The sequence below is a fragment of the Kogia breviceps genome, chromosome 4 (assembly GCF_026419965.1).
Source record: "Kogia breviceps isolate mKogBre1 chromosome 4, mKogBre1 haplotype 1, whole genome shotgun sequence".
Classification (NCBI taxonomy): domain Eukaryota; kingdom Metazoa; phylum Chordata; class Mammalia; order Artiodactyla; family Physeteridae; genus Kogia; species Kogia breviceps.
The window spans coordinates 77801746-78078742 of NC_081313.1; the positions used below are offsets into that span (position 1 = coordinate 77801746).

The window sequence follows — 276997 nt, forward strand, 5'->3', positions numbered from 1 at the left end:
TTATTCAGATCCTCTTTAATTTTTTTAAACAATATTTTGTAGTTTTCAGTATATAAGCCTTGTAGTTCTTTTTTTTTTTTTTTTTTTTTTTTTTTTTTTTTTTTTTTTTTTTTTTTTTTTTTTGCGGTATGCGGGCCTCTCACTGTTGTGGCCTCTCCCGTTGCAGAGCACAGGCTCCGGACGCGCAGGCCTAGCGGCCATGGCTCACGGGCTTAGTTGCTCCGCGGCATGTGGGATCTTCCCGGACCAGGGCACGAACCCGTGTCTCCTGCATCGGCAGGCGGATTCTCAACCACTGCGCCACCAGGGAAGCCCAGCCTTGTAGTTCTTTGGTTAAATCTTTTCTTAAGTGTTTTTTTTCTTTTGATGCAATTGTAAATGGAATTGTTTTTTGGTTTTCAGATTAGACATCTTCTCATGTAAAACTTTCCCTGACATTTACTCTCCCAAGTGAGAACAAATAACTCTCCACTCAGTGTTCTCTTTTTAACTGGCATATATCCACATTATAATACCCACTGTAATATACCAAAAGGCCCAACTCTGTAATGTGCATTTCCCTTACTTGTGGGCAGAGACCATGTTCTGTTCACCTTTTTTGTCCCAAAGACTTACTTAGGGGCAGTCATACAATAGGAACCCAGTAAATGTTTATGGAAAATATAAAAGAGGAAATAATTGCCACCACTGAGGCTTTTAAATAAGGCTGAGCAGATCAGTTAGGAGTGCTAGGGAGAGAGAGGAATGGGGAATGAGTCTGGAGATGAAGACGGGACAGAGGCTGGAGCTGGTCTTTCACTCTCCACACAAAGGGGAGTAGTGACATGAGGATGATTCTGCCAGTGTTTGAAGAAGATTGATAGGTGATTTGTATTAGGGGAATGTCAGCCTGGAGAGTTCCTTCCAGGAACTTGCTCAAGTATGGTTGTGTGGAGGTGAGTTTTGTGTATGTTAATATGTGTAGAAATGGGAAAGAAGGAAAGGATGGGAGAGGTGTTAGGAATTAAGAATTCTTGGGAGTTGGTGGCTGGTTAAATCTGAAGAAGAGGAGGAAATCAATGATTATAATGTTTTGATTATGAGAGGCCAAGAAGATGGACAGAAATAGCAAAGTCTTGGCATGAAGCTAGGCCTGTCTTCTTGGTAATTTTAGCAAAAGCCTCAACTTTACTCAGAAACACAGTCTACACTGGTCATTCTGGGAGATAGCATCTCAGATCTTCCCTTTCTTAAAATCTATTCCTCTCCTTTTAATAACAGCCAGTGCGTGTCTCTTCTCTAACTTTCCAACCAATTAGAACAACTCATGGCTCAACCTAATTCCCCCAGTTTGCAAATGGAGAGAAATTATGTTTTTATTCCCTTAATGTTTCTGAGTTCGGGCTGGCCTGGTAGTATAAGTTCCTTGAGCAAACCAAATATTATAATGTGTACACTACGGTCATGTTCTCTGACTACATAATGAACTTATCATCTGTAAGGGCACAAAGCAATGTTTTGATTTTGGAAGAATGTGCACACTTTTTTTTAGCAGAGCGTGCATGTTCCATTTAGCTTTTAACTGTGCTTTTAAATCAGTTTAACTTTTATAATCGAATCAGAAAGAATAAAAGTGGTTCAGATCTTTGTTCTTTTATTCATTGACCTATGCCCATTATCTAAGTTTCATGACAGTCAGTTTCTACAATGCAGGGTTGTTGTAAAGATTATGTGAAACTATGTATATAAAGCCCCTTGCAAATAGATGCTTAATGTATGTTAGTTTCTTCTCCCTTTCCTTCTTTTTCAAAATATGGCATGCTTTCCACACTTAAACTTCAGATAAACTGAGTCAAGCAGAATGGACTTTTATCTTGAAATAGGGGACCAGAGAGCTGGCATTGGAGAGGATAGAAGCAGTCTCATTTCCTGAACATTAAGGGCATCTCCATTTTGAACCCCATTAGTAAAAAACCATCAGTAGTGCTCCCTCTGAAATGAGCTATGTTGTACCCAACATAGTTTACATTTTTGACCAATTTCTGGTATTCTACCAGGACTGTAATTTTTTACTCTTTTTGAGCTTTTAAGCTCATTAAACCTCAAGGATGAAAATAAACCTACAAAACTTTGTGTGATTAAAAACAAATATTTTCATTCTGACTGCTCAGCAGTTTGGGGGATACAGAAAAGAACTGGGCAAGGTTTCTTTACTTCAGGAACTCACAATCTATTTGGAAGTATAGGTATTGTATCCCAGTGTAATTCAGCAGTAAACTTTGTGATTCAGACTTTAGGTATCATAGAAATTCTGAGAAAAGGGTGATCTTCAGAGGCTTTGTGACTAGAGTGAGACCTTGAACACTGAGTAGAATATGACACATTAGGTGGGTAGATTGCCTATGAGAAAGGATGCCTCAAGTGCTGGAAGAGCCATGTGAGCAGAGACATTGTACCCAGAAATGGGTCTTGATGTTCAGCAGGGTGAGGAGATTTAAAACATCTTGACCTAAGGTAGGCTTTTGTGATGAGATGTTATGGGGAAATAATAGTAGGTGGAATCAAATTATATAGACTTTGCTATTCTCTTTGTGTCCAAATCCAAACTGTTTGTTTTGTTTTGTTTTGTTTTTGAGTGGGAGAGATGAGAAAGTCTAGAAGGAACAAATATTACTAGGCACACATTGAAAGAAAACTTAGATACAGTCACCCTCTGAGTTGATTGGGAACTGTGGACTATTTATAAAATCAAGAGGTTGCATGGAATCTTGAATGCATGGACTCCATCTCTCTGGGCTGAGGCAGGGTAAGGTATAAGTTGTCCTAGGCTGATTTAAAGCTGTATTTTAAACTTTCTAGATACAGAGACTATGATCTCCTTGGTAACTTTACAATTCCAAATCAACCTTCACATCGGAAAATCTTTTCTTTAGTGCACTGAAGTATCTCTTGTTGTGACCTAAGCCCCACGCATCTGTTCCCATCTGAGTGGATATCAGGAAGAGATGCTCACCATCCATTCTGCTAGCTATTCCAAGGCTGGGTTACTGCCATTCAGTTGCCTCTTTGAAATAGCAAATTACCTTCATCTGTGCTGAGTTAGAAAATTACTTCTGCTTCATGTTGAAGATTCTTCAACTTGGCTCATAAGAGATAATCTTGAATGGCATAATTTCCTCTACTTTTTCCTATCATCATCTCATCCTCCCACCTGCTTCCTAAGACCCTGGTTTTTCTCAATAACTAATATTTAATCTTGGAAGTGTCAAATTCCATTTGGTCCAGGTACACAGCCACGTGTAAGAAGAAGGATTTTGAAAGTCAAAAACACTTAAATTCCCAACTTGATCTCTCTATGACTCAAGTTTTCTTATCTGCAAAAGGATAATAATAATAGTACTATCCTCATTTCTTACCTAAAATCTTAAACTTCAGGAAACTGAGATTTTCCACGATTTCATCAAAGCCTATATTTAAAACTACCACCAAAATTGGGGAGAGTAAGGATCATCTCTTGACCAATGAGGTATACTTTATATTATTTATTTTTAAAATATGCAGTATATTTACAGATTTAAGATTTAAAAAAGGTAAAATGATATACAATAAAAACTCTTCCTCTCACCCTGTCCTCCAGCTAACCTGTTCCTCCTCTAATAGACAATTAATATGAGTGGTTTCCTGTGCATCTTCCATAGATACTCAATACATATTCAAGCACATACATTTCTTTTTTCTTTTTTTCTCCCCTTTTAGCCAAATAGCTGCATCTTTTTCATATTGCTCTGCACTTTGCTTTTTATACCTTGGAGACCATTCCATAGTAATACAATAAGAGCTTCCTCATTTTTTTTTATTGTTGTATGCACCATAATTTATTTAATGAATACCCTATTGATAGAAGTTTAGGTTGTTTCCAAAATGTTATTAAAAGCAGTGTTTCAATTAAAAACTCCTAGAACCATTTTGTATATGTGCAAATATGTCTATAATATGCATTTCTAGAAGTTATATGAGTCAAAAGTTAGATACACTTGAATTTTGATAGATATTGATAATTATTTGATATCCTGTTTCTCTATGTTCTTACCAATACATCATTATTGAAATTTTCTATGTTTGCCAGTTCTGAGAGGTAGAAAAAATGGTAATGAGGTATAATTTTAATTTCTCTTATTATGAGTCAAAATGAGCATCTTTTCATATGTTAAGAGCTGTTTATGTTTCTTAATAAAATTTCAATTAATTTTTTAAACTAATTTTTATTGGAGTATCGTTGCTTTACAATGTTGTGTTAGCTTCTACTGCACAGCAAAGTGAATCAGCCATTCATATCCATATATTAATGAGACTCAAAATGTAAAATCATGTAAAAACAGGATTATATCACAATTTAATGATGTAAATAAACACCCTTTCTCTCTGAGCATCCTTCCTATGCAGATAACACGGTTTTATAGGAGTAAACAAAGAGTAATCTTTAAAAGAAGCTGAATGGTTGGCCAATTATGTCTTAGATCAGCACAACATCAGTTGTACTAATACTAATGTAGTTTTACTACTATGTTTACTATGTGCTGAGTGCAATCCTAAACACTTTACATTTCTTTTCTCAGTTAATTTTCATAACAACCATATAAGATAAGTTCCATTTCACAAATGAGAAACTAAGGCACCCAGAGGCCAGGTAGCTTACCCAAGCCTACTCAGCTAGAACATTCACACAGCTACTCAGAGATTTTTACCTCATGAGTATCTCATATAACCAAAAATTTCTGGAATGTGGCTTTCTAGCATTCCATCATTCCATTTTAACTAATCCTAGTCCAGGAGTAAATGAATTCAGCTTCTTGGGACATATCTTGCAAGTAAGTTCCCCTGGTGAACTGTTGTAGGATCAGTAACCAAAGGAATTTCAGGACCATAAAGTAACACTAATCAGATAAAGACAGGCCTGGCTTCATGAACCTTTGAGAGTTAGGGTAGGGTAAAGATATCTCCCCAAAAGAATAACATCAAAATAAGCCCAATAAAAGAGCTCATTTTTCTCATCTAAATACAGATTATTAGTTTTTATTAATAACTATTGACATTCTATTTGATAAAACAATCTTAGAATATAAATAAATTTTACTGTTTAAGCAAAATATGATAATGTAATATTCTGTCCACCTAAGTAAGTTTAAAAATGTAAAGGTTAAACTTATATACAGGGTTCATAGTGTGAAGAGAAATGTGAGTGGGCCTTGGAGAAAGATGATTGGACCCTTGGGTCACCACTGTGTTTTGTAAAGCTTTAATGCAGATCTGAGACAGCCTTCTCCTCTGGGTGGACCAGCTGGAAAAGCCACCTGCCCTGAGTAGATGGAGCGTCAGGCAGAGCACGGGGTTGACAAGGGAAAGTTAGGGTCCCTCACTGGAGTGTTCTTATGCACATATGAGATGCACAGCTGTAAGTGATGGCCTTACCAGGCCCTACACCTCAATTGCTTCTCTTCCTTTGGAAAAAAGCCTTTTACATCCTTCAGAGGATCCCAGAGACTACCCCAAAGACCTTGGGTATTTTGTGCCAGAGAGTGTCACGTTGGGGTAATACAAGGCAGCTGAAGCTTCCTCCTTTCTTTATCTTCTGATCACGGGGCTCAAACCCTCTGTTCTGGAGTAGCCAGAAAGAACACTATAAAAAGCCCAACTTGTACATCTCCCCACAGTGAACCTATTCATGGCCATTATCAACACCAAGGAAATTTTCACTTTCCATGAGTCTCTTAAGCTCACAGGTCTCAATATTTTATATCTGCTCCACCTAATTCCAAGGGTTTCTTCCTGAAAAAAAGCATACATATGCTGCAGAGGAACCTTTCACTACCACGCATTTCTCTATCCCTTCTCAGTTTCCTCTCCTTCTCTCTCCTACAGCCCCCAGGGAGATTATTACCAAAAAGGACCAGCCTGCCGCTGAGGACTTCTCCCCTTCTCTAGACACACTGGGCCTGGTATGTGGCTCCTGTATTCTTCTTGAGAACTCTTTCATCTTTTGCTTTTCAATTCATGTGTTGGCTCTTGGTGCTGCTCCATGTCCAGTATCAATAAATCATCCATCAGCATTATATAACGCTTATTTTTAGACCTATTCATCCTATGCATCTGGGAAAGATGAAATTGCTGTAAGCCAATGAGGCTGTACAAAAGCAGAGAGATTTTCCAGGAAGCTCATAAAGCTTGAACTGCAGGGACGCACACTTGTGATCAAGGTGTTTAAGAACTACGACCGCGGCTTCCCTGGTGGCGCAGTGGTTGAGAGGCCACCTGCCGATGCAGGGGACACGGGTTCGTGCCCCGGTCCGGAAAGATCCCACAGGCCGCGGAGCGGCTGGGCCCGTGAGCCATGGCCACTGAGCCTGCGCGTCTGGAGTCTGTGCTCCGCAACGGGAGAGTTATGGAGGCCACAGTTAGCTCTTCTATGCTCTGTGGAATAGAAATGTGAAGTCTCAGCCACACACTCATCTGTGTTTTTAATGACATACAAAATCATGTCTGAGAAAAAAATAGGTTGGCTTCTCTTGGAATTTCCTCTGTAGTCTTCCTCTTGGAGCTAGTAGATTGCCCTCAGCTGTGGGCAAGCGTGTACTATCAGGAGGCAAAATGTTTATAGAAGAATGCAATACCTGCTGCGTGACATTTGGGTATCTATAGCTGGGGATTTCTTTTTGGTCAACAAAGCAAGATAGTTGCCCTTATAGCATTCTCTAGAGAGATCAGTCTTGATGTAATTGACATTCAGGTCCTATTAATAGAGATGAGGGCAGTTTCACATCTAGACAACTTAAAGGACGTAAGTTCTACTGTTACAGGTAGTTAGATCACCAGGCAGAAATGTGTTGGCAGTATTTTAGATCCACTTAAATGTACTAGAATTATTTTCTATGCCCTTGGCTTTTATCAAGTTTCAACTTAAAAATCGGTTACAGAATCATTTCTAAATCTTCTGCATAACCACTGCTGACTATAATGCTCCTTTGATAACTTACATAAACATAGAGAGATATACATATATGGAGAAAATTCCATGTAGAGAGATAAACATATAGAGATAACTGTATTGATGTATATATCCATAGAGACAGAGGAGGAAAGAGGGACAGAACCAAATGTTAATAGTAGTTAATATAAGATAATGAAATATTCTTTAAACTTTGCTCTATTTTCCAAACATTCAACAATAAACCTATATTGTTTTCATAATAAGAGAATAATTTTTTAAAAGAACTAGGTAACTTTGGAAAGCAGTGTTTTATTTTTTTAACATCTTTATTGGAGTATAATTGCTTTACAATGGTGTGTTAGTTTCTGCTTTATAACAAAGTAAATCAGTTATACATATACACATGTTCCCATATCTCCCCTCTTGTGTCTCCCTCCCTCCCTCCATATCCCACCCCTCTAGGTGGTCACAAAGCACCGAGCTGATCTCCCTGTGCTATGCGGCTGCTTCCCACTAGCTATCTATTTTACGTTTGGTAGTGTATATATGTCCATGCCACTCTCTCACTTTGTCCCAGCTTACCCTTCCCCCTCCCCATATCCTCAAGTCCATTCTCTAGTAGGTCTGTGTCTTTATTCCTGTCTTGCCCCTAGGTTCTTCATGACCTTTTTTGTTTTCTTAGATTCCATATATATGTGTTAGCATACAGTATTTGTTTTTCTCTTTCTGACTTACTTCACTCTGTATGACAGACTCTAGGTCTATCCATCTCACTACAAATAACTGAATTTCGTTTCTTTTTATGGCTGAGCAATATTCCATTGTATATATGTGCCACATCTTCTTTATCCATTCATCTGTTGATGGACACTTAGGTTACTTCCATGTCCTGGCCATGCACATATGGTCACCTTATCTTTGATAAAGGAGGCAAGAATATACAGTGGAGAAAAGACAGCCTCTTCAATAAGTGGTACTGGGAAAACTGGACAGGTACATGTAAAAGTATGAAATTAGAACACTCCCTAACACCGTACACAAAAATAAACTCTAAATGGATTAAAGACCTAAATGTAAGGCCAGACACTATCAAACTCTTATAGGAAAACATAGGCAGAACACTCTATGACATAAATCACAGCAGATCCTTTTGGACCCACCTCCTACAGAAATGGAAATAAAAACAAAAATAAACAAATGGGACCTAATGAAACTTAAAAGCTTTTGCACAGCAAAGGAAACCATAAACAAGACCAAAAGACAACCTTCAGAATGGGAGAAAATATTTGCAAATGAAGCAACTGACAGAGAATTAATCTCCAGAATTTACAAGCAGCTCATGCAGCTCAATATCAAAAAAACAACCCAATCCAAAAATGGGCAGAAGAATTAAATAGACATTTCTCCAAAGAAGATATACAGATTGCCAACAAACACATGAAAGAATGCTCAATATTATTAATCATTAGAGAAATGCAAATCAAAACTACAATGAGATATCATCTCACACCGGTCAGAATGGCCATCATCAAAAAATCTAGAAACAATAAATGCTGGAGAGGGTGTGGAGAAAAGGGAACACTCTTGCCCTGCTGGTGGGAATGTAAATTGATACAGCCACTATGGAGAACAGTATGGAGGTTCCTTAAAAAACTACAAATAGAACTACCATACGACCCAGCAATCCCACTACTGGGCATATACCCTGAGAAAACCATAATTCAAAAAGAGTCATGTACCACAATGTTCATTGCAGCTCTATTTACAATAGCCAGGACATGGAAGCAATGTTAAGTGTCTCATCAACAGATGAATGGATAAAGAAGACGTGGCACATATATACAATGGAAAGCACTGTTTTAACTAAAGACAAAGGGGACTTCACATAAATGCTGTACTATAGTTGATAAAGCTGTTCCTTATGGGAGTGAAGATCAAGAATACTGGAAGCACTGTACATGTAAGCTGGGATTGAACAAATTAGTAAATAGTGGCAGATGATGAGATCCAGTTTTCTCACTTTGGGGGCTGAAAGTTACGGATAAGCAAAAGAGAAGGCTAGAATGGACCCTGTAGAATGGATTAGAGTTGGATATTTCAGTATGAACTCATGTTAAGCTTAGTATAGATACAGTAATAATTATAGATATGTATATAAACATGGGTTAGTATACATACACATATTTCCTAGCTCTGTCCTAGAAGCTATGACACCTCAGTAGCAATGATCACACCCAGCCCCCCCCCCAACCCCCACACCTTGGTTTCTAATACCATTTTCCAATAAAAGGAATCAGGACTCCTTGAAGAAATGGCTAATTTCTAATTACATAAGATGAGCCTGAAGCATCTTGTAGTGCCAGACAGTAAGGGAGTGTTCAAAAACAAAACGATGGGCGTATGTCAAAGGGAAACAGGCTGACCTGAAAGAGCTCCCAATGGCCAAAACTAGAACAATTTGAGCAACAAAAGAAATAGTGTAGTATTAGATATAATCCAAAGTATAAAGTAAATATCTATGAGTTCACACTGATATAAATAAATAATTGAATAAATAAATAAGTAGGAGAGAAGAGACAAATATCCCATACAGGAAAACTCCAACTACTTTATGTCGATACTCCCTCCTCAAGGAAGTTGAGCATAACTCTCCACCCCTTGAGATTGGGCTGTGTCAAATTGCTTGCTTCCAAAGAGCATAGAAAAGTGTAAGATGTAACTTGACAGTGGAGGAACCTGACAAACACTGCAACAGCCAGGCAGTCAAGATCAACGTAATCAGTGATAAATCATGTTGATAGTGAGTACTCCTGATACGATGTTATAAGAATGACCCCTCACTTCTATGGAACTTTCTCCCCCAAATTCATAATTCCAGACTAAAAATAAACATCATCAGACAAATCCAAAGTGAGGGACATTCTTCAAATACCTAAGCAATATTCCTCAAAAGTGTCAAGTTCATCAAAACACAAGGGAAGTCTGAGAAGCTTTTATAGCACAGAGGAGCCTAATGAGACGTAATGACTAAATGTAGTGTGGTGTCCTGGATGGGATTCTGTAACAGAAAAATGACATCAGGGGAAAACTAAGGACATTAGAATAAAGTATGTTTTAGTTAATAGTAATGTACCAATGTTGGTTCATTGGGTGTGACAAATGTTCCGTGGTAACATGCAGTTCTAGCAATAGGGGAGATTGGATGCAGGCTATATAAGAACTCTCTGCACTATCTCTGCAACTTATCCATGCATCTGAAACTATTCTAAAATAAAAAATATATATTAAAAATAATTAGAAATAGATTTTCATACAAATATATACTGACTCAGAATTCCTATAGAGAAGTAAAGAACAGAGCCAAGTAAACACCAAGGTGAACGTCAGTTCCATTTGCTGGAGGCCATCGTGTTTTGGCAAGACAGCACAGTGCATGAAACACAAGAGCTTTAGCTTCACACAGCTGTGTTCAAATCCCAGCTCTGCCATTTACTGATTGCATAACCTTGAGCAAGTTACTTAATCACTCTGAACCTCAGTTTCATTATCCGTTCCTGTGGATAATAAAATGGAATACCTATACTTCCTAGAGTTATTCTGATAATTGAGTGAGGTGACATATAAAAGCACTTAGCTTAGTGCCTTGTGTATGATAATTGTGCAAATAAATGCTGGTTGCAATTATTACATTGAATATATCATCATTATTAATTGAAAAATTTTAAACCATAGAGTATCTTTTGGACAGGGGCAAACCAATTTTGTCTGGATCCCAAGTCAGAAGCAATGTCCTGTCCAATTGATGAATGTTTTAGATCTGTCCCCATTCAGCCAGCATTCTGGACATTCTCTAGACCATAGGATGATCCACAGCTGAGTAGTACTCTAGGAAATCTCTAATCCAGACTCACGTATCTGACTGAACTGGCAGGCAGAATTCACCCTGATATGTTCATGCCTGAAAATGGGTGCTTTTCCATTTCCTCAGGAAATATGAACTTGATGGAGATATTTGTTTCATTTGTGTTTGTGCTGATAGAATGGCTGGTTATTTGAAATAACTCCAGCATTTGCTAGGCAACAAGGAAACAAGTTTGGGATGATGTGTTCATGGTCATGGATACACCAAACCCTAAGTCCTGTAGTTCCCATCCTGGGATAGTACCCTGTTCATTATGACCCCTCAGGCCTGGAGGCAACACAGGAATCAGTTATGCAATTAAATATTCTGGCTGGCAAGTGGATCTCTGAAAATTAAGTTATATTCTTGAAACCTGGCTGCTTCCCTCTAACTTCCATTTTTCTTCACTCACAAACACCATTTTTATTAAGTTAATTTTCTAGACAGAAATTTTAGCAGCCCAGTTCTCTCAACAGCAAACAGCTTGCCTCAGGTTCTTAACAAAGCCAGATTAATCCTTTAATGTGTTGTTTTTGTCTGTAATTTACCAAGACAAAGTTGTTCATAGGAATCAACTTTCACTTATGAGTTATTATATTCTTGTGATACAGAAGTTTTCAAATTAATTTTCTTATCCTTTCTATATGTCTTAATCTACCCTTCCCACTCAAAAAATAGTCATCTCAGTTTTCCTTAGGCGTGGCTCTCATTTCCTCTCTCAGCATGTCTTTTACCATTAAGAACTGTTTCCTGAAGCATGTGCAGAAAGTATTTAGACTGGGCTGATACACTGAGCAAATCATAATTCTTCACTATAGAGAAAAAGAAACCACAATTGGTCATCAACATGATTCACCCAGGCTTCTACCACCACACCCAAAATATACGACACTGCAAATACTTCAGTTAGATTTAACCAATAAAATAAAGCCATCATGCAGGGCGAGATTTTGTGTACCATTGTATGCCTAATACCACCTCTCTCTGGAGTTTATAATAGTCTTGGTCTTTCTTGTTGCAGATCACTTTATATTACATAGTTAATGGTGATTTTTATTTTTTCCCTACATTTCTGTTGTTTCAGGCTCATATTGTCACATGTGGGCAATGTGCCCTTTTTAAGAGGTTTTTCAATGACCTGCAAGCTCATCAGAGGTCCAGATTTCCTTTTGTTGAGAAAAAGTCTTTCTTTTGTTAGAATACTCAGAGTCGTTTTGGGCACTTGCATAATCTTGATTTTTTTAACCCAATACATAAGAGATCCCCTAATTTCTGGAGCAGAAAGAGTTGAAAGCACACACCAGGGACCATATGGAGTGTCCTCTCAGCCCAATCCAGTTCCTCCTTCTCTGGGGTGGCATCCCGGAGCCCATTAGGATTTCATTACTGTACCCCATTCCTTCCAACCCACAGTTGATTGGACCAAGGGTAGAGCTGACTTAAACTGACCTAAATGGGTTTGCTTCCTTCATTGGGAGGTAGGGACTGGATAAAGAAATGAAGGAGACAGAGAGGAAAACTTTCTAAGTGGCAAGAACTGGGACATGAAGCATATGTACCTGAGATTTGCTGTGGGAACTGACAACTCAGCAAGCCAGCCTGCAGAGAAAGGACATGGCAGGACTGCCAGGAGAGCAGAGATGAACCATAGTAGCAGAGGAGGCGAGTGTCCCTGCAGCCTACCAGCTATGAGTGCTGATCCCAAGTGAAGCCCTGTTGCATTCCAACTCTTTCGTTCTGGGGGACCCTTAAATCCTTGGAACAAATCTGCCCTCCTTTTTGTTTTAGTACAGTTGGCTTTTTCGGTTACTTAGCAACAAGGGTCTTAACAAATTCAGAGCATCACTTGAAAATCCTTCCTCTCACTCCTGCTCATCACATTCACACTTCTCTTTCTGAGCTACCATTCAAACCCTTTCCTCCCTGTTTGGTTCCCAGAAAAGATAAAGAAAAGTTGTGCTAAACCTTCCTTTTGCCTGGGTCCCTGCTTCTCCCAGTCATACTCACCCTTCTCTGCAGGAAGTCAGCTGTCTCCCACTGGGAGGTCTCCTCACTGGGCCACAAACCCTGCTCCTTTCCCCTTCTCGGCAGTTTTCCACTTTGTTGCCCTGCCTGGAGAGTCTCACCCCCTGATTACCTAAACCTTGCATATTCTTCAGGACCCAGCAGAAACCCACCTACCATGAGGCCTGACCAATCACTGCCCCACATTTTTTCCTTTTCTGATCTCCTTGAAGTTTCTGCCCCGTATTTACTGACACTGAAAAAAATTCAGGATCCTGTGTTAGGTGAAGAATGCATTTACAAAATAGCATATACATGACAGAGCTTTAAAGATTAAAGCTACGCGTCAATAAATTAACTGTGCGATAAGATTTGGGGGTAATTTTATTCCAGTCTTATTTTCCCAGTTCATGTTTTCTTAGTTATTTTTACATTAAACATATAAGGTACAATAAAAATAATAAAAGGAAAAATCTATATTCCTTGATCTGTCTTTTAAGGACTTCCACAATTTGAGCAGTCTCAAAATTTAGAACAAACCTACATGGTCTTGAATTGTTTTCTTCTCATGTATTCAGGTTGGCTTCCACTTCCAAATGTATTGCAATTTTCAGATTATACTTTCTTCTGTTCACCTCCTCCTGATGAGTTATTAATTGATTAACTTATTCTTGATAACATCTAAGTAAAGTTATGTAAAAGCTCATACTATGTATAAGTGTGTGCACTCCCTCTGAAGGATGCAGTAATCAGACTTTCATTACTGGGGTCCCTATGGCTGCCATTTCTGTCACCAGCTTTTTTGGGGGGATACTTCAAGTAGCACATCTTATATTTTGCATTGCATTGTTTTAATACAGACAAGATGATCACATATCCAAATATATACGTCAAGTGTGAATTTTAAAATAAACAAATGGTATACAACTCATTCCTTGAGTGGGTTTGGCTGAATGCTATATGTCAGGAGGCTCTATGACATGGGGCGTTTAAGTGGACACGTCACAGGGGACTTGCCCAAATATACGTTTTCCTCTTTGTGTGTGGCAACGAGCTGATTGTATCTGTAGCTAAATGTATAATTGGATACTGTGGATTACTCAGTGGACCTTCTTGCTTTTTTTTCCCCTTCCCTAGGGTTTTTTTTTTTTTTTTTTGCGGTACGCGGGCCTCTCACTGTTGTGGCCTCTCCCGTTGCGGAGCACAGGCTCCGGACATGCAGGCTCAGTGGCCATGGCTCACGGGCCTAGCCTCTCTGCGGCATGTGGGATCTTCCCGGACTGGGGCATGAACCCGTGTCCCCTGCATCGGCAGGTGGACTCCCAACCACTGCGCCACCAGGAAAGCCCTTCCCTAGGGTTTTAATTAAGTACTAATTAATGCTTCAGCTGTAATGATATAAATCAATTATCTTTGCTTTAAAAGATCCCTGAGACCCATTTGCTTTGATTATCAAAAAAGCAAAGGCAAATATCACAGCCAGAGTTGGAAGAGGCCTTAGGGTTGTCTAGACCTTGCATTACCTGAATCATGTTTTCTTAGGACTATCCCTGCCAGAGGTCAGCTGACCTCTGCCCGGGTGATTACTGCAGGTAGGATTCTGTACTGGTGAAGGGTGTGGGCTTTGGACTCAGTTAAATATAAGTCTGAGTCACAGCTTTGGTGCTTAGCTGTGAGCTTTTAGGCAATTTACTGAATCTCTCTGAGACTCAGTATCTTTATCTGTAAAACAATCCTACTCCATACCTTACAGGGCTATTATTTTTAAAAACGTGTTACAGGGAACTTCTGACCAAATGCACAGATTGAAGATGTGTCTTGATCCCTTCTCTCCCCTGAAGCCCCACTAAAAGGAGAGTAAATGAATTTAAAACAAATAGGAAAGTTATAAGCCCACAAGTATAAAGAGAATAGAACAGGAGACAATTACAGACATGAGAAACCAACACATTCCCAGAAAATGGATAGTAAGAGTGGAGTAGTGGAAACTGATTTAGAGAATGGAGAAAGTGACAACCCGACCACCTATAGAGAAGCTACTGACAGAAGTGAGCCAGGCTGAATGCCAGGTTGAAGTTCAGAATTTGGAGAGGGAGCATAGGCTGAATCAATCGAGATGGGTGAGCATCTACAGATTGTGGTTAGCACCTCAGGCCCTTTCTTCCATCCCACACAGCAAGATAACTACCCCTTTCCAACCTCAAATGAGATAGAAGACTCACAAAGAAAAGGACCAGACTGCGGAGAGGATAAGAAAATTAGAGAATCAACTCAAGACATGCAATAGAGGGGAGGATATAATCAAATAGTGACATTTTTAAAAACCCAGAATAACTGACCAAAAGTAGTTTACACAGACACACACACAGACACACACACACACAGACACACAGACATGAGAATCAGGTAGATAGGAAGTAGGTAGACAAATAGGTACATGGAAAATATATCTTGGGCTGATGGGTAGAGAAAGTGGAGGAGAGAACTTTGCACATTGCATAAAGTAACTTTGCAAAGAAGTTATTTAGGAGGAAGCGTGTTGGAGGAGGATTGTCTGATTATTAACATTGAGTGTCTTTCAACATGCAAAGAAAAAATACTAATATATTTACTTCAAGAAGCAGTATATTAGTCAGGATAGGATAGGCTATAATGCAATAACCAACAAATCTGAAACTTCAGTGACCAATCAAATAGAAGAACATTTCTTTCTTAGGCAAAGTTCACTGCAGGTCCATCGGCTCCCCAAGGCAGCTTGCTTTCAAGTTATCCATGCTGTTTTTGACTTATAATGTCATCATTTCAACTTGAGGCCTAGGCAGGGGAATGGAGAATGTATGGAAAGTTCATAACCAGTCTTCCTTTTTTATTGAAGTATAGCAGTTGATTTACAATGCTGTGTTGGTTTCTGGTGTACAGCAAAGTGATTCAGTTATACATATATATATATTCTTTTTCATATTCTTTTCCATTATGGTATATTACAAGATGTTGACTATAGTTCCCTGTGCTATACAGTAGGTCCTTGTGGTTTATCTATTTTATATATAGTAGTGTGTATATGTTAATCCCCAACTCCTAATTTTTCCCTCCCCCACCACCTTTCCCCTTTGGTAACCATAAGATTGTTTTCTATGTCCATGAGTCTGTTTTTGTTTCATAAATAAGTTCATTTGTGTCATATTTTAGATTCCACGTATAAGGATATCATATGATATTTGTCTTTCTCTTTCTGACTTACTTCACTTAGAATGATAGTCTCTAGGTTCAACCATGTTGCTGCAAATGGCATTATTTCATTCTTTTTTATGGCTGAGTAATATTCCAATGTATATATGGACAGCATCTTCTTTATCCATTCCTGGGTTGATGGACACTTAGGTTGCTTCCATGTCTCAGCTATTATAAATAGTGCCGCCATGAATATCAGTGTGCATGTGTCTTTTCAAATTACAGTTTTCTTCAGAAAAATGCCCAGGAGTAGAATTGCTGGATCATATAATAGCTCTAGTTTTAGTTTTTTAAGGAACCTCTATACTGTTCTCCATACTGACTGCACCAATTTACATTCCCATCAGCAGTGTAGGAGGTACAACCACTCTTTTATGCTTCAAACTGGTTAACCCACATCACTGCACTTCCAGTCAAGTGGCCAGATCTACTCACAAGGCCAATAAAATTACAAGGGAGTCTGGGAAATGAGGGGGTTCACGTGGATATTTGTTGAGTGTTAAATGTCTCAACCACAGGCTGAAAGTGTGGATATGATGCCTGGCTCTGCCATGTACTGTGTAATTTACTTAACCTCTCTGTAACTCAGTTTCTTTAACTGTAATATAGAGATAGTAACATCTAACTTATGGTGTTTTTATAAGGATTATATGAGAATATTCAAGTAAAGCATCTAGAGCAGTGTCTGTCACAGAGAAAATTCTCAATGACTGTTAGCTATTGTATCCCCATCATCATTATCTAGCTTGCTATATCTACCAGGGTTTGGCTAATCTTCATTACCTCTAATAACTTGAGGTTTAGGTGCAGTGCTAAGGAAACACATTACATATGCATAACATTTTATAGTTTGAATACCCATAATAAATCTGTGAAGCATGCATGATAAACATAATTCCCATTTAGTTAATTCAGAAAGATAAGAAACTGCTCAGTTGGGTCAAGGTCTCATCGCTGGTTCTGGGAAGAAGAATAGAATCCAGTTCTCATGACTCTTTGGACAGACTTGTCCACTGGCCCCAGGCTGTCTTATCAAGGCAGAAACCAAGGTGGCAAAGGTTGACTGATCTGGGCCACAGAACAGATCAATGGAGGAGAAAGAGTTAGAAATCTGGTCCCTTGACTTCAAATATTTAAGAGAAGGTAGTCAACAGCAGATCCTGGGAGAAGCGACATTCCCAATCCCAGGCACCAGTGGCCTTTCATGGGGGAAGAACTTTAACCATGCCTATTGAAACAAAATGTCTGAATGTGAGAGAGCCACTAAGGTCAGGAACACACAGTGACAGAAACACAATAATGAAATGTCCTTGTCAGAAACCAGGGGTGCAATGGGAGTCAGAGCTCATGGATATGGGGGAAATGTTTTAAAACAAATCAAGCAGCAAATACTGAACCTTCTTTTAGCTTAAATCCATTTAGCAATTGTATAAGGTTAAATTGTATGAAGTTGTCATCTCTGTAGGTCAAACATTTTGAACATAGGCAATTTTAGATGGTTCAACCTCATAATTGGGGTAGAGAGGTTTCTTCCCTTATGATGCCTCTTTTCCTACAGCATAGTCATACAGCGCTCAAACACCTCCTGCAACACAAATATGAATAGTGCACCTACCTTGTGCTGACACTCGTCTGAGGAAAGATTAGTGGGCAAGATAGATGAAGTCACTGCTCTATTAGTCAGACTTGGCTTAACAGGCCATCTTTACTGAGTTTGATTCCCAGAGTCAGGGCTTCAGAGTCCATCCAACCTGTGATGATTCCTGGCTCTGTGTGACCATGAACAAGTGTCTATATCTATATATATCTATATAGTGTCTCTCTCTCTATATATAATCTATATACATATATATATCACATACAACCTGTAATGATTCCTGGCTCTGACCATGAAGAAGGGTCTATATCTATATATATCTATATAGTGTCTCTCTCTCTATATATAGTCTATATAGATGTATATATCACATCTAACCTGTGATGATTCCTGGCTCTATGTGATCATGAACAAGTGTCCATTTATATGTTCATAGTACAGAGGTACTGAATAAATATTCTATAAAGTGTAACCATTAGATTTATGAGCATTTGTTGAAAGACGCTTTCTTCAAAGATTTTGCCATTTAAAGAAAAACAATATCCCAAAATACTAAAGTGCTGAAACTTCAACCCAGAGAGAGAAATGAACAGGTTTGTGAGGGCAGGAATGTGAAGGTGACACCATAGAGCAGAGGGGTGTTGCTGGCTGGCCCTGTTCTGAGAGGAAGGATTGAGAGCGCCAAGACCAGCGAGGCAGTGAGCTTCAGACAAGTTGTGAAAGAGTGTTGAAAGAACGGAAGAAGAAAACTTGAGTAAGAAGATCCAAAGCCTCATAGTAAATGTAACTTAAAAGGTGGATTCGTCCACACAGAGAGAAGTGACATCATAGCCCTTCTTCCTAAGAATGTTGTAGAAACACAACCCCAGTTGAAGAGGTAGTTACTCTTTCTAGACTAAATGCTCAAATCAGAATTCAAATTCACAAGAGGCATTTCCTGGTACAGGAAAAAACTGGAGAAGGTCTGAGTCATTTTGAGCTAGGATCTTTATATTTGTGTCCCGCATTCCCCATCCTGAGTGTATTAGTTAGCAAAGGCTGTCATAACAACAGCTAGGGCTGGCTTAGAACAATAGAAATGTATTCTGTCATAGTTCTGGAGGCTGAAGCCCAAAAGCAGCATGTCAGCAGGGCCACGCTCCTTCTGAAGGTGCCAGGGAGGATCTGTCTCAGGTCTCTCTCCAGCTTCTGGTAGTTCCTGGGCTTATGGCAGTATAACTCCTGACTGCACATGGCATCCTCCCTGTGTGTGCACCTATGCCCCAATTTCTCCTTTTTATGACACCCATCATACTGGATTAGGGCCCATCTAATGACCTCATTTTAATTTGGTAATCTCTGTAAAACCTTATCTCCAAATAAGGTCAGATTCTGTAGTATGGGGTTAAGACTCCAACATACCTTTTTTGGAAGGACACAGAAACACAGAAAAACACAGAAAAAGGAAACTGATCTACTCATAAAAGTGTTATTGGCTTGAATAGTACAAAGTGATACCTCTTGGAAAATAATCCAAAATTCATATAAGTAAAAATCCTATTACAGCAAAAGAGGATTACAAAGCAATGAAGCTTCTTTGCCAGAAGGCTATTTTTAGCACAGAACTATGCTATGTTGATTTGCAAAACAAGTCATGCTTAAAGTATGATCTTCTGTAACCAACGTCTTTAGAGTCTGAACTGGATCTAATTAACAAACACAATATAATGAAACCAAAAGGGTACTTTTGACCCTGCAGGTAAGGAGAACTGGGCTGTTAACAGACTAGTTTTTCCTTCACAGTTCTCTGTATGTCACTAGGCAGCAACAAACCACCCAAGTACCCTCCACTTAATCCCATCATAAACATGACAATTATACCAGCAGAAAAGCCAAGCCACTTATAGAAACAAAAATAACCCAAGTCTCAAAATTATTCCAGAAGAAGATGGCAGGACAGGGGATGTATGTTCATTATAACTTTTCAATTGCTAGTTTGTAGCAGAGAGGTTGGGCCTCAGTTAAACTTCACCTTCTCAGTCAATTGTAATCACCTTTGTAAGTCTTATAAAATAGTTCAAAAAATAAGAATAATTTTCACATTTAAAAATAATTTCAGCGTGAGCTGGACTTAATGACTTGCTTCCAAAGAATAGAGTATAAGAAGGGAGAGATTATACTTTTCAGTGGAGAAACCCAGCAAACACCACCTTACTCAAGTGATTGAGGTTACTATCACTAGTGATAAATCACATGGATATCAGGTACCCCCAATAAAACGTGATGATAAGCCACTTACCACTGTAGTATTCTTCCCCCAAACCCACAGCCCCAGCCTAATCATGAGAAAAACATCAGATAATCTCAAATTGAGGGACATTCTACAAAACATCTGACCAGTACTCCTGAAATCTGTCAAGGTCATGAAAGCCTGTCAAGGAAAGACTAAAGAACTGTCACAGACCACAGAGGAGTCTAAGAAGATGTGACCATAGTGCAGCGGGTGATATCCTGAATTAGAACCTCAAACAGAGAAAGGACATTAATGAGATAACTGGTGAAATCCAAATAAAGTCTGGAGTTTGGCGAATAATAATATACCAATGTTGGTTTCTTAGTTTTGATGAATGTATCACGGTAATGTAAGATGGTAACTGGTGAAACTGAAACTGGGAACTCTGTACTATCTTTGCAGCTTTTCTGTAAGTCTAAAATTATTCCAGACTAAAATTTTAATAGAAAAATAATTTTATATTTAACAAGAATTTTCTGAGAATAAACACCCCTAAAATGTTTGAAATAAATTTTTATTCATAATAACCATTTTTAAAGGTTTAGAGATAATCTTCCAGCAGCACATTCATTGCTTGAAGTAGCTAACCAACATGCAACCTGAATCTGCCAAGTAGAAAAGTGCTTCTGTTGTGAGTATCTTTCCAAAACCCTTGGAGGAGCAGCAAATATAAGTGGATAAACAGAAGTTTTAAGTGAAAGACTTGTACTACAGAAGGATCTTAAAGTGTTCTTTTGAAGTTCATAAATAGCCATCATGTTGAAGACAGATTTATAAGGAAGTATTTTTTTAATAACAGCTTAATTGAAATATCATTCACATACTACACAATTCACCCAATTTAACTATGCAAGTCAGTGGTTTTTAATGTATTCACAAACATGTAAATCACCAGTCAATTCTAGAATATTTTTTATCACCTCAAAAAGAAACCCCAAACCCTTTAGCTATCTCCCTCCTGTCCTTACAACCTCCTCATTCCACCAGCCCTAAACAGCTGCTAATCTACTGTCTGTCTCTATAGATTTGCCCATTCTGAACATTTCCTATAAATGGAATCATATATGACCTTTGGTGACTGGCTAGATGTATTATTTTTATCATCTCCAGATACACTCTGAAGATCAGATAGTTAAAGTACCTTAGAAAAAATTTACTTTTATCATTGCAGATATTAAATCACTCATTTTGAAATATAATCTCAATCTCCACCCCCAAGATATCATGCAGCCCATCCACATCCCCAGTCCATTATCAATGTTTGCATACAGCAAAGAGTAATCTTAGAGTAGTGGTTAGGAGCACACACTAGAGAGCTAGCCCACGAGATTCAAACGCTACTGCTGTCACTTAGCAGCTTTGCAACCCAGGGCAAATTGTTCAACTTCCCTGGGCCTTAGTTTCCTTACCTGTAACATGGGGCAAATAACAGTTCCTACCTCACAAGGGTGAAATGAGCAAATACATGCAAAGTCCTTTAAAAATTCCTAGTACATAGTAAGTACTATACGTGTTTGATTTACTTACAGTCACTATTGACTGTGAGAGCCATTCAATACAAATAGTATCACAAAGTGTTTAGACAGTTCTCCTGACCCCCTGATCTTATGTGATCAGAGAGCATTTCAATTATAAAGTGTCTTTTTAAATTACCCAGTCTACTCCTTTCATCTTTTGAAGAAGGAAGTTTAGCCTGGAAAGACCCAGCAATGTGTTCGTATTCATTCCACAAATATTTATTGAGGACATATTCTGTGCCAGGCAGAGTCTCACGTTCTGTGAATAAGATTGAAATGATCCTTTTTGCCATGGAGTCTAATGGAGGATATAGACAAGCAGTTAAGAGGTGGATAAAAGAACATTAATATTCACAATGATTTTACTTCCTTTGGACCCTTTAGGAGGAATTGCATCATTGCAGAAGGAAACAAGAAGGGCGAATAGAACAAGAGAGCATCTTCTGGTTGATTTTTGAAGCGTTTATAGAAGAAGTTTCTGAGCATGGGGGGAGACAGTGGGAGTAAGATAGAGAAAGGAGTTTTACGATGTTTTGCTGAGTGTTCAGATTGTGTGCCCGTTCAGGCACTTTCAATTGCAGTGAAGGGACTGAAGTGAAGATTAAACAATTTTAGTTACATTTGGAACCCTGGGCCACTGTTTCTTTAAATATAAGCCGAATTTAGTATTGAGCCATGAGGATCCTGGGCTTTATATGGGCTTAGACAGTTACAATATAATGCATTGTTGGGGAAAGTTAAAGCTTTGGGAATGGGAAGGGAGGAGTATTTCAGGAGAAGGAAAATGAGCAAAGGCAGGAACTGGGAAGAGCCAGGTGTGTTCTGGCATCTGAAAGCAGGAAGGCATGGCTGGAACACAGTGGCATGAAGGCACAAAGCTGCAGACAAGCCTGCCCAGGACACAACCTGCAGGCCCTGGGAGGCCATGTTAAGGGATCAGAGCGCCATCCTGTTGGCATCGAGGAGCCATCAGGAACTGTGAACGAGGAGAGGGATGATTTACACATCTCTAGTTAGTTATTGACACCACAGAGCATAGCGTACTAACTTTGCAAGCTGAGCTCTTTTCATGAACCCACACCCACAGGATGGAAGGTTGTAAACCTAAGTGAAATCAGCAAGGAAAGCAGAAGAAGCTGAAGGCTTAGAGCTTCCTGGCAAGCAGAGGGTGTCACACCTACCTCCTCACCAGTTGCCAGACCTACAGAGCAATCTCTTTTGTTTTGTTTTGTTTTAATACCACTAGACAAAACTAGAAAATAAAAAGCTTACTTTATCTTTATACCCATTCTTAGCAATAAAAGTGGTAAAGTTGTTGTTTCTGTATATCTGGATAGTAGTATTGACTGCATGGCTGCTGGCTGCTCTGTGAAATAAAGTGTTCTTCACTATTGCCTTCTTGAAGACAAATGCCTTTGTAAAAGGGGGGGGGGATTTAATAAAACGGGTAATGTTTTCAAACCTAATGTTCTGTTATACAGAAATTTGACAGCATACTTTTGCAATATTTTTTCTCTCCTCCATTCTTTTTCCAAAGTTTTATGATGTTCCATAGCCTTGAGGAGTGTAACAGATGTGATAAGCTACCTGTAGGGATAAAAAGGCCCTACTCCAGCTCCTGGGAATGCCACCAGCTGACAACACCCATCAGCCTCTTGGGAGTTGCCACAGCTTAAGGGAGACACTTCCCTTCCTTAAAGCCATGCTCCCTCCCTCTTCAACCATATCCAAAGACTGGTTGATGCAGGCTTATAAAGGCTCAGCTCTCTCTCGCCAACCCCGGACATCTCTGAAGTGCATCACATCTTCGTCATTCCCCGAAGGATCATGTGAGGCTTCTACTGGATCTGTATCCCAGCTGAAGTTCTCCCTTTTGCCCATCTTTCCTTTGCTTCGACAGGTATTGATCCCAAGAGCACTCCCTAGTACAGCCCTGGAAAGCAGCTGTGACTCAGCCCTCTGTGTTCCACACAGACAGGAAGCAGAAAATTGTGTCATGTTAAAGAACAAGGCCTGAAGGTATATGCAGGTGTTTTACTATCTGGAGGGACGTGAAGAATGAGAAGTAAAACCTGAGGTCCCACCTACAGGTATGTGTATGACTCAAGTTCTTGTTTGGTAGTGGTGAAAACTAAAAACTACTTCATCTCCTGTTGATTCTCTTTCTTGTCTTCTTCCCCTGTCCCTCCAACCTTCCATCTCCATTCTTTCCCCCTTCCTCTACCCCATCTACCATCCGTACACAAGCCCAGCGAACTGAGAAGCAAGGCGTCTTAGCCCATTCAGGCAGCTATAACAAAATACCACAGGCTGGAGGGCTTAGAAACAACAGAAATGTTTTTCTCACAGTTCTGGCGACCAGAAGTCTGAAATCGGGGTGCCAGCATGGTAGGGTGAGGACTTCCTCCAAGTGGTAGATGTCTTCTTGCAGCCTCATAAGGTGGAAGGGGCAAGAGAGCTCTCTCAGGGATCTTTTATAAGGGCATTAATTTCATTCATGAGGGTTCTGCCCTCATGACCTAATCACTTCCAAAGGTCCCACCTACTAATGCCACCAATTTGGGCATTACCATTCCAACGTAGGAATTCGGGAGAACACCAACATTCAGACCACTGCACATGGCAAGGCTCCTATGGTCTAAACATTGTCTCCTACTGGCCAGCACACCTTCATCTCCTTTACACACAGAACTTCACCACTGAAGCCATTCTTCTGGAGAGTTCAGGTCAGAAGCATGAAGCTCCTACTGAGATACATGCCTGTTAAAAGGGAAAGGAGACTCTGAGAGCCTTTGCATATTTTGCTAATTAGTCTTTGCCTGTTTACAAAGATTGTTTTTCTGGTTTACTTAGGAAAACATTACTATGGAGTGGAGCAAACTTGGCTGAGAATCTTGAGATGGCAGATAGGACAGATGAGTTTCAGCAGGATCAGAGGGCACTTGGATGTCAGCCAGAAAGTCCAGGTTTTCTGGGGGTAACTTCCCCTCCAAGAGTGTAGAAAGAAATACCATCCAAAGTGAAGGGCACTGTCCAAACTGTGGGTACCTCGGAAAAATGCCCTGCCTCCTTCTCAATTTTACCCACTGGCTGGTTTATCAAAAACCTCTCAGCTGTCAGAGCAAATGGACATTCGCTGCATTGTCTGACCCAACCTTTGAGTGACGTTTCGTACTGTGGGCCAGCCCTTCCTTTCAGAGGCCCTCCTTCCTGGACCTTAGTGCCCACTTTTCCACTATCTTCTTTCTGCTCCACTGCAGCACCTTCTCAGGCTCCCCTGGCTCCTTCTCTGGACACCATCCTGCCTTTATTTTTCTCATTTATACATTTCCCAATGAGAAGTGATGAGTTCCTGCACAACTACGGCAGTAATGCAGACAGGAGGAGAGGGGATACAATGTGGAGATTATTCAGAGGAGGTTTCAACTAACTCAAGTCAAAGATGTGGGGAGGAGGCAGCCCTGAGCTCCCCCCTCTCCCCAGCCTGCCCACCCTTCAGTCAGAATGAGAAGCCCCTCCAGGGATCCAACAGCGCTCTTGGAATACATCTGCTGGCCACTGCCCTCATCGCATGGTCATTGTGGATTTACTTGTCTGTGTTTCCTACTAGACTGTAAGGTCCTTGAGTGCAGAAGGTCCCTGTTACCTCCACAGAACCTGACACATAGCAGGCATCCCATTACTGAGTAAATAAAGAAATAAAATACAGGCATCCCCCAGGTTTTATTGCACCTCACTTTATTGCGCTTTGCAAAGATTGCAATTTTTACAAATTGAAGGTTTGTGGCAACCTGACATCAATCAAGTCTAAGGTGCTATTTTTCCAACTGCATTTGCTCAGTTCATATCTCTATGTCACATTTTGGTAAATCCTGCAATATCTCAAACTTTTTCATTGTTATTATACTTGTTAAGGTGATCTATAATCAGTGATCTTTGATGTTACCATGGTAATTGGTTTTGTTTTTGTATTTTTAAACTAAGGTATGTACATTACTTGTTTAGACTTGCTATTGCACACTTAATAGATTACAGTACCATGTAAACATAACTCTTGTATTCACTGGGAAACAAAATATTCGTGTAACTCACTTTATCGTGATATTCACTTCATTGCAGTGGTCTGGAACCAAACCTGCAATATCTCAGAGGTATGCCTCTACTTAGAATATGTGCAAATAAAAATGTAGCAAAAGGTGTCATATATATTTAAAACGAGCTTCCCCAAGATGCTCAAATGCTGGTCATGGTATCAAAGTTCCAAATTCCTCACTGAATGCAAGAGAAAGTGAAAACATCATCCTCTTCTTCAACTTCTTTGAAATTCTTCTTTACTTATAATCATTAATGTGCTGTTTAGCCTGTAATTTTTCTGCTTATATGAGTTCTGACTCTTGAGCAAAGCCTGAACTCTGAAGTCATTCATTCTCTTACAGATTTTGGTATGAACTGTATCAGGAGCACAGTGTGGCTGCTTAATAAATAAGTTAATACATGGATAGATTACTCCGGACCTTGGACCAGAGGCTCCAGCCAGGTGGGTGGGCTCCATTTTATTTCCTGATCTGTCCCCACCCTTTCTTCTTCTGACCGCATCCCACCAGCCAGCCAGCTCTTTCAAGCCTCCTTTCACTTCCTATAATCCCCAAAACCCACAGAACCCCAAATTCCCAAAGCACATATGTACTTATTCACACACTGTACATCTTTCACTGCCACCCAAATGATCATGTGTTACAAATGCCATATGACTTCAGCTAAACTCTAAGTTCCTGGAGGGCAGGAAATATGTATTTTAACCTTTATATCACTCTCTCTATAGTTCCTTTCACTGAGCTTTACGTGGCAGCCTTTCAAAATATAAAACCAACTGCCTTAAATTCAATTTTAAATACTCTGTTAGAAAATAACTTAAACTTTAATGGGAACCGTTTTTCCACAGTCAGAATAATGTACTCGGGGATCCTGAATCTTGGCCCTTTAAAATCCTGAGATAGATGCTTCCAGTTCCTGGGCCTGGAGGTGGGTCTATTATCTCACGCCTTTAGTTGTGTGTTTGCTTAAATTACTGTAGGTGTTTGGTCACAATTATAAAAGGATTTTTCATGCTTATGACATATTTTCCTTAATTATAAATGTAATTGAGGCCACCAATTTTTCTTGAATGGACAATCATAGGCCCCATATCCAAGTTGATTCATTTGTACGTATAAATTCCTGTCCCATCGCCTGTTTGTTGGAAATATCAGACACATAGATCGTAAGTGGAACCCTTTAAGAGGAATTGCGTTTAACTCATTCCTCCCTGCTGCCCCCATTAAGAATGAGGCTAGCCAGTCTCTTGAATAAAAGGAAGTCAGAATCCCTAAAAATGAGAAAGGGGAAGGAAACAATTCGATTCTGCCAAATGCCATTTACCATTGACCAATCTTTCCTTACAACCTGCCCCCTCTCTCTCCAACGGTCTAAACCACAACATGGAAGACAGCAGTGACCCTGAGTCCCAAACTGTCAATGCCATTGCAGGGTAACAAGTTTTCTTCTGTCAGATCTGATCACAAACCGGCAGCAACTGCAGGCAGACAGTCGCTGCAGAGGAGTGTTTTCTAGTCAGGCTTGTTACATTTCACAGCCCCAAATCAGGAAGTGCTGTTTAAAATGAGCCAAAGACTAAAGCAATCCAGCCTCCAAAACAAAATTCGGCAGTCTCCAGAAAGCCTATAGGGGTTTAAACTTGGGACTGTTCTTCGGTTTCGATTGGAACCTAAGGCTTCCTCCACATTAAACATCATTAAACTTTCAAAATTGCCCCCCAAAGTAATACACACACACCCACACACCCCAATTTGGGTTTGTTAATCTGCTTCCTAATCCAGACCGTCCAGGTTTGGGCCCGATTTCAGTTGGTAAATTCTTCTCCTAGCTAAACCAAGGCAGATTGCAGAAAAGGTGTCTAATTCTTGAAATTCTTAAGGTGGGGTATTGAGGCGTAGACCGGCCACGCCCGGGTCCCCGCTCTCCCGTTGCAACTGCAAGCCAAGTCTGGGCAAGTCGAAGGAGGAACCCCGCGACCTCCAGCCCCTCCTCTCTGTGGGCCACGGGGAACCCAGCAGTGCTAGGGTGGAGGTGGGGGCGTCACTGGGAGAAGATTCTGGGCCGAGGGTGTTAAGTTGCAGGCCTGGAGCCCCGGACCGCTACAGCCCTGGCGCAGCCAGCGGCGGGCAGGAAGGGGAGGGCCCAGCGGGGTGAGGCAGGGCCCCCGCGCGGGTTCGGGGCTGGGTCGGAAAAGCTGCCTCACGGGGCGCGCCCGCCAGCCCCTCCACTCCCTCCCTCCCTCGCTCCCAACGCTCCCCGCCCGGGCCTCCCTTCCAGTCTGCGCTCCCCACCGCCTCGCCATGTCCCAACCGGGCCAGAAGCCCGCCGCCTCCCCGCGGCCCCGGCGCGCTGCGGCGGCCCGCCACACTCAGGAGGTGAGTGGCACTTGTGCCGGAGCCGCAGGGCTGAGCGCAGGGAGGACCCCGGCCCCGGAGCCGTGGACCGCCTCCTTGAGGGCAGCCTGCCTGGCCTGATGCCCCGTGCGCCCCCTCCCGAGCCTGAGAAGGACTTGGGACTCAGAACCTGCCTCTGGGCAGGTGACTGGAGGTGGCTGGGTACTGCCGGGCCTGGGCCAAGTGTATTGGACATGGCGCAAGCCAGATTGGAGTTGGCCTGCGTTGGGAAAAGTTGATTGATGAGACTGGGGTGAAAAGCAGTTGAGGATAAAAGGGGAATACATATCATTCGGGACCCCGAACTGGGTGGGGTAGCTCAACTAAAAGTCGGGTCTTCCGTGTAAAGTCCGGCCTGCAGGGCGTGGCTGCCTGGAGAAATAACACTTCTGCCCTAACCAGCCTTGCGCCAAATTGGGTGGGGCGGGGTCAACCCGGCAGGGCAGGGCCGATGTAGGCCCCGCCCAGGTGCCTCCCCAGCTGACAGCTGTGGAGCTTGAAAAGCTCAGTGCCAGCCAGGTCCGGGGCAAGTGGAGTGCGAGCCCGGCCCCTGCTGCGCTGCACCCGGTGTCCTCGCCGGGTTCTCCGCTGCGCGACTCAGAGCAAATCGGTTGTCGCCATGGCATTCGCAAGCTGGTGGTACATGACGGTAAACTGGAGCGATCGTGCCTGGGCAGGACCGGAAACGGAATGGGTTTTGCCTTTCTGGGAGTGCAGGCGAGGTTATTGTGCAGGGTTTGGCGGGGAAGGGGTGGGGACCAGGTGCGACGTCCTCTCAGACCTTCAGTTTAGGCTCCGGGAGAGTCTGAGACCCACCCTGCGGTGGTATGTGCGAGCGAGCCCCGACGTGCAGGTCGGTGTGAGCCGACGCACCAGATTCAGCTCACGCTCAGGAGTTGAATGGAACAGGAATTGTTGCTGGAGGAATTCCGCCCTTGGACGCGGATTCCTGGATGAACTCAGACTCAGATCGAAAGAGCTCAGATCTAGTATTTGTTTTTAAGTCATAAGTAAATCTCAACACTTTTAGAGGCATGTTGTTGGACGTGCATTCGCCAGCGCAAAGGAGAGGCAGCCGGGATTGGGGGCCAGGAGAAAATCCAAAACTTCAAGGAGAAGAGGCAACCGAGATCAAGACCCTTGTTGAGAATGAGAAAGAGGGAGAGAGAGACAGCGAGAGAGAGCGAGCCCACTGCTCTGTACTTTATTACTTGGCTGAGGGACAGAGATGTTCTGTTTGTTTAGTGCATTGAATACTTGTCCAACCAACTAGGTGTGATCCAGTCAAGCTGGTACTTGCAATGTTTTGAACCAGAAAGCATGATTTAACATTACAATGCTTTCCAAAAAAAAATACACAAATTTTGTTGACAGAAAGAATGAAAATATTTATATCCCATTGATTTATGGTGAGAACTTAAAGAAATAGTTAAAGTACACCTCTCTCGGCATGTGGTATTGGGAAAAGCAAGGGTGTTGTAATCAGAGAGTATTTAGAGAGAAATGTTGTGTTGGAATCAGTAAAATGTCCCTTTTCAGCCAATGGCCATTCACTGAGCACCTTCTAAGTGGCAGACACAGTACTAGCCTCGAAGTGGAAAACAAGACAGAGTTCTTGTTCTCAAAGGGTAATGAGTCATCCTTTTTGAACCTGCTTCCACATCTATAAAATGTGGGTGATAATAGGTACCACATAAGGGTTGGTGAAGACTAACTATTTACATTCATGAATCAAAGTACCATACCCATATACCTTTTTTTTGAATTTTATTTATTTTTTATACAGCAGGTTCTTATTAGTCATCAATTTTATACACATCAGTGTATACATGTCAGTCCCAATCGCCCAATTCATCACATCACCATTGCTACCCCCCAGCGGCTTTCACCCCCTTGGTGTCCATACATTTGTTCTCTACATCTGTGTCTCAACTTCTGCCCTGCAAACCGATTCATCTGTACCATTTTTCTACGTTCCACATACATGCGTTAATATACGATATTTGTTTTTCTCTATCTGACTTACTTCACTCTGTATGACAGTCTCTAGATCCATCCACATCTCAACAATTGACCCAATTTCATTCCTTTTTATGGCTGAGTAATATTCCATTGTATATATGTACCACATCTTCTTTATCCATTCGTCTGTCAATGGGCATTTAGGTTGCTTCCGTGACCTGGCTATTGTAAATAGTGCTGCAGTGAACATTGGGGTGCATGTGTCTTTTTGAAGTATGGTTTTCTCAGGTTATATGCCCAGTAGTGGGATTGCTGGGTCATATGGTAGTTCTATTTTTAGTTTTTTAAGGAACCGCCATACTGTTCTCCATAGTGGCTGTATCAATGTACATTACCACCAACAGTGCCCCATATACCTTTAATGATTGGAAATTCCAGTTTCCCTTGAGATGTTTCTTCATGAATGCTTCCTACTACATTTTCTGGGTTTTAAAAATGTAGCATCTTATTGATGTGCTAAAAGCAAAAGTTTGCTTTGAGTCATTATTGTTCTAAGGTTCTTATCAAAATGCACCACATGAATTATCTGCAAATATAAATGGCAGTTAATATGGATAGTTTAGAGTTAACATCAGTCTTCTTCCAAATTCATGATTCTCTAAAGGAAATTATGCTGGAATATCTGGATGAAAATAGTTTAAATCTATGTTTATAACCCTGTTATGTTTAGGCATAGTCTGACATTTTTTGCTAAAACCTCTCTTATAATCCAATGTTGGAACTATTCTAATTTTTTTTTTCTGCTAGTAGGGGCCTCCTAGAATCAGCAACCTGCCTGTGATCAAGCTTTGACTTTTCCCAAACCAGTGCTGTCCAGTAGAAATATAGTATGAGCCACATATGTAATTTTAAATTTTCTAGTAGTCACATTAGCTGACAGGTGAAATTAATGCTAATAGCATATTTTATTTAACCCGCTATATCCCAAATGTTATTATTTCACATGCAATCAATGTGCAAATCATTGGGATACTGTACATTTTCTTTTTCATGTTGATTCTTCAAAATCCAGTGTGTATTTTATACTTAGAGAGCATCTCAGTTCACACTTGACACATTTCAAGTGCTCAGTAGGTGGTGAGTGGCTATGGCTACAGTATTAGGACAGTATAGCTCTAGACATCGGTTTCTAACCGTTTTCGTTTGATGGCTGTGAGGAGATGACCACATCCCATTTTGAGAATTAAATGAAAGTTTGTGGACCATTTTCCCACAACAAAATGTACACATACACACACAAAAGCCCATCCATAATCCCCTAGAGTTATATGGAGCCAATTTATAACATATATATAATTTATAGTATTATATACTATTATATATAATATTCATACAGTTTTTAATACAAAAGTTTTATACAAAAACACACTATATATAATATATGTATGTATGTATTATGTATATTACATATGTCATGCTTTTGGTAAATCCTGTTGAAATATTTTTACTGGGATCCTTCACTGAAAAAGATTATGAATGCAATGACCTAACTTTAAAAATTTAGGCAGAATAAGATAAAATAATTGAAAGATGTATCTATGATGTGTTTTGTTTAAGGGACTGCCACCTATAAAGCCAGTCAATGAAACATTACAGTGTATATTTCCCCATTGAATACTATCAATATTATTGATCTTATCTTTTGAAGAGCTATGTAGTTTTAGTAAAAAAAAAAAAAAAAAAAAAACTTACAAAGCTAGATTTGAAGAACATCTGATGAGCTTGGTAATGATGAAGCATGAAAGAGGGTAAATTTGGTTGGCTGACACCGGCCGGTAATTACATTCCTGAGTCAAAAGTTGACTCTACTAGTCCATGTTAATTAAAGGTGTTTCTTAGCCTAATTAGACCTGTCAGTCCAGTGGCAGCGTGATCAAGGAGCTCAAGTCATTTGGGAGGCCCCATCATTGTGGCCAGCCTGGGAAGAGGGTCACAAGCCTTCCCTGGCCAGACAGACCACTTGACTGCAGTGACTTTTAGGAGTAAGGAATGCAAATTATATATTCTGCAAAAAGGGCACAGGCTTTAGGGTGCTGGGAGAATGGAGGTCACACAACTGTCCTCTTTTGTTTCACAGTTTCTGAATTGGTTTGCTTCCCATTGCAAATAAGACTTAAATTAAGAGTATACCTGATGACATTATTCTTAATCAATTTTGATACTTCCCAGAAAGTTAATTATATTCTACAAGTACTTTTTAAAGAATGATGTAGCTTGCTGGTGGTGGAAACAGTGGGTGGCTAGTTGATATTCCAAGGTGAACTGGTGGGAAATTAGTTCTGAGTAGGCTGTCTCACTGGCATACTAGATTTCTCTAAGTAACCCATCTTTATTCTGTTTTTTCCTTGATGTTTTTAAAAATTTTTATTGTGGTAAAATACACATAACTTAAAATTTACCATCTTAACCATTTGTGAATGTAAAGTTCTATGGAATTAAATACATTCATAATTCTTGTACAACCATCACTAACCATCTAGCTCCAGAACTATTTTTATCTTCCAAAACTGAAACTCTATACCCATTAAACAATAAATTTTCATTCAATTTACATATTTACATTTGAATACATAGGACTGTATTCAAGTATCTGTGTTCCTTATCATTTTTTTATTGTATTGTAAGAACATTTAGCATGAGATCTACCCTCTTAACCAATTTTTAAGTTTAGGGTACATTGTTATTGACTGTAGGTACAATATTGTGCAGCAGATGCCCTCAAGATTCATCCATGTTAAAGCATATGTCAAAATTTTCATCCTTTTAAAATGGCTGAAATATATATATATTTGCTTATCCATTCATCTTTGAAGGCACACTCAGGTTGCTTCCTGGTATAGCTATTTTTTGAGGAACCACCGTACTGTTTTCCACAATAGTTGTACCATTTTACCTTCCTATCCTCAGTACACAAGGGTTCCAATTTCTTCATATACTTGCCAACACTTGTCCCACTGCCTTCTGACCTCCAACATCTCTGATAAGAAATCTGTTTACAGTCTTACTGACTATCCCTTATATGTGATAAATCATTTTTTATTGCTACTTTCAAGATTCTCTCTTTGTCTTTCCAATAGTTTGACTGTAACTTGTCTCCATGTGAATTTTGAGTTCATCCTACTTGGAGTTTGTTGAGCTTCTTGGTTGTTTATGTTTTTCATCAAATTTGGAAAGTTTTAGGTCATTATTTCTTAAAAAAATCTTTTTCTCTCTCTTCATTTTTTTGGAACTCTCTCAATGTGTAGGTTAGTCTACTTTATGGTATCCCTCAGGTCCTGTAGGCTCTATATACGTTTCTTTAATCATTTTTCTTTCTGTTCCTCAGACTCAATAATTTCAATTGTCCTATCTTTAAGTTCACTGATTCTTTCTTCAGCCTGCTCAAATCTGCCTTTGAATCCCTCTAGTGAAATTTTCATTTCAGTTATTGTACTTCTCTGCTCTAGAAATTTTTTGGTTTCTTTTAGGTTATTTCTCTTTTTATTGATATTTCTATTTTGTTTTTACATTGTTTTCTTGACTTTCTCCACACTTCCTTTAGTTCTTTGAGCATCTTTAAGACAGTTGTTTTAAAGTTTTTATCTAGTATATCTGCCATCTGCTCTTTCTCAAGGACAGTTTTGTTTTTTGTTTGTTTGTTTTCCCCATTGAATGGGAAATAATTCTCTGTTTCTTTGCATGCCTTCTGATTTTTTAGGTTTAAAACTGGACATTTGAATCTCATAATATGAAAGCTTTGGGAATCAAATTCTCCTCCTTCTCCAGGGTTTGCTGTTTTGTTTTGCTTTGTTTTGTTTTTGATTGTCATAGGCTGTTTGTTTTGCTGAGGTTCAGCCAAAAGTGTACACTTAAGAGCTTTTCAGGTCTTTTCTGATCCTGCACTTTCCCTGGGCATGAGCAATCAGTGATCAGAATACAGATCCCCAGTATTTGGAGGACAGAGTCCTTTTTGCCTTTCTTGTTCCAAGCTGCATGCTCTAATGCACAACTGCTTGCTGTGAGTTGGGGATGGGAAATGGTCAGCTGCTGCTGAGCTGAGCTGAAACTGATGGAAATTAATGGAAATTTACCATTTAAACCTTCCCCTGGAAGTTGCAAGTCTTTGATAGACTCCAGAATTTCAAAATAGTTATATCAGACATTCTGCCAGGGAGATTTTCGTCTAGATGGGAAGATGGATTCCTGGTGCCTCCTACTTCACCATCGTCCCAGAATCCTCTCTTTAAATTGTTTTAAGGATTGAAATCCTATTAATGTGATTCTAAAGCTCTGTTCTTCAAGTTATCTCATAAAAACTTAACCAGAAATTTTTACAGCTACCATAAAGGGAAAAAAATCAAGTGTCTTTCAGTTAAGAAAAATGTAAAATAACTCCATCCAATGAGTACCTTTTATGTAAGTGCCTCCTCAGATGGGAGAGTCATTTAACCCAAGAAGAAAAAATGTCTGTGGTTAGAGTTTTCCTAAAATTTATGGAATTCATTCTGACTGTGGAGAACTTATAGAACACAAAAATGATTTTGGTAAAGGCCAAAGATGTTCACAGTTGCTTATTGTCCACCTATGTGTCAGCTTTTGTACTGTGTGCCGTGGACACAAAAATAGTGCTGATAGTACGTTTCTGGTTTTTTCTTGCATTTCTCATAGATAAAAATCACAAGCACATCCTAATGACTACTATAAAAGCAGCAAAGTAACTATTGAAATTCTCATGGCATCATCTTTGACTTAGAGGAAGTTCAGAAAGCCTTACTGCATGTGGACCCCCTAAGCTAAACATGGCAGAAAGGCAGTCAATGCTACTTCTGAAAACTGGACAAAAAGAGGGTGTGCCCTTACCCTGCCACCTGGGCATATCCACCAGAATGTTGAAATATTAGAGAAAAGTGTATGGAGTTCAGGTGAAATATGGGGATTTCAGAATTATAGTTATGCAGTTAATCCTTAATATGTGTCTTCTTTTATGAGAAGCCCAAAGAAGGTTATCCTATATTTCTATGGTTTGATAACACATGCTTTTAGAGAAGAAGAAAGATATCACGTATCACACCTTTCATTTACTTATTTTTAAAAAATAATTATTCTGCCCACAACACCTAGCCCACAGTGTCTACTCACTGATTATTTTCTTAATAAATGAACTCTTCCTCAGACACTAGCCTTCTCCATTAGTTTGGGGTTTTCATTATTAAAAACAAGTAAGATGGCTAGGATATTCCCTTTGTGTGACTCCAGGGTGGTACATACTCTTGAGATAACATTCAAAAAATTTTAAAACTTTTTATCACAGAAGAGAGAATAATGTAATGTGCTCCTCATGTACCCATCACCTTCTATAATTATTAACATTGTAACATTGTGCCTATCTTGCTTTATGTATCCAACTCCCAGACCCACCAATACACACACACACACACACACACACACACACACACACACACACACACACACACACATATGCACACACACACATGCACCACACCCTTACGAAGTATTTTATAGCATAGGAATTGCACATTAAATGTTATCCCTGTGACCAGCTTGGTATATGTTGTTTGAAAAATGAATTATCTATTCCCTGTGTACTTTGTTTCCTTATTTGTAATATGGAAATATGAGACTAATATAATACAGTGTCATGAGATAGGCAAAGTACTAAACATAGTTATCAGATGAATCTGGTTCCTCTGTACTTATGAAAAGTCAAAAACTAAATTCTCTGCTGTATTATTTACAGCCTTAGAAAATGAAACCTTAAACCTTTGCTTACTTCTCATTTTTTTTTTTTTTTGCGGTACTTGGGCCTCTCACTGTTGTGGCGTCTCCCTTTGCGGAGCACAGGCTCAGCGGCCATGGCTCACGGGCCCAGCCGCTCTGCGGCACGTGGGATCTTCCAGGACCGGAGCACGAACCCATGTCCTCTGCATCGGCAGGCGGACTCTCAACCACTGTGCCACCAGGGAAGCCTTCATATTCATTTTATAGTCTCATAATTAACCACAATCAGATTGATGCCAGAGAAGAAGAAGGGAGTGGAATAACTTTTATTGTATTCTTAAAATGAGCGAGGCAATGGGCCAGACTCCTCATTAATATCAGCTTGTTTCATAAGTAAGCCAGCCCCTGGGGTAGACACCATTACCTCCATTTTACAAGGAGAAAACGGAAAGTTTAAATTATTTGCTGAAGGTCACATAGCCTTTCAGACCCACACTCCTGTCTTATTAGAGTTTGTCAGGGAATGGAATGCAGGAAGTTGGTTACCCAGGTAACAGAGAGGCTGGGAAGCCAACTGGGGTGTATGAGGCAAAGCAGAGATTAGAAATCTCCGGAAGCTGCTACCATTCCTAGACTGGAAAGAAAGAGGGAGAAGCAGGATCACTCTGCAGAAGCTGAAACCACTGCTGGCCCATCCTGCGGGAGACCCTACTGGAGGGAGCCAGGGTCAGGACAAGGAATACACCTGAGGGCAAACAGGTCCACATCTACACCAGGGCGACTGTCTTAAAGAAAAATCAGCTTTACATCTTGGGCCTTCTGTTTGTTTGCTGAACAGTCGTGTTTCAGAAAGAAGAATACATCCAAAAATAGATTTTAAGGGATTTTGAAGGAAATATCAATTTGCACATTGTCTTTTAATTTTTTAAGCTATGTTTTTCAACTTTTAAAATCTTCTATCTTGTTTACTAACCTGAAAAGAACGAATGTACTTCTCAGGGAACTTTTAGAGGTTTGTGGAAATGCAGTCATCCAATTATGAATTATTTGTCACATCCCCACCACAGGACTAGAAAAAATAATAATATAGTTTACCATCTGGGGACTTCCCTGGTGGCACAGTGGTTAAGACTCCACACTCCCAATGCAAGGGACCCAGGTTTGATCCCTAGTCAGGGAACTAGATCCCACATGCATGCCGCAACTAAGAGTTCGCATGCCACAACTAAGGAGCCCGCCCACCTCAACTAAGGAGCCAGCGAGCTGCAACTAAGGAGCCCACCTGCCACAACTAAGACCCAGCTCAACCAAATAAATAAATAATAAATTAAATAAATATTTTTAAAAATTTACCATCTAGCTGAAAAGGCAAAATATACATTTATGAAGTAATCAGTAAGCAGGAGCATATACAATAAAGTGCTAATTTGTTTGCTTTACTAAGAAACTAGAGACTAATATGCAATATGAAGGTATGGTGTGCCATTAATAGGGCTAGTCAGGAAATGTTGAGTTGAACACAGGACAGTGGGTTCCTGCATTGAGCAATCGGTTTACCCAGGAAGCCCCAAGCTGCCCTGGCCTGCCTGACCTGGGGAAGCTCCCATGGGTGCCAACTCAGTGGGGTGATTGGAGGAGCAGAAACCTCCACTTCCTATTGTGGTGCCCACAGATCTCCTCTCCAAACAGTGGTTTCCAATCCTAGCTGCATATTAGAATCAGCTCGGGAAGTTTAGGAAAATATATCTGTGCCCAGGCTCCCCCTGGACAAACCAAATCTAAATCCCTGGACTCTGGTTTGAGCGTTTCCAAAAGTGCTCTGGGTGCTTGTGACCCGCACTGGAAGATTAGACCCATAGCTAAATGAAAGCTTTCTGATCCTTAGGAAGCAACCCACCCCCCCCTTCCCTGACAAGCCTTTGTCTCTGTGTGCAGCGGTGGAGCAGTGAGGGAGCTGAGCTGTGTGCACTAGAGTCCAGAGGGCACCAAGATTTCATTGCTTCCTGATTTTGCCACAGCTATCACTGGACACACAAATATTGACCTCTATTGGCATTCTCCAAGTTGCAGAAGGAAAATCTTCAAGCTGTTTTCAAATAACCTTTCCTGTTTTCTTAAACAGCTTTATTCAGACATAATTCATAATTTATCCATTAAAACATACAATTCAGTATTTTTTAGCGGATTTGTAGGGTGGTCCAAGCATCACCTCAATTTAATTTTACAATGTTTTTGTCACCTCCTAAAAGAAACTCAGTACCTTTTTTAAAAAAAATTAACCAGAGGCATTTCAGAAGCACACTAGCTTTTGGTGCTCTTTCATAGCTGAGCTTGGACTTGCAGAAGCTGATTTTTTGTCTGTCTTCTTTCTTTTTTAATATGTGTAGAAGTTTGATTTTTATCTTATCCTGTGATGTATACCCTTGTCTGTGCATGTATCAGGGTGTATCTAGGTAACGATGGGAGGATGCCCCAAATGCTCCAGAGTCGAAGACTGGCACTGTCACAAGTCCTTAGCTGGGTGAGAGCACAGCTCCAAGCTTTACTGCTCCTTGCTCCTGTTGATTTCCTGACAGGTTGATGAGTTTGCTATGGCAGAAAATTTTATGCATATTAATGCTATCTTCTAGAACGAGGACAAAGGACAGCTGTACTTATCAAATATGTAGTGATGCCAGGAGGTGGAAACAGCTTGGAAAACTATTCCTTTTGGAGGCAAGATAGAAAAACTTTATCTGATATTTTCCCTGCCTCTGAACTCCTGTCACTCCATTCCTTCATCTGTCTTCATCTTAGCTCCAGTGTTTCCTGTCTTCTGGGGCCTTATCCTCCCAATGAAATGGTTCCTGCCTTAGGGCTAGCATCTTGCACTTCCTGTCTTGGCCTCCTCTCCAGCTTCTAATACAGGATGAAACTTATAAGTGTTGTGTGTCTGATTAATTTTATAAAAACAAACCAGTTTTAGAATAGGAAGGTTTTGTTGATTTGGGGCGTTGTTTTCCCTTTTATAGCATTGGATTGAGACTTTCTTGATGGGCATCAAAAGATTTTAGCTAGTTTTTAACTAGTCTGGTCTCTGGCCCACAGACTATAATCCTGATATGTAATGTGACTGAGGAGGATCTCACCTTTCAGATCCTTATTTCTTTACCCATAAAACGAGCTGCCAGTGTGTCCCTAGAGTTGCTGTGGCAGTAAAGGAGACCACAAAGGGGAAATGCCCAGCGCTGGGCTTAGCACAAAGGAGATGCTTAAAACATGTTAGTTTCTTTCCCCTCTTACAGAAAAGTCCTGCCCAAATTTTTCAGGTTTGTGGTTCAGTTCCCAACCTATCACTCCTTCCCTTCTCCATGTTTCTCTCACCTCTTCCCAACCCACCAGCTATGTGTAGTAGTAGTAGACAAAGTTTTCTGTCTTCACTCTTTGAAAGACTTGCTGCAGGTTCCTAAGCTGGATCAAATTTGACATCTATCATTCCCAAACATTTCATTTCACCAGCAGAATGGAAAGTGTGTGGAAAGTACTCAGTTATTCCATGAATTTAAAAATCAGTCACTTTGAATTTCTCTCAGTGAAAAGCTATAATTGATTTTATATCATTAATAGACTGCTGAATATGGAATAAGCCCCAAGAAATGGTCAGGGCAATGATTCATTTATAAAGTTGCTATTTAGTGGATATTGAATGGTATTAGGTGATACTTATTAATTCTGTTAGAGTTTTGTTGGAGTGATGATGTATTGTAGTTATGTAGGAAAAAGTCCTCAAATTAAGGAGATGCTTGATGAAATGTTTAGGGGTAAAGTTTCAGGATATCTGCAATTTACTTTCAAATGCAGATACATATACAAATATAGATAGATCTTTGTCCATAATATAAGCAGATATGGCAATATACAGCAACAGTAGTTAATAGTTGTTGAATCTAAGTGATGGGACTATTGACATTCATTGTATTATTCTTTCAACTTTTCTGTATCTTAGAAATTTTTTAATAATAAAAAATCCAGGTTAAAAAAACTGGAAAAATATGATCCATACAGTTCCTAAAAAATGTTGCCCTTTCATTATGTGATTTTTATGTCATTATATCATTATGCTTACTCTATTGAGAGCAAATATCTCTCAATAGGCAGGGAAAAATCAGATAAAGTTTTTCTATCTTGTGCTTTTTTGAAATTACAAAATACCAATCCTTACAATACATAATTTTTATATTGTCGTTATATCTCAACATTTTAAAAAGAATTTGCTCTCTCTATATATATCACTCTCAAACTATTATTTGGAAACTGCATAATTGTGAGGGATTTTGAGCATTTCAGTGGAAACAAATAACTGGTGATGTTGGTTAACCTGGAGGACTGCAATTTTGAAACACCCATCGGGAAACAACTTTGTAAATGTTTTTAAGTAAAACATCTATCTACCTGTATTTTAGAGAGAAAAGGCTGTCTGTATGTTTACTTTAGGGTAATAAATCATAATATATGTTTGCCAACGAGCAGGAAGCAGAGTGGGACCTTGCAGAGAGCATGGAGCCTTGCTCTAGACGAGAGCCAGTTGCCTCTTCAACTTTTCTCATTTGTAAAATGGAATAATCATATTTCCTACAAGTAAATGAGGCACTCAAAACAGTATGCTCAGTGGATATTGTTGTTATTAGGTATTACCTATATCTAATCTGAAAAAGGTATAGAATTGGTGATAAGAAATGAATGTGATATCACAGTTCTAAATTTACCAGTTCTGGAAGGAGACAGATTGGGTAAATCTGCGTCATTGTAGACCCATCCCTCTCAAATTCTCTCTCCAAATGTTGAATAATTCTTCCCTCTAGTCTAGCCTTTAAGAATCTTTTGCTAGGGCTTCCCTGGTGGCGCAGTGGTTGAGAATCCGCCTGCCGATGCAGGGGACACGGGTTCGTGCCCCGGTCTGGGAAGATCCCACGTGCCACGGAGCGGCTGGGCCCGTGAGCCATGGCCGCTGGGCCTGCGTGTCTGGAGCCTGTGCTCCGCAAAGGGAGAGGCCACAACAGTGAGAGGTCCGCGTACCGCAAAAAAAAAAATAAATAAATAAAAATAAATATGAATCTTTTGCTTACCAATTATTCTAAAACTTATCAATTACCATCTAGCTCTGATGTATATATGAGGGCTTTTAAATTCCTCCTGTTTTTTCAAGATCCATTAATTACTCAATACCGATTGCTCTCAACTGTGGACAAACTCTTGACTAGGACATCTGGGTAAAACAAGCCCTGAAGAGAGCTTCGTTCACTAAGCTGCTGTAGTCTGCCTGCTTTTCTGTGGGGTCTACCCACTAATCTATTAGAGGCTTTTGTTTGGGGAAGAATTTTCCATTCATGAAAGTGATTTCTTTCTAGTTTTTTATGCAAAGAACTACTGAAAGATTTCACCCACATGTCTAATATTGCTTGGCCTTTTTCTTTTTTAAAAAAATATATATGTTGATATGATCAAAGGGAATATTATCTTATTTCATTTATCATAGTATAGTGACAAACCATAGATTTGAAGTCAGAAAAACCTGCTCTGCAAACTTTTCTCGTTTACTAGGTGTATGTCCTTACTAAAAGCACATCACATGACTTTTATTCTTAGTTTTCTTAATCCATGAAATCACATGAGCCTCTTTTTTTTGTATCAGATAAAAGTGTATATGAAAGAGCCTTGTAAATAATAAAGAATGATAAAAATTATTACTATTATTGCCATTCTTTTTAATTCGAATAACTTAAGTGACCTACATATTCAGGTTGTGATTCAGCTCTAGAGAACATAATGGGATTTTATGTTTTGATTTAACTAAAGGTGATTGGGGTCGAACCCAATGGTGAGCTTTTTCTTTTCTTATATTTAGGTTCCTTTTCCCACTTTCTTACATGTCCCACATGTTCAAGAAATGAAATAATTCTTTGTCCCCCCTTTTCAGGAACATACAATTTTTTTTTATTTCTCAAAAAACTTCAGTAATCTTCATGGCTTCTTTTATCTTATCAAAACAAATGAACATGTAAGCTACTTGAAGCTTTCATGTACCACGTAAAAATATTTCCTTTCATCACCAGTGTTCTAGTGAGAAAAATAATTCTGTTTCAGAACATAATGAAATTCTAAAGCCATAGTTAATGAAAGTTGCAGGTATGGTCTTTTCCAATGCAGGGTTATTCTTTCTGTGTTGGTAAATACTCAGACAGAAAGAACTCCAGAGAATTTCCAAGAGCCATTGAAAGTGATGGTTGATAAGGGGTGGCCCTCCCTTGAGTTCATGCTGAACTGAGGCTTAAATAATGGCTTAGGCTCAGCATGGTCCTCAGACATCTCATCTCCATGAGGAACCAGGTGTCTCTTATGCTGGCAATTTGGGCTTTAAAATTCCATGAGACATTTTGTAGGAGATAAGATGCCACCTTAGCATCACCGTCAGATCTATGTCTGGTTAATTACAGACTGATTTTCTACTACCAAATGAATGTCTGTAGCTTCCCTTAATTTTTGAAGGCCACCTACATCGGTATAGAATTATCAACAATTCTCAGGAGGAAGATGAAAGGGGTCCTTGTTTTTACAGTCTATATATTTAGCCCTTTGGGATTAAAGTCACTATTATATAATCTTGTATCACCTCCCTCTATTAAACATTATCTTTTTAAATACTTTTATAGCATGCCGATGGAAAAACCAGTGGATCGTCTTCAAAGTCAGGAGAAAAGAGAGGATCAGATGAGGTAATTTCCACAATACTGGGTTTTCATTTTCTCTTGTTTTTAAATTGTGAATTCTGTCTTGAAGTAAATAATGAGGTAGCAAATATCTCCTACTGGAACATTGGCAAATTTAATTTTAACTAAGATTTGATTTAACACTGTAAGTGGAAATCATTAAGAGTACATTAAAAAGGGCTTCCCTGGTGGCGCAGTGGTTGAGAGTCCACCTGCCGATGCAGGGGACGCGGGTTCGTGCCCCGGTCCGGGAAGATCCCGCACGCCGCGGAGTGGCTGGGCCCGTGAGCCATGGCCGCTGAGCCTGCGCGTCCGGAGCCTGTGCTCCGCAACGGGAGAGGCCACAACAGTGAGAGGCCCGCGTACCACAGAAAAAATAATAATAAATAAATAAATAAATAAATAAAAATAAAGTGTTCCTTGGAGAGGAACATCTAGAAGTAGTTTCCATTTAGGAGTAGAACTCAGTTATTTAGGGTGTTTTCCCTGTAGGAATTGGTGAATCTTAACTGTTTTTTGTTTGTTGTTTGTTTGTTTTGTTGAACAAAACATGTAGGAGGGGAAACCAAATGCTGTAGTTGAAAAGGAAATCTTTTTTTATGAGAGTCACTGTGAAAGGAGGACAGTGATAACCTAGATTAAACCAGTCATTCAGGTTCATAAACAAAAGGGAGAGAAAAAGACTATTTTTACTTGGATCCATTCTGTGGAAATACTAGTAAAACCAAACCTCCTCCCTTTGAGATGGGTTTTCTTTGAGCCTGTGAATTTCTTCTTTCACCGAATGATGCCTCATTATGTGCACTGTTAATAACATGGCCTGGTCTCCATGGAAGAGTCATGTGAAAGTTCTATCCTCCAAAAGGGTACTGGGCTTGCCTTCCTTTTGATGCTTTTCACATTTTAAATCTCAGTGGAACATTCATCTTCATTCAGTAGAAATTGTTATCATTTCCAGTTTGTAAAAGAGCCAGGTCTTGAAAGGTAGCTGGAAATTTAGAAAGCAAAAAGTGATCATTTTCTTTTTCTCTATATTATTAACGTGTTTCCAGAAATCTAGAATCTAGCTCCTCTTTCTGCTTATTTCCTGCAGTTTTGAAATATTCAATATATTCCAATATATTCAGTATGAAGAAGGGCATTATGACTAGAACTTGCTATGAATTCTGCACTAAGGTTTTGTCCACAGCTGTCTATTATTGTTTCCATTACCAACACCCATGAAAATATATCTTAGATTATTTCTTACCACGCAAATTTGCAGTAAGTTTTTGTACCCATGGAAGGCAAGACTTCTTTATAAAGTAAATATAAACTTTTATTAAGATTTTATCCTGCTTCTTGGTTATATTATTATTATTATTATTTGCGGTACGCGGGCCTCTCACTGTTGTGGCCTCTCCCGTTGCGGAGCACAGGCTCTGGACGCGCAGGCTCAGCGGCCATGGCTCACGGGCCCAGCCGCTCCGTGGCATGTGGGATCTTCCCGGACCGGGGCACGAACCCGCGTCCCCTGCATCGGCAGGCGGACTCTCAACCACTCCGCCACCAGGGAAGCCTCTTGGTTATATTATTTTAAAACTTTTTCCATGGGAAAAATACCACATTTTTCCCCTTTTACTAGCATGAAAATCTATATAATATCACTCAGTTCCCCATCAACCCTACTCTTTAAATATATTCCCAGATATCTATCAAACTATCAAATAGTTTCCTGTTTGAAAACTATAGTGTCTCTTTATTCTCCAGACTAGGAAATAATGTTTTTAGATGTTATTCTCTATTAATATTTATCAAGTTTAAACTATTTGCACAAAAAAGGAAATCTTCTTTTCCAATACAATCAAGTGGATAGTGACCTAGTTCTTATAGGATTATTCTCAACAATTATGTTATTATGTGGAAGCTTAAATATTGCACCTTGAATGTACAGGCATTGTTGGTTTAGGCAACAACTGCTTGCCCGGTGATAGGTCTTTTATATATTCGGACTATAAAGTGCCTTATTTTCATATTTATAAAGGGCTTGGGAAAACTGATAAGTAGTCCTGTTATCAATGCAGCCAGGGGAGAATTTGAAACTTCTGTGTCAGTATGATGACTGTACTTTCAGTTTTTTGAAACTGAAAGGCTGAACTTCCACCTTGAGAGAAGAAAGAATTTTTCTTTTCTTTATCAGCAATTCAGGCAAGTCTGACATTGTTTCATAACACTCCTGAGAAATTCAGATTTACAGCTCTTGCACTTGTGCCAGAGGCTGGTCATATCGGTCTGTTCTGCTCCGTCCCAGCTGGCAGAGAAAAGAGAGGAGATAGAGGCTTTGCCTTGCTCCCGTGGCATAAATCACTGCAGAGATTCAGATAGTCTGAGATTGAAGATTGTTTATTATCTCACCAAATTCTGCCCATATGTATTTGATAGGGTGGACAGATGTGTGGGTGTGATAATTTGGTAGTCGAGTTATATTTTCAATATGGTCTGTCTCTAAAGAATCTCTAATTCTTTATGTCATGTGCAGTTAAGTCATTGATGACATACTATGGCCTAGGAGACAATTCAAGGAAACCATCCTACATTAGGCATTATTTTAGCCTTTATGTTCATGATTATAAAACCATGTGCAATCTGGACTTGTAATCTGCCTATCCTACTACCCACAGTCGGCTACCATCCTCTTAAGATTACCAGAGAAAGGTTTCCCCAAACTGATTCTTTCTCCCAAATATTTTCTCATCTACTGCTCTGTTGAACAAGAAGTGAGATTAAGAAGCTTAGTTTGGGTTTTTGGTAATCGATTTTCAAACTAGCATGTGCCTCCAAAGGGTGAATAACTTGTTGTCCACAAGCATATGCAAACATACTGGTTAGGCTTCCAAGGACAAACTCGGGCCTTTGAAACAAAGTCAGTTTGAAAATGTGCTTTCTATGCTCAGGGGTACTTCTCAGTGTTTTTTCCTTCTCCCTTTATTGCTCTGCTGCATTTCATTTGGAGATGCAAGAAAAAAGGTACAGAGGAGGGCTTCAGGAAGATTTAACCCAGAGTAAAAATGATTAGGGTTAGGCAAGAACCATTATTGTATTGTCATATGTAAAAATATCTGGGGATGAATGCAGCTCTGTGAATTTCACAGCTCTTTTTCTCCTGCTACCATAAATAGCTCTTACTTGTCTTGAGTATGTCCCCTATACAACCGCTAAGTGATTCTAGGAGGTCTGCAGCAATTTTAATAGAGTCTTGCAACTAAAATATCATTTGTCATGTTGCATTTGCAATATAAATGCTTGAGGATGGAGTTGAGTAAGTGTCTATGAGAATGTATTTTTTTGTTTTTTTATGACAATCGTTATGAACTTGTTAAGTCCTCAGATGTAGAGGAATTGTAAGACCAAAAGTTGCATGGACTAACAAGCCAAAGATAAAATGACTAGAGAGCAGGAAAAAGAAAAATGAAAACATTTATTAGTACCTTTAAATACAGTGGAACAAAGTAGCCTTCACAAACCTGCAATCAAACCTATTTAATGTATTTGACTGACACATCTGGCTACACTGGGTGAGTGTAAGCGTCTTAGCAACATATTTCAGTGAAGTCCAGAGGAATGGAATTTAAAGCATATGATGGGACGTTTGTATTGGGGGATGCTGGATAAAAGGTATGCAGGAACTCTCTGTACCAGCTTTGCAACTCTTCTATAAATGTAAAATTATTTCATAATAAAAAGTTAAAATAAAACAAATAAAAACAAACAAAAAATAAAGCATATGATGGGCATGATTTCACAGAGCCAGTTTTAAGAACTTCAAATTTCATAATGGATATATTTTTATGGATAAAGAAAGAGAGATAATAGAGTTGAAATTGTGACTTAAAGGAAAAGATATTTGATAAATTTTCTTTACCATAATAGCATTGGTGGCATTCTTTTTCTCAGCGTTTACCTTTCCTCCTTCAAAAGTGCATGAGTAAGTATTGAATGACTCCAACATTTTAAAATTTCTTTCTAACATTTTTTCTCTGGATGAAATTAGTCTTTTTTTAATCACAAAAGTAATATGTACTTGTAAAAATCAAAAGTATTGCCCAGTCTTACCACTTAAATTATAACTGCTGCTATGAAATTTTGTATATTCTTAAGTTAATGTGATGATATTGTGTTCATAATTACTATATATACTATACTGATTTTAGTAACATTTTAATGATCATACAGCTAAAACATAACCATTGCAGAAAATTTAGAAAATACTGACAATTTTAAAGAAAAAACACTACCATCTAGACTTCTAGTACCTAGAGAGATGGCCACTATTTCCATCTTTGAGTATTTTCCTACATCTTTTTTCTATGTGTATATATTATGTTTAAGCTGAGATAACAAAGGAACATCCCTAACAGGGCCTAGACTAAAAATGATAAACAATGTGCTTTGTGATAGATAAATCTTTTCCAATCAAAAAGAGTCATCATTGTGCGTGACTTTTAAATACATAGAGAATTGTATTTAAGTACCTTGGCATTTAATATAGCATTTAATCTGGTCATTATTTTGTGCTGTGTTTTTTGTCAAGAAGTTTGCTGGGTTGGTGTTCCCACTAGCAAGTGATATAGCCGTCCTTAGCAAATTCTGGAAGAGTGCCACAGCAAATGTTATTTTAAGGGATGATAGGTTATTACAATCTCTTGTCCGTTTTAACTGTGGGGAGTTGATTGTGGCTGGACAAGTTCATGTCCCAGTGCCAAGAAGGAGGCAAAGCTGAACAGGTGCCCCAAGGGCAGTCCCACCTGGCTTACCTAGAGATCCAGAATCCCCTGAGTGTCTGATCTGGAAGGCTAAACTCACTAAAGGAAGTTCCAAAATCCTTTTCAACTGTAGTTTCCCCATTTTTTAGTTCTAAATTTTGGTTTATTTCTTCATTGACTAGAATATTTTTTAAGATAATTTTTTTCTGCAGAGGAACACGGATTGTGATTTTCTGTGTCTGTGTGGATCCTAAGCATGTTTTTCTGCTGGCTTCACACAAGAAATTAGTACAAAATTGTACATTTTGGGGTAACAGTTCTGTTCCCTTGAAGTTCTGTACCTGTTGCTCCATGGTTTTCTGACTTTCTGTGCTATAGAGAAGATGTCTGGGGCAGCCTTATATTTATTTGTAGAAAGCTTGATTTGCCTGCTTTGGTGCATATGTGGTTTCTTTTCCTTTTATTCTTACAATTTAGAATTTAGTATTTTCTTATGTGGAGCCTACCAAATGGGTCTACAAGAGCAATCCGTGAATTTAAGTTCAAAACCTACAGTGAAAATGCCAGACATTACGTAAACATTCAAATAGCCTATTTATCCTAAGACATGTATTCAGGTTGAATTCTGAGAAGAATGTGGGAAGTTTATAAAATTCAGAAGAAAAATTCTTTGCCATTCTGAGACCATAGCGAGAGCATCTTCTTTCTCACGTGCTGTGGAAGCTTTGAAGAGCCACACTCCTAATCCAATTAGCCTGCCACCCAGTCCATGGTTCCCATGGAGGCAGCACATTGTAGTTGCTGAGTGCAGACTCTAGTGTCCCACTGCATGGACTTGCACCCAGCTCTGCCACTTCCTAGCTGTGTGTTCTTGGGCCAATTACTTTGCTTCACTAAGGGTACCTTCCTTACGTGTAACATGGAGATAATAATAGTCTCTACATAAGTTAACATGAAGATCAATGAGACCAAGCATATGAAGTGTCCAGAACAGTGGCTGGGACATACGAAATACCATATAGATGTGAGCTGCTATTATTGTTATTATTATTACTACTATTATTATTGTTGTTGCCTTATTATTACTACTATTACTAGGCAATGAAGAGAACTTTATTTAGCAATAAAAGTGAGCCCCTTATTGATTTCTAACCAGGACTTAAATTCTTTTGTTGACTACATATTGCCAAGCCTTTCCCATTAAAAAAGGAAGGAAGTTTGGTAGTTCATTAAGCTTAGTAGTCCTTTTGTTTCAAAACAACTCTGTATAACACCCAGAAACATATGCCAATTGCTAGAAAGTACAGTCCCTCTTTAACAAAGAATTTGAAAATAATGTGCTTTTAAATTAAGAATCTGTGATATACAAAATGTTATATAAGTAGTAGGGAGTGGCTAATAAAAGTAGTTAAGCATTTTGCCTCTATAAAAGAACATATAAATATATGAACATTATATCATACAGCAATAAAATACCCTTCATTCTTGCACTTTGGAGTAATGAGCCTAATTGTCTAAGATTGTAGGTCCCACCAAAATTGTCTCTGAAGAGTGTACCTTACAGCACAGGAAATTGGAATCAAAGTTAACAGAATATCAAAGGAATTGAATAGGAGTTAAATTTATTGACTTTAGAATAGATCATAAGTCCTGGAAACCTGATGGACAAGTCAATTAAACATGAGTCCTGAAATATCCTGTTTTAAAGTTTTTATTTTTTCAGTCTTATCTCTAGACTTTATTAGCTTCTCAAAGATACAGGAATGACTGATTCAAAAGGAATGAAAGGGAGGATAACCTGAAATTGTGCCCATAGCAAAATACCTGCGTCATCTAAGGACTGAATATGTATGATTCTTGTCATAAAGTCAATAATATTTTATCATATACCAAATGTACATAATAGCTTGTTATGGCCTTCCAAAAACAGTTCATTTGTGAAATCAAAATCTCTCAGCAAGTTGACATCATAAAGTCCTTTATGTTTCAATCAGCCTTATTACAGAATGCTTAGTAAATGTGTAGAGCACTGATTTAGTGTCATAAAAAATTATTCAAAACTCTCTATCCCTCATCTTCTAGGACATTATGTGAGATGATGCAGTGATTCTCAAGTTTTAACATGCCTAAGAATCACCTGGAGATAGTATGAAAATTTCAGCTCCTGGACCCCATCTCCAAACATCCTGATTTATCAGATCCAAGATGGGATCAGGGAATCAGTATTTTTACCAGTCACCCCAGGTGACTCATATCTTCTAATGGTGGCCTTCTGAGCACATTTTGAGTGACACACATAATTCTTATAGAGTGCATAACACAGTTCCTGGCACACATGAGCTTTTCTTCCTTACTCTTCTCATTTCCTTTTTCCTTTATTTTTAAAATGCCCCCCACCAACCCCATCCCTTAGCCAACTCTGCTTTACTGTGTCCTGGGACAGGGTGGCTCTGAAGCACATCAAGTGTGCTGCAGTTTCAAGGGATCATTGAACCACATGGGAGGCTTTGGTTGCAGGGAGCTGGTACTAACCCTATTTCTTCCCACTTCTCCTAGGACCTTGTTCCTTCAACTGTTCCCTCATTCATTTTACTCTTTATTTAATGACTCCTCTTTAGACTACTTAACGGTTTAGTCTTCCTCATCATAAACTATTTAAAAATATTTCTTTTGAAACTGCTCAAGCTCCCGTTCCATCTTCCTTTCTAACCCTCACTGCCAAAATTCTTGGTTGAAATTATCGAAGAAAAGAGTGTAGAGAGAAGAGAGAAACTAAAAGCAAACGTTGATAAATGCCTGCATGGAGGATTAGGAAGGAGAAACCAGTGAACAAGTGAAAGAATAAGCAATTAAAGGGGTGGGGGAACCTGGATGTTGCAGTGCCATCTGTGGAGAGGCTGGAAGAAGGGTCTAGGCTGATAATAGTTCTAGAATTGTGAGGGCTGAGGAAAGTTTCTTGTTTGGAGACTGGGGTATTGTAGGTTCCCTTGGGAGCTGTTCCTGTTGTGATTGACAGGGTGCTGAGTAAGTGGAGAGTCTGCATAGATGACTGTTCTTCTCTTCCAATGTACATGCATTTATATAGCAAACATCAGATAAAGCAAAAAAAAAAGTTGAAATCAGTGTTCATTTACACAAAAAGAGATAAGTGTGACCAAGATGGCATCACATAGTACAGATTTCTTGGATTGTTTGCCAGATGTTTACAGGTAAATGGATTCATTTATTACAATATCAAATAAGAAAGACATTATTTGGAAAGAACTCTGGAGTGAATTCTAAACATATGTTTATCTTAATCGTTAAGAATGTAGACTTCTTGGTTAGTTTTGCACATTAAGGTTGGCACCCCTGTTCTCTTTCTTTTGCAGATCAAGCCTCTTACTCCTAAGTGGTCTAATTTGAGCTCATGATGCAGAATGTTTGGACTTTAGTACCTTCCAGAAATATATCACTCTGAAATCTGCAAATACAATCTCAAAGAAAACACTTTTCTTACAGGAAACTGAGAGCTAAAGTGATCTCATATTCACATTCCAATTTTGGTTTCACATAGTTCTTGGGATAAAAATTACTTCTCTGAATACAATTTTGTTACTTTTTTCTCTGCTTACTTTCTTAAAACACTGAGTAGACTTAGAAAAGTCTGAAACCATACATCTATTTCACTGAAAAGTGAAAGCCGAGTAGAAAGCTGAATGGCTAAATTTTTAAATAATGCGTTTAAAAAATAATGAGGGTTCTTACTACCAGCCGTGCGATGAGACGTTGCTGAATTATTTGTTATATAGATCTGGTAATAGCTGTCTTACTTTAAACATACAGTTCAGGGGACACCTAGTGGTTAAAAAGAGGAAATTTCTTGTACAGTGTTCAGCTGAAATAAGATCTTTCTTGTCTCAGCAGTGATAATACATTGCCGACTTTGTTTTTCTGAATGAGCATATGTTAAGGAGTGTGTGTGTGTGTGTGTGTGTGTGTGTGTGTGTGTGTTTTAAGAAGAAAGGACCTTGATTTTGACTTATATATAAATTTCTTCAAATATTTGAAAACTTAAAAATTATAAGATTAGAAATGTTAAAAATATGATTAAACTTTTCCTTTAATGAAGACATAAATGGTATTTAGAAATGAGAAATAAGTGACTGAGAGTCATGAATAAGAAAAAAAATTAAATCTTTTTGACCGAGAAATTCCAATTCTAGGAATTTGTTTCAAGTACATAATCAGAGGTGTACTCGATAACTATGTACAAAGATATTCTCCATAGCTTTATTTATAATAATAACAAACTAGGGGAGAAACAAATGTACAGCCGTAATGAATTGGTGAAGTTATAGCACAAACATAGTGACTAAGGCATCTTTAACACCATGCTTTGAAGAACATTTAACAATGGAGGAACATGTTTATGTTAGGTAAAGAAAAATGATGAAAGACCAACAATTCCATGTGTTTAACAGATTGTGTATATTTTTGTATTTGCATAACAATAGAAAAATAACTGAAAGTAGTTGTCTCGATTGGTAAGATTTGGAGTAATTTACGTTTTCTTCTTACTACTTTTCTCTTTATTCTAAATGTATTTTTTTTAATCAGAGGGAAAAGAATAATAAACAGCATAGTTAGTAAAAGAATAATGGAAAAGAGTGTTTTACAATGATCAAAACTAAATCTATGCATCCGTCTGCTTAGACCTTAAAGGGAGAAGTGGTTTTTTGTTTGTTTGTTTTTGTTTTTTGCGGTACGCCGGCCTCTCCCGTTGCGGAGCGCAGGCTTCGGACGCGCAGGCTCAGCGGCCATGGCTCACGGTCCTAGCCGCTCCGCAGCATGTGGGATCCTCCTGATACAGGGCACGAACCCGCGTCCCCTGCAAAGGCAGGCGGACCATCAACCACCGCGCCACCAGGGAAGCCCCGGGAGAAGTGTTTTACATGTGAGTCTTTTTCCTTTGGAACCTTACAGAGTAAGGTGGCTGCCGCCACTGTTTATGTGTGCGTGCGCATGTGTATGTGTTTGACTAGAAGTGCATCTCTTAGATATGGACAGAGAATTAGGATTTAAGCACTAAGGCAGCTTAGAGGGCAAGGATTTTTTTTAAATTTATTTTTGGCTGTGTTGGGTCTTTGTTGCTGTGCACGGGCTTTCTATAGTTGCAGCGAGCAGGGGCGACTCTTCCTTGTGGTGCGCGGGCTTCTCATTGCTGTGGCTTCTCTTGTTGCAGAGCACGTGCTCTAGGCGCGCGGGCTTCAGTAGTTGTGGCACGCGGGCTCAGTAGTTGTGGCTCACAGGCTGTAGAGCGCAGGTTCAGTAGTTATGGCACACGGGCTTTGTTGCTCCGCAACATGTGGGATTTTCCCGGACCAGGGCTCGAACCCATGTTCCCTGCATTGGCAGTCGGATTCTTAACCACTGCGCCACCAGGGAAGTCCCAAGGATTATTAATTATTTTTAGTTTATGGTCCCTTCAAAATGCGATGAAAACTGATCTTTTTCTCTGAAATGGACATACATATGTGAATACAAGAATGCAAAAAAAAAATGTGACATACAACTTAAAGAGGTTTAGAGATACACACCATCCCCACCCCTGGGGTGGGGGCAGTCTTGTCGAGTAGATATATTCAGGAGGCATCATCCAATATTTTCCCAGTTGGCTTGTTGTTGATGGCTGAAATTCCACCATTAGCAACTTCCTTAAACTTGGAGTTAAGCATTGCCTTCCCTTGGGTCCTCTTTTAAATTGTGGATGTTCCTAGGAGGGATAATATATTAATTATTAACACTTTGGTGAGAAGTAGTTTAATAAGAGGGAAAACGACTTACATAAGAACTACTTTTATAGATTTGATAAAGGTAGTAGAAAACTATCGATCATTTGATATTGATAGCTAACACATATGTAGGCATTACACACACACACACACACACACACACACACACACACACACACACACACCCCTTACAACCACCCCATTCTCCTGATGAGGAAATTGAGGCACAACTTGATTAAATAACCTGTCCAGGGTCACACAGTTATATAATAGTGGAGCCAGGATGGAACATGTTTTTCAGAGTCTATACTTTCAACTAGTATCCAAAACTGTTCATAAAATTATCTATTTTCAGAATGCTACCTGAAGCCAACTCCACAGACTTTCTTACCACTGTTGTCAATTTTTGTAACTCCTCTAACTTTTCACTGCCTTCTTTCTTACTTGTATTATACCCTCTTTTTACTCAGGAAGATCATAAAACAAGGTTAAATCATTCCCATTCCCTTGGATCTAAAATATAAGTGTAGGCACAGCTGCTCCCTCCTTATGGATAGTTAATGAGGCACAGAAGGAAGCTAAGTCACAGCAGAGGTAGAGCCAGGAGAAAGATAGCGTTCTCCTGACTCCCAGTCAATGCAGCCATCTCAAGACTAGAAAGACGTGAGATAGACCACTTCAAGGACTTCCACTTGGAGACAATGAATGGCACTGAGTAATCAGGAAAAAAAATTCAGTGCTGGCCACCATAGCGTGTGTTATTAAGGGCTTTGTGGAGGCGATGTTTCATTCACTGAGTAAATTTCTATGTTAGGTTGTGAGTTAACAATAAGACATCATTATGACCTATTTATCGGTGTTTCCCAGGGGATTAACATATCCTATTTACCAAATTGCATTGGGGGTAGCACCCATTTATACTTCCTTCTGTAGTCATAGCAATTTGTACTTGTTTGTAGACTACTTACAACCATGGTGTAAACGAACATTTGCGAATAAGAGTCACAGCCTTATAATTGCTAGTGTTGGGGTATCTGACCTCCCTTTGAAAGACAGTCTTTTCCTAGATACTATTTTCCAATAAAGCATGTGTTTTCATGTGGAAACACAATATTTCTTTTCATTTTATGGGGTGACTATTAACTAATGGAACTGATTTGTCAACAAATGTGTCAAAACATATATTTTAATGAGAGTTCTTATCCTGAAAAATACTACATTTCATCAAGCCTAGGACACCACTGATCTAAAAATTCACTGATTAGAAAATGCTAAGAAAGAAAAAAACTTTCAACTAAAAATAATGTGTTGAAGTTTCTGAAGACCATTCAACAAACAGGATTTTAAAAATGGCTTGAGCAATTATCTGAATGTGTCAGCTACCAAGTTGAACCCTTGAGGGTTTCGATGTTCATTTAATGCAAACATTCTTGTGTATTTGTGTGCTCACAAATTCTGTCAAATATAACATCTAATCTGTTATGTAACGGATTATCGCAAACTGGAGGATCCCTAGTCTGCTTTTTCTTGAGGGCTATTACTTTGGTGGAAAGGTGGACCAGTTCCCTTTCTCACACATTGGGGTGGAGAAGAGAATCACTGGATTGGAACCTTCAGGACCTCTTTGACACCTTTATGGCAGGGAAAGGCACTGTGCCTTAGCTGGGGCAGAAGAACCCTCACCCACAGGTTGACTTCATTATCACTGGAGTCTTTGGGGGATGGGAATCTAAAACCCAACTTGACCCTTTCTTCGTACCCAACTCCTCACTCTTAAAAGGTATTTGTTGAGCTTCTTGGATTGGTGAGTTTATAGTTTTCATCAAATTTGGAAATGTTTTGACCATTATTTCTTCAAATATTTTGTTTTGTCTCCTCATCTGTCTCTTCTTTGGAGGCTGCGGTTATATATGTATGGGCTGCTTGGAGTTGCCCCATAGCTCACTGATGCTCTGTTCCCTGTCCTCTAGCCCTTCACACTCTGTTTCATTTTGGATAGTTTCCATTGCTATATCTCCAAATTCACTAATCTTTTCTTCTGCAATGTCTCATCAGTTCTTAATCCCAGTGTATTTTTTATCTCAGACATTTTTATCTTCAGAAGTTTGATTTGGGTGGCTTGAACAAAATATATTTGCTATGTCTCTCCTGAACATACTTTTTTTTTTTTTTGCGGTATGCTCGCCTCCCCCTGCTGTGGCTTCTCCTGTTGCGGAGCACAGGCTCCGGACGCGTGGGCTCAGCGGCCATGGCTCACGGGCCCAGCCGCTCCGCAGCATGTGGGATCTTCCCGGACCGGGGCACGAACCCGTGTCCCCTGCATCGGCAGGCGGACTCTCAACCACTGTGCCACCAGGGAAGCCCCTCTCCTGAACAGACTTTAAAAAAACGTTTTATTTTGAAATAATTATAGATTACCAGAAAGTTGCAAAGATAGCATGGCTGGTGCCATGTATCCTTCACCCAGTTTCCCCATTGGTTACAATTCCTGCAACTATAGTACAATAGCAAAACTAGGAAACTGCCATTGGTACATGTAGTTCTATGCCATTTTGTTACATGTGTAGATTCACGTAGTGAGCCCTGCAATCAAAATACTATGCTTTTTGAACATCATATTTTCCTGTGTTTGGAAAAAAAAGTTGTATTTTTCTGCTTCTAGGCATGCCTTGTAATTTTATTTTATTTTATTTTATTTTTGCGGTACGCGGGCCTCTCACTGTTGTGGCCTCTCCCGTTGCGGAGCACAGGCTCCGGACGCGCAGGCTCAGCGGGCATGGCTCACGGGCCCAGCCGCTCCGCGGCATGCGGGATCTTCCCGGACTGGGGCATGAACCCGTGTCACCTGCATCGGCCGGCGGACTCTCAACCACTGCGCCACCAGGGAAGCCCGCCTTGTAATTTTTGATTAGATGATAAACAGATGTGAATTTTATATTGCATTGAGTGTTTTTATATTATTGTTGCTTTAAGTTTTCCTGAGCTTTGTTCTGGGACACAGTTAAGTTACTTGGAAACACTTTGATCCTTTGGGGTTTGCTTTTAATCTTTGTTTGGCTAGAACAGAGCAACCTTTAGAGGAGGCCTACATTTTCTTGTTTTTTTTTCTTCTTCTTCTTCAACTGAACCTGTGCCCCCTGCAGTGGAAGCATGGAGTCTTAACCACTGGACCACCAGGGAAGTCCCAGTCCTACTTTTTCTTCTGCATTCTCTACCCAGTGATTCTGACTGCTGAAAACATGTCCTATTCTTGGTCCCTGGGAGCCCCTGTGATTATGGCTCTGCTCCTTATGGGTGGTCTTTCCCCAGACTCAGGCTCTCCTCACAGGCGTGCACACGCAGATTTCTGGAGCTCACTTTTGTAGCTCTCCTCTCTGGCGCCCTCCCTTTGAGCCCCTCGAGTGCCCTTGACCTTCAAACTCCCAGCTCCATCTCCTCAACTCAGAGAGACAGACAGCCGTTGCATGATCCAGCGGCTGGAAACTGCAGGCAGTAAGCTGTGGCGATCGCAAGGTGCCCCTGGTTTGTTTCCTTCACAGGGAATACTGTCCTTGCTGCCTGGTGTCCAGCCTCTGAAAACCACTGTTGCATATAATTGTCGAGGGTTTTCTTTAGTTATTTAAGACAGAAACACTCCTTACGTTTTAATCCAAACTTTATTACATAAGAACATCATTAATGTAAAAAGGAAACAAAGCTGTATTTGAAAGGAGGTTGTGGCCCAGCTTACAAACTGAAGTACCTTCTATTACTATGAAGTTGAGTTAAATTTTTCTCATTTATAAGCCTAGTCACCGACTTACTTCTTTATTCATTTACTAATGAGTTTTAGTGTTCTCCAGATATTTTACTAATATTTAAATGTGTCACCAAGGCTGTTGAAATCATCTCTTCCATATCCTGTCCTGACACCCTGTAGTACCTCAGAAGAGTCCTTGCCACTCTCAGGAAACATATTGAGGTCATGTCTATTCCTGCAGATCTTGTTGACCCTAAATCACACCCCCCACGCACACGCCCACACTCACACACCGTGTGACAGTGACGACACCTATGGGACCTATCAGAGCAAGGTCCAGAGGGGCCGTCATCTTTGACAGCTGATGCATGAATATCAGGACCTGCTGATCTGGCTCTGGTAGGCCTAACTCATTAGGTAGGCCTTTCAGCATCATCCCTGGAAGTGGTCCCGGGTTTCCCTTAGCTAGCATTTATTGAGTAATCATAGTATCTCTGACTGTGGGCTTAGATGCATTGCATTTATTACTTTCATGTAATCTCCAGACCTCACACAAAGCCAGGAACAGGACATGTTCTCACCAGTCGGAATCACTGGGTAAAGTACTCAGAAGGGTTTCATTGCTGTATTGAAAACAAATTGCTTCTATCTGAAGGCTGCTCTTGTCCAACCTAGCAAAACTTAAAAGCAAACCTCAAAAGGATCAAACTGTTTCCAAGTAACTGCATCCATTAATAGAACCATGGCTAGTCCTAAAGAAAAATCACTTTCTATCCAATGAAGAAACAATTATTTTTCTATTATATAAATTTAAAAAGCTCATAGAAAATTCTCAACAGCCACTAAGACCCCTCATGAGTTGAATTTAGATGCACTGGGGTTGCCCTGGAGAGATGAGTCTGTCCTATTGCTACCTGTTCAAGGCCTTGGGCCTCTCTCTTCAGAGCGGGGTTTTCCAACATGTGGGCCACAGATTTCAGGCCATACCTCATCTCATTTAATCCTCTCAGTCTCTCTCTGAGGTACAAGTAGGGTTATTCTCATTTTTCAGGTGAGAAAATTAGTGTTTAAAAATGCTCATAAACTTGCCTGATGTCTCACAGCTGGCATTTGGTGCAGCCAGGATTCCTGCCACATGTGTCAAAAAGTAGGACCATTATTCTAGAGAATTCGGCACTTTTCTTTACAGAGTCACTAGGTCTCAGGATGACATGAGGCCTCACTTAAAGGGCCTTTCCTGAGATTTTAGGAGCTAATGACACAGCTCCGCCTGGCGCTTGGAATTTCATTGTTACTTGAAAACAGTTTTTAAGACTTGAGTTCTGGGCTCCCCTGGTGGCGCAGTGGTTGAGAGTCCACCTGCCGATGCAGGGGACACGGGTTCATGCCGTGGTCCGGGAGGATCCCCCATGCCGCGGAGCCGCTGGGCCCGTGAGCCACGACGGCTGAGCCTGCGCATCCGGAGCCTGTGCTCCACAACGGGAGAGGCCACAACAGTGAGAGGCCCGCGTACTTGAGTTCTGATTCATTCAATAAAACCTTTTATTATGAGCCACAACAAACATACAAGAAAGGCATGCCATTAATTCCATTCATGTCTTCCTACAGCAGCATACAGGATGGATCTAATCTCTGCGTTCTTTATCGATCTTCTCTGTGCAAGCAGAGGTGCCTGTTTTACTGGTCTTTTGGCTGGCAGACTCTGAACCTCTTTTGAGATGGGGGAGGCTGCTTCCAGTAGAAAGTGTGGATTCATAGTCCATGGGAACAGGACCTGTGTATACTCAGGAGTCTGCATGCGAGCAGGAGAAATCACACAAGTTCTCTGTAAATGGACCGGACTTGATGTCCTGGGGTTAGAGTCCAGTAGAGGTAAATCTGGTGTGGACGATTACACTTCTGCCCCTGTCAATCATCAGGACTGAGGCCCTGTGACAGGCTGTCCTGCAAGGAATGAATGACTCAGCCAGGCCTGCGACCTGATATAGACGGATGAGGGCAAGCTGTTCCTGACCATTTCCTTTCTATACAACTTAAGTTAAACAAAGAAGCGCTCATAAGTATTAGAGGGAATGTGATTGAATGGCAAGGGAAAATCTGCTCAGTAACCTTTAGTCTATGGGTTTATGGAAATGAAGAAAAATAGTTGAACTCAAAATTTGAATTATCCTAGGATTGGTGTTCTCATTTAACATCTTAATCTTTTAGAGATCACAGCGTACCTGTGTGTTAAGACAAATGCAGAATCATTTATGAGTGAGCTTGTGTTGAGTTTTCACTGACTTTGAGTAAATGCATTCTGTTCTATCTGAGGGTAGATCCAGCCCTATCACAGTTGTGAATATGCAGACCTAGCTGGGTGAGAAATGTGTCCAGGCCAGAGTGGGATTTCTAAGGACCAGTGCTGGTGGTGGGGGTGAGCAGGAGTGAGCGTGAGGAAGACACTGCAAAACTAAGTACAAGGTGATGTGAAGCCAAAGGATTTTGAGAACTTTTCACATGGAGGCAAAGGAGGACTCACAAGGACTAGATGGTACTCAGAGAAGGCCAGGAAGCAAGCCAAGGTCTGGAAGAAACTGATGATCCCAAACACACCCAGCTGCGGGGCCATAATGAACCCACATCACTTCAGACCAAAAATCTTGATCCAGCATCCTGTATCATCTCATACCATGTATGCCTGTGCCCACCTTGCTTCAGCTGCAGGAACATATTTCTGTTCCTCCAACTTGCCAAACCCATCCCATCCCACCTCAGGGCCTTTGCATGTGCTACTCCATCCACCTAGAATGCCTCCCTTCCCCCATGCCATATTTACATGATTGGTTTATTTATAGTCAGGTCTCAGCCAAATGTCTTTCTTTGTCTATCCTGTCTGAAGGAACCCCCTCAGCCAGCCAACTCTCTGTTACATGACCCTGTTTTATTGACTTTATAGCACTCATCACTCTCTGAAATCATCTTGGTTTTTGTTGACTTATTTAGAGTCCGAGTCCTCTTACTGGAATGTAAGCACTACGAAAGTAAGACCTTTTTTTGTTTGTTTGTTTAATTGGTCATTATATCCCCACTGCCTAGAATAGGACCAGGCTCCTGGCCAGGGTTCAATAAATGTCTGTCCAATAAATAGAGGGATACATGAAGTCAAACACAATTGAAGAGAAAACCACGTCATATATCAGCTAAAACAATCTGTATGGTTACTCATCTGAGAATAAGGGGTTTGTGCTCTGGTATGTATGTGCATTTCTAAGCTTTTGTGTTGTGTTTTAAGTGCCTGACATTATTAAGGCCTTTATAAATATTAGATAACAGAGGATCATTTTTACAAATTCTACTCTTGTTTCAGCTAAACTAAATTGGTCCTTTGTAGACTAAGTAATTCAGGCAGCTCAGAGGGCAAGGCAAACTTCAATAGGTCATACCCACAGGAAATCTGAGAAATCCTCAGTTGAGTTTTAAAATATTGAATTTATTAATAAATTATTTTTCAGAGAAATCTTAAGTTTATATACAGGTAAAATTAAAATCAGCATGTGTGCTGAGTTTATATAAACAATTAGCATGTGTATGAAGTTAAAATAGTTATTTTTAACTTAATAGTAAGTATCATAACTCAGCCAAAAAGCAAGCTTTTTAATTCTCAAAGGCAAATCTTAGCTAATGTGTTGTAGTGGAATTCTTCTACAGATAAATCAGAGTCTGCTATGTGCATTTTGATTGTGAGAATTGGAGCTGTAGTTAGTGCAGGATTTCAATGTGACCTTCCTTGATTATAGCTGAGACCACAGGCTAATAGCTAGAGTGTGGGACAGCTATGGAACAGTGTACACTGACCTGACCTTTCTGGGCTTCAGTCTCCTCACTGGAAAATGAGGAGGTTGAATTGGAGAATGAGATTAAAATGAATAACCCCAATGCTGTATTCTTGTCTTCATTTCTTATATCCAACCCCTTACACTGAATCCATGTATACATTATGGTTATCAGAAGCTATTTGTTAAGACACCTTGTATTTTGAAGAGAGACTTGTGATATGGATAAAACTTAGGCCATCCGCTCCTTTTACCATCTCCCATATCACACTCAAACTACTAACTTTTTAGCAGCCTCTTTTATTTCTTTTTTTTTTTTTTTTTTTTTTTTGCGGTATGCGGGCCTCTCACTGTTGTGGCCTCTCCCGTTGTGGAGCACAGGCGGCTCCGGACACGCAGGCCTAGCGGCCATGGCTCACGGGCTTAGGTGCTCCGCGGCATGTAGGATCTTCCCGGACCAGGGCACGAACCCGTGTCTCCTACATCGGCAGGCGGATTCTCAACCACTGCGCCACCAGGGAAGCCCAGCCTCTTTTATTTCTATCCCATTTATCTAGGATTTTTTCTTCCTTTGGTTGATGGTAGTGCATTAATGCTTAGGATAGACTGTTTGGTCTACAGGTAATACCTGGCTTCTGCAAAGGCCTCTGAAGGCCCTCAGATACCCATCTTATTAAAATGTGTCCACCCTGTTGTTTCGGGGATCTTCCTGAAGTGCTCTGAGAATGGTCAACCAGTGGACACATAAAGATTGTACTTTGAGGACAGCAAGCTAAGGTAGTATTTGCCCTGAAGGAAAAGAAGGCTTCAGCTCAAGCTTCCATGGCAGGCATTTTTCACAAGGTTAAGCAACATAAATTTTGCTAAATATCTTCTAAATGTTAAAGAATTCAACCAAATTGTTCTCAATTATATATTTTTCAAAAATTTTCAGAAGTTGTATGTATGTGGACATACAACTCTTTACTGTGTTATATATCACCTAATTAGCATGATCATTCCTCCTGTATTCAATTCTTATAGTACATTCTTCACATTTTATAGATGTTGGATCATACTGTCACCATTTTACATTGTAAAACTTTATACGCTTGCTTCTTTGAAATATAGATATTCATAAGTAAAAGATATAAGATATCAAGTCCTTGTTGAGAAAGCAACTGTGTATTTTACCTTACCCCCCGTTTTTTGTCCTTTCAACAGTTAAGTAGTTATAGTTATATAAGAAATTACAAAAACAGCACAATGAAGCACTCTTAACCCCACTATCAGAAAATAACCCCGTATGAACTTGAGACCATACCATTCATGTTATTTTATAATGTGACTTTTCTTTATGTGAAATATTAATAGTATACTTTCATTTAATGGAATGTTCTTCTGAACCTGATCATTAAATAACCATATGATATTTCATCCTGTAACTGTTCATAACATAACCCCTTATGTGGGAGGCATTGTAGGTAGGTAAGAGAATAGGGTCTGAAACAGACATGCTACTTTTGACTAGCTGTGACCCATTCCTCCATCTCCTTACCCAGACATGCTACTTTTTTTTTTTTAACATCTTTATTGGAGTATAATTGCTTTACAATGGTGTGTTAGTTTCTGCTGTATAACAAAGTGAATCAGCTATACGTATACATATATCCCCATATCCCCCCCTCTTGCGTCTCCCTCCCACCCCTCTAGGTGGTCACAAAGCACCGAGCTGATCTCCCTGTGCTATGCAGCTGCTTCCCACTAGCTAGCTATTTTACATCTGGTAGTGTATATAAGACATACTACTTTTGACTAGCTGTGACCACGGCCAAGTGGTGTACTTATCCCATTCCTCCATCTCCTTACCCAGAAAATGGGGATAACAGCTTTATTTTGGGTAATTTGAAGATTAAATAAGTTGTAACACATGGTACTTAAACAGAGCACTGACAATAGTGCTGTAATATACTGTATTATTAGAGCATTATTATTCTATTATTACCTATAATTTTATTATTCTAGTAGAATAATTAAACACATGGTAAGACACATGGTAAAAACTCAATAAACATTCATTATTACCTATATTGTTTTTAGCTTTTTGATGTTAGAATACTGTGATGAATATATTTGAAGAAAAAAGGCTTTTGCTCTTGTCATACTATTTCCCTAAGATAAAGTTTTAGATATATTGCCATCTTTGATACTTGCTGCTAAGTCACCCTCAGTGGAGGCTGTACTAACATCTGCTCTCCGTAGCACTCAGGGTAAGAGAGAAAGCGTGTACTTTCTCACGGTGAGCGATGATGTTCTGGGAGTGCATTGTGGTGGAAGATGATAACTCCCATGGGAGGATTTCTGCAGTCCTCCAAACCACGGAATATTGAACAACTGGGGACTATTCAACGTACAATACTCTTTGTTGTTAATATTTATATAGTCTTCTGTCGAAGACATGAAAAAATAAAAACATGTTCTTTTTTTGTGTACTTAGTATATTAGTCTGAATTTTGCTTGAAAAGATATTTGTATTGATAGGAAAATTTACACCTGACTACATTGTGAAGATGTCTTCTCCTATAGAAACTAATATTTCCTATTTTCAGAAAAAAAAGACAAAGCTCGGGAGCAGTCAACCCTCCAGAACTCAAGCTGGTGGAACAGCTCCGGTCACCAAGGTCAGTCATTTCCTGAGCAAGAAAAGACCCCTACTCTACAGGTGTACCATTCGTGGGTGGGACTTGTAGGGAAGGTATACAGTGTCCATATATCACTGAAAGTTTTTGAACAAAGTACCATTTCTGTGCTGGTGGGAGTAGTGTGAGGCAGGAGGCATGTAATTTCTTACTAACGATTTGAAGGATTTAAAACCTCGCAAAGCCATTTATGTTATTATTCTTACTGGCATATAATAATGTGTCCAAAAATATTCATTATTACCACAAATAGCTATAAATAATATTTGACTTTTGCAGACACCAAATTTTCTTCATGAGTATTAACCACACCAGGTTCTCTGCTAAGTGTGCTATATAATTATCTTAGGTAATCCCGTCACAACCTTATAATTACTATTCCTTTATACCAGAGGAAACCTGGGCTCAGAGAGGTTAAGTAACCTCGACAAGATCACAAAGCCAGTAAGATGGAGGTAGGGTTCAAAGCCAGGTTTCCAGTTCACACAAGGTCCTGGACCTTATAAACTCTGATTGAGCCTTCTTTGGTAATATAACACTACAAAGCTTTGCAACTTATAAAAATCACTGAAATTTCATCTTTCAAGATAAGATGTAACTACCATTTTAGCTAGTAGTTTTCAATATATAAAATAGTTTTTTTCCTCCCATTTCACCTTGTGATCTTTCAATGTGTCCAAGATTATCAAAAACCTTAACCTATTTCAGGATTGCCTATACAACTATTGTAAATAAGCATTCTTCCTTTAAAACTGGTAGCTCTCCTATGGAGGGCTGTGGACTTTCTCATGGATGTTACTTGCTTGGTGAAGAGTTCGTATTTTAGTGCCTTCTGGAGTCTCAGCTGCTCTCCTAGCCCCTGAAAAGTACCCAAAGTAAAACTCAGCTGAGAAATGAGAAGAGGCTGGGCAAATGTATCTCTGCTGCAGTTTCCCTTGGTAGTCCTCATATTCTATTATTGTTTGGAGGTCTCCAACTAAAAAAGATTTTCTGGATTCTTCCTATCTTTTACAGTATGAGGACCTTTATTTAACTTATGCTTAAATTATGCCCCTAAAAATGAGAAGCCTCATTAGCAAAACCCCAACCTCATGAGGTTTAGTGAATCATTTGTAAATGGTTTCTAGAATTATCATGACCTAAACTCCTAGAGGGTCGGTACCTTGTGGAAAATTGCACTTAGTTTTTGTTTTTCCCTTGAACTTCGTGGTAAGAAGCAGTCCCTTTTCCATCACTTTTCCACACAGGAGTATCATCCAGTCATTTCAAGGTGGAGTGCTTACAAAGAATTTGGCCATCACTGGGAGGTGGACACATTTAGCCACATAGTTATTGTTTTAGTTTACTGGCAAACATGTAATTCTCTCCTTGGCTTCTGACACTGCCTTCTCCTGTCTCCATTCTTCTCTCGATTATTCTTTTGCACTGTGGTTTCCTGACTCAATTTCCTTTACCAGTTTCCTGAATATTCGTTTTTTCCAGGATTTAATTCTTCATTCCTTCCTTTCTATATCTTTAACTCTTATAGAGTATTAGAAGAAAAAAATACATATGCTTTCTTGTTTTTCTTATTTTGTCTTTTGATGCCAGATTGAAAGGGCTCGGTATCATCATCACCTAAAAATGATCACTCCCATGCATCATTCAGAAAAGCTGGGGGTGATAGCATTTGTGATCCCTTGAAGCATTTTATTACACAATTAATTATCACAACACACACAGGCAAATAATATTCTCCCAACACACGACATGACAAAATAGTAAATAGAATTGGCAGTGAGAATTAGGCCTGGTTTTCTTGATTTTGGACACATTCAACTCGAAAGTTAAAGTAAGTGACAATTTTACAATTATTAAGAAAATCATCGTCTGTATTAAAGATTCAGTATTTAATGACAGAATGGTTACCATGTATTGCAGAACTGTTTTATGAGAGTTCTTACAAAATCAGTAATTATGTGCACAAATAATACCACTTCTGCCATGCAGTCCTGGGCTTGGAGGATCTGGAGCACTTAAGTGGCAGAGATATTTCTGTTGAATAACTCAAAATAATTATTATAAGATGTTTAGTGCTTAAAGTTAAATTTTTGATAAATTAAAAATGAGGACTAATGAGGCTATAGAAATTAGACTCTTATTAAATAAGAAAACAGTTGCGATCCACAGTCAGGCAACTGTGTTACTGGAAGAGTTCTCGGGCAACTTCTATTGTAACCACCAACTTATTCAGGTGAGGAAAGCGAGGTTGAACTTGCATCAGGAATGTCTCTGCAGGAGAGCACAGCTATTAAGAAGAAGTACTGGGCTTCCCTGGTGGCACAGTGGTTGAGAGTCCGCCTGCCGATGCAGGGGACACGGGTTCGTGCCCTGGTCCGGGAAGATCCCACATGCCGCGGAGCGGCTGGGCCCGTGAGCCATGCCCGCTGAGCCTGCGCGTCCGGAGCTTGTGCTCCGCAACGGGAGAGGCCACAACAGTGAGAGGCCCGCGTACCGCAAAAAAAAAAAAAAAAAAAAAAAAAAAAAGAAGTACTGGTTAAACTTATCAGTTCCAATTGGAATTTACTCTGACTAGTTCAAGCTAAAAAGGAATTTCTTAAGGGATGGCGGGTAGCTCCTAGAGAAATCCAGAAGGCTCCAGCAGAAGGAATGTAGTTTCACAGCCAGGAACAATGCCCAGACACACCGTGGGAGCTTCTCCTTGCCGCCACCACAGCTCAGCACCTATCACATTTAGGACCGGAGGCCAGCAACTCTGGCGCTGCCAATCTCCAATGTTGAAAGGCCTTATCATAACACAGATCTACCAGTGGGTGGCACCTCCACACAGGCTTATTTTCAATCTCACTCTTGTGAGGCACAGATGATTGGCCAGTGCAAGTCCCATGCCTCAGCTCTGCTGCACGGGGAATCTGGGGCTGGGAATGCTCTGGTTCTTCTTTGGGAAGGTGCTTACTGATTAGGTGGGAAATGATCTGTGAGTAGTGAGGATTTTTCAAGTGTATTGTCAGCTGCCAGCTATCCACTACAGAAAGGAAAACAGGAGAATTTTGAACTGGAGGAAAATCACTGATTATAGGTTGTTTAGCAACATTAGGCTTTTTAAACAGAAGAGGGTACAAACAGCTTTTCTCCCAGTTAGAGAAGAGAAAATCTGCACAGGAATAAGCACCCACCTGAGAAGTCCTTCTGTGGTTTTGGCCCTGGTTCTACCATAACTAGCTGTGTTAACTTTGGTGGCACAGCCCTCCTCCCAGGCCTTTACTTTTCTCATCCATAATATGACTAAGGGGCTGAATAAACTCTGCATATTGTGGAAGGTATTCCATCGTTCAGTGTCAGCCTCACCCACAGAACCACTGGACCACATGTGGTGTGTTTGATGACTGTTTGCTAAGCAGGCAAGCGTTTCTATTTCAATCTGCATGTATTTTAACGTGCTAGGAAAAGTAAACTAGCATTTCAAACTCGTGATCCTATGGATGGTTTTGCTTAAGACAAGGCTAGATTAATGGTTAAAAAGTAAATCTATTTTTTAAAATATTAAGTACATGTAGCTGTGGCAGATTAAAAAATATTAAGTAGGTAGTACACAAATAACCAAGGTTTGGGAAACAAGATCAGAGCAGTAATTCTCATATTTTAATGTACGTGCTGAATCGGTGAGGTGTTTACTAAAATGAAGATTCTGACTCAGGAAGTCTAGGGTGAGGCTGAGATTCTTTCTGCTTTTTTTTTTTTTTTTTTTTTGCAGTGCACGGGCCTCTCACTGTTGTGGCCTCTCCCGTTGCAGATCACAGGCTCCAGACACACAGGCTCAGCAGCCATGGCTCACGGGCCTAGCCGCTCCGTGGCATGTGGGATCTTCCCAGACCTGGGTACGCAGGCGGACTCTCAACCACTGTGCCACCAGGGAAGCCCCTTTCTGCTTTTCTAACAAGCTCACAGTTGCTGCTGCTGCTGGTCTGGCGACCACACTTTGAGCAGCAAGGATGCTGAATTGTGCTGAATGTGGGTAATTTAGACCACCTGTACCTTAGATTACCTAAACATCGATTAGAAAATCTGGTTAAAATGCAGATCCTCAGGTTCCAAGCCACAGGAATCTGATTCACCAGGAGGGGGTAGGTCCAGGATTTTCTCTAATTAATAAATACCCTCCAGTTTTTCAGATGTGGGTGATGTGGAGGCCCCACTGGAGGAAAGGATGAGTCTCAGGGACTGGGATAGACACGGCACATCTGGGAGTGATACATCTTTCTTCATCTCCAGGGAAGGGAGCCCCTTTCTACCTGTCCTGCAGGACAAGAATCTTTGGAAAATTTACTTCATAACCATGTTATTACTAACCTGTACTCTTGAGGAGCTCAGACATACTCACCCTCATTGAGGGAGATATGCTGCCTAACGGTGGGGCTCTGGGACCCAGGGCTCATCCGTCTTGGGGAGTGGCCCAAATAAGTCATCCTAGTTGTCTTTTGTCTCAGGAAAACCTAGATGAGCTGAGGTTTATTCGAGAAACAAAAAAGCAGAGAAAATACTGACAGTAAACAAAAAAGGAATTTTAAGCTTAATTTTCATCAAGAAGAATTATGAAAATCTACAAACAATAAATGCTGGAGAGGGTGTGTGGAGAAAAGGGAACCCTCTTGCTCTGTTGGTGGGAATGTAAATTGATACAGCCACTATGGAGAACAGTATGGAGGTTCCTTAAAAAACTAAAACTAGAACTACTATACGACCCAGCAATCCCACTACTGGGCATATACCCTGAGAAAACCATTAATTCAGAAAGAGTCATGTACCACAATGTTCATTGCAGCACTGTTTACAATAGCCAGGATATGGAAGCAACCTGAGTGTCCATCGACAGATGAATGGATAAAGAACATGTGGCACATATACGCTATGGAATAGTACTCAGCCATAAAAGGAAACGAGATTGAGTTATTTGTAGTGAGATGGATGGACCTAGAGTCTGTCATACAGAGTGAAGTAAGCCAGAAGAGAAAGACAAATACTGTATGCTAACACATATATATGGAATCTAAAAAAATAAAAAATGGTTCTGAAGAACCTAGGGGCAGGACAGGAATAAAGATGCAGACGTAGAGAATGGACTTGAGGACATGGGGAGGGGGAAGGTTAAGCTGGGATGAAATGTGAGAGTGGTATGGACATATACACACTACCAAATGTAAAATAGATAGCTAGTGGGAAGCAACCGCATAGCACTGGGAGATCTGCTTGATGCTTTGTGTCCACCTAGAGGGGTGGGATAGGGAGGGTGGGAGGGAGACGCAAGAGGGAGGAGATATGGGGATATATGTATACATATAGCTGATTCACTTTGTTATACAGCAGAAACTAACACAACGTTGTCAAGCAATTATACTCCAATAAAGATGTTTAAAAAAAAAGAATTATGAGGATAGGGTCTTCTCAGGGAATTATAATAAAATATTAGAGTCGGAAGGGCTCTTACTTCGCCACCTTTATTTAACAGAAGTAAAGGAACACTGATAATAGACAGGGTGGTTGTGAGGAACACCTAGCAGGAGAAGTCAGGGGGACCCCACGTGCTTTGCCGGGCGCAGGCGGGTGCGCCGCTGAGCTCTCCGCCTTCGGAATGCCGTCACCTCTGGCTTGGAGGCTGAAGGACTGGCTGCTCAGCTGTCACTAGCTATAGGCCTGAGGCCTCGGGTCCTCAGCCTCCCGCCACCGCAGCCTCCTCCACTCATACCGCAAGCTCACTGTCCAGAGTCTTCACTGTGATTGCTTTACGGCTTTGGGAAAAGTTGGCTTCCCATATTTCCTTTAAATTTTAGAACTCTTCTCTCTAACCCCATCACTTAGATTTATTAGTTGGTATTTTTCTATAAGGGAGAGCATTTCCTTCTCCCCTATATACTTATTCATTTATTTATTTATAGCAGTATAAATTCATGAATTCTTACTTTATTCTGTGGCTTAAAATCCCTTCTTAGTTATTTTGAAATGTTTAGTCATAATGTATCACGTCCAGTAATTCAGCAGAATTCTAGTTCTGTTCAACGGCTCTTTAAAAAAAATCCGTTATACAATGTGAATTGTTAACTTAGTTTATAGCTTCAAAGGTAATATTTGGGGGCGTGTGTTTGCAGAGAGCCCACTTTGGGCCTTTGGTGACATCCTAGGAGTGGTAGACCTCTGCCATCGGCCCGTGGCCTGCATCACAGGCCGCTCTGTTTAGTCCGCCCGCCTCCGGCATGCCAGCCCCGCGATGAGTCGGCGGCAGCAGGAACCTCCCTCCCGAAACCGCGCTGGGGGCGGGCGGAGGGGGCGGGGAGCGGCCAGCGTCGCGTCCTGGGGCCGCCCCGCCGCCTCCCTCTCTGCGGGCTGGGCTGAGGCTCCAAACGGAAACCGAGAGGGCCAAGCCCAACCGGGAATGCAAACATCCCCCAAACCCCGCTGAAGTCTCTGGGCCTGGAAGCCGGACGCGGAGTGAGTACTGATTTCAGCTGCTTCCCAGGCGGGCAGCCCGCGCTGCCTTCGAGCCGGCCTGCGAGCCGGCCCTGCGCGTCCCAGGCTCGGACCCTGCCACGGCTCCCAGACTTGGACGTGCGCTCTTACCCGTCTCTTGCCCTTGAGGATCCATTTCCTTCCAAACGGGTTCTAAATTCACTTGTGTTACTAGTCGACCCCTCCTTCCTGTCGGCGCCACTGTTGCTGGCTTCTGGGCTGGGAATGTGTCTGGTGATCGTACACGGTAGGGCTACAAAACCAGGAGTTTGTGTGAGCCGGAGAAAACGCTGAAAGAAGCAAAGCAGGCGCTCTGTCGATTTGGTTTGGCACTTTTTTCTCTCTAGGGTTAGACCCAATCTTCTCCCCGAGCCCTGCCCCCTCCACTGTGATGACCTCCGTTTTAGAGAATGAGCTCACTGTGTATAACCTCTCCGTTTACCTGATACATGCTGGGTGTGGTGTGGCAAATGTTGTGACATGTTTTGGTTCTATTTTCTTGAACACAGCCTGAGACTGTGGTCGGATGACATCGCTGAGGGGTACTTTGTACCTATCTTTCAAGAATGGAAATGTTTTCATGGAGATTTGACGATCTTTTATGTATTGTTAGGGTCCTAGCATTCCTCGGTTATAAACGGGTAAGAGGCAAGTTCTTTATACCCATTTTACAGCTTGAGAAAACGAGGCAGAGTTTAAGAAGCTTCCTTAAAGGGCTGGACCTTGGGGCCTCTGACGAGCCCTCTAGGAACCCACCTATACCTACATCAGAGGAAGGGAAATGCTGGAAAGTTCCTGATATATGAGATGTTTTCTAGAGAGAAAACCTCTGCATTGCAGCGAAGGTCAATAAGGAGTGGCATCTACTGTTCAAAAGGGTAAAGTTCATTGTCTAGTGAGTAACTTAAAGAGTGCCTCTTCCTGACATTTTGTTTGTGGGCACTGAATTAAACTTTTGCACACTGATTTTTCAGTATCTAAAGGATATTTGTTGCTGGGAATGCTGCCTGGCTTCTAGGAGAACAGTATAAGATTAAAGCAAAGTAGTGACGTTTAGCAAAATCATGCCAAACTAGCAAAGGCCGCATCTGCTGACTGATGGAGAAGGGGTAGGTGGCCAATAGCAATGAGGATGGAACGGGAATCCTGGTGCATGCAGCAAGGACCCTTGGGGACTGTTATAAAAAGTGAGCTTCACAGACTGCATGACAGTGTTTATGAAGCAGTGCATTCAAGTATAAATGCTGGTATGGTTCAGTTCACATGCTTTGAGAGAGGATTCCCACTGCAGAGAGGAGTTGATTATAGTACAGTATTAGTGGTGGGTTCAGTTTCTTGATGGTTCCATGAATTGGCTGAGTATAATTCTTCTCTCACAATGAAAATTTTAAAGGTATCATGTAAAATAGCAGTTTGAAAGAATGAAACAAACAAAATTAAGAAAACACGAGGAATTAATTTGAACTAACTTTTTAAAATCAGTCATATATTTGTGTTCCTATTCATTGTTTATAATAAAAATTATATCTTTAATGCATCACCACTTCTTAGGTAGGACTATTTACTTTTCCCAAAATGTGAACCATCTAATTGTTCAGTCCTGTTTAAATGAAAAGCCCACAGCCTATGTTCTCCTGTATACATAGATGTCTTTGTGTCTTTTCTTTCATTATACCTCAGAGTGCCCTCATTTTGAGGACTGTATGAATCTGGAATATGTGTTTTATCATCAGTGTGTCTGGCCTCATAAGAGGAACATTTATCCTATAGTTTTTGATATATTGAATTAATAATCTGCATACTGGGAAAGTACAATGGGTCTTCAAAAACAATTGTGTTTTATTTTTTTTCTCTGTGAATAGCTTTTAACTTAAAAATGTCAGCTACCCAGTGTTTCTCAACAGAATACTAATGGCATTTGGGTTGACGATTCTTAGTTGGGCAGGGCTGTCTTGTTCCCACCGAATGCCAGAGCATGACAAAAACACTGTCTCTCTCACATGTCTTAAAATACCTTTAGTTGGGTGCTACTTCCCCTGGTTAAGAACAATTGGTACACTATTTTTATGGCCATATAAATAGTTACTCAGTCCCATTATTTCCAATTTTTAAGGCACTTTACAGTATCCCTTAAGACACGTTGACTTCTGAGCAAGTAAGTACGTATATTTGGACGTTGGAGATTTGGGTGGAGGCTATGTATAATCCTATTGCTAGTAAAGTGTCACTCTTACCCTTGTGTCCTTCTGTCCACATTAGGCAATAATAATAAATTATTAGCAAATGACTTTAATAGGTTTCAGAAAAAAGAACAGATCAGCACAATCTGTATTAGATCTGAGTATTAATAGTTATAGCTACATTTACTGACAATTACTGGGTTCTAGGCATATGTTGAACACTTTACATGATGTGATGATGATGCAGTGATGAAGTAGATACCCTTATTATGCCCATTTTTCAGATTAAGAAAGTAAGAGCCTGATCTCTTAACCATTGCACTGTATTGTTTCTCAGGACACGTTTAACAGCTCTCCATAAAATACTTTCCAAAAAATGAGTTTTAGTGGGTGAAGTTAACACACACTGAAGTCTCCTTTGGTTACATAGTCTCATTTGGCTACCTTTGGTTACCTCTGGTTACCTTTGTTCTTAGAATACCAGCTTTTCACTATACTGTGAGCCCTTTGAAGACAGGATCCACATCTTTGGACCCCCATCGCGTCTACCATGGAGCCTTCCACATAGTAATTTCTCAATAAATATTTATTGAATTGAAAAAGAATATTGGTTTTATCTTAATATGAAGAGAGCCTTAAGATACCACTGCACTAGTTTAGAAATGTATCCTGGGTAGGCAGAAAAAGTAAAATATTCATTTTTGTTCTCTAGAATTTATAAGTAGAGTTTTTGGAACTTAACATCTGTTTGTCCTTTAGCTAAAGATTATAGAGTAGATAATCAAAATTATCAGTAATGAACTCTTTTTTTTTTTAACTTCTACAATGGCTAGACATGGTGCTAGGAATACAGAAGTGAAGTATGGTCCATATAACAAACATAAAAACACAGTGTAAAAAGTGCTAAAAAGCATTGCTATCAAGGTGCTATGAAAGCACAGTGGAAGGTTGAGGGAAGGGGGCTGAGGTTAAGCTTGGCCCTGTTTTTCTGGGAATAAACATTAGGAATACGAGTCCCTTAAAGCAGATCTGCAACCAGTCAGTTGGATGCAGGACTCTTCAGAGGTCTGAACACATCCAACTTCCCAAGCGTTGGCTCTCCTCATTCAGTATTTTCTTAATCCCAGCTTTCCAGACTTGCCCCTAGCTACCAGTAGAGGTACTATGGTCTCCCCCTGTATACCTTTCTGTGTGCTGTTATGTAGGACTGAGTTCTGATTCATTCTAGGGCTCTCTTATGAGATGTTCTTGACAACTGTCCCTTGTAGACAGACTGGATTTCCATCTGGTGTCAACTATACCTGAGGTTTCCATTTGTCCTGCGCTCTACACAGTTGAACTGGAGACCCCACAGCTGACTGAGTCTGTGTTGTCCGTCTTCCAAGCCAGCTTTGAGGGTGACAAGTTTCTGCAGCTCATCTTCCTGTTTCTTTCCTCACCACCCAACCTAGGGTGCAGGGGAGGGCAGACATGCTCATGAACAGAATAACCTGCCCCTGGATCCCAGACACTTATCTCTAAGGATACATTGTCTCAATTTAGTTTCTTATTTCCCATTTGGCAGCTGCCACGAGGTGGGTACATATCCTTAGCAAGACAATGAGAACCTCAGATGCCTATCTACTCACCTTTTATCATTTTTACTGACTCCTTCCCCAGGAATAATTGGCATACATTAGTTACAAAGGTGCTGCTTGGTCCATTTTGTTGGTAGTGTTCATTTCTTTTCCCACAGATCCCTTTGCAACACTTAAAAAAAAAAACTAACAGTTTTATTTGGGAGGATTTCTTATACGTTGGAAAGAGGATTTGGGTCTGCTTTTACTGATTAACCAAGTTAACTTTGGTAAACAGTTTTTTTGTTTTTTTTACATATTGCCAACACACTTATAATTATCCTCAGTTCTCTAGGCCCCATGGTACATATTGATCATAACGGCTAAGATATGGGTGAGTGGTGCTGACACTGTGGCTTGTCCTCAGAGTCCTGGAATATAAGGAGTTTCCCAGTGAGTCCTGCCAATGGAGTAGTGAGGAATGAGGAAGCTGACTGTAATCAAAGCAAGGCTTCCTTAATTGCACAGAGCTGTGCTTTAACAGTTGGGGGTCTCTTTAGAAAAGAGAAGTTTCTTGGTTCTCAAATAGAAAATGCAGGCCAGTAGGATAATTCCAGACTAATCCATGGCCCTGGGGCTCTCCCCATCCTTGTCCTGGGGATGTACTGCGCCCCCTTGGAATGCTCTTAATTTCGTATTTCATGATATGTAGTCTGGAGAGCATCTGCATCAAATTCACCTGGGATACTTATTTTAAAATGGAGATTTCCCAAGCCCCACTTCAGACTTACCCAGTCAGAATCACTGAGGAATCTATGGCTTAACAAGCTCTCGAGGTAAATCCTTACACCTGTTAAAGTTTGATGAGCGCTGCTCTGAGTTGGGCTAGCCAGAGCCTATCTGTGAATAGTCGTCTTCTGACCTTAGCAATGCAGTGAAATCTTGGTGAGAGCTGTAGCTATTCACAGGGGCTGAGACTTTCGAATCGTACTGAGGGGCCCCCATGAACTGGCGTGATTGATGTTTATGGCCCTCTTTTGGAGCCCAAGAAAGGGCCTGGACCGCTCCCATTTCACTCAAAGTTGCTATAAGAGATTGAGTCCCGTTTAGCGTGCAGGCATACTCTTTGGACTCTATAATGGATTAAGGTCCCCTGCACAAGTGACCTCAGTATAAAGACCTAGATGAGACCTTGGCCCCTCCAGAGATGCCCAGAATAGAGTTGTTGCGGGAGAATACTGTTCGTACAGAGAAACCAGGGGCTTAGTCTCCTGCATATTGTTTCTTTATTAGCTGTACTAAGGGTGACCAGACAAAGGAGCAAAGATTAAAATTATTTGTATGTTTTTCAGCTGTATAAGCCTTTTCTGTTTCCTCCTTATCATGAAAATAGGAAATTGTGTTTATATCCAACAGGGCAAATAAGATCCTCTTATATAACACCATTACCATGGCTTGTCCTCATCAGAGTCCTGGAATATAAATATCCTCATGCTTTTAGACATGCATCTTTTCATAATATTTTATTTACAAAGGTGTATCAGGTTCAGAGGCCTTGGTCCACAGCAGGGAATTGAAACTTGTTGGCAGAATTTTCATCTTCCAGAATTCTCCACTTCTCTTTCATATTCACCATCTCTTGATTTATCCCTTTATTTAATTAATTAATGTTTTAATGTTAAATTTTATACAATATTTCTTTGTGTCTGGAACAGAAGGGGGCTCTTGAATCAGAATTCAGATTAATTTTATTAAGCCTGCATAATGTATTTAAAATGTTTGAAAGCCCTTAGATGAGGAACACATGTTCTATTTTGTCATGAAGCCTCCTACTTCTTCTTCATACTGGCCTGATACACTCATTCACATCCCCCAATGTATATTGTCATTTGAGTTTTAGACTCCTGATTTACAGAGATAGGCAAATATTATTTTTCTGAAAACTCAATAAATATTTTGAAAATTGCACATTTTTTTTTTCTTAAATCCTTGCAACTGAGCTATATACTAGATGTGTGGATGTGTATAGCATTAAGAGTTTCTCTAGTGGTGCAGAATATCTGCCTATAAAATGACAGCTATAGCGTTCTGTATTTTTCTGCTTAAGAAAAGTGTGTACTACAGGCATAATCGCAAGTATCAAGTGTCCTCAGGGTTTAGGGTCATGAGACTGGAGAAGACAGATATTCTTGGGGTATTGCAGGACTGTCATTTTAGGGAACATATAGGCTCTTTAGTAACCTGGGCTGGCAGTATCAGCACCAAAAATCTTTCTTCCAAAACCAGCTGGAAAGTACTTTTGAAAAGTAACTTTGTGAATCTATCCTATTATCTAATGCATTCTAGTACCTTTCTTTTGACCAAATGAAAGTAAGAAGAGGCTGTTTGTCATCAGAAGGAAAGTGCCAGTGGATAACAATAGACGGTAGAAAAGAGCGGTCATTTCACCCACCCCGTATAAAGCCATCTTGTTTAAAACAACCTAAAGCAGTCATTCTCCATGTAAAGGAGTTTGAGAATCACTGGGGGGTTGGGGGGGGCTTAGAGCTTTTTAAGCTGTAATCTTTGCTCTCTCTTCCTCCTGCCCTTTCCCTTTTGTGAGTTTCTAAGTGTCTATTGCTGCCGTCCCCTGATCCCCACGCGCTGGCTATGAGTGATTCTGTTCCTGGGTCCAAAACCACTGCGCTAAGGTGTTAATGCTCGGCTAGTCAGATTGTCCAATAGCTTGGTATGACATTCGTTGCCTGTAATCATTATGTACAATTTTAGTATAAAATAATTAAATATGTATGAATATTTAATTTAATTTAATATTCATTAAAGGTGTATGAATATCCTGCATATTTTGCATATCGTTTCACTGATTAGAATTAGTGATCATTTTTTCCCTAGCAATATTATAAAATTATATCATCTTCCATGTGATGTCCTACTCCGATCCTGAGTTTTAAATCAATTAATTAATTATTAATTGTTTGAAATGTTAGCCACAAAGGATCCACATCACTAAGAAACAATGTACCCCTTGCTGAATATCTAGAGATTAACAAGGAAAGGCTAACTTATTTTGGTTGTTGAGTTTGAGCCCTCCCTTGGTTTTGAGAATCTTTTAAATTATTGTGGTAATGGGTGCTGAATTATTCTCAATGTTCTTGTGGTAGGCCAGGATTCCTAGCCTAGCAAATTAGAGCTGTTTCCTTCTCCAGTCCTCTGACAATCATATTCTTACACCTCTTCACATGTTTCCAAAGACTGAATGTGATGAACACTGATCTACATATTTGCAGTTTAAATCTTGGCAAAATACCCTGATTGATTTCCAGTTGAACCAGTGATAAACCATATACCATATCTTTTCTGCTTGTGTATAACTTCACCTTCTCCTACCGATTAATGAACTGAAGATTTGGTTACTATTCAAAATGGAGAGACAACCAATAGGAAACAAAAGACGTTCTAGCTAGTTCTGATAATCTGAAAATAATTCTGGAAAGCTGTAGGAGAGGGGTTAGGTCCAGCAGTATGTATGTAGTTTGGAGAAGCTCTCCAGGATCTAGATAAATGAAAATAAATGGAAAGAAGAAAAAGAACCATCTGTTAATTTGTTAAACAACTACTATGCTAAGTGATTTACATAGGATTTCATTAAATCCTCTTAAGAATTGCATATTTTGCAAATGGGTAAGTGGATATTAGGACAATTTTTAAAATGAGAAGACTAAGGCCCAGAGAGATTAAATAACTTACCCTGGATCACACAGATAGCAAGATTCTATTTGATTCTATTGCTCTTTTCAGTAGACCAGTCTTATAAAATCCTAGACTCAGTAGTTTATATCCAGACAGTTTAAATAACCAAGAGAGGAATTTGTATCTAAATTCAAAAAGCACTAGAAATTAATATTGTACCCTCTATTATTATGCTCACTATCTTAATGCTGTTGAAATTCTCTTTGATGAATGAAATTTCCTGCTTCTGTGAAAGAGAGTATTATACATTGATTGGAATTAGCAAATAACAGTTTTGTTGACAGAGTTTCTTTAGATGTCTTAATAAGCAGTAGAGAAGGGATGAATTAGACATCTTTGAATATGGTGAAATTTTTAAAAAGCAGGATTAAATTACATAGCAAAAAACTCCCTTATATTGTAGGAATACAGTTGCTTAGACTGAAGGATAAGCAGCACTGTTCATATTTTTACATCAATTTCAAATGAAGCCTCTTTAAAAATCAATTCTCCTATTCTATTGAATTTTTATTTTAGGTGAAAGTGGGATGAAATGTGGTAGAAGGTATTATGATTATTTCCACTTTACAGATGAGGAAACTGAGGCACAGAGCAGTTAGGGAATTTGCTCAAGGCCATACAGCTGGTAGCAGAGCTGGAATTCAAACTCAAGTGGTCTAACTACATAACATCACCTCTTTAATATTTGCAAAGATTAAGCTTGCTGTTAAGAGTATATTTGTGAATTTGTTTTTCCTGTGTGGTTTCCAGAACGTTTTATTGCACCCCATGTTTTCATTTTGGTTATTTGGAAAGCATCTTGGAGAAGGGAACTTTGTAATAATTCCTGTCATTTAAGCCTTCTTATTAAGAACATGCTTCACTGGGAAACCAGCTGCAAGAACAGTCATGTGACAGGCTCATCTCTCAACCACCACACAATTGGCTATATGCCAGTATTTCCTCATACGTGCCATTTCAGTTTCGTTGAGACACTTTGAGTCTGTCATCCCTGTAGAGACTGAGGCTGGCAGTTGGTCTTATAACACAATGACCCATAAAACTTCTAATTTCTCTCACACTCTGTTAGGTCTGTGCCTAAGGAATGAATTTGAAAGCACTGTGGAAACCAAGCTGAAAGGCTCTAAGGCAACTGTTCAGCAGAGCTCAGAATTTTTTATTCTTATACAATAATCATATCATCAGTAACCATATATGCTTTAGATGAGCTCATAATCTTTTAGGATAAACAAACCGTGCATTTCAATCCAAAAAAATTCATAATGTAAAATAGTGTTGCCCTTTCTCTTTAAGATAAACAACATGCGTGTGTAACTTCTCAACGCAGTCAGTGGTCATCACAGAAGTGCTCCACCATTCTGAGACTGAGGAGAACTTTTGAGACTGTTGATATTTGTAAAATAATACAGATCGCTTTTGTTTACTGACTTACCATGTGCCAGGCCTTATAAACACACCCTCATTAAATCCTCACTACCATCTTATGAGGTAGGTGTCATCTTTATACCCATTTAACAAATAAAAAACACAAGTTTGGAAAGGTTAAGCAGCTTGCTTGAAGTTACAGAGCTAGAATGAGACCCCAGGTCCGTGGGACTCCAGAGGCTAAACTCCTGTGTTTCCCGTTTGAACATCTATCATTGCGTACATTATTTAATAAGCTTTACATATTTATAGCATATCATATTAGAGTTGCAGAACAACAGAGTTCTCAAGCCTGACAGTTTACAGATGAGGAAACTGTGTTCTAGAGAGGTTAAGACTTAAGTTCAAAGAGCTTGTCATGGGCTGTCTTCCTCATTGTTCTTTATATCACTTCTAATCTGCTGAAACTGCGTGACTCACAGGCTTAAGAAGATCCTAGACACACCAACCTTTTCTAGGGGAGGGACCACAAGAGGAAAGTAGGCTGTCTTTGCTGGGTCTAACGTCTCTGCCTTGTCTTGGGCAGCCAAATTCAGGCATAGCTGGAATTATTTCATGCATCAAGAAAAGCAACCAGGATCCCTAGAGGCATGGACGCAAGTTAAAAAAAATATAAAAGCTGCATTTCTACTCTTTGATGACTAATCCAGGCTGCAGTGGCTTGCTCTCTTCCTTGCTTACAAAATAATCACCCCGGGGCAAAGAGGGGGAAAGGGGGAAAAGTGGAGTTCACAAAGCAATGAAAATGAAACAATTGTTTTATAGTACTGGAAGTTCAGCTTCATGCGGTTTGTGGATTTTTTCTAAGCACTTGGGGTGGTCCTGTGTTAGACCTCATAGTCAGGCACTGACAAGGTGTGGCCACATGTTCTAAGGTCTCCCTGGCTCTTGGATTGCCATCACAGATCAACTGTGGCTACTGTCCCAGTTGCCAGGCAACATATGGATGTTTATTTTGAGGTCTGCCCGCAGGGTTGCATCAGAGACCAAAGCTGTGTGTGCTCTCCACTTCCCAGAGCAAGTAGAGCTCAGGCATTTCTATTTTTATTGTAATATGTTATTAAGATATATTATCTTAATATATTTAATTACGATAATAAATATATTTTAATATATTTAAATCTATTGATGTAATATATTTAAATATATTTATATTTAAATATATTTATTTTTATATTATTTTAATATAGTTCATGAATGTATAGCATACTCAGCTGAGATAGAATCATATTCTGTTCCCCCAGGCAGTGTTCAGTTTGCCTTATTTTGCCGTGTTCTACTTCATCCAAGCGGTTGTACTCTGGACTGATTATCTCTAGTACTTTCCCACCTCTAAGTCTTGCTCAGTCTGTTCTCCTCACCTGGAATGACTACCCCATCTCAGGCTCCAACTCCATGTTTTGTAAAACTAAAATCTTTTATTTTACTTTTTGAAAGTAGGGGAGTCATCTTGTTATAGCAGAAAGTTCGTGGGCATTATCATCAATGTCTGTGTTCAGATCCAAGCTCTACAACTTAACTGTGAGATCTTAGATAAGTTACCTAACTTCTCTGAGCCTCAGTTTTCTCGTTTATAAAATGCAAATAATAATGATTAGGTCCTAGGATTTTATAAAGATATATTGAAATCAGATGCCCGAAGCCCCTGCCACAGTTCCTGGCATATGGAAGATTCTATAGTCCTCACCTACCTCCCCATCACACTGCAATTAATACTAAGTAAATTGTTCCCATCTCCTCTGTGAATTTTTTCCTAGCCATCTTCAAACCCACACCTCAGAAATAGTCTCCCTCTTCTGATTTCTTATAATTTCATATTGTACTTAAGATCCTATCACAATTGACCTGCTCTTATTAATTACATACATGTTGAGATGTAAGTTGGTGCCCTAATTAAATCTGCTGGCACCAAGCCATGTTCTCCCTGAAAGAGATGGCTCAACTTCATCCATAGATGACCCATTTCATCAGAATCATGTTTTTTGTTACGATTAAATACTATACTTTGTTAGGTGACTGAGTTGCAGTTCTCTTTAAAAGCACCATTATTATGGTAAATAATTAAAGGCGTTGCAAGACAAGATGGTATGTCATGGTGTGACTGCATGGCAAACAATAGAAAGAGCTATACATCTGAATATTCATCTCCTAAAGTGAATAATCCATCACGGTAAACCTGTTCTCACTGGGTCCATGAATGGTGTTTGTGAAGAACATCAGTGCTTTCTTTAGAAAGCCTCTCATTAGCCGTCTATTGTTTGTTCCAGGTGTCTTACAGGAAACAGCTCAGGGATTTTTTTGTGTATATGCGTTTCTTTAAAGTTGTACAACTACTGGGTAATGAGAATAAGGATGTAAAAGACTAGATGTTTTATGTTTTCCTAACCAGTTTTCTGACCTGTGCTTTGGACAAAATTTCTGATGATTGAATAAAACTCACATAATATTGCTTTTGAGCCATCAGATAATACTCATGTTTATTCATGTACAAATGTATACATTTATTTATTTAACACATACTTGTTAAGCAACTGCTGTGTGCGATGATGCTTGGGTACGGTGCAGCAGCTGAGACAGGCATGGTCCCTGCCTTCATGGAGTTCAGGTTTGGGTCTGTCTGACAGATCCTGTGAAGAAAGAACTTTAAAAAAAACCCATGATTTCTTTTCTTTCGTTTTCTGAGATGAGTTATTAAGATAAGAATCTCATTATGGTTCAGAAGCAAATTATACATTTCTCTCTTGTGCATCTAGCAGAGCTAACTTTAAAAGTTAAAAATCAGTTAACTTGATTTTGATTTGTCAGAACTTCTTAATTTAAAAAAAGTTTTTAATATTTGTTTTGTGCTTTGCCCAGATTGCCCTAATATTTGGTATGTAATTGACTCTCGCAATAGCTCTGTGGGGTGCATGGTATTTCCACATGGGAAGCCAGATGCTCTTCAGGTTTAATCGACTTACCTGTGGACTCATCGCCACTAAGAAGCTATCAGACTGAACCTTTCTTCTGATTTATTAATTATATTGTTGATTCTAGCTTTTTTTTAAAAAAGAACCAAGCTATTAAAACTATACTTCATTCTTTGTTTAAATGAAACTTCAGTTGACAGTTAGAAAATGGAAACAAATATTGGAATCAACAGTGAATTTGAGCTCCTCTCTGCTATTAAACACTGTGGTAGGCACTGTGGAGAACAGAAATGATCCCTGCCTCTTGATCAATTTACAGCTTCATTGATAAGACATGATGTACACTTAGAAAAGACTCAGTAACCCTCAACAGCATATATGATTAAGTGTTCAAGTGAGAAGTACAAACATATGAGAGTTGAGAAGGTAATGTGAGCTAAAGCAGATACAGGTGTTGTATCTTGAGCTAAAGCAGATACAGGTGTTGTATCTTGAGCTAAATCTTTAAGGGGAGGGTAGGAGCTGTCTGAGCAGGGAAAGGCTTCCTCAGCGGTGGATGGGAGCATGATGGTAATGATAACACCGACTAGCATTTGTCCAGCACTTACCACTTGCCAAGCGCTGTTGTAATGGGCTCATGTACATCATCTTATCCTTAAAACAACCCTATAAGGTAAGAATTGTTACTATTCTCATTTTATAGATGAGGACACTGAGGCACAGAGAGGTTAAGTAACTTGCTCGAGGTTGCACATGAATTCAGTGCTAGCTGGAATTCCACCAGTCTTGAGTCCAGAGCCGCCTCTCACTCTCTTAACCAGTGATTTATGCTGCCCGATGAGGTTCTCCTGAGACAGGAAGGACAGCATCCTGGGAGGTGGGGAGACATGGTGTGGGGTATAGCAAGAGACATAGTGGAATGAGGAGATTAGATCAAATATGGAAAGTCTAAGGTTCAGGCAGAAGACATTGGACCTTATCTAGGACAGTGAGAAACCACTGAGAGTTTACTATTTCATCAGAGTGGGGACATGGTATGCATTTATTTCAGGTAAATTAGGCAGCGATAGAAAGGATTGGGAGCTAGAAGGAGGGGGGAGGGGGGAGAACAAGGCATGGAAACTATTAGAAAGGCCTTGATGTAATCCAGGTGTGAGAGATACCTGATTAGACCAGGGAATGTGTGGGCAGGGAAAGAAATTAAAAGGATGGAATGGTAATGAGGACTTGGAGGCAGACTCCAAGCCATTCAGCGGCAGATGAGTTTCCCTGAATTAGTCATTTGGCCCTTACAGCAACTCCAGAGGCAGGTGGTATTACTCCCATTTTGCAGATGAGGGTGAAGGCTTCTGGGAGGATAATTAATGTGAATGAATAAGTGCGGGAGTAGGCATTTGAGCCTGCATCTGACTTTCTTGGCTTCCTCCCTTTAAGGTAAAATAATGTTGTCTGGTAATAAAGTAGGGCTACTGATAAAGTATGGAGAACTGTTCACATAGTAAATGATATTTAAAGTCATGTGGGGTCGGGGGGAGGGACTTCCCTGGTGGCGCAGTGGTTAAGAATCCGCCTGCCAATGCAGGGGACATGGGTTCGAGCCCTGGTCCGGGAAGATCCCACATGTCACGGAGCAACTAAGTCCATGCACAACTACTGAGCCCACGTGCCACAACTACTGGAGCCGGTGCGCCTAGAGCCCGTGCTCCGCAACAAGAGAAGCCACCGCAATGAGAAGCCCATGCACCGCAACAGAGTAGCCCCCACGCACAGCAATGAAAGACCCAACGCAGCCAAAAGTAAATAAATAAATAAATGTATTTAAAAAAATAATGAAGTCATGGGGAGAAATCAACTCTCCGAGGATGCAGTGATGTAAGAGAGAAGGGAGAGGCTTTGTGACTAAATGTTAAAGAATGCAGAGGAGAATGGAGCAAGTGGAAAAGGCTTCCAGAAGGAAACAGGTCAGAGGGCTGGGGATTGGACCTGGAGCTCCCTGTGTCACAGCAGCCCTGGGGAAGAGGATGGTCAGTGATTCAAAATGAAACTGCAGATGGATCATCAGGTGGAAAAGGGCAGCATGTACGTACGTGGGCTGGCATTCTCAGTAATCCTCCACAAACAAAGGCAGCTGGGGTGTGTGAAGGGTGACTGGTGCCTCCGGTGGGAGGCAGTGGGAATGCTGGCAGTGAGGGGTGGGGAGAGGAAGCAAGGTATGGGGTGAGGAGCAGCCGTTGAATCATCTGCTGGGTGCTCTCTGGGTGCACTTCCTGAACTGAGCTGGGGTAAGGAGGGAGATCAAAGTGAGGCTGAGTGACTGGCGGGGAGGATTCCCATGAACCAGCTGACAGTGCCTGGAAAGAAGCTGATTGTCTTTTGGGAGCCCAAGCAAGTGAAAAGACTCTATGACATGGGAGACAGAGAGGTAAGGAGCCAAGGGAATGACTTTTTCATCAACCAGATTTAACAGCAGTAGAATGGATGAGTAAGCCCTCTAGGACCCTGCCCCTTTTGAAGAAGCCCTTGGGTCCAGCCAGGACCTGTGGGCGAGCTCACAACCCTCTCCACTCACATCCAGCATCACAAAATTGTTGGGTTGGTCCTAGGTCTTGCTTCCCTTCTTGTGCAGCCTCACTAGGCATCCTTCAAGGGAAAACCTTGGATAGAAACCTGCCGTGAGTAAGAGTGGGGGTGAGCAGATTAGTGTACGCAACAGACAGCTCTTTGAAAGGGACCCCATGTGGTGGAGGAGACACTTCATGCCAAAGTTAGGTCATTACTTGCCTGTATATGGTACTGTAAGTGAGCAGGGATTGGTGAAGGCAGATGGATGCCCACTTAGGATTGCAGTGGTTTGGAAGTTACAATGCCAGGGCTGGCGCTAGTGAGAGACACCTGAGAGGAAGGGCATGTAGGATTCGTATATTTGGGGAAGAGAAGCATCCCAACCAGTGGCACTTAAGTGAAAAAAACATAAAGGGGGAGGTGAGAGAGCTGTGCTCTGAGAAAGGGATGGGCTGGCTTCCTGGAGCAGATGTTCTGCACTGGGAGATGCGGTGGGATTGGAGACTAGCGGTCTTTAAAGGCAAGAGAAAGAATTTCTGTGTGATACAGTGGGTAACAGGAGTCATCATCGGTGGCTCTACTTTAGAGGGAGGCATGTGCGTGGGAGTGACACGTGCAAAGACTAGTGTAGCCAGAACGGGTGAGAGAGCTAAAAGGCTGTGGTATGGGAGACCTTTGCAAAATACATGTGAAAAAGGAAAGAAAGGGCCTTAAAAGCATACCATCTCCCCCTCATATCTCTAATCATTTCCTGCAGTAAACTCCAAAATTCTTACTGTAGCAAGTAAACAAATTTAAAGAGGTTTTGTTGAATAAAGCCAGAACGTAACGTGCCATACTGGATAAGTACAGGATTCAATATTAATTTTTTCTAGGCTGCAGTTACTTTCTTTTATCGATATTGCTTTGTTTTAATGAGATTTGACAACACAGTAAGATTACTTCGGGTGGGCCTACAACTGACTTAGAACCAAAACATTTCTTCGGTCACCTAGGATTTTCTTCATACCTGTTAGAGCACTTAGTTTGTAACTAAACCTGCTTGATGTCTGTTTATTGCGCTGGACTGTGAACTCTTTCAAGGCTGCGACAGTGACTTATTCATTGTGTATCCTCAGCCCCAGGCTCATTGCTTTTTAAACAACGATTGTTGAGTGGGTGGGTGGAAAATAATTATATTAAAATACTTTTTCTCTGTTCTTTGTTACTCTGATTTATGCTTTAAGTTTATAAATGATTCATATTACTCTGGATGTCAAGAGATTTGCATGGGTCATTTAGGAGGGAGAGTATTGTTATGGCCTCTCTTTAGTCTGGTATACAGTCCTAATTCCATAGAGAGATTTTGGCATATGAGCACTGATGTTGCTTTAAAACTGGCTATGCCTTGATGACCGTCTGAGTGGTCGGTCCTGCAGCAGAGTCACTGGTTTAAAAGTCAGGGGGCCTGGCTCAGCCCTGGCACAGACAGCTCGGAGGGTCCTCCCCGCCTTCTGCCTGGGTGATGCCCCCTTATCCTTCAATCTCCACATTAACTGTCACTTCTTCAGCATCACCTGTCCTGACTGTCCCCTGAATTAGATCTGGTTGCCTAGTCTGTGTTCTCATGGGACCCTGTGATTTTCCTCTATAGCACTTATCACAAGTAGTTACTAAAGTGGTTACTCTTTTTAAAAATTTATTTCATTGAAGTATAGTTGATTTACAAGGTTATATTAATTTCTGCTGTACAGTGAAGTGATTCAGTTATACATATGTATACACATTCTTTTTCATATTCTTTTCCATTATGGTTTATCACAGGATATTCAATATAGTTACCTGTGCTACACAGTAGGACCTTGTTGTTTATCCATCCTATATATAATAGTTTGCATCTGCTAATCTCCATCCCTCTTCCCCTTGGCAACCACAGATCTGTTATCTATGTCTGTGAGTCTGTTTCTGTTTCGTAGATAATTTCATTTGTGTCATATTTTAGATTCCACATGTAAGTGATATCATATGGTATTTGTCTTTCTCTTTCTGACTTACTTCACTTAGTATGATAATCTGTAGGTCCATCCATGTTGCTGTAAATGGCATTATTTCATTCTTTTTTTATGGCTGAGTAATATTGCATTGTGTGTGTGTGTGTGTGTGTGTGTGTGTGTGTGTACGTGTGTACATATATATACATATACACCACACCTTCTTCTATCCTTTCTTTTGTTGATGGACATTTAGGTTTTTGTCATGTCTGGCTATTGTAAATGGTGCTGCTATGAGCATAGGGGTGCATGTGTCTTTTTGAATTATAATTTTGTCCAGATATATGCCCAGGCATGGGATTGAAGTGGTTAGTCTATTAATGTCATCTCTGACCAGGCTGTAATTTTCACAAGGTCAGAGACAGGTCTGTCGGTTTCCCATCAGCTAACACAGTACTTGACACAAACTATGTTCTGGATAAATACTTACAGAGCCAGTGAACTGTGGTAAACTTTGATGGGTCACTTAATCTTTATAAGATACCATTTTCCTCATCTTTTTAAAACCTACATATTCAAAGTTTTTCTGTACGGTTCTTCAAAGATTTATGGGTTAACTCTTCAAAATTCTTAAATTATAAGTTATTCACACCTATGATTAGAAATTCAAACCATGTAAATTTAAATTGAAAGTGTATATAATCCCCCAGTAGGGGTAACAAATAGTAAACTTTCCGTGTCTTTACAAATAAAATAAAAATTGAACACACTACACTTAGCCAGAGTTGAAGCAGCCCATAACAGGGTGGGATTATTTTCCTCCTTTCCAGCCCCCATGAAGTGGTTTTCCTATTTTAGTTTCAGAATGTTTAGTGCCTTAGTGATGGGATAAAACTTTCACAGGAGGAATCTATGCTGAGACCAGGTGTGGCCAAGGCCTTCAGCTAAGTTCCCATTATAGCCCGCTCCATGCTTATTTATAGGCATTCCATGGAGATATTACTGTCCTTGGTGAGCCTTTGAAAGTCTTCTTTCTAGGATTTAAGGATCCCTTCCAGCTATTGCTTAATAAAACAGTAAGGCAGATTGGAAAATCCAAGGCTATGTAATTTCAGGAATGTTTTAATAAACTTGGATGTTTAGAAAATAAATGTTCACCCAAAGATCTGCGGCTTAAAAAGAACCTTTGTGTGGAGTGTTTGTCTTGGGTGGTTTTAGATGGCTGAGGGAAATCACTGAAGGAGTTGGATATAGCTAAGTGGAACTTCTTTGAGTTTGAATGGACCTTTGTACAACCAATTCTACTTGTGGAAAGACAGAATTGTATAGATATGGGTATGTTAATCCCCACAAATTAAAAACAAATTCTCCAGGGAAAATGAATATTCACATATTTGTCCATTAATTTGATGAGGGAAATCTACTTTGGTACATCTTCCAGTTCTTTATCCCAAAGAGAATGTGAGAGAGACAGCACACGCCTGCCACGGTGACAGGGTGTGTGTGTGTGTGTGTGTGTGTGTGTGTGTGTGTGTGTGTGTGTGTGTGTGTGTTTGGGGGTGGGGGTGTGCTTAAAGGTGCTCAGGAATAGTTAAGTTCATATGACTATGTTTGAAAAGTCAGTATACTAAAGCTTTGGGCTTTTATCTGTAAAATATGGCAATTTAACTCTAAGCACCAACATGCTCCACATTAAATGAGGTCGGTGGGGAAAGTGATCGTGTTCATGGGCCATGGGTTATAGTGGGTTCATGCAGTCACCTTGAGTGTGGTATGTCGAGGTAGGGGAGCTGGGGCACCAGCAGGCATGGGTCCATCCTGCCCGGGGACTCAGCTTCTGAAGTGGCTCAGGGCCAGGCATCAGGGGATGGGGCTCTGGGTGCTGCTGGCAGGGAGCAGCTGTTTATTGACAGCCAGTTACTTAAGAAGACAAGTAGTGCCAGATGGAATCCCTGGGCTCTAAAACCTAATGGACTCAAATGTTAAGGAGGTTTAAATGAGCCGTAGTTGGAATTCACAAATAATGTAATTGTGAATTTAATATTAAACAGTGTAATACAGGTTACTAGAGTACATAGTTCTCAATACCATGCAACTGTCCACATGCACATCCCCCTGCTTGGGTGATTAGATTGCAGGGGCTGACTCCACATCCCTAGGAAAGGTGCTTCTTGAATACTTCAGTTACCATTCATCACCTTTTGCCCTCCAGGGAGGAGCCTAGATGAGACAGATAATATAGCAATATCCCCTCTGCAACACCGTCTCCCTCTTTCTCTTCCTTACATGACGATTCTAATCTACCTGAGCCTATTTCCCAGAGCTATGCCTATTCGTCTATCTTACAATAGCTTAGGAATAATGCACTAGCAATTTAATGAACACCTACACTGTGCCAGGCATTTTACCCACATTATCACAAATAATTACAACCCTGCAAAATAGACATTATAGGCACCATTTTATATACTTGGAAAACTAAAACCCAAAGTCACAGAGCTAGTAATGGGCAAAGCTGGCATTTGAACAAAATTCTGTAAGTTTCAAAATCCATGTTCTTTCTGAAAATAATACAAACAATAATTAGAATAATATTTACTGAGTACTTAATTACCAGGCAGTAATAAACTTAGAAGGTAGTTGTTACCTACAGAACAAAAATTGAGAAAGGGGAAACCAAAGATCAAAAAATTTAAGTAGCTTGCCCAAGATTATTTAGTAAGTAGCACACTCCAAATTTGAACCCATTTGATCTGGTTACAAAGACTTTTACCCAGTGGGCAACACCGCATACTGAACTTTTATGGTAGTGGTACTCTAGGTGAGGTAAAACCAAGGTAAAGACGTAAGAGTTAAGTATGGTTAAAAGGACCTGAAGGACAAAGAAGGTTGTAGGTTAACTATAATTAAACTTCTTATTTCTTTCCTTTCTAGGTGACAACTTCCTCTGCTTCAACCAGGAAGTCTTCCAGTATGAATCCCACAGAAACCAAGGTATGGAGAATCTTCAAGGGTCAACTTGGGTGAATGCCTTTCAGTTGATTATATGGTAAAGCAAAACGAATGTGGGCTGTTGACAGATGGGTTATGTGTCCTAGGAAACTTAGGCTATGGAAGTAAACGTTTTCTTCCTAATTAATGAGAGTCTTTGGAAACTCAGCTTTCCTTTCACAAACACCATCTATACACTTATACATCATTTTAGAATATCTAGAAAAGAGTAGTCAGCGAGAGTTTTTTTGGTTCTAGACTTGAGTTTTTTTAATTGTAAGATAATTTCTCTAAGTACATTTCTCTGGATCTAGAAAAGAATATAAATTCTTAATTTCTTACTAAAATGGTTTTATTATCCTGGCCACTTAAAACTAAATCTAAGAATGAGAAAGGTTACACCAAGTGAACATAGAAAGAAGTGACACAGATACTGGTTATTTCAGATGCTTTCTGAAGTTTCTTTCTGAAATTTGAGTCATGTGGGGCACCATCCTATTCATAAACCTTTGTCAAGTTCTTGGGATTTATTCTGATGATAATTTCTTGGAATTTCAGAAGAAAAAATACAAGCATGTGCTCCAGTGGAATTGCCATGTGGAGGAAGCCTGGTTCTGAAGAGTTGGCTGAGCTGCCTTAAACCCTCTCCCCTAATTACCATGACTCAAACTGTGTTTCTTGGGAATGTTTTATTTAGGATGGAATATTAAAGAGAGAACATTCTCAAGATGCTCTCAACTAATTCTTATGAGCTAATATTCTTTAGTGCCTTTAAGAGCTACCCCAGGTCCATTATTATCAAATTTCCCTTGTTTAAAATTACCCACATACTTTTGCTTTCTATTCTTGTAACTTTACTATCCCAAGTAGGATCCTATGCCATAATTTAGTACTGGCACCATAATTTAGTGCTACTGAGGTATCCTATGGCCTCATCTTGAACTTTTCTTTAAAAGGCATTGCAAATATCTTGAAACACACTGTCCAGCTCTAAGCTCTTATAAATGTCATTTAGCACTCATTTTAATTTTTAAATTTATTCTTAATTTAAAGTTATGTTTTTACTTCATAATTTACATTTACATTAATTTCTTAATATGTTAACTGATCCGTAATTAATCTATTAGCTGTCACTACTTATTTATACCAAGCTTAATCTTAAAAAATAAAAAAAAATCTGACCTTAATCTTAAAATAATCTTAAGACTGTAGTAGAAATATTTACCCCCACCCCAAAAAAATTCTCGTTGAACTTAGAGTCCATGAAAATTAAAGTAAGGAGATAGAAAGGAGAACCAGAAATACAGGATTTCCGTTTTATTATTTTGGTTTGCATTTGACACAATGCCTGATTATAATCCATCCCCGCTCACTCTCAGCTTGAGGACCAATGATTATTTCAAGTGTGCCCTGTTTTCCAGAGTAAGTGTCAGCAAACACTTCAGCCATTGCTAAGCATGAATCATGAGAATTCCTGGCACTCCTACGGAACTGGATGAAGAGAAGAGAGAGAGAGGAAAGTAGGAGAGAGAAGGAGGGAGAGACAAAAATAAGATGCACATGATGAAGTGTCACCAGTGGCTGACTCAGGACCACTTTTTGCCTCAATTCTCTTTCCTTGGTGGATTTCAATCACACTATTCTCATTAATCATCTTATCTTCTTGTGCTGCTTTTTAATTTTTTTTTTAATTTTAAGAAATTTTTATTTTATATTGGAGTGTAGTTGACTTACAATGTTGTATTAGTTTCAGCTGTACAGCGAAGTCATTCAGTTTTACATATACATGTATCTATTCTTTTTCAAATTCTTTTCCCATTTAGGTTATTACAGAATATTGAGTAGAGTTCCCTGTGCTATACAGTAGGTCCTTGTTGGTTATCTACTTTAAACATACTAGTGTGTATATGTCAATTCCAAACTCCCAATTTATCTCTCACCCCCACCTTTCCCCTTTAATAACCATAAGTTTGTTTTCTAAGTCTGTGAGTCTCTTTTTGTTTTGTAAATAAGTTCATTTGTATCATTTTTTTTAGATTCCAAATGTAAATGATATCATATGATATTGTCTTTCTCTGTGTGACTTACTTCACTTAGTATGATAGTCTCCAAGTCCATCCACATTGCCTCAAATGGCATTATTTCATTCTTTTTAATGGCTGAGTAATATTCCATTGTATATATGTACCACATCTTTATCCATTCATCTGTCGACAGACATTTAGGTTACTTCCATGTCTTGGCTATTGTAAACAGTGCTGCAATAAACACTGGGGTGCATGTATCCCTTTGAACCATTGTTTTCTCCAGATATATGCTTAGGAGTGGGATAGCTAGATCATCTGGTAGCTCTATTTTTAGTCTCTTAAGGAACCTCCATACTGTTCTCCATAGAGGTTGTACCAATTCACTTTCCCACCAACAGTGTAGGAGGGTTCTCTTCTCTCCACACCCTCTCCAACATTTATTGTTGGTAGACTTTTTTTTTTTTTTTTTTGGTATGCAGGACTCTCACTGTTGTGGCCTCTCCCGCTGCGGAGCACAGGCTCCGGATGCGCAGGCTCAGCGGCCATGGCTCACGGGCCCAGCTGCTCCGCAGCATGTGAGATCTTCCCGGACCGGGGCACGAACCTGTGTCCCCTGTATCGGCAGGCGGACTCTCAACCATGGCACCACCAGGGAAGCCCTGTTGTTAGACTTTTTGATGATGGCCATTCTGACTGGTGTGAGGTGATATCTCATTGTAGTTTTCATTTGCATTTCTCTAATAATTAGCAATGTTGGGCATCTTTTGATGTTCCTCTTGGCCCATCTGTATGTCTTCTTTGGAGCAATGTCTGTTTAGGTCTTCTGCCCATTTTTTGATTGGGGTGGTTTTTTTTTTTGATACTGAGTTGCATGAGCTGTCTGTAAATTTTGGAGATTAATCCCTTGTCGGTCACGTCATTTGCAAACATTTTCTCGCATTCTGTAGGTTGCCTTTTCATTTTGTTTATGGTTTTCTTAGCTGTACAAAAGCTTTTAAGTTTAATTAGATCCCATTTGTTTATTTTTATTTTTACTTCCATTACTCTAGGAGACGGATCCAAAAAGGTATTGCTGTGATTTATGTCAAAGTGTGTTCTGCCTATGTTTTCCTCTGAGAGTTTTATAGTATCTGGTCTTACATTTGGGTCTTTAATCGATTCTGAGTTTATTTTTGTGTATGGTGTTAGAGAATTTTCTAATTTCATTCTCTTATATTTAGCTGTCTAGTTTTCCCAGCACCATTTATTGAAGAGACTGTCTTTTCTCCATGATATAGTCTTGCCTCATTTGTTGTAGATTAATTGACCATAGGTGCATGAGTTTATTTCTGGGCTTTCTATACTGTTCCATTGATCTATATTTCTGGTTTTGTGCTGGTACCATACTGTTTTGATGACTGTAGCTGTGCAGTGTAGTCTGAAGTCAGGGAGTCTGATTCTTCCAGTTCTGTTTTTCTTTCTCAAAATTGCTTTGGATATTCAGGGTCTTTTGTGTTTTCATACAAATTTAAAAAATTTTTGTTCTACTGTGAAAAATGCCATTGGTAATTGGATAAGTTGCATTGAGTCTGTAGATTGCCTTGGATAGTATAGTCATTTTGAAAATATTGCTTCTTCCAATCCAAGAACATGGTGTATCTTCCCATTTGTTCGTGTCATCTTTGATTTCTTTCATCAGCGTCCTATAGTTTCTGGAGTACAGGTCTTTTGCCTCCTTAGGTAGGTTTATTCCTAGGTATTTTATTCTTTTGATGTGATGGTAAATGGGATTCTTTGATTAATTTAATTTTAATTGGTCTCCATGACCAATTTTTATTTTTTAGATTCCATATATATGTGTTAGCATACAGTATTTGTTTTTCTCTTTCTGACTTACTTCACTGTGTATGACAGACTCTTGGTCCATCCAGCTCACTACAAATAACTCAATTTCGTTTCTTTTTATGGCTGAGTAATATTCCATTGTATATATGTGCCACATCTTCTTTATCTATTCATCTGTTGATGGACACTTAGGTTGCTTCCGTGTCCTGGCTATAGTGAATAGTGCTGCAACAAACATTTTGGTACATGACTCTTTTTGAATTATGGTTTTCTCAGGATGTATGCCCAGTAGTGAGAATGCTGGGCAGTATGGTAGTTCTATTTTTAGTTTTTTAACGAACCTCCATACTGTTCTCCATAGTGGCTGTATCAATTTACATTCCCACCAACAGAGCATGAGGGTTCCCTTTTCTCCACACCCTCTCCAGCATTTATTGTTTGTAGATTTTTTGATGATGGCCATTCTGACTGGTGTGAAATGATATCTCATTGTAGTTTTGATTTGCATTTCTCTAATGATTAATGACATTGAGCATTCTTTCATGTGTCTGTTGGCACTCTGTATATCTTCTTTGGAGAAATGTCTATTTAGGTCTTCTGCCCATTTTTGGATTGGATTGTTTGTTTTTTTGTTATTGAGCTGCATGAGCTGCTTGTAAATTTTGGAGATTAATCCTTTGTCAGTTGCCTCATTTGCAAATATTTTCTCCCATTCTGAGGGTTGTCTTTTCATCTTGTTTGTGGTTTCTGTTGCTGTGCAAAAGCTTTGAAGTTTCATTAGGTCCCATTTGTTTATTTTTGTTTTTATTACCATTTCTCTAAGAGATGGGTCAAAAGGGATGTTGCTGTGATTTATGTCATTGTCTGTTTTTTTTTTTTTTAAAGGGGTGGCACAAGGGATGTGTGTGATGCAACTGTTCTTTTTTTTTTTCTTTTAGTTATTTATTTACTTTTATCTCTGTTGGTTCTTCATTGCTGCGTGTGGGCTTTCTCTAGTTGCGGCGAGTGGGGGCTACTCTTCATTGCAGTGTGCGGGCTTCTCATTGTGGTTGGAAAAGATACTTGATACGATTTCAATTTTCTTAAATTTAAGGCTTGGTCTGTGACCCAAGATATGATCTATCCTGGAGAATGTTCCATGAGCAGTTGAGGAGAAGGTGTATTCTGTTGTTTTTGGTTGGAATGTCCTATAAATATCAATTTAGTCCATCTTGTTTAATGTATCATTTAAAGCTTGTGTTTCCTTATTTATTTTCATTTTGGATGATCTGTCCATTGGTGAAAGTGGGGTGTTAAAGTCCCCTACTATGATTGTGTTACTGTCGATTTCCTCTTTTATGGCTGTTAGTATTTGCCTTATGTATTGAGGTGCTCCTATGTTGGGTTCATAAATATTTACAATTGTTCTATCTTCTTCTTCGATGGATCCCTTGATCATTATGTAGTGTCCTTCTCTGTCTCTTGTAATAGTCTTTGTTTTAAAGTCTATTTTGTCTGATATGAGAATTGCCACTCCAGCTTTCTTTTGATTTCCATTTGTGTGGAATATCTTTTTCCATGTCCCCACTTTCATTCTGTATGTGTCTCTAGGTCTGAAGTGGGTCCCTTGTAGACAGCATATATACGGGTCTTGGCTTTGTATCCATTCAGCCAGTCTATGTCTTTTGGTTGGAGCATTTAATCCATTTACATTTAAGGTAATTATCGATATGTATGTTCCTATTACCATTTTCTTAATTGTTTTGGGTTTGTTGTTGTAGGTATTTTCCTTCTTTTGTGTTTCCTGCCTAGAGAAGTTCCTTTAGCATTTGTTGTAAAGCTGGTTTGGTGGTGCTGAATTCTCTTAGCTTTTGCTTGTCTGTAAAGGTTTTAATTTCTCCATCAAATCTGAATGAGATCCTTGCTGGGTAGAGTAATCTTGTTTGTAGGTTTTTCTCCTTCATCACTTTAAATATGTCCTGCCACTCCCTTCTGGCTTGTAGAGTTTCTGCTGAAAGATCAGCTGTTAACCTTATGGGGATTCCCTTGTGTGTTATTTGTTGTTTTCCCCTTACTGCTTTTAATATTTTTTCTTTGTATTTAACTTTTGATAGTTTGATTAATATGTGTCTTGGTCTCCTTGGATTTATCCTGTATGGGATTCTCTGTGCTTCCTGGACTTGATTAACTATTTCCTTTCCCATATTAGGGAAGTTTTCAACTATAATCTCTTCATATATTTTTTTCAGTCCCTTTCTTTTTCTCTTCTTCTTCTGGGACCCCTATAATTCAAATGTTGGTGCATTTAGTGTTGTCCCAGAGGTCTCTGAGACTGTCCTCAATTCTTCTCATTCTTTTTTCTTTCTTCTGCTTTGCAGTAGTTATTTCCACTATTTTATCTTCCATGTCATTTCTCCATTCTTCTGCCTCAGTTATGCTGCTATTGAGCCCTTCTAGAGAATTTTTAATTTCATTTATTGTGTTGTTCATTGTTGCTGGTTTCGTCTTTAGTTCTTCTAGGTCTTTGTTAAACGTTTCTTGTATTTCCTCCATTCTATTTCCAAGAGTTTCAGTCATCTTTACTATCATTATTCTGAATCGTTTTTCAGGTAGACTGCCTATTTCCTCTTCATTTCTTAGGTCTGCTGGGTTTTTGCCTTGCTCCTTCATCTGCTGTGTGTTTCTCTGTCTTCTCATTTTGCTTAACTTACTGTGTTTGGGTCTCCTTTTCGCAGGCTGCATGTTCATAGTTCCCGTTGTTTTTGGTGTCTCTCCCCAGTGGCTAAGGTTGGTTCAGTGGGTTGTGTAGGCTTCCTGGTGGAGGGGACTAGTGCCTGTGTTTTGGTGGATGAGGCTGGATCTTCTTTTTCTGGTGGGCAGGTCCACGTCTGGTGGTGTGTTTTGGGGTGTCTGTGGCCTTATTATGATTTTAGGCAGCCTCTCTGCTAATGGATGGGGTTGTGCTATGTCTTGCTAGTTCTTTGGCATAAGGTGTCCAGCACTGTAACTTGCTGGTCGTTGAGTGGAGCTGGGTGTTGGCATTGAGATGGAGACCTCTGGGAGATATTTGCCGTTTCATATTACATGGAGCTGGGAGGTCTCTTGTGGACCAGTGTCCTGAACTTGGCTCTCCCACCTCAGAGGCACAGCCCTGACACCTGGCTGGAGCACCAAGAGCCTGTCATCCACACAGCTCAGAATAAAACAGAGAAAAAAGAAAGAAAGAAAGAAAGAGAGGGAGGGAGGGAGGAAGGAAGGAAGAAGATAAAATAAAATAAAGTAAAATAGTTATTAAAATAAAAAAAATTTTAATAATTATTTTTAAAGTAATTTAAAAAAGAAAAGAAAGAAAGAAAAGAGCAACCAAACCAAAAAACAAATCTACCAATGATAACAGGTGCTAAAAACTATACTAAAAAAGCAAACAAACAAAAAAGGACAGACAGAACCCTAGGACAAATGGTCAAAGCAAAGCTATACAGACAGAATAACACAGAGAAGCATACACGTACACACTCACAAAACGAGAAAAAGCGAAAAAAATTTATAGATCGTTGCTTCCAAAGTCCATCTCCTCAATTTGGGATGATTCGTTGTCTATTCAGGTATTCCACAGATGCAGGGTACATCCAGTTGATTGTGGAGATTTAATCCGCTGCTCCTGAGGATGCTGGGAGAGATTGCCCTTTCTCTTCTTTGCTCGCACAGCTCCCGGGGTTCAGCTTTGGATTTGGCCCCACCTCTGCATGTAGGTCACCTGAGGGCGTCTGTTCTTCACTCAGACAGGACGGGGTTAAAGGAGCAGCTGATTCGGGGGCTCCAGCTCACTCAGGCTGGGGGGAGGGAGGGCCACGGATGCGGGGCGAGTAGGCGACGTCAGAGGCCGGCGTGACGCTGCACCAGCCCAAGGCGCGCCGTGCGTTCTCCCAGGGAAGTTGTCCCTGGATCCCGGGACCCTGGCAGTGGCGGGCTGCGCAGGCTTCCGGGAGGAGAGGTGTGGGAGTGAACTGTGCTGGCACACAGGCTTCTTGGTGGCTCCAGCAGCAGCCTTAGTGTCTCATGCCCATCTCTGGAGCTCCTTTAAGCAGCACTCTTAATCCCCTCTCCTCGTGCACCAGGAAACAAAGACGCAAGAAAAAGTCTCTTGCCTCTTCGGCAGGTCCAGACTTTTCCCGGACTCCCTCCCAGCTAGCCGTGGTGCACTAGCCCCCTTCAGGCTGTGTTCACGCCGCCAACCCCAGTCCTCTCCCTGGGATCCGACCTCCGAAGCCCACGCCTCAGCTCCCAACCCCCGCCCGCCCCCGCGGGTGAGCAGACAAGCCTCTCGGGCTGGTGAGTGGTGGTTGGCACCAGTCCTCTGTGCGGGAATCTCCCCGCTTTGTCCTCTGCACCCCTGTTGCTGCGCTCTCCTCCGCAGCTCTGAAGCTTCCCCCCTCTGCCACCTGCAATCTCCACCTGCGAAGGGGCTTCTTAGTGTGGGGACACCTTTCCTCCTTCACAGCTCCCTCCCACTGGTGCAGGTCCTGCCCCTATTCTTTTGTCTCTGTTTTTTCTTTTTACTTTTGCCCTACCCAGGTACATGGGGAGTTTCTTGCCTTTCGGGAGGTCTGAGGTCTTCTGCCAGCGTTCAGTAGGTGTTCTGTAGGAGTAGTTCCACATGTAAATGTATTTCTGATGTATCTGTGGGGAGGAAGGTGATCTCCACGTCCTACTCTTCTGGCATCTTGAAGCTCCTCTCCTCTTCATGTACTTCTGACGTTTGGTTCGTAACATTTATATCAGCCTCCTCTTGGAGATTTTTGTGAACTTTATGAGCATATTTCTCTAAATATTTTGAGCTTTTAGAGAAAATACGTTAATTCAAATAAAGCCTATATAAAATCCTTTTCATGTTCTACACCTTTGAAATGAAAGTCAATCCAGCACTGGAGGTAATATGTCTAGATCTATGTTCTCTCTCTCTTGTCCCTCACATTAGAATTGGTAGTCACACTGCTGTGTGTAAGATGAAAGGTCAGATCATTGTTAATCAGGTTGAGATATCTGAGAGGCTTTGTAGAGTGGACACTGGAGCCAGACGGCTTGGCTTCTATTCCTAGTTCTATGCTGGCTGTGATGCTGGAAAATTCCTCTTGGCTTTCATTTCCTTTTTTAATTTAATTTTTATTTTATATTAGATTATAGTTGATTTACAATGCACACAGCAAAGAGATTCAGTTATACATATACAGATATCCATTCCTTTTCAGATTCTTTTCTCATATAGATTATTATAGACTATTCAGTAGAGTTCCCTGTGCTATACAGTAGGTCCTTGTTGATTATCTATTGTATGTGTAGTAGTATGTATATGTTAATCCCAAACTCCTAATTTCTCCCTCCCCCCAGCTTTCCCCTTTGGTAACCATAAGTTTGTTTTAGAAGTCTGTGAGTCCTTATCTGTACAATTTGGAGGAGGATGATAATAGTACCTTTCTCACAAGACTGTGTAAGGAAACAGAGATAAAGCTATTGAACAGTGCCTGTCCCACAGCAGGTGCCCAGTAGGAGCTGGCTGGCACTGGAGAGACAATGCAGTACAGTGCAGTGATTGAGAACACATAACCCCAGCTCCAGCATGGGTGTCCTTGCAAAGTTATTTAACTTCCATGTGCCTCAATTTTCATCCATGAAATGGGGATGATGATGATGATGGTGATAATAATGATGATACTCATTATACCTGTCTCAGAGGATTATTATGAGGACTAAGAGGGTTGGACTAAGAGTTTCGAACAGTCCCTTGTACTGAGAGGCTATAATAAGCATTAGTTATTATTGTCATCAGTATTATGTTCATCAGCCTCACCACCACCAAAAATAAATTTAGGAGATGTGTCAGTGATTACTGATTAAAATGTATATCTCATTAGAAGCTGCTTGCGTCTATGAGTATACATTCATAATTGTATTGTAGAGTTCTTCCATGCAAAATATTGCCAAAATGCCAAATTACAAATTAGAAGCTATTAATAGACTCAAACCTTTAAAAAACCAGCTGGCTTATTTTCCTTGTTAATCATTTAATAAACTGCATTTGCATAAACTCAAAAAAAAAGCAGAGTAGAATGTACAGAAACTCATTAACAAGGATGCAGTTTGAAAGGATCCAAAATTTTAAATTTTAAAAACATTTCTTTGTTCATGAACTTTGTTTCCTTTCCAAAACAATAAGTGTGTTGGCATAACAAGGGTATATTATGTGAGGAACACACGTGCCTTCATTACTGAAGCACAAGACATGATAAATTAAGAGGATATTTGGCATCAGTCTCTTCGGATAATAGAATAAAAATAGGAGTTTGTGCTGTTATCACCAAGCAGATAAAAGGGAAAGAAATGGCAGAAGCATCAGGCCTAATTTTTAATCTCTTACTTTGAAAAGTTCATAAAATGTTTGATCAAATTTTATTCTCGTTTTATATCTTCCCTATATGGAGAATGTGTATACTTAAGTAATTGTCTTTTTTGACACAGGTAACTTTTGGTTGGGTAGAATTGTAAAATACTCCACTAAAGATCCTAAATAACAACCAGCTCTTCAGAAGCATTCCTAGAACTTTAGATTTGATTGCTAGATTTTTATCGTGCTACAAAAATCCATGCGCTGTTTACAAAATTGTTGTAATATTGTGCTGACAGAATTTCAGAAAACTTTTGACAAACCTTTAGCCCTGTTTATTCATGTTACTTATTTGACTATCAAATAAAATAAAATCACACTTGGGGCTGTGCTCTTATATATCAGGCCATTCCAGTCAGCAAACAGTTGGAAGGACTGCATTCTCCTAATAAGAAAAGACAAAAAACAGGTGATATGGTTCATTGTACTAGGGGACATTTCTGTTTACTAATGGTAACTTCAGCTGCTTAGCACGTGCTAATAATTTCAGTTCACAATCTTCTGCAACACTTTGACCCATCACGGACTTCTGGTAGGCTTAGTTACCCATGGCTCACATTCTGGAACTAAAAATCAATTTCACTGCTTCCTGTGTTCTTGATACTGTCAGCCTCCCATTGTTTTACATCATCAGCTGAAACCTACACTGAGTATTTCACTGGTAAAGAGATCAATCATGTTAGTGGCTTTGAAGGATGAGGGTTTTTATTTTAGTTTGCTTATGTATTAGCTACCATGTTCATAGTAATAAATCTTTACATATCTTTAATACACACAGAAGTAAGATGCAAATTGCCATCTGAGTAGTAAGAGCAGACTATTAATTAATGTGCTTAAGTGTTTATCTAAAGAGTTACAATTCCGGGAATTCCCTGGGGTCCAGTGGTTTGGACTCCATGCTTCCACTGCAGGGGGCATGGATTTGATCCCTGATTGGGGAACTAAGATCCCACAAGCCATGTGGTGTGGCCAAATAAATAAATAAATAAATAAAGAGTTACAGTTCCAAGAAAAGTATAATTTTAACTCATTAAGTTTATATTTATAAATACATAAAAATTATCTTTTTTAGCTTCCTTAGTTGAAGAAAATATATGATAAACTTTGTAAACTATGTTCATTTTTCCTTCCTTTCTTTTTCTTTCTTTTTCTGAATTTAGGCTGTAAAAACAGAACCTGAGAAGAAGTCACAGTCAACTAAGGTAAATGGTTTAAGTCAACTAGTGAATTATTTGGATTCTTTGCAACAATAATGAGTAACTAATTTCCTCTATTGGTGCTACTAAATTATGGTAAAAAAAAATTTTGTCAGCTAATTAAATTAATTTTAGTTATCCTTTTGAACATGATTATATAGTGCATATAAAATAATTATAACATTAAATCCATATATTGTTAAAATGAATAGTATTTTATAAATCTACTTCAGAAGGCATTTTATTCAAATCTAGATTTTTGTTATAGCTGAAGTAATTTTTAAAAAAAGCAATGGGAACAAAGGACAAGGGACAAAGGGTAATGAGTATTTGATTACTTTAATGATGAGACATCAAGAATAAAGGTGTCTATTGAACCCAACACCTAGATAACTTAAAGATGAGAGTCTCTCCTTAGACTAGGCCCTGGGTTTATCTTGATGCTCTTATTTCCATTGGTGGAACTAGTTATCAGTTACTCAGGAGACAGCTCTGACTTTCCCTTGGGAACGGCTTCCCTTGCTTTCCTGACTCATGGCTGTCTAGAGTGAAAACCAATTCCAGTCCATATGGAGATGACCCCAGGGTGTCTGCAGGCAGGGCAAATGTTTCTCTTCAATAAGGTGCTATACTTTATTTCTTTCAAGTACACTTGAGCAGTTACTCAGACCACAAGGTTTCCTGTAGGGAAGCACAAAGATGATTGGGCTGAAGTACTTTAAGTGCAGGCAAGGGTGGGGAGTGCAGTGGGCAGAGTCATCTGGGTGAAAGATGAAGCTTATATGATTTTGTGTAAGGCCCTCTTGGTGGCCCCTGAGGATGGTAATTACATAGTCCCCTATAGAAGAAGAATTCAGCAGCCAGTGGAAGTTGTCTTCTATTCCGTATTTAAATGTTTTTGGTTACTCAGTCTCAAGAGAATTGGGTTTCTAGTGATACCTGTCTTCTCTACTTGTAGCACAGAAAAGACCATATATCATTTAACTAAAAAAAATATGGTGTTCATCTTCTATGAAAGGAGATTTTTGAAAATCAATTTTAATTTCTAAAGTAGGATCCCCTATCAACAAACTCAGTGGTCAAAGTGATCATTTGACATCTCTGTGGATGGACTTGCAGTTATCAAAGGATCTACATGAATTGTGAAAAACAGCCAATAATTTAGAGATACATAGCTATTTGAAAAATCATTCTAGATGAAATACTACATTTTTCATTATTTTTCTGATAATTATCATAATCAGACTGTCGGTAGGATTACTATCAACCAGATAGCAACATCTACTTCTCTAACTGGGCCTTTCCTAAGAGAGGCAGAATGGTCTAATTGGGGTTTTTGGTTTTGAGCTTATTTGGAAATATAAAAAACAATGTACTCTCATGTAATTGAGATTTTCTTTTGAAATTGACAGCCATCTGTGGTTCATGAGAAAAAAACCCAAGAAGTAAAGCCAAAGGAACACACAGAGGTAAATGATCATCATTAGGACTTGATATCATAAAGGGAAACCTTTTTTTCTTTGTTTTTCGGTGAAGGATAAAATTCTGAACTCTCATCAACATTCAAGTCCTGCTGAGCATGGCTGGTATTTGTTTTTCCGCTAAAATGGCACCACCATGTGGCATTAGCAGGATTTGCAATTTGTTCAGGTGATTCTTGCTGAATTTGGGAGGAAGGATTTACATTGTTTCAAATTTTGTACTCAATGTGAAATTTTGTCACATATCATTCTAATTTAAATTCGCACAATAAAAAACTGCATAAAACACAGCTGTTATGAATACTTTCTATTCCATAGAGAAAAGTAGCAATATTTGTCATATTGTTAACATTGTGGGATGTGTGTGTGTGTTTTCAGCCAAAAAGCCTACCCAAGCACTCATCAGATATGGGAAGCAAGCATACTCATAATGAAAAAGCAGTTTCCAGATCAAGTGAGCAGCCAACATCAGAGAAATCAACAATACCAAAGGTAAATAAAGCAGACTGATAGATAGGAAAACACTAATGTCAACTAGGGAATTGACAGGTCCTCCATCTTCATTGATGTGTGTAGGTGAGTCTACAGAGCTACGCCGAATATATCTTGTATTGTAAAGATTTGGTGCTCTCAATTTGCTGGTGTTGCAAATAACCTTGTGGAAACTTGTGACTAAGTAAGGCCTGAGAAGGGCATCAGATAGGTCTGGGGGATGTTCCATTGTGCCCTCTCCATCACCCAGCAGCGCCCTCTTAGGACTTTGAGGCAGCCAACTCTGGTGTCTCACAGACGGGAAGCCTGGGATTGAGGCTGCCTCCTGGACCCCTCTCCTCGTGGGCTTTGGGAACCCAGATGCCCTGTGAGATCAGCTCTTTACCTGAAGTCTTAGAGTTTTTAGGGTCTTGTTGTAGGAGAGATCAACTTACAGAGCCAAAAGTCAGAAATATATTCTGAATTTCCAGAATACAACTATTCAACTACTAGAAGAATAAACATCTATGAGAACTTTTTCATTGAGAGCTCTTGGAAGATAGGAAATAGGCCTGCTTAACAGTATACCTTATATCAGAGACTGCAAATTTGTGGCCCACCAATTGCAGCCACTTGTGTATCTTATTTGGCTTACAGTAATCAAAATGATTTTTAATTAGCTGCCAACAAATAAAATCAGAATACTTCACATAAAATGCAAATTTCTAGCTTCTCTTGAAAAATTGGAATATCTGACAATGGTAGGCTCGCATGGCAACAATTGTCTAGAGGCTTTTACAACCTTGTATGTGCCCACCTGGCCCACTTCACCTATGTGTGTTAACCTGCATGGGCTCTGTAAGCTCTTGAGTCCAGCTGTATGTGCCCAGCATTGCATCATGTGCAGTAGAAGCTAGTGACCATTTCCCTACAAGATGTCTGCTAGGGGAAACTGGATCCTTAGTGACATTTGAAATGGATGATCTTGAAAAGAGTCATTCAGAGATACTTAGTTCTGTCAATCTTTTATCCTTCAGACTAAGTCACGGGACACAATTTCCAGTGGTGGAAAGAGTGCTGTTACTGGCGTAGCTGCAGCGTCTGGCAAACCAGTTGACAAGGTGAGCACACATAAAAGATGTAACATGTACATGTGCCTCGATGCTTATCAGGTCTCTTTTATGAGAAACATATGCTCAGCGAAGACCCATTTACCTGGCTGGCTCTGTTTAACCATTCAGTGTTCCAGTGCTGTCACAGTCAAATAACCTGTCATTTGCTAAAACTGAACACTTCATATGTGAAATTTTATGAAGAAGAGCATGCATCTGAAGGATAGAGAGCAAGACACCAAAAAGACACTATTTATTGAATACATGAATTTTAAAATCATGCATTCAATAAATGGTTACTATTCAGTGGACTATTACTCAGCCATAAAAAGAAATGAGATTGAGTTATTTGTAGTGAGGTGGATGTACCTAGAGTCTGTCATACAGAGTGAAGTAAGTCAGAAGGAGAAAAACAAATACCATATGCTAACACATAAATATGGAATCTAAAAAAAAACAATGGTAATGATGAACCTAGTGGCACGGCAGGAATAAAGACGTAGACATAGAGAAGGGACTTGAGAACCCGGGGAGGGGGAAGCTGGGGTGAAGTGAGAGTAGCAGCGACATACATACACTACCGAATGTAAAATAGAGAGCTAGTGGGAAGCAGCCACATAGCACAGGGAGATCAGCTCGGTGCTTTGTGACCACCTAGAGGGGTGGGATAGGGAGGGAGGGAGGGAGGCTCAAGAGGGAGGGGATATGGGGATATATGTATGCCCATGGCTGATTCACTTTGTTGTACAACAGAAACTAACACAGTATTGTGAAGCAGTTATACTCCAATAAAGATCTATAAAAAAAATTTTTTTAGACCCCATAAATAAATAAATAAATACTGAGTGCCTGCCATGTATAAGGCCTCATATCAATACCAAGGACATTAAAATGTGAGTTGACTCAGATCCTGCCTTCAAGATTTATGGCTTTGAAATAAAGCACATAAAATTGCCATGAGCATTTGAATAAGCGTTACTCTCAGCTTTTAATATGAACACTGCCATCTTGAAATGAGTAAATTATGTGCAGTCATGACATCTACATGGATTGATATGGGACATTTTCAAAGGAGCATCACAGGCCCTCTCAGGAGAGAGTATATGTGCCCCACTGACAAATTATGGGCACCTTCCTTAGATCCTTTAAAGAGACTAGCTTGGGAATGTAAGACAAGAAGTAGTCTACCTTTTCTACCCATAGGAATACAGAGTTAGCAATCAGAGTTAGTAATCAGTTTGGAAGCCATATCGTCCTAGAAATGCTAGTACGTATTTCTCTTAAGGCCACAAGTAACTAACTGAAGCAACAGTAAGATGGAAGTGAAAGCAGAAAAAAAGTTCTACGTGTTTATCTATTTTCCTGCTTTTCAAAATGGGAACAGTTATCCCTCTGCAGGCTAAGTAAAGTAAGGAAAGTCATAGGATAAAAGTATGGTACATCTCCTTGAGACATCAGTTTTTCTTAGATTTTGAAAAAGAAAAGGCACATTATTTTTCTCCAAACTAATGCAGATATCATGTGGCATGATGGCAAAATTTACGTGAACTTTTAAATGAAAATACTCAGAATAAAAAATGTTTTATTTTTTCCAGCAGACCCCTTGTATATACCTTGAGATCCCTATACCCCCATCCTGGGGATACACTTCACTCTCTTGTGTTGATGAGGGATAATTAGATGCCATGGTTTGGAAAATGGATACATTTAAGACAGAGGATTAGATCTCTTAGAATAGATTTAAAATGTAATTTGAACCTATTCTACGAGATCTGTAAATGTAATTTTGTAACCTATTTGTAAATGTAATTTTCAAATTTTGATCATTTGTAAATGTAATTTTCAAATTTTGATAATTTGAAAATTTATGCCACGCATCATCTAGCCAGGGTTATCAGTAAAATCTAAGCAATAACATTAGGCGAGGTTTATACGGAATTCTGCTGTGCACTGACTTGTGCTATGACTTGTGGCACATCACTTTACTTTTCTTTGCCTCTGATTTGTCTCCCAGAAAACGAGATTGGTCAGATCTGCTTTTTCTTTTTTAGTCCGTACTGTGCGTAAAGCACTGTGGACTGTGGTCTGACTCTGCAGGACACTGAGCTGCAGGCTGACCCCTCTAGGGGTGGGATAAAACTATGTACCCAGGACTGCATTCGAGGCAGATTAGGACTAGTCCCCACAGGGAGCTGTTTGAGGAGAGAGGAAGCGGGGGAATCCTTGGGGCCTTTGAGTAGATCCATGTTAAGTTTGGCATGGAAGGATAGCTAGGATTGCAGGCTTGCAAACATAACAAGGGAGAAAAATATAAGACGTGATCTGGGTACAAAGTGCATTGCGGTGTGGGTGAAGCGCAGGAGAGGTGAGTGGGACTGTAAGACCAGAAGGACAGGTTGAGGCACTGCTGTGGAGAATGTAAAGGTGTGTTAATCCATGTGGTAGTGATACAACTGGCAGCAGGTAAGCATTGAAGATTAGAGAACAGATGGAGAGATGCGATTAAAACCAAGCTGCCAAAGAATTAAGTAACCGCGGTGGCTGGGCTGAGACGGAGTAAGAGGTCTTAAGGTGGGAGGCTGGTCAGGGGTTGTTTCCGTCGTCCTGGGGAGTCCAAAGTTAACCTAAATTAGAACTGGGATAGAATAAGTGAGCCGGGAGCAATGCAGGAGGCGTTGCAGAGGTGAAACTTTCAGGTTTTAGGAAATGAGTGGCTGCAGTGGGCAAAGGTGAAATAAAATCTCAGATAACCTGGGGCTTCAGGGCCTCAGTGAACCAGGTTGCTGACCCTAAGGTGAGGCAAGGGAGGCACCCATGGCCAGGTTTGTGCCAGTGCAGGCTCAGCACCTGCAGGAGTGAGCGCCTTCTTAAGTGAGCCCGGTCCTGATTATCGTTGACAGGTGGACAGAGGTCAGAAGGGGAATTGATGGAGACAGAAAAGTGATACCTGCTTTTAGACAGGTTGAATTGAAATGTCTGAGGTGTCCCAAGAGAGAGGCGATTAGCACATTGTTTTGGAGTCCGGGTGAATGGAAAGGGAGAAGCAGGGAGAGAGGGGAGAGTGAAACTGAATGAACATCTGCATGAGGCTGTGGTTCAGTCAAGGAGCTGGATTCAATTGCCAGGACTCAGGTTCACCCTGGTGCTCCTCGCATTCTCTTTAATATAACAACCACAGCAATCACTTATTTAGTACTTATTTATATATCTAGTACTTATGAGTACTTAGCATGTGCACAACTACTGGCTTCCATACTTTAATAGATGAATTAGTTTAATCCTCACAACCCCCTGCAGTAGGTGCAGTCACTGTCCTGGTCTCATACATGAGGGTACAGAGGTTCAGGAGGAGACGTGACCTGCCTGAAGCCTCCTGCGGCCAGTGCATGTGGGCTGGTGTGCAAACCCAGACAGTCCGAGCCTGTGCTCTCCACCTCCAAGCTCCGCTGCCCAGATTTCAGAGACCTTCACAGAAGACAATTCCCTATTGTCTTAAACCCAGCGACTTCACCATTTCGTTCCTGCCTGGCCCTGAAAGCATTTGGCCCCTGACCCTAGAGAACGATTGCCTAGGACCACCAGTACAGGCAGAAACATGTGTGTGGCAGGGGGCAAAGCAGGAGAGATGCCAGAGGTGGCAGAGAACAGAGGGCACAGATGCCAGCACAGAACGGGGATGGTGCTGCGAGAGATGAGAGTAGGGAGAGGGGTGCTCACCAGAGTAACTCAGAGAAGATTATGTCTGGGTAAAGGCACGGAAACTGCAGATTGGAAAGTTACTGACAATCATTGATGGAGCAACTGAAGCCGCGGTGGGAAGGACATTGATTTTAGGGAGATGAAGGAAAGAATGCATGATGAGATATCAAAGCAAGGCGGGGTGGAGGTCTTGATGTGTAGGGGCAAAGACCGAGAGAACAACATCTAGAAATAATGGCTGCTTGTAATAAGAAGGAATTCATGGGTGTTGCAGTGATTAGCTGTGGGCCCTGGGAGAGGCAACCAAGAGCAGTGAAGAAAGAGACAGGCAGTCCTGGATTCAGATCTCAGTGCTGTCCTTTACTGTGTGACCTGGGAAGTTACTCAACCTCTCTGAGCCTTGCTTGTCACATCTCTAAGTGAGATTAATATTATCAATATTAATATTATTTATGCTGTTCTGAAAAAGGATATAACACAAAGTGTCTGGCACAGAGCAGATGTTTAGTATATAATCCATGTTATGTTATAATGTATTCATTTTAAAGTCTGTAATATTATTGAATTTTATGAAGATATATGAGGAGTTTTTCTTTCTTTCTAAACCCCCACCAGAATAAAGAAAATAACTCATTAATGTCAGCTGTACCAGTTGAATCCAAACCAAGTAAACCCTCTGGAAAGGTATGAAGATAGCAGTGCCTTTTTACATAGATATTTATTCATAGTCTCTGTGTCTATTGTGATCTGATTTCTTGAGGGTAAACAGTATGAGGTGAGGGTAATTTAAAGGACCTTTTTAATGAATTATTGTTTGAAGCTAATATGACTGGGTTGAAAGTGGGATTTTCTCACGTATGTTTGTAACTTTTTACATTCTAACCCTGTGTTCTGGAAACTCCAGTTATGTCTCATGGAGTTTACATTCCAGTTTCCCTCCTGCAAATGCACCTTCTTTAACCAGAGGTATCACTAAAGAATGCCAGGCACTTCTTCATTCTGAAATCCCCAACTGAATCAGTCTAAAGCTAACAGGCCTCACATTCTATTACACAATCAGCTGAGTTCCTAAAGTTGTAGTGGAAATATGGTAGTTGCAAAAATAAATGTAAACAATCATTTTTAAGCTGAGTTAAATAGTAAAGGGTCTTTCCTCAAATTGTTTTCCCTTTCAAATGTAGTTTATTCTTCACAATGAATCATTCTTAACCTCAAAAACAGGATGGAGGCACTCTTTCATTCATTATACTGATTTAAGCCCATATTGACAGAATAAACTGTCACTTCTTGTAAATTTAACATCTCTTTCAGGGTATTTCTATTTGTAAACATCTTCAGACAAGCAAGTGAACAAAAAGCCACAAATGAATAAAAGAACACGGGGCAATCCATTTTTGAAATATGTTTTATTTGGAAGAGGTGGAAATGATTGATAAGCAAAAATACTAAGCATTTCCTCTCTTGCATACAGCAACATGATTATAATTCTCTGTAGTTTGTTTCCTTTTTTCTTTAAACTATCAGTACAGTGTTCTGACAGCTGTAATGAACCATACACTTGTCCATGTAGTTCATGCCTTTAGACTTATTGAAATTGTGGTTCTTAACCTGAATGTTGCTTTCTATTTTGCCAACCTAGAATCTGTACTCTGGGACTTTAAATAAAAGTTCTATTACAGACCAGATTTTAACCATTTAAGAACTTTTGGTGTTTGGTATTTTTCTACACAGAATTTTTTTTTCGGTAGTTAAAAAATCAAAATGAAATATGTGTAACAAATAACATTTACATATCTGCTCTTTTTGTTTTCCAGTCAGGCATGGATGCTGCTTTGGATGACTTAATAGACACTTTAGGAGAACCTGAAGAAACTAAAGAAGATAATACAACGTATACTGGACCTGAAGTTTTGGTAAGTCATCTTGATGTTGATAAATATTCATACTTAATGAGTAGGAGAGCTAGTAGGTCATGGTCATGATGCACAAAAGAATACATAGTGTTCTGTCACTTGGAGAGAAACAGTATGCTGTCAATATCAGTAATAGCAACTGAAAATTAGTGCTGTGGATGGAAACTGTCCTAAGGTGGCTATGCGATTCCGTTGATCAGCAAATACTGATTGATTGTCTCTGCTGAGACTGTAGCTGGGATATAGTCTGTTGGATCACAGAGACTTATTTTCTTTCTTCGAGGCTTAAGTCCAGTGGACTTCGACTTATTTTAGTTTCCAGATATTTCCCATCCTATCACTTGAACATATCTTGATTTCTAGATATTTTCTACCCTCAGTTCATCTCTATTCCTGATTCATAAAAAGCAAGAAAGTTATGTTCCTTGGCATTAATAAAAGACATTCCATAGACTGTAAGAAAATATTGCAACAGTCATAACAAAGGATTTGTTTCTAGAATTTATGAAGATTTTCTAAAACTGAGAAAAAGACAACCCAATAGAAAATTAGGAGAAAATTTGGCCAATAGATACATGAAAGTCTCCCTAGTAATTAGGAAAATGGTACTAAAACACAGAGAGATAGTACTTCACACTCACCTGATTGGCAGAAGTGTAAAAGTCTGACAACTGGCCCAGAGCCTGTGGATGTCACATGAAGATGCGCACACCCTCTAACCAGTAATCCCACGTCTAGAGAGACTTGCTGGAGGGAGCCTTGCCCAGGTGTATAAGGAGTTCTAAGAACAGGTGAAACATTTGGAAATGATTTTGTTCAACAGGAGATAAGATGATATAGTGGAACACTTTATAGTGGTTAAATGGCTTATTCATGTATCAATATGGATAACATTACAAAAACATAACTTTGAATAAAAATAGTACATTACCAAATGACATAAGAGTTTGATACCATTTATATAACACTTGAAAATAGGCAAAGTAATGGTGTATATTGATTATGGGTATCTACATGTGGAATAATTGTTTTAAAATATACTCAACTTTACATTGATAGATGTGATAAAGTTCAGGATGATGGCTATCTCTGGAAAACAAGGAAGAGGAATTGGATTGGAGAGTTCTAAAAAAGAAACATCACTCTGATTTTTTTCTTATTACGTAGGAAATAACTAGATCTGTTGAGTTATATAGAAATTCACTGTTATCAACTGCTCTTTTGTAGGTATAGAAATATTAGATAATGAAAAATATTTTTAAATAAAATGCATTTTATATATGAATCAAATTTAATATAGTGGTTTGAATATTTTATAGCATTACTAATGGGTTAAGCCAATTAAATATGGGCAAGTATTTGTGGAAACTTAGAATTTCAGAATTGTGTAAAATATTGGCTTCTAAATGATTTATATTTACTCTCAATAGTTCCATAAATTAATAATGCAATAGTACTTTGGTTTAAGAATATGTATATAACATTCTCAGCTCATATCCTTATGTGTACGGTTTTCTTCTAGGATCCGATGAGTTCTACTTACATAGAGGAATTGGGTAAAAGAGAAGTCACACTTCCTCCAAAATATAGGGAACTTTTAAATGTAAGTTAAACAATCATTTACTTATACTTTATTGTTTCTTTTTTGTAATTATAATTTTTATCACATTAATATATCCAGTGTTTTTAACTTAGATAATATAATGGGCGTGCAAAATTGTCATTACTCTGAAGCTCACTGTATTACTTTGGTAGGGCTGCCATATCAGAGTATCACAGACTGTATGGCTTAAACAGCAGAAACTTACTGTCTCACAATTCTGGGGGCTAGAAGACTGGAATCAAGATGTGGGCAGGGTAGGCTCCTTCTGAAGGCTGTGAGAGCAAGATCTGTCTCAGGCCTCTCTCCTTGGTCTACAGATACCTACATGTGGAGTAACTCCACATCTTCTATGTGTAGCTACCTGCATGTTGTCTTTTCTCTACGTGGATCTCTGGGTCATTTCCCCCTTTTATAGGAACACTGGTCCTGTTGAATTAGGGCCCCTTTTAATGTTCTCATTTAACCTTAATTACCTCTTTAAAGGCCCTGTCTTCAAATACAGTCATTCTGAGGTTCTAGGGGATAGGACTTCAGCATATGAATTTTGGGAGGACACAACTCAGCCCATAGCATTCACTGAGCTATGCATTTTGCCAATTGTAAGGATTAATTTTGCCTTCTCAGCATCATCAAATTGATATTTGTTTCAGAAAAAAGAAGGGATCACAGGGCCTCCTCCAGACTCTTCGGTGAGTTCACATAAATGTCTTCTAAGATCAGATTTAACATTTTTTATATCTTTGGTTGGGGGGATAGAGTTATCAATTCTATATTTTGGGATTATGACTATATTAATCTCTAAATCAGATGAAGTTTCCATCTGTTCAGAGAACCGGGGTGGGCCTGGGGTGTTTCAATGTGTGTTTATTTCCTAAGTAGTTTTTTTGAGGGAAAGAAGAATGGGGCCAAGAAATTTTTAGGATAAAATAAATGTTAATTAAAATAGGATGAGAGAATATCCTAACATGTAATATATTGGGAAGAGAGAAACAGGAAAATAATATTTATTGAGCATCCAGTTTCCTTCCAAACATAGGCTTTCATCTGAGTTATTTCATTGAACATCTCATTTGGTAGTCAAGGAATTGCAGAAGTACATTCTTCGTTTGCTGGGTTTATAATCTGATCTGTCACTTGAATGATTCCCATGTGTGACCCGTCGTGCTGCTTGTTTCTTTAGAAACCCCTGGGGCCCGATGATGCCATAGATGCCTTGTCCTCAGACTTCACCTGCAGTTCTCCTACGGCTGATGGGAAGAAAACCAAGAAAGAGGTATTGTTTTTAATGTAATAAGGGAAACTTGTTAGAAACCATCTCATACTTTAAGACAACAACAACTTTTTAGTTCTGGTTATTACAGTTTGGTTAATACATTTCCTTCTTCTGTAAGTCAAATCTTTTGTATTTTGTTCTTCAGGAGTCTACAGGAGAGGTTTTAAAAGCTCAGTCAGCTGAAGTAATCAAAAGTGCTGCTCCACCCAAGGAGAAAAAAAGAAAGGTGGAAGAGGTATAAAAAAATTACTTCTTTAGGGCTTCCCTGGTGGTGCAGTGGTTGAGAATCCGCCTGCCGATGCAGGGGATGCGGGTTCGTGCCCTGGTCTGGGAGGATCCCACATGCCGCGGAGCGGCTGGGCCCGTGAGCCATGGCCGCTGAGCCTGCGTGTCCGGAGCCTGTGCTCCGCGACAGGAGAGGCCACAACAGTGAGAGGCCCGCATATCGCAAAAAAAAAAAAAAAAAATTACTACTTTAAAATTAAGCATGGTCTGCCTGACAGCAGTTGCTTTCCTGAGGCTGATGTAGCTGACTGGGGAGAACCCCAATAGTGCATCACACCTACTGAGCATCTTTGCTCCCTCGGGCCTGTGTAGAATAGTGAAACCAGCCAGGGTTATATTGGTCATCTCCAGGCAGGCCTGCTCTGTTTCTACAAATGCTTAGGGGTGGTTTCAGCACACTTGCCTTGGTTGTGGAATAAGATTATCTCAGCATCACACTACACAGAAGAGCAGAATCCCAGAGGAACTGCACTCTTGGGACATCAAATCTTCCGCTTGATTTTCTAAAGGAGTTTGAGTTCTGTGAATCACTGGGGGGATGTTGTTATAGCTGCTTCTCTCCACCTTAACCACAGTTGCCTATAACTTAATTCTTGTGAATCCTGCAAGGTGGCACTGCAGCTCTGGGCTGGATGAGAGAACATGCCCCATCTGCAGATGGTTCAGATAATCCAAGGAGCCGTTTCTGTTGGCGCAGCTGTGCCTCCTGCTCCTGGGGTGGGCGGTTTATTTTTATCTGGCTTGCTGCTGCAAGAGCACCACACCCCTGGCAGTGGGAGTTCCTCCAGCCACCGGCCACTTCAGGGCCCCCTGCTTCCTGGGGTTGGCTGTCGTGCTGAAGGACAGGATTGTCAGAAGTCATTTTTAGAGACACATTTTTAGAAAAAGAAAAGCAGGATAGTGAAAGTTTACTTCTTGCAGCTTTTATTTTGATATGAGTATTTTATAATTATTATTACAGTTACACTTCTAGCTTGCTAAGTAAGAGGTGAAGTGTACCTCTGAGAGCACTGTTACTGTAGAAACGAGTCCTAAGCCCCAGTTTTCACCCACTGGTAAGTTCTTCTTTCTTTCTCTCTTTTACTAGGTTTTAAATAAAATTGCCTTCCTAGAGTCCTTCCCCAATCCACAACTTATTCTTAGAGATTTAAAATTTTGAATTTCACAAAGAAATGGGTGGATTGTTTAGGTTGAGGAGGTGTTCTCTTTTTAATGTACAGAATTTTTTTTCCCTCACAGGACACAATGAGTGATCAGGCACTCGAGGCTCTGTCAGCTTCGCTGGGCAGCCGGAAGCCAGAACCTGAGCTCGACCTCAGCTCCATTAAGGAAGTCAATGAGGTACTGACCTTGGAGTTCACATACAGAGCCCCTTAGTCTTCAGGTTACAGGGTTACAAAGCTAATGCATTACACATGTTTAGAATTCTTGTACCATTTTTATTTTCTTAGAGATTTTAAATGAACTGTTCTTTGTCCTGCCTTACTTTCAGGGTCTGGCCAATTTAGATATTTATTGCTGGGGAGTTAGCAACCAGAAAGGATATTTCAGTGTTTGTCTTGTTAACCATCTAGAATTTTAATACTTAAAATGAACACTAATCTTCTTTGCCAATTCTCAGACGACACCTAACTAAACAAGATAACACGGAGGCAGTGGCCTGGTGACAAATAGTTTCGTCCACTCTCATGGAAATTGGACATTTGTATTTTCAAAAGGTTCCAGGTGCTTCTCTTTATAAGGAGAGAGGGAGATGGTTGCAGATGGGGTGGGAGATCCTTTTTATAACTATGGGGGAAAATGTTGAAAACTTGTCCCAAATTAGAATAAAATCAAGCAACAGTTACTTTATAACTGGATTTGCTGCGTGTTTAGAGTGTGGTGCTGGGGATTGTTTACCCCACCACACTCCAAGACCTTAACAAGCCTTACGAGCCAAAGCAAGCTTGTATTTGGCGGAAGAGAGTGTTCATATTAAGTTTCAATTTTTAAAGAATTGTTTAACTGAGTCCTCTGGGGGAAAAGAGGAGGGAAAGCATAGAGCCACCCTGCGGGCATCCTTGGCCAGGCACGGTGGTGGTGCGGACCCTCAGGCCCGCCAGCCTATCAGCTCAGGGTGGGAGCTGGCAGTTGTCGCTGTCACAATGCTGCTGCCTCCGCTGTCACTCCCTGTTCTGAGTCACTGGGGAAGGTGAGTCTCCCTGACTCCCAGCAACGCCCCCTGAGTCTGGGACTGCCCTGGTCTGAAATGGGCCAGTTTCTATCTTCGATTTTCTTTGAGGGCTTGCCAGGCGCAGTGTGGCACGACAGGCTTTGCGAAGGCGAACACAGGGGAGCAGGGGAAGCAGTCCTTGTCCTCCAGGACCAAGTAACGTATCGGGAGAAAGGGAAACTTTGATGACAACACAGTGCGAGGTGCACAATGTCTCAAGGAAAGGGTGGTGCTGGTGGGACCCTGGCAGTCCACCGCTGAGGGCTGCATGGCAGCCAGCCAATGGCACATCTGCCTCAGGCTGTTTACAGATGATTAAGGTGATCTAAGAACATGATAATTTGGGGACTGAAAGTATAAACATAATCCCAGGATGAAAAGACTCTTAGAGTGACTAAAATCAGATAGGTAGATGTGAAAATGTTACGTAAAAATAACTTTTAAACAGTTTGGGTTTAGGAATGCATATATAAATGTATTAAATTTCCTCTAGAAAGTTAGCAAACTCCTAAAATTTGAACAAAAAGGACTCTTCTACTCTTAACACTAGTTTTCCTCTTTTTTTTTTGTGGTGTGCGGGCCTCTCACTGTTGTGGCCTCTCCCGTTGCGGAGCACAGGCTCCGCGCAGGCTCAGCGGCCATGACTCACGGGCCCAGCTGCTCCGCGGCATGTGGGATCTTCCCGGACCGGGACACGAACCCGTGTCCCCTGCATCGGCAGGCGGATTTTCAACCAATGCACCACCAGGGAAGCCCTAGTTTTCCTTTTTAATTGTGTACAAAGTATAAAGATTCTCCACTCCTCTGGATTCTTAAGTTGAATTTTTAGTACCTGATGATGAATTCACTACTTCCTGGGTAGTCTGCTGTGATGAGGCTCATACAGGTCGATATGCCATAGCAGTCCACAGCCACTCCAGCACGTTCCGCACCAGATGATGCTTCAGAGACGAGGTCCATGCCTACTTGTCATTCTTATAATGTATCATAATGCATTTATTCTGTAGTGATACCCTCATTATTAATCTCCCCTGTTTCCAGTGTAGTTACCTAGTCTGGAACTATTTCAATTCAGGGGATGTTTGTTTTCACCGCCTACTGGATACAAACCACAATGCAGTCATTTAAAGAATATAAAGATCAAAGAATAGAAAGGATCTAGCTGTGCATGTGACTCACTGTTCACAAGCCTAAGTGGAGAGGAGAGTCCTATACAGGTGACTCTTTCATGAGGACTGTTTTATAGCCAATGACCTCACAAATCCCTGAACTGGGGAGTACCACTATATAACAGAACTTACTTCATATCCTGCAGTAGAATGTAACGGGAAATATTTTTTTAAAAACCCTTTCATCCCAATTATTATTCTATAGAAAATACAACTATAATTCCAAAGCCTAGAAAAGTACCTGGCTTATTAAAAGTGCACATTAAATATTTTAAAATTAATCAACTAACTAAGCATTCAATGGAGAACCACAATCTTAGGCTGAGATGTGGATGGAAGCAATAGGCTGAGCTAGAATCAGCTAAATCCCCATGCCACCACCCCCACCCCAGCACACACACACTTTTGCGCCCAGGAGCTCCTTGATTTGTGATTTAAATCCATGCCTTGATACAGGTACAAATTATTACATAACCTGGAACTTTGCATTACCCACCAGGAGTTTAAAATCAAATGTTATATCCTAGAAGCCACTGATCTGCCATGGAACTGCACTTTTATTTCTAATGCATTTGCTTGTGCATGGTTCAGTAATCCAGTGACATCTTGGTGTTACTGAAGGGAGTTCTTTTAAAAGCAATAAAACCAAAAAAAAAAAAAAAGCAATAAAACCAGGGCTTTCCTGGTGGCGCAGTGGTTAAGAATCCTCCTGCCAATGCAGGGGACATGAGTTCGAGCCCTGGTCCGGGAAGATCCCACATGCTGCGGAGCAACTAAGCACATGCGCCGCAGTTACTGAGTGTGTACTCTAGAGCCCGTGCTCCGCAACAAGAGAAGCCACTGCAATGAGAAGCCCACGCACCGCAAAGAAGAGTATCCCCCACTCGCCACAACTAGAGAAAGCCTGCACGCAGCAACGAAGACCCAATGCAGCCAAAAATAAATTAATTAAATAAGTTTTTTTTTTAAAGGGAAAACTAATTATCCATGGATCAGCCAAGATTTGTGATGGGATGCCTCTCCCCTTTCTGAACTGTGTTTAACATTCATGAGAATTGGTTGTTTTCTCCCCCTTCGATAACTGCCTCACTGAGTATGACAGATGAAGGCTGTAAAATAATTGCAGCCTCCTTGGGCACTGTACTTACCTTTCTTCAAAGGATATTTTATTTAATTTTCTCTGCTGATCCTTACGAGTCAGCAAGCTAGGTAAGGATTCTTAGTAGCCCCATTTTACAGCTGAAGAAACTGAGCCGAAGAAAGTCTAGGTGGCTTCCCAAGGTCATAGAGACAGGGCAGGGACACCTCCCTGGGATTCCTGGCTGTGTTGTTTTTTTCTCCGTCACCCTACACTGCCTTCCTCCTAACTGCTCACCGGGCACTTTAATCTGCTTTGGTTTCCTCCACGACACCCATGGAGAACATGAAGTGATGTCTTATTTTACATGTATTATCCAGATGCTTATTTTTTTTTTCTCCAACTTCCTCAGGCAAAAGCCAAAGAAGAGAAACTAAAGAAGTGTGGTGAAGATGAGGAAACAGTCCCACCAGAGTATAGATTAAAACCAGCCACGGTATGTTGTTCGCCACGGTGTGTGACAGCAGCTCACTCCTCCTGCCTTCGCATCACATTTTGTCCTGTCTGTCCCCATGATGCTTAAGGACGTGTCTGATATTAACTCTGAAAAACCTGAACCCTTTATTCTCTGTCTTCTACAGTTGGACCCTTTAAAAGAGGGTTTCCTAAGTAATGACCATGTGGTCATTAAAATTTCCACAAATTCAAGTGTTTCAACTATTAACCATGCTTGACATAGCTCCTTAACCTTAAAGCAGAAGGAATAATTTGGGAATAATATTTTCTCTAACTGCTATATGGATAAAAGCACATAGATCTTCTAACTGGTAGATAAACATACAATGATTTACCAGTATCCTCAGTGAAGATGGTTTTGTTATTGTTGGTTTCAGTTTGACGTGAGGATGGTGGATTTATTCCTGTACTTATATTTGTAATTTATCTTTGAAATAATACACATAAACATATGGTGGAAAATAGCTACAATGCTTATATATGGAAAGTTTCTCATTTTTTAGAAACATTCTAAATTGTGAATTCTGAAAAACCAGTTTTATAGGAATGATATCTTATCTCTTCACCCTGGGTTGGAGAATTGAAGCTTTTTTCAATCTTTCATTGATGTAGCTGCATCTTTCTAGCCAAAGAACTTTTTAAAAATTCTACTTCCTGGGCTTCCCTGGTGGCGCAGTGGTTGAGAGTCCGCCTGCCGATGCAGGAGACACGGGTTCGTGCCCCGGTCTGGGAGGATCCCACGTGCCGCGGAGCGGCTGGGCCCGTGAGCCGTGGCCGCTGAGCCTGTGCGTCCGGAGCCTGTGCTCCGCAGCGGGAGAGGCCACAACAGTGAGAGGCCCGCATACCGCAAAAAAAAAAAAAAAATTCTACTTCCTTATCCAAAAGATGGAAATTATTTTTCAGTAATTTTTTAAAATTAATTAATTATTTATTTATTTATTTTTCGCTGCACTGGGTCTTCATTGCCGCGTGTGAGTTTTCTCTAGGTGCGGCGAGCAGGGGCTACTCTTTGTTGCGGTGCGCGGGCTTCCCATTGTGGTGGCTTCTCTTGTTGTGGAGTGCAGGCTTCAGTAGTTGTGGCTCGCAGGCTCTAGAACTCAGGCTCAGTAGTTGTGGCGCATGGGCTTAGTTGCTCTGCGGCATGTGGGATCTTCCCAGACCAGGGCTTGAACCCATGTCCCCTGCATTGGCAGGTGGGTTCTTAACCACTGTGCCACCAGGGAAGTCCCTTTGGTAACTTTTAAAGAAAAGTAATTGCATTATATTTTATAGCATTTGGTTTCTTGATTTTTACAGTTCAACTCCTTATTCTGATACTTTATAAAAGAATTAATTTGAAACACAAACTCAGATATATGGCAAAAAAACAATCTCTCCTCTCATATCCTGGAATTTCTAAAACAAACTTAATGGGACAAGAAAGCAAAATTTTCTATTTCATTTTAAATGTATTTTTAATTTCATTTTACAGGATAAGGATGGAAAACCACTTTTGCCAGATGTTGAAGAAAAACCCAAGGTTAGGAAATAAGGGTTTTTTTATATTTAAAAAACAATAAAACTGTAAGGTATAAACAGATAATTTTGACAGACCAGATCTCACCATAGAGACTTGCATGCCAGCCTACTATTAAGGAGAGAGGAACTTTTGACAGCAACACCTGGCTTAGATCTCTGACTCTTTTTCACATAGTTTAATGATTATTTATCTCATGAATTTTTACTAAAATATTACAAACTTACAGGTGATGTTCGTTGAACATTAGGAGCCAATATCAATAGGGCCCTTAAATTAGGTTGTTAGCACTTGGTTTGATCCTAATTACAGCATCAAGTGCTCTGATGATTCTATGCTGCCTTTACTTAATTTGGTGTTAATCAGCATAGTTACCTATCATTATGATATTAAGCAACTACATTTATTAGTCACTTACTATGTGCCTGACACTACACTAAATGGTGTTGTATGTTATCATTTTGAGTCCTCACTGAATGAGGAAGACACTATTATTATTCCCATTTTACAGGTGAGGAAATTGAGACACAGAAGGATTCTGTAAATAGCCCAAAGTCAAACAGCTAGGGAATAGCAAGGCTAGGACTCGAAACTCTTGTCCATCCAACTCTGGGGCCCAGCTTCTGAATTACATGCCATTCTGTCATAGATTAGAGCATGTGGAGATGTTGACTAATTACAGTAAACAAATAATACCACTTCACCTGAAGGAACTAGGGATAGCAGAACTTTCCTGCCAAAACCCCATGTAGTCATAGGGAAGGAGTATATGATCTATGTTTCCTCTGACTTATTCATAAGGAAAGTCACTGGAAGTAGGAAAAAACAATCACATAAGGAAAAACGATAAAGATCTTCATTGGAACAAACAGGCAATCTTATTTGAGCAAAATTACTCTGAAATTGAAGTATCAGGAAAACTTTTAACTAAATAAACCATTAACATGTTTGTGGTACTGAGGTGTTTAGTATTCCTTATTTGTTGCATGACACTTACCTTACATTGATAAATGAAACATATACCCTGTATAAATTAACTTTTGGTTTTAGATCCTAAAATATAACATAATATGTGTTTACCAGAAAACCTTTTTCTCTATGAAAGGTTTTTTCTTTTATCAAAGTAAAAATAATTTTCTTCATACTATATAATATTTCTTATGTTACAGCCCCTGAGTGAATCAGAACTCATTGATGAACTTTCAGAAGATCTTGACCGATCTAAGTGTAAAGAAAAACAACCTAAGCCAACTGAAAAAACAGAAGTATGTTTCTAAAAATAAAAATCTCTAGGTTTTGTTGGTTTTTAATGTTTTTCTATAATCTTAAAAATGTGAGACCAAAACTTTTAACAGGAAGTGGCTGATAAAAAGGCCCATTTTGCCATCTTTTTTCACATGCGGTTTTCATCTTGCCTGTTTCTGGATGTGCTTTATTTTCCCAGGCCGACCCTCATATTCTTACAGTTTAAGTCCTTTAGTGAATTATTCCTTCAGGAAGGCATTCACACCCATGCTTTTCTTTCCATTCCGGCTTCTGTAACTGACCCAGTTAAAGTTGTCATCACTCGTCACCTCAAAATGGCAATGGCCTGTGTCTTTGGTCTCCTTCCAGCCCATCCCATATGTTCACCGGCATTATTCTTTCTCAAGCATGTTTGTAGCCACAACATTCCCCTGCTCCAACCCTCAGGAGTTCCCATTCCCTACAAAAAAGTTCCTGCTCATGTATTTGGGCCCCAGCTTCCTTTCATGCCAAGATGTGTCCCCCTATCACTCAACTCAGATTGTAAGTACTTGTGTGTTTCCAAGGCTTTTCTCTTATGGTTCCTTCTGCACTAAAATCGTAGTCATCCCTTGAAGGCTCAGCTAAAATATGGCCTTTGTCTCCTGCATTTCCCTCCCCAAAGCTCACCACCCTTCCAACTCTTGTTAAGCAGAATACAACACACCAGGGAGGTCTGTCATGCTTTCTTTATAGATCCCTGTTGAGGCATGTTGCAAACAAGATTTTAGCTGCACTGGTCTTTACTTCTAACATTTATACATATTTTTAAATAGTAAATTCCTTGAAAGAAGAGCTCATGCCCTATTAATGATCATCTGCTGAGCACCTTGCATACAGGATAGGGTTCCATAAATGTCTGGATTAAAAACAATCTGTTTGAAATTTTACTCTTGTAACAAAATAGCACAGTGATTGTCAAACTTCAGTACGCATCAGGATGACGTGGAGTGTTTGTTAAGGCACACATTACTGGGTCCCAACCCCAGAATTCCCGATTTAGTATGTTGAGGTGGGGACCAAGAATTTGGATTTCTAACAAGTTCCCTGGTAGTGCTGAGGCTGCTGATCCAGGGACCTCACCTTTAGAACCCCTGGGATAGTCTTACTACCTTGCATTTGTATGTAGCTATTTACAATTCACAGGGTGCTCTTAGATATATAAAAATGAGGTATTTAAATATTGTATTGCATTTATAATTGGTATATTATTGTTACATATTATATGATGGCAAATAATATAAATAATAATAGTTGATAAAATTCACTGAGCTTACTGTGTTCCCAGGTATACTACGCAAAGCACTTGGCATGTTTTATCTCATTCAAGGCCCCTATCAACCCTTGAGATGTAGGTACTATAATTGTTCTCATTTTGCAGATGTGGAAACTGTGTCTCAGAGAGGTTTAGTAACCTACCTAAGGTAAGAGGTGAAACCAAGGTGAAGTAATGGTAGCTGAAGAGTTTCAACGTGCCTTGACTTATTTACTGCTCAAAATCCTTGGGCATTCAAGAAAGTCATGCTCACAGCAGATGGTTTAGCAGACTGTATTGTCGGTCTATCATTGTTCAGTGTTAATAACCGGATATTTCTAGAAGTTCATCATTGTACCTGCTTCTTTCTGCAGGAGTCTCAGGCTGCTGCCCCTACTCCTGTGGGAGAGGCCGTGCCTCGGACCTCCCTGTGTTGTGTGCAGTCGGTCCCGCCCCCATCAGCCTCGGCGGTGAGTGGTCCCCTGGGCGCTGAGAAATGTCTTGAGAAAGTAATGTTCTTCCTCCCCTGCCCTTTCTGCTGTGTATTACCGTCATATTACTTTATTCTAACAAAATAAAAATAAAATCTTAGATAACTATATTATCCTCTGTTTAGGCTTCTGGGAGGAGCTAGAAACTCAGGCTAGATTTAGATTTTTAATTCAACTGCTGCAAACTGTTTTGTTTTGACCTTCTGAAATTGTTTCTAGCTCCTCGGCTACTGTGGTTAGTCATGCTTCTTCACTTTCCTGTGCCTTTCAAGCTGATTTTTTGTCCCACAAATAGCCCAATATTACTTTTTATTGACTCTCCTGGTGGAATCATCTGCACCTTTGTCATCATGACTCCTCTTCTCTCCCAACTGGAGGGAGACAGGTGGACTCACTTCCTTTCCCCTTCCTTCTTTTCTTGCCTCTCTCTCACTTTCTCATTTTTCTATAAAGTATGATATTTAACTAGTTGAATCTGTTTTCTTTTGAATTCAGTGAGTTTTGTTTCCATTAGCAGATAGAATCTGACTCAGAGAATAACAGCTGATGGAACTATGTTCCGTTAGTACAGACTTAGTGAATCTACACTCTGAATAACTAACTCGTTCTAGATGCTTTGCAGTATCTTCTCATTAAATTTTCACAAGGACATTGTGAAGGCTGTTCTGATCATGTCTCTCTTATAAACGAGGGAAATGAACTTCGAGTTGACCTTGAGCAATTCACTTAACCTTTCAGAACCTCAGCTGAGATGTACGATATGGCCCCTGCTCTCAGCCCCCCTTCAGGTCTAGTTTGGCTATGGGCCAGGTTCAGGTTTACAGTTTAGTTTGATCATTCTCATGTGGGAAAAGGGCAGCAGGAACATGGGTGAAGGAACTGCTTTCCAGGAGGAACTCGAAAAGGTTTGCAGGTGGAGGACAGGATCCTACTGAGAAGTGAGAACAGCACTGTTTTCCTGAGGAGACCAGCAAACCCAGGACAGCCCAGCACAGAGGTGTGGAGCCCTTCAGGTATTGGGGTATGTGCATTTAGTTGTTTGAGAGAAGAGGGCCTTGAAGAAGATGTAGGACAAGAGTCCTGGGTACCCTGAGTGGCTGCTTGCTGCCAGGGAAATCCTGGGTGCCAGCTGCAAGTCCCCTCACAGTCCAGGGTCTCCCTCCTGCCTTAGATAGGACGTGATCGCCTTTTTATTTGGTGTTTTCAGGGTACCCTCCAAAAACTTTTACACTGTGGTATTCAGGCAGAGGCCACAGTGTTTGAACAGGAGAGGAAGAGAGAATCTGGGCAGAGACTAGTGAAGGAAGTAGGCACAGAGGCAGTGATTGGAATCAGAAAGACAGTAGCCAATATTCCAGGGCAGAACTCTTGTGACCTAAACATGTGTCATCTACCTGTTGTGTCAACTGTGACTGCCAGGGCCTTAGAGCCGAGTTAGTTCCTTTCCAGCTTTATCCTGACTGTAGAGAGTTGAGCATTGGATTTTTAATGGAGAGAGAGGAAAAAAAAAAAAAGAGCTTGTTTTTCTATTCTTTGACCGCCTTTCCTGGGCCTCTACTCCACCAACTGTGGTTACCACAGTTGCCAAGTTTATCATCACTGAGGTCAGTTGGCATTTTTGGGACTGTGACACCCATGGGAGCCATAAAGAATAGCCGCAGAGTGTGATAAAGGTCAGAGAACTCAAGGGAGGCTGGAGGATCAGTGAGCAAAAGGAAACAGAAAGCCCAGGGGAAGGGGATGAATGTCTGCCCTCTGCAGTTCTTGCAGAAAAAGAAAGTTTACTGAGCAAATTCCAAAGACCTGAGTTCTAGTTCTGAACCTGACAACAAAAATAGAAGCTTTTGTCATTGGTCCTATTTCCAAATTCTTTAGCTCTTAAGACTGCTGCTTCTCCTAGCTTTTCTAACTGGGTTTCACTTATTTCTTGAGCCAGAGGGCACAGGCTTGGGAAGCAGTAGTTTCCAAAGATTCTGCAGCAGAGAGTAGAAAACAGAAGTGTGAGCAGGTGACTTGGATCAGGTAGTAGTCAGACTGCTTGGCTAAGACTTGGGGACCACTGCAGCTCTTAGTTACAATCCCAAGCAGGTTGGAAACATCAGGGATGTTTGTTGCCCCCCAGAACAAAAATCTATGCAGTGTCCAACCACTAGGTGGTGATAAATCACTTTCCACTTGACGGCCCTTTTTTCACTGGTGATGTTTACTTTTGTGGTGCAGCTTAGCAGCAAAACAACTTTTCTTACTTAGGATGATGGCTAATCTATATAAAACAGAAAGATGCTTTTACTCTAAAATTCCAGTATGTACTCCATGTGAAGTCATATTCTTTTACAAGAAGAATAATCTTTGAGACTGTTTAATACAGGAGCTTTCACACTTTTGACCAGAGTTGGAAATTCATGGATTCTGCAACCCAGGACCCACACGGTAGAACAATAGTTTAGTAAATGATACTTATCCTTGATATGCATGATGCATTCTATTTTATATTCTTCATTTTAAAAAAAGTCCTGACCGGGCTTCCCTGGTGGCGCAGTGGTTGAGAATCCGCCTGCTGATGCAGGAGACACGGGTTCGTGCCCTGGTCCGGGAAGATCCCACATGCCGCGGAGCAACTAAGCCCGTGAGCCATGGCCGCTGGGCCTGTGCGTCCGGAGCCTGTGCTCCGCAACGGGAGAGGCCACAACAGTGAGAGGCCCGCATACCGCAAAAAAAAAAAAAAAAAAAAAAAGTCCTGACCATGAACTACTGAATAGATTTTAAGAGCTCATCATGTATGGATCATGACCTGTGATTTGGAAAAAGCTGGATCTAGTCCTCTCTTTAGCCCAAACATAATGTATCCTTTATTCTCCCTTTATGCCATTTATGTTCTGTGTTCATCCAGTTTCATTTTAAATACCACTGTGGTCAGAGCTCACTATATCACAGGGAGCACATTTCATTTTCAACAACTGGACCACAGGTAGACTGTTCTCATTGGGCCACTCAGGTTAATAAGTCACAGGCCCTCACATGAACTGGCGTGAATCCATTCTGACCAGTAGAAGCCACATAGAGAACACAAGCTTCTGTGCCTCAGTAGAGGCTCAGCCAGAGCCATTGCCTCCGGGGCCCAGCTGTTTCACTGGGAAGAATGTCCTCTCGAGGGCTTCTCTGAAAGCTTTCCTGTGCCATCTCTAGAGCAGTCACATAAAGATCACTTCTTTCTTCTTTCCTGGCTTTCAGCTTCTGCGTGGTGTTACCCATTCTCTTAACTTCCTAATTTCTGAACCAAAACACAGGTTAGATCTTAAAAGTTTCTCAGTGTCAGTACATAAATTGCACACACTTAATGTTTAACATAAGAAACTTGCTCTGATTTTTAACACTTCAGGATTTTTAAACATAGATTCTAATTCAGTTGATTTTTTAGATTATTAAAAGATGACATCTGCTTCTTATCTAGGCCTGAAATAAGGATATGCCCATCTGAATTGCTTGTTGTAGTCTCTTTTAAAAGGAACGCTTAACCACCTACTTAGTATACCCCCTGATGTGCTTTTAGAAGGACATGGGGCCAGATGATGCTGTAGAAGCCTTGGCTGGAAGCCTGGGAAAAAAAGAAGCCAGTCCAGAAGTTGGAAAGCCTGTGGAGGATAAAGTCCAGGTAATGGCAGCTCACATACTTCTAGAAAGTAACTCTCGTTGATCGCCCTGACTCCCCAGATAACTCAGTCATTTTTAAAAATTTCCTACAACACATGACCAGCTGTCTTTCTCTGTTATTGTGCATGTCCTGTTTAATAAGCAAACCCTGAGTGAGCATCAGTGTTTAGGTGCAGCAGTGGATGGCTGGCGTGCAGGTATCAGAGTTCTGAGTCTCACCTTGTCCACCTGCATTTCCATTGCTGAGGACCCAGGAGAGAAGTGGCACTGCCTCTACCACTCCTCACGACTGCCTCTTAGCCCAGCAGGCTGAAGGGGTGCTGTCTGAGCCTGCTAAACCAGGACACAGTGTCAAAGATAGAGTTGCTTTGGGAACCTAACAATGGATTTGTTGACCTCAAATTTAGTCACGCAGGCATCCACTTTATGAGAAAAAGATGTATTAACAATGAAAATGGTTTAATTTTTATTTAGGAGAAAGCCAAAGAAGAAGATCGTGAAAAACTTGGTGAAAAAGAAGAAACAATTCCTCCTGATTATAGATTAGAAGAGGTCAAGGTAAAGAGGCTGGGATCTTTTTCTAATTTATTTTAATTTATATTGAATTTCATATACATGAAAAAGGGACATGCGAACAGACCTGGGATATAAAGATCATGTTTCTTAGTATTTCAACACCAAATAGTATCAGTTCACTAATATCCTGTTTGCACACCAGCTATGAAACTAAAATATTCCGAAGTGGCCTTTTACTCCTCCCTTAGGTGAAAGAAATATAATGTCTTAACTACCTAATTTTTGCCTGTCTAATAGGTGGCTTGTTAGAATACCAGAAGCAAAGAAAACTTAGGAAACCTTTAAACAGATAGGAAAACCAAAATGAGCAACAATCACTTCCTGAGGAAAGATTTACAAACCTTAAATACAAGTTGACAAATAAGAGAGCCTACTTGACACTGAATATAGTGAGTGATAAACTGACCCATTTCTTTTATTTTGAACGTAGCTTGTACAGACCAAGTGCCAAGGGGGAGACCGCTCCTTAAGAGATATGCCACTTCATGAATAATGCAGGAAAATCATATTGATGCTTCTCGTATGCATGCAGGTGTACTAGTCCATTTATTTGGCAAAGGCAGGAACTATACTGAGCTTTCCCTGATTGAAGGTTTATTATTCTGCTTCCTTTCTGCATTTCACAATTCAGCTGAAACCATGGCATTTCTATTCATTTCGGCTTTTTCGTTTGCAAGGTTCTTAGACTATGTGGCCCTTAAGCAGCTGTCACATTTGAAAAAGGCTGGTCAGTGCCCATAACTCTCTTCAGGGTAGGAGGTTGGTTACTTTCTCTCTCCTTTTGCTGAATTTTAGTAACAGTTTTTAAGAATGCAGCTGACTAGCTTTCCTGACCGCTTTATTCTGCGGTTGTTTCATCCTTCTCTGAACTTGTTGCTCCCACCCACTATTACTAACCTGTAGCTTTATAACATTTCCAGGTGCTGGCTTGATCTCGTTTAAATCCTATGTTGTTGTTCTTTAGCTCTGCTCCCATCGGGCCTCTTCAGTAGATTCAGCTCCCTGAGGGTAGACCACAGGTTCCCCCTTCCAGACACGGGATGATCTCAGTTTGAGTGTGGAGCAGATGTGCCCTCATCCCTGTTCCTATGTGTCACTTGGGAACTGTGCTGCCTTTGCAGCTAAGGATGGTGGAGAGCAAGCCTCAGGCTCTGTTTCCCTCCTCACTGAACAGTGGTCAGAAGGTACATGTGAACGTGCAGAGGAGGTGGAAATGGGGGTAAAGGAGTTTGTCAAAAGGGAAGCTGGTGATACTCTCAACCGTTGCATCTCCTTGAATTTTAACAAAACAAAAAAACACCTTGACCAGTTTATCAGGAGAAGTACACGGTTGACCCTGGAGCAACACAGGTTTGAATTGTGTGGGTACACTTATATTTGGATTTTTTTCAGCAGTAACACTACAGCACTATACCTTCTGCAGTTGGTTTAATCCATGGATTTAGAACCACAGATACAGAGGGCCGAGTATAAATTATACACAGATTTTTGACTGCTTGGGAGGTCCATGCCCCTAACTCCCATGTCTTCCAAGGGTTAACTGTGTGTATAAAGAGAATCTTGCACTTATTTTTGCGTTTGTAGATACGTGGGATTTACCGTTTATTTATAAATCTTCTTTTACTAAAGAGCCCCAAATGCTTTATCGATTTTGTCCTCTTACTCAGAAGTGGCGCTCAGAGTCATTTGGAGGTTGGCATCATCTGAGCCTCAGGGGGAGCTCCCTGAGGGCAGGGATTTGTCTGTCCTACTTTCTGTGGTATTCCCGGTGCTTAGTAGAGGGCTTGGCGCAGAGGTAATTCATACTAGTTGGATATGCTGCCTGTACAGTTAACCAGCTTTGTCAAGGCAACTTGTGCGAAGCCCACTCCCCAGGCAGGTGAGGGTCTGATCGCCGTGCTCCCTCAGTGTCCTGCGCATACTGTCGCCGCCCCATGTGCCACGCACTGCATTAACTGTTCACGTGCTCCCCCTACACTAGTGTGGGCTTCTGAGGTTGGCAAGCCACGCTCAATCCATTTGCAGCCCCCGTGCCTAGGGAATGCCCGATGTGTGCCAGCTGTTTGATGACATGAGCTAATCAGAGGATATTTCCGGGTGAGAGAATCTATTTCCTGAAATGATGAATCAGATTTGTAATGTACAATATCATCAGGTATAACCTGTCGACCTCTTATAATGTTTACAAGGTGTATACTTAGGATACACGTGAAACGACTCAGTGCCATGTTTTTGTCTCCCTGCATAGGATAAAGATGGAAAACCACTACTGCCAAAGGAGCCCAAGGAACCACTCCCAGTAAGCAAGCCAGTTTTCTCTTGAGTGATCTCTCTCCTTTGGCCCGGATGATTAATTCGGGGAGGGCATAGCTTTCTGTGGAATGAGCTGATCAGCATATAAACAGTGACAACATTTTGAAGAGGAGACTGATGAGGTGGTGTTTGTTGATACATTTCCTGGTTCTTTGCAGCCCTTGAGTGAAGACTTTCTCCTTGATGCTTTGTCCAAGGACTTCGCCGTTACCCCAAGCACTTCTTCTCTTGTAAGTCTTCTGAGATTCCTGGTTTTATTTCCTTACTTTTAGGGTAGCAGAAATAAATGGAAACTTGTGACTTAGAATCTGATGTGGGAGCTGAGGAAACAATCACAAAATTAATGGCCCTCAACCCACTATAGCCATAAAAAATGTGTTCCATCATGAAATATTGGTCCGGCCCAGTGGATGTTTCCGACAGTGTAACTAATTGAACCAATGAGCATGCACTCTATCAAGTATACCTACGAAAAGAGAATTTAAAATTGAGTTGTCCAATACATTTAAAAAAATAAATGCATAAAAATATGAAACAATACTGAAAAGCATTTTTCAGTATTTTTAGGGAAGATTAACCCAACTAAACACCAGGATTTATTAACAGTAGTGATAAAAAATACAGTTCTGATTCAGAAAGCGAAGCCACGGGCCAGTGGGAAAACAAATCCAGAAATGAACATAAATGACAGATTTAGTGTTTCTTTAAAATGAGAAATCATTATTTCAGAAATATTCTAGAATAATATACCATTTAACATTAAGAAAAAAGTGATACAACTGAAACTTCTTCATCCCATATACCAAGTATTAAAGCAATAGTAGCACATAATTTTATACCTAATACATGATCAGAATTTAAAATGTGATAAATCTTTAATTTAGGCAAGCAAGGCCATGGGAGACAGGCATGGCCATTTGCTGCTTGTGGCACTGTGAATTTCTAGCAATTTTGAGAGGGCACTTGGCAGAATATAGCTAGCACCACTTCTAGAACTTATTCAGAGCAATTAATTACAAAGCAGAAAGCTGAAAACTCCAAACAACCTAAACGTGCAACAAGAAATGTATAAACTATAAAACTCTAAATCAGTAGCTTATTGAACGTTTAGGATAATAAATGGGAATAGGAAATTGTATAAAATAATGCCATGGAATAGGACATAGAATAAAAATGGCTTTTAAGATGCTGTGTTGCTGTGCTTCCATTTGGATCAAGAGAAAAACAATCAAAAAGCTATACTGAGAGTTGTATTTAAGAGATGGTATGTGGGCATAATTTGCATATACCATATTAATGGTCAAAATCGTTTGTTTGTTTTCTTACAAAAGCAATTTGAAGATGCTAAACTTTCAGCTGTCATCTCTGAAGTGGTTTCCCAAACCCCGGCTCCAACCAACCACTCTGCAGGTCCACCCCCAGACACTCCGGTAAGCAACAGAGTTTGCCTACTTTTTTCAGCAGCAACAACAAGGAGAAAGAAAATAGGACTCCTCCTCAGAGTAAATGAAAATCAACAAAATTGTTAGGAATAACAGGCACCTTCTGTTTCAGAAGAGATAAGACTGGTGAGACAGGGAGATGACAGAGAATATCTAGAATGATTAAATATATATAACAATGTATGTGAAAGTATTTTACACACAGTGAAGGAACTTAATATTGTTGCTTTATTAGAATTGAAGTGCAATAATACGCATTGTGTATATGTTCGGATTATTAGATTTTTAAAAATTACTTAGCTTTCCTGATAATTGCTGTTCTCCTCCTTTATATTTTTCCTGATCCATGCTATAAATACTACTCATTATTTAACCTCAAGTTTACTTTAAGGAAGTGCTCAGTGTTTGAGCTTCTCTCTACCCCCAAAATTTACAAACTCCTCATGGAATAGCATTGTTTTCCTCCCATTCACACCAGTAAAAACTTGTCATTTTCATGCAAGTAATAGAAAAACCTCAGTGTCAATATTGTTTTAATTATTTACATGTTCTGAGGCAAGACTGCGGGACCAAAGCTTTTCCAGACTTCCTTGGCAGTACCAAATTATGCATTATCCAGGAGACCACGGCACATCAAAAGATAAAGAGATCGCCCTAAACCAGATCCCCATCTCCTTGGTTGAGAAGAAGTGCCTCATTTGCTAGTTGGAGATGAAGTAGCTTTAGTGAAGTCAGCTATGCTTCCTTTCCTTTTGATGAAGCATCAAAGCTTACTTAATGCTGTACTCTGAGATTCTGAGTGAATTTTCATCCTGTTAGGTTAATGTGGGATCATCTGAGAATATCCAGAGGCACAAATGACAAAGCCCAGACCCAGCTGTGGGTAGCACCACCATTAGCTGCTATAATCCTGGGCTCTAATGAAGCACTTAAAACCAGTAAAATGCCCTCTCTCCATGTGTCTATGTGTGTGTGGATGTACACACACCCACAATGACAGAAGTCCCTGTGCAACAGAAAGGAAGGCTGCCATTTACACTTCATTCTTAATACTCAGATTCTAGGGGCCCCTGTGATTGAGGCTATTAATAAACGTCCACAATCGAAATCCTTTTTGCCTTTCACAGGTATGTTTTAGAATTATGCCTTTCCCATCAGAGTTTCTAGTGTTAGTTAATGTTTTATTTGAAGATATCATTAAAACTAGGTATAGGGCTTCCCTGGTAGTGCAGTGGTTGAGAATCCACCCGCCAATGCAGGGGACACGCGTTTGTGCCCCGGTCCGGGAAGATCCCACATGCCGCGGAGCGGCTGGGCCCGTGAGCCATGGCCGCTGAGCCTGCGCGTCCGGAGTCTGTGCTCCGCAACGGGAGAGGCCACAGCAGTGAGAGGCCTGCATACCGGAAAAAAAAAAAAAAAAAAAAAAAAAAAAAAAACTAGGTATAAATCTTTATTTACAGGAATACACTTGGGAATCAAAGAGTAAACTAAGCTATCATAATTCATGTGACTTTTCTTTGCCAGGAACATACCTCTACATATATTGAAAGCATCGTAAAACATATTTTCTAGAAAAATCAGGCCAGGAACCCCATCTTTTTGGGGAGGGACCTATTTTCTCAGAAGAGAAAGACATCCAGTGGTGGGGTGGGGTAGACAGGTGCAGACAAGTGCTGAGAGTGAAAGATGAGGGAGAAAGAACACCAAGCGAGGACCGCCGATCCAGCACCTCTGCCCGTCTCCCTGGTGACAACCCCATACGCTTATAGAAGTCTCAGTGGCAGTGTCAGGGCTGCACTCCAACAGGTGACCTGATTTGGCTAACCAGTGACTGATGCAGATTTACTTTTTAGCGGAGTGACGACAAAGAACTTGACGATGCCCTGGATCAACTTTCTGACAGTCTCGGGCAAAGACAGCCTGATCCAGATGAGAACAAACCCCTAGAGGATAAAGTCAAGGTAAAAGAAAAAAAAATCATTAATAAGTGAAAATTGGACGTTTTTCTAGCACAGAATACCCTACCCTCCACACAAAGAGGAAAACCCGCTCTGACTTTGCCTGGAGTCAGTGAACGGTTGGATAACTTCAGCCTAATTTTTTCCTACTCCATGGTCTATGTGGTGTCTCTTTCCTCTCTGAGGTCTGTGCTATGGCACAGATTCAGGCAAACGTCCTGTTTGTGAGGCTAGACTTTGTGATGATGGAAAAGCACAGCCCTGCTTTGTTAATTTTATTCTCTTCCCACATTTTTTCTTGGTTGTATCTGGCAGTAAGTTTATCATATATATGACGCACACATGTGCATTTTTTAGGTTCACAAGTTGTGTAAATGTAGTGGCAGAGGCTTCCCTAGCAGTCGTCCCTGCTATCGAAACTAACTGCATTGGACCAGGAGTTCAGCACCACAGAGGTGTCCACAAGGTGCAGACTCTTAATGCTATATATCTTGTACAACATGTAGAAGTACTTATTTATAGTACGTAACAGTCCATTTAGCTTGGAACCAGAAAGGTAACGTCCCACACAAATCTAATGTCTCAAAGACAGGGCATTTAAAAGAATCCTTAGGTCTCGATTCTACCATTGTCATAGGAATATCGAGGTGAACTTAACCTGTATTTGAAAAATGAAATTATAATGATGCAGAAAAATAAAATCTGTACCCCACCCCTGGGGTGGGGAGCTGTTCCTGAATCCAGGACCGGGAGACCAGCCACGCCCCACTGAGGCACGGATGCTGGGAAGTGGGTACTGCTTACTCAACGGCAGGTATTTGCTCACCTGCAACACAAACAAACAGCACGTCCCTTCAGATTTGCTCCTGCCCTGGTCCTTCAGGGCTCCTTATAAAGAGTCAAAGTTGTAAATAGTACCTCTTAAGTGCCAAGGTCCAGCAACTTGATTTTTTCATTTAAAGAGTGAAACAGTGAAAGATATTTCATAACCTTGGGTTTTTATCTCCTTCCATGGTTTCTGAAGATAATTATTTAATCATTTATTTCCATTTCAAATACAGGTAGAAAATTCACAGGTGTGGATTGACAAACGGAAGCACTGGGTTTACTTGTTCCCATCAACTGAAAGTCTGTTGACATTGTTGTTCTCTCGCTTTACAAATTTAAAAGAGACCCTATTTTTTTGCCCAGAAAAGTCCAGTAAATGCTGAATGCTGCATTTTAGAATGTACTCTCTAAGTGAAGGCAGAACTGGATCGTAATTATATATGTTCAATGTTTACAGGAAAAAGTGAAAGCTGAACACAGAGACAAGCTGGGGGAAAGGGATGACACCATCCCCCCTGAATATCGACACCTCTTGGATGATGACATGGAGGTAAAGGAGGGCAACGTCTAGGTTAGATGGATATATGCTCCAAAGCGTTTGAGATTCAAACCTCACTTGAGATGAATATGAGGTACACTGTAACAACAGCATAAAAGTGTAACATGACTGATGCTTTTAATCTGTCCCCACTGAGCAGGCTGTCTAGAATTCTGTTTAATATTTATTTGAGCCAGTATTGTTGGATGTTTACTGTGCTGGGCACTGTGGCATAGAGAGATGAATAATGTTCATTCACTCACTGATGCTTAACAGTGATTCTGTGGCATGTACACATATGAATTCTCCTTGCAAGAAAAGGCTATAAAAAGAATGATATTTGTAATCTTGACTGAAGCAGAGTTTCTCTGTTGAAGGAGAACAGAAAAAGAGCTAGTATCGGAATAATTCATAGGGCAAATACGACCCCTCCGAGACCTGCTGTCTCTCTTCTCCTACAACACCACCTGTGCTGTTGAGAGTGAAGACAGACAAAACCATATTCCCAGTCACAAGTCCTATTTCTCTATCTAAATGCACTCTGTCAAGAAGTCTCTGTCTTTGTCTCTAACATGGAAGCCAGTTTCTCTTAGGTCAACCTGGTCTGTACCCTACCCCTTCCTATTTGGCTCTCAGTTGCAAGTCCATTCGATGTTAAATAACCCTTTCCAGGTCTGTCCATCCAATAACAAGTTAGTGTAAATTACATCTTTCTCTTTCTGTACTGATGCACGTGAGGGGTTTGATGACTGTGGTTTATAGAATATTATCAGCTGCCGCGTCTTCTGTTACAGGAATCAGTTTTCCTCGCTTGTGTCGAGTATTCACAATAGCAGCTGTGCATCCTGCTACAATCCCCTGTGCTTTGATAGTCCCCATGTGACTCTGCTGTATTCTTTAGGAAATGTATTATTTAGTATCCTTGCCTTTGCAGATGGGAAAAATCCCTGATGAGTTGTCCTTGTAATCCTCACTGAAAAAATCTGTCTATAGACCATTCCTTTCGAAGTGTAATAAGCTATAGTAGATAAGCATATAGTAAATTAGTAAATAAGACATAAAAACACAAGTTACTTTTTGTAACATTTTAACTAGAATTATACAATGACAGAGTTGCTAAAATCGTGTTTCTTTCACTTCCAGGAACAGACTCACCCTTGCATTTTCTCCAAGGCTATTGAAATAGTTATAGGGTAGTTGTTAAGCAAAGCTGGTGAAGAAATAATAGGGACACAGGTTTATCAGTTATGCAAATCTATACAGTCGTCCCTTGGTGTCCACGGGGCATTAGTTCCAGGACCGGCAGATACCAATGTCTGAGGATGCTCAAGTCCCTTATATAAAATGGCATAGTATTCCCATGTAACCCTACACACATTCTCCTCTTTACTTTAAATCATCTCTCTCTAGATTACTTAGAATACCTAATACAATGTAAGTGCCATCCACGTAAGTAGTTGCCAGCATGTGGCAAATTCAAATTTTGCTTTTTGGAACTTTCTAGAATTTTACTGCCCTAAATATTTTCGATCTGCCAGTTGGCTGAATCTGCCAATGCAGAACCCACAGATGCAGGGGGCTGACTGAACTCCATTTCAAGTCACTGGATAAGAGATTATATAAATACTGACTAGACCTAAGTAAACTTTTACAAAAATTTGTTTAACCAATAGTCTGCTTTGCTTCTAAGGGCAAATCAGCAACGCCACCTACAAAGAAACCCGAGGCATCAAAGGTAAATACCGTAGCTGCATATTTCCATAAAAAAGATTTTTTTAAACTCTAGCTGCGACTTTTACATTTTAGAAATCTGAAATTCACTGAATGCCTACCTTGTGCTTGGTGTGATGCCAAGGCATGTGTGTAAGAGTGTATTATTTCTGTCTTCCCAAGGGCCATTCAAGCTAGGCAGTTCCATTTTCCAGGTTAGAAAATCAAAGCTCAGAGAATACTAAGCCACTTGTATAAAACAGTAGAAGAAAATAGAGCTGTCAAGATTTTCCTGTTTTAATATCTTTTTTGTAATACACTAGTCTGTTAGGAAAAGAATGGCAGCAAGGTTTTATATTAAACAAACATTTTCAGGGATGTGGGGAAATGTCCTGCGTAGGATCTTTGCCTTGTGCTTCTTCCCTGATGGTTATTTCTGTTAAAATCTCAGAAACCTGCAGATGCCCAAGACCCCATTGATGCCCTCTCAGGGGACTTTGACAGCTGTCCCTCAACTACAGAAACCTCAGAGAACACAGCAAAGGTACTGTGCTTTTTCATATTGACTTTCTTTGAATGTCTATGTACACACACACACATGTATATAATACAATTTTATATTGTAAAATAAACTGATTAATGCCATCGAGAACTTGAAAAGAAAAAACTTCTATAATTCTGCTACTCCACAAACACTATTATTTGGTATATTTCTTACCTTTTTCTATATGTATCTTTTACACAGTTGTACTTAGTATCCACATATAATACATTGCTTAACATTATTTCATAAATGTTTTCCATGTTGCTTTATAATCTCCATAGCTACCATTTTTGATTGCCACACTATGTTGTTGTACAACAGTAATGCTTTATCTGTGTTCATTTAAAATGAGAGCGGTCCCTCACTATATACCATGGCCCTTGCCCTCTGGGGCTTCCTCCCTTTTTCTGCCTGGAGCAGCTGGCTGATTCTCCTACTCACCTCTCAGGGCCCAGTTCAAACATCAGCTTCTCGTGGAAGACTTCCCTGTCTGCTTCTCCCTTCGCAGATCAGGGATGTTGCCTATGTGCCCTCTCTGTACTGTGGGTTACCTGTCACATGTGCATCACATCACCGCTGAGCTGCATGCTGTATACAGCAGTGATGTGTCTGGTACCTCTGTGCTCAGCATTAGCAAAATGCCTGGTACATAGCAGGTGCTTAAAACATGATCAAAAGCGAATGAAAACATGTGTAATCCATCAAATAGAGGGAAAAGTGAAATGAGTGCCCTTCATTGTTATTTCAGAAGAATTAAAATTGCACATCTCTTTGCCATTGTTTTGGCTGTTATTAAACATATCCCCCAGTCAATCAATCACTGAATTGTCAGTCTTCCCCATCTTGGGTGATTTAATTTCTAGACCACATCAGCATCCTATTTCTCACTCCTGGAACTTCATAAATAATGCCTTTCTGGTGAATGGACTTTCTCTTTGTATGTGACTTGCCCCAGCTCTCTCTGGTTGTTACATTCTCTTCCATAACACTGAAAACAGTGTCCTGTTGGTGCATAAAAACCAATCCTGATAGAAACAAGCTCTTTTTTTGGTGAGCAAAATACAGTCCGGGTGAACCAGGCATCGTGGAAATTGGCAGAGCGTCAGTGTGACTCACCTTTTGCTCATTTTTATCCTTTTTACCCCCCACCTGGAACACCTCTGTGTACTTTCACTGTTGTTTGAAAAATCATGACTAAAATACTCTATTTTCCATTATTTAATTAAATTGGAGATTCCAGGCTACTAAAAAGAATAGTCTGGATTGATTTGATTGCAGCAGCAGTTAATTGCTAGATGGAGTGTTGATAGCAAGAGCCTCATTACATTTCCTTTGCTTTAGGACAAAGACGAGAAGACTGCTTCTAGCTCCAAAGCACCCAAGAATGGGGGTAAAGCAAAGGATTCTGCAAAGGTAAACTGAAGAGTAAACAGACTACAAATTAGCTTGGCAATTACATCGAGTGCTGTATCCCTAGTCATTTAGTTTCTGATTGGGATCTATTTAGAATAAAATAATTTTTAAACGCTATCTATCCCCTAGCATGTCTTGGTAAAGAAATTGAAGTTTTAGAGACATTTATTTTTTAAAGTAACTGATACTTTAGAAATCTGAGTGAGCATTCTTAACACAATTGAAGTTTCCTGTATTCCTAGCCCTTGTCACACAAAGTCCCACTGTCAGCTGTGCTAGTCTGGAATGAGTGCAGGCCCTCCCCTTCATCAGACCCCACAAACCCCATGCTCTCTTGTAGCTACTTTCCCTCACTGTGTGCAGATAGCCTTGCCTTCTACTTCAAAGAGAAAATTGAGGCTGCCTTGCAGAAAATAACCAAGATCCCCTTCCTACCTGCCTCCCAACAAACCCTCTCCCCTCTTGCCCTGCAGCCCCTTCTTTCTCTCAGGGGGTCAATAACTCTCTCCGGTATCTTTGTCTCAATTCTTTTCCCTTGTAGTACAAACATATTCGAATTCTTTCATAACTTCAAAAGCCCTATTTCCCTCCATCCCTTCACCTCCTCGAAAGATTTGTCTCTATGACCCTGCTTCCTCTTCTTGAGCTCTGCCCGAGAACAGCAATGACATGCTGGTTGCTGTATCGTTGGTACCTTATCAATCCTAGTTTACGTGATCTCTTGGGTATGCTCTTGGGCATCAGAGTTGATGCTGTAATGGACTGAGACTTCGGGGAATGTTGGGATGGGTGAATCTATTTTATACCTTCAGCTCTCCAAAACCCAGACTGCCACTTCCTACTCCACATTTCCACTTGGATAAACATTGACAGTACAGATCTATATACTATATTTAATCAAATCTAAATCACCATCAGTTATATATCATTAAGAAAAAGTGTCAACAACTTGATTATGATGTTATTCACCATTACAACCAGCAAATTAAGACATGTTAAAATGTGTGTGTGTGTGGCAAAGGAGGTGACACCACCAGGAAATGTGGTTTATATGAATCTTGGAACATGGAAGTAGTATATGAAATTGAGAAGATCTTACAGTTTCTGTGATTCAATCTACTCACATTAAATAACTAGTAGTCTTTCCTCCCAGGTGGTATCTAATTTTTCATGTTGCTCTAGAAAGCAAAACTAAGACTAATGAGTAGAAGTTATAGGGTCTGGTTTCTTAGAGCTGGGCATTAATTCAGCACAACACTTGGAAGTTTCCTATTATTTCAGTTTCCTATTACTGAAACTGTGGCCAGGGAAGGAATGGAAATTGGATTAGAAAACTTCTAGGTCCCCTCCAATTCTAAAAACATATGATTCAAATGGTTATGACTATGATCCCAAATATAATGAGAAATAAAAGGTACAGGCTTAAAAACAATAGTCCAGCTGAATCAAAACTCTTAAAAAACAAGATAGTGAGTTCCAGTTCAAGACGGTGATGTAAAGAAGATCCTCAACTCACCTTGTCCCATGGAAACACCAGATCGACAGCTGCATATGTGACAATTTCCTCTAGGGAAAAAACCCGCAAATTATCCGTGTGACTCCTATTTATCTGGCAAATGAGAGAAGGCTGGCATCAGAGAAGGTAGGAGAGGCTGGGACACAGTCTCAACATAAACTCCACCCCAACACAGCAACTGACCGTCAGGAGCGAACTCAAAACTCAGAGCTTCTCCCTGCAGATCAAAACAATTGAAGCCCACATCAGCACCCAACCTTAACGAACACCTGAGAAATGAGCCCCCAAAACATCTAGCTTTGAAAGCCAGTGGAGCTTGTGTCCAGAAGACCCACAATCCTATAGCAAACTGAGAAACAGTTCTTAAAGGGCTTGTGAGCTCTGACTCATCTGCCCACCCCAGAGCAATCAGAGATACAGTTCTTGGCCAGCTACCATCCCTAGAGTACTGCACAAACAGCAGACTAAAACATACCCCCGGTCTTTCTGTGTAAGATGCCTACTTGCTTGTCCTGGAGCTTTGGCCTTCTGGGGCAGGCTTCCGGTTTGGCACACATCTAGACACCTACGGATGTGCTCTTAGGAAACGTAAGCTGGTGCTCACCATCTTTGTGCTGTTTCTCCACCTTGCTCCAGGTCACCAGCATCTCCCAGAAAGGGGGCTTATACACTCATCTAGAGGCCCAATTTTTGTAACTGCCACCCAGGGGACACTTGCTGATCACCTGGCTCTGGCAGCCAGCAGGACTTATGCTTGTGGTCCATCCTACAAGACTATATATATTTGTATATTTTAAAACCTGCTACCTGAGGGACTGGCTTTCATTCAGCCTGAACCTAGGTGCTGAGATTCTCCCCTTTGGGACACTGACAGGTTAGCACACCCTCAACTACTGTGAACCACTGAAAATAAAATAGGCTGCTTGAACACTTACAATGTTTTGAGAGACGATCAAGAGTTAGGGCAGGGTTTAACAGTAAGGTTCATCTCCTACATGAGGCCACTCCTTTAAGCCTGGGAGAGGTGGTGGTTTTATCTAATGCACAGAAACCAACACAGAGAGTCAAGGAAAATGAAGAAACAGAGAAGTATGTTCCAAAAGATTAAAACCTCATGATAAAAATCTTAATGAAGTGATTTACCTGATGAGTTCAAAATAAGTCATAAATTTGCTCACCAAACTTGGGGGAGGAATGGATGAACACAGTGAGAACTTCAACAGAGATAGGAAAAATACAAGAAAGTAACTAATAGAAGCCACAGAGCTGAAAAATACAATAACTGAACTGAAAAACACACTAGAAGGGTTTAACAGCAGACTAGAAGAAGCAGAAGAAAGGATCAGTGAATTCAAAGACAAAGCAATGGGATTCACCCAATCAAAGCAGCAAAAAAAAAAAAGAAAAGAAAAAAAGAAAGAAAAAAAAAAGTAAAGATAGCTGAAAGGACTTATGGGACAACATCACACAAACCAACACAGACGACCATTTGCATTACAGGAGTCCCAGAAGGAGAAGTGAGAGAGAAAGGGACAAATAACTTACTTGAAGAAATAATGGCTAAAACTTTCCCTAACATGAGGAAGGCAACAGACAACCATATCCAGAAGGCCCAGAGGCTTCCAAATAAGAACCCAAAGACACCCATATCAAAGACACATTACAATTAAAATATCAAAAGTTAAAGACAAGGAGAGAAACTTAAGTGAACCAAGAGAAAAACAACTTTTTACATACAAGGGAACTCCCTCAAGACTCTCAGCAGATTTTCAACAGAAATTTTGCAAGCCATAAAGGAATGTCATGATATATTCAAAGTGCTGAAAGAAAAAACTTCCAAGAATACTCTTCTTGGAAAAAAGTCATTCAGAATTGAAGGAAAGAACAAGTTTTTCCAGTAAGCAAAAGCTAAAGGAGTTCATCACCACTAAACCAGCCTTACAAGAAATGTTCAAAAGACTTCTTTAAGCTGGAAAGGGTGCTAATTAGTAACAGGAAAACATATCAAAGTATAAATCTCACTGGTAAAGGTTAACATACAGTAAAATTCAGAATAATCTAATGTTGTAAAGCTGGTGGATTAATCACTTATAAAGCTAGTATGAAGGTTAAAAGACAAAAGTAGTAAAAATAACTAATTATAATAATTAAGGGATACACAAGATTAAAAGATGTAAAACAGACATCAAAAACATAAAATAGGGGGTGGGGGAGTACAAATGTAGAGCATTCAGACATAACTTGTTATTGACTTAAAACATAAACGTAAGTTGTTACCTGTAAGCCTCATGGTAACCACAAAGTAAAAACCTATAGTAGATACACAAGAGAGAAAGCGAAAGGAACCCTAAGCATACTACTATAGAAGATGATCAAATCACAAGAGAGAGCAAGAAGGAACAAAGGAACTACAGAACAGCCAGAAAATAATGAACAAAATGGCAATAAGTACATACTTATTAATAAATACTTTAAAAGTAAATGGGCTAAAATCAGTCAAAAGACAGAGTGGCAGAAGGGATAAAAAAGCAAGACCATTTATATGCTGCTGCCTACAAGAAACTCACTTCAAATTTAAGGACAGACTGAAAATGAAGAGATGGAAAAAATATTCCATGCATATGGAAACCAAAACAAAGCTGGGGTAGCTATACTTACATCAGACAAAATAGTCTTTAAAACAAAAACTGTAATAAGAGACATGAAGAACATTAAATAATGATAAAGGGGTTGATGCACAAGAGGATTTAACATTTGTAAATATTTATGTACCCAACATAGGAATGCCTAAATATATAAAGCAAATATTAACATATTTAAGGGGAGAAATGGTAGGGGACTTTAATACCCATTTTCATCAACTGATAGATCATCCAGACAGAAAATCAATAAGGAAACATTGGCCTTAAATGACACGTTATAGCAGTTGTACTTAATAGCTATATACAGAACATTTGATCCAGAGCCACAGAATACACATTTTCCTCAAATGTACCTGGAACATTCTCCAGGATACATCATATGTTAGGCCACAAAACAACTCTTAATACATTTAAGAAGACTGACATCATATCAGGCATCCTTTTTACTGCAATGGTATGAAACTAGAAATCAATTATAAGAAGAAAACTGGAAGATTCACAAACGTGGATTTCGTAAACAATATGCTACTCAACAACCAATGGATGGGTTAAAGAAGAAATCAAAAAAGAAATTAAAAAATACCTTGAGACAAATGAAAATGAAAACACAATATATCAAAATTTATGGGATCCAGAAGTAGTAGTTCTAGGAGGGAAGTTTATAGTGATAAATGCCTACCTCAAGAAATCAGAAAAATCTCAAACAAACTAACTTTATATCTCAAGGAACTAGAAGAATAATAACAAATGAAGCCCAAAATCAGTAAAGGAAAGGAAATAACAAAAATCAGAACAGAAGTAGATGAAAGAGATTAAAAAGACAATAGAAAAGATAAATAAAACTAAGAGCTGTTTTTTTTAAAAGATAAAGTTCAGAAAACCTTTAGCTAGGCTGACCAGAAAAAAAAAAAGAGGACTCAGATAAAATCAAATGAAAAAGGAGACATTACAGCTGATACCACAGAAATACAAAGGATCATAAGAGACTGCTATGAACTATTATACACCAAATATTGGACACCTTGAAGAAATAAACATACACCTACCAAGACTGGATCATGAAGAAACAGAACACATGAAAAGACCAGTACTAGTAAGGAGATTGAATCAGTAATCATAAACCTCCCAACAAACAAAAGTCTGGGATCAGAGAGCTTCACTGGTGAATTCTACCATACATTTAACGAAGACTTAAAACCAATCCTTCTCAAACTCTTCCAAAAACAGAAAAGGAGGGAATACTTCCAAACTCATTTTACAAGGCCACCATTATCCTGCTACCAAAACTAGGCCAGGGAACCAGAAGAGAAAATTACAGGCCAATATCCCTGATGAAAATATATGTATAAAATCCTCAACAAAATATTAGCAAACTGAATTTGACAGTACATTAGAAGGATCATACACCATGATCAAGTAGGATTTATTCCAGGGCTGCAAGGTGGTTCAACATCCGCAAATCAGTCAGTGTGATGATATACCACATTAACAAAATGAAGGATAAAAATCATATGATTATCTCAATAGACAGAAAAAGATCTGAAAACCCACATCCATTTATGGTAAAAACTCTCCACAAAGTGGATATAGAGGGAACATACCTCATCATAGTAAGGGCCATACATAACTAACCCACAGCTATCATCATACTCAACGGTAAAAAGATGAAAACTTTTTCTCTAAGATCAGGAAAAAGACAAGGATACCCACTCTTGCCACTTATTCAACATAGTATTGGAAGTCCTAGCCACAGCAATTAGGCAAGATAAAGAAATTAAAAGCATTCAAACTGGAAAGGAAGAACTAAAACCGTCACTATTTGCAAAACTGACATATAAAGAAAACCCTAAAGACTCCACCAAAAACTGTTAGAACTAATAAACAAATTCAGTAAAAGTGTAGGATACTCTTACTAGACACTAATAACAAACTATAAGAAGGAGAAATAAACACATATATGCCATTTATAATGGCATAAAAAACCCTCAGAATAAATTTAACTGAGGTGAAAGACCTATCCAATGGGAATTATAAGACAGTGATGAAAGAAAGTGAAGAAGACATAAATAGAAAGTTATTACATGCTCATAGATTGAAAAAAATATTGTTAAAATGTCCATACTACCCAAAACAGTCTACAGACTCAATACAATCCCTATCTGTATTCCAGTGACATTTTTCATAGAAATAGAAAAAACAATCCTAAAATTTGTATGGAACCACCAAAGACCACAAACAGTCAAAGCAATCTTGAAAAAGAAAAAGGTGGAGGCATCATGCTCCCTAATTTCAAACTACATTACAAAGATATAGTAATCAAAATAGTATGGTATTTGCATAAGAACAGACACATAGATCAATGGGACAGAATAGACAGCCCAGAGAATTCCCTGGCAGTCAGTGGTTAGGACTCTGAGCTTTCACTGCCGAGGGCATGGGTTCAATCCCTGGTCAGGGAACTAAGATCCTGCAAGCGCATGGCGCAACCGAAAAAAAAAAGAGAGAGAGAGAGAGAGAGACAGCCCAGAAATATGGTCAATAATTAATGATAAAGGAGCCAAGAATATACAGTGGGGAAAGGACAGTCTCTTCAACAAATAGTTGGGAACTGGACCTCTATCTCAAACCTTACACAAAAATTAACTCAAAATGGGTTAAAGACTTGAATATAAGATCTGAAACCATAAAACTCCTAGAAGAAAACATAGGCAGTAAGCTCTTTGACATCAGTCTTAATAGAGATTTTTATGGACTTGATACCAAAAGCAAAGGCAACAAAAGCACAAAAGTAAAAACAAACAAGTATAACTACATCAAACGAAAAAGCTCTGCACAGCAAAGAAAACATCAACAAAATGAAAATGCAACCTACTGAATGAGAGAAAATATTTGCAAATCATATATCTGATAAGAGATTGATACCCAAAATAGATAAAGAACTAATACAACTCAACAACAACAACAAAAAATCCAAATGAAAAACTGGGCAGAGGATCTAAATAGACAGTTTTCCAAAGAAGACATACAGATAGCCAAGAAGCATATGAAAAGGTGCTCAACATCACTAATCAAGGAAAGTGCACTATTGGTAGGAATGTAAATTGGTATAGTCAGTATAGAAAACAGTATGGGATTCCTCAAAAAATTAAAACTAGAACTACCATATAATACAGGAATTCCACTTCTGGGTACTTATCAAAAGAAAATGAAAACTAACTTGGGGACTTCTCCAGTGGTCCAGTGGTTAAGACATTGCCTTCCAGTGCAGCTGCGGCAGGTTCAATCCCCAGGTGGGGAGCTAAGATCCCACATGCCTTGCGGCCAACAAGCCAAAACATAAAACAGAAGCAATATTGTAACAAATTCAATAAAGACTTTAAAAATGGTCCACATCAAAAACATCTTTGAAAAAAAAACTAACTTGAAAAGATATCTGCATTCCCCTGTACATGGCAAAATTATTTACAATAGCTAAGTTATGGAAACAACCTAAGTGTCCACTGATGGATGGATAAAAATATGGTATATATACCCCATGGAATATTACTCACCCATAAAAAAGAATATTACTCACCCTTTCCCTTGCTTTTTCAACAACATCAATGGACCTCGACTGCATTATGCAAGTGAAAAAAGTCAGAGAAAGATGAAAGCTCTATGATCTCACTTATATGTAGAATCTAAAAACAAAAACATGACCTCATAGATTGGTGGCTGCCAGAGAGGTGAGGGATGGGGAGTAGGTGAAATTGGTGAAGGTAGTCAAACGGTACAAACTTAAAATATTTAAGTCATGGGACTGTTACGTAAAGCATGGTAATGACAGTCGATAAATACTGTATTGCATATTTGAAAGTTATTAAGAGAGTAGATCTTTAAAGTTCTCATCAAAAATTTTGTATCTGTATGGTGATAGATTTTAACTAAATTTATTGTGTTATTCCACAATATTTATAAATATGGAATGCTTATGTTATACACCTGAAACTAATGTCAATTATACCTCAGAAAAAGTGAAATCCATGAAAGATACAAGAAACCAGATTGATAATTAGTTGCTCATGCCATTATATCTCAGATTAAATATTTATTATTTAATTTATTTATTATTTAATTTCTGTCATACAAAGCACATACTCAAAAAATAGAAAGCACAGTAACCCTATATAGCTGCCGGGTAAGCCCCCAAGTATAAGAGAAGGATGGATCACTGCAGAATGAATGGATACCATCCATGAACACCTATGCATTTTTTTTTCTTCAATTATGCTGGCCTTCAAAAATGAAAAAAACCACAAAGTCTAGAGTAAAAAATTTAGAATCACTTAAGGTTATTTTTAGTTTATAAACTTTAAGGGGAAGAATTCAGTGTATGGGCTAAATGAGATACTCTAAAAGGACCATCTTATTTTTCCCCTGCTGACTGCCATTTTTGCCTTTTTAATTCTGAAAAGCCTATTTCCTCATAAGCCTCTTTTGGTTGATCAGTTTTTGATACTTAATCCAGAAAATAAAGAGCTCACTGATGATTTTTGCTTGTCCTTCTAGGCAAAGGAGGAAACTTCCAAGCGAAAAGCTGATGGAAAAAGTACAAGTTAAAGTTCACGCTATTTGGTAAGTTTGGTGTTTGTTGTAAATGAAGACAATTGTACATTCTACCAGCCTATGTGTTATAGGTGAGAGAAACTAAGTCCCCTTCTTGAGTATTTCATGTTCTCTTTATGCTATTGGCATGAAATACACATTGCAAAATCTATAGAGTAATTTCCCTGTAAAGCAATAAATAGTGCTATCGGAATATTTTAAAACATTAATCTTATAATTAAGAGCTCTTTAAGATATTAGGCCAGGCTCTTAAAGAAAATGACCATCTAAGTCTAGTTGACTCTGAAACCCAAGTGTTCATGACTGCAGGTTACTGGGGCAAAGCAAAATTGGCATGTTACGTCTTATAGTGAAATGGCCTTATGATATAGATATTACCCAAAATACAAACACATTGTGGAGTGAGGAGAAGTACCCCCCTAGGGTCTGATGGTAATTAGAGTTTTGAGAATAGGGCAAAGGAAAAGACTGACAACTGTTGTTCATCTTAGTTTGAGAAAGTAAAGCTCTGTGTTTGATTCTACTGTATGGTAACTAAAGAGCTAGTATGGACGAGGGAGTCTCTGAGATCTATCTTGAGAGCTGGTCCCTTATTAACTTCAGAGAGAGGAGGTCTTATTCTAAACCATAAAGGCTTATAACCACTTGCTGCCAAAAACCTAAAAGAAATGAAAATGTAGGTTAACTTGGGTTAGGCTCTCTCACCAATCCACTTTTATTTCCTACAAAGAGGGAGGTATACTGATTAGAACTGCTCCAAAGATTTTCCCCAAAATTATAAAAATAAATTTCTTTTCCTTTTGACTCTCATATCTACTTTAGTAAATTCCTCCTTAAATTTATTATGCCTGTAATAAGAAAATTACATATCAAATGGTTCACTGGATTTTCTTATTTGACTTTTTCAAGGTATCCACATATAAAATCTTCAGCTGGTAGATGGCGACTTCTGAAGAACAAAAGCCTTTGACAGCAGAAAAATTTTCTGAGTGGCTTCTAGACAGCAGTATTTGTTGAGTCTTTTGACATCCTAAACATTGTTTTTCTTTTCCTGAAAAGAAACTGAATTTGTCTGGTTCACCTATGTTATTCTGCTGAGTACTGATAAACTTCGAATTTTTAAGAATTGTCTTCAGTCGGGAGAGAAAGGAACTTTATATTTCTAATAGATATATTTGATAGCTTCTTAAAGCAACACACACAAAAGGAAAAACCTTTGCAAACTTTTGCACCTTCTACCCTCAGTGCCTGTAAATCTCATTAGTATTTTCAATTTGCACTTAATTTTTTTGTTGTTAGCATTTGGAAAACAATGCTTTACATATTCTTCAGTATTCTGATTTCTCATTACCCCTTTCCTCTTGGGTTTTGAACTGTATTTGATGTTTCTTTGGGTTCATGTTTATAAGGCAAACATAAAATATCATACATTGGGCACATGTCTCCTCTTGAGCTGCTAACAATAGATAACCTGGACAGACGAGGAAGCACCGCGCCCCTTTTCAGGCTGAACTCTTCTTTGCCAGAGGTTAGGACGTTAGCACAGGCCTACTGAGACCTGACTACAGTCAGAAGAGCAAAACGCAGACTCTGTGTCACTGCATAGCAAGTTCCAAGAATAACAAAATCTAATTCTTAGAATACTCATATGGCTTGAACTCTGCTGGTTTACTGCATTAAGCTGGGCTTTCCAGCCTCTCTCTGTAAATCCTGAGCAGCAGTTGTTTGCTTAGAGCCATTGCCACATTAGTCTTGTACTGTACAGCATGTGGCTTAATGGAAGTTGGGTTTACCAAAAACAAAAACAAACTTCTGCTTAAAGATAAAGAAAAAGATCTTTTTAAAATTTAAAAATCTGCTTTTCCCCCACAGCAATATAAGAACTAGTGTCTGATATCCCACAACTTGGAATGGTTTCTCATACCTTTCTGAACGGTTTATGAATACAGCACCGGTGTCATTGATGAAATTAAATATTTATCAAAATCCCATCTTTATTTCCTGATAGTGAGTGCAGGAAAAAATATCAGGTACACATCATAAAACTGATTTGGAATTCCTTGTTTTCAGAGAGCACAGCCTTCCTCAGCATCTGTTTATAACTATTTATTAGGATTTAGCAACTTCACTAAAAATAATATCACCAATACCGTCTAATGGGGTGGGAGGCAAGCAACAATAACAATACTACTTATAATGGGCATCCTATTTTGTTAATACGATCTAAAAATTGTCTTTAAAAATCATGCATATACCTCTGAGATTTCAAACTGCATCCACTTCAAATGCTATGTCTCCATCCCATCAGGGATGCAGGCATTATTAGTCTAAATCTGGGAAATATAAGCCAGGATTATGGTGACTAAACAGACCTTTTCAAGGCACTAACAAGAAAATAAACACTTTTCCTGAGGGATTTCAACTATGTGTCTATAGGTAGTACAAAGTGGTTTTGTTTAAAAACAAAAAAAAGTGAAACCTTTGACATTGACAGATGTGTTTGCAAGGATATGGCTGCAGTATTACTAATTTACATGAATATATATATTTTAAAATTACATACCAAAATCCAGAGATTTAGGAAATACCTGTTAAAGTAAACATTTATTTAAGGTACTCAGAATATATGCCTTTTTGTTTATTAGAAACGTCTTCAATACTTGGGTGTTTGCTAGTAATTAATGATGAGTTGAGTAAGCTACAAGACCTAAATCAGTCCTTTTTACCCGTCTAATTTGGAATAACTGAAAATATTTGCTTAGAGGTAAATAACAATTTTTTATTACCAAAAAGCATTTTGCACATTGTGTGGCAATATTGTGTCTCTTTAGAAAATGGACTTCTCTAAAAGCAAATGAAAATAGGTTCCTCAGGTGACCAAAACTGAAAACCACTATTTCCATGTTTCATTAATCAAGATATAAGATGCAATTAAAGAAAAATATTTTACATTAAAATCTTGGCTTTGTATGTTTTTCTAGAAGAAAAACACCTGGGGATGGAAATTACCAGTGATTTCTGGTTTTAGTTCTCAAGCCATTAAGCCATGCAATATGTATGAAAATGGAACTGCAAACACATTTATGTCCAGGAAAGATCCTCTATTCCATACTGTATTAGAAAAATACATTGACATTTTTCATATCATATTCCTTTATCTTAAATTTTGCAATATATTAAAAGAAACTCATAAAAGACTTCAATTCCAATACAACACACTGTCTTCACTTAGGCTAATATAAGCAAGTATTTTCCATTTCACAATACCTTATCATTTACTAAAGACTGCAATGCCTTACTGGCAATAAGTGCCAATAACAACTTATTTAGAGATTATAAACTAGGCCAAATAAGGAACAAGGAGAGGAAGGAAGCATCACCCACCTAAGGGTCAAAAGCTCTGAGGTTCAACTTCAAATGAAAGGTTTCTCTTCTAGACCTGAACGCACTCAGCTTTTTCAGAAGAGACACTATTAGTCAGGGTCCTGAGGAAATAGATGGCACACTCAAATTAGGATTATCTGAGGAGGGTTCTATAAAAGGTTTTTGTTTTTTGGTTTTTAAACAAAAATGTGAGCAGGATGTATGGAAACCATAAGTCCAGCCAGGACTAATTAAGCCAGGCTCCTACTTCACCCTGAAGGGATGAGAGGAGGAAGCACTTACTGGAACGCACAGATGGAGAAGGCTTGTGGGAAAGAGGGCCACCTCCCTAGAGCTGAGACCTTCGGTGGAGGCCAGCCTGAGGCAACCTGCAAGGGAACCGGTTGAATAAATACCATCGTCTACTCTTTCCCCAACCCCAGCTCTGATCTGCCCTCCTGGGAGGTCAACCGAAAGCCAGAGGACAGGGAAGTCTCATAATGTGGCCCTCCAACAAGTCAGCCCCTGGGCACGCAGCAAGGGAGAGAAAGGTGGAAAGCAGATCAGGGCCCTTCTGGCTCAATCACTGCCCCAGGGGTTCACGGTTCAGTAGTCACTACTGTTCAGAGTCTTCCTAGAAGACCGACACAACAGCTTATGAATGACAAGCACATGGGCAACAGGGTGTGGGGACCAGGGGTTTGGAGATCGCAGGGCTTAAGTAAAGATATAAAATAGAAGAATAAGGTACTTCACTTCTCCATAGTAGGGAACCCACCACTTGGGTTTACATTTGGGGGTAACACCTATAATGGGACACGCAGTGGCAATAACCCCCTGATGAAAAAGTTAATAATAGCCAGTCTTCATAAGAAGGGACGAATGAATAAGGAGTTGAAGGAGCAGGAAATATCTTCACTGGGTGCCAAGACAACCATCTCTACTTTGAAAATATTCACATTCAATAAAATTTTGGAGATTACACATCACAGGAACCAACAAGGAACGGATTGTTACAGCAGTTCAAGCTTTTCATTTTGTAGCCACACTCTGATTTTATCAAAATTCTTATCCATCCAGCGTATGTTTTCCTCAATGGTTTCAATTGTTTGCTGGACACAACGGAGCTGAGACCCATTTTCCTTCAAAGAGCTGAAGAATTCTTTTACCTTGTGAGGAAAAATTGGGTTTTTTAAATTTTGTTTTATTAAGTTACACAAAGTTCAGGCTAGTTAAAAGAAAACTGAAGCCCAAATTCCAGCATTTGTCAAAATTCTACATAGAAAACAGGGCCAGGTGTCTGGATACGATTATGTACATAAACTTAAGCTCTATGGAATGAGCTCATGCCTCATGATGTCAAGTTTTGTGTTTTTTCTCTGCAGCTTTTTTATTTATTCACAGTTGCCAGATTCTAAAAGACTTCACTGTTTACCATTTCATAATTAAGTTTTAATCGCATGTATCTCATGTGTATTCTGTTATAGACACACAGATGCAAACTTAACTTTTTTAAACAGAGCTGAAAAAGCAGAATGTGCAGAGTATCTTCTCTGCCAAGCAAAACAGTTTCAGCCACATACGTGCCGTCTTCCTCCATGGGTCTGGCCTTGTCTGTTATGATAGAAACACTGGGGAAATGGGGTTTTTAGCAAGTTATGGTGGTAATACCCCAAACCTTGCCAAATTTTTTTATCCTAATCCACAATTGATGTATTGTTCCTTCAAGATAAAATCCATCCAAAGTTCCCCGTGGTTTTAAAGAGATAATCGCTTGACTATCTCCTCAAAAATATCTTTGCTATTGTTTCACCGATGGGTACTTTATCCCCTTTAAGCTCACATGAGGAATAGGTTGGCTTTGCAACAGCACTGACCACTGTACTACTCTGTCTCACCTTCAAGGGTTCTTAAACTTTTCCCATACACTTCACATCAATCCATCAATTTTTGATTTCATAGACAGGAAGAAAGTCTAAGCCAAGATACATTATTTATTCAGCATGGATTCCAGACAGTTAATTCCTTAAAAATCCATGTCATAACATCATAAGTTTGGGAAAAGGAGGGGGGTAAGAATAGGCTTTTTGAAAGATCAAATTCCAATTTTAAATGATTCGGGGTTGTTTTAAAATTAAATCTCAGTAGAACTTTTCCGTGAGCTGAAGGCATGCACTACTGCTACAGCAACCTAGAAAACACTTAACTCGCTTCACTATCCTGCCTTAAACTGTAGCTCAATCTACTGTTTTGTCTCGCAGAACTCAAGATTAATTAATAGGCAGTTTAAGAAGTAACTCTGGGCAATATCCTGTGATAAACCGTAATGGAAAACAATATGAAAAAGAATATGTGTATGGCTGAGTCACTTTGCTATAGAGCAGAAATTAACACAACACTGTAAATCAACTATACTTCCAAAAAAAAAAAATCACTCTAGGCACTCTTCAGTCAAACCACATCAATATTTTTACTAATTGCTCAAATTAATTAATTAATCCTGAAGGAGCCTACCATGATAGTACTAAAAAACAAGCCTGCAAGAGCTCTAACAAAGCCAGCTGTTAACCCCTGCCTGCCCTTCTACTTCTCCTGACCCAAATTTATCACTCCTATCTTCATCTGCCTTGGGAAATTCAGCATCTCAACTGAGTACGTATTTGATTCAAACCTGCCTCCTTGAGAATATTTTCTGTGCATGTGGGTAGAAAACCAGATTTATGCTATTAGTAGGTGAGTAAATGATTAACTTCTCTGGGACTAGGATTCCTCATTTGTGACACTGCAGAGCATTGGTGAGGATGCCGTCGTGTAATGTGGGTGAAGTGCAGAACCTAAAGCCCAGCAGGTACCAGGGACTCACCCTCATCCACTTCTTCATGAATATTTACTGTGGTACTTATCCGTTTCTCCGGCTCGATTACTGTGTGAGACACTGAGGATGAGGCAATGAATCAGGCAAGCACCCTACCCTCATGAAGCTTACAGTCTGCCTGGGGAGACAAGCAATGAACTATGCTGACTCTATACTGCTGTGGAGAAAATAAACCGGGGCTATGATAGCAACTGGGGAGGGGGTGGCCTGCTTTCGACAGAGTGGTCTGGGAAGGTGACATTTGAGCCGGGGCCTCTAAAGAATAAAATGAACCTTTCCAGTCTAAAGTTGGGGAAAGAGCAAGCCAGGAAGAAGAAGAAGAAAGCGCAGAGGCTTCGCGCAGGAGAAACACCTGGTGGCCCAGGAGCAGGCTGAGGGGCTGGAGTGGGTGAGAGAGTGAACACAGGAGCATGTGAGAAAGGGCTGGAGAGGTGGCCAGGAGCCAGGTTAATGACCCTCGCATCCACATGGGAAGGAGAGGTTTGAGATTTCAAGAGTGACAGGCAGGGTTTCAAGAAAGGGTCAGTCATGGGTTGGTTTTCCATTTTAAAGGTGGAAGATGGTTTGGTATTGGCAAAGTGGCAGGAAGGAGGCCAGTTAGGAGGCTGTCACCATAGGCCACACAAGAGGTGAGAAAGGCTCGGCCGGGGTAAGAGCAGAGAAGTGCACAGATGGGGTGTAGATGCCGGAAGCAGAGCCGACAGGACTTGAGATGAACTCGATGTGAGGGGGAAGGAAGGGCTCAGGATGAGGACTCCTGCATTGTAAATGTCAATAGGACACTGCATTCGGACAACATCTCAGGCTCTTTCACCTACATGTCCTGCCACAGGGTTTTTGCACCTGAAGTTTCCTCTGCACACAGCACTCTCCGCCTGGATATCGGCATTTCCTTCAACATCTCCTTGAAGATCCGCAAGTCATGCCACAGAACACAGAACCATTCCCTTGCCCAGTCACTCGCTCTCCTTCCCTTGCCTTATTCATCTTCAGAGCATGTAACTACCTGACATGAGTTGATCTGTCTGTAATTGTCTGATTCCCCCAGTAAAATTTAAGCTCTATGAGGGCAGGGGCTTTGTCTATCCTGTTCATCAGTGTAGCCCTGGAACCTAAAACCACACCTGCTGTAGAGTAAGAATGTAATATGTCTTGAATGAATTCATGAGAAAATAAATGAATGAACAAGACAACGAATGAACTGTTTTGTTGCTACAGACCTGGTCTATCTGGTCCCAGCCCATGGCTGGCTCTGCTGTTGTCACACAGAATATCTCTGCTGTAGACCTCACTAGAATTCAAGCTTGAAATATTATGTGCAAGTTAATTTTACAAGCCTGGGTGAGGCTACTGAAAAATTGGAGAAAAGGGTTATGACATCTCTTTCCCATTTTCAAAGCACTCTCCATTGAGCTAGATCATGGTGTAACCAGACTATACAATGGAACCACTCCTAAAAAAGTTAATATTAGGCTCTCAGCTTTTCCCTAATTGCACCATATTTAAAACCATGTAAAATTTGTTCTACAGCTTTACTATAGAGAATATTATTATAGAAAAGCCACCGCAACAAAACGATCCATACATCAAACTCCTCAAAAGTTTAAGACAGAGAAAAGTCTGCTTTTGTGGAAAACTTGTATGTTCCATGGATCTCTCTTACCTGACAATAACTCACACTGTTTTCTCATCTTTCTTTGGCTGCTAGGAAGCTATGATAAACTTAGGGTACAACTGCAATAAATTATCCTCAGCATAAATCCCTCATACAATTTCCTTTCTGAACATTATGCAGCTTTTGATTCTTTATTTTAGCATTATTTTATATATGGACCTTAAAAGTTGCCTAGAATTCTTTCTGAAAGTCGATGGTTCATAAGTAAGTAATAGGAAATCATGAGCTCAAATAGTGGAGAACCTAGCTTCCAGACCTGCCTCCTTCAAAATAAGTAGAGGATCACTTCAGTCACTTAAACCTCCAATAGTCACTTTTAAACAGGGATTAAATGTCTAAAGTAATTTTTAAGCCCTAAAATTTTTAATGGCAGAGCTAAGACTTCTAAATGTGTTTGGGAAGAGGCACAGTTTTCAATGGTTTGTTTGTAACTGATTTTTGCTCATGTCAAAAACACCACACTGAACAAAACACACATCCGAAAAGAACATTTACCAAGTGACAAGATCCATTTCTAACTCATCAGGCCCTTAAAGTATTTTGCCTACCTCATATTTATTAGATAATTTATTAGATAATTGTCATTGAAGTTCAAAAAGAAAGCTTTTTATTTATTTTTTTACCTCTTCAAGCCGTGCTCTTGTCGAGAATTGATTTGTTGTTCCCATTACCATGTAGGCTATGGAACTTGAGCCAAGTTCAAACCTAGAAATAGAAATTGTCAAAATGTATTGTGAAGTATTTGTTCATTCGACATGTATTTTTAAGTGCCTCATATATGTGATAGCAATTAACTAAAAACTGGTTAGGCCTGAAAAAGATAAGACGTGATCCTTTGCTCCAATGGGCTAAGACCTAGTTGTAAAAAATCAACACACCAGCCGCTGAATAAAAGATTAAGTACCCAAAAGAAAATGACAGAAGTAGTAGGTGCTACAAGAGTTTGGGCAGATGGCAACAAGCAGAAGTACTAAACAGAAGACTTGCCTGAACTGTGCAGACGGCTTCTGGTAGGTCACGGGGTGCGGGAAGAGATTATTCCAGATGGAATGAAAAACTTGACCATCCAGATCCATTAGTTAGCACTGAATTAGAGTTTCATATTTTCTAAGGATATTTTAAGTACCTCTACTTCCTTTCTTCAGTCAAAAGAATCCCTTTAGATAATCACTGTTATTTTACAAACGTAGCTAAAACACAGCCAGATTTAGCAATTTTTGCCAGTCACAACACAATTTTTGGCACTACTTACTTTTGTACAAGTTTATTCCAATTTTCCCTCAGAAACTGCCAGGCCAATGGATATCCCACTGGGTTTCTGCCGACAGCTCTAAGAATACCTGGGAACTCTTGAGTTTTTATTGTATCTCCCTTAAAACTTTGATCTAGTAGCCTAGAATGATTAAGACAAGAAGTGTTAGCAACAAAGAGGCCCTGAAAAAGTTCCAAACAACTTTAATAAAATAATTTGGGAAAGAAAAAAGCAGATCTGCCAATAATAAAGACACAAAAGATAAATAGGTTACCAGAGCCCTGAGAAACTCCCTATAGCTACATAATAATAAAAACTAACATTTATATAGCGTTTACAACACCGATTCTCATATATTCTCTCATTTGCTCACAAAAGTAGCTAAGATAGGTATATCCGGTGTATATTTCTAAATGTGTTATTTTAAAGATACACAATTACATACGCCTTGAAATATTTTTCCTAAAACCCGCTGCTCCCTAATTATTTACCATACACATTAGATGTGTGCCCTCTTGCATAAATGTTCCCAGCAGGAAACGCAGTTCCTGGCCAAGAGGACAAAAACAGATGCCAGAAGGATCTGATCTAATTTAATTCCTCTTGGCTACATGAACATGAATGAATTACTTACCACTGAAGCTTTTCTTTATTGTGGATAATACAGAGAGCAAATTCAATTTGGTTTTTCTCAGTACTGGACAATGACGATTGATATTTACTATAAAGAAAATCCCATCCTTCTGGGTTCTGGGCCCCTACAGCAAACACTGCCAAGGTCACATCGCTGGGCAGGCTGTGGAAGAGAACACACCCGGGGAGAGCTTGAGATGAAGGAAATGCGTTTGCATGCACGAGAGAGACAGATTATGAAACGATAAACTGGACCCACAATCAGAGAAGCTTGCCTGGAAATATAAACAAAAATAACCTCTTTCCTTCAGTAACACTTTAGGAAAGAAGCAAGAGAAAGTAACTGAAATTAGGTTTAAGTAGCCTTTAAAAAATACATTGTGAAATGCCACTTCTATAAACACCTACATTTCTAACATACTTTAAGGATGCTGAGTGACTCAATAGGTGGTCACTTTTCAAGTCAAAAGAAGGAAATTCAAACTAGACTTAAAATGTAGTCCATGAACAAAAGTCAGGAATCCAATAGGACCACCCGTTTGTAAGCACTTCTATAAATAGAAGCATGTGTATTGTTGGCTTAGTATTTCCTGGATAGAACTTAAGCCCCAAGTCTAAAAGGACTTAATCCCTGCCGCCCACCTCCCCGTTAACCAAACCCCCGGCCTCCTGTAAGGAACTTAAAACAGAAAGTTGAGCAATGCATAGATAAGTCTAAAAAAAAATTTATTTTCCCAAAAAGGACAGCAGGGGAGACTTGTCTATACTTGTTTTTTCTCCCAACATTTAGCAATGATGGTAGAAAAATAAAAGATACCCCTTATCTGAACAAACTGGTTATTCGATAAAAACAGACCTCAAATTCCCATTGGCTTCCTGCCACTGTCTGAAATAGCCTTCTGCCTTCTGCACACAGGGCTGGTACTTGTGCACACAGGCCAGGAGAAGCAGCTGACTCCGCAGCATTCGCTCCGAGATGGAGCCCTCATCCGTCCAAGTCTGCTTATCAATGAGGTCCCTCAGCAGCCCGATGAGAAAGGTCTGTGGGAAAGCCACACGTGTCACCAGTCCTGTCCCCAGTCATTTCGTGGTTTATATAATCCAATACACCCTCAGGTGATGGGGATTATTTTTTAAAGCTTAGTCCAATTCATATTTCCAAAACCATGCAGTTGTTTATATTTAATTATAAAAGGGGTCAAAAGCAAGAAATGATGAATGATTTCAGTATTTGTGTAACCATCTTTTATAAATCTATCCTTATCTACTTAAAATCAGGATGAACTGCCACTTTCAAAGCAAACTAAAAGAGACAGTTGATATGACTAAATTTTGAGAGCAAATTATACAAGACGTCATTACATTTTGCCAAAAGTAGCAATTTTGTTCCTCTTGCCTGAGTCCCAGAAAAGCTTAATAGCAACCATCACAATACAGAAGTAAAGTGACATAAACAATTAGCCAAATGAGGGAATCACAAATCTGTGAAACATAAGAACAGAATCTAACAGCGCCATGCCTATTTTTAGTGCCAAAATAAAACCAAAGTCTTCATTGGTCAATCCAAATACTTAGGTAATTGTGATTTTCTTTAAAATATATCAAGATATATATAAGATACATATATTATATATATAATATACACCATGATAAGAACTCTTTTCCACACCTACACCAAAGCAAACCAGTTATCTAAAAACTATTCAACTTATTTCAGGCTTTTACCTTGAACTGAGTTTCCACTTCATTCATATCTCTTTTCTCCATTAACCTATACATAGGTATCAGTTGATTCAAACCTTGGAACACTGGCATGATTTCAGTTTCACGTTTCAAGTACAAGGTTAAATCCAAGGCTTTTTCAATGGATAGCTTTCCAATGCTGGTCAAGAGACACCAGGGTTAGCAGTTTAAAAGAAAACCCAAGAAATCAACTATTTGATTCAAAAGTTATTTGAACAACCTTCCAGCAAAATATTCAATTGGATATAAATGCTCCCTTATAACTAATGACCTTTATACTAACATCTTTCCTGTCACATACATCACAACATGTGGCATGTTTATACTGTGAAGGAACTTTCTCAAATGGTAGATAGAGCTAGGGTTAACTAGCTCTATGAGTTGTGGTTAAGATGCAATGGGAACAGGTCAGCATCTGTCCCTCTGAAACGCCAGACTGTGCTGAACTTGCAGAGTAAAATGGAAAATTTGATCAAAGATCCTTCTGGAAGCCTCACTTGAGACTGCCACTCGGTCACAAGTATGAGTCCCCGGAGTCAACAAATCCTCGTCTCCATTTCAAAAGGAAACTGAATATAGATATCAATTCTTCACTATAGAGGGTTGGTGTTAAACATCTTAGTGGTAGGGTGGTGCACACTCACGTAAATAAACACAAAATCCCCTACGATGTCATCAGGAATGCGCTATGGAAGGAAATATTTAGGCAGGGCAGAAACGGCTAGGTAAGCAAGCCCTCTCTTTATTCCCCACTGCTTTCTGTCACCTCAAGAGGCCCAGGAAAGGAAGTCCACAACATTTAGAGCAGAGACACGTGGGGCTGAGAATTACAGTATTCCCTCTCACTTGGGTGATTCCCCTTAGACTTCAGTTCTACCTAAATATTGAAGAAGGTTGAGTTTTAGGCTTGGGGAACATTTCCTGAAAAGTCAATGCTACGGGGCAAAAAAAAGAGTGAACACTTTCCTCACCCACTCAAAGGTCATCTGGTTGGGTCACGTTTTATGAGTTGTATGCCATAAAGATGTGCAGTTCAGCGATCCAGTTTGGGTGGGGTGGGAGTGGGGCGTACGGATACCTCTCCTTTAGTCTGAGAGGTGTAATGCCGACAACTTGGGCCTGGGCCACTTGGTCTTCTAAGAAGGCTTCAGGACTGTCAAGAGACCCAGCGGGGAGAAACCTGATCTGTTACAGCAGGGCCAGAAAAAGCTGCAGGACTAGGCTTTAGGGACCAGGCAAGGGGCTTCTCCAGGATGTTGGTCTCCTGGTTTTCTACACTTTTGCCTCAGTCTGATCCGAGTCATTGATGATAAAGACTAAAATACAGATTCCTTACTTTGCCTTACTCAGCGGACGCAGATAAGAGGTTAATCCTAAAACTAAAAGCAACCTTGAACTGTTAGAAGAACTTAAGAGAAAACACCCCTCAACTTCTTATTAGCAATCACTCTCATCTTTAGAAATCAAGGATTTGAATGATAACAGCAGCTTTCAGAAACAAACCAAGACTGTGAAGAGCCTGTATTACCTGACAAGCTGAAAAGCATTGTTAATGAGACTGGCCCGATCACTGCTGCTGATTGCCCTGTGTGTTCCTTTTAAAAGGCCAGTCAAAGAAGCCCATCCATCATCCTCATAATGCACTATGTAATAGCCACTCATTCCAACATTAAATTTGATCCATTCCACCTCTTTTGGGAGGATGAGCACATCTAGAGCAAATAAAATAAATCATAGCTCCATTTTCTCTCTTGACCGGAGAAAGCTTTTCTGATCAGAGACTGGACAAGGAAATTAAAGGCGAGTTTAATACTGAACAATTTTAATACTGAAACGAGTTTCATATTGAACACATTCCTTTTAGAAACCAGAAAACAGCATCCCAATAGACAAAAGCCAATACTAGTCTTAGACACTAATTTTGTGAGATTTATAGACCTATGAGAAATGAATGCCATGTTTCAGGCCATATGTATGATATAACCCAGCAATGTTAAAGTAAGGGGAAATTTTCCCAAGTATCTCTTCTCCTCAGCATTACATAACTCAACTGTTTTAATCCCTATCTGGCAAGATACTGTCCTTCTTTTTTTGCAACCAGACAGTATTTTCAAACCTATATTCTTCACTAGAAATTGAGTCACAGATCTGCTTAAGATAAAGGCTGACCTGATCCTTTTTGTTTTAACCAAGATAAATAGCAAAGAAAACTTATTATCTAAGTCCTACACATTTCCATAGTTCCTTCTTGAAGAAAGCTAGTTAGTTCCACAACAAATTACCTGTTCTTGTCTTCAGCAAAAATCGCTGGACTGAGTCTGAGTTGCTGGTAATGAATGTCAATGGGACATGCCACAGGTACCTACAAGAAAGGAGGATGGATTTGTTCATTTGCTGAATCACTGCAACAAGCAGTTCTTAAATCTCCTACCATGCTCCGGGCACTGGCTCATTTAAAGAAGGATGGTACCCAAAACTGCTACAGTAAAGAGCTCAAAACATCCCCAGCCCATTTTCCAGCTTTGTAGGAGTGGCCAGCTCCGGCACTATTCATTCTTTTTGGACTCCCTGAATAGAGCTAGGAATCTGGGCTCAAGTGAGCGCTGACAGCCTTCGCAGTGATTGCCTCAAGGGATCTCAGGGTGCCTGACTTTAAAAATGCGACCACTAGTAATGGCAGAAATTGACAGCATGTGCCTTCTAAGTCATATACTCAGAAGAGCACAGCATCACTTCTGTGGAATTCCTGCCAAGGATGCATAAGCTGAATCTGATCGTGAAGAAAGAGCAGAAAACCCAAATTAAAGGACATTCTCCAAAATAGCTAGCCTGTACTCTTCAAAAATATCAAGGTCAAGAAAGACAGACTGAGGAACTGTTTCAGAAAAAAAGAACTAAAGAGATGTGAACAGTAATACAATGTGATCCTATATAAAATCCTGAACCAGGTTTCTTTCTTTTGCTATAAAGATATTATTAGGACCACTGAGGAAAGTTGAATACGGTTGATACATTTGATAATAGTATTTATCACGTTCACTTCATAATTTTGATAAAGGTACTGTGGTTATATAAATGAATTCTCTTGTTTTTTAGGAACTACTACACTGAAGTATTTCAGGGTAAAGAGGAAATCATGTCTCCAACTTACCCTCAAACAGTTAAAAATATATACATATGCCATATATATATAGAAAGAAATAAAGATCATATTTTTTGGAACTGTTTGATACTTTAGGTTATATGGAAAGAGAGAAAACAAATGTGGTAAAGAGTTAACACATATCTGGGCAAAGAATATATGGAATTCTTTGCTCTCTCCTTATATTTTCTCCATAGGTCTGAAATTATTTCAAAATTTAAAAATTTTTAAATAGTGTCCATCCAGGGTCAGTCAAGTTGCAGTGTCTCATTTCCAGTGATGTCCTCTGTAGTGTTAAGCTGACAAACAGGTTCTGGGATCTAACTCAGACTTCCAAAGTAGAGAATGGAGTCTCTTGTATTTCCCAGAAATCACCTAAATGTTTATGTCCTTAGTTCCAACCCAAATGCCAGGCATTATTGTAATTAAGTGGCAAATGCTTATACTGGAGTTGATTTCAAGCCAGTAACTGGAAATGACCATCATATCTAACTACAAACCATGAGAATGTTAAAATAATTATACATCATCTTCATCCTTTTGAAGAGATGGTGGTGTATAAGTCAAATTCATAGGATATATAGATTTGATTAAAATATTTTAGCAACAAAGTTAAGGGCACTACTTCAAAAATAAGGGTTCACCCTACAAGGCGGATATTACCTAGGCAACAAAATGAGTTTCTCTCTGTGAACGTTACCCAGTTTCTGGGGTGTCGTCTGAGCCTTTCACATAGTGCTCTTGCTTCATGTGTACATTCCTCCCTCTCACTGTGATGGTTACCAGGGGAAAGCCCTTCTGAAGCGTCCAGGTGTTCATCATGGTTTTCACATCAAGGCCTTCCTGTCGCCAGTGCTGGTTTATAAGAAAAAGGCAGATGCGTGACCCAATTGGACCCAACTCTAGGAAAAGAAAGAACCCGAGCTTGTGCTCATAGGGCTGCAACCAGTGAAGCTCTTCTGTGTCCCTTCCCCTGCTCCCTTCCCCCGCTGTCTCCAGCCACTGCATAGCCATTAAAGCACTGACTGTTTACTTTTCATTCTCTTCCTGTACACACAGATGTCTTGAGCACAGGTACCACACCTGGTTCTCCTGGGCAGACCTTAGCTTGGCACCAGGCACAAAGCAGGAGTGTGAATGAATGCAGGGGGAGAAGGGACAGAAAGTGGCCACGTGTTCAACACCTACATAACGATGCTGGCTCTCAGACAAGCAAGGTGGGGAAAACAGGGTCCATCAAGAGCCTGTACTTCCCAGGCAATAACACCAACATGGCTCACACTTAACAGATAGCCGTGAACTCAAACAAGGATCTATTCTTTGATACTAAAAGTTTTCAAAAAATATTTAAGAGCTAATAAAAGGATAAAATGCACTACAGAGCACATCTAGTAACTACTGAATAAAGCTGTCTCTAAAAGTAAAAAAGCCAAGAAAATAAAAATCTGGTGCATAAAATCCTGTTGAATCTCCAGACTCACCTTCAGCTACCTATGAAAATACTCCACAAGGCCAGATTAACAGAGACTCAGACTGCTTTGTGATTCAGGTGTTATGAATTCTTTATAGTTTAGCAGTTAAAGACATGAGTTAGATATAAATTCAAATCCCCACTCTACAATTTACTAATCACATGCCTTTGGATTTCATATTCCCATCTGTAAAAATAGGGATAACAGTACTTGTTCATAGGCTTATTGTGAAGAGTAAAGCAGATAATACACATAAGTGCTTCAAACGTGCCTGACACGTAGTAAGTGCTCAAGAATGCTCACTGCCATCATATGTTTTTTCACAAATGAAGAGCTATGGAAACGATCGACATGGCCTGACGGATACAGTCCTGATCCACCACAGAAACATGTCATAAATCCACTGCTTTACAGAGAGTGAAGCTGAAGAAATTAGTATCAGTGAGATGTGTTACCAAAGAAGGCTGGACACCTCCCTCCCGTAGATAGATTTAAGAAAAATTGTGGAAGGCTGTCAGTCTGGTATAGTTTAAACACAGCCTTATCTATAGAGAGACTGATATAATCAAGGACCTCGGAAAGTTCAGCACAGAGCTATCCTTCAAAGGAAACGGAGTAAAAGAATGTGCTTCAGGGGAACACGTACAGATGTAAAAACTTACTGAAGATGAATGTTCACCTCTAGAACAAAATCCATCCATTCGTTGTGTGCCGTCTGTAGGGCAAATCTAAAAACCAAAAATAAACACATCACTCAGTTCTGTAAAAAACACTCATGATTCTTCTCAGAGGGATTAATGTGGTGCAGGACAAAAACAAAACAAGATAATAGGCCTGTCAATCCCAAACACAGAGATACACAAAAACATACTCACACTTGCCATACTATTCCAAAGGTCCTCGGTTTTTGTGTTTTTATAGCTATACTTCTGCAGATACTTTACAATACCACTTTTAAATGCATCCGCACCAAGATAATCCCTTAGCATATTCAGAATACAAGCTCCCTGAAAAGACAATGTAAATAACTGTTAGCTGTAGTCTGCCTCCATCTAATCTACCCTTACACTATTGGAGTCATTCTTTAAAATGCAGATACAGTAACCTTTTTAGTGTCTAGCAATTCGTGGAACAATCAGAGAAAGTGGGTTAAACCTGGACCTGTCGAGGCAGGGGATCAACATGACTGTTTATGCTTTTAGTCCACTAGAACCGTTTTCTATCACTAACCAAGCCTCCCCAACATCTGCGAGCTTCCCTTATTCACAGGTGAGTGGACAACGTACCGACTAAAACTGGACTTGAACCACCACGTGGCTCTCCTACTGCCCTCTGGGGCGGGAGTGGGGAGGAGTAGAAGCAAAGGTGAATAACAGGTGAGGAATCTTGGAGCCCAGGCAGGCTTCAGCAAAGAGAACTGGCAGGGCAAGAGTAACAATGAGAGGGCTTCCCTCCCTGGTGGCGCAGTGGTTGAGAGTCCGCCTGCCGATGCAGGGGACAGGGGTTCGTGCCCCGGTCCGGGAAGATCCCACATGCCGCGGAGCGGCTGGGCCCGTGAGCCATGGCCGCCGAGCCTGTGCGTCCGGAGCCTGTGCTCAGCAACGGGAGAAGCCACAACAGTGAGAGGCCCGCATACCGCAAAAAAAAAAAAAAAAAAAATGAGAAAGGGAGCAAGAGAATTCCTAAATACTCTGCATTCCCATGATAAGAGCTCTTCTCCCCTCCACCCCCATTCTTGTAGATCATGGGTCACAAACTCAGATGCCTCCAGTGGTCAGACAGGTGACAAACGAGTGAAGTAGTCCAAGGATAAGAAAAATAACTGTGCATACAACTAACCACCAAGGACTCTTCCTTCCTTCCTCCTTCCCTCTCTGTCAACACACCACCTCTTCTAAGTCTTCTTTTCCTAAGAAATCATGATTCCCTCTTCTAAGAAAGCCCTTTCTATGTCCTTTACTTCCTGAAAAGCCCCAATTCATCTTTTTTAAATTATTAATTTTTTATTGGAGTATGGTTGCTTTACAATGTTGTGTTAGCCTCCACTGCACAGCCCAATTCATCTTTAAGACATAACTCAAAATCTTCTTTTCCGGGAAAATTTCTTAGGTCCCCCCTAGGCAGAGGTAGACTCTCTCTGGTACTAGGGGATCATGGAGTCACTAGACAGGCAAAGCCCAGGTCTCTGAATGTCTACATGTTGTGCATATTCCTGCCAACAGGACTGGTGTTTTTTTTGAGGTATAATTGACATATAACATTAGTTTCAGGTGTACAACATGAATTAATACTTGTATATATTGCAAAATGATCACCACAACACACCTTGTTAACATCCATCATTACACAGTTACAAAGTTTTTCTTGTGAGGAGGACTTTTAAGATCTACTTTTAGCAACTTCTGAATACACAATACAATGTTATTAACTATAGTAGCCATGCTGTACATTATATCCCTATGATGTATTTTATAACCTGGAAGTTTGTACCTTTTGACCTCCTTCACCCATTTCACCTACTGCCACCCCTCGACCCTGGCAACCACCAATCTATGAGCTCATTTTTTGTGTGTTTGTTTTTACATTTAACATATAAGTGAGATCATACAAGATTTGTCTTTCTGACTTATTTCATTTAGCGTAATGCCCTCAAGATCCATCCATGTTGTCACAAGTGCCAAGATTTCCTTTTTTATGGCTGAATATTGCACTGTGGAATGGTCACTTATGGAAACAATTATCTTGGCTATTGTAAATAACACTGCCTGGAACGTGGGAGTGCACACAACTCTTTAAGCTAGTGTTTTTTTTTCTTTGAATAAATACCCAAAAGTAGAATTGCTGGATATGATAGCTTTATTTTTTAATATTTTGTTTTCCATAATGTTTTCCACAGTGGCTGGACCAATTTACATTCCCACCACAGTGCCCGAGGGTTCCCTTTTCTCCACATCCTTGCCAACACTTGCTATTTGTCTTTATGAGACGAGCCATTCTGACCAGCGTGAGGTGATGTCTCATTGTGTCGTGATTTGCATTTCCCCAATGATTAGTGAGGTTGAGCACCTTATCATGTACCTATCGGCCATCTGTTTGTCTTTGGAAAAGTTTCTATTCAGTTCTTCTGCTCCTTTAAAATCAGACTGTTTTCTTTAGTCATTGAGTTGTATGAGTTCTTTATATATTTTGGATATTACCCCTTGTCAGACATATGGTTTGCAAGTATTTTCTCCCATTCAGTAGGTTGCCTTTTCATTTTGTTGTTTTTTTGTGCAGACAGCTTTTAATTTGATGTAGTCCCACTTGGTTTTTGCTTTTGTTGCTTATGCTCTTATACTTTTGGTGTCATATACCAAAAAACTCACTGCTAAGACCCATGTCAAGAAGCTTTTTCTCTCAGTTTTTATGAGTATTATGGTTTCCAGTCTTAACATTTAAGTCTTTAATCCATTTCAAGTTAGTTTTCGTGAGTGGTGTAAGACAGTGGTACAGTTTCATTCTTTTGCATGTGGTGTTGGGAGAACTAAATGATCATTCTTTTAAGAGACTCTCCATTCCCCATCGTATATTCTCAGGTCCTTTGTCATAAATTAACCATATATGCATGGGTTGATTTCTGGGCTCTATTCTGTTCCACTGATCTATGTGTGTGTTTATATGTCTGTTTTATGTCTGCTTTTATCTCCTCTGCACTACTGATGGAAACATGCAAACAAGATATACTTTTCCATTTGCTACACATAAAACAGCCAAACATAATGATAAATGACACATTCTCTGCCTTGATGAGGATAACAGAAATGGTTGGGAATGGAAGGAAGAGTGGAAAAGCAGAACTCTGATCTCATAAAGGAGCCATGACTTAGCTCCAGTCTATGTTGCTAAGGGAAATACAGGCCTGGTATGACCAGAATCCTTTTTCCCTCCAACAGAAGCCAGAAATCTGGATTTTTATATAAAATCTCCCAATTATTATATTTGGCAACAATTTCCAATTCTTTTATTAAACACATTGTGTGGGACAACTGTTTCTGAAGGCACCAAAAGCTATACAAGGGTAGGCGTTTTTGCCTGGTACAAAGCTGATGCTCGATCAAGACCTATTAATTGAAGGATAAATAAAAAGCTTCTGTAGGACATGAATATTCAACTTAAGACAGTAAACAAACTGACCACAATATAATCTTCAGGATTTTAAGCCAAACTTCAAGTTAGGCCTAAAAGAGTTATCTGGGCAGCATGGGTGAGAAGAGAAGGAATTCAATCTGGGCTAGTCCTTTTGAAGGGAAAGTCATCCCAAAACACTATCTATAACCTCTCCACCCCACATTTGTAAGTGTAGGGTCCAAACTGTACCCTTAAAATCCATTTTTACCTTTTCATAAGAAACTTCATCAAATATCTCCTGAATCTGAGCAGGATTCTCGACAGGTGTGGACACAGGGTGTGTGGAGTTTAACGCATCTACCTCCATAGCATTAAAACACTTATCAAAGAAATAATCTTCCTATTGAGACAGAAAAAAAGACAACATCACCAATGATTTACATTTACTTGAAAAAAATACGAAATGAGGATGGTCTGACCTGGGATAATAGGTTTACACTCTAAATTTCTAATCTAACCTATTCCATATTTATAGAATTTACAAAATTAAATAGAATTACTATCTTCTAAAGAACAGCCAAGAAACAGTGATCTTAGATCAACACTGAAATTTTTGTTTAAATACTTATCACCTTAGAATAAAGAAAATTTCCTATTAAAAAAAAAATTATGCCTACAGTCCAAAATGAGAAACTAAAATGTATAGTGATTTAAGTATCTCCAATCATCATCTATACTATTTTAAAGCAAAGAGATTTAGCTTTAACACCATATAGTGAAAGAAAAAGTAATGAAAAACAAATCCCAACTATAACCTGATTAGGGCATATTACCCAATAGAATAATATCCATACGTAATCATTTTTATTATTAAAGACTATGTGGAAACAGGAAAATATTTATGATCCACTGTAGTGTAATAATTATATGTACATTATAACTACATATAAGTTATGGGTATTGGAAGATGAAAATGGGATATGAATATGTACAAATGAAAATTATAATATGATAAAGGATTGCTTTTACATAAAGTTTCTTTTTAATTTTACTGCGTTTGATTTTCACAAGTTAAACACATGATTTTAAAAATCAACACGTAGAGGTTCCAAAGCATTAAGTTTGTGACCCATGAGTCTAGGTTCTTATACAATCAAATGTACAATTACCTTAAACATAACTCATTTCATTTGGCAAGTAGGACCCTATTGAAATAGCAGCAATCTGTACCTAATACTTCTTCAGTGAGCAACCTGAAGGTTGGGGAAGTGATAAGGAACAGACAGGTTGTCATTATTTCTATTTCTTTGATATTAAGGGAGGACAAAATTTAATACTAACTTCATAACAATCATAGATTTGGAAATAAGCAATTGAGTTTGGAAATAAACCTTTGCAATGTATCTTTAAAGTTCACTAGCATTTTGGAAATCTGATTCACATTTAAACTCCCAGGGAAGTTATCAATCTTTCTATGAATTCCATAATCCAACATCAGTAAGTATTTTCCAGCAACACTAAACAACACAACAGATTGATCTAAAATGTAAAAAAAAAAAAAGTAAGTAAATACAACTTACAACTTTCAGTTCTGGATGAGTCACACTGACAGACACGAACTCCATAAACTTGGCAAATCCCTCATTTAGCCAAAGATCATTCCACCATTCCATAGTGACGAGGTTCCCAAACCACTGAAAGGAAAACATTACTCAGGTTATTCACAGATTTCTATGGAAACTAGATTATCTACGTGGCCATAAACATCAGACATTCAGAAGGAAATATATTTTATATGTGTAAGGTCAGTATATGAACGTTAACATATTTATAAAGCTAATATTTTTTTCAAAGTAAAAAGAAAAACTTCACAATGTGTATTATAAAACATGGTACTTAATGCTTTAAAGAAATAATTTTTTCTTCTGGGAAAAACGACATAGTAAAAATGAATTGGTAGAATTAATACAACAGTATGAATAGCCTATGTCCCAGAGAAGTAATATAGATATAGTTAACATTTTTTTTGAAAGTGTGATTGAGCTTATATACCTGGTGGGCGAGTTCATGGGACACAGTCATCGTGATGCCAAGCTTACTTAATGCTGAAGACTTTTCAGCATCAAACAGTAGAGAAGATTCCCTGTATGTTGTCAGTCCCCAGTTTTCCATAGCACCAGACTGAAAGTCAGGAATAGCAGCAAGATCTTGGGAAGGAAACAAAAACCTCTTACCACTCCAAGCTACTTCTTGCCCAAACACACTAACTTTCAGAGTGGACGGGTGTAAGGATCAAAGAAACACTACGTGGCTCACGCAGAATCATGGATTATTCTAGACTGAAGAACCTTTCACAATAAAGAAAAAGGACTCAGTGACTCATAAAGAATTACTTTGTTGCTGCAAGGCAAAGTCAGGCTTGGGTTTCAGACCTCCTGACTCCATTTCTAATTCTCTGACAAGGTGCTTGGGGACTAAACAATATTAACAATTGTCTCAATAATCCACTCGACCTTGGACGCCCAAGACTCCCATACACCTAAAAACTCAAACACACAGTAGTTTTAAGGGCTCATGTAAGAAAGAAAATGCAGATTTTCTTATGCTCTATCAATGAATTCATTCGAAAAATTCATTGAGTACTCTATGTTCCTACCAAATGTGTGCGAATCATGAAAATAATGCAGCCTCTGTCCTTTGCTACCTGCCCAATAATATAGTTGGGCTTGTCTTTAAAGTCAGAAGGCAAGGACTTCCCTGGTGGTGCAGTGGTTAAGAATCCACCTGCCAATGCAGGGGACATGGGTTCGAGCCCTGGTCTGGGAAGATCCCACGTGCCGTGGAGCAACTAAGCCCATGCACCACAACTATTGAGCCTGTGCTCTAGAGCCCGCGAGCCACAGCTACTGAAGCCCGCACACCTAGAGCCCGTGCTCCGCAACAAGAGAAGCCACCACAATGAGAAGCCTGCGCACCATAACGAGGAGTAGCCCCCGCTCACCACAACTAGAGAAAGCCTGTGCATAGCAACGAAGACCCAACGCAGCCAAAAATAAATAAATAAATTTATTTTTAAAAAATTAAAATTTAAAGTCAGAAGGCAAAATTATCTCCATGCCATGTGCCTCAGGAACCTGCTAGGTTTTAATGACTTGAGGGCCTGCCAAGCTGAGGAGGGAGATGCCAATTAGGAGGATATAATCTACTGCTGAGGTCAGTAAATGCCACACTTTGTAACATCTGTGCCAAATCTATACCTTGTTTGGATAAGGGATATGGAATGCTGAAATAATCCTCATAAAATTCTAGAAGAGTCACTGCAGCATCCAGTGCATAATTTGCCTGATTTATCTTGTCTGGAACAGCATACACGGAAACCTGAAGAGAAAGGTATATGAAAGTTATCCAAATGCCACAGTGGCTTCTCTAGAAGACTGACATTAACAGCTTCATATTGTGGGATATGGTTGCCAATATTAAGGAAGACAATTGGAAGTTCTATTTCTTATATTAACGCTGACTGCTCCTGATCAACCCCCCTTCTGAAAACTACAACAAACGCTGGATAACAAATACAAACATGTCTTTTTAAATGTTTACATGAGATAGTGAAAAAGTAAAGCCAACTTAGTTGCCAAAAATGAAGGGACAGTAGAACCCTGAGAAGTCAGCAGAGCACTGCAGCCAGCTTTTGCCCTGAGGGCACTGGCCTAGTACAGATGGACTTGAGTTTGGGTTTTCATGGCATTAAAGAACTCAGGGGATAGGAGACAAAGTCCCAAGCCTGCCCAAGGTGGGAAACCTCATAGGAAATGTACCCCTATTTAAATAAATGAGGTAACTTCAAATAAAGTGTCCCATCCCTCCTCTCCCAAAATCTTATTTGCATTCAGAGCCACAGCATACAATTGAGTAAGTTGTTCACTACACAATGGTACCCACCCAAGTGGCAAGTGCTCCTTGAAACAAGATCTTTTTCTCTAGTACTCCAGTATTCCCTGGCCCAAATGCTCTCCCCAGAGCCATTTAATACTCCAAGCAGACTGCTCTATCTTACTTCCTTCCCATGGTTAGAAACCCCCGCTCAGGTAGTCAGTGACATTCACTTCCAAATTGCATGAAGTTATGCACAGGAGCAACCTTAGAAACCATTGCAGGATCTAGTCCAACTTACACATTTTAAAGAAGTATAAGCTAACTTCCAAGGGGAGCAGGGCAAAAGGGAGCAGAAAGTCAGTTAGTGGTGGAGCCAGGACCACGACCCAGGCCAGGCCAGGCCTCACCACATGTTTTTGCTATTAGGACCCCACTGTAAATATGAGTATCTGAGACAACAGGATGACCAACCAACTGGTTTGCCCAAGACTGAGGGGACTCCTAGGATGCAAGACTTCCAGTTTTAAAACCAAGACAGTCCCAGGCAGGCCAGGACAAGCTGGTCACCCTATGTGACAAGCACAGGTTCACCTTGATGCCACTTTTGGTTATCTTGCTGACAGACTTAAAATCTGAAACAATGAAGGCCACTAGGTAGGTGCTCATCTTCACAGTCACATCAAAATGGTCTTCTACGAGTCCTTCAGCAACAGTCACAGATTTAACCTAAAATCAGAATAACTGAAATCATCAAATACAATTACCCAAGACATTGAAAACATTTTATAAAGAGAAATTTCCTAACTCTCAGACATACTGAAAGTATATGACATGACATTTTAATAATTATTTAAAGATATCTCTTTCCGATATCTGATTATAATTTAGACATTAAGGCCAAACCATTCTACTCCATTTCTTTTTTTATTGAGATATAATTCATACACCATAAAGTTCACCATTTTAAAGTATACAATTCAGTGGTTTTTATTATATTCACAGTTATACAACCATCACCACTTAATTTCTTTTAAATAATCCAGACGGTCACAAACTTACTCATATTTGGCTCACATGAGGATTGATAACATGGGTGAGACAAAGCAAAACTGAGATTGCTGGCTTTGCCAAGAGGTAGCTCACTTAAATACAAGGTATGAGAATGATCTGGAAATGCAGTCAAATAGTGGTCACCGAGGATAACCTAAAAAGAGCTTCTACTTTCCTAAACTGTTGAAAGTAACCCATGCCTGGGCCTGACCCTGCAAAGCCTCCTCCAAACTCTGATTTGCTTCATTGGAATCAGTTTTTCAATGCAATCAGGGAGCAGCCTTGCAGAGTAGGGTTGGGGTGATAAAGGTACAGTCTAAGTTGTCTGCTTCCAGAGAAGAAAGTCTAATGCCTCAGCCAACAGAAAGCACTGGGCAGGACCCTGGAGAGAAGACCAGCCAGAATTAATCTGAGAAATTCCATGTTAACACATGCATTTTTCCTGTAATCTTATTTCTACCTCTGTTTCTCTGCCCCCTTATCCTTCTTCTTTTTTTTTTCCTTTGAATTTATTTATTTATTTTTGGCTGCATTGGGTCTTTGTTGCTGTGCAAAGACTTTCTCCAGTTGCGCCGAGCAGGGACTACTCTTCGTTGCAGGGTGCGGGCTTCTCATTGCGGTGGCTTCTCTTGTTGCGTAGCACAGGCTCTAGGTGTGCAGGTTTCATTAGTTGTGGCTCACAGGCTTAGTTGCTCCGCAGCATGTGGGATCTTCCCAGACCAGGGCTTGAACCCGTGTCCCCTGCACTGGCAGGCAGATTCTTAACCACTGCACCACCATGGAAGCCCCACCTCATCCTTCTTTTTAGTACCCACCAGCCACAAGCTATGGTGCCTGCTGGTCACCCTGTGGTCATTCAAACTCTAACTCTGATAGCCAACCTAGGTTTACTCTTGAAGGACCAGAAATTATCTTTCTTTTTAAAATGCCTTCAACCTACCCCAAACAATAATTTCTATGCTTGACATTGTTTTAATTATTAGCACAATGTCAAGAATAGAAATTTAGATGTGATTAACTCCTGCCCCAAACACTTTGGTGTTCCAAAGGTGTATCTGCTTTTCTAGCCTCCAAAAAGATCCTTTGAGACCCCACTGTCCTTCCCCTCAACCCCAAGTCTGCATCTTGAGTTCAGGCCACCCTGTTAGATTTCTGCCAAGGGAAGAGCATTCTTGTTCAAGAGCAAGATTACATTAGATTTTCTGATCCTCAACTAGTGGGTCCCAGACATCCATGGATTTAGACTCCAGCATCTTTGGGGAGCCTTGGGGCTCTTGCCTTCCCCCTGCAAGCCTAGAAAATCTCCACCAATCTTGTTTAGTGGGTCAGTCTGTCCCTCATTTCCAAACCACCCCTGTTCCTTTTTTCTCCTTAAGCTGTAATTCTCTAATTAGAGAACTCACTCCCATCCCAGAGAGCAATACCATAATATTTGGGGAGGGAACTATAATTTGAAAAAGGATTTTCTCTATCTCAAATTTATATTAGGAAAACGGCATAACTGTTTCTTATCTTTCTATATACAAATGCGGTGGGGAGAGAGACAAAAGTTCTTGGCTGGTAAGGATTCACAAAAGTCTGCTTTTTATACAGCCTTCTAGGAGGGAATGTCAGAATCCCTTTTAAGCGATCCTTAAGGGATTCAGTGAGCAATATAGAATTCTAAAGGTTGAGAAATACTGTACTAGAGGTTGGCTTGTGGCTCTGTGAGTCCCTTCATGTGAAGCTAATGCCTCCCCGGTCAGCACAGGGATGAGGCGTGATGCCCTTCTGGACTCTGGGCAAAGCCTCTTCCATCCTGAGTCTCATCCACAGTGAGCTTCTCTGAACAAAGGGTGTGTGTGCTTCTGGAGTTGGTAGGCATTGGGGGTAGAATGACAGCTCAGCTTATGTTTTCCCAGTACTACCAGAATCATAGGATAACGGCACTTACTAAGTAATTTTATTCATTTGGCAAAGTTATCTTATCCTCACCACTTTTAAAAATCAGAGGGGTTTTGGACTAGCAGATGCAAACTATTATATATAGCATAGATAAACAGCAAGGTCCTGTTGTATACCACAGGAAACTATAGTCAATATCCTGTAATAAACCATAATGGAAAAGAAAAAAAAATAAAGAAATAAGATGCAGAGGGAAAATTGTCCACATCTGCTTCGAAACTGGGAACTGAGCTAGCTATCATTACTTACCTTTACTACCATAATATTCTTAAAAGATTACTTTTTTTTTCTTTTTCCATCTGACCAACTTTGTGCCATAGTTACAAACTGCATAGTTAATATTAGTAATACAGTATATAGCAATTATAGAAAATAACTATATCATAGAAACATGGCCTTATTCGACAAAGCATTCCCTTTAAAATCCTTTTAAAAGAGCATATGAGAAAATAAAAGTGAAAGTGTTTTGTGAAGGGCACTCTCAGTTAACCTGACATGAATTGTCTATAAAGTTTCCCTCCCATCAACACTGCACCTGCAATGTCACTCTTACCTAAATTTTGCATGTTTTTAGGGACAATTTTTTCTTTGACTATAAATAAACTGTTACTTGAACCAAAAGCATAGGTTGGAAATGAAATAGAAAAGTTAGCTATCTGTAGGCAATAAAACAAACAAAACAGACAATGTTAACTGTCAGTGAAGTAATACAAATCACAGTGAATCAATGGATTTTTCTTGTGAGTAGATACACAGGAGTTTAGACTCACCAGTGGCATGTTGGAGATGGCGAGGTGTCTTGGTTCCCTTCTGATCTTGATTGAAAAACTCGCTTTGAAAGCAGGTTCATCAAAGCAGGGAAAGGCCATTCTGGCTGCAGTCGGTTCAAAATGTGTTGATGCAAGTATCCTAAAATTATGACAAGGGACATAAAAATACACCATGAAGCACCAGGGACTGTCAGTTAGGTGTGTGATCATTTTTTAATTCCTAAAGTTATCATAATCTTGATGAATCTCACTATTAAAAAAATTTTTATATGACAAAAGCTATCATAAACTAAAAGACAAGCAAAAAAAAAAAAACAGGGAAAATTGATTGAAAGGTATTTGACAAAAGGTTAATAACCTGAACAGATAATGAGCTCTTAAAAATATGTAAGAATTATACCCAGCAACCAAGTGGAATAGCAGGCAGAGGTCATAAATCAGCAACTCACAAAAGAAGAACCTACAAATAGTCAATAAACACATCCAAAGCTGCACAGCTTCCTTAATGATCGATGTAATAAATTAAAGGGAAAAATCCGTTGGTGTTTTGGCTCTAAAAGGATTGCCAATACACACTATAAGTGAGGAATATGGCAAGGGATATCAAAAGTTTATTGACCCTTTGACTTAGCAATTTTACTTCTAGGCATTTATTCTGAAGAAATGATTTACGAAGATGCTTGTCAAATTATTGCTGATGCCAAAAAGTTGGAAACTACCTAATTTCCATCCATCGGGGATTAAGTAAATCAACACACAAACATACATTTTAATAAAGTCGTTAAAATGATGTATAGGGATAGTCATCCGTGTAAAATCCATCTCCTCAACATGTTAAAAAACTCCCTCGTGAAACAGAAAACATGGCTCCATTTACATAAAATAATATGTATGCATATCCAGAAAAAAGTCTAAAGGATATTCCCCTGAAATAGAAGCAGTAGTTATCTCTAGAGGCTATAATGAAGGTACATTTTACTTTTTAAAAAATTCTTTTTGGTAGTATCCGACTTTTTTTTTCTTTTTTTTTTTTTTTTTGTGGTACGCGGGCCTCTCACTGTTGTGGCCTCTCCTGTTGTGGAGCACAGGCTCCGGATGCGCAGGCTCAGCGGCCATGGCTCACGGGCCCTGCCGCTCCGCGGCATGTGGGATCTTCCCGGACCAGGGCACGAACCCACGTCTCCTGCATTGGCAGGCGGACTCGCAACCACTGCGCCACCAGGGAAGCCCTGACTTTTTTTACCTCAAAAAAATAATATGATATCCGAAAGTAAGTTAGTATAATCTACTAACAAATGAAATTTGATTTTAAAATTTAGCATAAAATCCCCCCAAATATCTTATTAAAAACAGAACTAAAGCAAGGCAGGAGAGGATCCCTAAAAAAGTTTTAACTGAGACAAAAATATTAATATTTCCTCTAATTGGCTGTATGGGTTGAACTGTGTCCCCCTAAAAGATACACTGAAGTCTTATTACCTAATATCTGTGTAACTTTATAAAGAACTAGGATCTTTACAGATGTAATCAAGTTCAGATGAGGCCATCAGGTTGGGCCCTAATCCAAAAGAATTGGTGTCCTTATAAGAAGAGGGAAATTTGGAGAATGGCCATGTGACAGGCAGGCAGAGACTGGACTGATGCAGCTGCAAAGCCAAGGAATGTCAAAGACTGATGTCACCACAAGCTAGGAAGAGGCAAAGAGGGACTCAGAGACTTAGAGAGAACACGGGCCTCCTGACACCTTGATTTTGGACTTCCAGCCTCCAGAACTGTGAGAAAAAACTTCTATTGTTTTATACCACCCAGTTTATATGTACTTTGTTAAAGCAACCCTTGGAAACTAGTACCTAGGCCAAGAGAATTTAAAATATTTATTATATGCCAGAAATCTAATTAAATAAACAAATAGGTATTCCCTCTGATAGAGCTGGAGGAAAGGAAACTGGTTATAACAGAATGAAAAAGGAGATTCCAAAAAACAGGGGAAAAGCTATGAGCCATTTTTAAATCTACAAAGAGATGCAAAACAAAACCAAAGAAAGAATTCAACAATCAAGAGAATTTTAAAAGACAATCCACCTGAAGTAATAAATTTAGTGTGGGTAGCACTTGAACCTTTTAAAAAAAAAAGAGAGAGAGAGAGAGAGAGAGACAAAAGATACCTCACTTCCCCTTCCTTGGTTCTGTAGGTGCTTTTATAAAATCCATGGAAACTCTCAGAAAGGTTTCCAGCATAGTCAATGACAATGGTGTATGGGAGCCCAACCACCAGGGGCTCAGGAGCCAGGAGTGCGATTTGCTCCTGAGGCGGGTATTCCAGGACTCTCAGCGGCTCCTCAGACTGCTTCTCACCAGCTCCCTTCCTCAGGGCGGCCTTAGGTATTTGCAGGTGGTGACTATGCAGGATGATGGTACTGGTGGGCTTGCTGGCTGTGATTTCTATTTCCGTGGTTCCCCCGAAAGTCAGAGTGGTGAGGTTGGCATGAATCATGAGATCATAATGAACTGGGATGATGTGCTCGGGAAGTCGCATTTTATTCCAAGGAAATGGCGCCCTGTTACTAGCCTTTGGAGATGTCATTTCACTGCTCTGACACCAGGATGGAGTTGCCACAGTTAAGAGCATCAACAGTGATGAAAGCAGGAAGGACATGGTCACAAGGGGCCGTTTGATGGACAGAGATATCATCTTGCTTGAACTGCCTAGTGGCACAAATGTGTAAAAGAAAAAAAAAAAAAGAGTCACTAAAATATTATCAAGACAGCATAATTTCAGAATGCATCCATCCAGAACGAACAGATACAGATACAAACTTTCAAAAGTACTAGGTCTTTTCCTGAAAGTAAAATTACCTTCTCTATGTTAATGATTCATAAGAAAAAAGAAGTTTATGGTTAGCAACAATCATTAACACCTACTGAAAAGCATCATTTGGCTTTCAAAGTTTAAATTAACTCTTATCAGTCAAGGCTCTCTGTTGAAAGTAAGAACAAGCTCTGGCTGAGGATCCTGAGTAGCTCACTAAATGGGTCACAGGGTTGCCAGGTCATTTGGGAAACCAGGCTCATAAAACAGGCAAAAATGCACAGCCAGAACCACGTCAGAGAAACATCTGATCAGGTGACCACCCCCTTCGCACACTGGACCTTAGAAAAAGCCACCCTACTGCCTAGAGATTAGATTCTGACACCCCTGAGGCCACTAGTAGAGTGAGGTCTCCACTGCCCCTGCAACCTTTTGTTGTTTCAGCAGAAGCGAGGTGTCCACACTACCAGGCTGGGAGGTGGAGAGAGCAAGAATCTGGGCTTACAGCTTCCTCAGAGGGAGACAGGCCTTGCTTCCCACTCAGCTTACAACGCAGAGAGTTCTTAAAACACAGGAAGTATAGGAAGGAAACATATATGCTCAGTAGCAAGGGTGGGGGAAAGGCAAGTATTTGTAACAGTAAGCCTTCATAACACTGGCATCTTTGTCAAACTGTCCTGCCAAAAGCTGATTTAGTATCTATTTAGCCAGGGAAGACTTTAGAGTGACTTTTCATGGTAGTTTGTGACAATCCCCTGGTTTCTCTCTTACACTCTATCCAACAAATAAGCATGGTATGCCTGCTACCTACAAGGCTGTGTGCTGAGTACCGTGCGGGATATAATAATATACAAGACACAAATCCCATAATCAAGGACTTCAAAATCTGGAAGGGCAGAAAACATACATACACAAAGAGTAAAATACAACTAAGTGTGAAGTGCTTTAAAAATAATAATAGGGACTTCCCTGGCAGTCCAGTGGTTAAGACGCCACGTTTCCACTGCAGGGGGCATGGGTTTGATCCCTGGTCAGGGAACTAAGATCCCACATGCTGCAGAGCGTGGCCAAAAAATTTAAAAATTCAAAAAAAAAAGGAAGAAGAAGAGAAGAGTACGGAGGGAGAATGGAATGGTATTTCCAAAGGGAGAGAGTGACTTCGGCTGCAGAGTGATGCTGAGATGCCTTCATGCAAGAGCGGCATTGAGAGTGGTATGGAAGGACGGGTCGCATTTGGAAGTGAAGGGAGGGCATCAGAGGCACTGCAGGTGGAACAAGCCAGAGCAGGAGCTACAGCACAAAAGGAGAAAGGACAGGGCTGTTCGGGCAATCAATGTGGACAGAAGCGAACCCCAGGAGAACTTGCTGGAGAATAATTATTCACAAGGCAAGGAGTGGGGTGACCCTAAGGTTACACTCAAAGCACACCAGGAGGCATGATGCAGACCATATTTTGCACTTTAAAGGCCATGGGACATACAAGGAATGCAAATTTTAAGGGAGTTGGCAATCCATGCCCAGAGAACCAAGCATACTTTTTTCTCTCTCTTAGACAAAACTGCCTCTCTAATAGCAGATGGCCAGGAGGGGCTCCTGTCAGGTGAGCTCAGGTTATTGAAATGATGGTGGTACACTGGATTCTTCCTCTATGTTAGTGGTTCTCAACTTTGGCTGCATATTAATGTCATCTAGGAAGCTTTTAAAATAATGACTGATGCCTGGATCCCTAGGTCAGGGCATCATAACTTTTTTTAAACTTCCCAGAAATTCTATTGAAGAGCCAGACTGAGAAACCTCCTAAGATAATCCTTGCCAAGCCATGGTCTTATCCCTTGATCCCTATGTGGGGAACACTACTTCAGGGGAATGACTGATGTGCTATCCCCACCCTTCACTCTCCATTCTGCTCCCTTCCCAAGCACACAGCTACAAGTACTTACCTCTCACTTCCCCACAGAGTAGATCTTCAGGCTAAACAGAAAGGATGCCAGCACCATAGAGACAGTCAACAATGGAGACACCGTAATCCCAGTTCAAAAGGCACCACCCAAATGAGACAGAAAAGAAATGTGAACAGGAAGAACAGGGGTTTTTGGTTTTGTGTTTCTTGGGTTTTTTTTTTTTTTTCTTTTTGTTGTCTAGGAACCAACTAAAGGATGCTTCCAGCCATGGAGGGTTGGAATGATTTGGAAGAGAAGAATAAAGTTTAAACACCAAAATAGTAAAGAGTTCCTGCCCTTACCTCCTCAGGCAGAATCCCAGGGCAGGATGATGGATCGCCTTTGAAGTTGAGGGACCAGAGGTAAAAAGAACTTGTGTGAAGCTTCCATTTGGAACTTCTGATGGCAGTAGCTTAGTGGGTGTGGCCTGTGCCCCAAGATGGCAGAGAGCACAGTGAAGGTGGCAGGTTCAGGCATGCAAGGGCTCTGGGAGTCCTCAAGGGTTCTCCAACAGCCCAAAGAGAGATCTAAAAATTCCAACTGGTTCTGAGCTGACAGCAAGGCCCACGGGCTGCTGAAGGGTTTGGCGGTGGCACCTCATAGCAAAGGCCTTTCAGTGTTGGGTCCAAGATAGGAGGGAGCCAAAGAGATAATGGCTGTGTCTCAGAGAGGATGCAGTGCCAGGAAACCAAAATGGAACATGTGATACAGACAGCATAAATGTTGGAATTCATACATACATATATAGTTATTGCTAAGTCAACAATATATATATTAGGTTTACAGTCAGAAAAGAAAATCTGGTTTTGAGTTCTTGCTCTGCCACCTACTACAACCTTGGGCAGGTTGTTGAATCCTGGTTCCATTTTCTTCATGTGTAAAACAAGATAACACCTCTCTCACAGGATCGTTGTGAAAATTAAGTTAAAATATGTTCAATTACTCATTCCACAGATATTTATTGAGGGCCTATTATGGGCGAGAGTTTTGTGGGGCAGTGCAAGACAGCACAGGTCCCTGACCTCAAAGAGCATATAGTGGGGGTGGGGTGACTTTTAACAAGTTTACACAAATACAAACATAGATAGTTACCAACCATGATTAGCTATGAAGAAAAAAGCAACACACATACTTAAAGAGAGTAACAGGGCAGACTGATGTACACTGGGGGATCTCTGAGATGTTTAGCTGAGATTTAAAGGACAAATTCAAGTTAGCTGAGGAAAGAGGGAGAGAGAGTTTTGCAAACAGAGGGAACAGCACACATACTTGCAAGCTCAGGGGCAGTAGAGAGTGCTAGTTATTTATAAAGTCAGTGAAGCTGAAGCCCAGCATGTGGCAGAAAGATGCGCCTGGAGAGGTGGGCAGGGGCCAGACCACCACACACCTTCTAGGCATCTTAAGGATTTTGGATCCTATCCTAAGGGCAATGAGAAACCACTGGGATTTGAGCTAGGAGATCTAGCTAGGATCCAGTTCACACCTAAAGAAAATCACCCTTGTTGCTGTGTGGAGAGTGGAAGACTGGGAAGAAGAGTGAAGGCCAAGAGACCAGTTAGAAAGTAGTCTATACAAAATAAGAGAGTGGTTCATGCTCGGATGGTGTCAACAGAAAGAATTGGGGGGGCGGGGTGGAGACAGAGAGATGGATGGATTCAGCATCTATATTTAGGGTGGATTAGAAGTAGGGAGTGAGGGAAAGGACAGGATGTATCAGGATGGCTGCCAGGTTTCTACAATGAACTTCTGGGTAGTCACGGGTGCCCTTTATTGAAATGGAGAAGGCCAGAGGTGGAAGAGATTTAAAAGAGAGAAGAGGGAATGAAGGGTTCATTTTTTAATATGTTTAATTTGTGCTGTCTATGAGGATATCCAAGGGGATTTATCAAGAAGGCAGTTAAATATACACAGATTGAGGGCACAGAGACAGGGGTTTTAAAGGAACTTCCTGTACTTGACTGTACTCCTTTAAAGTTTTAAAAAGTATCTTCCTTTGGCATCTGATCTTACTAAAGCTTCTTTCACAATGTTGTGGATAAAAGTACAGCAGTAACGGAGTACCTAACTTTACTTCACAGCCAGAAAGAGTTCAAGATACTTTAGGAACCTTACTGCCTTTGGTGATTCTGACTTTTCCCACTTACACAGCAAGTCAGGGGCAACTGGTCCTGGGCTATCTCATCCTTCCCTTCATCGGGACAGTATGGAATGTGAAATCCATCACCAAGAGGTAATGGACCTTCTTCCAAAATGCTCTGAACAATGAAATTAACAAGCATTGACAACAGCTTGTCACTGCTGGTAAATAATAAAAATGTTGAATCAGTTCAATTTTTTAACATATTACAATTTATCTATTTAGGCCCACCTGAAAATGTGCTACATATCAGTACAATTCCAACTCCGTGGAAAAAGAGACCACCCTGGCCAATTTTTTTAAGTTTTGTTTTGTTGTTTTAAATTGTCGACCACATCCTGAATTGAGAGCAGATACTCTGGGGATTCAGTAGAAAACAGAGCATTTCTTTCTGAACCTGGCCTCACAAAGAACCTCCATGAAAAAGGTAAGGAAGTGTCTGCACTTCTCCTTCCTCATGAAATTAACTTGCAGGCCCAACAGGTGTGTAAGACAACCAGAGAGGGAATTCTAATTTGCTCAAACAGTAGTGTTTTAACTCGATAAAGCCAGGCTGAGCCAGAGAGAAGTGAGGACAGACAACTACTGGCAACCAGTACAAGAGAAGAAGGGAAAGAACTGATCTTGAGGACACTTAACTGATGTTCCCAGAACATCCCCGAGCCTGCAAGTAACCAAAGCCACGTACGTTTCTCTGACTATTATCTGCAAGGTGCCCTCCTCGGCCTAACCCCACAATCCACCCACCAGTTCACTTGGTCCTACTCGGCAGTCCGGTGGACGCGGCGGGCAGGAACCCAGCCTCTAGGAGGAGCGCAGGAGGAGGCTCCCGCCTGCCGGCCGGTAAGCAACACAGCCCAGGGAGCGCATGGAGCGGGCGCACCAGCCCTGCGCCCTTGTCCATCGCCCAGTGGAAAAGAAGGACAAGGACGCGAGCAGGACTGGGCCCGCGCCAACCCCGCCACCCTCCCCGCCGACATGATCCCCAGCCCCACTACTCCCCCCAGCCCCACTTCGCAGCCCCCTGGTTCTCTTCCTCCTCGCGCCCCGGACCCCAGGCCTCCCCAGCACAGGGAGGATGCCTGGGCCCCGCCCTTCCCCATGACGCAGCCCCCTCCCCGCGGGGCGCACTGGGGACGGTAGCGCTGTACCTGGGGCTCGGGGACCACAACGCTGCTGCCTGCCTTGGCCGCCCCGGGACCGAAAGTGAAAGTGGAGCCGGAGCTGCACGCAGAAGCGCTGGGCGCGGGGTCGAGCCTCGGCAAGCCGAGGCGGTAGCTGGGAAAGGGGAAGCCCGGAAGTGGGGACGAGCAGACATGGCTGTTCCCAAGACAGGAGTTCACAAAAGAGTGCGGCAGCAAGGGAAGCCGCAGGGTTGTACTGTTGGGGGCCCAGGCGAGGCAGAGCACCCCTTTAGGAATGCAGAACATTTCCCCTGCGTGTGTCTCTGGAGTTTTGGTTTGGTTTGGTTTTTCATTAATTAGCCTTTGGTGCAGCGGAGGTTTGGGGCTTACGGAATGGGACGATGCTCTTAGAGGGCTCTTCGGTGGACCAGAGCGCCCCTCTATCCCAGCCTGAGCCAGCTCAAAGCCCCTTGGACGCAAGGGGTGTCCATCATCTCACCTCCGCAAATGGGCTGAGAGCCCTCGGCCCGCCTCAGAATGAAACAGGAACCCAGAACAGTTCTTTGTTTCTGCAAAATGCTGAACCGTCTGGGCTTTCACCTGTAGTGGGGTTCGGCTGGAGACACCGAAGAGGAAGAAGGGGAAATAGAGGCCCGGAACTGCCCCACCAATACCAAGGGGCCATTGGACCCCAAGGGTTTGCTGCTCCCCACATTAAAAAACCTCCCTCCCTGCTTTTTCAAATCAAATTACCATTTCTTTGCTCCCCTTACAACATTAAGACTGGATGAAATGTCTCAGAAAGCCCATCTTTAAACAGTTGAGGGTAAATTAGGTAACAAGCCAAGAAAACACAAATATTCATACTCACGAAATGCTGCCCCGGCCCCTCTGGGATTTTTCCTCACTATACTCGGGCTTTCTCCTCTCACTTCTTTCTCTGCTGCTTTGCCTTTGAGAACCTGGGGTTCCAAGTCGCTAGAACAGTATTTCTCAGCTTTTTTCCCCTCAGTCTTATGCCTCCTTTTGAAAACCATAATATTTTGTTCTGCATATACTCTCCAGTCAAGGATATTTTGTAACATAAACTTAACACCCTGTCTCCAAGCCCAACCAGAATGGAACCAAGGGAAGTTTTCTCACTAAAATTCAACAAGAAACCAACTTGGGGATCAGGTAATTTCTGCGTTTGAAATTTCTGCATGTTTGCAGGGGTGTCAGTGGACAGCTATAGCCTCCAAGGCCTCTGGGTGTCAGTGAGTGATCCCAATTTGTTCAGATGAGAGCTTCCTGTCCAGTAAACTCATGCATTTCTTTGTTTTCATATTTATATTTTGGGATATGATGCTTTCCCTTCAGTTTCTAATAAGTTTAGTTTCTTTTAAAATATTTCTTGATGGTCAGGATGGAAGGAAGTGAAGGCACCAAACAGGCTGGAGGCTGCTATAAGTGACAAATGAGAAGGCAGGAAGAGGGGAATGCCTTTACAGATACCTGGGAAGACAGACAGGAGCCAGACTCACCCAGACTTTAGAATTATTTACAATGGCCAATAGTCCCTCTTCAGAATCCAAAGCCACTACAAATAAAGCAATTAAAGACAGGATTTGGCAGTATTTCCTTGTAGTTTCAAAGCTCTAGCAGGGATTTGTGGGATGCAAGCCTTGGAGTGAGGACTTTAAACTTGAAGGAGTCCCACTTGTAGAGTCTGTGAGATCAAAACTTAGCAGCTACCAAGCTTAGAAATGGTACTAGAGGGAAGCAGACAGAAAGAAAGGGCATCTTGGTTTATGGATTACTTACCAACTGTTAGATACTGTGCTGAATGCTAGTCATGTGCATTTGTGTGTATATATAATTTAATCTTTTCAGCAGTCATGTAATGTAGGTATTATGCTTCATAAATGAGAAAAGTAAGAGAGGCTTTCAACTTGCTCAAAGAGAAAATAAGAAGTGAAACCTAAATGTGAACCCTAGGTGGGGTCAGTTTGACTCCAAAGTGCATGTTTTTTCCACTGACTCACACAGCTTCCTCAGCTAGCTGTTATTTACTTCCTCTTCCTCCTCACCTAGCCCCCAACTTCACTTGGCACTTCTAGCTTTGCTCTCTTCCAGTCAGCCTCTAGGAATTTCCCACCCTGAAAAACCTTCCTGGAACCTCCACATTTCCTCCCAGTGGATATTCGCTTATGCTGCTGTAACTAAGACATCAGTAGTTTAAGAACACAAAGCTTTATTTCTCACTCATGCTACACAGCCATTGTCTGTAGGCAGGGTCCTCTGCCCTGCACAGCCCTTCGGGGCTCAGTGTGACAGAGGCTAGTCATCTTGTAGGTGCATCCATCTGAAGCTTTTGGCCTTCTTGATCACCATGGCAAGGAAGTGTAAGTCCAGAGAATCATGCATCAGCCTTTTCCCCCCTCAGCACTGAATAATACACATCCCTTCTACTCACATTTCATTGCCCAGAACTAGCTACAGGGTCTCCTGCAAATGCGGGGAGAGGTTGGTAAACACTAATACTGTCCTCCACACAGTGCAAGAGAGTCAGTTGGGCCTATGCATTTCAAAAGCTTCTCAGTGCCCTTAGTCTCAGATGGAACGTGGGAGGAGGAGAGAGTTGACCTCAGGCTTTTGCCATTGTGAGGCATACAATCTTGGCTTATTACTAATCAATTTCTTTTTTTATTCAGATTGGATTCCAGATTTTGATCAAATGGTGTTCACTTTTGCTTTAAGTAATTGGATCAGTTCTGTCTTCATTAGCTTTTGTCGATTAATGTCAGCATTTGGCTCATTTCTTCTGTTTTGCTGCCAAAGTTGCTGCCATTTTAACTATATCACCACTCTCCTTCTCGATGTAAAATCTTACCCGGAATCATGATGTAGAAAACAGACAAAGCAGGGCTGTTCTGACAAACCCACCCATTTAGTCCCTGCCCGCTGTCTCTCAACCCCATTCCCACACCTCCCCCCACACACACTGTGGGTCCCTGAGGCACCTCCACAGGCTCCTATGGCCCCAGAACTTAATTTTTTTCAACACCACCTTAAAAAAGAAAAAAAAAAAAGAATAGCAATGTCCTTCATTCTTGATATTCTTGATAAAGAGGATGATACTTTTTTTTTCCTACATGCCAAACTGCAAGCCAGGCCTACTCAACAATATCTATACCATTTTATTGAACATCAGAAACAAGGAAGAAGGTATAGATGTCAAGCTAAAAGAAACACTGCTTCAAAGCAGGCCACTGACCCCACAAGAACAAATAAATTCCTCTGAAACATTGTGGTTTGAAAGCATTGACATACACTTTATCTCATTGGACCCTCAGAGTGCACTTGTGTAGGTGGCTTCTAGTTCCATTTTTCTATAAGGATTTGAGATGGTGAGTGACCTACAAGGCAGGGGCCACCATGTGGAGACAGCTTGCTCTAAAGTGAAGCCAATTTAAAGTAAAGTAGAATTGACAGAGAGAAACAGACAGAGAAAATAACCCCATTGAGGCTGTCAGCCCCAGCTGTCCTGAGCAAGCCCTACCCTTGGGCTTTCCAATCAAGAAAAGCAACAAATTCCTTTCTTGATTCAGCCAGTTTGTCAAGCTTCAGAAAGAGTCCTGAGTCGCCACTATGACAGAGCACTAGAGAGGGAGTGATGGATGCCAGCTTCCGTAGGAACAACGAGAGTGACCAAAACTGCTGTCAGACTACTAGGACTGCTGGGTCCTGAAGAACTTTCTGGGTGACCTGAGGACTGATGACTTGTTTCCCATTTTCCCCCCTCCTCAGACATCTATTTGACCTACTCCTGCCACAGAGGGAAACCTGAGCATGCCCCCAGTTCTCACAGCCTGATGGAGCACAAGGACCACACCCCTCTTCTGTCCCTCCTCAGTAAGCAGGAGGTCCACCTCACTACTCTTCAGCCCACGTTCTATATTCCTATGCCTTTTCCCTTTGCTCATTTCAACTAGGAGGTAAATCACCATAATGCATCTTTTCAAAATTTGCATTTCTTTCATTATTATGAGATTGAATAATACACTGAACATATGTTAATTAGGTGTTTTTATTTCCTCTTCCGAGAATTATATGTTTATGTTTGTTACCAATTTATCTACTGGAAAATCATTACTTACTTATATAAAAATTATCTATGACACACAAGAGAAATCCATGAATTCCATTAAAAATGTAAAATATCACAATCAGTAAGGCTCTGTTGTTTCAAAGCAATCCCACAAATACATCTAAATGAATCATGTCAATTTCTTTAAAATCCAGACCTATGCCTGCTATGTTAAGTTATTTGAGGTGTTGGAGCTTACCAGATATTGCTAATCTGACATTAAAGCAAATCTTGGTTCAGGAATCCTGGTATTTAGGTTTGATGTTGTTTATAGCTCCCTCTGCCACAGCAACTGCACATTCCATCCAAAAGCAGCAGAATACACATTCTTCTCAAGTGCACATGGAACATTTTCCAGGATTGATCACATGCTGGGCCACAAAGTGAGCCTCAGTAAATTTAAGAAAATTGAAATCATATCAAGTGTCTTTTCTAACCACAACACTATGAGATTAGAAATCAATTACAAGAAAAAAACTGTAAAAAACACAAACATGTGGAAACTAAACAATATGTTACTAAACAACCAATGGATCAGTGAAGAAATCCAAGAGCAAATCAAAAAGTACCTAGAGGGCTTCCCTGGTGGCGCAGTGGTTGAGAGTCCGCCTGCCGATGCAGGGGACACGGGTTCGTGCCCCGGTCTGGGAAGATCCCACATGCCGCGGAGCGGCTGGGCCCGTGAGCCATGGCCGCTGGGCCTGCGCGTCCGGAGCCTGTGCTCCGCAATGGGAGAGGCCGCAACAGTGAGAGGCCCGCGTATCACCAAAAAAAAAAAAAAAAAAGTACCTAGAGACAAATGGAAATGAAAGCACAATGATCCAAAACCTAAGGGAAGCAGCAAAAGCAGTTCTAAGAGGGAAGTTTATAGCAATACAATCTTACCTCAGGAAACAAGAAAAATCTCAAATAAACAACTTAAACTTACACCTAAAGTAACTGGAGAAAGAAGAACAAACAAAACCCAAAGTTAGTAGAAGGAAAGAAATCATAAAGATCAGAGCAGAAATAAATGAAATAAAGACAAAGAAAACCATAGAAAAGATCAATGAAACTAAAAACTGATTCTTTGGAAAGATAAAAAAAATTGATAAACCTTTAGCCAGACACATCAAGAAAAAAAAAGAGGAGAAGGCTCAAGCAATAAAATTAGAAATGAAAAAGGAGAATTTACAACGGACACCACAGAAATATGAAGGATCATAAGAGATTACTACAAGCAACTATATGCTAATAAAATGGACAAACTAGAAGAAATGGAAAAATTCTGAGAAAGGTACAATATCCCAAGTCTGAACCAGGAAGAACTAGAAAATATGAACATACTGATCACAAGTACTGAAATTGAAACTGTGAGTAAAAAACTCCCAACAAACAGAAGTCCAGGACCAGATGGCTTCACAGGTGAATTCTAACAAATATTTAGAGAAGAGTTAACACCTATCCTTCTGAAACTATTCAAAAAAATTGCAGAGGAAGGAACACTCCCAAACTCATTCTATGAGGCCACCATCACCCTGATACCAAAACCAGACAAAGATACCACACACAAAAAAGAAAATTATAGGCCAATATTACTGATGAACATAGATGCAAAAATCCTCAAGAAAATGCTAGCAAATCGAATCCAACAATACATGAAAAGGATCATACACCATGATCAAGGGATTTATCCCAGGGATGCAAGGATTTTTCAATATCTGCAAATCAATCAATGTGGTAAACCACATCAACAGATTGAAGAATAAAAACCATATGATCATCTCAATAGATGCAGAAAAAGCTTCTGACAAAATTCAACACCCATTTATGATAAAAAATAAAAACTCTCCAGAAAGTGGGCATAGAGGGAACCTAACTCAGCATAATAAAGGCCATATATGATAAATCCACAGCTAACATCATATTCAACAGTGAAAAGCTGAAAGCATTTCCTCTAAGATCAGGAACAAGACAAGTATGTTCACTCTCGCCATTTCTATTTGACATAGTTGTGGAAATCCTAGCCATGACAATCAGAAAAGAAAAAGAAATAAAGGGAATCCAAATTGGAAAAGAAGAAGTAAAACTATCACTGCTTGCAATGACATGATACTATACATAGAAAATGCTGAAGACGTTACTAGAAAACTAGAGCTCATCAATGAATTTGGTAAAGTTGCAGGATACAAAATTAATACATAGAAATCTGTTGCATTTCTATACATTAACAATGAAAGATCAGAAAGAGAAATTAAGGAAACACTCCCATTTACCACTGCATCAAAAAAGAATAAAATACCTAGGAATAAACCTAACTAAGGAGGCAAAAGACCTATATGCAGAAAAGTATAAGATGCTGATGAAAGAAATCAAAGATGACACAAACAGATGGAAAGGTATACCATGTTCTTGGATTGGAAGAATCAATATTGTCAAATGACCATACTACCCAAGGCAATCTATAGATTCATGCAATCCCTATCAAATTACCAATGGCATTTTTCACAGAACTAGAATAAAAAATCTTAAAATTTGTATGGAGACACAAAAAACCCTGAATATCCAAAACAGTTTTGAGAAAGGAAAATAGAGCTGGAGGAATCAGGCTCCCTGACTTCAGACTATACTAGAAAGCTACAGTCATCAAAAACAGCACAAAAACAGAAATATAGATCAGTGGAACGGGATAAAAAGCCTAGAGACAAACCCATGCACCTGTGATCAATTAATCTATGACAAAGATAGCAAGAGTATGCAATGGAGAAAAGACAGACTTTTCAATAAGTGGTGCTGGGAAAACTGCACAGCTACATGCAAAAAAAAGAAAAAAAGAAAGAAAAAGAAATTAGAACATTCTTTAACACCATACATGAAAATAAACTCAAAATGGATCAAAGACCTAAATGTAAGGCTGTTTACTATAAAACTCTAGAGGAAAACAGAGGCAGATCACTCTTTGACATAAATCACAGCAATATCTTTTTGAATTCACCTCCTAGAGTAATGGAAATAAAAGCAAAAATAAACAAATTTGGCCTAATTAAACTCAAAAGCTTTTGCACAGCAAAGGAAACCATAAACAAAACGGAAAGACAAACCACAGAATGGGAGAAAGTATTTGCAAATGATGTGACTGACAAGGGGTCCATCTCTAAAACTTAGAAACAGCTTGTATGGCTCAATGTCAAAAAAAAAAAAAAAGAAAGAAAGAAAAAAACACAGTAAAAAAAAATGGGCAGAAGACCTAAACAGACATTTCTCCAAAAAAGACACAGACGGCCAATAGGCACGTGAAAAGATGCTCAACATCACTAATTATTAGAGAAATGTCAATCAAAACTACCATGAGGTATCACTTCACACTAGTCAGACTGGCCATCATCAGAAAGTCTACAAACAGGCTTCCCTGGTGGCGCAGTGGTTGAGAGTCTGCCTGCCGATGCAGGGGACATGGGTTCGTGGCCTGGTCGGGGAGGATTCCACATGCTGCTGAGCGGCTTGGGCTCGTGAGCCATGGCAGCTGAGCCTGCGCGTCCGGAGCCTGTGCTCCACAACGGGAGAGGCCACAACAGTGAGAGGCCCGCGTACCGCAAAAAAACAAAAACAAAAAACAACAACAACAACAACAAAAGTCTACAAACAATAAATGCTGGAGAGGGTGTGGAGACAAGAGAACCGTTCTTCTACACTGTTGGTGGGAATGTAAATTGGTACAGCCACTGTGGAGAGCACTATGGAGGTTCCTTAAAAAACTAAAAATAGAGCTACCATATGATCTAGCTATCCAACTCCTGAGCATATATCCAGAGAAAACAATGGTTCAGAAGGATACATGTACCCCAGTGTTTACTGCAGAACTGTTTACAATAGTCAAGACATGGAAGCAACCTAAATGTCCATTGACAGATGAATGGATAAAGAAGATGTGGTACATATATACAATAGAATATTACTGAGCCATTAAAAAGAATGAAATGATGCCATTTGCGGCAACACGGATGGACCTGGAGAATATCATACTAAGTAAAGTAAGTCAGACAGAGAAGGACAAATATCATATATTATCTCATATGTGGAATCTAAAAAAAAAAAATGATACAAATGAACTTATTTACAAAACAGAAACAAACTCATAGACATAGAAAACAAATTTATGGTTACTGGGGGAAAGAGGGGAAATGGATAGATTGGGAGTTTGAGATTGCCATGTATACACTGCTATATTTAAAGTAGATAACCAACAAGGACCTACTTTACAGCACAGGGAATTCTGCTCAATATTCTGTAATAAACTAAATGGGAAAAGAATTTGAAAAAGAATAAATATATATGTATAACTGAATCATTTTGCTGTACATCTGAAACTAACACAACACTGGTAATCAGCTATACTCCAATATAAAATAAAAATTAAAATAATAATAAACTACATTGTTATTAATCTCGAAAATAAATAAATAAATAAAAATGTTACTAATGCTAAAAAAAAAAAAAAAGAGTTATCCAGGAGTGGGCATGTTCTTTGCATATGCCAAAAGGAATAATAAAAATAGGTTTAAAAACATAGGTACATTTGTCAACTGTATTTTCTAAAGAACCATAGCATCATGCTAGCAAACAGTTCTCATGCTCTCTTACATACAGAGGGGGAATGGAAGAATCTATCTACCACATTAATGTTACTTTACATTGAAGGTATTTCTGTTATTATAATCATAGGATGTGATAGCCTATGTCCTTGAGGCAAGAAGGATATGTAGATCAAGAAAGTGATTGATGAGGGAACAATTGGTCAGAAACTAAGGAAGGACCTTGACTCTAGAGACTAGAAAGATTTGATTCTTCATTGGGCTGAAAATGTGAATATCTCCCAAATAAGAAATGAGAAATTAATAGCTGGCTGAAATTTTTCACTTATGGAAAATGAGTCATCTTCTGACTCCCAGCAGAACTGATTCCAAACTCAGGAGAAAGATGACATCTGAGATTATGACCAATAAAGAGTCCAGGGCTCAATAAATTGATTTAAACAATAAATGGATTCGATAAAGAAGATGACTAAATGTAGAAACAGCTTTTACAGGCTAGGGAATATATTATAGGCCCAGTAAAAGCCCAAAGTCAAAGAGAGTTTTGTGAGAGAGACAAAGAAAGATGGGTCCATAGGGCTGGAGCCGGGGCAAGCCCTGAGAAAGCCAGGGCAACTTCAGAGAAGCACTGCAGATCTGAGTCATCTGAGCCCAACACCAGAGATTCCAGAGAGGCCCAAAGGATGAACCAGCTCCAGCAGAAGGGCCAACCAAATCTACCTCAGGGAAGAAGTTTGAGGATCTTTGCCTCATGTCCGTTGCCCAATTCCCAACCCAGCAAGACTACAAGGAGTGGAAGGGTCAGGAATGAGGGGCGGATCAGCCAAAGATGTCAAAACAAAACTCCAATTAAATTACTGAGAATTCTGGGCTTTTCTGTTTTTATAGCATTGTTTTGCTACAGAGGAAGCCCTCTCTGGCTTCCCAGTCCTGGTGGTAGATTGCTAAACTTTTATATAATCTGTATTAGCCTAGCAGTCCAACAATTCCCCCTCTAAAGGATGAAAACTACAAAATCATAATATAGTAAAATTTCATATTACTCACTTAACCTTTGTAGTGCACTAGTAAATAAAATACCCAAACTACTGAAGTTCCTTCCTTCCTTTCTTTCTCTTTTATTTTCTTTTTCCTTCTTCCTACCTTTCTTTCAACAGTTATTAATTGATGCAGTGAGTAAGAGAAGCAAAGGAATGCACCAGAATAATTTAGGAAACTTGTCTTACAGAAAAAGATTCCTTACCTTCACCATGAGAAATTCTAATTCTATAGATCTTTTTTCTTTTCTAAACTTTAAAATTTATTTATTTATTCATTTATTTTTGGCTGCATTGGGTCTTCGTTGCTGCATGCAGGCTTTCTCTAGTTGTGGTAAGCAGGGGCTACTCTTCATTGCAGCACACAGGCTTCTCATTGCGGTGGCTTCTCTTGCTGTGGAGCATGGGCTTTAGGCACGTGGGCTTCAGTAGTTGTGGCATGTGGGCTCAGTAGTTGTGGCTCACAGGCTCTAGAGCACAGGCTCAGTAGTTGTGCCACACAGGCTTAGTTGCTCTGCAGCATGTGGAATCTTCCCAGACCAGGGCTCAAACCCATGTCCCCTACATTGACAGGCAGATACTTAACTACTGCACCACCAGGGAAGTCCTGATTCTATAGATCTTGACTGATGATACCATAGACTTCAAGGGCAAGTATAAGCTTTCTTAGAGAAAAAAAAAAATTTTTTTGTTTGGTTCTACACTGCTGTACTGAGGGCAAAGGAGATTCTCCATACCTTAGCCAGAAAAGTAGGAGGATTAGTGAACTCCTGAGCGCCAGCCCTCAAAAGTAGGCAGCAACAGATGTTTGACTTCTGGAACCTAGAGGGAACTACTAAAAATGATGCAGATAGAGGAGGAAAGAGAGGTGAACAGAGTCTAGAGTTAGCTATGGTCTTTGACAACTGTCTAGATTATTTCATCAGACTCTTCTTCTTAACCAATTAAGAATAGGAAGTTTGGAGATCAAAGTATAGGTACTTAGTGCAGGGAAAGGAACAGAGAGGCCATTCTATTTGTGTGTTTTGATCTCTGAATCCTCAGTTTTCAAAAGAAGCTGTATGGTGAGGAATTAATAAATGTTAACTGTTTTTAGAGTACAAACTCTAGAGTGAAAGATGGTCCACAGCTAGGAGGACTATATCAACAAGGACACTTTTGAAATATAAAGTGAATGTTTACCTAATGGTGAGGAGGGGCATGGAGGGAAGATGACCAGCATAAACCAGGTCTCCTCATTGGCAAAGCCAGAGGGCAAGGGAGCCCCATTGCTGCTTGTACGGCCCAGGGCATAGGGTGGGATAAGAAGGGTGGTGAGTGGATCTGGAGGGGCAATTGGAAGTTCTCCAGCACAGGCATATTGAATAATAGCATGTGTTCCTAGGAATCTAACCACACATAAGTTAGGAATGGTGATCACCTTCCAATTGACCTGTTCATCGAAAGCAACAAATGATGCCAACCTCACTTCACATTTTGTATCCATGTAATTACAAAGATGGAAAAGAAAAATAAAATTACCGAAAACACCAGTGACATTTTAAAATCTAAAAATGTATCAGTCAGGATTCAGTCACAGAGAACAAAATCCAATCAAGCTATTTAACCAGAAAAGCATTTATTGCAGGCTATTACATAATCATTGGGATGGCTTAAAAAACCCATACTAGAGGGAGCTTCCAGGAACAAATCCCAAAGCCACCACGTAGAACTTGGCCACCAATGAAGCTGCTTTTCTTGCCATGACCTAGAAGCCATCTGCTAAACTGGGCAGTGGCTACCACAGCTGCTAGCTCCAGAACCATGTCAGGGATGCTACAATCTGTCCCAGCCAAATGAATAACTCAAGTTTTGCCTCTCTCCCCGCTTATCTCAGTTCCAAATTCTAGTCTCTCACCAGCACTTCTGTTTGGCCGAGCCTAATGCACATCCAGAACCTAGGAGCGCTGGATAACGTACTGAGTGAACCAGATACAATATCCACCACAAATGTTAAACTGTGGTGAGGCTGAACAAATGAAAAAGAAATAAAACAGTTATGAGGAAACTTCAGGTAATTTTTAATGATTTTATGGACAAAAATAATTGGGAAATCAATGGTAGATTTAGATTACGAGAGGCTTGGGGCACTTGAGAGTGGGATGAATACTTTTGTGACATAAGCATATTGTCAAGCATCAGGTTATGATGTGGCATCTTTGAAATGTCTCTAGGGACTCTTTTTTTCTTCCGCTCTCTCTGGGAAATCCATAGGCACATGGCTCAATCTCAGTCCGGGATGAACAGAGCATCCACATTCTCTGTGGTACAGTGATTGGTCCAAGGACTGGCACGTGACAAAAGCTAGGGCAATCAGAGGCCTTGCCCAGGATTATTCTGGCTGAAGCTGACAGGGAAGCCTCTTTTTTCTTTTTCTTTGTGGTTTCAGTACTGTAAGAATTAGTGTTAATGGTCAAGTTCCCACTGTGGGGCAATGCCTAAGGAAATGAAACTAACACCAAAGAGGAAAAGAGAAATGAGAGGCACAACTTAAGAGATTCCTTTGTTATACACATTTTCTGATTTCACCCTTTTGGCCTGGAGTGGCCTCCTTTCTGCAGTTATTTCCTCAGTTCTGTGAGCCATCCAGCATCCTTCCAATAAATCTTCCCTTTCAGATTAAGATTGTTTGACTGAGTTGGATATCAGTTGCATGCAATTTTAAGAGTCATAACAAATCACAGTCTCCATTTTATAATGTACTATTTCAATAGTCACTTGAAGGAAAGTAGTGTTCTTTGTGTCCCATGGGAAAAATGAGATTTTTTTTTTTTTTTTTGTCTTTGCTTCCCATACTTTGTTTGAGGTTGACCTAAATTCCACTGAAGCCTAAACCTGAACTACATTTTTATCAACCAATTTGATTTAAGTAATTTTGATAATGTCACTCAGTTTTAGGTAAGCAGCCTCAACTTCATGTCTTTTTTTAAATTTTATTGAAATATAGTTGATTTACAATGTTGTGTTAATTTCTGCTATACAGCAAAGGGATTCAGTTATTCTTTTTCATATTCTTTTCCATTATGGATTATCACAGGCTATTAAATATAGTTCCCTGTGCTATACAGTAAGACCTTGTTGTTTATCCATTCTATATATAATAGTTTGCATCTGCTAATCCCAAACTCCCAATCCATCCCTCCTCCATTCCCCCAACAACTTCATGTTTTAAAAGACTCATTTACAACTGCTGCTGCACAATCACCTGTCTTCACTCTGCAAACAATTGCCAGCTTTGTACTCTGGAAAGCCCCAGAGATTTCACTGGCAATGGGGAGGAGCCAAAGAAAATCTACTGTGAGACCAGAAAGGGAGGAGAACCTATAGCTCCATGGGGAAAGCTTGGAAAGCAAATCACCTAAGTAAGCCAGTACACAGATTTTTTTAAAAAAATAAAGAAATGTCTGTGAAAGTGATGATAACCACAATGAATAGCAAAAGAATGAACGTGAGGATGTAAAAGAGGACATCAAAAATCATAAAATGTGGAGGAGGAGAGTAAGAAAATGTATATATTTTTTCATTTTCTAGAATGTGTTTGAGCCTATATGACTACCAGTCTAAGGCAAGTAGGTATAGGATAGGGTTAACATACTTGGAAGACAGGATAGCCACAAATCAAAAACATACAAAAGATTCACAAAAACCAAAAAGAAGAGAACATAAATGTAATACAAAAGAAAACCACAAAAGGAAAAATGAAAAAAAAAAAGGGACAAAGACAAAATATAAAATCAATGGGAAAACAAGGCTCAAAATGGCAATAAATACATATCTATCAATAATTACCTTAGGGCTTCCCTGGTGGTGCAGTGGTTGAGAGTCCGCCTGCCGATGCAGGGGGCACGGGTTCGTGTCCCGGTCCGGGAGGATCCCACATGCCGCGGAGCGGCTGGGCCCGTGAGCCATGGCCGCCGAGCCTGCGCGTCCGGAGCCTGCGCTCCGCAACGGGAGAGGCCACAGCAGTGAGAGGCCCGTGTACCGCAAAAAATAAAAATAAAAAAAAATAATAATAATTACCTTAAATGTCAACAGACTAAATGCTCCAATGAAAAGACACAGAGTGGAAGACTGAATTTTTAAAACCCAAGAGCCTACAATATGCTGCCTACAAGAGACCCACTTTAGGGCAAAGACACATATAGATTGAAAGTGAGGGGATAGAAAAAGATATTTCATGCAAATGGAAATGACAAGAAAGCAGGGGTTGCAATACTCATATCAGACAAAATAGACTTTAAAACAATGGCTATAAAGAAAGATAAAAGAAGGATACTATATAATAATAAAAGGATCAATACAGGAAGAGGATTTTACACTCACCAACATATATGTACCTAATATAGGAGCACCCAAATACATAAAACAAATACAAAGCAAGAAATTGACAGGAATACAATAATAGTAGGAGACTTTAACATTCCATTCACATCAATGGATAGATCTTCTAGACAGAAAATCAATAAGGCAACAGAGATCCTAAATGATACAATAGAAGAGTTAGACCCAATTGATATTTTCAGTACATTACATCCAAAAAAAAAAAGGCCAACCAGAATAGACATTCTTTTCACATGGAACATTCTTGCACATGGAACATTCTCTAGGATTGACCATATGCTAGGGCACAAAACAAGCCTCAACAAATTTAAGAGTATAGAACTTATCTCAAGCATCTTTTCTGACCACAACAGCATGAAACTAGAAATCAACTACAGAAAAAGAAATGAGAAAAAAATGATTACATGGAGACTAAACAACATGCTATGAAAAAACCAATGGGTAAATGATGAAATCGAAGAGGAAATTAAAACATACCTTGAGACAAATGACAATGAAAACAAAACCATACAAAATCTGTGGGATGCAGCAAAAGCAGTTCTTAGAGGGATGTTCATAGTGATACAGGCCTTTATCAAAAAACAAGAAAAATCTCAAATAAACAACCTAGTCTACCACTTAAAAGAATTAGAAAACGAAGAACAAACAAAACCTAAAGTCAGCAGAAGGAAGGAATAAAGATCAGAGAGGGAATAAATAAAATAGAAATCTTTAAAAAATAGAAAAAAATCAATAAAACCAAAAGCTGGTTCTTTGAAAAGGTAAACAAGACTGACAGACCACTGGCCAGGCTCACCAAGGAGAAAAGAGAGAGACCCCAAATAAATAAAATAAGAAATGAAAAAAGGAGACATAAAAACTGATACTGCAGAAATACAAAAATCCATAAGGGAATACTATGAACAATTATATGCCAACAAATTCATTCAACAACCTAGAATAGATGGACAAGTTTCTAGAAACATACAGACACCAAAATTGAATCAAGAAGAAATGGATAATTTAACAGACTCATCGCTAGAGGTAAAATAGAATCTGTAATTTTAAAACTCCCTAAAAACAAAAATCCAGGACTAGATGGCTTTACAGGTGAATTTTACCAAATATACAAAGAAGAACTTATACCAATCCTTCTCAAACCCTTCTAAAAATTTGAAGAGGAGACAACGCTCCCAAAGACATTCTATGAAGCCACCATCATCCTAATACCAAAACCAGACAAAGACACCACCAAAAAAAGAAAATTACAGGCCAATATCTTTGATGAATATAAATGCAAAAATTCTCAATAAAATATTAGCAAACTGAATCCAACAACACATAAGATCATACACCACTACCAAGTGGGATTCATCCCAAGTTCATGAGGATTATTCAACATATGCAAATCAATCAGTGTGATACACCACATCAACAAAAGAAAAGATAAAAGACACATGATCATCTTAAAGATGCAGAAGAAGCATTTGACAAAATTCAACATCCATTTATGATAAAACTCTCATCAAAGTGGGTATAGTGGGAACATACCTCAACATAATAAAAGCAATTTATGACAAAGCCACAGCCAATATGATACTCAATGGTGAAAAGCTGAAAGCCTTCCCACTAAAATCTGGAAAAGAATGCCCACTCTCACCTCTTCTATTCAAAATAGTATTGGAAGTCCTAGCCATAGTAATCAGACAAGAAAAAGAAAATAACGGTATCCAAATTGGAATGGGAGAGGTAAAATTGTCATTCTATGCAGATGGCAAGATGCCATATATAGAAAACCCTCAAGATACCACACAAAAACTACTGGAACTGATAAACAAATTCAGCAAGGTAGCAGGATATGAGGTTAACATACAGAAATCGGTTCAATTTCTTTACACTAACAATGAAATATCAGAAAGGGAATGTAAGAAAACAATACCTTTCAAAATTGCACCACCAAAAATAAAATACTTAGGAATAAACCTGACCAAGGTTTATACTCTGAGAACTATAAAAAATTAATAAAGGAAAGTAAAGATGATTCAAAGAAATGGAAAGCTATCCCATGCTCTTGGATTGGAAAAATTAATAGTTAAAATGGCCATACTACCCAAAGCAATCTACAGATTTTATGCTTTTGCTATCAAATTACCCATGACATTTTTCACAGAACTAGAACAAATAATTCTAAAATTTATATGGAACCATAAAAGACACAGAATTGCCAAAGCAATTCTGAGCAAAAAGAACAAAGCAGGAGGCATAAACCTCCCAGACTTCAGACAATACTACAAAGCTACAGTCATCAACACAGTGTGGTGTTGGCATATAAAACAGACATATGGATCAATGGAACAGAATAGACAGCCCAGAAATAAACCCACATACCTACGGTAAATTAATCTTTGACAAAGGAGGCAAGAATATGCAACGGGAAAAAGAGAGTCCCTTCAGCAAGTGCTGTTGGGGAAGTTGGACAGCCACATGTAAATCAATGAAGTTAGAATACAACATCTCACCATACACAAAAATAAACTCAAAATGGCTTAAAGACATAAACATAACACCATAAAACTCCTAGAAGAGATCATAGGCAGAACATTTTCTGACATAAATCATACCAATGTTTTCTTACATCAGTCTCCCAAGGCAATAGAAATAAAAACAAAAATAAACGAATGGGACCTAATCAAACTTACAAGCTTTTGCACAGCAGAAGAAGCCATAAACAAAATGAAAACACAACCTACAGAATGGGAGAAAATATTTGCAAACAATGCAAATGACAAGGGCTTTATTTCCAAAATGTACAAACAGCTCGTATAACTCAACAACAAATAAACAAACAATGCAATCGAAAAATGAGAAGACTAAAATAGACATTTCTCCAAAGAAAAAATGCAAATGGCCAATAAGCACATGAAAAGATGCTCAATATCATTAATTATTAGAGAAATGCAAATCGCAACTAAAATGAGGTATATCACCCCACAGTGGTCAGAATGGCCATCATTAAAAACTCTACAGGGGGCTTCCCTGGTGGCGCAGTGGTTGAGAATCCGCCTGCCGATGCAGGGGACACGGGTTCGTGCCCCAGTACGGGAAGGTCCCACATGCCGCGGAGCAGCTGGGCCCGTGAGCCATGGCCACTGAGCCTGTGCCCGGAGCCTGTGCCCCGCAACGGGAGAGGCCACAACAGTGAGAGGCCCGCGTACCACAAAAAAACAAACAAACAAACAAAAAAAAAAAACCTCTACAAATAACAAATGCTGGAAAGGATGGGGAGCAAAGGGAACCCGCCTACACTGTTTGTGGGAATGTAAGTTGGTACAGCCACTATGGAAAACAGTATGGAGGTTCTTCAGAAAACTATAAATAGAATTACCATATGATTCAGGGACTTCCCTGGTGGCCCAGTGGCTAGGACTCTACGCTCCCAATTCTGGGGTCCTGGGTTTGATCCCTGGTCAGGGAACTGGATCCCACATGCCGCAACTAAGGGTTCACATGCCACAACTAAAGATACCATATGCTGCAACTAAAAAAAGATCCCGCATGCAGCAATGAAGATCCCGCACTGGCAGTGAAGATCCTGTGTGCCACAGCTAAGACTGGAGCAGCCAAATAAATAAATAAATAAATATTTTTTTAAAAAGAATTACTATATGATCCAGCAATCCCACTCCTGTGTATATATCCAGACAAAACTCTAATCCAAAATAGATACATGCACCCTTATGTTCACAGCAGCACTACTCACAATAGCCAAGACATGGAAACAACCTAAATTTCCACTGACAGATAAATCAATAAGGAAGATGTGGACATGTATACAATGGAATACTAATCAGCCATAAAGAAGAACAAAATAATGCCATTTGCAGCAATATAGATGCAACTATAGATTATCATACTAAGTGAAGTAAGTCAGAAAGAGAAAGACAAACATCATATGATATTACTTATTTGTGGAATCTAAAATATGACACGGGGCTTCCCTGGTGGTGCAGTGGTTGAGAGTCTGCCTGCCGATGCAGGGGACACGGGTTCATGCCCTGGTCCAGGAAGATCCCACATGCCGCGGAGCAGCTAGGCCCGTGGGCCATGGCTGCTGAGCCTGCACGTCTGGAGCCTGTGCTCCACAATGGGAGTAGGCCACAACAGTGAGAGGCCCATGTACCATAAATAAATAAATAAATAAATAAATAAATAAATAAATAAATAAATAAATAAAAATAAAATACGACACAAATGAAACTATCTACAAAACAGAAACAGACTCACGGACATAGAGAACAGACTTGTGGTTGCCAAGGGGGAGGGGATTGGGGGAGAAATGGAGTGGGAGGTTGGGGTTAGCAGATATAAGCTATTATATATGCAATGAATAAACAACAAGGTCCTATAGTATTATAGAATACCATATTCAGTATCCTATGATAAACCATAATGGAAAAGAATATTTTTTGTAATAAGAACGTACTGTATAGCACAGGGAACTCTACTCAATATTCTGTAATGACCTATATGGGAATAGAATCTAAATAAGACTGGGTATATGTATATGTATAACTGATTCACTTTGCCGTACAGCAGAAACTAACAACATTGTAAATCAACTATACTCCAATTAAAATTAACTTAAAAAAAGAATATTGTTTTAGAAAGAATGTATATATAAGTAGAATTGAATCACTTTGCTGTACAGCAGATATTAACACAACCTTGTAAATCAATTATACTTCAATAAACACACACACACACACACACACACACACACACACACACACACACACACACACACAAATGTTTTCTATTTCCTTAGTCTTTGCTCAGTCTCTTCAGCTAGCTTGTAAATTCCGTGAGGCTAGAACTTATGTCTCTTTTTTTCTAAGCACTGTTTTCACTGCATTCCACAAATTTTCATAGGTTGTATTTTCATTTCATTTAGGTCAAAATACTTTTAAATTTCTCTTGAGACATCTTCTTTGACTTACGTGTTATTTGGAAGTGGGTTATTTGGTCTTCAAATATTTGGAGATTTTCAGCTATCTTTCTGTTTTTAATTTCTAGTTTAATCCCATTGTGTTCTGAAGCCTACTTTGTATGACATTTATTCTTCTAAATTTGGTAGGTATGTTTTATGGCCCAGACTGTGGTCTATCTTGTCAAATATTCCATGTGAGCTGGAGAAGAATGTGTATTCTGCTGTCGTTGGATGAGTTATTCTATAAATGTCAATTAGATACAATTGATTAATGGTTATATCTCTTTTTTGCCATTGAATTCCTGGGATCTAACAGAGAGCTTGCCCTATAGAATGTACTTCATAAATGTTTATTGAATAAGAGAGAGAAAGCAAGAGGAAGGGAAGAATGAATAGAGAGATTTCAATGTTATTCCCCTGATTAAAAGCTTTCAATAGTTCACTATTATCTACACAATAAATTTTAACTATTGTTCTTCCTACCTGGTAGTAATATGCCACAATCTATTTACTGTATTTCTTCTGTTAGAACACACACAGTTATTTTATCTATCACTCTAGTAGGATGAAAAAAACCACTGCCACGAAAATTGCAAGATGCCATTAATTTAAAAGGCATTTTAAATATGAGAAAATATGAGTCATAGAGTTGATGAAATATTGTATAGTTAGCTACGAGTCTGTCTTACCTGCTGGATGGAGCCATAGCTTATTGATCTTCATATCCCCAGCACCAAACACAGCACATGACATAGAACAGATGCTCAATAACATTAGTTTAGTTATTTGATATGTCACGTATACCCTACCACAAGCCACCTGGCCTTCCTTCATTCCCAGCCCTCATACCTCCTGCGTTGTAATGCTCTTGGTGTTCATGGCACGCTGGAGATTTTAATTTCTTTTGAAATGCTCCAAAAAAACCTGACCCCTTTTCACCTTTCTTATGACCTTGCTGTAGGCTGTCAGCTACATTATAGCTAAATATCTGCCAAAGTCATATTTGTGCTCTTGAAGTTCCTGGGAGAAACTGACCTCCTACCCTACTTGCCCCACTCCCTCAACGCGGCTGCATTGAGCCTAGTGACATTACCAATCCACTAGGTGCTGTGGCAAACCAATAAGAAAGAGTTTAAGCAGGGAGATCTTTAGGAAACTTCAAATAAATTGCTAATTACTCCTGTCTATTCACTGGCCTGGCTTTTCCCTAAGTGTTATTTATTTTTTAATATCTATTTAGGAAAAGCAAAAAGAAGTAAATAAAACTCAAGGATCTTTACTCCAGTCAAATAAACCCTATTCCTTTTAATCCCTTTTGTATAGGACCTCTTTAAAAGAAGGATCCCAAATGGGAATTGTGGTGGAGTAAATGTAGCCACTCAGTTCAGCCAGTGGGGTGTTTTTACTCATGTGAATTGGCTATGCATTCTCCTGTTGGCCAGCACATCATTTTCTAACAATTTTACTGCAGTAGTTTCACATAATCCTATTACCCACTGGACCCTTGAAAGTATCTGAAATTTTTGACCTCTGCCTTGAATGTGTGGTTTTTCTTCTCCAGGAGGACCTCTGGCTCACCACATCCCCTTAATTTTCTCACCCTGATTTTAAGATTAATTGGTCATTAGAGATAGGTCAATTTCTCTAACTGTAGAGAAAACTGTACCCTGAAGTTGAAATAAATTGGTTATAGAAAGGTTTATTAGATATACTTATTGGTACAGGTGTAGCTATAAAAATAATCCCTGCCTCTATTCCCACAAGGCTCAAACAGCCATGGTATTTATGAGGCAGTTTGAAGAGGGGAGGGGATAGAATAAAAAAACTAGTGTCACAATGTTAACATTTAAAATTGCCAAGCATTTTGGGATGTGAGACCTCCCTCTAACCCAGCTCTAATTCACACCTTCCAAAATAGATCTTTCCTGTGTTTTTGCTTGGATTTTAATAAAGCACAGGCAGGGGAAGACAGTATTGGATGAAACTGCAGACTTGGAGTAGTTCTAGTGAGTCCCTTAATTCATGGCCGCAAGGGATAAGTGTTCTTTTATATCTTTTTAAAAGTCAACTGGCGATAGAAGACAAGTGATTAAAGAAGTTAAAAATAAAACTGAAATGCTTCCCTCTGTTTAAGGAATAAAAATATAAAAACGTTTTCTGGAATTGGCTACTTTTCATCTTTTAATAGTAGTTTGCATTTCACTTTTCCCCTCCACCTCACGTTTTCCCCTGCTTTCTCTCCCCTGCATGTTACTCACCCCCTGAAAGAAACTGAGCTTCTCAAATGCTTATCTGAAGAACACTGAGACCCCTGTATTGGTTGAAACCCCATGAGGGTAATAGAAAAGTAGTGGGTTCTGAAACAGTAACCATTATTTTTTTTCTACTGGGCCAATTTAAAGTCAACTTTATTAGGTTTCATAATTATTTTCCAAGTAAGAGTTTTTAATTCACAGACTAACCTATTTAAAGCTACTGTGATAAATTAAGCCTATTAGAAATGAACCACACTCAACTTGTAAATTATTTTAAATTTTAGCCTGAAATTCTCCTAGCATTTATATAAAACTAAAAATTTTCTATTAAACACACAAAGAACAGAACCATTGAAAATAGACATGATCTCTCCTGCCTTTTGTGATGTCTAACCCCAGGTAGTTTTTTATTTTCTATCTATAACAGGGTCAAGCCTTTAATTTATGGATATTTTTTGTTATTGAGATATAATTGACATACGAATTTGTGTAAGTTAAGGTGTATAACATGTTGATGTGATAAATTTATATATTTAAAAAAATGATTACCACCACAATATCGGCTAACACTTCCATCTCATCACATAATTCCTATTTTGTTTTTGTAATGAAAACATTTAAGATTAGTACTCTCTTAGCAACTTGCAAGTATATAATACAGTACTGTTAACTGTAATCACAATTCTGTGTCTCACCATGATTACAGACACTGAATTGCAATTCTCCAAGAATACAGAATAAATCCATCTTTGCTGGAGAAATATTTGGCAGTCTATTTGTTTCAAGTCAACATTAGTGGTTTTGGGCATCTTTTCATGTACATGTTGGCCATCTGTATGTCTTCTTTGGAAAAATGTCAATGTAGTTCTTTGGTTCATTTTTATAATCAGATTGTCTTGCTGTTGTTGTTATTGAGTTCTGTGAGTATTTTATATCTTTTGGATATTAACCCCTTATCAGGTATATGGTTTGCAAATTTTTTTCCATTCTATAGGTTGTCTCTTCATTTTGTTAATTGTTTCTTTTGCTTTGCAGAAGCTTTTTAGTTTGATGTAGTCCCAATTATTGATTTTTGCTTTTGTTGCTTGTGCTTTGGTGTCACATTAAAAAAACAAAATCATTGCCAAGACCCATGTCAAGGAGCTTTTTTCCTATGTTTTCTTCTAGGAGTTTCTGGTTTCTTGAACAGTAGAGTTTCTTCTGCTGTTTCCGGTCTTACCTTTAAGTCTTTAATCCACCTCGAGTTAATTTTTGTGAATGATATAAGATAGTAGTCCAATTTCACTTTTCTGCATGTGATGACCCAGTTTTTCCAACATCATTTACTGAACAGACTATTCTTTCACCATTGAGTACTCTTGATTCTCTTGTCAAATATTAGTTGGCCATATATGTGGGGATTTATTTCTGGGCTCTTGATTCTGTTCCATTGGTCTATGTGTCTATTTTTATGCCAGTACCATACTGTTTTGATTACTACAGTTTGGTAATATAGTTTGAAATCAGGAAGTGTGATACCTCCAGCTTTGTTCTTCTTTTTTCTGGATTGCCTTGGCTATTTCAGGTCTTTTGAGGTTTCATACAAATTTGAGGATTGTTTTTTTCTACTTCTGTGAAAAATGCCATGGGAATTTTGATAGGGATTTATTGAATTTATAGATGGCTCTGGGTAGTCTGGACATTTTAACAATATTAACTCTTCCAATCCATGAACATAAAATATATTCCTATTTGTTTGTGTATTTTTCAATTACTTTCATCAAAGTCTTATAGTTTTCAGTTTACACATCTTTCACTTCCTTGGTTAAATTTAATCCTAAGGATTTTATTCTTTTTGATGTTATTGTGAAGGGGATTGCTTTCTTTCTTCATTTTTCAGATATTTATTTGCTAGTGTATAGAACACAATGACTGCTGTATGTTGATTTTATATCCTGTAACTTTACTAAGCTCATTGATTAATTCTAACAGTTTTTTGGTGGAGCCTTTAATCTTTTCTAAATATAAGGTCATTTCATGTGTAAAGACAATTTTAGTTCTTCCTTTCCAATCTGGATGTCTTTTATTTCTTTATCTTGCCTGATTTCTCTAGCTCAGATTTCCAGTACTATGTTGAATAAGACTGGTGAGAGTGGGCACCCTTGCCTTATTCCTGATCTTAGAGGAACAGCTTTCAACTTTTCACCATTGAGCCATTGAGTATGACATGGGTTTGTTATATGTGGCTTTAATTATACTGAGGTATTGTATGTTCCTTCTATACCAAACTTGCTGAGGGTTTTTTGTCATAAAATGATGCTGTATTTTGTCAAACACTTTTTTTTTGCATCTATTGAGATGATCTAATTTATACATCTTTTATGGATCATTACATTTTAATTATAACTACAATATAAATATTGATACATTTTAAAAGTTTATAATAAACTATTGAATTCAAATGGATTACTAAGAATATAAAAGGCTCTAGATTCAGTATAAATGTATTATTAGTGATAATAATAATACAAACATTTATTGGATACTTATCATGTGTTAGTCTTTTCAATATTAAATTCTCAATTTTAAATATTACTTATTTAAATATGTATTAGGAGGGACTTCCCTGGTGGCACAGTGGTTAAGAAACCTACCAATGCAAGGGACACAGGTTCAAGCCCTGGTCCGGGAAGATCCTGCATGCCACAGAGCAACTGAGCCCATGCACCACAACTACTGAGCCTGCGCTCTAGAGCCCACAAGCCACAATTATTGAGGCCTGAGCACCTAAAGCCCGTGCTCCCCAACAAACAGAAGCCACTGCAATGAAAAGCCCATGCACCACAACGAAAAGTAGCCCCACTCACCACAACTAGAGAAAGCCAGCACGCAGCAATGAAGACCCAATGCAGCCAAAAATAAATAAATAAATAAATTTATAAATTTATAAAAAATAAATATGTATTAGGAGAAAAATTAAATGAGAGTTGATGACATTAGTAATTCATTTAAAAATGTTTATTCATTATAGGCAGATTCTCCAATTAAGCAGTAACTGGGTACCACATACCCAATACAGTGGTGCACTTATCATTTTTGAAGGGCCATTTGGATCGTAATTACAGAATCATCAGGGTAAAGAGAGAGCAAGAGACTTTCAAAGCCATCCTTCTGTGTGAGAGGAGAGTCATACTGACATCATCCTGTATGAATGGGAATCTGTCCTAGTTTTGAACATGTTACATTTCAACAACTCTAGACACCTGGGAGGGAAAGACCAATAACCTTCAAAATAATCTAGATTTTAAGAAATTACTCACTCATTGGCAATCAAAATTAACTTAGTATTCTTCTTCATGACATTTTAATTCTGCTCTTTCATGGCTTTAAACAAACTCTGCAGTTCCCTGGGATCTCATCCCAATAACTTATACACGTGAACAGATACTATTGCCCTAAAATGAAATTCCTTGGGGGTTTTTTGGACATTAAATAAAATACAAAGGATTTTCAAAATTCAGTATGAGTTTCTTTAAAGCATTGCATCCTACGGCATTAGTACTACTGGGATGCTGACATGTTTTGAATTTTACTAAATCCAAGAATGCCCTTAATGGGACAGGAATTGAAAACATCATTTTCTCCATAGCAACAAATGAACTAGTAATTTTTCTGATATACATTAAGACTTCCTGATTGAATTTTTCCCATCACTGTGATCTTTTGATACATTCTAATCCAGTAACACTAACCATTTTAGATTCTGTGAACACAGCCATCTTTGTCTATTAAAAAAATTTCCTGGCTGGCATAATAATTAGCTCAATATTAAATTAAACACTAGGAAGCAGGGTTAAGAAATTGCAACATGTGGTTTAGTTTCCTTGAGGGCAAACTGCCTTCTAAATTAATGATGATTCACTCTTTTTATTTTTCACGATTTTTATATGTATTTTTTGAATAAATAATATATGCCCAGAGCACAGAAGGAAAAGAGTATAAGATGGTACACATGGGAAAGTAAATCTCTTTCATCAGTGGAAATGCTGTTTACCATTAGTGAGTATATAAAACATGTTTGGACAGTAAATTGGCATTATAGTTAATGCCAATAAAATTCAGTAAGGTTGAAAGTGTGGAATATCTACCTCTGTTAATGACAGACTAGGTAAAGTAGACCAATTCTCCCAATGATAACTAAAAATGCTTGACAGTTTCTAAAAGGAATCTTATCAAATGCATCAAAGAGCTAACAAGATGATGAAGAAGGACATTTGGGATCACTTTGAAACAAATTTTGAAACAGTTGGAGTCTGGGGACATCCAGAGGTGGGGACCCTGGGAAATCCTATCTTACTGTAGGATGAGACCCTAGGAGGCTGCATCCCAGGAATAAGGATAAACTTGGAAGGAAAGTAGCCATAGCACAAGACTGCAGACCAGCTCCAGGTCCTCAAGGAGGCCCTGAAATTGGATGCCAATTATGGCACTTGATAGAAGGAAATTAAAATCCTCTCTGGAGGAACATAATATTATCCTAGGCCCTAAATGTTCTCTAGAAAAGAAGATGTACAGACCCTATGATTCCTCCACCCCCATCCAGGTATGTAACTTCAGAAAACTGTAGCAATATGTACCAGGGGACATGCACAGGAAATTCACAGCAGTATGGTGATGACTAAAAACTGGAAACAATCCAAGTGTTCATCAACAAGATGAGATATTCATATAATTGAACAATATAGAGCAGTAAAAATAAACTACTGCTGCATGCATCAATATGGATAAATCTCATGAATATAATATTCAGCAAAAAACCATGTAGCAGGAGATTATATATAGTGTGATACTAATCATATAAAATTCTAAGGCAAGCAAAATTAACATGTTGTTAATTTTGCTTACTTTGACAAACCTGCTTAACTCATGGGTTTGCAGTCAACAGACTGGGTTCCTACTCCAGTGCTGCCACTTTCTATCTGTGAGAGTCCATTGAGCTTTCTAGCCTGGGTTTTCTTGTCTGTAGAATGGAAATAATAACCCCAGTAATAAGGAGTGCTGTGGATAGTGGGCATACCATTAATGTTGATCCTTCTTTTATTTCAACACAGTTATCAGACCATGTCCAATTTAAGGAATTTTAAATTAGTTGCTAAACTGTGGTATGGTAAGAGCAGTCCAGGGTTTGATGAATATAAACTTCCATTGAGACAGAACTTTCACATTTTGCCTGGTACACAGCAAAATGAACTACTTGAAGAAAAATAAAGAAAGATTTAGGAATATAATAAAAATAAAATCAATGAAAATTAGTAACTGCAATTTGCTGATGTTCTTCTGTAAAGAACATTGAGAATAGACCTGGAGATGTGATCACTGGAAGTGTTTAATGCTGTGTGAAGGAGTAATTTTTTCTTTTTCACTGTTATTACTCAAGCATTGCTGTATTGTGTTTAACCCACACTGTATAAGTCATCTAATGGAGATCCTTTTCTATCTAATATTTTGCTTTGAGATACAACGCTGATAATGCCAAGAAACATGAGATAATAATTACCTAGTAATATGCAGTTTTTCAAATCAACTGAATCAAAGTCTGATTTAGGGACTTTTATTTATTTGTTTGTTTATTTATTTACTTTGACGTACAGTTGATTTACAATGTTGTGTTAGTTTCAAATGTACAGGAAAATTATTCAGTTTTTGGATTCTTTTCCATTATTGGTTATTACAAGATACCGAATATAGTTCCCTGTGCTACACAGTATGTCCTTGTTGTTGATTTTATATATAGTAGTGTGTATCTGTTTATCCCAAACTCCTAATTTATTCCTCTCACTCAAACTTTTAAATTTACATGTTAAAGAAGCACCTCACATGATTCTTAAGCATACAACCAGTTTGGAACCACTGGAATAGGGGCTTTTATTAATTGCTGTATGTTGAACACTTCCAGATCTTAAGGAATACTGTGAAGCTGTTAGGAGTGTCCAGGCTGTTAAGAAGTTTGCTTTGATATCAGTGAAAAAGGTAACACTATGGCATTGTCTGTGGCTTAAGGTAAAATTATGACATTGCCTGTTGAGAAAGGCGAAACCCTTCTGTTGACTATCCCAGAAGGCTCAAAGGTAACTGGAGTTGTCAAGTAGGTTATTACAAAAGCTGCTTTGGAACTGCTTTGGGGCTTGTTGAATGATTCTTGCCACATGATGGGGTCCTCAGGGACCTATCAAGTTCCCTGAGGGCACTGAAGACAGGACTTTTCCCCCATTAAATGGTATGAATCACTACAGGGATCTTGAAAGACACAAATGAAAGTCAAATAGAAGCTCAAATACTAATCCCTATGGTCAGAATTTCCTACCATATATCTTTTAACAATAAAAAGATTTTCCATTTTATTAGTATGAAATCATGTGAAAAAGAAACCAGGTGCTTTAAAAAATTTTATTGCTAATTATTTTATTATTTGGCATCTATATGTATATGATTTTAAAGTCAAAGTTTATAGTGTGCTCTTTTCCTGTATAACCATGTTTTAAACTGCACTATGACAGTTGTAAAAACATAAATAAATCCTCCCAAAGCAGCAGTAGTGGTAAGGAAAGACCCATCCCCATTAGTTACCACAAACCTCATCAGCTAGGTCAGGGTCTTCAAAAGGATTAATCAGGCCTCTGGGAACACAAGGGATACCCAGGCAGACAGATGGCTCTCAGGGGATCAGTGTCCAGAACCTCAACTTCTTACATATCTCAACAGTATCTGAGAACCTCCTGAGATTTAGAGGTCATACAAGATCTCCTTTCCACCTTTGCTTTACTTTACAAAGAAAGGCCAAACTCTCGCCATGGCTAATCTTACTACGATGTAATTCCTAAATTGAGAAAACCTCCATGACGCAAATAAAGAAAAATGTGAAACATTTTTGTTGATATTGAGACAATGAATGTCTCTAATGACTGAGTAACAAATCCTTTTTCATTTCTAAATGACTTCAAGATCTTTGCTTTCAACAAAGTTAAAGGAATAACTAATTAATAGGTAATTTAAAATACTTCTTAATGATAGATCTCTGTGTGATTTTTGGCATGTAAGTGGCAAGGAGTTCAAAGAATTGAGTGACATTACCAGAACAAAACTCATTACATTCTCAACTAACTTACATGAACAAAGTTTCTCAGAACTTAAATGAAAAATAATCTAAAGTAGGAATAAAACTGACACTGAATCCTGACTCATTCTAGCAATAGTCATACACAGATGCATTGATGCATTGTTTGAAAAGTAAGACTCATTCATCTCCTTAATAAATACATAATGTTAAATAATTTAATTGTCAAATTTTGTTTTGTCAGTTGTCCAAAAATTGTCAATATTTATGTTGTTTTGATCAACTGAGTACCAATAATGATTGTAAAGATAATGAAAACTAGAGATTTAAAACATACTTAAATTTTAAGATTACTGGAAATTAAATTTTCATTTACATTTCCATTAATATACATATTTTTGTTTCAGAAAATCATGATTGGGTAAATACTGTCAATCACAAAATATATTAGGTTAAAATTCTGGAGAATAAGTGAAGTGGGGAGGAAGGAGAAATTTTGAACTATTAAAAAAGAAGATGTTCATCTTTTTACTATAGATATGATAAGTATCAAATCCTTGTGATATTCATATTACACTGGATGAATTTTAAAATGTAATATAAGGGCTGTAGATGTCAATATTTACAACATACCAGAAATTACATCATTTTCAACTATTGAAAGTATCTAAGTATTTTAAATATTTAAAATTTAGATATAAATTTAAATGTTTTAAATGTTGGGAGGGTACACAGTTTTTCAAAATTATTAGACAAAGCAGCAAAACACTGGTAGACCAGTAGTGAGCTGTGAATGTCTACAAACATCTGGATTGTTAAGTGGGTTGTCATGACTGCAAGGGGGATTCTGATGTCAGTAGTCCAAGGATTGCAACTTGGGAAGCATACTTTCATCTAGGCCCTCTTTCTCCCCAGTTTTGAGAAACAGTGATTCAGTGGTATAGATTTATCCATATGTATATGTTAATAATATAGTAGTTCTTGCCTTGCAATTTGAAATCTTTATTCAAATTACTGAATTCTTTTTATTCTTTTATTGTGGCATAAAGTTGCCCAGTATTATAGTTTTACTTCCTTACTGCTATCCAGATATTTCCTCCCAAAGTCCATCCAGGACAACAGTTTCAAGTCATGTAAGAAGCCATAAAAACTGCTCAAGTTCAATGAGCAGGACTTTGCCTGTATTGCCTCCACCTTAACATTCATTCATTCAGGGCCTAGGATGGGACCTGAGGATCTGACAAGCTCCCTGCCCTCAAGAAGCTCTCAGTCAAATGAGCCATGTGAACCAACATACATTGGATAAACATCAGAACAAAGAAAAGAATGAAAGACTTTGGGAACACTAGTACAGTAAGGAGCTACAAACTCTGCCTTGAAGAGTTGGAAAGGTTTCTAAGAGAAAGTGACAGAACTAAGTTTGAGCCCAAAATAGCAACATGGAAGAATTGAGCAAACCACTTGCCATAATACACACACACACACACACACACACACACACACCTATCTGCAATGCAATTGTTATAGTAACTAGCTAGAGTTAGTACACAATTCACAGGTTAAGGATATAACCTCTCACGGGACTTCCCTCACTCCAGACATCAGTCACAAGCTTGAGGATTCCCTGCCACCCATACTTCTGACCAACTGTCTACAAATTCAAGGGTTCCCATAACCCCTCAGTTTTGATAATTTTCTAGAGTGACTCACAGAACTCAGGAAAGCACTATACTTAAGATTACAGTTTTATTGCAAAGGATGCATGGGAACAGCCAAATGAAGAGACACAGGGGCAAGGTCTGAGAGGTTCCCAATGCAAAGCTTCTGTGTCCTCAAGATATTTCACCATTGGGCATACTGATATGTATCACCAACCAGAAAACTTACCCGAACTTTGGGCATCCAGAGTTTTTATCAGAGTCTTATTACCTAGGCATGATAGATGTGGTCACTGGCTGATTGAAGTCAATCTCCAGCCCCATGCTTCTCTCCAAAGATTAGGCTAATATCATGTGGCTCCAAGTCCCAAATCTCTAGTCACTTGATTTGTCTTTCTGGTGTGAGCAGCCCCTATCCTGAGTCATCACATTAGCATAAATGGGGGTGTGGTCCAAGGGGTCCACCATAATGGTGGACAGTCCTATTAATCATGGAAGCCCAACGATTTAGAGGTTCTCTCCCAAGAACCAGGGACAAAGACCAGCCAAATCCTTTATTATACAACATTATTCTTAAAACCCTTTCATTGTTTTTCATTACCTTTGGGATGTATATCAACATGGTCTATGTGGCCCTGCATTATCATTTTCCAGCCTTCTTCACCAGTCTTATTTTCACCCTTACTCCTGCCCAACAGGTTCACTGGACTGAAAGAATGCAGTTCTTCATATACATTACCCCCTTTCAGCCAAATAGCCCTTTCCACAGGCTATTTTACCTTCTAGAAACAATCTCCATTCTCAACTTTCCTTAATACGTCCCACAAATATTCAGATCTTAGCTCAAACATCACTTCCAGAAGGCTCCCCTGACCTTACCTGACTTCCCAGAATAGGTCTCAGGTCTCAGATCTTCCTGCTCATGGTTTCATAAAATCTGTCATTTTCTTTCATAACATTGTTTACAGTTGTAATTAAATGCTTAATTGTGTAAAAATTTGTTTATTTCTTGCTGCTTCTGCTAAAATGGAAACTCAGCAGGATCAGATGCTACGTTTACCAGGGTCTAACACAGCATCTTGCATATAATATTTGCTCTATAAATAATCGCTGGATGAAAGAAAGAGTGGAATCAATAATTGAGTAAATGCTGCTTTTAGGCATTCCTAAAACCCCTATCTTTCCAAGAGTGAAAACTTCCTGATCTGTACTATCTGCCTGCCTCAAAACTTTAAAAATTCATATATAGGGACTACGTGATTTATTAACCCCAGCAGTGTGCCTAACACCTCATTGTCAAGTTCCTAGACCCATCACTTTTCAGTTTATCAGCCCCAAATTATACGCTTTCTCACTCCTCAGGGAGTGAGGTTGTTCCTGACCCTGGAGGGCATGTCAATTGCTTTATTTTCACTCTTTCCTCCTGTTCCGCAATGAATCAGGAACCATTTCAGAATCTGTGACATCATGTAAAATTTAAGTCTGCCATATGTTGTGGTGTAAAAGTCTATAGATAACAGTTCTGATTTAGAAGCAAGTGACAATCATGTAAAGATTTTACTTCCCTAAGGCCCTTAATGATGTCAGCTCATAACCTCAGTTGTTCTCAATCCTGGCTGCAATTGAAATTATATGAGATGCTTTCTTCTTTTTTTAAATTGAGATATAATTGACATGCAATATTGTATTAGTTTTAGGTGTAGAAGATAGTGCTTTGATACATGTATGTATTGTGAAATGATTTAGTTAACATCCATCACCACGTATAGTTACAAATTTATTTTTCTTGCTATGAGAACACAAGATCTACTCTTTTAGCGATTTTCAAACATACAGAACAATACTGTTAACTATAATCACCATGCTTAGGCGTTTTAAAACATACTGACACTCAGTTAAAGCAGAATCGGTCTGATGGGGCCCAGGAATTGGTCTATTTTTAAAGGTCCCAGGTGATTACAACGTGCAGTCAGTTGTGACCCACTGGAGTGGCTGTAGCATTCATCACAGTCATGGCTAGGTACATAAATTCTCTCCCAGTAAGGGCACATGTCCTATTTCCTAACTTCTTAATTGCTTAAGCCTGTTTAAGAAGCAAATATATTATCTGCAAAGTGATAGCAACTGTGCAGAAAGCCCTTGGGTGGCTGCCCAGTTCATAAAGATCCCCTTTCCTGAGGGCACCATTGATATACAGTTTGCTATGTCTGTATATCATAAACCTGTTCTCTTGGCCATACATAATTAACACAGAAAGGGACACATCAACTGCATCATTCCAATACAGCTCTTTGGAATTTGAAGTTTGGAACAAAGTTAGAGCTGAGTGGTAGTATGCTGGTAATGCTTTTTGTAGCATCTGCCAATTTCCTTGGTGTAAATACATCATGGCCAATTTCAAAGTACTAATGTAATATCATTTGGTTTGCAAAACTCCAGCAAATTTAACAACTGGTTTTCCCAAGCCACTATGAACCAACTCCAACACAGCCATGGAGATGAATCACTTTAATGTCAGTCCCTTGGATAAGATTCAAGTACACTTCCTGCCCTGTTTTCTTCATTTCCCAGGGCTAAGTGATGCGATTCTTTCTTAAATTCTCCGAGACGCCTCTCCCTCCCATCCATTTTTCTTTCATTAAATTTTTTTCTTTGTTTAGGCTAGTCACAACCAGTTTTTCCATGTGGGCAATAAAAAGAACCTAAAATAATGTGGTCGTCTATTAATGTGCTATTAACATGTATGAATCTAAATATAAATCTATCAGATACTCAAGTCTCTGAGAGATGTGGGAAAAAATTTTAGAGGGTGGGCCTGGTAGAAGAGTTCCAGTGGGGGAACACCAAGCAACCAGAGGGCAGTTCAAGGGCACCGGGTGCTTGTTGGGAGACACTGAGGGGGTCACAGGTGGAGTGGAGGGCAAGGGAGTGTGAAAAACATAAACCTTATTTTCAGAATTCTGTCCAGCATGGCTGCTGCCACTCTCTACCTCCTTTGGAGAGAATTGCTCAAACATTTTAAAAGGTCTATTGATCCAAACACTGTGGAAGCTAGGTTTGTTTATTTCCAAGTACTCGTCTTCGATCTTGTAAGGAAGCTCAGATACCGCAGCTTTGAGGATCAGGGAAGAGAGCCAGAGGTGTCAGAGAGAGCAAATGGGACAAAGACAATTGTATCTGAGCCTCTTCCCAGATGCGCTGGGGTGCTAAGTCTTCTACTGCTCAAAGTTTACAAACTTGTCTACAGAATGGCATGTATGTTTCATAGGACAAACTATGGATGTTACTGGGGAAAAACCAAGCTCGTGCTGATTGTATATAATACAGAATTAAACGGGAGCTAGAATATTTGATAAAAATGAGGATATCAGTGCAAAAGTAACAGTAATTATAGTCATTTATTCAAACTCCTCACCATTTGGGTCTAATTATGTTGCAAGTTGTTAATTATATGCACATCAGTAAATATATTACCTGTAAACTTGGTTCTTTTATTGGACTAATTTATCCTTATAATTAACCCACATAGTTTAGGCTGTTGTGACAGGTTTATCTACTCAAACTTTTAAAGATTATCAGAATTATTGTTCATACTGTGTCATTCTCTGTGTGACCTTGGGGTACTCACACACTCCTTCTAGTCTTCCCTTTCCTCAACTGAAAATGACAATTAGCTTAGATCATGTCTAAGAACTAACAGTCTTAGAGCCTAAAACGCTGGCTCTGTCTATGAATCTGAATATATTTGCACATGCAAATTTTCATGTACATTCTGAGAACAGAGGGAGAGAAATTGTATGAATACATAATTTTAAATCTTTGAATTTTTTTTTCCTTAAAGATCCCATATTAAAAAAAAATGTTCTTAGCAGTACTAGGCTAGCAAACAATCAGGGCATGATTTAATCCCTGGAAGGATCAGTTCTAGATACATATTAGGTGATAAAATAGGAAGGTAATACAATAACCACACAGATGCTTGTATCAGTGTTCTAAGTCATAAAAAACAGAACCCAAGGGAGATCCCCCAAAACTTCAGAGGCCCTGAAAGCTGCCGATAATTATATACAGTTTCCTGGTCCAGTGGCTGTTAAATGTTGGTGTTTGTCAGAGCCAGCTGGGAAACTTGGCACATACAAGGGCTCAGGGTCTATCCTACTTCAGCAGCCTGGCCCTCTGTATTGCTTTACTGCTTTATCTGGGGTTGATATACACCAAAGATTGAGGACCACTGCCCTGGTCTATTTACCCTTCCACTCTCCTTGACCAGTGATTCTTAAAGTTTTCTGTACATGAGAATGACCTAGGGAGCTTTTTACAAATCCTGATGCTTAAGCCAGACCCCATACCAATTGAATTAGACTCTCTGCAAGGGGAAGCCAGACATCAGCACTTTTTAATAGCTCTTAGGGTTATTGCAGTCTGCCATCAAGTTTGAGAACTGGTCTTCTTAAACTTTAACATGCATGTGAATTTCATAGGAATCTTGTTAATACACAGATTCTGATTCAGTAGGTCTGGATGGGGTATGAGGTTCTACATTTCTAATAAGCTCCCCGGAGATGCTATTGCTGCTGGTCCAGGATCACACATTGAGTAGTAATATTGTGAATGACAATTTAATCTTTTTATTCTCTTTCCCAGACCCGCAGCATCTCTTCCCCTATCCAACCAACCAGAAAATGAATCAAAATTTAGAACTCAGAAATAGAGAAGTAATGGTAAAAGAATTAGTTGATTTTGAGAGTGCTGCTGATGATGTAAAGAAATTTAAAATTGGAACAAATGGTGAACTTGAGGCCCTATTTGGATGCTATTGTCAGTTGGTCATTGAAATGGCATAATGGGTGTCTAGGAAAATAGCACTTAAAAGTCCAAATGAGAAAAATCCTTTTAAAAACTATGCAGATAACCTGAAAGCTAATATTTGTAAATAAGAGGAGTTGAGAGAAATAAATGGATGCTAAAATACTGCTTATGAGAAAGTTTTCCTGATGAAACCTTCTTCTTATAATAAAAACTTCAAATTTGGGGAGAAGTGCCCTATAACTCTTTAAGCTTCATTTTGTGATTACTATATTTTTGTAAACTTGAAATAGAAGCTCTCTCAATCTACTTAAATAAACCTTTGGCTGCTTGAATAAGAAGAAGCTAAACAAGAATGATTTACATTAAATCTTGATGATTTTTTAAATAACTCGTCGAATTTTCTGCTAAATGTACACATCAACATTGTGTATTTAGATTAGCTGCCTAATAACACTGGTAAGACGGATACATGTATAAATGAATTCTGGTGAAGTTGGACCAAGTGTAATTGCTGCAGTATACCTCTTAATGCCTTTGTGTTGCTCTTTGTGTTATTAACTTTGAACTGTCATTTTACTCTAAATGCCATATTTAAATGTGCCCTAATAATTTTTTTATTACTTTGTGTAGACTTCCCAGAGTGTGTTCCATAGAATGTCAGGACAGCAAGATCTACCATTCTGTTCAAATAACGCTGGGAAATGTTGCATGTGTTTCTTTCTGAGATTTAAACTGCGTATTAGCATTGTTAATAAAGGCTCTGTTACTCAAGCCTCTTGCAAAAAATAAAAATACAAAATTAAACTTCTCAACCCTTCCTAGGCCACTGCTTTCCCAACCTATTAGTACACAGAAACCTGTCCACAGTCCCCACCCCACCAAACCTCCCCTGCCCGCGGACTCTGCCCCAACTACATATCAGCATTCCACGCCATGCATTTTGTCAAATGCTGCCCTAGGGTCATAGACCTAATAATAGAGGTTGAGGGAGTCAGAAAACATCTTGGTGTGCTCAGTTTCTCTCACTTTTCTTTCTACTCCCTCAAAAATATCTATTTGAATATATAAATAGCATCCATGAACATTATTTCTTATAAGAAAATATTTCAGGTAATTAAAAGCCTGGGATAATCAAATTATGGTCTATATTTAATGAATGCTTTATAATAATTAAACAAACTTTTCTTCTAATGGAAGGCATGATTTTAGAGCTGATTATCTGAAAGCAATTTTCTAAGCAATAACTCTGTCTCTGTTGAAGCATGAGTTTGAGAAGGGAGTGAACTTGGACTACACATGTCTGACATCCAGGTCTCCTACTGATGAAGAATGAGCAGGGATGCCAGAACTTACAAATTAATTAGATTAGAAACTAATCACTGAGAAAATAAAAGTCTAGAGCCCTCTGCAAACTTAGGAGACAGATCAGTGCTTAGCATGGTCTATCACTGTAGTTAAGACTGGAATGCTTGATCAACAGATAACATCAAACATTTTTCTTTTTTTTTAAGAGTTCAAAAGTCATTGTTTTTATTTATTTATTTTGAATTTTATTTTATTTATGCAGCAGGTTCTTATTAATTATCCATTTTATACATATTAGTGTATATATGTCAACCCCAATCTCCCAGTTCATTTTACCACCACCACCCACCCCCCTGCTTTCCCCCTTTGTGTCCATACGTTTGTTCTCTACATCTGTCTCTATTTCTGCCCTGCAAACTGGTTCACCTGTACCATTTTTCTAGGTTCCACATAATTGCATTAATATACGATATTTGTTTTTCTGACTTGCTTCACTCTGTATGAGAGTCTCTAGATCCATCCACGTCTCTACAAACGACCCAATTTTGTTCCTTTTCATGGCTGGGTAATTTTTTTAAATTTTTTTATTTTTTTAACATCTTTATTGGAGTATAATTGCTTTGCAATGGTGTGTTAGTTTCTGCTGTATAACAAAGTGAATCAGTTATACATATACATATATCCCCATATCTCCTCCCTCTTGATGCTATTTCTCCTCTTTTGGTTTTGTTTTGTTTTCCCAGCCTGGGTCCTATAGGTTTTTGTTCAAACAACCTACAAGCATGACACAGCAGACCTACACACAGATGCTGATTTTGCCTTATGTATGCAACCAGAACAGTGACTACAATCTCTGTTTTCTGGCAATCTGCATCATGAGCCCTGGAACTAGAACAATTAGGACATGGCTTCCCAGTGTTGAAGCAGCAGATGCAGTCTCAAGGAGCCAAAGAACACAGCTCTGTGTCTTACACTGGGGCCAGTAACACATGATTAGTCTTGCTGAAAAGGGCAATGAAATATTAACATTTTCTCAGGAAAGTTGAGGCACATAGGAGAAAGAATAAGAGCCAAAGGAAATAAAAAGAAGAAAAAAACCAGGAAGAGTAAAGGAGACCAGTGGTAGGGACAGCACAGGTAAATGGCAAGCAGCAAGTCCTTTAACAGCTGAGAAGAGAGCAAGTGATAAATAAACTTAGACCAGTTCTGTTACTTGGAAAGGGGATAAATAGCCTCCTGGTCCTCAAAACTGTAGCAATAGAAACATTTACTTATTTACTCATTCATTCTTTCATTCATTCATCCAACAAACACCAAGTTCTCTCTGTGGGAGAAGCCTAAATTGGATTCACTTCCAAACTCCCACTTTTTCTATTGCAATGGACCAAGGCTATTAGATTCCCTGATCTGCTGTAACAAGTAGACTGTCACTGCATTTTTCTGGCCATATATACTCAGGAGCGTGAAATCTGGCAGTGATAACATAAATGAGTAATATTATTTTTATGAGAAGGGATTGCCAGCAAGGATGAATTCTGTTAGAGGAATGGGCCCGTCTCCAACCTCCCCCATCTGTGTGTAACATAAAGCCCTCTCCCCACTTCTAGATAGTAAATAAACCCTGAACAAGAGATTGAGAATCCAGGAATTCACTAATAAAACCCCGCATTGACTCCTGAATTTCTAGAAGTAAGTCTCTATCATTGGGTGTATTGGGGACCCGAGATACAAAAATATATATAGTTTTTGCATGTCTCGGTCTGTAGCTTAAGAAAGATATGTTCTAAAGTTTGTTTTGAGAGAAATGTTGAAAAAATTCCATTCCCAGAATTTTCTAGTTAAAATTTTATGACAAGATGTAGTACTTCTATTTAATACCAAAAATGGTATTATGTTTCCGTAAATATAATTTAGTGCTTTCCTACTTTTGAAAAAAGAACTTATTTTAGATGCAAAGTCTCATATCCAAGTCTGACAATTAAAATAGACTTTTCAAAAAACCATATTACAATCCAGTTTTTAATTTAGTTTTACAATGTTCAGATGGTAATGTGAATAGAAATGGTGAGTCAATTACTTTTCAAGTGAAGTACCTTGATGAAATATATCCATTTTCTCCTGACAGGGAATTATTATTGCCTTAAATTTAATCTTAGTTCTGCACATGCTACAGGGATTTTCATGGCTAAGCTGTTTTAAATTATCTTATGATTCATCTACCTTGAAAAATGAAAGCACTTTACCCACAGTAAGGCAAAATATATGCTGTAGGCTGTAGATGATTTTACATTTGATTTTCTAGAGATATTTTATTAAAACACTTCTCTTAAGTGGCCAAAAATCAAGTCCCTTGATTTACTTTAGGGGCAGGGTTGGGGGATTAGACTGAGCTATGTGTACTTGTTCATTCATTCAACAAATACAGGTTAAAGAAGATAAAGGATCAAGGCCAGAGGCTCTACTAAAACCAAGAAAAGAAAACCAATCTTCAGGTCTAGAAGTCTACCAAAGAAGGAAGGGCAAACCAGTGCTCTCTAAGGACAGGACTGGGGTCACTGATTCCAGGGCAGATGTTGTTTGCTCTCTACCCTAGTTTGAAAAAACATGAACAGAAGGTAGGGGAGAACAGAAACTAGACTACAATAGAAATAAACCAGAAGTCTGCAGGTAAATCTGATTAGATGAGGCCAAAACAGAAAGGCTAAACTTGCCTTCACCTCACGCATATTAAGAACACGTACACTATAGAGTTGAAAAAATTATTCCAAAGGTCAGTATCAATGCCTTGTATACTTATCTTTAGTTAGAAATGTGTAAAGATAGACAAATGCCAGGAACTAGAAGCTATAAAATCACCTGTTAGGTAAGAGGGGAAGCTATAATCAGCTTAATTGGGCCCAATAGACCCATTTTCCCCCAGAAAGATTTTGGATAATATGAGTTGTATTTATTCACATTGTAAACTAGAGAACAAACTTAGAAAGGCCAAGTTCCTTTTCTATACAGGTCAGTGGCAGACATAAATTTGGAACTCACGGTGAAATGTGGCTTTGGAAAGATTGTTTTCTCCACATATTATTATTATTTTTATTATTATTATTATTATTATTATTATTATTTTGCAGTACGTGGGCCTCTCACTGTTGTGGCCTCTCCCATTGCACAGCACAGGCTCTGGGCACGCAGGCTCAGCGGCCATGGCTCACGGGTTCAGCCGCTCTGCGGCATGTGGGATCTTTCCAGACTGGGGCATGAACCCGTGTCCCCTGCATTGGCAGGCAGACTCTCAACCACTGTACCACCAGGGAAGCCCTCCACACATTATTTTAAAATTTGTTTTTGTGAGCAGAGTGCCTAAGGTGGTACAAGACAGTGTTACAAGTCAAGTCTGAAAATCAATCAACCTCAAAGTACAGAAAAGTTCTTAGAAAAGATGACCTTAGAAAGGTAAGCAGACTTTTATTAATGATAGCAATTGCACTTGTGCCTAAAGGAGAGGAAGCATTTACTTATAAAGGATGGTAAAAGATGGGTTTTTGAAGGATACCACCACACTGGAAGAAATATGTGGTCATGGACATTTCTGACTCCTTCCTGAGTTAAATAATCCTGCTCTAACCACTGCTCCTCCCCCCAGGCTGTCTACACACACACATACAAGACCCATATATATGTTGCCTAAAAGAGACTTCAGATCTAAAGACACACACAGACTGAAAGTGAGGGGATGGAGAAAGGTATTCCACGCAAATGGGCATCAAAAGAAAGCCAGAGTAACAATACTTCTATCAGACAAAATAGACTTTAAAACAAACACCCTAACAAGAAACAAAGAAGGACACTGCATAATGATCAAGGGATCAATCCAAGTAGAAGATATAACAATTGTAAATAAATAAATATAGATAGATAGACAGATATCCAACATAGGAGCACCTAAATACATAAAGCAAACACTAACAGACATAAAGGGAGAGATTGACAGTAACATAATAATAGTGGGGGACTTCAACACCCCACTTACATCAATAGACAGAAATCCCAGACAGAAAATCAATAATGAAGCACTGGCCTTAAATCACACATTAGACTAAACAGACTTAATAGATATATATAGAACATTACATTCAGAGCAGCAGAGTATACAATCTTTTCAAGTGCACAAGGACTGTTCTCCAGGATAGATCACATGCTAGGACACAAAGTCAGTCTCAGTAAATTTGAAATCATATCAAGTATCTTTTCTGACTACAGTGCTATGAGACTAGAAATCAACTATAAGAAGAAAACTTCAAAAAACGCAAACACATGGAGGCTAAGCAATATGCTATTAAACAACAAATGGATCACTAAATAAATCAAAGAAGAAATTTAAAAATACCTGGAGATAAATGAAAATGAAACACAAGAATCAAATATGTATAGGATGCTGCAAAAGCAGTTCTAAGAGGGAAGTTTATAGTGATACAAGCCTGCCACAGAAGACAAGGAAAACCTCAAATAAACAACCTAACTTTAACGTAAAAAAAGAAGAGCAAACAAAACTCAAAGTTAGTGGAAAGAAAAAAAGAAAGATCAGAGCAGAAATAAATGAAATGGAGACAAAAACAAAAAACAACCCCCAAAAACAATAGAAAAGATCAATGAAACTAAGAGCTGGTTGTTTGGAAAAATAAACAAAACTGATAAACTTTTAGCTAGACTCATCAAGAAAAAAGGAGAGGGCCCAAAGCAATAAAATCAGAAACGAAAACGAAGAAGTTACAACCAACACCAAAGAAACACAAAGGATCATATAAGACTAGTACAAACAACCATACAGCAATAAAATGGACAACCTAGAAGAAATGGACAAATACCTAGAAATGTACAATCTCTCGAGACTGAACCAGGAAGAAATAGAAAATATGAACAGAATTACTAGTAATGAAATTGAATCCGTAATAAAACTCCCAACGAACAAACATCCAGGACCAGATAGCTTCACAGGTAAATTCTACCAAACAGTTACAGCAGAGTTAACACCTATCCTTCTCAAATTATTTCAAAGGTTTTCAGAGGAAGGAACTCTTCTGAACTCATTCTACAAGGCCAGTATTACCCTGATAACAAAACCAGACAAAGATATCACACAAAAAAGGAAATTATAGGCCAATATCACTGATGAACATAGATGTAAAAATTCTCCAACAAAATATTAACCAAACGAATGCAATAATACACTGAAAGGATCATACATCATGACCAAGTGGGATTTATCCCAGGGATGCAAGGATGGTCCAATATTCACAAACCAATCAATGTAATACACATCATTAACAAAATGAAGAATAAAAACCGTATGATTATCTCAATAAATGCAGATGAAACTTTTTACAAAATTCATCATCCATTTACAATACAAACTGTCCACAAAGTGGGTATAAAGGGAACATGCCTCAACATAGTAAAGGTTGTGTATGATAAGCCCACAGCTAACATCATACTCAATCGTGAAAAACTGGAAGCATTCCTTCTGAGATCAGGAACAAGACAAAAATGCACACTCCACTTTTATTCAACATAGTAAGGTAAGTCCTGGCCACAGTAATCAGATAAGAAAAAGAAATAGAAGGAATCCAAATCAGATAGGAAGAAGTAAACCTGACTTTGTTTACAGATGATACAATACATAGAAAATCCTAAAGACACCACCAGAAAACTACTAGATCTTGTCAATGAATTTGGTAAAGTTGCAGGATACAATATTAATATAAAGAAATGTATTGCATTTCTATATACTAACAATGACCTATCAGAAAGAGAAATTAAGAAAACCAATACATTTACCATCACATCAAAGAGAATAAAATACCTAGGAATAAACCTACCTAAGGAGGTAAAGGACCTGTTCTTAGAAATATATAAGACACTGATGAAAGAAATTAATGACACAAACAGATGGAAAGCTATACTGTGTGCATGGATTGGAAGAATTTAAGTTGTTAAAATGACCATATTACCCAAGGCAATCTATGGGTTCAATGCAATCTTTACCAAAATAACAATGATATTTTTCACAGAAATGGAACAAATAATTCTAAAATTTGTATGGAAACACAAAACATCCAGAATAGCTAAAGCAAACTTGAGAAGAACAGAGCTGGAGGTATCATGTTCCCTGACTTCACACCATACTACAAAGCTACAGTAATCAAAACAGTATGGTACTAACACAAAAACAGACAATAGATCAGTGGAACAGAAGAGAGAGCCCAGAAATAATCAATGTACTTATGGTCAATTAATCTACAACAAAGGAGGTAAGAATACACAATGGGGAAAAGACATTCTCTTCAATATGTGGTGCTGGAAAAACTAGAAAGCTACATGTAAAAGAATGAAATTAGAACATTTTCTCATACCATTAAAAAAAAAATAACACAGAGATCAGCTAGGTGGTTTGTGACCACCTAGAGGGGTGGGATAGGGAGGGTGGGAGGGAGGGCGACACGAGAGGGAAGAGATATGGGAACATATGTATATGTATAACTGATTCACTTTGTTGTAAAGCAGAAACTAACACACCATTGTAAAGCAATTATACTCCAATAAAGATGTTTAAAAAAAATAAATAAATAAACTCAAAATGTATTAAAGACCTAAATGTAAGACTGTAAACCATAAAACTCCTAGATGAAAACATAGGCAGAATACACTTTGACATAAATCGTAGCAATATTTTTTTGAGTCTGTTTCCTAAGGCAAAGGAAACAAAAGCAAAAATAAATAAATAGGACCTAATTAAACTTAAAAGCTTTTGCACAGCAAAGGAAACCATAGACAAAATGAAAAGACTATGTACAGAATGGGAGAAAGTATTTGCAAATAATATAACCAATAAAGGGATAATATCCAAAATATATAAACAGCTCATAAAATTCAATATAAAAAAAACTCAATTGAAAAATGGGCAGAAGACCTGAGTAGACATTTTTCCAAAGAAGGTATACAGATAGCTAACAGGCACATGAAAAGATGCTCAACATCACAAGTTATTAGAGAAATGCAAATCAAAACCACAATGAGATATCACCTCACATGTTTCAGAATGGCTATCATCAAAAAGACCACAAATAACAGATGTTGGTGAGGATGTGGAGAAAAGGGAACCCTTGTACACTGTTGGTGGGAATATAAATTTCTACATCCACTATGGAAAATGTTATGGATGTTCCTCAAAAAATTAAAAATAGAACTACAATATGATGCACCAATTTTATTTCTGGGTATATATCTGAAGAAAAAGAAAACACTAATTGGAAAAGATAAATGTACCCCAATGTTCATAGCAGCATTATTTATAATAAGCAAGATATGGAAGCAACATAGCGTTCATGAACAAATGAATAGATAAAAAGATATGGTGTATATATAAAATGGAATACTACTCAGCCACAAAAGAATGAAAATTTTGCCATTTGCAACAATGTGGAATGGACATGGAGCATATTATGCTTAGTGAAATAAGTCAGACAGAAAAAGACAAATACTGTATGTTATCACTTATAGGTGGAATCTACAAAATAAAACAAATGAATGAACATAACAAAACAGAAACAAGCTCACAGATATAGAGAACAAACTATCAGTTACCGGTGGGGAGAGGGGAGAGGGGAGGGTCAGGATAGGGGTAGGGTATTAAGAGGCACAAACTACTATGTATAAAATAAATAAGCTACAAGGATATATTGTAGAGTGCAGAGAATATAACCAATATTTTATAATAACTTTATATGGAGTTTATCAAAATTTTGAATCACTGTGTTGTATACCCAAACTAATATAATCAACTATATCTCAATAAAAAAATGCAACTTTGAAATCAGCACCCTAACAAAACCAGTTAGAATCCTAATAAGAAATTATGCTAGTATGGTTAAATTTCCACAGGTGTTTGACATAGAATCTCAATCATTCAAATTGTATGGCCTTTTACACTAAAATCATGCTTCCTTCTACTTTTGAAATGAAAGTCCTTGAAGACAGTTCCATAGAAATTAGTTTATCCAAAACTTAAAATACAATCCAAGAACAGCCTAATTTATCATTAATTTCTCTTTTAACATGGAGTAAATATCTTTTGGCTTCTTCCTCTCTACCTGCAACTCCCCAGAGAGCTTAACAAAGAAAATGCAGCAATTCTTGAAGCCTATAACAAGCCACATTTTATACAAAAGAAAGGTATTTCTGCAGAATTTTTAGCTTTTATCTTAAGTTTTAATATACTGAGAAGCTTTTTCTCTAATTGTGAGAAAGCTTGGCTTTAAAACATTAACATGCTGAGGAAAATTACATATGAACCCACTCAACTTCCACAATATACTGACCTCATTCTCCAATTTACAAATATATATGTTAAGTTAATCAAACAAGGAAGCCAACAGAATGAGGTGGCTCTAACATGTTAGCAGACTACTAAGCAAACCAAAACCTAAGCCTGTAAATGTCTCAAGGTTAAGAAATGAAACCTAAGGAAACCAATCACAAACAGCCAACTAGTCTTCCCCAAATAAAGCAATTGCTTAAACTTTAGCCAATAAAATAATTTCCTTGCTTCGCTTCCACTTCTCTGTTAAAGTCTTTCCCCTAGGGGCTTCCCTGGTGGCACAGTGACTGGGAATTCGCCTGCCAGTGCAGGGGACACGGGTCCGAGCCCTGGTCCAGGAAGATCCCACATGCCACGGAGCAACTAGGCCCATGCGCCACAACTACTGAGCCTGCACTCTGGAGCGCATGAGCCACAACAGCTGAGCCCGTGTGCCACAACTACTGAAGCCCACATGCCTAGAGCCTATGCTCCGCAGCAGGAGAGGCCACTGCAACGAGAAGCCCACGCACCACAACAAAGAGTAGCCCCCGCTCACCACAACTAGAGAAAGCCCGCACACAGCAATGAAGACCCAACACAGCCAAAAATAGATAAATAAATTAATTAATTTTTTTTAAAAAGTCTTTCCCCAGCTCCTATTGGTAGAGCATGCTGGACACTTCTGTTTTGATGATGCCTGATTCAAATTGTTGCTCAAACTCTTAACATTTTTAATATGCTTCAGTATATTTTATAACACAATTCATTTGAGTGAATTAGCATTAAAGAAACACATGGGATAGGAGAACAGATTACATGTTTGCATTGTCATTATTATAATAACAACATAATGAAGGTACTCACCACTAAGTCTTGTTGCTCGTGATGAGGAAAGTTGAAGAAATATTCCATGCACTTGAGCTGCAAAAATGTAAACAGTAATTCTGTCAAAACTATTTTCACAGGATACATTGAATCTCTCACTCTTGAAAAACTGTGTAACAGGAAGGCTTTGGAGGAAAAGTCAACCCAAGTGGGTGGGCAGAGGTGTGACCAGATCAAAGCTGCCCCTGGGGGTTCCCCAGTGAATTGCATAGCAACCTCTGATTTTAGGATAAAGACTATGGTTCCTCTCCCTGACTCATAGGAACCGGCCATTTTGCTCAAAAAAAAAAAAGGTGATTCAGTTTTTTAGCTTTGGCTCACCACCGGAGGAGATGGCAGCAGAATTTTGGCCACTTTTGGGTTATTTCTACCTCTTTCACTTAAGGGCTTGAGCTACACTTAGATCTACTTTCACAGTCAAGTGAATTTGAGTTCCAAGACATCTCCTTCTTGGTCTTGCAGGTAAGAGGGGATAGAAAGATACAGAGAAAGGGAATTTTCAGTTCTCTGGTAATTAGTGCAAATACACACACACACACACACACACACATGCACAGATGTACACACATATGTGTTTGTGGGTATATGTTTTCCTTCTCAAGTATAAACCCAATGTATCACAGGTGGATGATCTCTCTGCCTTTCTGCCCCTGCACATCTCCTCTCAGCATCATGCAAGCCCACAGCTGGACTCAGAAAATAATAGAGCTAACTAGTTTACCTTGGTACAAACCTTTCATGGGTGTCAAAACTAGCGCTGATATTTAACAGATATGCATAGCGTAATTGTTCCAGTAGATAAAATGTTGAAATACTTCCATACGGTTTTCCTGAGCCCACAAGTCTCTAGACCACCATTCTAGTCTCCCTAGTTTCTCTCCTGGGACTTCCAGAAGTCCCCCACCCCAGCTTACCCACCTCTGGACTTCTTCACCAACCAGAAACAGAAGGTTTAATGTCTGGCCCAGCAGGGCATCCAGGCCTTTCTCTGCTCTAAGGCAGCCACCATTCTGCCTGGTCTATGGTATGTGTATAGTACTGAGTATTAAATATCTCTAATGTCACCCCTAGGTAAAACATCACTGCAAATGTCACATGATGGGGGAAATTACATATGCTGAAACTTTTGTTAAGATGACAACTGTATGGAGTTAAGAGGAACAGTGTTAAAATTCCTGAGGTGAAAAATAGGATGAGACCTCAAGCAACGTGCATGACTCATTTAAGAAAGAGTGGGTCTTGTTAAGTATAGTGCTGGGAATGACCGTGGGCCACAGGTGAATTGCTGGGACAATTGGGGAAAAACTATTTTCCCTTCCTCAAATGCAGTCGTCAACCTTCCCTACAAATACATTTTGGACAAATATTTAAAGACTATTAATTTGGAAAGAGACAAATTATTAGCCTCTCTGGGGTAGGAACATATTTCAGGCTAATACAGTTTGAGTGATTTGACATCAACTTCCACCTTACTCTCAGCACGCTTGAAGCCTCTCTCACATCCCGGCACCTATTCTGTGCTCAGGTACAGTGAAAGAGCTAGTTCACAGCTCACTGGCACCACTCATACCTGCTTGGCTGCAGCTTCTGCTCTGTTGCCCTCATTCCGTTAATTAGCCTTTGGCTGCAGATCCATAGCTGGCCCCTCCAGCAGCCCTTGGTCCATCCCCTTTTCCCCATCTCCGGCACTGTTCTCAGTGGGGCACTGTCTTCACTGGTCTCTCCCATGTAACACCTTGTGAAACGGGTACCATCAGTTTTCTGATGTAAATACCCTTATTTGACTCATTTCACTCTTCTGCTGGGTTTTCCATCTGTCACCTCTTCTGGACCTTGTGGACACTGACCAGCCACTTCTTCTACCTCCCCCCTCCAGACCCTGATTTCTATCTGGTCCTTCTGTCTCCTGATGCCCTCAGCTGGCTCCTTCCCTCAGAGCCTCATCCTTATACACTTTTCTCATCCAGGCTCTACCACAATTGCTCCACTGAACCACTTACTGTTCCTCTGAGTGTGATCTATCCTTTCTTCTGCATCCAAACCTCTGCATGTGTTGCTCTTTGCCTACAGAGCAATCTCCACTCTGCCTGCCTAACACCTTCTCATCTTTCAGGACTTAGCATCATGTCACTTCTTCAAAGAAGCCTTCCTGGATTCCCCAGGGCTGGGTTAAGTTAGGCTCCTATGTGCTCTCAAAGCATCTTGTCTTACTCCTCCCACAGACTTATCACACTAGGTTATTGCTGCCTTTTTGTTTCTTTCTTCCAATAGAAGTGAGCACTTTAGGGGAAGAAATTGCATCTTGTGCTCACTTTATCCTCAACATCTAGCATAATCCCTGACATAGAAAACCCTCAATAAATTTTTTCTGTAATGAACTACAATAAACTGTAACATAAATAGTTAATATTTCTCATGTAACCCTGTGAAGCAGCTATCTTATCATCATTCCCACTATACAGATGAGGAAACCGAGTACAGGAAAATTAAGTGACTTTCCCAAAGTTACATAGCCAAGAAATACAGACATGAGTTCCAGATCTGGGTAGTCTGTCTCCAGAGACTATATAAATTACTACTCTATCCTCTATGCCTCTTGCTTTTGAGTTGTTAGGGATAGAACCACAGCGATAATACAGTATCATTTCCCATTAGCTCAAAATAACCTTAAAAGCCATGTATTTAGTGAGAAAACATATTTATTCAGCCTATCTTAATCCTGACTGAATATAATATATTTTATATCCAGGCCTAGACAATAGGTCCCTAGGGACTAAGGCAAAGAGTAAGGAAGAAAAAAAGTGGTGTCAGAGGGAAAATACCTAAAAATCATGTCAAAAGGATAAAGCCAAGATCCAGTCCCCAGTATGTGTTCAAAACGGGTCAGAGCGCAAAGGTGAGGTGGGAAGCTATGAGAGCAAGAACAAGGAGCAGCTAGTTGGAAGGGCAAAGCATCTGAACTGTAAATTCTACATGTTTTTGCTGTTAAGCCACAATGGGAGACCAATTTGGTTACAGCAAACACTGAGCCACGAGTACATTCATAAACTTCCTCTTCATGTAATTGCACCTGATGACCTTGAAATAGTAAATTGATGACTGGTGACAGCCATTCAACTTGGGGTTTATGCCAGCAAATACCGAGTATCTCTCAGGTATCTCTGAGCCTTAAATCTGGCTGACAGCATTTATCTTCAGTAACAGAGTTAACTAGATTTACAGCACATGAAATTGCTGCCCTGGGCCAGCATTTCATTTGTTAGACATGCTGTCTTAATAGAGCCCAGAGAAGCCCCTAACTTAGATTAATCATGGCATGTAAATAAATAGTCAACACAGTTAATATTTCATGCCCAGAATGGAAAACCAACAAGGGAATAAAAGTGAGAAAAGAAAGAATAACAAAGTGGAATACCAACAAGTTGTTCTCATTTTAAAACTCCTCTGTGTCCTTGGTTCATAGGCACACACAAATCAAATGGTGGCAGCCACCAAATAATTCTAAGAAGGCTGGCTCTGAAAACTCCTCCTTCAAAACATAATATTGGGGGAGACCTTCAATATGGCAGAAGAGTAAGACGTGGAGATGACCTTCCTCCCCACAAATACATCAGAAGTACATCTACACGTGGACCAACTCCTACAGAACACCTACTGAACGCTGGCAGAAGACCTCAGACCTCCCAAAAGGCAAGAAACTCCCCACGTACCTGGGTAGGGTAAAAGAAAAAATGGGCAAAAGAAAAACAGACAAAAGAATAGGGACAGGACCTGCACCAGTGGGAGGGAGCTGTGAAGGAGGAAAGGTTTCCACACACTAGAAGCCCCTTCGCGGGTGGAGACTACGGGTGGCGGAGGGTGGAAGCTTCGGAGCCGCGGAGGAGAGCACAGCAACAGGGGTGCGTAGGGCAAAGCGGAGAGATTCCTGCACAGAGGATCGGTGCCGACCAGCACTCACCAGCCCGAGAGGCTTGTCTGCTCACCTGCCGGGGCAGGCGGGGGCTGGGAGCTGGGGCTCGGGCTTCGGAGGTCGGATCCCAGGAAGAGGACGGGGGTTGGCTGCATGAACACAGCCTGAAGGGGTTAGTACGCCACAGCTAGCCAGGAGGGAGTCCAGGAAAATCTGGAGCTGCCTAAGAGGCAAGAGACCATTGTTTTGAGGTGCACAAGGAGAGGGGATTCAGAGCACCTCCTAAATGAGCTCCAGAGACAGGCGCGAGCCATGGCTATCAGCGTGGACACCAGACATGGGCATGAGTTGCTAAGGCTGCTGCTGGAGCCACCAAGAAGCCTGTGTGCGAGCACAGGTCACTATCCACACCTCCCCTCCCAGGAGCCTGTGCAGCCCGCCACTGCCAAGGTCCCGTGATCCAGGGATAACTTCCCTGGGAGAACACACGGCGCACCTCAGGCTGGTGCAACATCACTCCGGGCTCTGCCACCGCAGCCTCGGCCCGCATCCGTACCCCTCCCTTCCCCCGGCCTGAGTGAGCCAGAGCCCCCAAATCAGCTGCTCCTATAAAACCATCCTGTCTGAGCAAAGCACAGATGCCCTCAGGCGACCTACACACAGAGACGGGGCCAAATCCTAAGCTGAACCCCAGGAGCTGTGCGAACAAAGAAGACAAAGGGAAATCTCTCCCAGCAGTCTCAGGAGCAGCGGATTAAAGCTCCACAATCAACTTGATGTACACTGCATCTGTGGAATACTTGATTACACAACGAATCATGCCAAATTGAGGCGGTGGACTTCGGGAGCAACGATATATATATATATATATATATTTTTTTTTTTTTCTTTTTCTCTTTTTCCTTCTGGATGACAGGGTCTTGGTGCTCCCGCCGGGTGTCAGGCCTCTGCCTCTGAGGTGGGAGAGCCGAGTCCAGAACATTGGTACACCAGAGACCTCCCAGCTCCACGTAATATCAAATGGTGAAAACCTCTCAGAGATCTCCATCTCAACACCAAGACCCAGCTCCACTCAATGCCCAGCAAGCTACACTGCTGGACATACTTTGCCAAACAACTAACAAGACAGGAACACAACCCCACCCACTAGCAGAAGGCTGCCTAAAACCATAATAAGGTCACAGACACTCCAAAACACACCACCCGACGTGGTCCTGCCCACCAGAAAGACAAGATCCAGCCTCATCCACCAGAACACAGGCACTACTCCCCTCCACCAGGAAGCCTACACAACCCAAGAAATCAAACTTAGCCACTGGGGGCAGACACCAAAAACAACGTCAACTATGAACCTGCAGACTGCGAAAAGGATACCCCAAACACACTAAGTTAAGCAAAATGAGAAGACAGAGAAACACACAGCAGAAGAAGGAGCTGGACAAAAACCCACCAGACCAAACAAGTGAAGAAGAGATAGGCAGTTTACCTGAAAAAGAATTCAGAGTAATGATAGTAAAGACGATCCAAAATCTTGGAAATAGAATGGAGAAAATACAAGAAACATTTAACAAGGATCTAGAAGAACTAAAGAGCAAACAAACAATGATGAACAACACAATAAATGAAATTAAAAATTCTCTAGAAGGGCTCAATAGCACAGTAACTTAGGCAGAAGAAAACATAAGTGACCTGGAAGATAAAATACGGAAATAACTACCTCAGAGCAGAATAAAGAAAAAAGAATTAAAAGAATTGAGGACAGTTTCAAAGACCTCTGGGACAACATTAAATGCACCAACATTTGAATTATAGGGGTCCCAGAAGAAGAAGAGAAAAAGAAAGGGACTGAGAAAATATTTAAAGAGATTATAGTTGAACATATATGAATAATATGGGAAAGGAAATAGTTAATCAAGTTCAGGAAGCACAGAGAGTACCACATAGGATAAATCTAATGAGAAACACACCAAGACACATATTAAACTACCAAAAATTAAATACAAAAAAAATTAAAAGCAGCAAGGAAAAAACAACAAATAATATACAAGGGAATCCCCATAAGGTTAACAGCTGATCTTTCAACATAAACTCTGCAAGACAGAAGGTAGTGACAGAACATATTTAAAGTGATGAAAGGGAAAACCTACAACCAAGATTACTCTATCCAGCAAGGATGTCATTCAATTCAATGGAGAAATTAAAACCTTTACAGACAAGCAAAAATTAAGAGAATTCAGCACCAACAAACCAGCTTTACAACAAATGCTAAAGGAACTTCTCTAGGCAGGAAACACAAGAGAAGGAAAAGACCTACAAAAACAAACCCAAAACAATTAAGAAAATGGTAATAGGAACATACATATGGAAAATTACCTTAAATGTAAATGGATTAAATGCCCTAACCAAAAGACATAGACTGACTGAATGGATACAAAAACAAGACCCGTATATATGCTGTCTCCAAGAGACCCACTTCAGACCTAGGGACACAGACAGACTGAAAGTGAGGGGATGGAAAAAGATATTCCATGCAAATGGAAATCAAAAGAAAGCTGAAGTAGCAATTCTCATATAAGACAAAATAGACTCTAAAACAAAAACTATTACAAGAGACAAAGAAAGACACTACATAATGATCAAGGGATCAATCCAAGAAGAACATAGAACAATTGTAAATATTTATGTACCCAACACAGAAGCACCTCAATACATAAGGCAAATGCTAACAGCCATAAAAGGGGAAATCGACAGTAACACAATCATACTAGGGGACTTTAACACCCCACTTGCACCAATGGACAGATCATCCAAAATAAAAATAAATAAGGAAACACAAGCTTTAAATGATACATTAAACAAGATGGACTTAATTGATATTTATAGGACATTCCATCCAAAATCAACAGAATATACTTTCTTCTCAAGTGCTCATGGAACATTCTCCAGGATAGATCCTATCTTGGGTCACAAAACAAGCCTTAGTATATTTAAGAAAATTGAAACCGTATCAAGTATCTTTTCTGACCACAATGCTGTGAGACAAGATATGAATTGCAGGAAAAAATTTTTAAAAAGTACAAACACATGGAGGCTAAACAATATGCTACTTAATAATCAAGAGATCACTGAAGAAATCAAAGAGGAAACCAAAAAATACCTAGAAACAAAGGACAACAAAAACTCGATGATCCAAAACCTATGGGATGCAGCCAAAGCAGTTCTAAGAGGGAAGACTATAGCAATACAATCCTACCTCAAGAAACAACAAACATCTCAAACAAAAAACCTAACCTTACACCTAAAGCAATTAAGAAAGAAGAACCAAAAACCCCAAAGTTAGCAGAAGGAAAGAAATCATAAAGATCAGATCAGAAATAAATGAAAAAGAAATGAAGGAAACAATAGCAAAGATCAAGAAAACTAAAAGCTGGTTTTCTGAGAAGATAAACGAAATTGATAACCATTAGCCAGACTCATCAAGAAAAAAAGGGAGAAGACTCAAATCAATAGAATTAGAAATGAAAAAGGAGATGTAACAACTGACACTGCAGAAATACAAAAGATTATTAGAGATTACTACAAGCAACCATATGCCAATAAAATGGACAACTTGGAAGAAATGGACAAATTCTTAGAAAAGCACAGCCTTCCAAGACTGAACCAGGAAGAAATAGAAAATATAAACAGACCAATCACAAGCACTGACACTGAAACTGTGATTAAAAATTTTCCAACAAACAAAAGCTCAGGACCAGATGGCTTCACAGGCGAATTCTATCAAACATTTAGAGAAGAGCTAACACTTATCCTTCTCAAACTCTTCCAAAATATAGCAGAGGGAGGAACACTCCCATACTCATTCTATGAGGCCACCATTACCCTGATACCAAAACCAGACAAAGATGTCACAAAGAAAGAAAACTACAGGCCAATATCACTGATGAACATAGATGCAAAAATCATCAACAAAATACTAGCAAACAGAATCCAACAGCACATTAAAAGAATCATAAATTGTAATCAAGAGGTGTTTATTCCAGGAATGCAAGGATTCCTCAATATATGCAAACCAATCAATGTGATACAGCATATTAACAAACTGAAGAATAAAAACCATATGATCATCTCAATAGATGCAGAAAAAGATTTTGACAAAATTCAACACCCATTTATGATAAAAGCCTTCCAGAAAGTAGGCATAGAGGAAACTTACCTCAACATAATAAAGGCCATATATGACAAACCCACAGCCAGCATTGTTCTCAATGGTGAAAAACTGAAACCATTTCCACTAGGATCAGGAACAAGACAAGGTTGCCCACTCTCACTATTATTATTCAAGATACTTTTGGAAGTTTTAGCCACCACAATCAGAGAAGAAAAAGAAATAAAAGGAATCCAAATCCGAAAGGAAGAAGTAAAGCTGTCACTGTTTGCAGATGACATGATACTATACACAGAGAATCCTAAAGATGCTACCAGAAAACTACTAGAGCTAATCAATGAATTTTAGTAAAGTAGCATGATACAAAATTAATGCACAGAAATCTCTTACATTCCTGTACATTAATGATGAAAAATCTGAAAGAGAAATTAAGGAAACACTTCCATTTACCACTGCAACATGAAGAATAAAATACCTATATATAAACCTATCTAAGGAGACACAAGACCTGTATGCAGAAAACTGTAAGACACTGATGAAAGTAATTAAAGATGATACAAACAGATGGAGAGATATACCATGTTCTTGGATTGGAAGAATCAACATTGTGAAAATGACTATACTACCCAAAGCAATCTACAGATTCAATGCAATCCCTATAAAACTACCACTGGCATTTGTCACAGAACTAGAACAAAAAATTTCACAATTTGTATGGAAACACAAAAGATGCCGAATAGCCAAAGCAATCTTGAAAAAGAAAAACGGAGCTGGAGGAATCAGGCTCCCTGACTTCAGACTATACTACAAAGCTACAGTAATCAAGACAGTATGGTACTGGCACAAAAACAGAAATATAGATCAATGGAACAGGATAGAAAATCCAGAGATAAACCCACGCACATATGGTCTCCTTATTTTTGTTAAAGGAGGCAAGAATATATAATGGAGAAAAAACAGTCTCTTCAATAACTGGTGCTGGATAAACTGGACAGCTACGTGTAAAAGAATGAAATTAGAACACTCCCTAACACCATATACAAAAATAAACTCAAAATGGATTAAAGACCTAAACGTAAGGCCAGACACTATATAACTCTTAGAGGAAAACATAGGAAGAACACTCTATGACATAAATCACAGCAATATCCTTTTTGACCCACCTCCTAGAGAAATGGAAATAAAAACAAATATAAACAAATGGGACCTAATGAAACTTAAAAGCTTTCGCACAGCAAAGGAAACCATAAACAAGATGAAAAGACAACCCTCAGAATGGGAGAAAATACTTGCAAGTGAAACAACTGACAAAGGATTAATCTCGAAAATTTACATGCAGCTCATGCAGCTCAATATCAAAAAAACAACCCAATCCAAAAATGGGCAGAAGACCTAAATAGACATCTCTCCAAAGAAGATATACATATTGCCAACAAAAACATGAAAGGATGCTCAACATCACTAATCATTAGAGAAATGCAAATCAAAACTACAATGAGGTATCACCTCACACCATTCAGAATGGCCATCATCCAAAAATCTACAAACAATAAACACTGGAGAGGGTGTGGAGAAAAGGGAACCCTCTTGCACTGTTAGTGGGAATGTAATTGATACAGCCACTATGGAGAACAGTATGGAGGTTCCTTAAAAAAATAAAAATAGAACTACCATATGACCCAGCAATTCCACTACTGGCCATATACCCTGAGAAAACCATAGTTCAAAAAGAGTCATGTACCACAATGTGCATTGCAGCTTTATTTACAACAGCCAGGACATGGAAGCAACCTAGGTGTCCATCAACAGATGAATGGATAAAGAAGATGTGGAATATATATACAATGGAATATTACTCAGCTGTAAAAAGAAATGAAATTGAGTTACTTGTAGTGAGGTGGATGGACCTAGAGTCTGTCATACAGAGTGAAGTAAGTCAGAAAGAGAAAAACAAATACCGTATGCTAACACATATATATGGAATCTAAAAAAAAAAAAAAAAAGGTTATGAAGAACCTAGGGGTAGGACAGGAATAAAGATGCAGACCTATTAGAGAATGGACTTGAGGACATGGGGAGGTGGAAGGGTAAAGGGTAAGCTGGGACGAAGTGAGAGAGTGGCATGGACATACATACACTACCAAATGTAAAATTGATAGCTAGTTGAAAGCAGCTGCATAGCACTGGAGATCAGCTCAGTGCTTTGTGACCACCTAGAGGCGTGGGATAGGGAGGGTGGGAGGGAGATGCAAGAGGGAGGAGATGTGGGGATATATGTATATGTATAGCTGATTCGCTTTGTTATAAAGCAGAAACTAACACACACACACACACACACACACACACACACACACACACACACACACACAATAGGCAGCAGAACTTTTTTCTTCATCTCTGGACCCCCATGACTAGCACAGAGCCTGGCTTATTAGGCATCAGATGTTTGCTGACTTGGTCTCTGAGCCACACAGGAGCAATCTCCTTGTCCCTTGCAGGCTGTTCTCGGGCTCTGTTCCACCTGAGCACAAAGTCCCTCAGAGTGACAGGGCAGCAGTGCACATCAGGCCAGGCTCTGGCTTCAACCTCCCAGCTACTAGCTGCTCTTCTGTAAGTGTGTGTTGAGACCAGGGAACAGTTCTGCTGGCCACTGTGCTGCCTGGCACTGCCAGACTGTGCTCTGTGATGTTAGATGGACTGGACCAGGAGGGATGTTCTCCCCTGTTGGGAGAGGGATCCCTGCTCATGTCTCTCCAGAATGGGGACAGTCTGTGCCTCAGTGTCACTCTAGCTGCCTCATAATGTGGAGAATGTCCTGGACAGAGCTGGAATGTTAGACCCCTGCCTTGACCCTTCTACCGGCCACTGTTAAGATCCCAGCAAGTGACTTAACCTCACTGAGCTTCAGTTTTCTCATGTGTGAAATGAGGTGATACATACCATGATTTCTGTACAGAATTGCTCTGAGGATCAATGGCATAATATATATGAAAGTGCTTTTTTGACTGTAAAGCAAGACTAATAAATATAACTGGTATTATTGGTGGTTTTTGTGGGATTATCAACGTTGGCTGGTTTCTATGACTTTGATCTACTGACCTCAGCTTCATAAAATCAGTAAGGTCAAGAGGGCTGTGCTACTGTACAAGGGGGATTTTCACATATGAAATTTAAAATACAGTCCAAATGGTATAAAAGGATGGCCAGCATATTGTCTGTCTTGAGCAGTTGGGCTGGACAAAGATCTAGTTACCTGACATAGACTGGCATTCCAAGTTTGTGATTTAGCATCATTTTGAGATAAAATACATCCTCAAAATACATATTATCTACCAATCTGGCTGCATTTCCCATGTCCTAATTATAAATCAGGCCTGGGTGTCTGGTTGTGGTGATATTAGGCTGGATTTACAGGCTTTTATTTACAGAATAAATAGCTTATATTCATTTAACAAATTTATAGCTACTGTTCCAGGCACCCGGTGTTAGATACTAAGGACACAGCACTGAGCAAAATAGACATGCCCCCACCCTTATGAATTACCGTCTGGTAACCCAGCATAGTCTAGGGCATCAGGAAGGTTTCCTTCGGCAAGAGTCAGTTTATAGAAGACTTCCATGAGAAGGAATTTTCTGGAATCCTGGGAAGTGGGCTAAAAAGGGAAGTGGAAGAGCCTACTGGGACTGTGTCATTCAGTAGCTGTTTATTGTCTTCAGAATGACTGTCTCATGTTTGCAGTCCCACTGCGCCAAAGAACGTACACTCAAATACTCAGCCTCCCTTACAGCTAAGCTGCTCTGCTAATATTATGCGCTAATGTACGACTTTGATTCAGAAGTGAGCAGCACTCCATGGTAACCAGCCTTCAGGTAGCTGTGGCTTTTTTTTCCCCCAAAAAAAATAGTGTAGGCAGAGGCATCTAGCTAGTTACTGAGAGCAATTATTGTAAGGTCACAATTCTGACATGATTCTGTGACTAAACTGTGGGTGTTGTCATTTGAGAAGTTTACAAGTCTATTTATTTCTACAGCCCTTGTAACAATTCTTTGAACTGCCAAAAACACTTACATAAATTCCCACTGTCAAATGAGTTAAACAAGGAGGCCATTAGTCTGAGGCGGTTCTATTATCTTAGCAGCCTACATAAGCAAACCAAAGCTTAAGTCTATAAATGCCTCAAGGTTAAGAAATGGAAACCTAAGGACAACCAATCACAAACAGCCAACAAGTCTGGCCCAAATAATGCAACGGCTAAAACTATAACCAGTCATATAACTTCCTCACTTTGCTTCTACCTCTTCTCTATAAAAGTACCCCCTCCCAACCTGTCCCCACCCCAGAGCCTTTCAGTGGAGTGCTCCTAACCACTTCTGCTTTGGCACTGGTGCACTGGAATCTAGTTTTGTACAAGTAAACTCTTACAATTTTTAATATGCCTCAGTTTATCTTTTAACACCACAAATACTGCATCCAATCATTTCACAGCAAAGGAGGTGTGAGAAAGGTTGCCGGACCATAAGATCTACTGGTCTTATTATCTGCTGCAGCATACAGAAGCAGCTGGCATAGGTGTGAGGTTTCCCTGAAAACATCATGATGTCACAGAGATAAAAAACTCATGGATACTTCAGCAGGGCAATCTGCAACTCACTCTCAGGCAAAACAAAGGACTATCTTAGTTTATGAAGAAAGTGAACCCCAGTAGTAAAAATCTAAATGGCTTTCGACTGATACTTGCTGATTCTTATTTGAAGATTTCATCAAAATAGTCTCAAAGTTCATAAGCAGCTCCAAATACACTGGAAGATATTTCTGAAAATCTTAATCAGATTTGGCAATGTTTCCTCTGATGCTGCTGCTAACATCAGTCACTATCAGTAAGAGTAATGACTAATATATACTGAGTACTTATATGCCAGGCCCTATCACATACCATGTCATTTGATCTAGCTATAACTCTTCAAGGTAGGAGGTACTTTAATTATCCTCATTTTACAAATGGAGAAACTGAGGCAACAGAACTTAACTAATTGACATAAGTGCTTGACACAGCTTTGGACCCAGGCCATTTAACTCCAAAGCCCTTGTGTTCAACACTCCACTAGTAGAGTAGAGAAGAGGTAATGCCCTGTGGAAATTCTATGGCATTTACCCAGTAGTAATTTTGCCCAGTACTTTTTATGATCAAAATAAACTTGCAATTTAAAGCATCCCAATACCTTCCTTGTTCTAAAATAACTTGTGTGATTTGTGAACCAAGTTCACAATATTGTGATTCTTGGCCTGAACCAGGAAATCACTCACATAAATAGGAGACTAAATCAATCTTTGTAAAAGGTAATCACTACTATTAGGCTCTTTAGTTGGTAAGACATTGTCACATAAGTGTCATGTCTCAATAAAAAGCAAACTCTTTAAACTAACTAACTAACTAACTAACTAACTAACTAACGTGCTTCCTTATTAGGGAAATTGAGGCTGCCAAACAAGGTAAAGGTGGCCTGGGAATCAGCTAGACCAATCAGCCACAGACAATCAGAAGGCAGCTATTAGCACATATCTCAGCGAATGACAGCCAGCAATGAGATTTGGAACTTTTGACAGAAATTCTCTGAAATTTGAGTGGTTATGAACAAAAGACATTAAAAGACTCCTTCATTATCTGGTAAATAGCTGATTTTTGGTAGCCAATGAGTTCTAAAGACCTCCTTTGTTAAATTTTAAGCTGATCTTTTCCTTATGGCAATAAGGTCACCTTCTCTGAGGCCACCATGGACTGATTATATATTATTCTTTAGGCCGTGCTGCATTCCAAGAAAGATATGAAGCAACTGAGAGAGTAAATAGGAAGAATAATCTTCCTCGCAAGACCCTCCCTGAACCATTCTCCAGGCCCATCCGCAGGGAGGGGTCTCATTTTGACCCTATCCATTTCCCTGCCATTTTGCTGTTACTCCTTTCTTGAGCTGCCTCGGACCTTTCAGAGCTAACTCTCTTACCCTCAATTGTATCCAGGTCAAACAGGATACAGTAAGTCTCCTACATACAAACGAGTTCCATTCCGAGAGCATGTTCATAAATCCAATTTGTTTGTAAGTCCAACAAAGTCAGCCTAGGTACCCAACTAACACAATAGGAATCAGCTATATAGTAGTGTACTGTAATAGGTTTATAATACTTTTCACAAAAATACATAAAAAACAAACACAAAAAATAAAGAAAACATTCCTAATCTCACAGTACAGTACCTTGAAAAGTACAGTAGTACAGCACAACAGCTGGCACACAGGGGCTGGCATCAGTGAACAGGCAAAAAGAGTTACTGACGGGAGGAGGGGGAGGCGGTGGGAGATGGTAGAGCTGAAGGATCGTCAGCAACAGGAGACGGAGGGCAAGCTGCAATTGCACTCACGCCTGATGTTGATGGCACAGGTTCTGGCTCCTTGCTGGATTCAATTCTATCTGCCCTCTTAAAGAAATGATCCAGTGAAGTCTGGGTAGTACTGTACCAGCTGCATCACTACTGCTTTTACACTTGCTTCCGGACATCCTGGGCTTGAAATAAAGATACTGTACTAATGTACTCTATACAGTAAAGTACACAAAAGCACAACCACTCATAGAGGATGCACGCACGTGACAGTGTACACCAGACACGTGAACTAACTTATGTGATTGGACATGCGAACGCACATTCGCATCTTTGAAAGTTTGCAACTAGAATGTTCGTGTGTAGGGGACTTACTGTTTAATAAGAGTGGCAAAATTGTCACGTTAACTTCTGCTTCTTGGAATCTTAGACTTCACTTCCTTTTTTAAAATAAATAGTTTTTCTTTCAAGACCCACCTGCACTATTCCCTCAAGCCTCACTTCTCTAAATCCAGCATCTTGCCTTAATCTTGGCCTCTCAAACTTCCCATTCCTAGCATGCTCTCCTCAGGCTCTTCTCCTCTCTAAGTCCCCCCCACCAAGGTTTTTCCCAGTCAGTCTTACTGGCCACAGCCCCCTCACCCAGTCACCCTTGTCAGTGGCAGAGCCTCTATACCACAGTCTACAGATTCCCATCACCAGCTCGCCTCCCTCCAACCACCCCCAGGCTGCCAGTCACCCTGTTTCTATCTTCCTGCTGTTGTCTTCTTCTTGGGACCTGTCACACCAGCCCCAGACCCACTTATCTCTGGCTTGATTGCACCCTTCTAGCGTCTTCTTTTTCTGCTGCTCTTTCTTTTGGAAGTCATGGGACTTTCTACCTTTTGCATTTACCTTATTTTTCTTATTCATTTCCTTTTAAGATGAATATATATTAAGTTTTAAAAATTGAGACACTATAAAAATTGTGAAAAAATGTGCAAAAATAATAAAGAGATTCCTTGTATGACTCTTGTTGAGAGACTGATCATATTTCATTAGTACTCATAAAAATACAATGAGGTAAGCAGTTTTTATCTGCAGTTTCCAGAGAAGGAATTTGAGTCTCAGAGAGGTAATTCCGATCACACAATTTGTAAATGGCAGAATGAAGAACTGTATCCAAAACTGTCTGCTGTCAAAGTCTACTCTGTTAGGTAACACTCTACATCAGCACTTACAAAAGCCACTTACTTATACATAGTAACTCTGGAACTTAAGAAATGTGGAAGGGGATTCTAGAGCTTCAGGTTTCAAGTTATGATTCCCCCAACCCACTCACCACTCTGGAATACACTGAAAAGTCCACTGATCACATTTCTAACACCAGTATTGGGTGTGTATATTTAAGATAAGCACCGTCGTCTCCTGCTTAATCTAGCTTCCATACAGCAAAATGGTATTCTCAAAATGAAAATTGGATCATGTCACGTTCTTGCTGTATATCCTCCAGTGGCTTTCCAGTGGCACTTAGGAAAAACACACAATGCATATTTTGTGGGCTTATCTCCAAAGATAAACTTCTACCCTATTTCCATGTGCCTCCTTCAGAATCTCACTCCTCTGTCATTTCCTCACTTTTCCCTTGTTCAACAATATGTTCAAGTTTCTTCTACTGTATTAAAAGCTTTTCTTCAATATCTGGCCACACACTCCCTCCCCAACCACTGTCCTGTTTTTCTTCTTCCTTTTAACAGCAAGCTCTTGGAAACAGTCGTCTACATTCTCCATTAGCTGTTTTCCCTTAATTAACCACATATATGCTCTCTTAGCTCTCTGCAGTGTGGTTTCAGCCTTCACCTTCTTCTAAGGCTAAGTGGTCTCTAAAGGGTGTAATCTGAGCCACTAATCCAATGGATTTTTCTCAATCATCATCTTCATAGATTTTTCATTGTTGTTCCTGATCACTCCTTGGCTGCTTTGTCATATTCTTGGGATCTTCCCCATGTCCTGAGCTCTCTATTCCCTTTTCCTTTCCTTGCCCCCTAAATGTTCCTTCCTCTTTCTGATCTCTACTTTCTCCTAGCAGACTTTTATCCACTGATAAAAGGTGACTTTATCACCTTTTAATGTGATTTCCAACACTGAATTTTTCATGAATTTCTGATCACATTTCTAATCACCCACTGATTTCTACGTGGAAATTTTCATCAGTTCTTCATGCCACATAGGATCAGAATCTAATTATACCTGCCACTTGACAAGGAAAAATCCTAAATTTCTCTATGGCAGGACAATCAAACCAAGTCATAATTAAGACAGACATAACATGCCCCCATTTGTGACGGGCCTTTCCCAACCTACAATGTCCATCCACATTATACATTAACCAGACCTCCTCAAGGCAGGAGGCTATAATCAACCTTTGAGAAATATGGTCCTTTACTTCTGACACCAGCACTGTATTTTTTAAAATTCACATTTCTTTCTCATCTTGAACAGAGGTCATATTGACCTAAAGGCTTGCTCTGTATGTACATACCTGACCAAAACATCTCTGATGAACTTTATGTACAATGTGAACCTGTCAATATAATATATAATTCTTTGTCTCAAAAATGTGTAAAACTGTTATCTCTAGCACCTAACCAGTGGAACAGTTTTCAGAGCTTTTGATAATCTGTCTCCTGGGTTATAATCCTTGGTTTGGCTTGAATAAAATTCTCTCTTTTTCTTCTTAGCTTGATTGTTAATTGGATTTTGTAGACATTTGCATGGTGTAGTCAGTAGAATATCAGAGACACCCACCAGAGGACACCTGAAGTGCCTGGAACCTGTGCTTAGTACCAGCACAGGCCCACTGAGCCCCACCAACTTCTCGGTATCTCTCAGGTATTCTGGTGAGTTCTCCTGATATAAGGATCTCGTTGTTTAAGTGACAACCCTAAAAATTTTGTTTGAGCTGTTTTTACTTGAATTCTTCCAGGGCACCAGTGCATTTTCCTAGGGGGGGACCTAGTGGGATCTAGGCAGGCAGCTAGGAAAACATACTTTGCTAATCTTTGTTAAAATTGGCTTAAACTGAAAAACAAGTTGATACCTGGTCTGAACAAATCGCTTGCTAGTGAAATGGGAGACTGAGCCTGCTCAGCTCTGAAGAAAAGGGACACTTGCTTCTTCGAAAAAAGCAAAAACTTTCTGCCACAAAGCATCCTCAGATGACTGAGAACCTAGTGGAAGTGGCTGGGGATTAATCCTGGTGATGTACAGCGGTCCCACAGAGAACCCCACTACAACCATTAAGTAAACACTGCTTTTCCAGGGAACGTGACAGAGGCTCATCACCTAGTGCTCAGAGAACCCACAGTGCTTTTAGACTGTTGGAAGAAGAAACTGAGACGTAATAGAATCAAACCAACCCAGGGTAACTCCTTGGAGAGCTAGACTCAGAAGCAGCACACAACCAGTCCATCACATTGTGCTTAGAAAGTTATTCAGATCATATCTGAATTAGGCTACCTAATAATGGGAAAGCATGCTTCAAAGGCAGTACAGCAACCTGACAGACAGCCACGTATGAGAACGCCAGTTGGGTTTATGTATAACACCTGTGGGATTAACACTTGCAAGTATTTAACTAAATGTGGAGATCTGACCAATGATAACTTGTCCCTGAGATGGCCAAAATGAAGCACTTCGGATCTACCTAAACTGGTTTATTTGTACACTCAATTAGAAAAAGCCGTCTATAGAATCAAACAACCAGAACAGCAGGCATTTTTAATTGGTACCTGGAAGCCTCAACATGAGGAAATAATAAATGGCTTGACTGAATGAGACAAACTGAAAATTATTAGTAATGGCGGCAAAATTAGAAAAAAAATCTCAGAAGCCATTCCTCCTTCCCCTCCTAATCCTCCCCTTTACCCCGCCTCCCCCTCCCCTGTATCCTCTCCTTTCCCTATCCCTGACTTTCCAGCTCTCTCTCCTCTAACACCAGAAGAAAAATCTCTTGAGTCCAAGGAAGAAAATGAAAGCAGCCCAAGGTAAGAGCAGCTCCCTTTAAGGAGAAGCCCAGACTATAGGAGAAGATGGCGGAAGAGTAAGACGCGGGGATCACCTTCCTCCTCACAGATACATCAGAAATACATCTACACGTGGAACTTCTCCTATAGAACACCCACCGAACGCTGGCAGAAGACCTCAGACCTCCCAAAAGGCAAGAAACTCCCCACAGACCTGGGTAGGGCAAAAGGAAAAAAAGAATAAACAGAGACAAAGAATAGGGACGGGACCTGCACCAGTGGGAGGCAGCCGTGAAGGAGGAAAGGTTTCCACACACCAGCAGCCCCTTCGCGGGCGGAGACTGAGGGTGGCGGAGGGGGGAAGCTTCGGAGCCGCGGAGGAGAGCGCAGCAACAGGGTGCGGAGGGCAAAGCGGAGAGATTCCCGCAGAGGATCGGTGCGGACCAGCACTCACCAGCTCGAGAGGCTTGTCTGCTCACCCGCCGGGGTGGGCGGGGCCGGGAGCTGAGTCTCGGGCTTCAGTCGGATCCCAGGGAAAGGTCTGGAGTTGGCAGAGTGAAAACATGCTGAAAGGGTTAGTGCACCACAGCTAGCCGGGAGGGAGTCCGGTTGAAGTCTGGAGCTGCCGAAGAGGCAAGAGACCTTTTCTGCCCTCTTTGCTTCCTGGTGCGCGAGGAGAAGGGTTTAAGCGCGCCACGTAAAGGAGCTCCAGAAACGGGCGCGGAGCTACCGAAGAGACAAGAGACTTTTTCTTGCCTCTTTGCTTCCTGGGGCGCGAGGAGAGGGGATTAAGGGCACCACGTAAAGGAGCTCCAGAAATGGGCGTGAGCCGCGGCTGTTGGCACGGACAGTAGAGACGGGTGTGGGACGCTAGGGTTGCTGCTGCTGCCGCCACCAAGAGGCCTGTGTGCGAGCACAGGTCACTCTCCACACTGCCCCTCCCGGGAGCCCGTGCAGCCCGCCACTGCCAGGGCCCCGTGACCCAGGGACAGCTTCCCCGGGAGAACACGCGGCACGCCTCGGGCCGGTGCAGCATCACGCCGGCCTCTGATGTCGCAGGCTCGCCCCGGATCTGTGCCCCTCCCTCCCCACCGGCCTGAGCCAGAGGGCCCGAATCAGCTGCTCCTTTAACCCCGTCCTGTCTGAGCGAAGGGCAGACGCCCTCGGACGACCTACAGGCAGAGACGGGGCCAAGTCCAAAGCTGAACCCCAGGAGCTGTGCGAACAAAGAGGAGAGGGGGAGGTCTCTCCCAGCAACCTCAAAAGCAGTGGATTAAAGCTCCACAGTCAACTTGAAGTGCCCTGCATCTGTGGAAAACCTGAATAGACAGCGAAATATCCCAAGTTGAGGAGGTGGACTTTGGGAGCAAGATATACTATTATTTTCCCCTTTTTTCTTTTTGTGAGTGTGTATGTGTGTGCTGCTGTGTGAGATTTTGTCTGTATAGCTTTGTTTTCACCATTTGTCCTAGGGTTAGACAGACCTGTGTTTTTTTGTTTGTTTGTTTTCTTTAATAGAAATTTTTCTTCTTAATAATTATTTTTTATTTTAATAACTATATTTTATCCTACTTTATTTTGTCTTCTCCCTTTCTTCCTTCCTTTCTTCCGTCCTTTCTTTCCTACTTCCCTCCTTCCTTTCTTCCTTCCTCCCTTCCTTCCTTCCTTCCTTCCTTCCTCCCTCCCTCCCTTCCTTCCTTCCTCCCTCCCTCCCTTCCTTTCTTCCTTCCTTCCCTCCCTCCCTCCTTCTTTCTTTCCTTCCTTTCTATTTTTTTCCTCCCTTTTATTTTGAGCTGTGTGGATTAAAGGCTCTTGGCACTCCAGCCACATGTCAAGGCTGTGTCTCTGAGGTGGGAAAACCAACCTCAGGACACTGGTCCACAAGAGACCTCCCAGCCCCATGTAATATCAAACGGCAAAAATCTCCCAGAGATCTCCATCTCAACACCAAGACCTAGCTTCACTCAAGGACCAGCAACGAACAGTGCTGGACACCCTACGCCTAACAAACAGAAAAACAGGTCTACAGCCCCATCCATTAGCAGAGAGGCTGCCTAAAATCATAATAAGGCTACCAACATCCCCATACACACCACCAGACATGGACCTGCCCACCAGAAAGACAAGATCCAGCCTCATCCACCAGAACAGAGGCACTAGTCCCCCCAACCAGGAAACATACTCAACCCACTGAACCAACCTCAGCCAATGGGAACAGCCACCAAAAACAGAGGGAACTACGAACCTGCAGCCTGCAAAAAGGAGACCCCAAACACAGTAAGATAAGCAAAATGAGAAGACAGAAAAACACAGCAGATGAAGAAGCAAGATAGAAACACACCAGACCTAACAAATGAAGAGATACTAGGTAGTCTACCTGAAAAAGAATTCAGAATAATGATAGTAAAGATGATTCAAAATCTTGGAAATAGAATAGACAAATTGCAAGAAACAGTTAACAAGGGCCTAGAAGAAATAAAGAGGAAGCAAGCAATGAGGAGCAACAAAATAAATGAAATGAAAAATACTCTAGATGGGATCAATAGCAGAATAACTGAGGCAGAAGGATGGATAAGTGACCTGGAAGATAAAATAGTGGAAATAACTACTGCAGACTAAAATAAAGAAAAAAGAATGAAAAGAACTGAGGACAGTCTCAGAGACCTCTGGGACAACATTAAACGCACCAACATTTGAATTATAGGGGTCCCAGAAGAAGAAGAGAAAAAGAAAGGGACTGAGAAAATATTTGAAGAGATTATAGTTGAAAATTTCCCTAATATAGGAAAGGAAATAGTCAATCAAGTCCAGGAAGGACAGAGCGTCCCATACAGGGTAAACCCAAGGATAAACACGCCAAGACACATAATAATCAAACTGTCAAAAATTAAATACAAAGAAAACATATTAAAAGCAGCAAGGGAAAAACAACAAATAACACACAAGGGAATCCCCAGAAGGTTAACATCTGATCTTTCAGCAGAAACTCTACAAGCCAGAAGGGAGTGGCAGGACATATTTAAAGTGATGAAGGAAAAAAACCTACAACCAAGATTACTCTACCCAGCAAGGATCTCATTCAGATTTGATGGAGAAATTAAAACCTTTACAGACAAGCAAAAGCTGACAGAGTTCAGCACCACCAAACCAGCTTTACAACAAATGCTAAAGGTACTTCTCTAGGCAAGAAACACAAGAGAAGGAAAAGACCTACAAGAACAACCCAAAACAATTAAGTAAATGGTAATAGGAACGCACATATCAATAATTTCCTTAAATGTAAATGGATTAAATGCTCCCACCAAAAGACACAGACTGGCTGAATGGATACAAAACCAAGACCCATATATATGCTGTCTACAACAAACCCAACTACAGACCTAGGGACACTTACAGACTGAAAGTGAGGGGATGGAAAAATATATTCCATGCTAATGGAAATCAGAAGAAAGCTGGAGTAGCAATTCTCATATAAGACAAAATAGACTTTAAAATAAAAAATATTACAAGAGACAAAGAAGGATACTACATAATGATCAAGGGATCAATCCATGAAGAAGATATAACAATTGTAAATATTTATGCACCCAACATAGGAGCACCTCAATACATAAGGCAAATACTAACAGCCATAAAAGGGGAAATCGGCAGTAACAGAATCACAGTAGGGGACTTTAACATCCCACTGTCACCAATAGACAGATCATCCAAAATGAAAATAAATAAGGAAACACAAGCTTTAAATGATACATTGCAAAAGATGGATTTACTTGATATTTATAGGACATTCCATCCAAAAACAAAATACACATTTTTCTCAAGTGCTCATGGAATATTCTCCAGGATAGATCATATATTGGGTCACAAATCTAGCCTTGGCAAATTTAAGAAAATTGAAATTGTATCAAGTATCTTTTCTGACCACAACACTATGAGACTAGATATCAATTACAGGAAAAGATCTGTAAAAAGTACAAACACATGGAGGCTAAACAATACACTACTTAAAAACGAAGTGATCACTGAAGAAATCAAAGAGGAAATCAAAAAGTACTTAGAAACAAATGACAATGGAGACACGACGACCCAAAACCTATGGAATACAGCAAAAGCAGTTCTAAGAGGGAATTTTATAGCAATACAATCATACCTTAAGAAACAGGAAACATCTCGAATAAACAACCTAACTTTGCACCTAAAGCAATTAGAGAAAGAAGAACAAAAAAAACCCAAATTTAGCAGAAGGAAAGAAATCATAAAGATCAGATCAGAAATAAATGAAAAAGAAATGAAGGAAACAATAGCAAAGATCAATAAAACTAAAAGCTGGTTCTTTGAGAAGGTAAATAAAATTGATAAACCATTAGCCAGATTCATCAAGAAAAAAAGGGAGAAGACTCAAATCAATAGAATTAGAAATGAAAAAGGAGATATAACAACTGACACTGCAGAAATACAAAAGATTATTAGAGATTACTACAAGCAACTCTATGCCAATAAAATGGACAACCTGGAAGAAATGGACAAATTCTTAGAAATGCACAAGCTGCTGAGACTGAACCAGGAAGAAATAGAAAATATGACAGACCAATCACAAGCACTGAAATTGAAACTGTGATTAAAAATCTTCCAACAAACAAAAGCCCAGGACCAGATGGCTTCACAGGAGAATTCTATCAAACATTTAGAGAAGAGCTAACACCTATCCTTCTCAAACTCTTCCAAAAGATAGCAGAGGAGGAACACTCCCAAACTCATTCTATGAGGCCACCATCACCCTGATACCAAAACCAGACAAAGACGTCACAAAGAAAGAAAACTACAGGCCAATGTCACTGATGAACATAGATGCAAAAATCCTCAACAAAATACTAGCAAACAGAATCCAACAGCACATTAAAAGGATCATACACCATGATCAAGTGGGGTTTATTCCAGGAATGCATGGATTCTTCAATATACACAAATCAATCAACGTGATATACCATATCAACAAACGGAAGGAGAAAAACCATATGATCATCTCAATAGATGCAGAGAAAGCTTTTGACAAAATTCAACACCCATTTATGATAAAAACCCTGAAGAAAGTAGGCATAGAGGGAACTTACCTCAACATAATAAAGGCTATATATGACAAACCCACAGCCAGCATTGTTCTCAATGGTGAAAAACTGAATCCATTTCCACTAAGATCAGGAACAAGACAAGGTTGCCCACTCTCACCACTCTTATTCAACCTTGTTTTGGAAGTTCTAGCCACAGAAATCCAAGAAAATAAATAAATAAAAGGAATCCAAATAGGAAAAGAAGAAGTAAAGCTGTCACTGTTTGCAGATGACATGATACTATACATAGAGAATCCTAAGGATGCTACCAGAAAACTACTAGAGCTAATCAATAAATTTGGTAAAGTAGCAGGATACAAAATTAATGCACAGAAATCTCTGGCATTCTTATACACTAATGATGAAAAATCTGAGAGTGAAATTAAGAAAACACTCCCATTTACCATTGCAACAAAAAGAATAAAATACCTAGGAATAAACCTACCTAAGGAGACAAAAGACTTGTATGCAGAAAACTATAAGACACTGATGAAAGAAATTAAAGATGATACAAATAGGTGGAGAAATATACCATGTTCTTGGATTGGAAGAATCAACATTGTGAAAATGACTCTATTACTCAAAGCAATCTACAGATTCAATGCAATCCCTATCAAATTACCACTGGTATTTTTTACAGAACTAGAACAAAACATTTCACAATTTGTATGGAAACACAAAAGACCCCGAATAGCCAAAGCAATCTTGAGAACGAAAAATGGAGCTGGAGGAATCAGGCTCCCTGACTTCAGACTCTACTACAAGGCTACAGTAATCAAGACAGTATGGTACTGGCACAAAAACAGAAATATAGATCAATGGAACAGGATAGAAAGCCCAGAGATAAACCCACACACATATGGTCACCTTATCTTTGAATAAGGAGGGAAGGATATACAGTGGAGAAAAGACAGCCTCTTCAATAAGTGGTGCTGGGAAAACTGGACAGCTACCTGTAGAAGTATGAAATTAGAACAATCCCTAACACCATACACAAAAATAAACTCAAAATAGGTTAAAGACCTAAATGTAAGGCCAGACACTATCAAACTCTTAGGGAAAAACATAGGCAGAACACTCTATGACATAAATCACAGCAAGATCCTTTTTGACCCATCTCCTAGAGAAATGGAAATAAAAACAAAAATAAACAAATGGGATCTAATGAAACTTAAAAGCTTTTGCACAGCAAAGGATACCATAAACAAGACCAAAAGACAACCCTCTGAATGGGAGAAAATATTTGCAAATGAAGCAACTGACAAAGGATTAATATCCAAAATTTATAAGCAACTCAGGCAGCTCAATAACAAAAAAACAAACAACCCAATCCAAAAATGGGCAGAAGAATTAAATAGACATTTCTCCAGAGAAGATATACAGATTGGCAACAAACACATGAAAGAATGCTCAACATCATTAATCATTAGAGAAATGCAAATCAAAACTACAATGAGATATCATCTCACACCAGTCAGATTGGCCATCATCAAAAACTCTAGAAACAATAAATGCCAGAGATGGGGTGGAGAAAAGGGAACCCTCTTGCACTGCTGGTGGGAATGTAAATTGATACAGCCACTATGGAGAACAGTATGGAGGTTCCTTAAAAAACTACAAATAGAACTACCATACGACCCCGCAATCCCACTACTAGGCATATACCCTGAGAAAACCATAATTCAAAAAGAGTCATGTACCAAAATGTTTATTGCAGCTCTATTTACGATAGCCAGGACATGGAAGCAACCTAAGTGTCCATCAACAGATGAATGGATAAAGAAGATGTGGCACATATATACAATGGAATATTACTCAGCCATAAAAAGAAATGAAACTGAGTTATTTGTAATGAGGTGGATAGACCTGGAGTCTGTCATACAGAGTGAAGTAAGTCAGAAGGAGAATAACAAATACCGTATGCTAACACATATATATGGAATCTAAGAAAAAAAAAATGTCATGAAGAGATTAGTGGCAGGATGGGAATAAAACACAGACCTACTAGAGCATGGACTTGAGGATATGGGGAGGGGGAAGGGTAAGCGGTGATGGTGTGAGAGAGTGGCAGGGACATATACACACTACCAAATGTAAGTTAGATGGCTAGTGGGAAGCTGCTGCATAGCACAGGGAGTTCACCTCTGTGCTTTGTGACCACCTAGAGGGGTGGGATAGGGAGGGTGGGAGGGAGGGTGACTCAAGAGGGAAGAGATATGGGAACATATCTATATGTATAAATGATTCACTTTGTCGTAAAGCAGAAACTAACATACTATTGTAAAAGTTATACTCAAATAAAGATGTTAAAAAAAAAAAAAAGGAGAAGCCCACAAGCAGAGGTGAACCCACTCTTACCTATACTCCTTGAATTAAGGCAGAACTTAACTAAGGATTTTCCAGATCCTTTACAGGATCCTTTGGGGTTTACTAAAGAATTAGATCTTACAGTAAGAACTTATGAGCCTGGATATTCAGACTTGTACCAGCTCGTACATTTACTAATCTCTGAAAGTAAATTAAAAGAACGGCTCAAAGAGTTAAATTAAAAGGCGCCTATGGGCTTCCCTGGTGGCGCAGTGGTTGGGAGTCCACCTGCCGATGCAGGGGAAGCGGGTTCGTGCCCCGGTCCGGGAAGATCCCACATCCCGTGGAGCGGCTGGGCTCGTGGGCCATGGCCGCTGAGCCTGTGCGTCTTGAGCCTGTGCTCCGCAATGGGAGAGGCTGCAACAGTGAGAGGCCCGCGTACCGCCAAAAAAAAAAAAAAAAAAAAAAGGCGCCTATGGAAGATTTTCATAAACATGAGGCTGCAGACCACCAGAAATGTAGAGAAATTGCTCACAACTTATATCAGGCTAAACCAAAAGTCTTCCCAAAGAAAATGGATTGGCAAAAGTCCTTATTCATTGCCCTTTCCCTACAAGTAAACAATCAATTCAAATGGTAGAGGTTTCAAGTTTTCCTATGCGAGTTTTTAAATTAGAGCCAGTAACTCTTCAGCTAGGAACTATCACGGGAAAACATGTGTTTCTTTTGGTGAAATGTGCTCCAATTCATATGATAGGGTGAGTTCTTTTAGAGGTATATAATGCCCATATTGCTTTTTCATCTAAGGGTGAAATGATTTTAGATTTAGAAGACGTAGATACAGATCAGATTACTGAGAAATCGTTGGTTGTGAAAACAAAAACTCAAACACATCAGGAGGAAATTAACAATTTACTATTATGAGTGCCTGAGAAATTATGGTCATTTTTCTTCCCCAGATACTGGGAAAATCAAGACTGCCACTCCTAACTATCGATAACTCCCAGCTTCTATGCGATATTTGACAATCTCCACTTAAACCAGAGGCATTAAATGGAATAAGACCTATTATTCAGGAATCCTTTGAGAAAGGACTTGTAATTTCTTGTCCCGGTCCTTGCAATACCCCCATTTTACCGGTAAGAAAGTAAAATGGAAAAGACTGGAGATTTGTTTAGGATGTGAGCACTGTAAATAACGTTGTGATCCCTTACAACTCTGTGGTGTTTTTTTTTTTTTTTTTTTTTTTTTTTTTTGTGGTACGCGGGCCCCTCACAGCCGTGGCCTCTTCCGTTGCAGAGCAGCGGCTCCGGATGCGCAGGCTCAGCGGCCATGGCTTACGGGCCCAGCCGCTCCGCGGCAAGTGGGATCCTCCCGGACCGGGGCACGAACCCATGTCCCCTGCAACGGCAGGCGGACTCTCAACCACTGCGCCACCAAGGAAGCCCAACTCTGTGGTTCTTAATCCTCACACCCCGCTCTCAGCCATTCCAGCAGACACCTGTTGTTTTTCAGGTAATATGTTATTTAGTATTCCAGTGGAAGAAGAAAGCCGATAGCTCTTTGCCTTTATGTGGGAAGATGGTCAGAATACCTGGACGGTTACGCCACAAGGCTATACTGAAAGCCCTACTTATCTTTCTCAAATACTTCGAGCTGATTTGGCTGATGTAAACTTTACTAATGGCTCTGCTTTAATTCAATATGTAGATGATTTGCTTTGGTGTTCTGGAACTGAAGACTCCCAAAGAGATACCACCCATCTGTTACACCAATTAGCCTCTAAGGGAACTAAGGTTTCCAAAGACAAACTACAATTCTGTTAAGCAATTATGAAATATTTAGCTCAGTTGATATCTAAGGAAGAATAGTTCATTGATCCTGGTAGAATTAAGGGAATCCTAGCTTTCTCACTTCCCAGAACAAAGAAGCAACTGAGGCTATTTCTGGGTCTAACCAGATATTGTAGGAATTGGGTACCTAGTTTTCCCCTTATTGCCCAACCTCTCTGTGCATTACTTAAATCTGACCAACCAGACCCACTGAATGGATGACAGAAGGAGAAAAGGCTGTAGACACTTTAAAACCCTGCATTGACTCAGGCTCCAGCATTAGGCCATCCTGATTATAAATTACCATTTTTTTCTCTCTGGGCATGAAGGAAAAGGAAACACCCTAGGTGTACTAATTCAGAGGTATGGCGACCAGCATCAATCCACAGAATATTACAGTCAGCAGTTAGATTAGGTGGCAAAAGGTCTCCCACCCTGTATGAGAGCTATTTCAGTGACAGCTCTCTTATGCAAAGCTACTGAAGAATTTGTAATGGGTTTTCTTCTAACTATTTATGTTCCTCACTCAGTTGAATCTCTTTTAAATTCTCACCTTACTCAGCACTATTCTATGAGTCAGTTGGCCTCTTATGAGGTATTGCTACTCTCTTCACCCAATATTATTTTTGCTCCATGTAATCACTGTAACCCCGAAACTTTGCTTCCAGCACCTCAAGATGATGACAACCATGACCACATTATGCTAACTGCCTAACTTCTTACTCCTAAGACTGACTTACAGGAATTACCATTGATAATACTGATTTAATTTGGTTAATGGATGGATCCTATTTAAAGGATGACAAGGGTCTTATCAAACTGGGTGCACAATAACCTTGATGGTATAAATAACTGAAAGCAACAAGCTGAACTGATTGTATTAATTAGGGCTTGTCAATTATCCAAGGATCAAATAGATATTTATAGTGACAGTCACTATGCTTTGGAGTGGCTCATGATTTTGGAATGCTATGGAAACAAAGAGGATTTCTCACCTCTTCTGTCCAGCCCATAAAAAATGGGCAGATAGTTTCAAAACTATTAGACTCCATTCAATTTCCCAAACAGCTGGCTATCATTAAAATACCTGGACATTTCAAATCTGATTCAGTGGAAGCCAAAGGGAATCAGTCAGCCAATGCTTCAGCTAAACAAGATGCCTTAAGCCTTGCCCCTGTCCAATTTCGAGCATGCCCTCTACTTAAACATGATTCTGATGAAACTTAAGAAATTTCTTTTGCAGCCTCAAGAGGTGGCTTCAGAAACAGTAGGCAAACTGCTATTGGAAAGAATAGTTCCAGTTTGGGGAATTCCTTCTGAGTTTCATAGCAACTAAGGAACCTATTTTCCTGGACAGACTATTAAATTCATTTGTAAGATTTGGCTGATAATGCAGCATTTTCACTGTGTTTATCACCCTTAATCCTCAGGGTTGGTAGAAAGGACCAATAGTAGTACTAAAGCACAATTGGCTAAATTTTCAGAGGCTTTTAATCTTCCTTAGCCAAAAGCTCTTCCCTTGGTACTCCTCAACCTTAGGTCTACCCCTTTTGATAAACATTAATTGCCTCCTTTTAAAATAATTAATGGGTGACCTATGCATTTAGATGAAGTTACGTATGAACCAGCTCTTCTTCCAGGGGATATTTTATATTACTGTCAGGGATTCATCAAAGTGCTTAAAGAAAATGAGATGTTAGCAACTGATTCCTTCCACAGTGAGCTCCCAGGAGACAAAGACCTTAAGGACCACAGGTTACAACCTAGAAATTTTATCTATCGGAAAAAAACAACAAATAAAGGACTCTTTACAGCCGTATTGGAAGGAACCATAACAGGTATTACAAACAAATCCCTGTGCTGCAAAACTTAGACTAAGCTCTTGGATTCACATTTCTCACCTAAAAAGGCCTCCTCTCCTGACACCTGGCTTGGACTAAGACAGCTACCACCAAGCCAGGATGAGAAGAAGACAACAACTGTAGTAGACAGCTAACCTAAGAGTCCAGACCAGGCCTTTAAGACCTATCTTACTCTTTCAAATTGTGCTATTTACCAAATGTCTGTCTATCAAAGTTGAAAGTTATTGATTTAGTTCTAGCTGTGTTTTTGCCCAAGTGTTTCAGATGGAAAGAAAACTCTTTAGTAAAGTTATCACAAAGTATGGCTACCAGGGACAATCTAACTGATTGTTGGATTTGTTATCAAATTCCTCATCAATTCAAGGCTGATTTAGACCCCTTGTAATTCCTATCACTGATTTCAGATGTTCCTAATATTACCATTTACTTAGATTGGCTTCCCTCTGGCCTAACCTTTCAGGTCCAAATTCTCCAACATATTAATATGTCCAGCCTTTCTTTGACACTATCCTAAGTTTTTAGAGACTGGACACAACTTACCTTAGGACCACTCTGTCCCTTACTTGGTTAACAAACATCTTAAAGAGAAAAATACAAGTCACTTATGCCAGCAACTCTCCCACATCCAATATCCTACAAATAGATTTCAGAAAGCTTACCAAAAAAGTGACCCATGATTTAATCTGTGTTAACAAAACTTCCAGTTGACGAAGCTATCAATGAGAGCATTCTGAGAGGAATCATTTGTGCTCCCCCAGGTTTTGTCTCCATATATGATATTGGAATTGACCCACCTTCCCAAGGATGGGCATATAAATATCTTAACAGCTACCAGGTAGAAAGTTTATGCTTACTGGGATGTTATGTTACCCCACTGTCTATATACAAAGAGACAGATGGACGTCCATTCTCTTCTCAATAAAGTCAAGAGATCCATCCATACTAGCAGGATACCAAGGTACCTGGTGGCAAAATCTTTGGGGAATATTGGTTCCTAGTGCAGGAGTATATGTAAACAAGGATAGGCACAGAAATCTACCAGCCACCATTGGTCAAATGTCTAAAGAGACTGCAAAAAGCATTGCAGCACAACAGACATCCCTAAATTCCTTAGCCCAAGGAGCACTAGGTAATAAAATCGCCTTAGATTTTCTAATGGCCAAAAAAGGGGGTGTTTGTACTATTGCTCACACTGTTTGTTGCACTTATATCAACACCTCTGGAGAAGTTGAGATGCTCCTAGAAAAAATTTTCCAAAACGCAAAATGGTTACAAAATGTAAGAAAGACTGACCCTTTAAATGATCTGTTTATTTGGCTCCCTTCAGGACTAGGCAACTTTTTCTGCTCTGCTTTAGAAATGTTTATTATTTTCATAATATGTATCATTATTCTTTTCCTAGCTATCAAGTTACACATGGCATGTATCACCGCTTGCTTCAAGTCTACTACCCAAAGCATTGGTGTACAATGATTGTACAGCAGACTGAGATGATTGATCAAGTGCACAATCTGCAAAATGTTTCCCCATCAACATATTCTTCTATGCTTGTTTACTACATTTGATTAATTTTACTCAATTCTAAAGTTCTATGATGAGGGAAACAATATCACAAAACTGAATGGCTCTTAATTTTAAAGCAGCTTTACGAGGGGGAATTTATGCTCTAATCCAAACCAAATGTTGCATTTTCGTATCAGATGAGCCCTCTAATATGGCTCATCTAATGACACGTGAAAAATCAAATCTCTGTATTGAAGGATCCCCTTCCTAATCTAAATGAAATCTCAGGTAAATAATTCAGTTCTGGCATTTATGGTTTAATCTCTGTTCATGACTTTATTATTGTTGTTGTTGGCTATATTGATTGTGTTCTACATTATTTATAGAGTAATAATCCCTGTGCTTTTCAATGTATGTTCAAAACTCCAACCAGAATAATAATGCTTAAATGATTTGAAACTATTGATCATATCTATAGTTCTATTTAAGATAATGGACACACACAATGCACATATAGGATAAAATTGGCATAAGTCCTACTGGACATCCTAGAATTGACAAACCAGTCCTTGACAAGCATTCTACTAGTATAACCCCCCAAAAAAGAAAGAAAAAACTGGGCTGTTAAGTCCCAGCTTAGAAGAACATCATGGATTCAGGGCAGGTGAGAAACCACCCTGGCAGCAAGGGACCAAACGTTTGGTCACGTAACACTTTCTATTGAAAGATTTATGCTCCAAAGGGGGGGAATAATGAGGAAAACTCATAAATTTCTCTATGGCAGGACAATCAAACTAAGTCAGAATTGAAACACACATGCCCCCATTTGTGATGGGCCTTTTTCAACATGCTATGTGCATCCGCACTATATACTAACCAGACCTTCTCAAGGCAGGAAGATATGATCAACCTTGGAGAAAAATGGTCCCTTTTTCCTGATGCCAGAGTTGTTATTTTTAAGATTAATATTACTTTTTCATCCTGTACAGGGGTCGCATTGACCTAAAGGCTCACTCTGTGCATACCTGACCAAAACATCTCTGATGAACTTTATGCATAATGTTAACCTGTCAATATAACTCATAAGTCTTTGTCCCAAAAATGTATAAAACTGCATCACTACCGTCTGACCAATTGAAGTGTTCTCAGACCTTATGAGAGTTTGTCTCCCAGGTTATAATCCTCAATTTGGCTTGATTAAAATTTGCTTTTTTTTCTTCTTAGCTTGATCGTTAATTGAATTTTCGTTGACACGCTCGTCTAGTGCAAACCACTTATACGAAGAAGGCGACTTAGCAATCTCATCTCTTAGAGATGGGATTTTTTTTTCCTATCACTTTGCTCATTTTGTATCATTCCCCTTTTCAAATTCTCATCAGACTTTAAGGTCCAGTTTATATTCTCTGTTCTCCTCAAAGCCTTCTTTGACCCAAGGTATACTATAAATTCTATACATAAATCCCTAAGGGCAGAGGCACGGAGCTGGACAACACTGTATTTCTTACTGTATTCATCTCTACCTCCTTTCTCCAAATCCCAAAACTTAGTAACCTTTCAAAAATGTTTCCTCCGCATATAAATGAAGAAATGAATGAAGTAAGGACTTCAAATATTTCAAGAGATTGAGAAGAAAATGTAATCCTGGCACACTTCTGGTTCTGCTGGGAATGATATTTACATAATCACAATATATAATTGTACTTACTGATTTTCAACCTTTAGAGCTGACCTATAAGGAAAAAAGCTGAATATTTAAATATGATTATATGACACATTATAAATATTATCTTAACACTGTAAAAGTGTTAAGATAATATTTATATTATCTTAAAAGATCTGCTTGGTAGATGATGGGAGTGGAAGTGGGGAGAAGAGAAGGGAGGAAGATAATACCCTCACGTGGGAAACAGTGGAGCTTTGTGGGTCTGGATTCAGCCTGCCTCGTCCTTCTGCCACCTTACTACCCTTGTGACCTGGGGCAAGTCATCCCTTACTTTTCTCATCGTAATTTAGGAATGATACCTGATAGAGTTGCTATAAGGAGTAAATAAGATAATCCATGTAAAATGCTTAGAACAGTGTCTGGCACATAGTAAATACCCAATAAATTTCAGTCATTATTATCTTACATATTCAAGCACAAAAAGATACTATCTAAAGTTGAGGGAATCAGAAAAAAAAAGTTTACATGTATTGCATAAGGATATAAAGGTAACAGAAGAACTAAAATAGAAGTAGTAAAAAAAAAAACTTGGAGTAGGAGGGGAAATTGAGGAAAGTAGAAATGAACTAAATCTTCATATTTCAAACGAGGGAGTCAATAGACACCATTTTAAGATACAGTGGTCCAAAATACTATTTAGAAGTAGGGTAATAACCATTAGAAAACACATAAGTAAGGTTTGGTGGTTATTTGACACTGTTACCTTCCAAAGCAATATGATTGCCCTATTAATATGGTAACTAAGCTAAACATTATTTAACTTATGTCAAATATGTCAACCCATGCGTCTTTGTATTTTCCCTTAGATCAGCAAACAAGTGCTTCCTTCTTCTCTCAAAGTAACACTCAGTGTTCTCAGCACTTCAAGGAAAATGAATGTACATTGAAAATGACATGTTTCTCAGTACAAAAAAGATTGATAGTGGTAAAGTTTCCGGGTTACTTTGCTACTTTTTTGTATGCATCAAGTTGGTACAAATTGCATGGAAATGTTCTATCAAATGATAAACAGAAGTCATACTTCAGGGTTTAAGGTTATTTTTCACAAAATATAATTGTAAAGCAAAATGTTAAAAGTCAATTAATTATAAAAGAGACTTATATAAACCCTTGGAGGGATACAATGCATTGAAAAGGAATTCTGCTTTTGAGTCAACTGTATTATATCTGATTGTTTAGATTTGAGTCTCTGAAAGATGCAAGTTCAGTAGTAACTTCCTTAGAATACTGGAAAGATTTAATAGATTGAGGAAGGGAACAATACCGTTCTTTTCAAAGTGACTTACTTAGCTGTAGACTAAAACTTTAAAAATTTTCTTATCAGAGGTCCAATTCATAGAACTGTGTGTTCAGTGATAGTCTTATTGATAGATATATGGAAATCTAACCAAGTGATTTGAAAGACATTTGGGAACTGATCAGAGAACTAAAAACATTAAGAACAAATCCACATGAGAGAAAACATATGTAAGCATTTCACACATGGAGAGCTTCAAGGACCAAGAGAGAGCTGGGTAAGCAGTATCCTGAGAAGCAAAATTATTTTTCCCCTTTCCTTCTAGTCACCTGACTCTACCACTGATACTAGAAAAGATCCACAGAAAAACAGGAGATGAAAAAAATGAAGAGAAAGAACACAACATTATTGAAGACAGTGGTGAGAGGAGGGGCAGGAAACTGTTCCCCCTCAACTTCCATTGACTTGTGTCCATTTAATCAACCTGGTTGCACAATTTAAAAAAAAAATTTTTTTATTTAACACAAGAAGGAGAAAAAGGAGGGAAAAAAGGTAAGTATTTTTTCTGTAGCAAATATCTTTAATACCAAAAAATATTTGGAGCTAAAAATTAAAAGTATATTTCCCTCTGGAAGAAAAAAATTCTGGATGAAAGCTAACATTTTATTTTAGTATTTCACCTTTTGTGCTCTCCAGAACTCTTTCTATGGTCTTTTAGTCAATAATTAACAGGTACAACTGGTGTGACGAGGGTGTGGTCCCTGAGATAATGCTGGGTTCTCTTGCCTTGAACTGATATGTGACCTCTTCAATTCTCCTTATATCTTCAAAAGGAGTGAAATTCTTATCCAAATAAAGGAAAAGGTCTCTGAATATTCTTGCAGACAAAGGAAAATCACTCAAGATCTGCATCTTGTAAAAAATTTTCTATTTGAAAAATGTGATTAAAGCACCCAGCCAGGACAGGTTTGAAGGGAGCTACAATTCCTTAATTACTAATGTCCCCGCTGATATAAAGAAAACTATACTCCCAAAGCATAGTGATTTGAGTATCCAAATTATATTTAGTACTAGACTTCTATAAGTTCTGATCCCTAGTTCTCAAATTCACAAATCAGAAATACAAGCCTGTAAATCTGATTATCTTAGGTCTGGGTTGTACATTAGGTAAACGTGTCTAATTGCTTTTTGGATTGTGTTATTTACCCAGTATGTATGTTTGCTTGAGGCGTTAGCAAGCACTATGAAAAATGATTCTCTGCAGTTACACTTGTCACCACTAGATGAAGCTACCACTGTTTTTGCTCTCCTCTCAAGAGAATTTGTTGGTTAGCTACTAAATGACATTGATGTGGAATTTAAATTTAGGGTTACTCAAAAGCTGCTTTGCTCTGAGAGTAAGGTGACAGATCTATTTTGCTAAGTTCAATAAAGTTCAGAGAGCTAAGTATTAAAGTGCACATAAATGGCCTTAACACTGTAACCCAAGACTTCTCAAGTTGATAATTTTTTATTCTAAAAGGTAGACTCATCAATCTCTACTTTACACTGACTACTTTTATACCAATTATTGGCTTTAGGGAGGTATAAACAAGGTACACCAGTGGAAAGAGAAAGCCTCTAATTCCTCTTAGATAAAATTGAGAATTAACTTACTTAACATAATTTCAAAAGTATAAACATGAGCCCTCCCACTCTTACATAGTTTACAGATTAACTAGAGGGTAACAGATCAAGAATTTCCATAGGAGGGACCTTCAAGATGGCAGAGGAGTAAGATGTGGAGATCACCCTTCCTCCCCACAAATACAGCTACATGTGGAACAACTCCTACAGAACACCAACTGAATGCTGGCAAAAGACCTCAGTCCTCCCAAAAGGCAAGAAACTCCCCACGTACTTGGGTAGGGCAAAAAGAAAAAGAAAAAACAGAGACAAAAGAATAGGAATGGGACCTGCATCTCTGGGAGGGAGCTGTGAAGGAGGAAAAGTTTCCACATACTAGGAAGCCCCTTCACTGGCAGAGACGGGGGGTGGGGGTGGGGGAAACTTTGGAGCCACAGAGGAGAATGATGTAGCAGGGTTGCAGAGGGCAAAGCGGAGAGATTCCCACACAGAGGATCAGTGCCAACCAGCACTTGCCAGCCTGAGAGGCTTGTCTGCTCACCTGCCAGGGCAGGTGGAGACTGGGAGCTGAGGCTCGGGCTTTGGAGGTCAGATCCCAGGGAGAGGACTGGGGTTGGCGGCATGAACACAGCCTGAAGGGGGCTAGTGCACCACAGCTAGCTGGGAGGGAGTCCAGGAAAAGCCTGGAGCTGCCGAAGAGGCAAGAGACCATTGTTTCAGGATGTGCGAGGAGAGGGGATTCAGAGTACCGCCTAAACGAGCCCCAGAAATGGGTGTGAGCCGCGGCTATCAGCGCGGACACCAGAGACAGGCATGAAACAGTAACACTGCTGCTGCAGCCACCAAGAACCCTGTATGCAAGTACCAGTCACTATCCACAGGTCCCTGGGAGCCTGTGCAGCATGCCACTGCCAGGGTACCATGATCCAGAGACAAGTTCTCTGGGGAGAACACACGGTGTGCCTCAGGCTGTTGCAACAACACGCCAGCCTCTTCTGCCGCAGGCTCACCCCACATTCCAATTGTGACTAGCGTACCCTCCCTCCCCCCAGCCTGAATGAGCAAGAGCCCTCTAATCAGCCATTGCTTTATCCCCATACTGCCTGGGCAGGAGCAGATGCCTGAGGGCAACCTACACACAGAGGCAGGGCCAAAAACAAAGCTGAACCCCAGGAGCTGTGAGAACAAAGAAGAGAAAGGGAAATTTCTCCGTGCAGCCTCAGGAGCAGTGGATTAAATCCCCACAATCAACTTGATGTACCCTGCATCTATGGAATACCTGAAAAGACAATGAAAGATTCCAATATTGAGGAGGTGGACTTTGGGAGGAGCTGTAGACTTGGGTTTGCTGACTGCAACTGATTTGTTTCTCCTTTTTATGTTTATCTTAGTTTAATGCTTGTTATCATTGCTTAATTTGTTTATCGGTTTGGTTGCTCTCTTCTTTTATTATTATTTTTAATAATTTTTAAAATGTATTAATTTTAAAACTTTCTTTTCTTTTTTTCTCCCTTTTCTTTTGAGCTGTGTGGCTCACAGGATCTTGGTGCCCCAACCTGGTATCAGGCCTGAGTGCAAGACATTGGTGCACCAGAGACCTCCCAAGCCCCACGTAATATCAATTGGTGAGAGCTCTCCAAGAGTTCTCTCTCTCAATGCTAAGACCGAGCTCCACACAACAGCCAGCAAGCTCCAGTGCTGGATGCCCCATGCCAAACAACTAGCAAGACAGGAGCACAACCCCACCCATTAACAAAGAGGCTGCCCCAAATCATACTAAGTTCACAGACATCCCAGAACACAGCACTGGATGCGGCCCTGCCTACCAGAAAGAGAAGATCCAGCCCCACGAACCTGAACACAGGCACCAGTACCATCCACCAGGAAGCCTACTGAACAAGCCACTGAACCAACCTCACCCACTGGGGGCAGAACCAAAAACAATGTGAACTATGAACCTGCAGCCTGCAAAAAGGAGACCCCAAACACAGTAAGTTAAACAAAATGAGAAGACAGAGAAACACACAGCAGATGAAGGAGCAAGGCAAAAATCCACCAGACCAAACAAATGAAGAGGAAATAGGCAGTCTACCTGAAAAAGAGTTCAGAGTAATGATAATCAAGATGATCCAAAATCTTGGAAATAGAATGGAGAAAATACAAGAAACCATTTAAAATGACCTAGAGAACTAAGGAGCAAACAAACAATGATGAACAACACATTAAATGAAATTTAAAATTCTCTAGAAGGAATCAATAGCAAAATAACTGAGGCAGAAGAACGGATAAATGACCTGGAAGATAAAATAGGGGAAATAACTACTGCAGAGCAGAATGCAAAAAAAAAGAATGAAAAGAATTGAGGATAGTCTAAGAGACTTCTGGGACAACATTAAATGCACCAACATTCGAATTACAGGCATCTCAGAAGAGGAAGAGAAAAAGAAAGGGTCTGAGAAAATATTTGAAGAAATTATAGTTGAAAACTTCCCTAACATGGGAAAGGAAATACTCAATCAAGTCCAAGAAGGGCAGAGAGTCCCATACAGGATAAATCCAAGGAGAAACATGACAAGACACATATTAAACTACCAAAAATTAAATCCAAAGAAAAATATTAAAAGCAGCAAGGGAAAAACAACAAATAACATATGAGGGAATCCTCATAAGGTTAACAGCTGATCTTTCAGCAGAAACTGCAAGCCAGAAGGGAGTGGCAGGACATATTTAAAGTGATGAAAAGGAAAAACCTACAACCAAGATTACTTTACCAACAAGGATACCATTCAGATTCAATGGAGAAATTAAAACCTTTACAGACAAGCAAAAGTTAAGAGAATTCAGCACCAACAAACCAGCTTTACAACAAATGCTAAAGGAACTTCTCTAGGCAAGAAACACAAGAGAAGGAAAAGACCTACAAAAACAAACCCAAAACAATTAAGAAAATGGTAATAGGAACATACATATCAATAATCCCCTTAAATGTAAATGGATTAAACGCTCCAACCAAAAGACACAGACTAGCTGAATGGATACAAAACAAGACCCATATATCTTCTATCTGCAAGAGATCCACTTCAGACCTAGGGACACTTACAGACTGAAAGTGAGGGGATCGAAAAAGATATTCCATGCAAATGGAAATCAAAAGAAAGCTGGAGTAGCCATTCTCATATAAGACAAAATAGACTTTAAAATAAAGACTATTACAAGAGACAAAGAAGGACACTACATAGTGATCAAGGGATCAATCCAAGAAGAACATAGAACAATTGTAAATATTTATGCACCCAACATAGGAGCACCTCAATACATAAGGCAAATGCTAACAGCCATAAAAGGGGAAATCAACAGTAACACAATCATAGTAGGGGATTTTAACACCCCACGTTCACCAATGGACAGATCATCCAAAATGAAAATAAATAAGGAAACACAAGCTTTAAATGATACATTAAACAAGATGGACTTAATTGATATTTATAGGACATTCCATCCAAAAACAAGAGAAGACACTTTCTTCTCAAGTGCTCATGGAACATTCTCCAGGATAGACCATATCTTGGGTCACAATCAAGCCTTGGTAACATTAAGAAAATTGAAATCGTATCAAGTATCTTTTCCAACCACAATGCTATGAAACTAGGTATCAATTAAAGGAAAAAAGCTGTAAAAAATACAAACACATGGAGGCTAAACAATACACTACTAAATAACCAAGAGATCACTGAAGAAATCAAAGAGGAAAGCAAAATATACCTAGAAAAAATGACAAGGAAAAAATGATGACCCAAAACCTATGGGATACAGCAAAAGCAGTTCTAAGACGGAAGATTATAGCAATACAATCCTACCTCAAGAAACAAGAAACATCTCAAATAAACAACCTACCCTTATAGTTAAAGCAATTAGAGAAAGAAGAACAAAAAAACCCCAAGGTTAGCAGAAGGAAAGAAATCATAAACATCAGTTCAAAAATACATGAAAAAGAAATGGAGGAAACAATTGCAAAGATCAATGAAACTAAAAGTTGGTTCTTTGAGAAGATAAACAAAATTGATAGACCATTAGCCAGACTCATCAAGAAAAAAAGGGAGAAGACTCAAATCAACAGAATCAGAAATGGAAAAGGAGAAGTAACAACTGACACTGTAGAAATAAAAAGGATCATGAGAGATTACTGCAAGCAACTCTAGGCCAATAAAATGGACAACCTGGAAGAAATGGACAAATTCTTAGAAATGCACAACCTTCCGAGATTGAACCAGGAAGAAATAGAAAAATACAAACAGACCACTCACAAGCACTGACATTGAAACTGTGATTTTAAATCTCCCAACAGGGCTTCCCTGGTGGTGTAGTGGTTAAGAATCCACCTGCCAATGCAGGGGACACGGGTTCAAGCCCTGGTCTGAGAAGATCCCACATGACACGGAGCAACTAATTCCGTGCACCACAACTACTGAGCCTACGCTCTAGAGCCTGTGAGCCACGACTACTGAGCCTGAGTGCCACAACTACTGAAGCCTGCGTGCCCAGAGCCTTTGCTCCACAACAAGAGAAGCCACCACAATGAGAAGTCCGCACACCCCAACAAAGAGTAGCCCCAGCTCACTGTAACTAGAGAAAGCCTGCGTGCAGCAACAAAGACCCAATGCAGCCAAAAATAAATAAATAAATTTTAAAAAGTAATAATAATACTGTAAAAAACAAATAAATAAAATAAAATCTCCCAACAAACAAAAGCCCAGGACTAGGTGGCTTCACAGGCAAATTCTATCAAACATTTAGAGAAGAGCTAACATCTGTCCTTCTCAAACTCTTCCAAAATACCACAGAGGGAGGAACAGTCCCAAACTCATTCTATGAGGCCACCATCACCCTGATACCAAAACCAGACAAAGATGTCACAAGGAAAGAAAACTACAGGCCAATATCACTGATGAACATAGATGCAAAAATCCTCAACAAAATACTAGCAAACAGGAACCAGCATCACTTTAAAAGGATCATACACCATGATCAAGTGGGGTTTATCCCAGGAATGCAAGGATTCTTCAATATATGCAAATCAATCAATGTGATACACCATATTAACAAACTTAACAATAAAAACCATATGATCATCTCAGTAGATGCAGAAAAAGCTTCTGACAAAATTCAACACATGTTTATGATAAAAACTCTCCAGAAAGTAGTCATAGAGGGAACCTACTTCAACATAATAAAGGCCATATATGACAAACCCAGAGCCAACATCATTCTCAATGCTGAAAAACTGAAACCATTTCCTTTAAGATCAGGAACAAGTCAAGGTTGCCCACTCTTACCACTATTATTCAACACAGTTTTGGAAGTTTTAGCCACAGAAATCAGAAAAGAAAAAGAAATAAAAGAATCCAAATCGGAAAAGAAGAAGTAAAGCTGTCACTGTTTGCAGGTGACATGATACTACTCAGAATACTAAAGATGCTACCAGAAAACTACTAGAGCTAATCAATGAATCTGGTAAAGTAGCAGTATACAAAATTAATGCACAGAAATCTCTTGCATTCCTATAGACTAATGATGAAAAATCTGAAAGAGAAATTGAGGAAACACTCCCATTTACCATTTGAACCAAAAGAATAAAATACCTAGAAATAAACCTACCTAAGGAGAGAACAAACCTGTATGCAGAAAACTATAAAACACTGATGAAAGAAATTAAAGATGATACAAACAGCTGGAGAGATATACCATGTTCTTGGATTGGAAGAATGAACATTGCAAAAATGACTATACTACCCAAAGCAATCCATAGACTCAATGCAATCCCTATCAAACTACCAATGGCATTTTTCACAGAACTAGAACAAACAATTTCACAATTTGTATAGAAACACAAAAGATTCAGAAAAGCCAAAGCAATCTTGAGAAAGAAAAACGGAGCTGGAGGAATCAGGCTCCCTGACTTCAGACTGTACTACAAACCTACAGAAATCAAGACAGTATGGTACTGGCACCAAAATAGAAATATAGATCAATGTAACAGGATAGAAAGCCCAGAGATAAACCCAAGCACATATGGTCACCTTATCTTTGATAAAGGAGGCACAAATATACAATGGAGAAAGGTCAGCCTCTTCAGTAAGTGGTGCTGGATAAACTGGATAGCTACATGTAAAAGAATGAAATTAGAACACTCCCTTACACTGTACACAAAAATAAACTCAAAATGGATAGACGATATAAATATAATACCAGACACTGTAAAATTCTTAGAGGAAAACATAGGCAGAACACTCTATGACATAAATCACAGCAAGGTCCTTTTTGACCCATCTCCTAGAAAAATAGAAATAAAAACAAAAATAAACAAATGGGACCTAATGAAACTTAAAAGCTTTTGTACAGCAAGGGAAACCATAAACAAGATGAAAAGACAACCCTCAGAATGGGAGAAAATACTTGCAAAGGAATCAACGGACAAAGGATTAATCTCCAAAATATATAAACAGCTCATGCAGCTCAATATTAAAGAAACAAACAACTCAATCCAAAACTGGGCAGAAGACCTAAATAAACATTTCTCCAAAGAAGATATACAGATTGCCAACAAACACATGAAAGGATGCTCAACATCACTAATCATTAGAGAAATGCAAATCAAAACTACAATGAGGTATCACCTCACACCAGTCAGAATGGCCATCATCCAAAAATCTACAAACAATAAATGCTAGAGAGGGTGTGGAGAAAAGGGAACCCTCTTGCACTGTTGGTGGGAATGTAAATTGATACAGCCACTATGGAGAACAGTATGGAAGTTCCTTAAAAAACTAAAAATAGAACTACCATACGACCCAGCAATCCCACTACTGGGCATATACCCTGAGAAAACCATAATTCAAAAAGAGTTATGTACCACAATGTTCATTGCAGCTCTATTTACAATAGCCAGGACATGGAAGCAACCTACGTGTCCATCGACAGATGAATGGATAAAGAAGATGTGGCACATATATGCAATGGAATATTACTCAGCCATAAAAGGAAATGAAACTGAGTTATTTGTAGTGAGGTGGATGGACCTAGAGTCTGTCATACAGAGTGAAGTAAGTCAGAAAGAGAAAAACAAATACCGTATGTTAACACATATATATGAAATCTTAAAAAAAAAAAAAAAAAGAGAAAGGTTCTGAAGAACCTAGGGGCAGGACAGGAATAAAGGTTCAGTTGTAGAGAATGGACCTGAGGATACGGGAAGGGGGAAGGGAAAGCTTGCACGAAGTGAGAGTTGCATTGACATATATACACTACCAAGTGTAAAATAGCTAGCTAGTGGGAAGCAGCTGCATCGCACAGGGAGATCAGCTTGGTGCTTTGTGACCACATAGAGGGGTAGGATAGGGAGGGTGGGAGGGAGACGCAAGTGGGAGGGGATATGGGGATACATGTATAGGTATAGCTGATTCACTTTTTTATACAGCAGAAACTAACACAACATTGTAAAGCAATTATACTCCAATAAAGGTGTTAAAAAAAAAGAATTTCCATAAAAGAAGGTTGCAGGAGCAGCAATCCAGCTGGAAGAAGGACCAGGGGCAGGGTGTTTGTAGTTAAAATTGCATATAAAGAACATGGTTAGATGATTCTCTGGATAGTTCAGGGAGAGAACTGAAGGAGGTGATGAGAGTTGAGTAGGAAAGACTAGACGTGAGTGGGAGGAAAACTACTTAATCTTCTGACCATTAATTTTGTGGAGCTACTGCATAGTGATCAGACATCTAGCGAGACTGAAACAGTTTTGATAAATGAGGATGGTGACCTGGCAAAAGTTCTAGTAAGACCCTTTCTGAGGCTTAGGGAAGTCTATGGGGTGGGGCCAGGGCAGGGGGAGGGTGTTTCCACTTGCAATAATGGCTCACTATGTAACTGGACCAACCTCCCTCTACTCAAGACAACAATAAATACTGACAAAATATGAAAACATCTTCTTTAAAGCATCAAAGACAAAGAATTACCAAGCCAAGACTCAAGGGAGAACGGAAATCCAAAAGGTATATAAGGATGCTTTTTTACACCCAGAGTGTATGCAGGTTTGGAAAAAGAAACCGAGGAGCTGAGCTAAGATTTTGATAGCCTCACAGAACCAAGGGAGACAAAATCTGAGTCCAAGACCTGCTGAGCATAAAGAGAAAGAGAAAAGCAGTCCCTGATATCTGGGAGATGAACTGGCAGTCACAGCAGCCTTGGTGTTCTCTTGTCAAACATAAACAATTTCATGGAACATTACCATCAGCCAAGACCATTCTTGAGACTATGATGGATGAAGACAAAAATAAGCTGATTCCACAATCATGTTTGAACACAGGCAAAACATAAACATTGTCATAGCCACAAAAATGACAAAACACCTTCATATCCTGATTGATATGAGTGACAGCTGTTTCTTTAACAGTTACAGCCTTAGGCTTGGTCTGCTCTTCTCTCCTTATTAAGATGCTTAATCATAGAATTACCCCCTTCCTGAGAACATCTAAGCCAAAACAAAGCCCTGCTTCGACAGCCCTCCCACATCCCGTAAACACCTTCTGAGGGGCCCCATGGTTCCCCACCATGTACATTATCCTTTGCTGCAATGAGTAAAAAAAAAAAAAAAAAAAAAAAAACCAACTTATTAAAAAAACACTAATCATTTTTTTACATAGTTGGGCAGGGGATTTTTCTTTTTATTACTCTAATATTCTTGAGCTTTGTGCTGGGACACAGTTACCTGGAAACAATTTGATCCTTTCGGATCTTGCCTTAAGATTTGTTCAATGGGACTGAAGCAGTACTTTATCTAGGGCTAATTGCTCTCCACTACTGAGGCAAGATACCTCTGGGTACTCAACCTGTGGGCATCTTGAGGTTCTCCAAGCTGACCGGCGGACGCAGGTTCTTCTACTTCCACGAGCTCTGTGTGCGTGCTCGTCGCCAAGACCTCTAATCTTTTCCAGTGGTTCAGTCTCTGGCTCTGGTATTTTCTGCACATGCATGTGCTGCTCAGTGATCAGCTGAATACTCAAAGGAAGCCCTCAGCAGAGCTCCAAAGTGTCCTTTCTCTCTCTCTCCCCACTTTCTCTCTCTTCTCTCCGCCCACCCCTTCTTGTTCTCTTCTCTCTTCTCTCTCTCTGCCTCTCTCTCTCCCTTCCTCTACCTTCTCGCTCTCTCTCTCTCTCTCTCTCTCCCGCTCTCGCGCTCGCTCGCGCTCGCTCTCGCGCTCGCTCGCGCTCTTGTGCTCTCTCTCTGCAGGTCTGTCCTCTCTGGTATTCGTCTTGTGAACGCTACTTTCTTGCCTGCCCAGACTCAACTGCGCCTACGTCAACTCAAAAGGTCCAATAGGCTCAGCCTCGGGTCTCCCGCTGCGCAGCTGCGAGGAATCTCTCTCAAGGCACTCAGCTGGGCCAGTCGCAGCCCTAACCTCTTTTGTTTCCATCTCTTCCGGGATCACTACTTTCAGTTGCCCGATAGTCTTCGTCTTGCAAACTGTCTTTTTGTACATTTTGGGGGTGAGGGGGCATTGTTTCAAGTGACAGGATAAATTCCAGTCCCTATTCTATCTTGGCCAGAGTGGAAATTCTTATATACCTTTAAGTCTTTAAATTGTAGGAAGCCAAGAAATACTGATTTACTTATCAGTTGGTTTTAGCAGTTGGAAGCATAAATTTTTCCTTTCAAAATAAAGTATTTAACAAGCTCAGAATCACTCTTGTTTATTTTGCAACCATGTTGTTTGACAATGTCATCAGTTATTTTGGTGGAAAATGACAGAAGCACCAGAAATTTTCATTTGGCTATTAAATAAAAATTTTAAATGTGGGTACTCTTATCCCTCAGCATGCCTGGGGCATTAGTTTCAGGAGCCCCCCAAACACCAAAATCCTCAGGTGCTCAAGTCCCTTCTATGAAATGGCATCGTACGATGACCACAGTCGGCCCTCAGTACCCGCAGGCTTTGCATCCGCACGTTCACCCACCTGCAGATCATCTGTTATCCAAAGTCAGGTTTGCTTAATTTGTGTTCTACTTCAACAATGTAAGATTTTTTTTTACTGTTGCAGTCTTCTGTTTTTATTTTTAGTAAATATCGTGGAAGGCTTACTAAAGCTCTCAATTTTTGAAAGATCATGTTTCTGTCAGTTCTTGACTTAAAATTCTGACACTATGCTCTTTTAATTTTCTGCTGAAACTGAATGATTTTTTTTTTTCTTGAGGTTCACGGGCCTCTCACTGTTGTGGCCTCTCCCATTGCGGAGCACAGGCTCCAGACGCGCAGGCTCAGCGGCCATGGCTCACGGGCCTAGCCGCTCCGCGTTATGTGGGATCTTCCGGGACCGGGGCATGAACCCATGTTCCCTGCATCGGCAGGCGGGCTCTCAACCACTGCACCACCAGGGAGGCCCCTGAATGAATTTTTAAAAAGCTATAGAATGCATTCACCAGGTGAATTCCAGCCCCCAGCCCCCTCATATTTTGCGTAGATCCTGAGTCTTTGTACTATCAGAAAACTTTCTTTTAATTAAAAAATTTTAAACCCTATTATTGATTTTGCTTCCATTTTATTTGAAATTGTACAGAGACATAGCAATAATTCTGTGAAGTACTTTCAATAGAGTTTTAGAGATCCTTTTGAAAAGAAGTGAGAGGAAGTGGTTTTTAAGACTGTAAGTTGGCTGGTGTTCAGAGTGATAGCTTCGAGCCGGGACAAAGGCCAAGCTGTGCCTGTGTTCAGGACAGGAAATTCAACTGCAGAAAGAGAGGAGGAGGTTCGGGAACATTTCATTTGTAAGGAGGCCATTTATCATTTCATTTATCCTGAACTCTCCCCACCTGCAGCACAGGCAGCAGCACTAGGAAATAATTTTTGAGGCACCTGAGTGCCTGAGATGTGTCCAACTAGCTTCGTTTGCTAATTTTTCAGCTTGCAGTGCTTTAGAAGCCAGAGTCTAGAAACAGGTCTAGGGTGGAAGCTGAGGATGGCTAAAGGTAACAACAAAAATAAATAAAAATTTGAGGATAATGGAGGAACTAGAATAAACTTTGCATAGTACCCATAAGAATTCAAGAAGATATAGCAACATGGGGGTATTTACTAGATTTCATTCCCCTCAAGGGCAGCACTTTATTACAACCCAGCATAGTCACTGATTATTGTTATTAAGGTAACTGTTGCATGTTGAAAATTTTAAAGTTTATTTTATAAAACATTTATAAACTGTTTTCACATGTTATCTCAAATTGATACTGAGATAGACAATAATCCTATGTAATAATTAGGAAAGTGTTACTGTCTCTAATTAGGAAATGAAGTGACTTATTTTCAGAAGATGGCTTTGAGTCCAATTCTCTTGATTCTAGGTCCAGTTTGTAATTAAAAACTTGGGTCACTACAATTTAAATCTGTTGAGTGCACCCTAACGGGATGGAAATAGTTGTAATATACATAAGAAAGATTTCCATTAAAATTAGTAAAAAAAAATCTTTGAACATTCTGAAAATTAAGTGTTTCAGATCTTTGGAAAATTCACTCTCATTCATTCTTATCTATTTGTTGAGGGCCTATGAGGTGTGCAATGCTGTGAGAGGTGCTGGAGAGAGGTCCAGGCATAGTATGTGGTCCCTAGCCTTTGGGTGTCGATAATTTAAGGAAGGATGTGAAGAACAAGTATGTTAGTGTAAGGTAAGGGCCAGTTGAACTGACTAAACAAGTGTCTGCAGTTAGGACTGGAAAGGAAGCATGTGTCACTTCCAAGGGGGCTTCCTAGTGGAGGCATTTGCCTTGCAATAAGAAGTTTACACAGGGGACACTGAGAGAGATATATGGAACACAGAGTGGCAGCCTCAGTGAAGGTAAGGGAACCCTGGGCTCATCCAGAAATGGAAAGTTCCCTGCTTTGCCTGAAGCTTGGAGCAAGTGAAGGGCATTCTGAAAATTAAAAAAAAAAAAAAAAAAAAAAAAAAAAGAAAGAAAGAAAAAACAACAAATATTGAAAATGCATTCACTTGTTCAGCAGATATTTATTGAAGGTCTCATATACCAGCCTCTGCTCTAGGCTCTGGTTAGGAGGCAAGCAAAGCAGGCTTCCCTGGTGGCGCAGTGGCTGAGAATCTGCCTGTCAATGGACGGGACAAGGGTTCAAGCCCTGGTCCGGGAAGATCCCACATACCTCAGAGCAACGAAGCCGGTGCGCCACAGCTACCGAGCCGAAGCCGGTGCGCCACAGCTACCGAGCCTGTACTCTGGAGCCCATGAGCTACAACTACTGAGCCCATGTGCCACAACTACTGCAGCCTGTGTGCCTAGAGCCTGTGCTCTGCAACAAGAGAAGCCACCGCAACGAGAAATTCGTACACCGCAATGAAGAGTAGCCCCCACTCGCTGCAAGTAGAGAAAGCCCCCGTGCAGCAACAGACCCAATGCAGCCAAAAATAAATAAATTAATTAAATAAATTTATAAAAAAAGAAAAAAAGAGGCAAGCAAAGCAGACAAACTCCTGCAAACTGCCTGCAAGGAACTTATGTTCTAATGGGGAGACATAAAACAAACAAATAAATCAATACATAGTTTACTCTCAGGAATTGATAAAAGCTAAGAAAAAAAAAGCAGGCTAAGGGGATAGACACTGGGTGGCGGCAGGGGTGGGTTGAGGGGGGAGTGCTACTCCTTTTAGATAGAGTCAATAAGGAGAGTCTCTGAGCAAGAGACAGATCAGAAGACCAGGTGAAGTGACATCTGAATTCCCTAAGCAACAAGCTTCCCAAAGCTTATTCTCTTAACAGGAAATAAAAAGGTTAGAAACCCCTTTTGGTGAGAGATAGCTTTAAACAATAAACTATGAAGTCACCTAAACCCTACTCAGCTTCCTCTTCTGGGACTAAGTAGCTCAGTCTGATGGCCCTCTTTCTTCATTCTCTGTCATCACTTCTGTTCTCATGGGTGGGGGAGAGTTCTGAGCACACACAGACACACACAACTGGGCTGGGGCTTGTGACAATGTCATAGAACTACCCCCAGCTTCCTATACCTCCTTCACCCCTCCCCGCCTCCGCTGCAGAATTCGATTTCCAAGAATTGGCCCATGGTGCTTCCTCTTTTTTGTTCCCTTTTCCCCAGTCACCTGTTTCCATCCATCCCACCCACTGTACCCCTTTAACTATAGAAAATGCTGCTCCGAGGGACTCTATACAGGTCTGTGCCTCTGGCCCTAGGTATAGGCTACCTCCTTGGTTCTGCTCCTTCTACTTTATTAAGTTTTTCATCCAGATTGAAATGATAAAATATAACAAGGGAAAATAAATTGAAGATCAGGAGCTAACTAGGATCTAATCACGGCAGCAATTGAATGTTGAACCAAACACAGGTTGCAAACAGAGATGCACAGCAGGACAAGGCACGAAAACCAGTGTGTGAAGGAGGCCTAAAGACAATAGGAACCAAGCTCATTATACGTCACTCGAGAACAACACTTGTCTGCCAGCGTGGCCCTTTAATGCACTAGAATCTAAACAAAACATCAGACAGGCCTTGAAAGAGGTCATGTGGACTTTAGGCTGTCAGTGGGCCTCGCACGGTCTCCGCATGGGAACTGCCTCTCTGTCTAAATAGGGAAACCATGGAAAGGTATGGAGCAGGGGGTGGCATGATCAAGCAGTGGCTGAAATAATCTGCTGGAGGGCATCGTACAAGAGGACTGCAAGGACACACCTTGAGAAGCAGCAAAACTTGTTTGAAGGCTGATGTGAGGAGTGATGAGGACCTGGACTGTTTTAATGACTGTGGGAAAAAAATTTTTTAAGCTGGATAAAAAGAGATTAAAAAGGACGAATCAAGAGAACTTGGTAACAAACTGGAGTGAAGCAGAATCAAAATAGCAATATGGTCGAATCATAGACAATGGAGGAAGGCTCAAAGCAGATGAAGTTAAAGCAAAAGGCTCTGATCTGGGGATGAAGACATTGCTTGAGTTGTTAGCAGAACATCCACATGAAGACAGTCCATCAGCCTGTTGGAACTGCAGCAGCAGAAACCTGGAAGGAGAGATCAGGAGAGGGAAATGTGGGATGGGTGAGGGAAAGTAAGAAATCTCTGCACTTGAACATATTCTCCAAGGGAACAAGTAAAGTGGGAAAAGAGCAGAGAACAGAGGTTTTATCTTTGTGGAAGGCCCATATCCAGGATGGTGAGGAAAAGGAGGCCCAAGAAAGATGGAGAGACATAAAGGTGGGAGATAGCTCCTTTATGTCCAGGAGGCAGGAGGTTATAGACATAGGAAACGGGTATATATCATCTCTGTTAAAGGCCATAGAAGTTGGCTGGGAGTTACCTTTACCAGGTGGAGGGACAGAGGTCATAT

At 39.7% G+C, this 276997-nt stretch overlaps 2 protein-coding genes and 1 long non-coding RNA gene across 11 annotated transcripts; 1 reads left to right on the forward strand and 2 right to left on the reverse strand.

The window, feature by feature from the left end:
- The first annotated feature begins 27624 nt into the window (after positions 1-27624).
- CAST (calpastatin) lies at positions 27625-148571 on the forward strand. 5 transcript variants are annotated; one of them, XM_067031377.1, is made up of 31 exons: positions 27625-27956; positions 42404-42466; positions 63119-63190; positions 88996-89055; positions 100485-100526; positions 101933-101989; positions 102380-102493; positions 103510-103593; positions 107899-107967; positions 109098-109196; positions 110719-110799; positions 111450-111488; positions 111980-112072; positions 112218-112307; positions 113597-113698; positions 117229-117312; positions 118804-118851; positions 120018-120113; positions 121762-121857; positions 125429-125530; positions 126004-126087; positions 128354-128404; positions 128577-128648; positions 129750-129848; positions 131714-131821; positions 133104-133196; positions 134875-134919; positions 135346-135438; positions 136780-136851; positions 145558-145623; positions 146524-148571. In XM_067031377.1, the coding sequence occupies exons 1-30, from the start codon at positions 27882-27884 to the stop codon at positions 145606-145608; spliced, it is 2334 nt and encodes a 777-aa protein (XP_066887478.1). In that variant the 5' UTR covers positions 27625-27881; the 3' UTR covers positions 145609-145623; positions 146524-148571. The 5 variants fall into 5 exon arrangements, with proteins under 5 accessions (XP_066887478.1, XP_066887480.1, XP_066887479.1 ...); XM_067031378.1 differs by lacking the exon at positions 27625-27956 and adding an exon at positions 28471-28623; XM_067031379.1 differs by lacking the exon at positions 107899-107967 and having other exon boundaries at positions 27725-27956.
- Positions 138368-144689, reverse strand: LOC136794033 (uncharacterized). The gene is made up of 4 exons (XR_010840194.1): positions 144584-144689; positions 144227-144323; positions 139303-139404; positions 138368-138460 (listed from the first exon to the last, which is right to left on the reverse strand). It is a non-coding gene; the product is annotated as an uncharacterized lncRNA (long non-coding RNA).
- ERAP1 (endoplasmic reticulum aminopeptidase 1) lies at positions 148202-181801 on the reverse strand. Of its 5 annotated transcripts, none has more exons than XM_059062888.2 (20): positions 181554-181801; positions 178266-178296; positions 175682-176222; positions 173517-173655; positions 170344-170478; positions 169134-169254; positions 167929-168083; positions 167457-167570; positions 166145-166276; positions 162645-162776; positions 162432-162497; positions 160998-161152; positions 159438-159517; positions 158684-158867; positions 157138-157294; positions 156269-156453; positions 155414-155575; positions 154780-154920; positions 154151-154232; positions 148371-150146 (listed from the first exon to the last, which is right to left on the reverse strand). In XM_059062888.2, the coding sequence occupies exons 3-20, from the start codon at positions 176206-176208 to the stop codon at positions 149991-149993; spliced, it is 2823 nt and encodes a 940-aa protein (XP_058918871.2). In that variant the 5' UTR covers positions 176209-176222; positions 178266-178296; positions 181554-181801; the 3' UTR covers positions 148371-149990. The 5 variants fall into 5 exon arrangements, 4 of the variants coding, with proteins under 4 accessions (XP_058918873.1, XP_058918871.2, XP_066887476.1 ...); XR_010840193.1 differs by lacking the exon at positions 178266-178296 and having other exon boundaries at positions 149280-149366; positions 149937-150146; positions 181554-181674; XM_059062890.2 differs by lacking the exon at positions 178266-178296 and having other exon boundaries at positions 148202-150146; positions 181554-181674.
- Positions 181802-276997: the final 95196 nt, after the last annotated feature.

Excerpts from the sequence above, each read along its gene's own strand:
- CAST (XM_067031377.1), top strand. The coding sequence starts at position 27,882 with ATGTCCCAACCGGGCCAGAAGCCCGCCGCCTCCCCGCGGCCCCGGCGC. Across the intron at positions 129,849-131,713 it reads GTCCACCCCCAGACACTCCG|CGGAGTGACGACAAAGAACT; the intron begins GTAAGCAACAGA and ends TTTACTTTTTAG. Across the intron at positions 134,920-135,345 it reads AGAAACCCGAGGCATCAAAG|AAACCTGCAGATGCCCAAGA; the intron begins GTAAATACCGTA and ends TTAAAATCTCAG.
- ERAP1 (XM_059062890.2), bottom strand. The coding sequence starts at position 176,208 with ATGATATCTCTGTCCATCAAACGGCCCCTTGTGACCATGTCCTTCCTG. Across the intron at positions 159,518-160,997 it reads GACGACACCCCAGAAACTGG|GTACCTGTGGCATGTCCCAT; the intron begins GTAACGTTCACA and ends CCTTTCTTGTAG. Across the intron at positions 154,233-154,779 it reads TGGAATAAACTTGTACAAAA|GTTTGAACTTGGCTCAAGTT; the intron begins GTAAGTAGTGCC and ends TTCTATTTCTAG.